General features: G+C 32.5%; 1 protein-coding gene across 2 annotated transcripts; it reads right to left on the reverse strand.

Moving 5' to 3' along the window:
* Nucleotides 1-93,352: 93,352 nt before the first annotated feature.
* On the reverse strand, nucleotides 93,353-219,787 carry LOC112692890 (proteoglycan 4). Of its 2 annotated transcripts, XM_025567706.1 has the most exons (7): nucleotides 219,483-219,787; nucleotides 166,016-166,192; nucleotides 135,798-135,886; nucleotides 111,228-111,489; nucleotides 98,061-98,273; nucleotides 96,207-97,981; nucleotides 93,353-95,730 (listed from the first exon to the last, which is right to left on the reverse strand). In XM_025567706.1, the coding sequence occupies exons 4-7, from the start codon at nucleotides 111,280-111,282 to the stop codon at nucleotides 94,393-94,395; spliced, it is 3,381 nt and encodes a 1,126-aa protein (XP_025423491.1). In that variant the 5' UTR covers nucleotides 111,283-111,489; nucleotides 135,798-135,886; nucleotides 166,016-166,192; nucleotides 219,483-219,787; the 3' UTR covers nucleotides 93,353-94,392. The 2 variants fall into 2 exon arrangements, with proteins under 2 accessions (XP_025423491.1, XP_025423490.1); XM_025567705.1 differs by lacking the exon at nucleotides 166,016-166,192.
* Between the last annotated feature and the right edge of the window lie 30,922 nt (nucleotides 219,788-250,709).

Raw genomic sequence — 250,709 nt, forward strand, 5'->3', positions numbered from 1 at the left:
ACATTATTTTAATCAAATTGTTCGTTGACAAAGGGGAATGGTTCACATTGTAGATAATACTATTAATCTCATTTCCAAAGTAAAACATCATAAAATGGTTTTACTAAATTAATTTTAATTTCAATTTAATAATATAATCAAATCAAATGTTATAAACTACTATCACGGTCTATTTTTTGAATGACTAGAAAATGCCAAAATTTTTTTTTTTTTTTTTTAATATATTGAAAAAAAAAACAATTATCCAACAACTAATGCAATTGACTTTAAAATCATTACTCGAGAGTCAAGTAAAAACTACCCACAATAATTAAATACGTCAATTATAGATCAAAATGGAGATATTATATACTCTTCGGGAGTGGTGAAGACAGTTTAATTTCATCAGTTTAAAACCACGTTTTTCTATTTATAATTAATTTTATAAAATGGAAGCTCATGTTGAAAATGGTTTTTATGTAAAGGCGAGGCAAGAGTTATGTAAGTTTTTGGATTTAGCCGTTCTGACCTTAAAAAAAAAAAAAAAACTGAATCCTTAAACTGTATTATACTTCAATTCAATGTTTATGTTAATACAATTATTCAATTTATAGTGTAAATAATAAAATATCAATATAATACAAATGATTAATAACTTAATTTAATAAAAGTAAATTTCATAATTGACTTGCACTAAAACAACGGAGCAAGCGCATCACCAGACTAGATTATAAAAATATCAAGCCGTACAGTGGATCAGAATTCAATTATAAGTGACATAAATTAAGGTGTTCCAATACTCACAATAAGATATTAAACTTATATTATTACATTTAAATATTATTATATTATCGATAAATTTCAATAAACGGTAGGTAATGTGATAGGTGAAATTGAGAACAAAGTATAAGTATTGCAGAAATAAGAATACACTTAAAACTATAAATTATGTGCTATAAATAGTACGAAAAATCAAAAAAGTTGCATTTAACTTGAAAAAATTATAAATTTATTAGAAAAAAAAATGCAATTTTACAAATTGTTGAGCTTCTAGGCACAGTCTGGACTGGTTCAATTATAAATTGTTAGCAAAAATATTAAATTACTTAAATATATTTGTAAGAATGTACATATTATTAAATTATTTAATATGTTTACTTTGGAAATTATCCGGGATTATTAAAATGTTTGATAATCTAATGCAATGATATAATAAGAGAATAACAATGACATCATTAACTATTAATACATCTAAATTTCGATGAATACATAAAATAATATTTAATGAAGTCTATTAATTTTCAATAATTCAAATATTTTTAAAAATATAACCCAAGTTAATACAATTATTATCAATAAAATATAATTATTTTTTGTAATAAGTGAAAATATTCCCGAAAATAGCACTATAAACCTTTACATGTTATTTACATTTGAAGTATACCAATTTAAATGGACTATTACTTAAATCTATTACAATATATTTAATAATCTTGCTCTTATGAAATTAAGTATTATTTTTATAAAGTACGATCAGTGAATATAAATTATCTCTTCTACTGAAGTAGAAAACCACGAGAGCAATGAACCAATAGAGATCATGGAATTGTCATAGATTTCTACAACCGTGCATTCTACATGTTCAGGTGCTATACTTAAGTTATTAAAAACTTTTGGTTATGAAATTTCAAAATTTCAAGGTATTATATTTTATTACAATATATAATTTTAGATTACTGAATGTGTTATTGTTGTGCTAGGACTAGAAAACGATAAGTGACAGTATTTACGTGACTCATAACAACATTAGTTTATCGTATCCAAGCGAAAGGATTGTTGCAGGGAAAGTTGTTTAATGTCATCGGCCAGCAGCGAGACATTGTGATTGAGACCCATCGATAAAAAAGCGTTGCACTGGAGCTTAGCGTCTGGCAGTTGAAAAAGTTTCGCCAGTGCCAGAGGCATAACTCGGCATTTCTAACGGAGTTATTGATGGCTAAATATGCTTTACTCCCACTCTGTCCTTAATATTATACACTTTCATATTGATATATTTACATTTTACACGAAATAAAATCGAGCATCAAAAATTATCAGATCTACGACATTTTGGGGTAGATATTTTAGCAAGGGACCATTTTGACGACGAAAAATTATAGCTACAACTTGTTTGGACCAACTTTTCTGAAACACAACTTGTTTAAACCAATTATGAAAACCCGTTCAAGCTAAAAAAAAATAATTTTACACAGCCAGTTTGGACCAACATTTCTCTTCCCATTTTTAAAATAGTGATAGTTATAAGAGAAGAATTACAAATGAATTAATGGAATCATATGATTTTCAAGAGTTAGTTTATAACAAATATCTTGAAAAAAAATAATATTACTCCGTATTCAGATGATGAATCCCTTAATTTTTAATAAATTCCTGAATGACTAAATATTCATATATATAACCCTTTTAGTGGTGAAACAACAGGAAGCTAATATTTACCCAGCATACAATCAAATCAAATAAGTTCAGATGTTATCTTGATGGAATTAAAGTAATTGAAATTGATGTTTCTGTTCCACTTCAAAATCTATTAGACCATACAATCAACAGATTAATGCAAACATTGGACTACGATTCTAATAAAAACTTTAATGAACTTGATAAACAAATTCGTTTAATTTGTCTGTGGGGCCATAAGGGAAGCTCAGGCTAAAATAAATATCACCAACGTCTTAACATGGCAATAAAACCGAGTACAACGAAATAACAGTTGTAAGTGTATTTTATTTTACTTAGTTATTTTATGACTAACGGCAACTAATAAAAATAATGATGGAAAAATAACTTTAAGGGAAAATCCAAAACCGTCGTCCACTTTGCTACTATAGGCCAATTAATTTTATATACATAAAAGAGACACCAGAAATAACTAGAATAGAAATGCAGAAAGTTGAGAAAAATTCTGAGTAGTTTAAAATCACAGAATTAGTTTTTCACCATGAAAAGTCACTAACTGAAAATTGGAGTCTTGTTATTGCTATGATTTATAATAAGTTATTAATGTCCTAACAAACACATCAAGACAAAAATGATTTTTATAAGAATGTAATCCTACAGCAATGAACGAATCAATCAGAAGCAATCTTGACAAATTGTGTAACTCTGATATAAATATAGAAAACTTAAAATACGGTTTATCCATACTTCATGCATGGATTACATTTCTAGAATGTTTTATAAACATATCATATAAGTTATAAACTCCAACTACAAAAATACTTATGAAATCAAATAAAAATTATATTAGAAGCCAAATACCACTTTGTTCAAAAATAGAGTTACATTAAGATAATTAATGAAAGATCTCCAGGAAAAAAAATTATTACCGAGGATCAATATAGTATTAAGGTATTTTTAATCAAACGAATTTTACTTTTACACCGTTTGTACGGTAATAAATGTTATCAGAAGTTTGAAATATTCACACAAAAAGTACAAAGACAGGTGGTATCAATTGATTCCTGCAGAGCGCTCATCCCGCTAGGCAAATCGAATTTCCTTAATAAAGTAAACTTTATTTAGGCGAATTAAACTCATTCTCATTCCCGTAAAGTTCGATTTGAAAACTAAATAAAATTAAAACTCTACACATTTAATATTTTAAACAATTCTTTGAATTAAAAATTATTTCTTACGAACCATTTGTATAAAAATATAAGTTTACACGTTCAATTTTGCCCGATAAGATGGTATTCGATGAAATATAAGTATATTTGACTGGTAAATAATAACATATGAATATAATATTCAAGTAGGTATAAACGAACTGTTTTATTTTTTGTTCCTATAATAAACTAATATTTCGTGATAATTACTTACATCTATCGTGACGGTAATGATCACTTGACATATTTTATCGAGGTAACATATAGCCCCCCTCAAAAAAAAAAAAAAAAAACAATAATCAGTTATAAGTTATAAGTTATCAGTTATAGTTGCATAATAAACAGTAGTTAACAGTGATAATAAATTAAACAGTTTTTCATCATTGGGTCTGCATATCATACAATCACTCATGTATAAAAACAATCATATAACAATATACGAACAAAATAATGTACATTATTACATCCATGGTGGATGCGTTGTCGACGTACCCGTTACACCGTCCGCGTCAACTAACAAAACTTTGTTTCGGAAACATATCCGGCTCACGACGTTCAACGAAAATGACTGCAAACGTCTGCGGTGCCTGAGAACTTTTCGGAAGAGTACTGTCCATATAGGCATGGTGGAAGACGACGCCGGACGGATGCTCTAGGAGTCATGGAAAAAAAAAAACTTTACAGAAGCCAACAAAAGGTTATTAAATTTGTTATTATTCACGTGCACAACGGTGGCGGCGAGAGATTAATACGCCTTTGTCTAGGAACTTTTGAAATTTGACGTTTCGTCGTCGGATATAGTAGTATGAAATTTCCTGTCTGAAAGTTACCGCGATTCCGTTTCGGTCTCTTCCTCCATCGCTTCTCGTCAACCCTTTTTATCTTCTAAGTAATATATACATCTCTCTCTCTCTCTCTCTCTCTCACACACACACACTTGTTCATACACGCACACTCTTATTCGGAAATTATTTTATGATTATTTTTATTTGTTTATCTGTTTATTATTTATTAATTATTTTTGTTTTTTTTTCCAAGTGTATATCTGTCGGCCACACTTTGATAATTAATATTAATAACGTAAATTTCACCGCGAACGGTCCCACATCCCCATTAGTGGCGTTTTTTCTCCGTCGTCGTTTAGTTTAAACAAGAATTAATCGTTGCTCCGACCGAAACCGAAAGGGTTGTTTGGGAAAAGAAAATATATATATATAAATAAATCCAAGGCGTAATGAAATCAAATTATGAATACCCGGGAAAACTATTAACTCATGAAAAATCTTCAGTGTTACATAGTTAAACAGTGAAAAAATACAGGCAGAATTACGTATATTTTCTAACATATATATTTTTTATTTATAAGAAGATTCATGTAATTCGTTGATTTAAATTTTATTGTTTTCTAAGACATTCGTAGCATCTGTGGCATTTAAATTGTATATTTTGGTTGAATAATATAATACTACTCTAGTAACACAATTGGCGTATGCGTATTCAAAAATCAAAATTTCATATTAACAATGAGTATTATATTCAATAAATTATTTATAATTATAAGACCATTTTACTATAAAAACAGCTAATTTCTATACCGTTTGTATTATAATAAAAATATTAAAAAATAATAATACAATAAAAAAAAAATAACCGAAACATAATTTGTAATATCAACAATCAGAGAAACGCAGTAGCATGCTGTATTTTTAATTTTGAATATTTAGAATTAATAAAAATCGACTGATATTTAATTTTTTTCTTATTATTTTTTTCAAAGTTATTTTTACGAAGTAAAACACAATGGCGTATATTATTATTATTATTATTATTAGGTACTATTATTATTATATTTTTATGCAAGCCTTGAACTGTTTATTTTTCTTAGAGGGTTCTCGACAATAAATTTTTTCTCCCCTAATATATTATTATGAGCCGGAGGTTTATTCATTATATCAATCATATTGTTATCGATAAAATAAAGTATGTGCAATACATAGCAGCCATGGCAATATCTTATTTATTTTATTTTTTTACCTCTGCGTAATTCATATTTTATAATTTTTTCATTTAATAATGACCGTGCAATAGTCATGACTAATTATTAGCTAGCATTCTAAAGACAAACCCGTTTCTATTTACCGAAAATGGTCAACGTTTCCAAGGCTAAAGACTCGTTCTCATTTCGGTTATAAAAACTATGCTACCGTGGAGTTGTTAGATTAACAGATATCATGACATTAATATTGGTTCAGTTGGTACAACTATCGTAGGAAAATTATACCTGTAATTACATTTATCTAGGATCACGTCATTTTCCTTTTGTTACCCTACGATCAGTGCCGGATCTAGGATGGGTAAGTAAGCATGCTTACCCCAGACACAGTTGGTAAAGAGCGCCCTTAAATGTATGAAAAATAAACATTTGTCGTAATTCCACCTACGCAAGGGTGGTGCATTTTTATCAAACACGGGCGTCAAATCTCTTATACTCTGTACCACCTACGAAACTAACGTATAACGACGTAAAGGAACACTATCGATCGACTGCAGTGCTATTTTTCGCACTAATATCATATCAATAACATTCGGTCCCCTCGAACGGTTCCTACGTCTTATTACCGAGAGAGAATCACCACACCACAGTTTTCCATGTGTCACGCGCAAGATCACGGATATTACGTCCATCAAATTATAATTTATACGAATTCGTAATCATATTCCTACACGCACTAGTGCACCGTAATTAAGTTTGATTTAAGATCGTCGTCGTCGTCGTCGTCGTACAGAATTTTAATGTGCCGCCACCGTACAGTATAACAACGGGACCTCGTGTATTTATGAACTTATTACATCTCGCTGTACTATACTCGTGTATTGCATTTTTAGCTTAACAATGCGACTTTAATCCTTGCAGTTTCACACTGTGTTAGTCTACACTACTATACGTATAAATCTATGTATACGTATACATGTATCCGATGGGACTTTGTTCGCGCTAAGGAAAACTCCGACGTCCCATAGAACTGATGCGTTGGTGCAATTTTAAATTAGGTACCTCGGGGTATAACATTAGTATAATTTTCTCTGTATACCGAATAATTATTATTTTTCTACGTTAAATATAAAATAATAATAATAATAGTATCAACAATCATATTGGGTTACTTTTAGGAGCTAACCGCTTTATGAGTGAGACGTAAGAACACAAACATTTATTTTTAAAAAAAATTCTTCGTAGAAATAAAAATATTTGAATATTTAAATAATGAAGAGTCTAGCATTAAGATTGTAATCCATATCTTTTTTTAATTTAATATCTTCGTGGGAAGCAAAATAATTATTTGATCTTTAGGTAGTTAAAAAAAAAATACTTTGAGAACCATTTTTATAGAAAAAAATAGAAAAATATTTACCATCCCTTGATATAAGATACGCGTGCGTTACAAGTGCAGACGTCTGTTATATACATATATATATATTTATTTATTTATATAATATAGTGGTATACTCGGTAAATTAAATGAACACAAAGAAATACTGGAAACCATCAAAGCAAGACGATGGAACATAATTGGTCACATATAGAAGCACGAAAACGAAGTAGTTTATAGAATAATAGAAGGGAAAATTGAAGAAAAAAAAAGGACTCCGAGAACGTAATTTGTCGAGCAAATGATCTCCGATGCTGGACTGTCAAGCTATATGGAACTAAAGAGGTTAGCAGGTAACGGAAAAGAGTGGAGAGCGCTTTTCCAACTGTGAAACCAGCCATAAGGTTGAATACAAAACGAGAATACAGTGGTAAGCAATCTAATTCTCTTTGGGGGTCTCGGAACTTCTATAGAAGGTCACCAAATGATATAAAACCTAATTAAATTAATTTAAACAACAAATATGATTTTATATTATTTGAAATGATTAAAATGTTGATTATTACTATATTCATTTCACTAATTATTTCAATTTTAGATTTTGTTTTGGTTATATTTACGTATATTTATATTTTGGATTCATTTTGGACAGTCAATTTATATCAAATCACCTAAGGTTAACGGTTCTATTTATACGAATATAGATTTTATGCTATACAGTTATACAATTCTGATGGGACGTTGTATTAATTATCATCACAATCATTTTTTTTTGTGATCGTAGTTAAGAAAAAGTAGCAGCGTCTCATTGAATATAATGATATGCGCCACATTTTATCATTACACATATTATCTCATTACGTAACAGTATTGTATTGAATTCCATTCAAATACTGTCTATTCCTTCACGCTTTCAAACTGCTTTTCGCAGTTTCGAGTCATATACTATTGCTGTGCATCCGATATAAATACTTACGCGCGTGCAGTTGTTGTTACTGATATCATTATTATTATTATTATTATTATTATTATTATTACTATTATTATTATTATTATTATTACTATTATTATTATTATTATTATTATTATTACTATTATTATCATTATTATCATTATTTTTCTTTATTGTTGTACGAGAATCGGAGACTTTAAGGCTTTACCGTTAATATTTCCCATAATCTGAGGTTCATAAAGTTTGATGCGGCATATTGCGTGCGGTGTGCGAAGTCGCTAGTTCGGACGTATTTATTACGTTAATATTATAACTATAATAATAACATGGTCATGTTTATTTATTCATTCGTTTCGTCTTGCGTTGGTTAGACGAGGGTAAAATCCCAAATACAATTATGTATATTGTTTTATATTATTACTAATAACAAATCAATATCATCGACGTGATATCAAACATTTTGTAACGAAGGAACAGAATATTTCAATAACTCAAGTGTGATTAATATTTTTGTCACGTTCTTTGAGTTAAAAAGCTGAGGACGTATATTTTTTTTCAAATGCAATAGCAAATACACTAATTTTTCTCACAAGTTATCAACATTATAATAAATGATCGAGCGAAATTTTCTTTTAGGTTCGGCAGAGATGTTGATTGACATTAACAATTTATCAATTTATGATATACAAAATAAAAATAATTGAATTATAGTATGATAATGGTCTTAATTAAAACAGAATACATCACAATGAAAATTGTTTATGTATATTCTAACGGATACTACTTACGTGAAACGTTAATTATAATCTATAACTACTCCTTTTCAATCCTTAGGGTAAAGAAAATCAACAAATACCCCGAAGCTATAGAAAATAAATAAAAACCAAGAACTTTCAGCTTACGTCACGTCCAGCACATAGGCATGCATAAACCAATATTTCAAGGGGTGCCTAAAATATTTTTGGGGCCTGTCGAAACGGTTCGCGGTGAATTGGTCGCGAACAATTGATCACCGGTGAATTGATCGCGGATACAATTGGGATCGCCATAAAAATTGCTCGTCGAACAAGAATTATTTTAAATATTTTTTTATTTATACTATACTACAAAATAACACAAAACAAATCACACGAATATTAAAATGTTATTATTGCTATTCTATTATAAAATTATAATATGTTTTTGTGTTATGTTATATTTGCTCATTGTAAAATATTATTTAGATTCTATAATAAAAAAATTAATTCTAAAATAATATATTCTAATAATTGTTTAAATAAAAAAATCAATATTTTATACTATATGTTATAACTAAAAAAAGTAAATTTAAATTAAAAATTATTAATAATACATTTAAAAATTATATACTACATGTACGAGTATACTATATTTTTAGTTGAAAATTATGGGCTATTCCCTGTAAAAAATCTATTTTACTTCTATTATTATAGTCGTCACATTTTTTTTGCAATTCGTTTTGCATGGTCTTTGTACTTGCGTTTAAAACCTATTGTATTTCCCGCTACTAATTGTTTCGCTTGTAATCTTGTAAGACTCTCTTCCTTTTTAAACGTTTCCATATTGTCGGATGGGATGCATTCAAAGTTGAAGTAAAGCCATTATACCATCCTTCAACAGAATTGTTGGTCCTGGGAATATTTTAAAAAATATACTTAAAACAATTCCATAGCGATATAGGAAATATTGCTGGTCTCCTTCGATTTCTTCGATTACGACGCTTAATCCACATGTCTTCAAAATGATTTGTCAAGGGTGTTAACATTTCTTCGTTTTGCGAATAAATTCCTGAATGTAATAGTTTATTCCAAGCATTTTCTACGCCGTTTTCAGGTAAAAACTAGAGCTCTTAAAACACGTGTCACGGAATTCACGTGTACACGTGAAATACATGTTTATCCAAAATATATATCCATTTTTACAATGGTAAAATTAGTAATTTTATGTTATACACTTGAAGTTTTAATAAAATATTAATAGCACAGTATTAAGTTAAGGATATACGTTTTTATTTTGGATTTTACACGTGACACGTGACACGTGAATTCCGTGAATTCACGTGTATTAAGAGCTCTAGTAAAAACTAAGTTCTGTCATCATTCGAACTTGTAAAGCAAATATTGAACCTTCGGTATACCTTTGTTGGAACCCTAAGTTTTGCACGTGCCTCCAAATATTTTGCGATTGATGAAAAAAAACACCCACGAACTGATATATTGTTAAAAACATGATATGATAAATGGCATTAATCGCAGCTTTTTCGAAGTCAACCATAATTGTCTTAGGATTTAATGACTCGTTCAAATTTTTAACACTTTATAAAAATTAACATTTGTGTTTTCCGTTTTGTTAGGTAATAATACGAAAACTGAATAAAAAACATTACTAAATTGAATTCCGTGCACAGTGTAAATTCGAGAAAATAAATTTGGTGATGTAGAAAATGTGCCATCTGCATATCGGTGTTCGCAATTTTGCATAAGTTGTAGATTTTTTTGAGTAGAGAAAATTAAAATTCTATTTTCTCAAGGACCATTATCAAATAATAAAAAAGGTTTACTATCAAATGTGTAGTCTTATAATCTTCTGAAATGACCAATTCTATTAAAGTTTTTGGGTTTGGTGGCGCAGCTTGTTCTTTTTGCCGAATAAGTCGTATTGTATTTAAAACAGATACTAGTGGCATTTTTCCTGCAGCAGCACTTGTCAACTAAACAATCAAAAAAATCAAAAAAATTGTTTGACCATATAAAATTAATCTAAGGGTAATTCTTTATATTTTATAAATAAATTTCAATACTAAATTTACCGTAGTTGAAGCAGAACTAATTAAAACATGAGTAGGTACTCAATTCTACATTTTGGATGACAATATTTTTTATTAAATTAACAGCTATAGCGGCTTTAATTTTTCCACTATTTAATACATGATTATATGCAATTTCTTTAACTATGTGGTTATTTTTCGAATAAATACGTTCTTTGCACTTTAATTTTTTATATTGATCAAACTTCCGTATTGATTTCTTTTCAGTTCCAAATTTTTCAAAAGTGTAAACGTGACCGTTCAAAAGTAATTTATTTTTTTCCTTTTTCACTGTTTATGAATTCCATTATTAAAAATCGTAATAAATATAATAAAATAAATAAAAATAATAAATTTGACACAGATGACACCGCACCAGCATGGATATATACACTAAACGTATATAATCTAGAATAAATATTGGAATAGTTTATCGCAGCTGGTGAGTGAGTCAGTTAATCGACAAAAGTAAATTATTTATTATAAATTTTACAGCTACAGCATTCAATTTATATTTTATCTTTTTCATATAATATAGTAGAATTTAGGAAGAATGTAGAAAGTTTTTCTGTAGTATAGTATTATAACTGAAAAATATTTAAAAATAATTTTTGTTTGGCGATCAATTATTATGGCGACCAATTGTACCCGCGATAAATTCACTGGTAACGAATTCACCGGCGATCAATTGTTTGCGACCAATTCACCGGATACCTATCGAAACGTATAGGTATATTTAATAAATCATAATGTATAGATAATAAAATAAACATTACTTTATTTTTTATTTAATACTGTGGTATATTAGTCCCTATAAATATGTTTTCTTTAAATCACTTACCTATATCTTTCTCAGATAGCTTCAATTATTTATGATTTGTACTTTTGTAGTCAATTGTAGCAGTTATATTATATTCAGAAGTTATTGCACAAAAAATGTAACAAAATTTATGAATTTTTTGAATAAATGACATTTAATTTAAGCTACATCAGTTAAGATACAGCCTCCTCAATCTCAGACTTAAATCGTAGAACCCTACTTACAACATTTCGGGAGTGCCCACGCAATATTGGGCACCTCCCGTGGTTTAGCATATTCCCCACTTTAGGGGCAATTTCTGATATGAATAAACTATGTACAGATAAAAAATTACGAGCCAAATAATTATTATTATGGTATATAAATACGAGCCAAATCAAATATTATAAATGCAACGAATTATTTTCGACGAACTTTCGCAAAATTTTATTATGAATATAAAATCTTTTATATTTATTGAATTACATATCTCAGACAACAATGGCTCTTTGACTGGCTCAAAAATAACGTATATTTATATTTAATTTGAAAATATATAAACATCAATTGATAATATCATAATGTATAATTATATTATTTCCACGTAAATAATATATGCAAGGAAAGCATTCAAAGATTCAGCTGTTAACTCTATAATATGCACTTCAGAAAGCTACGGAATTCAGTAAAGTTTACGGTAGTTTTATCGAATTAATTTGTTGATAGTTTTTTAAAGCAAAAAATACATATTTCAATCAAGATACAATTTTTTTTTATTTAAATCATTTCGGATTCAGACTTAGTAATTGTATTTGTATATGTCCAACGTCAAAAACAGACTGATGTCCATCCCACATATAATCGCGAACTGAAAACCAACTACAGGGAACAAAAGGTCGACTTCAAAAGTGAACGAGATTAAAGGTAGGTAGTAAAATGTCATTGTACTATGGTTTAAACGTTCATGGATTGAATCGTATTGTTGCAAATCACTTTATGGGTTATATGTAACGAATTAAAATTAACAAATATGTATTGTTTATGTTTAGTAGAACTGAAACCCATATATATGCAATCCAGGTATCGGTCATTTAATATACTCTATTAATACTTCTTTACGAACAATTTGCAATTTCCAAGGTAATTAACTATAGAAATAAAATAATAAAACAAGCTGTACATTTTTTTTTATTCGCATTTTTACATTTAATTACTTTTCTTATATTTCAAAGACATGTTACAAATACTCACGTTTCCCACGAAGAATATTACAATATATAAAAATCGAGTTATTTAAACATGAGTTGATGAATAAAGTACTTACTTGGTTTTTTTGATCTGTTCATTCCATATAATTACAATTTTAAGTGCGATTTGTTACATCGGTTAGAAACGTGATAAGTTCTGGATAGACAGAAAAATTATGTAATGCTTTCAAAAACGATACCACGGGCACTTTTTGATGTTATAATGATTTTTATGATCAAAACTTGTTTTTTGTCAAACATCTTTTTGTTGTTTGAAAATTTTTGAAGAGACGAAATTGTGTGTTTTATTATTTAAAACTTACGAAAAGCAGTTCATCTTTATGTAATATCTTTACACATATTTAGGTGACGAAGTCTCTGCTCTCAAATGCTGATTGTATCTAAAACTCTAATAGTTAATCATAAATATGAACATTCAGATGAACGAAATATTTAAAAAAAATTTTATTCGGATGACCTTTAAAGATGTGTACAAAAATAGCTATAACAATGATAATTATTCCAATTGATTCGATACGTTTAACTTTATTGAATAACAGGTCGTAGATTATACTAATTCCGTTAAAAACAGTTAAAAAAAAAATTAAACAATAATTTACTACCGAGACATACACAAATCGTTGTTTTTCTATCGACTTTTTTATGGTTACACGTACTTTTTTTTCGTGGAAAAACAACAATTTCGGTTGAAAACAGAACATTATTACACCCGATATAAATGATATAAACGATGTTTTTATTATTAACTCATTTAATAGACAGTGAATGATTATGTTTTAATCAAGCGATAAGACGTCGGAAATTTCCTCGGAGGGCAGTTGATTTTCAAATAATTATATCTCTTCTATGGTTATCGTTTATGGAAAAAGTTAACTAAAATAATTTAGATATAACACGAAAAAAAAAAACGATAGTAAAAACAATAAATTGTTACTCAAATTTATCGTTCTCATAATTTATAACTGTTATTTTATCACTTATGATATAAAGTTTTTTTTTCGCATAAACACACCAATCTAATTCGAAATGTCACAGGTGACTTTGATGTACTATTCATACACGGTGTTTAATTGGTATTTATACAGCGCGGGCGACGAGACAGACGACCGGTTCAGTTCAGATTTCGATATTCATATCGCTGGTTGTGTACATCAGTCATACATTACATAATCTACTATAATATTAATTTGAACGAAACATAAACGTTACGTCATAACAATTATAATGTGGTTTTCGTTAATGGAACTCTGGACGTCTAACATATAAATGCTAGGGGATATATATGATATATGCATCGATTGTGAAATCAACCCAATGCAGCGTGGGTATATGTGTGTACGTGACAAAATATAATACTACTACCTTTATGGACGTATGTGTATGTGCTATAATTTCGTCCGTCGACAATACTTTGCAAACTATATAATATAATACGTAGGTACGTGCTGAAACCATTAGCCGGGTTAGGGTAATCTAATACTGTCCTAATTTTGACCTGCGGTATACACACGTGTCACCACTACTTAACCCTTAGGAATCGACGGTTCCCGATGGCCCCACGTGGTCTCTACGGGGTCAAATATTAAACTACGAACAAACATATACCGCCTACCCAATACGTTTTACCTTCTGCAACAGCGAGTATAATCGTAATCATGCGAATTCAATACTGCACCGTGTTTACTTTGACGGTGTACCGAAACCAAATGGTATAATATCAACAGTAAAATAATAAATAATGTACGATCCAATGGCATGCAAAAATATTTGTTAATCATTGCTATTTTTAACAAAAATTTTTTATTGAGGAAGATACCGAGAAGTTGAGAGTATAAATAGACCAATGACAATAAGCGGTAATGTGATAGGTGAAGTCGAGAACTTTTAGTATTTATAATCATTTGCACAAAAAAAACGAGGGCCTTGGCATGGATGTAAAATTTTGGACATGGGTAATCGATCCCAAGTAGTTGGTGAATAGGTGAAGGTGAAGAAGAAGAAGAAGAAGAATCATTTTTAAGCATACACTATAAACGGGTGTATAATATGCGTGCACGAGTTCTGTATAGTGTATTATATGCATTCATTTTGGTCAACTATCATTTTATTTTTAATGAAATAGGGAATATTCTGTCTTCGTCAATCGCACATCCGACATAGTGATCTAGATTTCAATAAGCCCACTTTTTTGATTTTATCTTACGAACACAATTTACAAAATGTGGACAAAGTTGATCTAAAGAAGACTTAATTTAAATCCGTTTACATGTTTATTATTGCATCGCTAGATCGATCGGTACGTGGGAATGGAAATTCACCTATATCGTTAAGTTGCATGGGCGATGAGTAAAGACAGAAAATTACCGCTTACATTTCTCTAAAATAATACGGCAGGCATCCCTTTTTCATATCTCTACGCAACTCGGATACAAATGCAATACCGTCTCCAGGAAGCGACTGTAGTATAATGATTCCTATTTCCTTTACATTATGTAACATTACTATCTCTGAATATAAAAATATTTGTATTACTGTTACGTTAATCGAATTCCATCAACAGTGTCGTATAGGATTATCCACGTTATTTTTACTCATCCTTTATTATTTTCAACGTCATTGTTATTGTATTATATATCTAATGGAAGGGTTCATACTCTGACGTGTTAACTCTGAATAGGATAATTCCAGTGACAGGCGTTTTCGGTAAACAACTAAACGTGTTTCAGAATGAATATTAACCACGCAATCAGCAAGAGTGCTTGTAAAAATAAGGAACCTTACCTCATAGTACTGTAACTGAACAGAATTAAAAATAACCTACTGAAGAACAAAAATACGTTAAAATAAACGGTTAGCTAATACTAATATTTCAATAAAATATAATAAGGTAATCTAAGAGGATCGGTACTCGAATTATATTACTCTCTACATATTTATCTACTACAATTTTTTATAATAACGTTTAAAATTTTCATGCAATTGTTTATAATAATGATGTACATGTTTCAGCATCAACCTCAATTAGAGTCGAAGCGAAAAAAACCCATTTATGTTACCAATATTTTCGACTTTGCTTCAAGCAACTATTTTATGTTGAGAACTAACTCCCTGGTAAGTAACAATGTATTGACAATGTAGTACTATGGTACTGGTAAATTGAAAATGTTATAGTCTAATTAAATATTAAACTACCAGAAGTTGAGACTTAATTCTATGAGAAACGACTAATGCACCCATTTACCTTAAATAATATTTTTAAGTTAGAATTACACAAAATGTGGACGAATTTTAAATAAAATAAAATAACTAAACAAAATAATGGTAAAACTCGTTTTGTGGATTGTTTTAAAATAATACGTACTGCACGTCTAAAATGTCTATAAATTAAAACAATAGATAACTCTAATAAACGTAGCCTTAATTAAGGCGTTGACTGAACGTAAAAAACTACTAGTACAACATTTTACTTTTTACTTAACACTTATCGTAACCATAACAATATTTTTTTGGTATCAAAACATAATTTATACTTAACCGTGTTTTATTTTTTAAATTAGATTTTCGTATTGAAAATCGATGGTAATACGCCATTAGAAATGCGATGTTATCATTATTGTGATCATAAACGGAATTATCCTTCTTTACGGTACAACTATATTATCGTGTTAAGATATTAATATAACTCCGTTATAATAATAAATTCTTTCGGACTGGATTGTACTAAAAACGTCCATTCAAAGCTTTTTTTTCCCAACTAACGTTTATACGGTGTAATAATATAATTGAATTATTTTTTTCCTCTCTATAATGTAATCTAAAAATCGATTTTTCTCCTTGCCATAATAATGTACATTATTATAGTAATTATGTTATAATAATTTTCATTTTTTTTTCCTAATTTTATTTGATTATCTTGTTGGTGAATTCATTAATATATTTCGAAAATCGATTTCGTTATGATTAGGCATTAATATTTAAATTACGCAAGCTGACGGATATGATGCGTGTAATATGGGCACATAATATAATCTATCTATCTATCTATACTATATATATAAAATTCTGTATTTATTTTTATCATTTATAACGCTAGAAAAATTTCAATCCGTTTTCATTGACCCTTTTTTTATATTTACTTGCCGATCACATTAAACAATAATATTTGAATAAAAAATTCTACATATCATGGTCCGAAAGCAAAATAAACAACCAATCACGGACGAAGCTGTGACGGGTCGGCTAGTCTATACTATATATATAAAATTGTAAGGGTTTTTCTTCGACCGCACTAACCGAGAAAACTACTGAACCGATTTGGCTGAAAATGTCTCCTGCATGCAATTTTATTCTTATAGGTTTATGGTTAGAGAAACAAGTCTAAATCATATACATTATTACAAAACATTATTCAGCCAATTCGCCGTAGATATGATGGCAAAAATGATTTCTGAAAGACTACACTTTATTCGTAACCATAAAAAACAACTACGTGCGGATGATTATGTTCACCTCCGAGATGCTGTTAATAATGATGCGAATATCAATACTAATAACGTAGGGCAACAAGTAATTCTTCCCTCCTCTTTTACTGGCTCCCCACGTTACATGTATGAAAAAAATCAGGATGCCATGACTTATGTTCGTAAATTAGGCCGTCCAGATTTTTTTATTACTTTCACATGCAAGTCGGAATGGCCGGAAATGAAAAATGAATTATTTCAAGACCAAAAGTCGTTTGATAGACACGATATAATCTCTAGAGTTTTTCATCTCAAACTAAAAAAGTTTATGTATGTATTAAAAAATAAATATATTTTCGGAGATGTAAATTGTTATGTTTACAGTGTTGAATGGCAAAAACGAGGTTTGCCACACTGCCACATTCTTTTGTGGTTACAAACGAAAATTCAGCCAGATGAAATGGATAAAATTATTTCTGCTGAGATACCAAACAAAGACAGAGATCCTATACTTTATGAAATAGTATGCAAGAATATGATTCATGGCCCATGCTGCGAGTTAAATATTAGATCGCCATGTATAAATAATGGAAAATAAAGTAAGAAATACCCACCAAATTGATCAAGGATACTCAAACTGAAGATGATGATTATTCGACTTAGACGGAGATCACCAGATGATGGAGGTTATACTGCAATATTAAAAGTTCGTGGTCAAACAGAAATCGTGGTTGACAACCGTTGGGTTGTACCGTATTGTCCAGTGCTATCTAGGTGCTTTAATGCGCATATTAACGTAGAATACTGTCATTCGGTTAAAGCGATAAAATACATATGTAAATATATTAATAAAGGATCAGATAGAGCTACTTTTTCTGTTAATCGTGAAAACGATGAGATTACAAATTATTTGAATGGTCGATACATATGTACTTCTGAAGCATTTTGGAGAATTTTCAATTTTGAAATCCATGATAGAGATCCGACAGTTCAGCACATGGCTGTTCATCTAGAAAATGGACAGCGTGTTTTCTTTAACGCTAATAATCTTCATCAAGTTATTGAAAATCAAAGAAAAACGACACTAACTGCATTTTTTGAACTGTGTTCACATGATGATTTTACGAAAACACTGTTCTATCATGAAGTTCCTTCTTATTATAACTGGGATGATAGCAGAGGCTGATTAAAGAGAAGAGGGGGAAAAGATGTTTCAGGTTGGCCAGGAATAAAAATGGACACTGTCATTGGTAAAATTTACACGATTCACCCAAATCAAAGTGAGTGCTTCCATTTAAGATTGTTACTAAATTATGTACAAGGTCCTACTTCATTTGAAAGCTTGGAGGCCTTTGATAGAGTCCTTCACGCGACTTTTAAAGCTACCTGTTTTGCTCTTGGGCTTTTAGAAAATGACGATCAATGGAAAAATGCTCTAGCGGAGGCAACTCTTTCAGAAAGTCCTTCAAAATTAAGAGAATTATTCGCAATAATCATAGTTTTCTGCCAACCGTCCGAATCTCAATCTTTGTGAGAACAGTTCAGAAATGATTTTTGTGAAGATATTTTTCATACAGAGCGCACTCGATTAAATGATTTGCAATTTACTTTTTCTGATGAAATATTTAATAGAGGTTTGATTGAAATAGAAGATAAAGTTGTTTGTCTGTTTGAAAAATATTCAACTGAATTTGGAATGAACTCACCTGTTCGAAATTAAAATGCATCTGATCCTTATAAATTATCAATGTTGCGTTCTTACGATAATAACCGATTACAAGAATTTGTAGAAATCAATTTACCAAAATTAGTAAATGATCAAAAATATACTTTTAATTTTATTATAGAAAGTGTAATGAATCATCAAGGAAGAGTTTTTTTTTTTTAGATGCTCCGGGTAGTACAGGAAAAACATTCCTAATTAATTTATTGTTGGCTCAAATTAGATCCTCAAATAAAGTTGCAGTAGCTTCATCTGGTATATCAGCAACTCTCCTTAGTGGCGGCAGAACTGCTCACTCGACTTTCAAGTTACCGTTAAATATATTATTTGATACAGAATACGTTTGTCCGATTCGTAAAAATGGCCCTCTTGGAAAAATTCTTCAAGAAACCTCATTCGTTGTGTGGGATGAGTGTACAATGAGTCACAGATCACATATCGAAGCATATTGATCGAACATTAAAATATCTTAGGTGTAATAATAAGTTTATGGGTGGCATAACATTTGTTTTCGCTGGTGATTTCCGTCAAACCTTACCAGTAATCCCTAAAGGTACTCGAACTGATGTCGTTAATACTTGCTTAAAATCTTCCCCTATATGGAACTATGTTGAAAAACTTTATTTGCGAACAAACATGAGAGTTTATTTATGCGGAGGGGACGATATTTTTCCAGCACAGTTGTTGAAAATTGGAAATGGAACTTTAGAAAATGAAAATGGTTACATTTCTGTCAATCACACAATTGAACGGATGGTCAATAACGTGGAAGAGTTGATTTCTACAGTTTATCCTGACATTTTTAATCTGTCCAATAAATCTTATCAGTGGTTATGTGAAAGAGCTATTATCTCTCCGAGAAATGTAACAGCAAGAGAAATTAATGATATCATCCTTCTAAAATTCTATGGACATTCACGTGAATATCTATCTATTGATACAGTTACATCAACAGACGATGCTATTCATTATCCACAAGAATTTCTCAAGTCTCTTTCTCCTTCGGGATTTCCTCCTCATAAGCTAAAATTAAAAATTGGTTCTCCATTACATTATTACGTAATCTTCAACCACCGAACTTATGTAACGATACAAGATTACAAATAAAATCGTTGGCAAATAATATTATAGAAGCCGTAATTCTTACAGGGCCAGTGAAAAGAGAAATTGCATTTATTCCAAGAATTCCCATGATTCCCTCTGACTTGCCGTTTTCTTTCAAACGGCTTCAATTCCCGGTTAAAGTTTCTTTTGCCATTATCATAAACAAAGCGCAAGGTCAAACATTCAAGTACATTGGCGTAGATCTTCGTATAGAGTGATTTTCACATGGGCAATTATACGTGGTATTTTCTCGAACTGGGGACCCGAATCATCTTATGATTTTAATTTCAACAGGAAATATAACAAAAAACATCATATACTCAGAATTCTTATAAAATTCTTATTTTAATTCTTTTTTTCTTTTTTTTCTTCATCAATTTCAATCAAATTCTTTATCAACCATAAATTATTTCTTTTTTATCTGTATTTATTTTTATCATTTACAACGCTAGAAAAATTTCAATCCGTTTTCATTAACCGTTTTTTTATATTTACTTGCCGATCACATTAAACAATAATATTTGAATAAAAAATTCTACATATCATGGTCCGAAAACAAAATAAACAACCAATCACGGGCGAAGCTGTGACGGGTCGGCTAGTATGAATATATATTTTTCGTCCGGGCATTCAGATCACATACACACTAGCCACGCGATAACATTTCAATTAACTGCGTTTGAGTACGTTTTACGCGGCCGTCAGAACATTTCATCGACTGATTTTTTCGTTAATTAAATGGAATCTATATACGAATACACGTATATGTGTGTGTGTATGCTTACACGCGTATTGGTGTGCGCGTGGTGGTTTGTAATTATTTTCGTTCAATCATTTCGCGCCGTACGTTTTCCATCAAAAGTTAATAATAATTATACGTTACCGACCGACATTTCACACCCCGTCCGGATCACTCGCGTCATATGTCCGTAGCACCGAACCACGACGATCGATGCCATTTGGAAATTTCATTTTTCTTCGTGTTTTCTGGTCCGTTTTCTTTATGTTGTCAGCCGCAGGTGTCTACCACGTACTCTTCGCGTTGAAGTACGCTCGTCTGCTAATTGTCGACGGACACGTCACGTACGTGTTGTTCCGATAGAAATAAAAAAGCCGACCAAGTTTTCTAAAAACCAAAAGCACGCACCGTACCCGGAGTTTCATCGCGGCATTAAATGTAAACTGTTGACCGTTCTCATGCGCGGGACATGGAGTCGAAGCTTCGGACACTCGTTCGGACGATTCGATCACATTCAAAGTCGATTCTCGTGGCTTCGAGAGGTTTATACTCCGAGTTCATCGCGATCGTACGTTGAATGCCGATCATCAAGGGCCGGCATCCTTCGACCAGCGCAAACGTTCCGTCGATCTCGTGTTCCTGGTGGTCGAACGATAACAACATTTCCATCGTCTTTACCTACTCCATGTGGAAGTTCCATCTCTTTCCGCTTTCGTTCGACCGGTTCCAGCCGTGCGAACATTCGGATAACACGTGACCCCGCCGAGTACGATTTCGTGTGGAATAATAATAATAGATATGACTTAGATTCATGAAAAAACGTACGACTGCTGGTGAAATTGCAAGCAAAGTTGCCGATTTTCTATTTCAATTATTATTCGTAAATCAATTACGATAATTATTTTTATTTTAATGCAGTTCTAATAATTTATTTACTATGATTTAATTGAGATAGTTATTTAAATTGAATATTTTATGAATTTTTAACCAACTATTTGATCAGACGCAAGAATGTTAAAAACGCGATGAATATTTATAACTATTGAAAATTAAAAATAATCCACAACAATGTAAAAGAACAACTTGAACGATGTTATTTACATTTTATTAAAACGTAAAATGTTCTCATCGTAAAATATATAACAAGTCATAATCATAATTCTATCATAAATTCTTATGAAATTAACCCTTACACATACCCTTCTCCATTAGACTTGTTCATTCATAAAATATTGAAAAACATTTTTCTCTCTTACGCATACAAACTATGTAAAACAATACGTACGTTTTTCGTAATTTAATAATCTTAAGTTATTTTAAAAATTCAGTCAATCTTTATTGGAGTCTTAACTAAATTGAATTCCCTATTTCTAATTAGACTTACCTACATCATAAAATGTGTGTGCAATAACATAAAAAATAATAACAGTAAATTGTTTATAGGCAGATGTAAGAGAAAAATATTATGCTCATGCCTAAAGTATAATAATAAATATTATTGATTAATTAAAACTATAATAAATTACTTGACTAGACAAATTAACATGTTTCAATAATTTCAAATACATTTTTTTAAAGTTCTGTAGACGCATAATATCAAACTATTATGATAAATTGACTGGAAAACTCTATTCTTTCGAAAAATATGCTTTAATTTATTAAACATAATATCCAACCTCAAATCATGTATTATATGTAATATATGATATTATTATATGAAATAAAAATTCAAATGTTTCTATGGAAAATACAAGCACGAATTCATTTGAAAAGTTGCCATGAGTTTAATTTCTCAACTCCCCCTGTACCTTAGTTATTCATGACTATATACCAATATTAAAAAAAACTAATCGCAAATAATCGTGAGTTGGTTTTTAGAAGCTGCAAACCGAAATTGTCTATTAGACGATTTCTCGATCTTTTAAACTTTTACAGATTAAATGAGAAATCAATATTTATCTGTTATTCAAACATCTGCAAATAAAATTATTTTTTCCCCTCCCCGTCAGTTCACTCTAATAATAACGATAATGACCAATCTGTGGTGACCTGAAAATAAAACCGTTAATAATAATAATAAATATTCTAATAAATTATCTTATGTACTGTACAAGCTGTAGAGAAATTAATTGTGCAATGATATTTTTGGAACGAAAAAAAAATGTACATATATACATTTTATCTTTTATAAATTACTATATAATATCCGTGTATAGTTTTCGGACCATCCAATCGTTTGGTCAAGATCAAAACCAATTAGCTATTGGTCGCATATAACGAGAAAACGGAATCAGATTAAAATTGACCATCGGAATACATCTGATTTCAAACGATTTGATTTAAACGTTCGTTTCTCCTCGGTAATGGTGTGTACACGAACAGCGAACGGGTCGAATCTAGAATTTCTGTGTACGTATGAGTTATCACACGGTTAACGCCAGTAGCGCTAAGCAAACACCGACGGTCAGAATGGAATTCGAGTGGAAAAATTAAAAATGAATTAATCCCTTAACTGTGCCGACTTTCGGTACAAAACTTGTAAGCCCGTACCGTCCACGGCGTTCATACGGAAACACACGTGCGTGTCACGTTCGACGAGGTCGGCGGATTCGCAATTCGGGTCCCCGTACACGTAATTTACCCGATCTCGGCGGCGATCGTAAAGGGATTACGGCGGATGAGGAAAAACGCGGTTTTTGCGAATAATTCCATCCCGGTGGGCGATGAAAATCATTAGCGCGTAGGTGCGCTGCGACCGGAAACGCGCGTTATCTCCGTCCGTTCGACCCTGTACTTGTAGTAGGTGCGTGGTACGCGACGCGTGCGTAAACATCGTTATTGGCGAAACGACCAGCGCGCGATTTCGAGTCGCTAACAGAAAAACGTATAATCCCTTAAATAGTTTCACACCAGTCGATACCGGTAACACCTCTTTGACGCTTCGAGAATAGACGTGCGTGTGATTATTGCCGTTTATCGTCACTTTCGGACTTCACTGCCGCCGCGGAATATAGCGTAGAACGTACTCCGGTCGTGTGCAATCGGATTCTTCGCCCTTCCGTTGGCAACACGTAATGAACGCGATGCGAACCATCCGTTACCGTTGCTTCGATGGTGATAATCGGTGACAATCGAACGTGGATTCGAAATCCTGCGCGGTTCCCGTCGTCGAATTGATTACCGTTGGATAAATGTATCATAAATTCCATCGCACGTACGGTTATTGGCAGTAAAAATAATTCATTGTTTATTTATTTTCAATCAAAATTCTATACGGCAGTGACATGTAGGTCCTAAAGATTGAAAATAAAAACAAGGATATTTACAATACGGTAACATTAGTACGATAAGCGAATTAAGTAATTAAAGAACGATATTTACATGGCATGAATAGTTTTGATAAGGGAGACTTTCCGAGGACAGAACGCTTAGAAAAACTTGGTTTATTTTAAATAATATTTACAATCTAAATTAAGTTATTACAATACCCAAATATTTTTGACAGTAAGAATATCATAAAATTTAAAAAAATATATCATACGATTGATTATAACGATAAAAAAATTACGATGCAAACCAAGTGAATTGTACTGAAGAAGAGAGATTTAAGGATTAATTATATAACGGTTGAATCAATACGTAAGATTGGTGATACGAAGCATTCGGTGAAGTAGATTATGGTTCTATGCATCAGAGATGGCATAGTAAAGTACCTTTTTCCATAAAAATATATTCTTCTTACTCTTCCCAAAATAGAAGGAATACTGAAATGTATACTGGAAAGAAGTTAAAAATCATCTATAGAGTTGCAGATAAGATAAACTCGAGGAAACAGATCGCAAGTGCATCCGACGTAAAGATTTCAACACTTACAACTTACACTTACTTAAGATATATTTGTGTTTACAATTTAAATATTACGTGAGTTAAACATTTAATTTATATTCACTCGATTCGGATTTTATGTCCTTGGATAAACTAATAGAGATATCGAACAATTGTTCCGTATTCGAGAAACGTTTTATTTAAATTTTCCAAAAACGTCAAGATAGAATTTAATATTATGTACTCGTATAAACAAATAGTTGTTTCGTCTACGCTCGATACCAATTTTACCTTTGTAATGAATTTATTTTCTATGGACTAATTTATTTTACTATTGTATTTGGTGGGCACGATTAAGATCTGATGGTCGATACCGACACAAAAGATATTTGGTTGACTAATTTGGTAATAAATTGGCAATAAATGCTAATATTTAAATTAAAAGTTCCAGTAAAATATGACGATGCGTGATAACTACGTTGCGCAATCCGAATGCTTCGAAACATACCTGTATAATCGATAAAAATCTTCAAATCGCGAGTATCACATAATATATGTTACGGTGGGATAAATACGATTGCGTACGTTTAAACGTTGATGCCAATTTTCATACCGGTATCAGTGTATACCACATGCCTACACGAGAGAACTTATTTCCGTTATTTCCGTTATATTATACAGTATTTTCCGAGTTTCAGTGAAAGTAGTAGGTTATAAATTTCAAGGAATTCAAATTTAAGCATTTTTAAATAATTTATAAACAATAATTTCATTCAAATAAAAACCGTCCATTTTATTTATTTATTAATTAATTTTCTTTTATTTAGCTATCCTCATTTTATTCATTATTTTATTATTAATTTTTTTTATGAACTATCATAGAACTATTAGTTAGTATATACGAGTATATATATTCTATATTTATTTATTAGATATATATAGCAAAATTAGTAAATTTGACAACGTTGTATAACAATTTCATACGAAATTGTATTTATTTATTTTTTTATCTATTTTTTTTGTTACCCATCTACAAACGTACGCAATTGTGTTGCCAAAAAAGACAAACGTACGAAATCGTGTTCTACCCTTACAGTGTTATGTGAAATTTTCACGCATACAGCACATGACTACGTAAAATCTATATGTTGATTATATTATAAAAACGGACACATTCTCAATGCCGGGAATAATTCGAATTATCCGGGGAACGCAAAAAAGTGTATAAATTAAGATTATTAATTTCTCTCTCGACGGTCCGGATATCTCTCCGTTAACGCTATTGTTTCGGTACGCCGTCACATTCACGTTTAGGTTCCGCGTTCGGTGTTTTGCTGAACCTATACTACGAGACGGATCTTGAATAATGCGCGTGTATCAAATCTCATCAGAAAACATTAAATCATGGATATTTTACCAGATAAGCCGACAATTTGTCTAAAACGATATATTTGCTATTATGCGATTTAGTTTTTACTGTTTAATATGAATTACGATAATACCAACGGCTACGAGATAACTATCTGTTATCAATATTTAGAAGGTACGCATAATATTAAGGACACGCAAAGACATCGGATTCACCAATTGCCGGCTAAACGTTATTCGGAGTGGAGGGGGGTAGAGGAACAGTAAAGGAGAATGATCATAAATTAAAACATCGTTGCAGGTAAGTGGTAAACTATAATCCGAGTTTGCTGTTATTATATTCACACACGTATAATAATAGTTACAATAATAATAATAATAATAATTATAATAATAACAACAAAGGTATAAAAGCGATACGGCAATTTCCTTTAATAAATCAAATAGGTCATGGGCGTGGCGGCGGCAGAGTTGAACTTTTAAGCTCCGATAAAACGTCTCTACCTACCCGTCGCACACCACCACATCCGTCCCCGCGCTCGTCCAATGCCCATGGCTGCCAAGCTCTGCCGACGCTTGTTAGAACCCCTCATTTTTGAATGAATACATAATTACAAGGTCCCCCCCCCCCCCAGCAAATAAATGGTCTAATTAATTGTCGCTTATCTCACTACGGCGCCGCCTCAGACCGGTCAGAATTGTTAATTTAACTCAACATCGTAATCATCATCATCATCATAATTATTATTATTGTATGCCTGCCTACCGGGTCGAATTAACGAATCGAGTGCATTAAAATGTCACAGTCGGTTTTATTCAATAATATGCGATCGCGTCACCACCCCGCTGGCCAAACACAATGATGGCGTATTGTCATCGTCGCTGTTGCAGATGCACTGCAAGCACGTTGCGCCTATCGTGATGACTCCGTAACAATGTAACATATATATATATATATATATATATATATATATATACGCGCGTATACGGTTTCAATAAAACGCAAATTTTGCAGCACAGAACAATGGTTCCCGTCGAATAAACATTGCATTATTTTCGTGTCAATAAAAATACAATCTGGCATTGTGTTTTTATTTTTCCAAAGCAGATGAGTGCATTTTTATAAAAGAATTTTCAATTTTTTCGAATTGATTATCGTAAAAGATATAATAAAACAAGTAAGCCATCGTAGGATAATACGTGAATAAAATAAGGCAATTGTGACCATCGCGGACGAAAAAAAAAATCGATCTTTTGTAATTTTAGTTTTATATTTTTTTTTTTTTTTTTACGTTTTGTTGTTACACCCCCCTGATGACTAGTCTTATTTCAGATTCTAGGGATCTATGTTTATTTTATCTCTTCCCTTCCAAATAACGTCAATACAACTTACCACTCTGGCTCTTTTGAAATCCTTCAGAGCCAATAGCATGTAGCCTATAATATCAACATAATGACGCCAGATAACTACTCTAACACTCTCTATACTACCTAAATATCTAAAAAATCAAAAAAATTACGTGGCTGTTCGTTTTTATTTCAGTATAATGTGACGTATTTTTAACGCAAAAAAAAAATAAACAACCAGTCTACTAATTTATGTATCTAGCCGTCCAAAGCATAATGTTTATAATAGTCTTCAAAACAAAATGTCCGGTAACTTCAAATTAATATTACTAAAGATAATTTACACGAATCCGTACCATTAGATAAGATGGCTCTAAATATTTCTAAAATAATGATATGTTCAACGATTTAATGGCTCCTCGAAGTCGATCAAACAAACCCTAGAACTTTTTTCATCACGAGGTCTGTAAAGAATTATTATAAATCGCATAACAAAATAAAGAAATAAATGTTTCATCTGGTATTCGATGGATCGGTATTGTATTAGAATTTGACTTGATCGAGATAATTGTATAGTTCATGGCTAGTTGTATTTGCGTGCAAACGTTACGTCTGTTGCGATGGTTCGCGAATATATGGCGAGTGATTGCGAACCATCGCATAGCGTATAGTCTACATTTTAAAAGGATAAGCCATTGAATGTGCGTCGCGTATCATCACTACACGTTTTAAGCCTCAAAACCGCATACCAGTGCGTACGTCATACGTACGAATATAGTAGCCGCACCATACTTAACGTCAACCGAAATGATATGGAGGTCATTTCCACGTATATAGAGCAGTGTATGCGAGTATTTATTGCCGCAGACGGTGCGTAGAAGGAAAGAAAAAAGCAAAAAAGTAATAATAATAATAGAAAGGAGGTATCGGGGAAGGGAAAAAGAGTAAGCCGCTTTGGTTTCCCCGATGGGCTCGTCACGTCTGTGTTGTCATAAAAGTCTAGAAACTTAGAAACGGGCCAAGTGACATTTTATCCTTTCATTCGTTGCCGTTAACCTCGAAAACAAACGAAAAAGTGTACACCGTGGAGAGACGGCAAGGGATAGAAAAATCTAACAGTAGAGACGGAATGAGAGAGAAACACACACATACACAAGCACAGGGAGAGTTCCATTATGGTGGAATGAGACGATACCATCTGGGGACTTCATTACTTTCAACCCTAGGGGCTTAGCCGGTCCTGGGTGGTTACCCTCGGTCCATTTGCACTAAACAACTCCGGAAGAATACAACCGTCAGTGCCGGATCTCACAATAACCGAACCACCGTCTCCTTTTATTTTTTTTTCTCCTCCGACTTCGTTGGTTTTATTTTTTTCCTTGCCCGCATCGTCAGACGATACCTCCGCGCACCGTTTTTACGGCCATACGTGCAAGTGACCGGACGCACGTAGATCGACGGTAACACTGGCCACGATTGGACCGAACGCGCGTGGGAGAAAATCGGGTTCGATCCGTAAACGCGACGAATAAACAAACGATCGCGGCAATGGCAAGGCCACCGCGCGTCCGTGATTAAACTTTTCTGCCCATGGCGGTCGTTTCTGAAAGTCCACTGGTTGTTTTTATTGAATATTTATTCCCCGGCGTGCGGTGAAAACGACCGTCGACAATATTCCAAAGCACGTGGGCCGAAGTGTTTGCTTTCAATTTTTGTTTATTTATTCATTTTTTTATTTACGGTTACCGCACATTGATTTTATAAATCAATTAAATTCGGAAGCGCATTCCATCCTAGGTAAAATATAAAATCTCTTCCCCCCCATTTTTCTAAAAGAAATCGCGTCACTCAATAATTTTGTTATTGATGAATTATATTATTATACAAATCACGGTCCGATAACGAATCCCGACTTTATAATATTGACTAAGTAGTTTTGTAGTTTTGATTCAACTTCAATGTATGTTACCTGCACCCGATCGATGATTTTTTTGAGTTTGGAAAACGAAATATAATGGATATATTATTTATAGTGTATTTACGTCAATAATACAAATCGTAAGCGAATTACATTACAGTCACCATTACATTTTGTATTCATATCGAAGACATCAATGTATATTATACATAACGTTGACAAAACGACAGCGGTCGCTGGAACAATTGTCAAGTTCGTTTGCAACAAAAGTTTATACGCTTGTGCGCAGTAATTAACGCATTTTCTAAAGAATTTCAAACTGTTCGAAGAGACAAGCGAAACTCGACACTGCCGTCTTTTTGTTATGTACGTATGTGTCGATTCCAATTAATGGTGAGCTCAGTCTCGTAGTTACACAATTATGCTGTTGCGGTTGTCACGCTTGGTTGCAGCACGTCTGGCAGACACGTGAATAGGAATTGCACATTTAGAAAAATGTTTTGTGTTCAAATTACCTAAACGGTTTATTATCAAAAGTAACATAACAACCGATAATAGTACTTGAACTGTCGATTATAGTTGACACGTATCTAGGAGTTTACTATGCGTAAATGGTGGTGTGTTGAATTGTAGTAAAATAAGCGAAGACGAAAACAATCGCAATTGAAGAAAAAACTAATGAATAAAGACTGATCAGAGGAGTAACTCTCTAGAAATGGATATAAGGGGGCCCAAATGGAACTCAGTCGTGTCTCAAAAAATAACTTTTGATTGTAAGTTTTTGTTATACGTGATGTTAAACGTTTTAGCTTTCTACTACGAACGAAAATGCTGTACGACGAGTTTCAGTCGACTAACGTGGTTTCAAATAATTCACGACCGTTATAAAATATTTTATGACTATATTTTTTTAAACTCTGACTAAAGCGAATATTGTAATTTATCGAAGCGTCTTGTCAAACACGTGATGCCATGCGATTAAAATCATTTTTCCTGACTAAAGTGTATTATAGACGTTTTAAAATCAATATGCCCGTCCGCGTTTTATTTCCGTAGGAAAATTAAATTATAATATTAAAAAATACCGCATGTCTGGTATTAAATCGATTCATCCTTTTTATCGGTGTTTTTTTAAAAATAAAACAATATTCAAAATGAAAGCCATGTGTACGAATACGATAAAAATATTATTTGGGTTACAAAAAAAAAGGTAAACTTCGTTTACAACAGGAACTTATATAATCTTGCTGCGTGATCTCAGAATAAAAGTTATACAAAATTTACGAAAATGTCACGCAATGTTCATCAAACAATTTACGTTAAAATAATCGCCCTGTATTCATGATGTGGAATTTATTTTGTTTTTAGGTCACACTTCTCCTGCAACACTACTTTCGCAACGCCCTATATATAATACAACCGTGTGTATGCACGTAAAAACCAATGGACGCATCGTTTATGATTTGAAAAAAACACATATACGTGCGTAAGAAAATAAAAAGAACAAAGGTTTGTCGGGAAACGTGTTGCCGGAGTATTACTTTTTGCGCGAGGAATTTTTATTTTATTTTTTCTTTTATTCGATGAAACCTAAGTTTTCGGGTAAAACGACTTACTCGTGTTCATCCGAATCATGTGGACTTGAAAACGTGAACATATGAGTTTTCGTCAAATTAATTCGCGTTTATTATCTGGTACGGAAAATTGCTCTTGAAATCTGCCTTGAAAACTCCACACACAATCGAATGATCTGTTGAAGGACGTCCGGAGTGAATTTCACAACAAATGCGTCCGTTAATGCGAAAAAAATTAAGTATCACTAAAACGTACAATTTATTGCGCAATTCAAGTATTAATAATAGTGTTTTTCTTCAATAACTAAGAAATATAATAATAATATTTAAACTAAATTAATTCGGATATGATCACGAAGTCACGGAGCTTCTAGATATCTCTAGCGGAGCACAGTTTGAAGACCATTGCTTTAGAGTGCATGACCTGTAATCGGGATCGTATCCGAAAGTCTTTAAATAAAATAATAATTACGATTTTAGGGAAGGAAGTTCTGAAAATATATTCCAAGATTGTGATAAAATAATCAAATCATCACGATATGTTTTGCAAAGCAACATGTCCGCCTTAGAAACTCTACATTAACCTAACTTAGTGTATTACTTAGCCAATAAGAAACTGACCTAACCGATTGCAAATAATTTTATGCACATCAGTTATAAAAAATTCTATATATAATATAAAATATATTAAATGAAAAACGAATACATAACGATTATATCGACTAAAAATAAATGTCTAAACATATCACTAGTTCTCGATTGGTTTCCGGATTCGATTAAAAGGAACATTCGACAGTTATCGAATAAAGACCGTTTGGTGAAAGTTGGATGAATCCTCATCGACTCAAAGAAAACACCGCAACGGATTCATTAATAATCAATGTGCATAGTGTTGTGCGATATTCGTTAACTTTATTATTTAAGTTTTTTTTTTTTTTTTTTTTTTTAAATTATTATTACTTTATTTCATTAAAAATCTACACGAAAATTTTTCGTCTGCACGATTACAACTATTTTTTTTTTTTTTTTGTACACAGTTTAACTTTGGTGCATAATATGTTAAATAATTTAATGTTTAAGTTTTTTTTTAAATAAAATTTTAAAAATACATTCAAACTAGTGATGAAATTTTATAGGTAATATTTTTAATACCCCTATGAGAATTCACAATACCGGTATACTATAGTGGAAAAATATGTAACATAAAAAATCTAATACGATTAAGTTTAACAAATACTAATTAATTTGACAAAATTTGTTGAATGTTTGCACTTAATATAACGTTTGTGTAAATATTTAAAAAAAAAAACTATAATTAAATGCAGTAAATCAGCAAATAAAATATACAATATATTAAACTGGTGATGGTATTTATTCGAAGAAAAAATGTGATGGGTTACGAGTATAATATATATAATATATTATTTACGAGAAAAAAAATATTGTATTTTAAAAATAAAATGCTTAAAAACTAATAAAAATATTTTTAAATATGATACTTATTTTTTGTTATAGGTAGAATATAATATAAAATAGAAATGTGTTCTAAGAAGGTTAATAAAAGGATTATAAAAACGTGTATCTCTTCATCTATCATATATCTCTAAGCTAGATTGGTGGCAGATTAAATCAGTGAGGTTCTAGGTATTAATTTGGATTCATTTTTTATTTTAATTTTAGATAGATGGGCTTGATATTTAAGAGTCCCGATGAATAAAAAGTAGATAACATCGAATATAAAACTGTTTTTCTTTTCTTACATTTTATTATAATATATTATAATTTTAATTAATCTGATTCATACAAATACACATAAACACATACAACATCAGTGGCGTAGCTAGGAGGCAGTGGACTATAACCCACCCCCTTAAAACAACTCTCTTATTTTGTAAGATATAGAATCATACCTATGTCTTGACATAGGTATAATTGATGTTATCATAAAAAAAATTTCATAATTTAAACAAACTAAATAATAAAAAAATTTATATTTTAACTTATGTTTAATGGACAAATTAATTAGTTTAATGGAAAAATTTAATGCTTAATTAGGGAAGAAAATTTTAAATTTTAACCCCCCCCCCCAAAAAAAAAAAAAAATATATATATATTTTTTTTCTAGCTACTCCACTGCACAACAATAGCATAAGTTTCCAATCCCCACTAGCAGTTTTTATATTCGATGAACTAGTATATTTACTTATCATAAAGTAATTTTTCTGAACTCTTGACGATATTAAAAGATTTTATTCTGTTAAATAGTTAACAACTTTCTTTGATGGTTATTTTTTTACATATTGTCAATTGCTTACGTGTTTTTTTTTTTTTTTTTTTTGATTACGATGACGTACCAAAAGACTTTACAGCCGAATTAGAAGTAAAAGTAAACTCAACGAATCGGAAACGTACCTATTATAGGGTCGAGGTAAAATAATATACATGCACTTTTGCGACGAAAAAATCTCTCCCCCGCCCCTTTGACTTAGCCCTAATTACGCTACTTACGGACACACACGTAGTACTTTTAATGAAACCAAAAGAATATTCACTGTAATGTATGAAATCTTAAGGCGCACGGTTGATGCGTTAACGAATCAATACACTTAATCTTGAATTTAATCGTGAAAAATGTTCAATTGTTTCGTTGTTTTGTGCGACTTTAGACTCACCTAGCCAACCATTGGCACCATTGGCTTCGTCCGTCATTTCTCTAAGACTACGGATCCGGTCGAGTACGGTTAGGTTGTAGGTCGCGCGTTTGCAATAATATTGTTCTTGTCACAAGCGCCTCCGATGAAAACCTATTCACACACAAATACCTTCCAGGTACTCAAACTTACTGTACAACGAGTGTACGCTTCGCACGCAATCATTTTCCGGTCGGCCGAAAATTGTGTCGGAGTGAATAGCGCACGGAAAGAAAAGACACAAGGAGACAAGACGCGACGTGGATGATGGAGAAAATAAAAAACTTTACACACACGCTCGAACGACACTCAATGTGCCGTGAAATGTCTTGACGGTTTTTTCTCCTCTCCCCTTCTGCCGACGGTGAGGAATTTTTTCCATCCCTCTAATTTTTTTTTCTTTATCGCCTTTATACTGTGATAGGTATCGGTCTCAAATTTTTTTCACAAAACAGAAAAATAATAAGATTAAAACTAAAATATTTTGCGCTTGATATTATGTCATGACACACAGACACAGACATACAAACACAAATATATATGTGTGTATACCCATAAACAAGTTATTAAAGCACCGATAACCACTTCAAAACGCTGTAACGGTAAAACGGTTAGAGATAAAATGTGTAACATACGATGAATTAAGAATATTAAATTAATTTGTTCATCGGCTTAGTGTCATTGCAATTTTTGAAAGTTCAATACATTTAATTATTATTATAAAATTAACTTAAATTAAAATGGTAAGTTTTAATTTAAATTCATATATATTTTCAATTAATATATACTGTATTTATATATAAATATTGAATCACTATTGAAAACCTAATTAATGTTAAACATTATACAAAAATAGATCGAAAATCATATTTTTAAATATGTAGGGATTATTTCAAAACTTCCTAGTTTTTCAATGACATCATTTTAATTTGCGTCGAGTTGCATCCGTGATTATTGGCATGTTATTGGTTATTAAAAATGTTGGTGCTTTAACGGTTATTGTTGTCACATTTCAGTTGGTAGTAACGATAACAAAATTGTATACAGTGAATTTTTCTTATGCTTAAGAACAAAAGGGCCACTGGATTGAAGAAGTATGGATTCTAATCAATATTTACTGCGAATTATTATTAAAGACAATATATTATAATGCTTGTAATTTGGAAAAGACTCAATTATAACCAGGGGCGTATTTAGGAATGTCTTGTGGGGGGGGGGGCACAAACAAAAAGTTCAAAGTGTACATAGTTGTACATTTTTCATCTCAAAAAACTGTCGTTATTCATAACCAAATAATTAAAATACAAGTGTTTGATAGAAACATAAACTTTTACTATACAAATTTATAATAAAACATATTTTTAAATATAATTTTTGTAATTACAATAACTGAAGATGTCTGGGGTGTTTATTAGCATATGCATCAACTACTTCTTCAGGTTTTATAATTATTTTAGTGTGTATATTAAGGTGTATTCAGGGTGTATACAATGCTAATCCGTTTATTCGATGGTATCATACTATCATGATATATTGATATTGTAGTATTTCACCGTGTTCTCGTGCGTGAAAAATAAGAGGGCCTACAATAATAAAGTATAAAATACGGTGAATGGGGGGGGGGGGCACGGGCCCCATAGGCCAACCCCTTGAATACGTCCCTGATTATAATCATTATTTTCAATAGGTACCTAGGTGTTTAACGTTTATTGTAGTAATGTAGTGTACCATTAAGCAGTATTTATATATAATGTACAATATATAATGAAAGTTAATCACTAAAACGTTACACAAAAAAAAAAAAAAATTAAATTTGCTCTATACGTATCAGGATGAATACAGAATACATAAAGTTGACAATATTGTTTTCCATATAATATATTAATTTGATGATTTTCATTATTTTATAAGTAGTTATGACTTTATGGGTTTCAAGAGTGAAGTAATGACTATTTAGCGTATGAGTTACATGTGTATACTAAAATCAAATACCTACTATACTTGGACGTTTCATGGAAAAATAAGAAATTAAATTTAAAAATATCAAAAATATTTACTCGACACAAAAATACAAACAAAATCACTAAAATATTAACAAAAAAAAAAAAAAAAAATGAAAATTGCTTTGTGCGTATCAGGATGAATACAGAATACATAAAACAATATTTTAAGTTAACAATATTGTTTTCCATATAATATTAATTTGATAATTTTCATTATTTTATGAGTAGTGTTACGACTCTACGGGTTCCAAGAGTGAAGTAATAACTATTCAGCGTATGAGTTACGAGTGTATACTAAAATCAAATATCTACCATATTTGTAACTTCCATGGAAAAATAAGAAATGAAGTTTAAAAGTACCAAAAACATTTTCCCGATGTGAAAATATAAATAAAATGACGTATCAAGAAATAATAATTACTGATTAGTAATACACGAATTATGATTATGAATAAAAAATCTATATGTATAAAAGAAAGTCAGGTTATTTACAGAATTTATAATTCAAAAACGGCTGGACGGATTTCGATGATCTCTGATTTGTTGGGTTTATCTCCGTACAAGAATAAAAATAACTCTATCATAGCAAGAATACAGACAATTATCTAGATAAGTAAAAATATTATCGTAGATAAGTAATTAGATAGCTTAGCGTTATTTATCTAGATAAGATTAAAGATGACAAAAAATCTATCTAGATAAGTCCCAACACTGCTCGCAATTAATGTTTTCGAGTTCGACGATTGTGTAATCCCTGTTTTCACGTACATCTAATTGCGCTCCGAATTGACGCTGTTACGTAATTTGTATGTTTATAATATTATTACGTTTACATTTTAACTATGATTTTTGTCCGTTACAAAATCACCGGGGTAAAATTTTAAGGTCTCAGACCGTAATACAAAGAGTTCGTTATGGACAGGTCCGAAATACATTGGAATACATACTCGTATACTCGTATTTTTGCCGGGACTTGATCACCTTGTCCGTTAAGTCAGGTTTCACTGTACTATTAAAGTATGAAGTACGTCAAAACAGTGAGGTGGTTACTAATAATGACATAAAACTAGATAATCATATGCGTAAGTGAACAAAATTTGGTTAAGTTGAATGCCAACTGGATGAAACGTCGTATCTGAGATGGCCCTTCCATGTCGTTATAATCGATTTCATGTGCTACATTGTTGTACACGCGTAATCGGACCATCGAAATACACACGACTCTGATCCGATAAGAAACAAATAATTGTGTTCTCGAAAACTTAAAAATTTTACACGATATGTTAAAAATTATCAAGGAAATCTTTAATTTATTTTATTATTTATAATGTTTCAGTTTTGATAACTTTTTCTTCAAAAAACTGTTTTGGTTATTAGATCAACAAATTGAAACACGTAACCACTGTGTTACGGAGCAAATCGTAAACGTGTATGCACTCTGTTCGAGGGAAAACTAAACACTTGGAAAACCAATACTAAAGATACCCACACTAATTGCATTTGAAATCTTCCAAACCATAATTTGCAGACTTTTTATCTATTATTTGCCGTACATTTTTATGTCGGTCCTTAAAACGATGACTATCTGGTTAGGGGTAATAAATAAGATCCTAAACAATAAAATCAATCATTGTTTATGGTATAAGTATGGTAGTTATTTTTAAAAAAAATTACTAAATGAGAATATTTTTTTTTTTATTTTTTTTTTTTTTGAAATAAGAACATTTAACAATCTGTACTCGTGGTACAATAAGCTTAATAGATATTTGAATTACAATAGTAATAGAATTAACACAAACACAAACGCAACAGCATTCAATTTATATATAACGCTATTCTTATTTTACATGAAAATCTTGAATTGAAGAGACTGTCCAGCAACAGCACTTCGGCGAGAATTTTTTTTTTTTTAATGATTAACGTATAGCCTGTGTATTATGCTAACCAGTCTCTGGACCACTTACGCTGGAGTCTCCTTACCGTATTACCCGGAAGGGAGTGTGATGAAAGATCTTTAATGAGGGGATTGGTGTGGTTTTGTAGCCTGTTGTGGAATTTAAGGTAGTGATTTTTTGCGACTTCTTTGACATACGGTATGTTTAGGTCTGAGTGTAGAGTTTCATTCGAGACGTACGGAGGGGCGTTAGTGATGAGACGGAGAGTTTTAGATTGGACTACTTGAATTTTGTTTATGTTTGTTTTTTTAGCAGCTCCTCATAGCTGAATCCCATACGTCCAGATGGGTTTTATTAGTAGTTTGTACAAGTTAATTTTTGATTTTAGGTTGAGCTTTGAGGTTTTGCCCATAGTACTACGGAGAAAAGAGAGTCTTTGATTTAGTACTAAATGAGAATATTATGATATGATAAATGATGTCCCACGAGCGTTTACTGAAATCGCGATATTTCCCATATCAATAGAAGTATTATAAAAGATCCATTGAAAAAAAATTATAATAATAATAAAATTAATTCACCTACTCTGTCAGTTTTTGGAGCTTGGCAATAACGATTTAAAATGCCATAGAACTCGGACCATGTCAAGTGTTAAACTTTATCATAACTTCATTCACCGAACGGTACAACTAAGATAGTTTTATCGTTTCAAAATACCTATTGCATCTCGTTTTACCGTGACTTTGACAAGAAAATATTCTATCGTAGCGCATTAAAAGTATAAACTGTCAATATTCGATTCCGTTGTTCGAAATATTTGACCGCTTCTGTATGAACGTCTTATCCATATCAATTTATATTATCTCTGTGCGTTTTATTACGAAACGGTTTCATACGTTTTTCGGATAAACGTCCAACACTATTCGATTTTGCTGCTGAAACCGTAAAACACAACTGTTCTCATCGTACCGTTCAAATTATGAAATACAAACGAATCTATGTCCAATATTACTATTATTGAAATCAATTCCCGTTACCGTTCTTCACTTAATTTTCCACGTAGGAAGTTGTTATCCGCGTTCATTTTGTATAGTGACACTTGATTGAAAATTATCCAAAAATTATTTTTTATGGACTTGTACGGGTGGTACGAAAGCAATTATTATTATTATGCATTTAATACGTTCGTTCGATCCCCCCGAAAATCTCGGCAAAGATATGAACCGTTGATGTAATGTTGAGAATTGCGTGATTAAAGTTTTTCTTTAGTAGAGATTTTTAAAACGTACGGTAAAAAGAGCTTTTCGCTTACCAAGCCGGTTACCAAGCATTGTACATAAAATAATAATTTTTTAGACGAATTCAATTTTCACAACAAAATAATTTTATTCAAAATTAAACTGTATATTATTAAACCTTCTATTAAAAGGATGGATATATTTGTATGTATATATATATATATATATATATATATATATATATATATTTATGAGTGTGTGTGTGTGTGTGTGTGTGTGTGTGTGTGTGTGTGTGTGTGTGTATGTGTTTTTATAAATAAAATGAACTTTAGTATTTTTCTTGACGTAACAAACCATGATATTCAGACGCATTTGTTTCTGGAATTTAAGAGCGTGATGAATGGTGAAATGTGACTTGGTCACATTTTGGTAAATGGTTAGATACCTATATTGGAAGACAGCAGTTAAATTGTTATGAACCTTAGACGGTGTAGAGTGAACGCTAACGCTGAGTCAATGTCATACAAAGTAGCTACTATTAATGTCTAATGTAGCGTAGTCCGTATCGTCTAGTATTAACTATTGATAAATCCAACTACCGCAATGTGCCACAACGGTTGTTTAAATTACTATAATTTACTCTTTAACGATATAATATTATATCGGTTTATATATATATATTTTAATTTTTACGAAATTTTAATGATTAGGTGTACATCATTATTATGAGTATAGTATCAATTGATGAAGTAGGACAGGTAAATAATAAATTTTTCGATTCTCTATTATTTATAATTTGCTATGCCACTGAATAATATATCATACTGCGATATGCCTGTTATAATTAAAACCTGATATCGAATAATTAAATGACTGATGAATTTTTAATTTCAAAAATATATGTATATTCACAGTTAAAAATGATAGTACATTTTACATTCCATCATTTTACAGAAATAGAAAAATCATTTTTTGTCAAATTTTTTATAAACCGGCCAATGAACGAATGACTTCTATATCACACGTGATAAAGAAAGTCGAAATATCGCCGAAAAGATCAAATCATCGTAATTTTCAAGGATTTGGTAAAATATTGAAAAACATTCCGGTAGTACCATGAAAACCGATTGTTCGAAAATTGTCGAGAATTCAACAAGGGACCAAAAACGTCCCTCGAAATTAACTGTATAGTACCGTGCATCATAATATTATACCTATCAGGTAATTTTCGATGGTTCGAAGCTATGCAAACACTGCAGCAGTGTTTAACCTTGCCCCGGAATTCGTCGAGTAACCGAGATTTCCAAGTATTACGTCTTGGTTTACGATATCCACTCGGTGAACTGCAGTATTTATTACTACGGCGAATCAATAAATTTAACCATTTTCAAAAACGCAGCTCACGTAGGTCGTCCGAAAAATTTGCACACGCGAAAAATAATATATCGAAAATTGATGATTGAGAACATTTTGCCTACACCACATTCTGCTATCGTACATGTGTAGCACTCATACCGTTTTTAGTTGGAGAACATCCTACGTAATCGATGAGTTTCACAAGACGAACGTAGAGTACGAAAAGTTCTACGACGTAAACTTTTTACACGCTTATTTAATGAAGAAAAACACGCGTATATCCATACGTACTCGCAACGTGCCGAAATACGATAAAAGAACAGTCAATATCTCTCCGCCGTCCCTTACAATAATTCAATCGAGTTTTCTGCCATCACTATACATATACATATATATTATGTAAACCGATGGATTTAATTAAATTAGTTTTGTCAAAAAGTTCGATTTCCCACCTCATACACCCAAAACCGTTTAGTAAAATAATTGTATTGAATGAAAATTACCTTTGAAATTGCTCAAAGCAAAACGTAATATACATGTTTACTTCAATCGCGCTAAAAATCATGTACTTATTACGACACGGCTGTGAATTCGATGCATGCGTTTCAGCCGTTTGTTCAGTAACTGCAGTGTATATCAAAACACTTTGAAGTAAAATGTATTCCTGTGTGAGTAAATAATATTGATCAAATATTTTGACAAACGTCGTGACTTGAGCAAATTGAATAAGTCGTGTTAAGATTTAGCTTCGGCAACCCCAATACTAAATGCATTAAAAATTAATTAAAACATAGTTCTCCTTATATTTAAGAGTAAAAAATTAATGATAACTTAAATCGTTCAATTCGAAGAATAAAAAAAAAAATACAATATGTCATAAACTATAAATCGTTAATAACAAATCATCGAAGTAATCGGTAAAAAAAACGTTCGAATTATCTAATGTGTTGAAATAACCAGTGTTAACCGTGGTTTGCATATAACACATAAGATGGTACCTGTTTCGTTAAGTGTATTGCGTGAAACGATGTCATTATAAACGGTTATTCCAAAAATTCAAACGTCCAAGTTCGTGGATTGAATGTCTCATAAAATATAACCATACAAAATTATTTAATTATTTTGCGTTTATTATAACTATGAGATTTATATTTGAATAGTAAGCCTTGTTAATATGATATAGGTAATATAATTTTAAAATATAATATAAAATAATTTTTGATGTTTATTCTTAAATGAACGTATAAAGCTGTGAAAATAAAAGCAATTTCAGAGGGTGTGATGACAACCTCAGCTTACTTGTATCAGCCAATAAATTAAATTGTTAATGGTTTTCAGATCATGTATAACAGATAATGTTATAGTGACTAAAGTAAGGGATTTTTGTTTCATTTTTTTTTTTTTTTTTTTTTAATTAATATGGACACAAGTAGTATATCGTGTACTTACTTTAACCCATTTTTATTTTGTCGATAAACTGCGTTAAATATTATTTTGGAACTGCAGTACAATTCGAATATACTTTTAACTATCAAAAAATAATATCATACTAAAGTTTATTTTAGCCTTATGAAAATAAATATGTAACTGTCCATAACTTTCTTTTAATGTTTTTTTTTTTTTTTTTCTAAATCCAAAGGGGAATAAATATTTTTAATTTGATCCCTTGAAATTGTTTTTATAAAGTTTATGGCTGAAATATATTTATGAAACTGCCGGAATTTCAATTTTATTTTTAATAGCTACGATTTAGTTTTTGTTTGAAAATTATATTATAAATAATTCATAATATAATCCGAGTTTGGGATAAAATTGAAATCGACAATACTTTTCGCACAAGTCTTCCGCTTAGAATTTTATTAAACAACTGGAGGGACAAAGCTATTTCTCTTTAAACGCGGAGGAAAAACCAATTATAACAATACATTTTTCGATTTGTCTTATAACAATATCATATTAGCGTGCGCTAAACATCATATTGTAAATTCATTTTTATCGTTATCATCGGAACGTTAACGATTTTAATAAATCATATTTTTTCAACGTTTGTAAAAATCAAATACAATATGAATGTATGATTCAGTGCGATAAAAAATTACGAAAGAGAGATATGGAAACATTGTTTCACCTTAAGACTTCATATTCATTACTGATTTTTACAATAATAATGTTATACTAAATCAATTGCTCAAATAAGAATCTTAAATGTATAACTTATGGTTTGTATGTTAAAGATCGTATATAGATACCAAAAATTGGATTGTTGAGCATATTTCAAATATGTAAACGAAAAGCTTGTTACAAAGTCCAAGATATTATCAAGACCACTAAATACGATTATACCAATATTCAATGATATTTTTATTTTACGAAACGCGTGTAGCAATTTTTAGATTTTCGAATGTTTGACGTACTCACATTTTAAAGTGTCGTATCAAAGTTATGTATATCATGCGAGTGATGTATTCATGTTATGTTTACATTGATTAACCGTTATATTTCGTCGAACAAAAACGTTCAAAGCTTCTAAAATATGTTATCCGTTTGGTAACCCGTCATAACCGCGAATCCAAAAAAGCGAATGTCAAAATAGCGACGGCAAAATAGCCAAATATAAAATAGCTAAAAGCCATAATAGCAAATGTTCAAAACAGCTAAAGTATATTATTTTAAAATTATTACTCTTATTATTTATCTGTAGTAATAGTAGTACGTTATAAAGATGCAGATAATGACAATCAGTTTTATAGCTGGGTTATCCAATATTATTGTCCGGTCGAACCAGATATAATACCTAATAAAATAGGTCGATTAGATATAAGCACAATATTCGACAGCGAAAGTGTATGTTTAACCACTCAGTATCGCAGTTGCATACTTCGTATATTATATAGTTTCACATATGTCGTTTAAAAATATCGAATATTTAATTTCACAAAAAAATAAACCACTCGTAAAATACAATGGGTTTATATATCAGAAGGATTGTGAAAACGGCGAAGTTTCATACTGGAGATGTGCGGAAGTTGAAAAATGTCGTGGTAGAATTAACATTAGAAATGATTTGGTTATTAAAGATTCTTCATTCAAACATGTACATATCCTCAATCCAGCTAAAATCGAAGTCAAAAAATTAACTGAAGTAATGAAAAAAAGTGCTTTAACTACTTAACACAATCCAAGTAAAATTATTAGTGATATTGTAATAACGGCGTCATCAATTGTAATTCAAGGCAATCTCACAAGTGTATCAAATCTTAAAAGAATTGTTCAGCGAACTAGGCAACGTAATCAACGCTCTCCACCTAATCCACTAACTTTGAAAGATTCAGGAGAAATACCAGACATGTATAAACAAACAAACAATGGAAGTAAGTTTTTGTTGTTTGATAATTACGAAATTAACGGTCCTACAAAAAATAGAATTTTAATATTTTGTACAAGTGAAGGGTTAAAGTTAATGTTTGAATCTGAACATTGGTTTGCCGACGGTACATTTAAGAACGCTCCTTCTATATTCACACAAATATACACAATTCACGTATCGAAATATAATACTGTAATACCAGTAGTTTTTGTATTATTACCTGATAAAAGTATTGCAACATATTCTTATTTAATCAAAATACTAAAATCGCATATACCATTAAATCCTAAAACTGTTATGACTGACTTTAAACAAAGTGCGATATTGGCATTTAAGAAAAATTTTCCCAATATAATTTCTCGTGGTTGCCACTTTCACTTAAGTCAATGTGTATGGCTAAAAATACAATCGATACCCACAATCTACGAAAAATATCTAATTGATGCAGAATTTTGTATTCAAATACTATTGTTACTAGCACTTGCTTATGTACCAGTACCTGACGTAACAGTAAATTTCGATCACTTATGTGAAAGTGATTATTACATAGAACACATAGAACTTTTTCGACCAATATTGGACTACTTTGAAGATACTTGGCTTGTAAAGACTGTACACAAACGACGTAGAGGTCCAATATTTCCTTTGGAAATGTGGAATTGTTATGACTCGATAGACTTGCCAAAGACTAATAATTCTGTCGAAGGTAATTAATATTTTCAAATAAATATATTTAAAATATATTAAGTATGTTTAATAGATTTTTTACATATTATATAGGTTGGAATCGTGGTTTTAATCGTTTACTTGGATCGTGTCACCCAACACTTTGGAAACTCATACAAGGGTTGAAATAAGAATAGACTAACACAGAAATGAAATTAGAACAATACATAAACGGACAAAACCCAATAAAAAAAAAAAAGAAAAAATATCAAGATACTGCATTAAGAATTTTAGAAATTCAAAAACAATATAAAGAAAGAAATATTGTAAATTATTTGAAGGGTATAGCCTATAATTTATCACTACAAGTATAAATTATAAATATAATTTAATATCTTTTATCTTTTTTTTTTAAATAATACACTTTTTAAGTACCTAATATATTTTTATTTTTTATATTAAATTATTTTAAAATAATATACTTTAGCTTTTTTGAACATTCGCTATTATAGCTTTTAGCTATTTTGCAGTCGCTATTTTGACATTCGCTTTTTTGGATTCGTGGTTATGACGGTGACTCATCCGTTTGTAATTATGTTGGGCAAGTAGTACACATCAATAAGTAAAATATAATTGCTTATCCTTTTCTTTATCACAAATACGTCTCGATCTTGGACCTAAAAAATTCCAACATTTCGTCCGTTTTTTATATCCGACATTTATTTTTCAATTAGGATGAATTAAGATATTTTCGTGATATGTGATATATTGTCTGTGTTACAAAAATACCTTACTTTAAAGAATTTGTTTAAAACTGTTATGACGAAGTAGAGGATACCAACTGCATGAACGTCTCTAAATAATCTTCTAAATTTAAATTCACATTCACACTTTGCAAAGTGTTTATTTTCATATCGCTTTCGGTTACACATCCGCCCGACTCATCTATAGTTTTCCACATTTTCACCTTTTACTTAGTCCTACCATTTTCAAGACAACTTTAATGTTATCCTGGTTTAACTGTTTTATTTCTCCTCATAACAAAACGTGCTCAAGCAGTCCCAGCACACTGATATTCTTAATATTCCAAAATTCGACCTCGTCTCGTTCACAGTCGACAACATTATCACCATATATCTTATACATTCCACGTAATTTTTTTTTCAATTTATTTATAATTCAAGATTTTTTTTCCTCTAATTGTATATTACCGAGAAATTAAAAATATATTATTACGAAACACTGAAACCAGTTTTTGTATCTTGACATTTGCATGATTTCACAAATGGTTCAAAACCAAATTTAAGTCCATCAATCTTTGAATTTTTTGTTAATTATTTATTTTTCATATTTTTGTTTTTTAAATAATTGTTGTATAAGTAATATCGAAACTTTAATAAAATTGGTAAATTGTTGTCACTGTTGTTGTAAAGTATCGTTTACCAACTAAACAGTCAACCTCTATTATGACAACCTATAAAAATAAAAGACACTTTAAATGGGGCTCATTAGTGGGCTCAAAATGTAGATTAATTACTGCCGTGTTGAGGCTAAGATTGAAGTAAAATATTTAATTAAACAATTTCAATAATTCACTGATATCAGAGTTCTATAATCGAAATTCAGCACAAAACATTAATTATTTTTATTTCCACATTGTACTTATCTAGTCAATTATTATGACAACAACATAATTTATAGTAAGTAGTTTTTTGTTCATTGTAAAATTCTATTGAATTTCAGATGGAATGTTTCTCACGACTGTTTTGCGAATGAGAGTGAAGAAAAAAGAAAAAGAAAACCTTGTACGAAATAATAAATAATTTCCAACAGAACGTTTTATTTTGTTTCATTCCAATTGAAATTATGTTTATAAAGTTTTAAAAACGTTGAACAAAATAATTACACTTACTGTTTGTACGAAAAAAAACTTGATTTTTCGAGCACTTGGACGTGAAACGACATTTATGGTTCAGTGAACAGAAAATAAAAGAACTTTTTAACGACAACTCGTAATAGAACCACGCGAGCATATAGATTACAGAAATAAACGAAAAATTATTTTATTTTTACTTTTCGTTTTCTTTCTCTCACTTTCTCTCTCAGTTTTTTCTTCATTCGGACTGCAGAGCTCACTTGTTTATTTCATATGAAAATACTAATGTGAACGGAATAAAAATTCGGTATATGCAAAGATAACACGTAACTACGATGTGATATCCATAAGCGCGTGGTTCATTTTACATTTACTTGACCAGATACTGTCAAAAAGATAAAAGTAAACAATTAAAACGAAGAAATTGAACCCGATATTGAATATTTGTTTGCTTTTAATTTCATGCGTTTCACGTTTATACATTTAATCTGTAAAGGCTGATTTGAATAATTCTCGGTATAAAGTGAATTTGCGAAATAATTTATGCAAAAAGAACGAGACCGAAACGAGTTGGAATCCTCTTATATATCTTTTTCATATATTGGGAAGTAAAAACGTAAGGTGGGACGAGCTGAAACGAGCTGGCCAATCCAAGGCCAACGTTTGGATATAAGATCCGGTAGAACTATTTAGAGATTGTACAAAAGATGTTATGGATTTTTTTCGTACATTCGATGCGGAAATTCGACACCAACTGACATATTATATCATTTCAATGGAAATATAAGTTTTCATTTGATTTGCCTTAACAGCTATTTGAATATATCGTAGGCAATACGTATAAAACACATTTAACTAAAATATTTATTATGTACAATAGAAATGACTTCAACTCAAAACTATTTACGCAGCGACATGGTAACGCGGTAAAGACCAAGCTCGATCGATCTCGAAACGCGGTCTATATTATATTATTATTAACGTTATTAATTTTATTATAACTGCCGTGTGTTTTATTTTTTTATTATTATTACCCTAATATCGTTCAATATGATTCAACATAATATATAGTGTATAATATTTGTTATGATTTATCCTCACGAAACGTATTATACAATGATTTCCTCAATTATATATTATATATTTTGAATATTTTTTTTCAGTGGTAAAATGCATTTATTCCGTGATAATGTGCTTGTCTGTCAAATCTGTCAGAGTTCGGAAATTAATATTATCGAAACTAAGGAAAGTAAGGCTGTTAATTAATAAAATACTGCAACACTCGCAAAATGTATCTAAAACAGTCGAGCCAAATGATTAGCAAAGAATAATTATTCTACTAGATACTAATAACCAGAAGAACAATAAACTTGTTGTTCGTCAAAGAAAAGAGAAAAATTATTTTGATTTTTTCAGTTTGTTTTATGCTTAATAACTGATCGAGTTATAAATGTGTTATGCATTTTTTTTACTTGGTTAATTTAAAATAAAATTAATACCACATATATGAGTGGATAAAACTAAAGCTGCACGAGTTTAAACGAAGTTCAAAAGCAGCTCAATAATTAATTTTTTTATTTAATTTTGTAAGTGCAACTCTTTTAAAACTTAATTAATATAAATGTAATTTTTAGTATTTAATAGTCCTAAGTTTGTATAGATATCTAAATGTATATTAAGATAATTTTCTAAAACGTGTTTAGCAAAATTTGTATTAAGAGCAGTCTTTTTTTTAATTTAATTTCACAAATATATTTTTTTATATCATATTTTAAAATTTATATTAGTCTTAAAATATATATATCAACTTAAATGTAACTGTTATGCATTATTTTTAATTTTTATTGACTGTTACGACAACTTAACTTTCTGAGTCTGAAGAAAAAATCTAACAGATCTCCAAAGAAACGGTTGAGTTGTACCTACTTCCTATTATTATTTTTGAATCAAGAAATTTTAATTTTATAATTAAAAAAAAAAAAATAAAGCTTCCCATAAAAACGTAACAGAATAAAAGTGTTCACTTAAGCTTATAATCAACTTGATCCGATCTAACATTGTAAGTGTTATTTTTTAATAAACTAACAAGTTAAGTTTATATCAAATACCTACAGTAATTGATCCTCTTGTCAATTATTTCTTTTATTTAAAAATACCCGCTTCTATAAATGAAGCGTTATTGATAACGCTTTTGTGTCAAAGAAAAGTAAAATTAGATACACGTTATTCAAATATAATCATGATCACCCATCGTGTCGTTTCAGTGACGTTTGAATTGTTTGAATCAAATTAGACTTAATTATGACGTGAAACATTATCTTTCGTAGGAGATCAAATTAATATTAAAATCTACCCCCGTAGTTTAGTATAATTATTAATTAATATGCAAGTGCACGTGTATGGAAAATTTTGCATCTAATTGCTACGTTGATTTGAAAAACTCATTACAATAAAATATCATATATATCAAATATCAAGTACTTATGTAGTTTAAATGCTTTTTAAATAATTATTTTATTATTTTATATTCATATTTTATTATGTTTAACTAATCTAGAACTAGTGCATTGGCCGAATCGTCCGGACATTCAGGTATGCTCAACTAATTCCATATGAAAGTAGCAGCTAAACAGTTTAAATTATTTTCCTTACCATATATATTTTAAATTTTATTTCATAAGCTTATTTAAATTAAAAATTAAAAAAGCTTATTTACATGTTCGTTTCTATTCGCTCAAACCTTCAGTTTTAGTTTAAATGTCACGATTCTTTTCGTGTTCTATCGCACGACACAGATATTACAGTATGAATACAGAGTCGATTTGAAATTCATTATAAAATACATCAACGTAATGGTCTAAGAATTTTAAACATAAATCTTTAGAAGCTAATTTAGGTAAAAGAAATATCAATCATAAGTTATATCATCACTTAACCGCCGCACGATGAATTCGAATCGCACAATACACGAGGACTGTTCCATAGAAGACAAGTGACGAAATAGTAACCGAAATCAAAAATGTACTCTCAGGCGTATACGATTTCAAGAGTAGGTTTATTTTTTGTTTTTTTTACCTTTGGCGTGAAAGCATATTTCCTTTACACGTAGGTCGAAAGTAAATAACACTGTCCAACGAGATAAATTGTCCACAAGTGTACTCGTGAGTGGTCAAAAGTCCCATTGACCGTACATACCAGGATTTGTTGACGGTTTGTTGATAAAACACGAATATGTGTGTGATTCGATTAATAATTAATTTACTATCATTACGTTTTTTTATTTTCACGCACTGACCTCAGCTTGTATTTTACAAGACCGAATCATGTTACATTTTCGGACAACGTTTTCTACAATTCGGGAAGACGTAGCATGTTTTGTTTTGTTTTTATTATCATTTCGTTCTTTCATTGTCACTGTCAGTTTCAGTAATACGCTAACCACCGTTGAATTCAGTGCACACGTTATGTCAGGCGTAAAATTAAATCTTACCACGCGTAGATGTGCTCCTCGGGAACGCCTTACGTTTTCAATTAACGCCGTTTTAGTCGACACGGAAAACTAATTAAAGAGATGATTCATACAAATTTTAATCACAGGGTTAAATTCATTTTAGCAAACATAAGACTGTCAGCCACGGACGGCTGCGGATGCGTATTATAAGTAGTATTATTATTAAAATTCGTCATCCGAAATGCGACGCCCATCATCCCCCCTCCGCCCGCCCGCCGACGGTTCCGGTCCGACTGCGAAGTGTTAGCCATTCGCACGCGATTTCACCCGGCATATCCATTCACGTTGCCCTGTCCGCTATCTGAGAGGTTTAGGCGTAGGCCGTCGTATCGAAACGAAATCGCAAAACTATCGCAAAACGGTTTTCGTTTACTTATCGCTTGTAACCGAATTGGTTGTAGGCGTGTTCACGATATTCTCCGTAAACATTTAATAAGCATAAATTCTAGTGATGCACAACCAAATTTTTTTCGTTATCGATACCGGTTCATTGATATTGATATCATATTGTGATATCTAAAAACAAACGATACATCGATATAATTTATTAATTTATAATAATTCATAGACCAAGGGTGGCGAACTATGGCATGCATGCCAAAGGTGGCACGTTGATCAATTTTTAATGGCACGAGCAAAAAATTGAAATTATTAAGAATTGTACCCAAAAATAAATTATACTATTTACAAAATGTTGGTTATAAAAAATTCAAAAAAAAACAAACTATGTATTTTTGTATATTATTTTTATTATTTATTTATATTTAATGTATTTTAAAAATGACAATATTTCTTATGCTTAAATATTTTTCGTCAACTTATGTTTGTGAAAGCCATAACGAATTAAATTAAATCGAAGAAAATACATTGTTTGACCAATGAAACAATTGTTGCTGTTTGTGTTTTACTAAGATTGACTAAGATTTAATAAAAATAATAATAAATAATAAAATACATAAATCTGTAATTTTATTTTCATTTTTAGAAAACATAATTTTCTTTGGACACGTAAACGATTTTCAAATCCTTAATTAAGAAAATTTGGCACTTAAACCAAAAAAGGTTCGACACCCTTGTTATAAAAGAATTGATTGAAGAGTTTTTTTTTTTTGAATTAATATTTCTTACATTTTCAAACTTTTAAAAATTAAAATTGCAATGAATTGGTATCAATTTTCGACATCGATAAAATGTTGAATATTTACCTACAATATCGAATATTATTTTTGTCATATCGATATCGGTAAAATTGGTCTGATAATAATATCGATATCGAAATACGACATTATTGTGCATCACTAATAAATTCCCAGGTTGGCCAGTGTCTCATTTATCGAAATTCTCTAAGGGTTCCAAGTGAATTGGTTCAGACGGTTATAAGACCCGTTGGTGAACTATTGATCCCAAATCAACAAATCCTAAGTGTTCCAATTATTTAAAAAACAGTCTATGATTATCATTATATATATAATTACCGAGAAACGCTACGTTGATTTATTCGATGCAACACGATTGCGCACTTTCTACCATTTTACATGAAAAAAACACAACACCATTGCGCATTTTTTACCTTTTTATATATATAACCATTTTTATATATTATATAGCAAACAACAACACGATTGCGAACAAAATGATATGTGTATATATAACTATGTATATTGTATAATAATTTATGTACAACCTAAAATAATGTATTATTTTATATGTATTGTATAATAATTATTAATTATTACTTATTAATTCACAATTTTCCTTCCCAATTATTACAGGCTGTCAACAATTGTTTTTTTTCTGAATTATATGATTTTTTATGATAATTAATTTTAAAATAATATATATTATGTAGTTAAGAAAATAAAACAATTTTATTATATTTATATATATATATATATATATAAAGGGAAAAAGTGCGCAATGGTGTTGTGTTTTTTTCAGGTAAAAAGGTAAAAAGTGCGCAATCGTGTTACGTTCGATTTGTTAACCATGCACAGTTTTCCGACTTATCGTTTGTTTTGTTTGTAACTTTTAACCCTTTACTATGATGGTCAATACTTTAAAGTTGGTTATTGATTTTCCTTTTTTTTTTTCATCGTACTAATTGTATAGATAAACGTATTTGTAAAATATTTGTGTAAAATGTTAATTCTAATAATACAGTATTTCGATTTTCACGTTTTTTAACCAAATCCTATCCGTGTTGTTTTCACATTGTGGTTTTTTTGTCCTTTTCGCTATGTATTTTGATATTATGCATTCTCATTGATTGTTCAGGGACAACGCATTTGGAAATACTTGAGTTGAACTACGTCCTTAAAATTTCCCCTTAACACTACTCAATCTCAATTTACCTATTGTTAATAAATAGGTACCTAATTTACATGTATTCTAAATTATACTGTATAATGATAGAAATTTTACTAAATTCGTTCTGTGAACAATATAATAGTAATATGTTGATAACTCGAATATGTTATCGTGAAAACAAGTCAACTATGTCATTCAAGAAAATCCACCACGTTTATGATTAAAACTTTCCAACTGTAGCTTAAAATATAATAATGTACATCAAAAGGCGTGGATTCGCAAGCGTTAGACTTTCACACTAAAGTCACTTGAACACAACTGATGATCTCTCTCTGAGTGCAATACATATAATTTGCTCATGTAAGTGTTCAATTGGAAAACACAACGGTTCATTAGTCGAATGATTTATGTGATGTTGTTCGTTTAATGTGCAATTTTTCTCAATACGGTATTCATATGATAAAATCAGATAAAATTATTGATTCCAATAAAAATTCGTATTTTCATTATATTTTGTGAACATCTTAACGGGAAGACAACATTAACAAACGATAAAATATTATTGCCATTTTAATTACTGCGTCCTTCGTAAATCATGAGATTGAGTATGAAAATGTCCTGAAGTGAATAATTTGTTTTGAATTCAACGAAACCAGATATTCAATATACTCGTATTATTGGAATTAAACGGTAGTTCAACTGGACGACTAATCTGTTAGTGGACAACAAAAATTGAATAAAGCATAACGTGAGCAACGGTGAAACGATGATATCTTCGAGGAAACAGTTTTACTGGTATGGAATTTAAACGATCCAAATTATAATGCACAATTGAATTAGTATCTTTATTTTTATCTACGTTTAAATCATAATTTTAAAAAACCCGTCCTAGTATATTACAGCAGAGCAGGTTTATTTTACTATAATGATATTTCTCAACGAGACTCTCCGAAACAAAAATATTAAAATTTCCCATCGTATTTTGGTTTATCTTTTTCTATTTATCTATTTGTGTTTATAAATATTTAACATAAGCGTATTACAATTTTTATAACGTATAGGAACGGCGTAAATTTGGATCTTGATAGTGAATTCACCCCTCCCCCATCCGTCAACAGTTTATGTCTGTTTCATATTAAAAACATAAGTTTTTAACCTCAAACCTGTTAGTGTTCAAAACATACAATAAAATTTCCTTTTGAGCGATTTTACGGTAGGCAGAAATGTTAGTTCAAGATTTTGGCAGGGTATTTTGTCGAGATTTAAACGAGTACGTCTGCACAAATGAAAAGTTGCATTTTGACAAGTGACGCTGACTGAATCCACTGTTGTTTATTATATTAGAAAACTTTATCACGTACGAAGTATATACAGCTGCGCGAACCTCTATAATAAAGTCCGATAATAAATAAACAAAACTTTCGAATTTCTAAATAAATAGTACAACTTTTATTTGAGTGAAACTATGTAGCAAAAGTTTCACTTGGACTATTTTTACACTTAAAATGTACACAGGTGAAGTGCATCACGAGATTCTGTACCGTTGTAAAAATATTGTTTTTTTACCATAGTTGATGTATTACATATGGTATGTTATTGTTTTTTTTCTCACAGGCAATAATTCGCTTCTATCCAAAGATTTTCCAAAATTATTTTTGGGCCTAAATAGCTCCAAAGTATATTAATAACGTTTCTGATTTGATCTGATACTATAATATTATAAGCACCAGTTGATCGAGTTATAAATATTAAATTTCGAAAGATAAACACTGGACCACTTCCCGAAATTCCTTTTTTTATGCAACATTTATAAATGCATTGATATCCTGCAAAAATTTGGTAATTATAATTGGTCTTCTACATTATTACGAAGTACGTACTCCCCACGACACCGACGGCCAGAGTTGCCAACTATCCAGTTTTGGAAGTCGGGACTTTTTTTCAATATAAGAATATATTTTTCAGGTTTTAATATATTATAAAGGCAATTATTTCTGGTATAACATCATATAATATAAGATATAAGTATATAACACAGATATATTTGCTCTCTATATGTATATACTTACATGTAAATATTATATTATATCTACAGCCGAGATATTTACTAATAAATGTTAAAACACCATACTATCTAAAATATAGGTAATACAAATTGATTATTGCTCTGCTCGATAACGAATGAAATTTTTTTTTTTAATTTTTATAGTTTATTCTATCATACAAAAAAGATATATTGTAATTTTCTTATGTCCCAGGTCCTGGGACTCAGGATTCATGTGTCCGAAAGAAATTTGATCGGGACGCGGGAAAAATATCTAAAAATCGTGAACGTCTGGCTAAAATCGGGACGGTTGGCAACCATTTGGCGAAGGCGGCGGTCATAATCTTTCATAGGACGGTGGTCGTTTGGATGAAGGTAATAATTTTGACTAAAAAAAATAATAGTGCGTTTGGGCGACTATCATGTGTACCATTTGGGTGAGTGAAATTATTTTTACCTGTGCGAGGTAAAAATCTGATGACAGATACGGATGAAATTATTGCTAATAAAAAATAAAGAATTTATACAACAAACATGGAATAAATATAAAAGAGGGGATATTAACCAATAAGAATACATAACATTTTTAGGTTTATATATCAGGCCAATAGATTGCTTAAAAACTACTAATAATTATATTATACGTAATTTGATTTTATTATTTTAATTTTTTGACTGTTGATTATTTCCTACATATAAATAATAATATTATTAATATTTATATCAATATTTTTTTTAAACAGAAATTACTATTAATTATTTATATTTTATATGATTTTTTTCAATTAATTGTTTAATTTATATTATGAGAATTTTCATACAAAGCCAATTGATTACTTTAAAATGTACTAATTATATTGTATGTAGGTAATTATATTTATAACTTATTGACCTTAAATTACTAACTACTTAAATATTTAAGTGATATATATAATAATATTATCATTATTCATATCAATATATATTTTTTTTTTAATATAACTTATTGTTAATTATTTATATTTTATATAATTTTGTTTAATTAATTGTTGAGCGTATATTATAAGCATTTTTATACCATCCAAACGATATTTTTAGTTAAATAATCCTGGCCCAAACAGACTATATTTTGGGTCGATTCGCCCAAACGGTGTTCGCCCCTTTCGTAACCCGATAACGAAAAATGCATTGGTTATGCTATCTGGCCATTAAAATGTTTATTTGAATCGTAATGATAACATAATAATATCAAAAAAATCTAATTTATATACACTGCGTGTACAAATAACGTAGATATGAACCAAATCAAAACTAAACCACCTCCACTCATTTTTGTCCACGGAGTACTTGACTTTGCCTCACTCCGCATGAAATTAATCGATTTAGTAGGAAATAATAATTTGTTCGTCAAATAAACTTTCAAAAACCTAAAAATACAATTCGTTTACTCCGTAGGATATATAAACTATAACAAATAACAAAAAAAAATTACTTAAAAATACTGTACACATCCAATGTATTCACTAGGTACGTCAAATTGTTATATATAATAAATAATAGGTACCTGTAACATTTTATCGGCGTCTTTTTTCTGACCTGTATGTGTTGCTTGACATTTTTCTTCTATTTTTTGATTTGTTTGACACAAATTACAAAAGTCTTCTGTGGATTCAACTTTACAAATTTCGCAATGTCGTTCAACATTTATTTGTTTTTGTATTTCCTCTTCATATTGGTTGTATATTTCTTCAAGATCCTCTTCGACTGTTCATTGTTTTAAAACTTCTTGTGCTAAGTTAGATGTTATTAACCCAACCTCAGATTCGCAATCAAATGTTTTGTAAGGAGATCGGCCAATTATGCTATGGTGTGAAGAGTTTTTCTGGAATTGAACAAACTTCAATCCTACAGACCATTTTTCAGACTTATTATCCTTCATCCATGCTTGAAGTATATTTTCTAGATCCTAATATTGCTTCGTTCAATACTTACCTGATTCAGAGGATGTCTTGATCATTCATGTACAATAATACATTCCGGCTAAAGTTCCTTAATTTCGTTAATGACAGCATTTACAAACTCTCTACCGTTATCTTTTTGTAAAACTTTTGGTATTCCAAAAGTTAAAAAAATAATATTTATAAATAAGTATCTAATTTGCTTATTATGACTCGAAGCATAAATTGTAAATATTCTTTTTAATAAAAAAAAAATTAAAAATAAAAACAATTCAAATTTCAATAACGATTTCTGAGAATCTGTTTCGATATCACTAAAGAAATAATACTTTCAAATTTAAATATGATACTGTAAATTCGATCAAATAAAAATTACTAGGAAAGTAGAAATGTTACTGAAATCATTTATACTCCTATACATGTACGTAAAAATAATAAACACACAGAAAAATATTCGAAATCTATATTACCATACAAAAGTGTACCGAGAAAAATAAAAGTCCCAGTGATACTTTTACGTCCCTGAGATTATTATAAAGTTATGAAATATACAAAAAGGTTTTCCTCGAACCCCGGAATCGCATGCCCGTGCGTAACCGACGAAACGATGGATACTATTTTTGAGTACATTTTCAAAACAACCTGTTCAAAGTACCCTTGGTATCAAATGTTCAATACATCCAAGAAGATAATAACAATATAATACATGAAACTTTCCGATCTCTTATTTTGCACAGAAATGAGTCCGTACGTGTTATAACGTGTAATATATAACTTCAACTTTGTGCTCGCAGTAAAACCAACAGTATTGTTCACTCGCTTCGCCGAGAATCATTGATTGAAATTTCATAACTGTAAAGCTATACTCTTCTAACTAGAACACCTGCAGCGTGTAATATCGTGGGTATATCGATTTGCTCAGTACGTGCGGAGTGCACCGAATCATTTTCAATCAAACCGAACAATGAACCCATTGAACACAACAATTATTATTTTAATAGCACTAAAAATGTCCTCTGCTAACTTTACCATTTGAATATTTATCTATTGTGCGGTAAATAATAATACATTATCGTAGTATACAATATTGTGAAATACATTTTCATTGAATATAAACTTCCGTGCTTGTTGATTTTTAATAATAAATTTCTCTCCCCTACAGGGTTATACCTACATCATTTTAGTGCCATCTTAAGTGTTTGACGACAATTATTTGAGTACCTACCGCTGGTTAAATACTTTTCGCAGTATCCAAAAAACTATTCGAACACTTGAATTCTTGAGTGGTTATTCATTGAAATATATTTCGTATTCGGTATGTAAGTATTGAATACTAATATTTTATCAAATACTTTTTCCTTTTACGGGTTTTCGGTTTTATAAGTCAACATAAATTATTACTTCGTGTAGAATTATAATCGAAAACACATCTGAATAACAAAAAATAAAAATAAGAGTTACATAAGATGCAATTTAATTAGCTGTCTTTCATTTATATTTTTACTATTATAAAATCAAACCCAATATACAAAAACGTTTTGAAATTTAAAAAAATAAATTTAAAAAACAGCTTTTGGTAGTGATTATCCATTGTTTTATAATGAACAGTAAACAAAAATCAAAACAGTACGCGTAATCCCACTTGGTATCGGGTCAGAACTAGATTTGCACTAAACAAATCATCACAGTGATTCAATAATAGAGCTCTTAATGAGCATCTTTGAGCAAAAATATTCGCTATTCGTAACGTTTTTATGGACTATGGTGAATAATAAGCTTGTAACACGGAACCAAAATTTCGAAATCATAATAAAGTGCGGATAATTAGTATTATTTTGTAATGTTGTTAATAGTAGCTATTAACGTAGACTCCTGTATAGCTTTTAGTGTTTTCGAAACACTTAAATAATTATGTCACAAATATATTCACAATATCCACAATATCACAAAGTGCTCATTAATCTAAAATTAAATAACGATAATTCTCCTCGTGTATACATTTTAATGCTACTATGTACCGTAGGTTTTAGCGTCGGTGGCAATATTGTGTGTTCTTGGCTATAATTAATTTATTAAACACCCGAGCGCGACACGAAGACGTCACAGTTTTCATTTCACAAGGATTCAGTCGATGATATAATTAATGAACTGTATAGTAATAATCTACCTTGATATTCGATCGCAATGTGCACGTGTGTGAGTTGAAAAAAAATGTATCCCTCCATTCTGTTTAAAATGTTTTTTTTTTCTTAATTATATTTAAATTTCGTATGAAACACTTCAACGTTTCATCGTAATGACCTCGAAGACTATAGTAGTAGTTTTGTGTATAAATCTATTGATTTATTCGATTTACGGTGTACATCAAATGTTTTGGAAACAATTCGAACTTTCTATAATCATTAAATGCTCGCTAATGCATAGTGTCCAAGGATACTAAAAAATAAGCCTTTCTAATTAATTAACAGTATGTTTGTTAAACACAATAAACTTTAATTAATTTACATAGAGACTCAACTATAGTAGCTGTTTTGTAAAAATATTAAATAATCAAACAATAATAAGTAACAATTTTGCTCACAAATCGAGGTTACAACCAAACTATTGTTATCTATTGTTATGGTATACTTTTCGTTAATTCGACATTTAACCATTGCTTACTCGACAGTGTTTAATATTTTCCCACTGTGTTCACTATTTTCTCTGAATGGTAATTACCAAATGGTATTTTTTGCTAAAGTCTATAATCCCAAAACCACTTTTACCAATGATCTTTTTCCCAAATCAAAATAACTTAATGATATTTTTTTTTGCGTCGTATTCTTCTCGTAGTAAAAGGTAAAAGGAGAATAAATTACTTCGAGGTGGCTTAGAAATGTATTGGCAAGCAATGATTATTATGAGAGATAATTGTATCGTTATCTCGAATTACATAGGTCAGTGTTTCCCAGAGTGTGTTCTGCAGAACCTTAGGGTTCCGTAGACAATGCTAAGGATTCCACCAGATGTATGTGATTATTGAGAAACTTATTTTAGTTAATAAATAATAAATTGATAAATAATCTGGAAAAAAATATTATTTCATATTATTTAAAAAAAATTGTGTCTTAAACTAATTTTAATAAAAAGTAATCATTAACAATATTAACAGTATCATTAAAAACATTTTTAGAGTATTGGTTTTCCTTTTTTTTTTTTTTAAAAACAATAGAGTTAAAATGGAATTAAAGACATTAGGGTTCCGCAAAAAACAAACTATTTTTTAAGGGTTCCGTGATTGTAAAAGTTTAGGAATCGTTGATATATGTTAGGTCAATATAATATGCTATATAAATTAAAGATTATTTTAAAAACAAATGCTGGGATTTTACTGAGATGGACGGTCATTTAAAATGATTAAATTATTACAAGAGCAAATTTGTTTTTATTCATTCTGATAATAATGACTGATAGAAAAAAGGTTTTCAAGTCTGTTATTCTGGTAAAATGTTATTTAAGAATTTTGATTTGGGTAAAATTTAGTGAATTTTCCGTATGAAATTTCAAAAATCAGTGAATCTACTTTTATGATATTTTGAATTTACAGTTATATACGAGCATAAACTGCAATACATAAGAAATTATGGAATTGAAAAATGAACGAAATTATGTTATATTTTTTTACTTCGTCCACTGTCGTAATGGTTGATTCCGGCCGCAATAATATAAAACATCTCGCTGAAACGCGGAGGCACATTAGAAATTAAATAATTTTACTTGGAACGGAAAGAAAATAATACGAGTAATTGTTTAATAGTCACGTGGATACTGTTCAAGAAGATGTTTCTCTTTGCAAACGTTTTAAAATATGATAAAAAAAAACCACTTCTTCAGGAATATATTCGGGACTATAGTTCATAGTTTCATAATTCGTGTAGTAGCAACAAGTTGTAACAGAATACGTTTCGTTTGCCTCCTTCTTATAATGTATAATGTATTTGAATACAACTATAATATAAGGTTGATAATGTTATACATTTCATCACGGGGCAATATCACGCGAAAGATAACTGTAACGAGTTGGTTTAATGCGTGTTCTAAGGGTCGAAGAGCGTACGGTTCTGTCCGTTTCCCGTAGCTTCGGTCGACGTGACGTTCCTTCGATAGCGTTATCGCGTGTCCATTGTGGCACACCGAAACGTCAGGGACGTTTGACTACGAAACTTCGACGCATAGTGGAACGAGTGGTGGTCGTTTGAGCGAAGGTAATAATTTTGACCAAAAATATAATTGTCCGTTTGGGCGAGTGAAATTATTTTTACCTGCGCGAGGTAAAAATCTGATGACAGATACGGATGATATTATTGCTAATAAAAAATAAAGAGTTCATATAAAAAACATGGAATAAATATAAAAGTGTCCACAAATCATTATAGGTGCGTATAGTTCAATGGTTTCACAATTTAAAAAGTATAATATGGAAGAAACCAATAATATATTCCTTTACGAAGCATTGGTATATGAACGAAAAAAATATATTAATTTTACTGTAAGTAATATGTTCATCGAAAAACATATCGATGTGACAGTTTTCAACTGGCTCGCTAATTGGAAAAAGTGTGATGTACCATTACCGAAATCGGTAATATGTGATCAATCATTTGCAACACTTTCGGTAGTTGTACAATGTTTTACACAGTTCTCTTCACTAAACGATTACATTAACTTTTGCGTCGATTTAATAGTGAATAATTTATCAGCGTATAAACGTTGGATTTCTAGTTGTTTTATAAGAATAAATGTCACTCATTTTTTGAAGATAATTAGCGATTAGCTGCCTCTCAATTATATGGCAAAGAGTGTGAGACAATTTGAATTTAAATCGTTGTATTTTCTAATGAAATGTCAGTCACGAGATGCTATATTGTCTCTACTATCAAGTTTGTTCATTGAACTAACAAATAAAACAAATGGTACCAATGGCACACGCAGAGGGGGGGTTAAGGGGTTGTAACCCCTCCTCTGAAATTTTCTCCGATTTCTAGGTTAAAATTTACAAACTTTACAAGTTTGAAATATGATGAGCTAGTATTGAATACCTAGTATCATTGATTATAGAATAGTCTATTCTATTATCAATGCTATTAAGTCAAAATATATTAAGGATTCGCATAATTTTGTTAATTGTAAAATGTGTTATATTTTTACCTTGACCCCCCTCCCCCTCGAAAAAAAATCTTGTGTGCGCCACTGAATGGTACTTATAGTATAAATGGCAAAAATACTTCGTGCGAAACACACAAACAACGAATCATTCTTGCTAGTGCAACTGATTCAGATGACTGGGTAACATTGATCGAAATTTTATTAGATTAGAAGAGAAATGTAGAAATTGATCTTGCGTCAGATAACATTAAACGTTCAAATTATGAATTAGCACATTTAAACAATCCATTTGAAAAATGGGCTGAAGAAGTTTATGACTAAAGCAAATCCTTTTTAGAAATAGGAAATTATATTAATCCATTTTATTTACCAGAAATAGTTCCATGTATAATAAAATGTATGAATTTAGCACCTCTTTGGTCGGGTATATTTAGTGTTGGGACTTATCTAGTTAAATTATCTAGATAGATTTTTGGTCATCTTTTATCTTATCTAGATAATTTTATCTAGATAATTGTCTGAATTCTTGCCAATTTTTATTCTTGTATGGAGACGAATCCAATAAATCAGAGATCATCAAAATTGGTCCAGCCGTTCTTGAATTATAAATTCTGTAACTAACCCGACTTTTTTTTATATATATAGATTTTGTATTCATAATTATAATTCGTGTATTATTAATAAGTAATTATTATTTCTTGGTATGACATTTTGTTTGTATTTTCATGTTGGAAAAATGTCTTTGGTATTTTTAAACTTAATTTCTTATTTGTCCATGGAAGTTCCAAATATAGTTATTATTATTATATATATTTGATTTTAGTATACACACGTAACTCATACACTGAATATTAAATGCTTCACTCTTGGAAACCGTAAAGTTATAACTGCTTATAGAATAATGAAAATCATCAAATTGAGATTATATGGAAAACAATATTGTTAACTTAAAATAATCTCTCATGTATTCTGTATTCATCCTGATACTAAGCAATTTTCATTGTTTTTTTTTTTTTTTGTGTCACATTTTAGTAATTAATTATCATTAAATACTGTACTTTATATATAAATAAATTTTGCATTATCTATTCCCAACACTGAGCATATTGATACCCATTTTCGGTTATGGAAATGAAACGGAGAATCCATAAATTTTCAATCCAAGTTTTAACAAATTTCAAAATTTAATATTTAAAAGTATTTTGTTGCTTACAGATATCGAATTGTTTTTAGAAAATCATATATCTTCACTTCGTGGTTTATCGTCATTAAAATTGAACAATATTATAGAAGAAGACACATCAATATTTAATAAGAACGAAAATTCAAAATATCACGAAGATAATGTGAACATTGTCCTAAACAAACAAAAAAAAATGAAAATATTACGCCAGTATTTAATGATGATAGATATTTCAATAAGGGCGATGCACCAAAGCACCCGTCTAGTAATTCCATTGTGGACTGCAGTAGAATACAAAATATGCAAAAGGTAAATTTTCAACTGATAATTCTAAAAAATTACTCTCTGTGATAATAGAGATATTTATGTTTAGTTACAATAACAGAAAAAAAGGAAATAGATGTTTCACGTTCTCGTGATGTAGAAATTATGGCAAAAAAAAAACGGTTTCGACCGAAAGTTGGAATAAGTCAATTGATAAGATGAGAATCCGATCCAACCCAAGCCTAAACATGCATCAAAGAAAATCACAAAATATGAAAAAAAATAAGACTTTACCAATTTTAAAAAATGGTTCTCTACGTTTTCCTTCTGGAGAATTGAAAAGTTGTGTGGTTAAGAACTTTGACAAGTTATACTGTGTAACAGCTGCAGTGTTGGGAATAAATAATGCAAAATTTATCTATATAAAGTTGAGACATAATATGTCCAAATTCATCTAGATAAAGATAATAGATAAAAAAAATTAAAATATCTAGATAAAAAAAAATATTTTCAAAAAATGTTATTTGTTGATCAATATTTCATATTTGTAATAATATCTATGAAGACACATTTATAATCATTATTATCAATGGTTACCTAGGTGTTTAATAAGAAAAGCTGTTCTTCCTACAATCTATTTTTAAAACAATCCAATCCAAACCACAACTCAAACCAAATATTTAGGTCTAATTTTAGACAAACGTCTAACATGGGGCCCACACCTCAAAATTAAAATAAAGACTCTCAACACCAGACTTCATCTACTACGACCTATCCTCAAGTCCAAACTCTCTATTGATAACAAATTACTATTATACAAATCAATGTTAAAACCTATCTGGGCATATGGCATACAAATTTGGGGATGTGCCAAGCCTTCCCAAATACGGACCATACAAGCCTTCCAATCTATTTCCCTTCGCCTAATAACATCCGCGCCATGGTACGTCTCAAACCTCTCACTTCACAAGGATCTTAAAATTGAAACAGTCTCCAAAACAGCCAAAAACTACTACAAAAAGTTACACACCAAAATAGCTAACCACACAAATCCATTGATTTCCAACTTGGCCAGTGAATTCATGCCTAATAACCCCCCTCGTCGATTAAAAAGACACTGGTGTCGTGATCTCCTAAATCCCGACCTGCACTAATTGAAAAAAAAATAAAAATAAAAAAAAAAAAAATAAAATAAAGCTCTCTCCCCCAAGTTAGAGGGTATCCACACTGGTGGACCTCCCTCCTCACGCCATTCACGTTATACCTACCTTTTTTTTTTTTGTCATCATATTTACTTATTGTATGTATATAAATTACAGATTGTAAATATTCTATTTTATCTAATAAATAAAAAAAAAAAAAAAGGTGTTTAATATTTATTGTAGTAATGTAGTGTACCATTAAGCAGTAATTATATATAAAGTACAATATATAATGAAAGATAATAGAAATATAAATATCACTAAAACGTTACACAAAAAAAAAAATTAAATTTGCTCTATACGTATCAGAATGAATACAGAATACATAAAGTTAACAATATTGTTTTCCATATAATATTAATATGATGATTTTCATTATTTTATAAGTAGTTATGACTTTACGGGTTCCAAGAGTGAAGTAATGACTATTTAGCGTATGAGTTACATGTGTATACTAAAATCCTATACCTGTGTATACCTACTATACTTGGAAATTTCATGGAAAAATAAGAAATTAAATTTAAAAATATCAAAAATATTTACTTGACACAAAAATACAAACAAAATATCATACCAAGAAATAATAATTACTTATTAATAATACACGAATTATAATTATAAATACAATATCTATATATATAAAAAATGTCGGGTTGGTTACAGAATTTATAATTCAAGAACGGCTGGACCGATTTTGATGATCTCTGATTTATTGGATTCGTCTCCATACAAGAATAAAAATAACTCTAATTTTGGCAAGAACACAGACAATTATCTAGATTAAATTATATAGATAGTTAAACATTTTATCTTAAATAAGTAATTAGATAACTTAGCGTTATTTATCTAGATAAGATAAAAGACTATCGTCCAATAACTATCCTTCTTCATTTATCCAAATTATTTCAAACACTTTTCCTTAACTCGATTCGCTCTTCCTTAAATCATATCATAGTTGATGAGCAGCATGGCTTCCATCCTGGTATATCAACAGTTACCTGTAATATTAACCTCCATTCAAATATTTTTGATTCTTCCCGCGATAACTGCCAAGTAGATGTAATCTATATAGAATTTTCCAAGGCCTTCGACAGTGTTGATCATAAAAATATTGTATCTACACTTGACTTTATAGGCATAGGTGAATCCCTAATTTCCTGGCTTCGCTTTTATTTTACAAACAGTATCCAATGGGTAACTGTATAGAAATGGTGGAAATTGGAAATTGTACGACAACCAAAGACCTAAGTCCGTCCCGATAAATTTAAAAACTGAAGTTCCATGTGAATTATTAATATTTTAAATATAAATAGAAGATGGTAAGCTGCGGCAAAAATCAACCTTTTTTTAAAAGCCGCTATGTAAGCTGCGGCAAAAAAAAAATTAAGATTCTACAATTTGCGACTAAACCGATAAGATACATTATAAAAACAGCGGCAGTTTATTATATATACCTTTATATAAGTATATACTATATATACATATCGTTACGATAACCCATATATATACACGTTTATCGTTTGATTAGAAATAATATGTGTTATGACAGCTATTAGTCTAGAAACTCTTAGATTATTAGGCATAAAAATAAATAAAAACCAACTTTTAAAATTAAAAAATATTATTATTATTAAAAGTTATTTTAAGAGGACGTCACATCAGCATGTGTTTTCCGATTTTTCGGATTTTTCCGATATTTTAATTTTTAAGCGTGTTATCAGTATGTAAAATATAATATTTAAAAAAAACATCATAACTCACTAAAAAATTAAAATATCGGAAAAATCCGACCAACAAAACACAGATGATGTTCTTCCCATAAAGTTTGATTATAGGTCAGTTTACTCTAATATTAAAGCTAACTTCACTACATTTGAATCACTGGACGCAAATTTGCTATGTTGTACGTATGTCAGACTGAGACAACACATGCGGGTGTGACGTCCTCTTAGTTAAACGATAAACGTACATGGGTACAAATAGGTAGGTATGTATGATTTAGGTACTATAATAAATAGTATATATACTCACATACATATATATATATATACATATATATGTATGTGTATAAAATAAATTGCCGCAGTTTGTATAATGTATCTTATCAGTTTTGTTGCAGATTGTAAAATCTTAATTTTTTTTTCCGCAGCTTACATACAGCCGATTATAGACCGATTTTATCTGTACGGTGATGGAAATACCGCATCAATCTATTCGCCGAAATGTTGTGTACGGTGTAACAATAAATTATGATAAAGATAAACGAATTTAACGATAATTATTGCTAATAAAGAATAGAAAAAAAAAACCCTAAAAGTTTATTCCTCGAAAGTTTATAATATAATAAGAATAAAAACGAAGGCTCAGAATTTGTAGAACTAAAAATGAAGGCACTAAAACGTTTTTATGACGTTGTGAGAATAACGTAAAACTATTAAAAAAAAAACGAGTAACAGATAACATTTTAAAATTTTAAACGATGAAACCGGATGACGGATAACATGTCGGTAAACGATAATTTATTGAAAACGGATAACAAAACAGAAGCAAAAAAACATTTAAATTTAATATCAAATAACGTAACAAAAAACGATTAACGATTGTAACACAAAAGAAATTTTCATGGAAAAATATTTATAACTATCAGTAAAATAGATTAAGAACATAGTTATTTTCGTAAAACTGACTTAAATTACTAGGTAATCTAAATAAAATAAATGTAAAAGAATGTTTAAAACAGCAATAAATTTATCAACTTATAAAATATAAATAAGCATTACCAATTATAATTTAAAAATATGCCTTCTAAAATTATATCGAATATTATCGGCGCGTCATTTATAAGTTATGAGCTATGAGAATTACATAGAGAAAATATCGTTAAAGGTAATATATATCATATAATATTTGAAATATGTAATTTTATTTTACATAGTACTGACGCTTAATATTACTTAATATTTCATTTGAAAACTTTTCAAATTTTACACTAATTTAAATAACACAAGACGCTAAATTGTTCATAACATTTTATTTTTTAATAACGGTAACGGAAAATTGTATAAACGTTTAAATTATTTATGACGTTAAACGCTTCATTGCTTATAACGTTTAAATAACACATAATGGTAAACAATATATATATTATTTTTATTTAAGCCCTGTTAAAAATATTACTTCTTACTTCTTAAATATGCACTTTAAAACTCTAAAATATGTACTATAAATAGCATGAAAAATCAAAAAATATGTATTTGACTTGAAAAAATTATAAATTTATTAGAAAAGAAATTAAATGTAATTTTACAAATTGTGGAGCTCGTAGATACAGTCTGGACCGGTTGAATTATAAACTGTTTAATGATGAAAACATAAAATAATATTTTACAAGGTCTATTTATTTCCAATAATTCAAATATTTTTTAAAAATATAACAAGTAAATACAATTATTATCAACAACAAATTATTATTTCCTGTAATAAGTGAAAATATACCCGAAAATAGCACTATAAACCCTCAATTAGCATAATAGCAATAAAATACATAATTATTCAAAAAATAGCAAAATTAAATGTTGTGTACGATATCCGAGTAGTGTGAAACATATTTGTATCTTTGGATGTTCTAGGATAAACCAAGAAAGTATGCAATTTCTAGAACTTCCGAGCTTTGATAATAACTATTTGATACGATTGCGGAGTGAACCTACTGAGCGTGAGCAAATGAACTTTTTTGTATTTTTCGATACCGTTATCGAAACAATAGTGTTTTCATCCTCTTCACAATATTTGCACAACAGTTTCATAATTAATTTAATTTGATCGGAAATTGGATCCGGCAAGCTTGTTGTATACAGACTCTGGAATTTTGGAAGGTGGTTCTTCATTGATTTACTCGACCGTAGATGTTCTTGTGAAAACAAATTTTTTTTTTTTTTTTTTTGTTAAATTTTCTAAAATAAATTTAGAATATTAAATGAATCAATTCATAAATAATAAAAAAAAAATGTGAACATTAAATAAATTTTAAAATAATAAAGTTTTAATAATTCAATCGATAAATTAAAAAATATATTTGATATATATTTCGAATATCAAATTTTTAAGGTTCTAAAGTATTGAAAACTCTGTGCTAGATATATTTACCAACGGGACTTTTCACTTTTTAGTTACCTAAGGATAATTTTACTTTATTTATTATGATAATTATAATTATTATCGGTTGAGGTATCTGTAAATTAATATAGTATTAATAAATTAATAAAATAAATATCGGAAAAGTATAGGATGTTTGTGTTTTATTTTCAATTTATTATTTTTTTCTCCGACATAGTTATTACTCTGATCCAAAAAAATAATAAAATATTACCTCTGCTTTTTGAGAGAGGACGGGTTAGCCGAACTCCGCTAGTATTGCCATACGCATAAGCATTACCTAAACTATCATATTTTCTTTAAATCATTTTGCCGAAAATCATGTTGAAATTTTGAGGAAAACGATAAATTTAAACGGTTAGGTTTTGTTTCGACAAATGATGTGAAACAGAAATTCCTACTTTTAGTTTCGTCGTGTATTACCGTTTTTCTAGATTTTACCAGAAGATCGTTTTGATTCTGCTGGAAATGTTTTACTAACCGATAAACGGATCGACATCATCTTAAGATCGTCATTCACCGATCTTTACACTACCTTGAAATTAATTTGCTAATTCTTGTCATCATCGTATATATATATATATACATTTTTTATACAAGTATCTACATCGTTTGTTCTTTTCGCGGCACCAGCGCATATCATAAATATCATTATAAAAAGCACCGTTGTACGGATCGGACGTATTGGTTGTTTTCATTTCGAATCGTTTTGTTTTGTTCGACGTCACCATTGTATTGTTGTTGCATTGCGCGTCGTTAATTTTTCATACGCGCTTCTCGACGAATTCTGCGATGGGACTGATGAGCGACCTGTTTTGATGGACGCACGTGTGCGTGATGGAATCGTCATGCTCGATCGACGCGTGTTTTCTCCGCCTTGAAAACGAGCAGTGCAGTAAATCTACAAATATCAACGAACTGCATTTATTTCAGTAGAATTGGACTTGGGTTGAAAAAAAGAAAAAAGGCCATTTGGTTTAAGAAAAAAAAGACTAGTTCTGAACGAGTATTTACTTTTGGTAAGGCTCGAATACGTAGACAATATGTATGCAATGATTACAGTGGACTACAGATCACCAGTGAATAATAACGCTTGAATAAAAACCCATATAAAAGCTACATGGAAATTATACTGAAATGTATAATGTTTACCGTTCATAAAATGAATTATAATAGGTTAAACATATCGTGGTTCACGATTTAACAACTACTATTGCATTTTAAAACCAATTTTTTACTAAAAGAAAATACTAAAAGTTTATCTAAAATATTCTGATTCAAACGATCAATCATCAAAAATTCTATATTATTAGATTTTATTTACATACATTATGGATTGGATATCAACTTTTTCGACTCAATTGCTGTTCGGCTATTACCTGTGTTTGACAATAGTGCACTTTGACCATTTCAATATAGCTAAGAAGTGTATATTCGACTTATTTTTCCGTTTTTATTTTATATAAGAGCCTTCTGACCATTAATATTCTTAAGGAAAATCCTCGTCCCTGCTTGTACGTAAGTTTTTTTGTATTTCAATTTTCAAGCAAATTGAGCGTTTTTTAAACCGTTATTATTTTCATTATTTTAATTCACTTAAAATTAAAACGTCCCTAAAAAACCAACAGGCAAACAAATATACGAGTATAATGTACCGAACGTAGATTTAATATGTATTTGGAACTTTTTACGACATAGGCAACACATTATGCAGAGTTAAATTCCGTTAATGCAATAAGTTAGCAGTGCAACATAATAAATTTGTATAACCGTAACGGAGTCGAAATACAATTTAAACATAGATAAACAGTATTCAATTTGGAAAACGCACGGTTTTTACCTTTGGAAAACGGTTCTGCGTATTAAAACGAATAGGTGTGCTCGTGCTAGTGGCAGACGTGAATTGAAAGAACGAAAAGTTTGTGGAATTCCGTTAAATAGAATTGTAGCTTAAACCGTATTTTATTTTTCAAAAAATAAATAAATAAATAAATAAAATAAAAATAACACAAATATATATATATATACATCCATGCGGCTGATTGTAAATGTATATAATTCAGAGGGCCCTTTTCAACGTGAGAGGAACAACAATTCAGTTTCGAAATACGAGGAAAAAAACGTCCCTTATATAATAACGACTTATTATTGGATAGGTACATTCAATGCAATATTGATGACTGGTCGCTTTTATGTGTATTTGTGTGTGTGTAAGAGGTATATGAGTGAATTATTGAGTTAACGAAAATATGGGAAAAGAATTATGTTTAGTTAGTCGAATAAGCAGAGCAACGAAATTAAATCGGTTGTTGTTGTAATCAAATATGGAAAATAAATATAGATATTAAAAATAAATATAAATAATACTGCAAAGCTAAAATCTTAAGAATCTTCTGGAACAGTTTTTTCAAACCGATTTTAATTTGGTACGGTTTTTATTTTTTCATCCCAATAAATTATCTATTTTTGAGAAACAATTATTTAAATTATTTTGAACTTTTTATTATTACTTTTGTGTATTTTAAATTTTAATCTCGGCAAATCATATGTACTTTAATTAATTATTCAAATTCCGAAGTGGTTTGGCGTTTTTTCTTAATTCAATTTTAATAATTGTATTAATAAACCATACGAAACTATAGTAAAAATCAATTTGCATTTTCAGTCTTTGATTAAAATGAATATTTATTATTATTTTTTTTTTAATTTATGGTTCCAGTATCGACATTTGGACTACTTTGGAATTTAAAATTAAAACATTTGAAGAAGAAAAAAAAACCATTACAATTATTGTTCTTAAAGCTAGAAAATTTATATTTTTTCGCTGACCACACTTTCTTTGTGGTAGAAGTGTAGGACTTGCTATGGTAGCTAAATATATCCATCATGGGGTCCCAATGTAATCTAAGGATTTTAACTGAACAATTATCTTTCGGATCAAAGGAGGATTCCATAACTCGGTTTTCTGCAAGATCATCCTGAAAAACAGCTGGGCAGTTGCTCATCTATTTCTTGAGTCCAAGACTACCTACACTCAACAAATTAGTAACATGTTTCCTTTCTTTATTGTAAGAGGGCCAGCATAATCAACGTCTATATTGCTAAATGGTCGTACTTGCTGAACTCGTGACTTAGCGAGAACTCCCATGACGAATGATGGGATGGACGCACTTTATGTTGCACATGGTACGCATTAGAAAATTATGTGTTATGACGGAGCGAAATGATTCAAAATTGCGCACCTAAGAGCAAGGAAACCAGTTGAGGTTCGGCGTAAAGATAATTTATGTGGAAATGGCGAACGAGCAAAGTTTTGCAATAACATAGGGTGCTTAAAAGCCTCGTTGACATTAGCATGTTTTAGAAGACCTCTTATCCGAATGATTCCGTCCAATTCTACAAATGAAGATAGACGCGCTAGCGATACTGGAACAACAGTGTTTTTGTATGAAGAAAGACCTATGACGATAGAATAAAAATGTTGTGAATGTGTGATTTTGACGAGTATCTTCAAGGCAGACGACGAATACGAGCAATAAAACGATGGATGTGGACGAGGACTCGTTGAAGGCGTGTTAAAGTTGAGAACCTTTCTAGCCAGCTAGTGACGTCACATGGCACAGTGACAAGATGAACTGTATCTAAAATAAGTTTTTGTTCTGAAAATCGGTCACTTGGTACAACAATGAAATTTGTGGTAGTCCAATGGTCGACTGATTGTTTTAGCGAGTCGGGCCCATTTCAATATAAAATATGAGATAACATTTCTTTAAGGTACATACCTCTTGAAGCGCAATCCGCAGGATTTTAGTGGGTAGAAACATAATGCCAATGGTGATTTGGTAATATTTCGGATATCTAACCTAACCGATTTATCATGAAAACCTTGAAGTTTATTTGTTGAGATGTTAACCATGATAGTACGACAGTGGAATTTGCCCATGCGTGTACTTCTTGAACGTTGATCTTCGATACAAGGGTTATTCGTACTCGATGTAACATTTACGCTGGTAATAGTGCACCACAAAATTCCAGTCTCGGAATTTATAATGCTCCGTCCGTTCATCCTCACTTCAACGGTGCAACAATCCCATCTGGTGCGATTTGCGCGTACCTGTGTTATCAATATGTTGACGGCAACAATTACAAATTATAATTTTTTTTTGAAATTTAAACATTTATTTATTTATAAACATTTAACAATGTCGGATTATTGTAAGGCGTAAGGCCTACCATAGGTGATTATCTTGGAATGAATAATCATAGTACTCTCGAGTTAAATATTAATATAAATACATTTTTTAATTTATTTTTTATTTTTAAATTTATACAATTACATATATAATATTTTAATACATGCAATTGACTAAAAATTATCTGCCTCCCATAAGCATAGCTTGTGTTTAAGGTAGAGAGTTAACTATTTTTATAATATATGTAAATTTACAATTTAACTATCGGTAATTATATGAACAATACAATACAGTAAATTATAGATTAGATTTGAAAAAGAGAATAAAATTTTCATTTACAGATACAAATACTTATTGATCTAGTGACATAAATAACCATTTTATAACTATTTTATAACTAATTTTTTTGCATTAGAATATTTGTAGACAATGTTTCTTTTTGTAGAAACAGGCATAGAATTAAAATAGGCTGGATCAAGGTAGTCCATGCATTTTTGACCAAATGATTTTTTAAAATAACTAACTTTAGCATCATAAGCTACTGTTTCTCTTTTATTAAGATTTAACCAGTTATTAGGTTTCTTTACCACCTATAAGATTACAATTTTTTTGAATAGTAGGTCCACTGGTAATACATTAAATAATTTGAAATTAGTAAAGGTTGAACCTTCGAGAGTGAATTTATGTAAACATATACGAACTATTTATCTTTGTTGTATTAATAATGGTTTCAGTACATTAGCTGAGAGACCTCCCCAAATTAATAGTCCATATTGTATTATTGCTTAGTATAGGACTAAATATACTGTACGAATTACATGCATTGGTACGATCTCGCGTAATTTATAAAAGCTATGACTCAGAATACGAAGACGCATTAATAAATTATTTACATGTAGATTCCACTTCATAATTTCATATAATAACACAAAATCTGTGATGCATATGCTATATAAAATAAATAATATTTTGATGATCTATCGATACAATGCAATGGAGTTTGATTGAAAATATGTATTGAACCAAAGAACAAGTAAATGCGTTCCTCTATCGTTTTAGTTATAAAAACAATAACAATTTAACACTATCTAAACTTAATCGATAATCAAACACGTAATACGACCGCCATGGTAATGTGAGGTACTGAATAAGCTCTAGGGTTGATAATATCGTTGTATTAAACATGATTTGATAAAGTATAAACTTAAACTGCTGGTTCCACTGTAATATACCACTCGAAACTCAACCCTTCTTTATTTATAAAATACTAATGTGTTCAACGACAGATTATGGAGTATAGTTATAGAATCATTATTTAACAACCTACTAACTCATAACCAAAAAATTGAGTACAACCATAACTGTACTAAATACTAAATACTAAAAATTACTAGTAAATACTTGAAAAAAAACTTTCATACATAATACATTTTTTTTTTTTTTGCATCCTAATCAATACATTTGGATTTATATAAATTTATCTAGATAATAATGTATTTTTTTATGCATCTAAGGAAATATTTCATGAAATTAATTTTGCACTGATTTTAACTAACAAAAATATTTTAAGTCAGATTAACCATCTGTTAAGATTAGATTATTATTGGATAAAGTTATCCGGCTTAATCATAAAACACATTGACCGCAACCACACGAATCCACAAATGTCTAAAATTTCTACCATCATCTCTATTCCCAATACCCGACCGATCTGAGGCGTCATTCTAAGAAGGTGTGATCTAGTGATCTTAGGGAAGACTACAGTTCCTAGAAATATTGTCTACGGGGTTCTATGAACGTAATAGTATCCGTCTGCACAAAACAATCTGTTAGTAATAAATATAATATAATAAACATACTATACTAGCCAATTGTATTGTAATAATAATGATTACTTATGGATAGATAATAAAAACCCGAGTAAATGGAAAACAACTGTACGAATACGTCCATTTCGCGTATTCGATTCTAAAACGTACTCGTTTCTGGTAAAAATAATAACAGCTGTGACATTCCCTGACACTACGTGGTATTATAATAATAACACAACTAAGAGGTTACCATGAAATAAAACATATTACGAGAGAATGAGAAATTTATTTTTATACTCGCATCGATAGGAGAGATTTATAATTACAATCGAACCATCCCTGTTGGTGATAGCGTTAAGGGGTGCACCTGACAGTTTGTATGCACACGACAAATGATTAAATGTTCGAAACAACAATAATACTATTTCAACGGTATATTCACAATTATTGTTATCAGTACATCCCGATAAAATATGTTTGATAATACTACATTAATTTTATAATTCACATTATATATATAACAACATTTATAATCAAGAATATTTTTCTTATATTGTATTTTGTTTTTATAATCTCGTGTATATTAATGCAAAATTTTTATTATTGCTCATCCAGCATTTTTTTTTTTACCTCGTTCAACCCATAAATTTATTTTTCTTGTGTTTCATTATATCTTTTTCATACGTAAAAACATCTGCTTCAGTAGTCTATCCGTCTCACTTGCAAAAAACAACTGAATTCAACTTCTTCGCGTATACAATATCAACTCGTTCACTCGTGAAAAGAAAACCTCTACAAATTATTGTTTAAGTAAAACGTGCAACGATATAATAATTCTGTAATACTGAAATATAACTATGCCGACAAGCACCGCGCCCAACGCCAATTTCACTTACAATAAATATCCAGGAAGGCCAATTAATTTATCAGACGCTGCGCCGTGCACTCGTATGTTTAAGAACCACGATAGTATCGAAAAACTAGCGTTATAATATTATTGTTGTCGTGCGCAGAACGCGGAAAAATGTTTGTTCGTTTTGCGTCGAAGTAATCGTTTTCCAAAAGTTTAATGTCTTTTAAGATTTTTATCGTACTAGTAACCAAAGCTCGTAACTTTCAGTACTAACAAGCGTTATAATATACACTAAAAGTTTAAAAATGTGAAAAATAAAAATTGTATATAGTAATGAAAAAATATTTTGAGATATTACATATTATAAAAAATTTTCTATTTCAAAATAACAATTTATTATACTTAAAAAAAAACTTCAAAATACACTACGAATAATTTCGTATTTTACGATATGTCTTAATGATTTGGTTAGAAATAATTAACTTATAATTATCACTTAAAATACTAGGAATCCTCGAAAATAATAATTATAATAAAAAATTATTTGTGAATTCTATAAGTCACGAGCTCTGATTATAATCTATGATGTATTACGCGAAAAATTAAGAATTTAATTATGATAAAAATGATATATGCATCATTAACAGTATAATATAATAAAATATGCAAAACTTGTGATTAGTTACAGAGTTGCGAAAATGATTTTGGTGCACTTAGATTAAAGTTTGATTGTATTAATAAAAAACCCATTATACTTTTGTTATTTTAGTTGGAAAGACCAATCTCACTTTTGATGATAACTTTTTATCGTGTTTAAAATGTAAAACGTATTTTTGAAATTTTAAAACTCTATCCGAATAAATTTGTCAACATTAAAAATAATCATTAAAATTCGACTTAGTTATGTGAATAAAAAATGGAAAAGCAAAGAGTTATATTAATTTTTTTGTGATTAATTTCGTTAAATTTGAGTTGGTTTTACTCCAAGTCATAGGTGCAATATTTTTGCATACATATAAAAATATAATTATATTATATATATATATTAAATTATATTTGAAATTATTTTGTTTTATTTTTATAGAAATAAAGCTAAGAAACATTATATGTAATAATATTTTGCATTTTCACATTTTAAAATTACAATATATAATAATTACGACCAGAAAAAAAAAGAAATGTTTAAAAATGTAAAAGAAACTTTTTACCGGGTCACTTGTTTTCTACACTAATACAATTATACGATGATTTAACAACTAAATTCTTATACACTTTACATACACGTTCAGTAACTTTTCAACAGGTCAAATCACAAAAATTAAATAACTCAATAGGCTATTTTAAAATGGTAAAATGTATGAGTTTGAATCAATGTTCGGCTACCTCGCATCCAGACAACAAATGTGCGTGTTTAGTCAGGATAAGGTTCGTTTCATATCGAATAGTCACTGATATGATTTCTTTGCAAATGACTCCGTCACGTTATCAAAAATATTTTTGTATAAATCTATATTGTTTAATTTTTTTTTTTGAGAGAGCGATTAAGTGGAACAAATCTGATCGAAAATGCACTCCAGACGAGGTGCGTAAGAAAAAAAATGATTTAAAATCAACTAGACGCCGTACACCACATATAGTATGTAAACATTGAGGTTTCGTCAAACACAATGCTATAGTGTCTCAATAGTAAACACATTTTCTCGTCCACTACACGGGGGGAGGGTCGAACAGTTAGGGAATATCATATCGTCCGTATAATATTCTAACGTTACTCCGGAATCGTAAAATATCTAATCGCACCTGCGTAGTGTATAATATGAATACACGATAAACATTAATTTCAGTTTGTCGTCATTATTACGTTCGTATGCTTTTGCGCTGTGAGTACGGGATGAGTCGAGCCCACTCGTTTTCTTCGATCACCTTACGTGCTCGTTTTATCTACCCGCCGTTGAGGCACACCGAGTTCAATAATAATTCGCGAAATGTACAACACGAAGTTCTACGACTGTAAAAAAAAAAAATAGTTTCTTTATTAAACTGTTATTACTGTGTGTATAATATACATGCGCGCGCAAACGTATTGTTACTGCACACGAGAGCTGCTTCTCCGGGTAACACTAGTGCGCGAGTGTCCGTATGAATAATGTTTATACCCCCGCGGTCGGGTTTGGTTTTTATAGGGTCCGATGCTCGAATTCCGTTGTTATTATTACCGAGACCAACGACGAACAAAACAAGTTTTAAGATATTATATTGTTCTGTATTCATCAAAAACGTGTTGTTTATTTATTTTTTATTTTTTTAAAAAATTGAACGATTTTAAATTCGGTTAAACTCTGTTGCGTTTCTCGGACGGTGTAAAGTCTGGATGGTTATTTCGTTGAAACAATAATAATATTGTGCTCATCGTCGAGATTCTAAGATTGCCTTAGAACACTGAACCATGATCATCACGGAAAGACTTTACGTTAAACGGATTTTTCACGTGCCTTCTCTGAGTATATTACATAACCCTCAGTGGGTAAATTGAGAACGTCGAGAATTTAACATTTTGATATTGTTTTTGATTTGCTTTTTACTCTAGTAAAGTGTGTGTTCAAGTCACCGACCATCGATGGAATGTGTATTCGAAACACTATTAGCCCCCGCAGTGCATTAAATGTAACTGACGCTTTTATCGCGTTACGTTACAATGTTCTACCCCTACACTCGTGTGCGGTCTTGGCCATTTACCATTTCGTCGATGTGGTTGACAACACTATCCAACGCGTCTCGGACACCGGCACCAACGCTATCGATAGGTACGTAGAGGTTGGATGTCGAAACTTTAAGTACTAGGTAGGTGTATTAGTATCGAAAAAAAATTACCAAAACGAGTAAGTATCGAATGAAAAAAATACATAAGAAGAATATACAAGAATATGAATTTATTAAGTGACTTACCTACGAGTTGAAACATGATTGGTAACAGGTTTTATAGCTAATTTATAATGTTTAGCTGTAGTTTTTATCATTTAAGACCGACATTATCGACTCGTTTCGGTCACTGACTAATATGTTTGTATGGTTTTTTAAATGTTTGGACAAGTTGAATGTGTTACCACGATACTTAATATCTCGTGAACGAATGTTACGTATTGCACTTTAATCCGTTCACTTTTTTTCAAATTCATCCAAAATTTGCTCTTTGAAGAATACTAGATATCTGCAGTTTTATAGTTAATATGCAATTGTAAGGTGTCTAGTAGTTACACTAGTCATCGATCGGAATAGGGCAGCGGAGTGTGGGTATTTGAATCGGGAAGAACTGATAATTTCATCGCATTGAGTGTCGGATATTTTTGTTATTTATTGTAATTTATTTTTCCGAATGTTTCGATAAGGGCGCTTATTGCATTGTGGAAAAAAAAAGATTCGATACGATACTTTTGTAACGATATTAGTGAAATATCGATGTCGCAATATCGGTACTGAGATTAATTGTATCGAAGAAAAATCGTGTCGATACTCTACTAATATCGGAAGTATCGCAACGGTACCTACGCAGAGACGCCATCCTGTTGCATTCCTATTCCAAGTTATAGCTCGTACCGTAACTGCGGTCGTTCTGTACCGTACCGTTTGTGCTCGTTTATGTGCAGGACTGTAAACAGCTTTGGAAGGGCTTAGGAAAACTAAATCTTCCTTGCCCTATTATTATCTTAAGATCAGGCCTGATTCTCAAACGAATAATTTGTCTGATTACACATGTAAGTTAATAGTTAAATGATTTTGACATAAAATACTACCGTAATGTCTTAATTATATTTTATTTTGTTCTCATAACGACATCCGTTTAAGTGTATTTTTAAATTTTGCAGTACGTTATCGTTACATTTTTGAGATATAATTAAATTCTTCGAAACATAAATAATAAGTGTAATAATAGTAAATAATATTAACATATAACAATCTAAGAATATGAAACGTAGAATTAAAAACTCATATCAAACGGTCGACCGGAATCGCGCTATTAACAGTTCATTTTCAGGTATATCTATGATCATCGGATGCCGATAAAATTAAAGTAGGGTTTAAACACAGAATATAAAACAATAGATAACTCACTCGGGATGAAATAAAAAAATATGACGTTTATCACCATAACGAAATCAGTTTGACCACGATTAAGGCATAACATTTTGTCATGTCCACGAAAAAAAAAAAAGAAAAAGATGTTTCCTAATCGTTCGATTGGGAATCAACATTGGAATTCTTACCTGTTTCGCCTCTAAAATTCAATAAGATTATCCTGACCTTTTGCAGTCCTTCACAAACTAATTGGAATGCGTTGCTCTGTAAAATGTAGTAAAAGTAAAGTAAATACCAAGAATATAATAATATTCCAATATCCAAAGGACAACCGTCTAAAGATAAGAGTACACCATTCTAATAGAGAAAAGCACTTTCTAAAATAAATAATTGCAAAGTTTGTGGAGAACACTTTGAAAATTCAATGTTTGACACATGTGAAACGTAAATGCCACTGTAACATGTGAATATGCAATTACTAGGGCTAGGAACTTCATGCCCTTAAAAACCTTAAAATATGTATGCATTTATGCCCTAAAGAATCAATAAATATGCAATTAAAATATGTATTTAAAAAAATTATATTTGTAATAATTAATTAAATAAAAAAATTTAACTAGTAATAAATTATAATAATATTTTTATATACGATAGATATGATAATCTGAGATAATTTTTTCTTTTTTTCAATTTTTTTTTCATCTTATATTGAGTTTTTATCTGAAACAAAATACTTAAAATGGTTTTAAAAATAAATTAAATTGAAAACATTTTTTTTATTTTTAATATAGTTATAATTGGACTATAAGATATTTTCTTAAGTTGGAAAATTTAAATGACTGCCTGTTATCAGCCAAAATAATTTTATATTTAGAAAAGGTACGTTACACTTCTATGGAACTTATTGGTGCAAATTTAAAAAATCATTGGTCAATACTACTAATATCTGCAGGCAATTCATCCATAGATTCATTTTTCCGTTTAAAATGTTCGATATTTTTTGTAGTTAGCCTTAGCTTGTGCAGATTCTTCAATTTTTGCAGAATGTGTAAGTTTTTTTTTTTAGTTTTAATTATTTTAATGCATTCAGTTAGTGCACCAAAAAGACACCTTGAGTTCCAAATCACATGATATATGAAGAAATAAATCATAATTTTTTTTTATAAAATTTAAAAACTTACTCCTTCATATGAATAATTGTCAAATATGCATTTATTAAAAGAAAAATGGTCAAATATGCACTTATAAATGAAAAATGGTCAAATATGCAAAATATGCAGCTATACATTTTAAATATAAACTTGTACTGCTATGGAACAAATTTATATATTACTTAGCTATGTTTTTGATAATTATTTAAAAACATGCAAGTTCCTAGAAGTTCCGAGCCTTAGCGATTACTAAACAATCTTAACGATCTTTAAGATGATAAAAATAACATAATAACATTGTGTTGTATACAATAATTTACAATAATTCAATAACTCACTATCACGTGGTCCTCGTGGTAGTTTTGGGGTAGCTATTATGCTAAAACCTATTATAACATTAATATGAACGACTATGCAACACACGCGACTCGTCCTAAAATTTCCGTCCGGTGGTCCGTTGATTAATTGTAGTGTCTGTACTTGTATTTTTGTAAATAATTTATAATTTTCAATAACTGTTATCGATGATTGTTATGTAATATTTCTCTTGGCTATTTTTATTTTATTTATATTTCGCATTGTCTATCATTAGCTATTATAGCACTATCGCCTAATTCCCATTATAATAATAATTATTATTTTTATTATCATATTGTCATCTTCAATTACGGCAGTAAAATTATTTATTATTTCAATTAAATTATTTGCTTGTTTATCGTATTGTTATAATTATCTTAAACAGTATTACAAATCAAATACACTACCTCATAACTAAAACTGTCGTGATTTATTCTACTTGTCGTCTTTGCACTGTCACTACCGTCTACCATCATTTTGGTTTTCATTGCTGTGTTGTCCCACCGACAACTGTGTGTTCAAATTCCGCGTGATTTTTTCGTCCAGTTATTTTATTCATCGTTTTCGTACACCTGATGTTTAACCGTCTTATGGCCTTAGTATTTAGATTTAAATATTATGTTCGGTTTGGTGCAGGCCCGGCTCAAGGGTTAGGCGATATAGGCCCACGCCTAGGACAGCATTTTTCCTGGATAATTTTTATGTATAAAAAAAAAATATTTAATAAAATATTTACACGTTAGAGGTGGCAAAAACTAAATTACGCCTATGTTTGTTAAAACACTTGAACCGGACCTGGCTTTGTGATAACCCAATGCATCATTCCACTATCCAAATCATTCACAGGGAATTATCCTCCATACTTGAATCATATCTCCTATTGATCCATGTGTAAAAGTCTACCGATTCCAATATCGCCACGAGCGGGCCCATTGAATTTACTACCCATCTAATTCAGAGCGACCAATTTTATTATAATTTCTCGGAGTGATTACTAGTGTCCTCTGACCCATTACTAGTCGAGTCAGTACATTCACTGTTGACATAATATACTTTGCTCTATGATAATTATACTTAGTTTTGTAAATATATTACCTTGAAATATAAGTTATGTCGTATATGAAACCGCAAAAGTTTGTGATACTCGGTGATCAGAATGTAAACGATTCGACGCAAACTGCCCATCACGAGCAATTTTTGCCAACGATAATATTTGAACGTATTCCATACGTTCGACTCTAAAATATAATAAAACAGGCTTGTGGACAACTAAGAGTACTTAAATCAAACGGTTTAAGTTATTTTTTAAGTTTTTACTCGACGTTGAATTTCAACAGTTACACAATGCAATATTAGTCCATACGATCGTATGCTCCACCCTATCCCCGTAACCCCTAACCCCTCCCCGTGAACTTAAAAACTGTGTTGCAAACACTTCCAAAGTATTAAAAACGATGTTGTTTTTGATAGCCTTCGACCGAAATGTTCTTAAAGTGACTGCCTTCTAAACTAGGGTGACCATACGTCCCGTTTAAAACGGGATTGTCCCTTTTTTGATCATTATGTCCCGTTGTCCCGAGAAACTTCGAACGGGACGCTTTTTATCCCGTTTTCAGAAGATTGTCCCGTTTTAATCCCGTTATTTCCTTATAATTAAATTATAGTTTATGAATTTTTGTAAAAGAATAAAATTAATTTATGAACCAAATATAAAACAGTTTATATTTAAAACTTGAAACCAAAGTTATAAATAACAGACTAAAATTTCCGTGGAACGAACGTCGAGTGGCGATGCCGACGAGTAATACAAATAGTAATAAGATAATCTAATTGTACCTATCTACCATAGAAGTATTTAAATTAGCCATTAGGTAATAATGTATAATATTAATTCTATGAATCTATCGCGGATTGTTGCATGCGATTGTCACAACTCTATGTCTTATAACATATGCATTACGAACTAAAATATATAATACTATTTATAATCGATGATTGTAATCAAAAAGATAAACAATATATGTCGAATAGTAACATACGAACAGTAAAGCGATTGTGTTGATTATAGCCACTAGGTACGTATCGTCTTTTTTTCTTTAAATTTTGTGAGTTGTTGCATTATTTTTTTTTTTTTTTTAAATGCCAAAGAGGAGATGTACGTTCACTGTATTTTTACAGTTTGAATTTACTTTCCTAAAAAATTGTGAAGAAATTGGAAAAGTGTTTTGTACGGTGTGTAAGGGAATATTTTCAATCGAACATGGAGGACGCTCTGATATCAAACAGCATATGGAAAAGAAAAAACATACGTCAGCCTTATCTAGTTTTTCAGAAAGTGACAAGGTAACGTCATATTTTATTAAACAAGGACCAGCTGGCTTAACTAGTGAAGGGTTAAAAATTGCAGCAGAAGAGGGAATGTTTGCATTTCACACTATAGTACACAACCATTCTTTTAGGTCAATGGATTGTACTACTACTTTAATAAAAAAGTTACATGAAAAAAGTTTTCTTGTGCGCGTACCAAGTGTGAATCAATTATTCTAAATGTATTGGCTCCTTTTGCAATGGATCAAATAATAGACGAACTAAAGACTGTTAATTTTGCGACAGTTATGATTGACACTTCAAATCATAAGAATTTGAAAATGTCCCCATTCTTATTCGATATTTTGATCCTAAAACGGGAGTTCAAATAAAAGTGTTAGAATTCACAAATTTGAAAGGAGAAACTTCAGATATTTTGTCATCTTATATTATGGAAATTTTAACAAAACATAAATTATCTCACAAAATTATTGCATTTACCGGTGACAACTGTAATACCAATTTTGGAGGTGCTGCAAGGAGGGGAACAAAAAATGTATTTACGATTTTGAACAATAATTTGAAGACTAAAATTTCTGGAATTGGTTGTACAGTTCATATTCTGTACAACAACGCTATGCAACCTAGTACAGATATCTTACTTATTGATATCGAATGTATCGTTAAGGGGCCTCGCTACTGCTATTATTTAAGGGGCAACATATAGGCAATTTCTAATCTCGTCGTAGCCGTCCCGGGATATTTGTGTTAGTTGTAAATGATTGTTAGTGTGAGTACAATTCAATGGGGGTACCGCTCTCCCTTCCAAACCATCAGGTAGTCACTAATCGTAATCATACTATTATAATCGGTGTCCCGTACTCACGTGTTGAATGGCTTCAGAGAATTCAGTTCATTAGTTTTAACTTATTATGCTATGAATTGAGAAAAATAATAATATAGTCCGCAGTGTAAAATAATTTGTATAGTTATTATTGGTATAGATTATCTGGACCGTACAAATCTGGATATATATATCTGCATATCCACATTTATTTTGTCCCTGTTACCTACTTGAAATGGTTTTGCGTAACAAGCCAAGGGATACTTTTGATTTGAGAAGTGTAGCGACGAGTGCCAATACATGCGTAATCGTATCTAGATTCATACGGTCCATATAATGTACTTTCCAAATATGTACAGTTTAGATTAATGCGGTCCAGAATTCTAAACTCTAAGTTTATACGTGGACCCATAATATATAATATAAAAAAACAGGAAGAATTTTAGATTATTATTATTTTTTTTTTGCCAGATAATATAGATAGGTATATTTTGTATATTTTGATGAATAGTTCAAGTATTATTGCATTAGTATAATATATTTTAGGAGTTTAGGACATAGGTAGTTTAACATCAACTATTGTCATTATAGTGTAGTATTATTAGTCATAGAAACAGTATATATAATAAATAAACAATCAGTGAGGGTAATAATTACGAAATTTTCTGTTAGTGCAGTTCTTACAATAAATTGTTGATTATTACAATTACGTACTTATTTTTTAATTATTATAATATTGTGATAAAATAGTATTATTTAGGTAAAATTAAAATTTTTCTAATTACAATAACTAAATAGCCTTTACAGAAAGAAAGCTGAATAGTGACTGAATAATCAATTCAAAATTGAAATACAGAACGATAATAAATTATAATAACATCTAATGGTAGGTGTATAATATTAATATCAGAGCGCGGAAATATAAGTAATTGCTAACATTATTATAGAATACCACGAAATAACATATCCAATTATATTACACTGTTTAGGTTTATTTAGCTAGACGCGGTGCGATAGCGGTACGGGGGGCTCTCGCACGCACTCGCACGTATATGTCATCAGGTAATATCGTGATCGCAAAAAAATGTTTATTTTTCATTCCAACATACGTTTCTAATTCCAACGCTATGTGTCGACAATTATCACGATTTTCATTCTGAAAAAATATTTGGATGCTCCGTAATATTTACGAGGGATCGATCGAGGCACATTTTAAAAACTGTATTTAGTTAATTAAATATTTAAGTTTGAAATTTTGTTAAAATATTGTTGTTAAAATATTTCAATACTTTATACTGTGAGAGTGGAAGCATTAAAAGAATTTTGTGATTTTACAAATACACAATACAAAAACGTACTTGGAAGTGTAGAGACAAGATGGTTATCCTTACAACCAGCAGTCTCCAGAATTATTGAAATGTATACAGCTTTAAAATTGTACTTTGACACTCAGGATAAATGCCCAACCATTTTAAAATAATTGTTTAGTGACCCCGTTGCAATAATATGGTTTCATTTTATACAAAGTCAATTAAAAGTCGTTTGTGACACTATAAAAAAAATAGAAGGGGACAACATATCTGCATGCGAAGTATCAGAAGAATTAGAAATATGATGTGGAAAAATAAAAAATAGAAAAACACAAAACTTTTTAACTTCCAGTTTAAATTCGATGCTTTTAGAACTAGAAACAAAAAATAAATACCCAAAAAAACAATTTATAAAGCAAACTAACCAGTTTTATGACAAATTTTTGTTATACATTGAAAAGTGGGGAAATTCATTTAAAATTCATTAGCTGAACTAAAAATATTTCGTTGGACTCAAATGATAAATTGTCCAACATGGAATGATATTCAAAAAAGTTTAACATTTATTTTGAAAAATAATAAAAAAACAAACTGGTTGGAATGTGGATGAAGATATTCTTTTTGATGAATATAATCATGTAATTAATGTTATAAATGAAAATTTAAAAGAATGGCAGAATAATTATGTTCGTGTTGGAGAAAGATGGTGTGCTATCTATACAATTTTAAATAGTAAAAGAATATCGATAAATAATTTTTGGAAGATTGTAGAATATTCTCTAGCAATGCCTGGAACAAATGCTGCAATTGAAAGAGTATTTTATATCACTAATGTGTTATGGACGGATGAAAAAAATCGCTTTCTCGTTCCTATCATCAAATCAATTATAATTCTGAAAAATCATTTCAAAAAATATTCGTGTAATGATTTTTATGATTTTTTGTTAAAACAACCAAAATTATTAAACGCAATCAGTTCATCGCAAAAGTACAGTAACGGTACTGCAATAGATAATAAAGGACATGATGAGCAATCGACATCAACCCAATAAAAGTAAACAAGTTTTTTTTATCAAAATATTGAACAAGGTAGTTAAAAAATATTTTAATTGTAACTATAAAATATAAATTGTTTTAAAAAAATGTGTATGTTTTTATTGAGTATTTAAACCAAAAAATGCTTGTCGCGTTTTTTTTTTTTTGTAAAACTGGTCACCCTATTCTAAGCACTCCACAGCCATTTACGTTTTACGCGAGGTACACCGATGAGGATAATAATACTAAACTACGAGTACGAGTTACACGTATTCCCGTTTAAAGTGTATACACTGAACTTTTTGGTCGGTAAATATTTAAAGCGAAATGCGTATCATTAATATTTGATCAACCGTGCAGTCATCTCGAGCACGCGTCGCAAGGGGTCCGTGACAGCACTCCTCTGCAATGGATTCGAAATTCGATATTCGGATTCGGATTTTGGAAAATGTCGTCGAAATTTCCGCGGACGGTGAAAACCTTTTACATAATAATTTTTAATGTTATGTTATGCGCCTAGATTAAACGTATAATCATTAACATAAATGTATATGAACAACATTAAACTGTACAAAATATTATTTTTTTCACGTCGTTGAACTATTCTTTCAGGGAATACAGTTTACGAGTAGTACACAAAAATATAAGTTATGACTAGTATAAGACTCTTTAGCAATTGTCTTTTATTTCGATTTTTAGTTTTCGAAACCGTAACATAATGTAAATTTTAATGATTACGAATTTCCTTATTTGATATTTTAAGATCAATTGAAGGTCTGCCTTATCTATATTTATTATCTTAATTTTTACTGTACATTTTTAAGTATTATAAAGTTTTTGCGTTCATGCATTTATTGAATTTTTATTTTTAGTACGTTAGGTACTTAATCATGATTATGAAAATTTAATTATTCTTATTTTATTCAAATTTTATGTTGTTTTTTTTTAAAAAATAAAAATTATCAACATAGAAATATTTGTACATTTTCAAATCAATAGTTTTATAACTTATTGGATGTATAAATCTTTGTACTTAATAACTCAATTTTTCTTTTTCGTATTCATATAAGTATTCAGTTGTGGGTTAATGGACTGAACACGAATCAAATATCCGCAATAGGACCACGCCTTGCGGAAAACGCAGAACGACATGAACGATGACGGTACCGAATATTTTGGTAAAAAATAATATTATCACCATGGTGATATTGAAAATGTTATACGTATCCAACCTTATTGTAAAGTCGCGCTTTCAAAGGAACCGAGTGCAGAGACATTCTACCGTTCTCCGTTTGTTCTATCCCTGTTCCTCACCCTCAGGCAATAAATCTATATACTTTTGGGGTGCCGGGAAATACGTGGATTCGCTGTAGTCACAAGCAACCGGTGCGCAAGACAGAGTGCGAGTTAATTCCTCAGCCCTTTAGTTGGGATTGCATGTTGGAATAAAAATTACCAAATATAAATAGTTTGTTGTTTCGTCCTTTGATATCAAATATTAACAATATTCACATCTTTCGTCAAGTAATTTAGCCGCGGCTCATCCCTGTTATTTCGTTAATCCTCTGTTATGTTATAATAATATTAATAATAATAATAATATCAATGATAATCGCTTTAATGCATATCACATAGCGCACGTATTATTGTATAACTTGCATTTTTTCACATCGACAAGATTATCACGTTTTTTTCAGCGTGTCGCATTTTCAAGTGAAGCAATTAATCAACGGTGATACGTATGCGTCGAATTCTTACACGATGTTACGGCGTGATACTGCACGACATGTTCAGAACAAGATGCTCGTCGGATTTGCGCCGTGACAGTTTTGGAAATAAATTTTTTTTTTTCTTCAAAGTTATTAATACTGTAACGAACCAACCATCGCAATGGATATCGCAGTGTTGAAACGAATTGTACAACACGAGTTGTAGAAACCAGAAATTTACGGAAAACTTCGTGGGCCGCAATGGTTGTGTACCAGTGGTGTTTTTTTTTTTTTTGTTTGTTTTACACTCAAAAATCATAGTTGATCATAACCAAATCAGAAATTGTGATTCCAACAAAATATAATAGCAAACAAGTGGTCGTTGGGGAATACATTTAACATTATTTTCATGTTCTCTTTTACCCCGGGTTGTCCTTACAATGAAATCGAAGAACGGCCTTTTCGGATAAATACTCGCTTCGAGTCCTCTATACCTTTTTTTGTATACAGAAATTGCGCTCCACAAATATTTTATCGCGGTTTTTTATTATTATTTCACGCGTGGGATGGAAAAAAAAAACCTGAAACCTACCAAATAATAAACATATTCTCGAAATATAAAATCAAAAAGTAATGTTATATTCATTGACGCAATAATCGGGCGCGTTGTATGTGTAAAATATAGAGACCCAAGACCCCATCCTATAACAAGACCCAATGATGTAAACTTAAAAATATTAGAAAGGAAGAAAATCATTCTACTATAACAGTATTAATTGAACAATATTTGATCGATTTTGTATCGTACGTTATTCTTTTTGCGGCCTGTATAACCGAATTCAAAAATAATTTAGTTAAAATTGATTAAAGGTACAGTTTTTGTGCAGCATCCAGACGCGAAGGGAGGGACATTAATTTTATTTAATCAAAGTAGCGGCATTGGTTGTATTTACAATGTATCGGAAACAATCGTTTGACGTGTTAGCACACGCACCACTTGAAAATTGACCCTTATGGATTTGTCAATAATTTATTTGGCACGGTTGACGGTATCGTTTTTAGGGTTAAAATATTAGTGAATAGTTCGCAATATAATTGAATTCTTCGATAAACGTCCAATTCAAAAATTGTCTAGTCACATTTGTTTATTATTTATGCCAAACGTATGTCTTCCTTATAGAAGTACTAGGCTTGAGCGTTCACTTCAATGAAAGTTGATGGCAGTCTAACTTGTACCACATGGAAATAACTTTTTAGTGTAGCATTAATTTAGAGATAAATTATACCAAATTGTAAGTATAATTACTAAAAGGGCTGATGTGTTGAAATATCCGACCAGGCACGTTAACATCGTCCTTTGAACCGTGCACGTATCATACTTTCTGCATATATTGCAAAACACACATATTGATGGAAGACGTACAAAAATGAATTTCCCGTCGAAATCGAAGGAAAAAAGTTATCCGGAGAAATACAGCAGTTGAAATAATCGGTCATTGCAATAGAATAATATTTTGAATAATTATTACGAATGATATTGCTCGTATATAAGACCACGTGATTTGATCGTACTGCATGCCTACTAACCATTTCCGTCTGTCAGATATTGAAACAGCTGAAATCTGAACACGAATGCGATAATCACACAACACCATTGATGATTCTTTTAATTCTATTTATTCCGACGAACGTACGTGATTTCGAGAAACATTTTTTTTTTCGAAATATTACATATATTTCGAATCGACACGAAACAATTTTCTAAACTTTCAATTTGTTTCCACGAAAATATGTTTTTTGGTCAATTACAAAAAATACTACTTTTTCTTATGTCCATATTAGTATCATTAGAATTGTTTGTTACGTCGATTGTTAAGTTTTAGTTCCGTTTTAGTACTAGCTCGTTATTTTAATGGATCCACACGAACACAGCAATGGAGGAACAAGGTGCACGTGAATCAAGTCTCAGACTGGAGATGGATCGAAGTTTTCCAGAACGCTGCCGAGCCGAGAAAACGAACGTGATACGTGTCAACGTTGAAGTCGTGATTTCAGAAACATGCACTTGGCGCATTGTAATATTGTACCATATATTGTATGTTTACCACCACGGAAAGGGACGGACTGGAAACAGAACGGCTCAGGGAAATCTGATAGTCTTGCGGTCCATTTTATAATTTTGAAAAACTGACCTGTAACAACATATGAATTAAAAAAGTAACCTTGATTCTATATAATTTTCGTAAACGGAATTAACAATTTTTCATCTGTTCAAGCGTTAGGCAACGATATATAATATTACTCGTATTTTTAATTATCACCGATTACAATATTACCGAATAAATGAACATGATTGTCAAAACTTATTTTTAGTATAGTATTATAATGTATATAATAATTAACTATATAATATAATCCGTATTATTATTCTAATGCTTCTGGGCTGACATAATCTGACAATTGTCCACGGCTCACTGAGATCAATCTTCCCAACTCACCTAGCCAGTCCATGGCTATTATTGCATATAATGCGATTATTGTAATTGGGTTTCTTATACCAGTTTTTCAATTCTCGGATGAATGTTGTTCATAGCTAAACGCATGCCGTCACTTACGTCCAAGCGTTTTCTCTGTTTTGATTTTTGATTTCAAGTCCACACAAGTACGTTGTTGAAAATACAAGTAAATAACGTAAGGCGATTTTCCAAAGTCAACATGCAATATACATTATTTTATATTTTAATCCGTGTTCGTCCCATAAGAATAAAATATTAATATTGTGATAAAGTATCACTGCCAAATTTAGTGCTCCAGTTTTTTTTTAATCAGATCTACACCATCTATAGAATTTACGGTGAAATACCATTCAATTCTACTTTCAACAATTTCAGCACCCTCAATATTTGGGTTCTAATTGCGCCCATAAAGACAACACTCAGTGGTCTATTTTCAAATTTTTTATGCGGGGGAAAGGTTCTGACATTTTTTTTAAAAATAAGTGATTTTATAATATAAAAAATACATACGCAGTAAGAATTAACAATTTGATCGTTTCATTATTATGAACCACTGACTGCATTTTTACGAAGATGATTGCGAACCAAATCGATTAAAAATCTGATAAGTATCCTAATCACCACATTTTAAATAAATCAAACATTTTTTTAATAAAAAAAAAAAAAAAAAAAAATAATACAATAATAATAGTGTTATCTTAATATGGTGAAAACGACAAGAAGTGCGTCCGGTACGGGCGTCGGCGTCTCTCGGAACGTTCAAGGTTTCCCGGAAACGACGTCCTGTAAAAGAGGTGATGCGAGTGCGCATTCGAGGATACGTGGACGACGGCACGTGCCCACTCGGGGCTATCACGGATCCGTGGCGAGTGGATCTTCACGTTCAGTTCGATTGGAAACGCCGCGAAACGTTTTCAGGAAACGATTTAGATAAACGTGTGCGCGGTCGGTTGCAGCCACTACGCGGTGTCGCAGTCCAAGCCCGTAAGAGCGGTACTGCCCGAGGGAGTGCAAGGTAGTGATTACCATCCATGAATCACGACCGCCTCCTCCGGGCTCCGTTTAAGGTTTTCAGGTTTCGTTTTTCAGCCCGATAATAAATCCGATAAAAACTCGTACGGCGACCGGACAAAAATCCAAATCCATTCGTTTTTCGATCGTTAATGAATACCGGCTGTCGAAACGCGAACGCGCGTGAATCACATGCGTGTACGTATGGATGCGGTTCGAAAAACAAAAGAACTACAGTGTCAGACGTGGTAAAGATACGTGCTGGAATGTCTAGGGTGTCGGACCAGTGCACCGAGCCCCGCGAACGATGAATTGTTGCGATGCAATTCATTAATGAAATCGTTCATCGTCGACGATGGCCCAAAGCGTAACTATAGTGTCTATATATTCGGTTGTATAATAAAATAAATAAATATTGATTTATGTAAACAATTAATAAATTACTATGTACGGGGCCCCATAAATCATCGGCATTGTTTCGGACCGAAGCTGTTGTACTGCGTACTATTAGTAAGCGTATTAGACTGATTACGATCTGAACGCGCCGAAAACGTTTGAACCGTTTAGATCAGTGGCGCACGCAGGGGGGGGGGAGGTTAAGGGGTTGTCCCCCCGAAATTTTTTCCGATATCTAGGTTAAAATTTACAAATTTTACAATTTTGAAATATGAAGAGCTAGTATTGAATACCTAGTATCATTGATTATAGAATAGTCTATTCTATTATCAATGCTATTATTTAAGTCAAAATATATTAAGGATTTGCATAATTTTGTTAATTGTAAAATGTGTTATATTTTTACCTTGGACCCCTCCCTCGAAAAAAAATTCTGTGTGTGCCACTAGTTTAGATCGCTAACTCCACGATCACAAACGTGGATAGGAAAGAATAACGTTGGACAAACGGATCGGTTGAACTTCGAAGACAGGTTTCCATTGAAAAATATGTCCCTCGAATCGCAGACAATTCAGGTCAAGATGTCAAAACGCGGGGTGGCAACCGACGAATTTTCTGATACCAGTGACCACTTCGACACGGTTTTCCGTTTTTTCAGTGGTATCGAACGGTTATCAGTTACCGTTTAAAAATCTTCGGACATTATTTTTGATCGTAGAAAACTGTAAATAATTTGTACATTCAAATTCGTATATCGTATACAAAATTATCAAAAAACGTGAAATAATAGTCACATGTTTGGATATTTATATATACATATATATATATATATATATATGTATTTTTGTGCATCAATTGAAGCGTTTGTGCCAAATGTTTCGGTTGGAAGACAGTCCGTGTTGAGAGTTCCGGTGGTGAGACTCAAAGACTCCAACTTGGAACAATTTCTATGTTTAAAACGAGGGATGGACTTGAACGGGAATGAAACAATAAATTTGATAAAAATAACCAATATGTTTTACATGGGGTGAAAATTCATATTTTGGATTGGTAATATTATGGTGTATTAATGTTGGCTGACCGAAAACGGTCGTTTCTATTCCGAATAAATATGATTTTTCAAAAAAAACATAATGTCAACAATTTGTTTTTGTTGATATGCGTGAAAAAAAATTTGCCCAGGTCTAAACATAATGTATCAAAATGGCTGAAAAATGTGAAATTCTAACAAAGGGAGAATATGTCATGCAATGAAACCTTTGTTTAACGAAACGGAAGCGGTTGGTGTGGGGAAAAAATTGTTAAATAAAACATTTTATCTCAAAGAAAAAAACGATTTATCTTCACTTGAAAAACATGTTTTTAGTATGCATATAATAAATATAAGTGTGTGTGTTTGTGTGTGTTGTCTGTAAATAATATTATAACATCGGTTATAAATCATAATACCGACCTTTTATAAAAATTGTAATCATTTTATTTTCATTCGTGCGTATAATGTATATCCAGCATATTTAAGCTTTTGTAAGAGTAATTTTGGCTAGTCTTTAGCATATAAATCTGAACTTCGAAATGTTTAAATCATACTCCACATAGGTTATATGTGTGTGGTAGACTATAATATAGTAGCTATAATGAAGTCACATGATGAATCTGAGTGTTGGGAAAATTTTTGACAGAAAGTGTTGAACTCAGTATTACGTATTATGTTATTAAAATAGAAGTGATAAGAGATCTAAATGATCAGTAGGATATAAGAAAACAATCAATTATGATTCAATTAAACTGTACAAATATTTTATTAACTTATACTAATAAAATTTGAAAGAATAAATTTGTTATAATAAAATATTACATATATGATTTATAAAAATAAACATAATAATAATGATATATAAAACATAATTACACTTAAACATAATTTATGATTTAAACAGAATATTCCACTACACTCAATACTAATGGTATAACATTTATAATGCTACTCAAAACGTGGTTTTTTTTTTGGTTTTTTCTGTTTATTTCTTCCTTTCTTTTAGACTTCTTATAATATAGTATTTGGCACCTCGCTCTCTTTTCGGAAATCGTTTTGTATCGGAAAAAAGTAATTAATCACGACTTGCATCCAGATTTGTTGTTATTTAACCCGATGAGCGGAGGGTAGAAGGGTTGAGGAGTAGTCGGCGTGGGTCAGAATCGTAGCAAACGAAGCGCCGGGTAGAAGATACACCGTGAACTTTTGGCCGACTTTCAAAGTTTGATTCTAGGGTCGGGTAATAAATGAACGAACGAGCGGCAACGTTCGACGGCAATGCACGACGTGATAAGGCGAAAAAATCATTTATGATATGCTACAGTATAATAATAATTATTGCCGCAAGAGCTGCACCAGTACTTAGCATCAACTGTTACTGTTTTCCTTTTAGATTTCCTGCGATACGATATTCTAATAACGTGTACCGAGAGCGCGAAAAGAACGCGGATTTATGGTCGACGCAATACTACTATGCCGCTGCGACGATTCAACACGCGTTGTGATCGCGGAATCGAGTTTTGCCTTTGGACAACAACGTTTGTGTCGTGCAATCAGTACACGTCGGGAGCAGATTCTATAAGTAAAATTACCAGAAAACATATACCTACGTATAAAAACAATCTCAACGGATGCGCCCAGTGAAACAAATCCTATACTACATTGTACACGAGATAGTATTGTCCGACCGGTCCGTCCTGATGAAAAGACACTATTTACATACTAAAATTAATAATAATGATAATAATAATAATAATAATAATAAGATTAATAATAATAATAATAATAATAATAATAATAATAATAATAATAATAATCATTACAGTAATAATGCTCCCACCGAACGTTTTATACGATATTTGAGCGAGTTTTTTACATTATATAATATTATGTACAAGTCTATGGCTATACAACAGTATTAAAATTAATAATAATAATAATAATAATTATAGTTAAAATTATTTGTTTAGACGCAAGAACGAAAGGTTTAATAATAAATGGCACGCGGGCGACGACGGCGACCGACGACCGGAGGGCCTATTAGCCCAGGAACGGGTAGCCGCCATACGGTATGAAGTTGGGAAACGGCGCGACGGTGGGCTGCACTGCTACGGACTGCGTGATGTACGACGTGACCTGGGTGGGCACTACGGAGCTAGAGTAGATCGTAGTATACGCGGTCTTGGCACCGAACGTAAGCTTTAGGACCCTGCTGTCAGTCTGCGTGACCATGGATTGTGTGACGACGGGCGTGGACGTGATGGCGAACGATGGCTGCTGCTGCGGGAACAGGGACGGTTGCAACTGCTGCTGCTGGGGGAACAGAGATGGTTGCAACTGCTGCTGCTGCTGGGGGAACAGGGACGGCTGCATCTGTTGCGGGAACAGGGACGGCTGCTGGGGAAATAGAGGGGTAGGCAGCAACTGCTGCTGAGGCTGGGGAACGGCTAGCGTGGTCGTGAACATTTCGTAGTCGGTACGGGTCACGGTGCCCACTGGCCTGGACAGTGTTGTGTAGTAGGTGGAACCACCGTTGACCACGGGTAGGGCGTGCGTCTCAAACACGGTCTCGAAGCGCAGAACTGGTCGGGATGTGGTGATGACGGGTGCGGGCAGGGGCGCGTTAGGATTGAGCAAACGGTACAGGGCGAGCTGTTGCAGCTGCTCAGGGCTCATGGCGGCCATCAGCGGCAGCAGGGGCTGCTGGTCCGCAGTGTTCGTCCCATTGCCGGAGGCCGTTGCCCGGTGCGCCTTCTTCGACCGCGGCCCACCGCCGGTAGTGGTCCGATGTTGGTCCATATGCGATACCACGTCGAAGTCCGAGCCTACGTTGGCCAGGTCCAGGCTATTGAGGAACGCTTTGGCTGCGTTCGGGTGCGACGACGACTCCTCATCGTTGTTGTCGCCGTACTCTAGCTCCAGGTGCAGCTCCGATCCGGCCTCGTCCAGTCGTGTGTTGAACTCGTTCAGCGTCTTGCTGGGTACGAACTGGTACACCTCCATTGGTGGCAACGTCTTAACCGCCGTCACAAGCCGCGTTACTCGATACGATTGGATCAGCGTCACGCTACTGGTGTCCGTGCCACGCACCACCGGCAAAACGTGCGTCTTCAGCATCAGTTCCGTCGTACTGAAACTCTCGGTCATCGTTTCCAATGGCGGCGTCGCCTGGTCTGGTGACAGGGCGATCGGTGGCAGCGTGGCCACGCTCGAATCGATCGGCTGCTCCCGGCCGTACGGGTTGGGCGACTGGCTGGCCAGTATGTTCTCCGACAGTGGTTCTACGCGGGCCGGCGCCGGCGTCTCCGTCTGCTCGACCAGGCTCTTTTGAATGGTTGACGTGACCGTGATAAATCTGGTGTTTTTCACCGTACCCACCTGATGTAGGGAGAACACAAAAAAAGAAAAAAAACGGTCGTTAAAAATTGCTAAACAACGCGCAAGAGCAAAACCCTCCATCAATACTCTAAGACTTTCCTGAATGGTTGTTTATTCTTCTACCTATCTAGCCGATAATCAAGGATTTGAAAATTATCATAAAACCCTAAAAATCGTGATTATTCTACAAATTAAGGCTTATTTTTTCAAACCCACCAGAAGGTAAACTACGCGATTACAATGGATTCATTAAAAACAATGCCAATTGTTAGCCCTATAATTTTTAATTTCATTGACAAAAACTAGACCTACCTCACCGTTGTAATGATATTGATTATATTTATATTATTTGTCATATTGAAATGATGAAAACGTATAATGTTGCAATTAATTGCAAAATACTACCACTGACACTTTACTTTGAAACTCACATTAAATCTATACTTCGAAGAAAATTAAATGAATCAATTATTTACTTGGAATGAGTATGGCGATTTAATTGTAGCTATCTCGTAGTAGACATCTTTAAACTCAGCGGGTGTAGATATTTCTACCCGAATGGTTTCAGCACTCGCGGTAGGGGTTACGTCTTGGATAAGAACGTCGTTATCGTCGTCGTGTTGCAAGGCTGGCAACAGTCCTGATCCCGCCAACGCCTGATCACCGGAATCGACTTGCACGTCTGGATGAAAATGTGGTGTCAATGGTGTGGTGGCATTCTCCTGGTTGTGGCGGATATCGTCGATACGACGGATGGTGACACGAGGCTTCGGCGAAGTTTTGTACTCCCAACGGCCGGTTGGCCGGATGAGCTTGGACTTGAATGTCAGTGGAGCGGTGGGCACGGGTTGTGGGCTCGACTGCTGCTGATAGGAGGACTGTTGCTGTTGCTCCTGTTGCTGGAAGTGTTTCTTAAACGTTCTCCGATTGGCAGGCGTCACCACGGCCGCAGAAGTCGCACCGTTGTTGTTGCTGTCGTAGCGTTTGGCACTAGGCTGGAATCTCCTCTGCGTTGCTACGCCTTCGGTTGTATCCGTCTCGGGTTCCGCGGTAGTCGGTCTATAAAATCTGTTTTGTTTGAAGCTAGGAACTCTCTGCGTAGTGGTCGTTGTTCCTTTCGATGAGAATTTTGATCCCTTCCTGTAGCTCGGTGTTGTCGGTTCGCTCTGTTGCGGAGAGGTGAAGTCGTTTTGATCCTCGTCAGTTGTCGAATAGTCGTCGGACTCCTTAGTTACCTTGCTCTTTGGAGTAGACTTGTTCTTACCGAATCCACCACCAATCGCTGGTCTTCTGGATTGCCGGACCAACACAGAGTTGGGCTGAGAGACCACCAAGGATTCCAAAGACTCGTCGTCCAATCCAGAGGAAACAGGTGTGGGCTCCACATTCGGTGACCTGGTTGACGATTTCGGTGCTGCTGTTTTCAGTATCCGTATACCAGACGACGATGGCAATATTTTTACGGCTACTTTTTTCGGCGCCTTGTTTGTCGTAATCGACTCTTCGTCGGTGTTGAAATTTGCCACCGAATTAAACGCGCGAACCTTTCCATCAGGTCCACGATTCTTTTGGTTGCTGCTGTGCCTCGACACACTGGGTTTTAAGTCAATAACTTTGAACGTCTCGTCCACAACTTCAGATGGTTGCCGGGAAAGATAATCGTATTCCGGTGTCGGTTGCAAATTATTGACGGCAACTTCTTCAACCGGTTCACCAGAGATCACTTCCACCTTACTGAAAATCAGTTTCTCCGTCACTTTTGAGGGCTCCGGAGTGCTGTCTTCGATGACGTCTACCTTTGAGACAATATTTTCTACAACTTTTGAACCCGACAACACTGTAACTTTTGAACTGATCACTGTTTCTTTTTTCGCGTTTTCGACCGGTTTCGGAGGGATTGGCGTAGTAGGCTTCGCAGTGGTCTTTTTCGTCGTCACTGGAGCACCAGTTGCCTTTTTCTCCTGTTCCAATTTCTTGACCACGTTTTTCGTTGTCGGCGGTTCCTTCGTAGTAGTAGTTGTCGATGTTGTCGTAGGTTCTGCAGAGGTCACTTCTTTCGTGGTGGTTAACGGTTCATCCGGAGTGGTGAATATTTCTTCGATTTGTGAATCGTTCGGTAAGTTCACTGGTTTACTCGGGCTAATATCGATGGGCAACGCTTCTAACTGCCCTTTTGAAATAATCGGTTTTTCTTCAATTGTAGTCGTAGCTGTGGTCTCGGTGGTAGATGGTTCTTCGGCCGTCGTAGTGCCTAAAAATAAAAAAATAATTACATTAGACATGTAAAACGATTGGTTTTATTCGAATATTTTTTGGTATTTTTATTTTACCCGGTGTAATGGATGCGCTCTGCGGCATGAAAACCATAACAGTGTTACCAATCGTTGTGGTGAAGTCCAAAAATCCATATACGGTTTGCGTGATTTGGGAATCCGCCGGCACCACCTGCGAAGCAACTGGTTCCGGTTTCTCGTAGGCTAAATCTGGATTGATGTACACGGGCCCTGGCGACGAGTCACCCTTAGCCAATCCCAAGATCGCCACTGAAACACAAAACGTACAAGTGTAAATCATTAAGCAAACATTATCCTTTGAATAGGAGGTATTATAATGATGTATCGCGCAGTAAAATATCTACTAATGGTGGTGGATTTGAATCGATCGTTTGATCGCCATGTACATGCAAATTAGTACACACACGGGTGAAACGCATTCGACGAATAACAACTAAACCACGTTCGTCAATGTAATAATATATCGTATTTGGGGTGAAATATTTCGGTTTAAAATAGAATTTCGACGAGTTGATTACAAAAAAGGTCGTCGATGGGTACATGATATGCACATATAAATATATATGTATGCACGGACGACACGAGTGGCTCAACGGGAAAACTTGATGGTCGTGAAATTATTATCGTTAACAGAGATATATAAACGCTTGTCAAATAAACAAAAAACCGTTTGTCCGGGTCTCCCAATAACATGGGAGACGCACTATGCACTATTGCCTCCGAACAATAGACGGTCATTAACTATGGACTCGATGTATTCGTTCCATCGCATACATACGTCTGTGTAGACGTACGGGCATTCGCTTGATGTGTGCGTGCGGGTTTGTTATTGTTTACGCGTACGTGTATGCGTATGTTGTGCGACTGTGTGAATTTATTATTGTTACACGCGTTGACAGGGGTGATAATAATATAATGTAATCACAAAATTTACGGCTCTCAGACAAAGCGGAAGAATCCGTTCTCCCTTGCCTTCGCCACCGCATCACACGTACCAACGTCGAACTCTGAATGCTCCCTGTTGTAGCACACTCTTTTGCGTGCGTGCGCGTAACACGAGATCATACAAATTAAAAAGCCAAGGCACATCCGAACGAATAATTGGTTTTAGCATGGCTACCTGTTCACAAAACGCGATAGTGTGTACCGATAAAAATCGATTTTGTGACAGCCGTGGTCTGGAAAAAGAAATTCTTATATGTGTATTCTCTTTCCCCCACTATTACGCTTTCGATTTTTCGCTAATAAAAACAAATCGTCAACCTTTAATAGCATTCTGTTAGTTCCTATAATTCCGTTTTCTACGTAAGATCAGTTTTTGATTTAAATAAAACTGCATCGAACCTATATCTTAAATACGTGATTCAGACGAATCGGATGGATCGGCTGAACGGATATAACTCAAAATCCGTCAAATAAAAGGTTTTCCTTTATTCCGGTGTTTGCAACTGAATTTTCCAATAAATAGTTGTCACTTTTTTTTTCTACAATAAGTTTGCATAAAATTAGCCCGGTTTGTTTGAAATTTTCCATTTTTCAATGGAAATAATTAAATATTATTGCAAAGGTCACTATGGACAGATTACGGTTTGGTAAATAATTGTATCGCTGAAAAATGTAAACTTTTATGAGACACGCACGTTTCACAGGATAAAATTCTACGGGTCGAATTGGTAAAATTAGAAAATAATACATGAAAAAAAAAAAACACTATCCGTAACAGACGAGAAAATAGTGGAGATAATGTAGTTCATCATTTATTATTTTTATTTTCGACGGATGCTCGTACGTTTATCGTACGCTTGTGTAAACACGCTGTTCGACCATGCGGGTTTCTAAGTGTAACTTTACGGTTTTCTCGGTTTGCTGCACTAGACAGATTGTGAGATTCCCGAGGAAGAGGTGAAAACGAAAACCCGTGAATGCTTTCAAAAAATTATCTGTAACCGACTGACCCGTTGGGTATTATTTTTATATTTTTATTTTATTTTTCGTAAATTTGTTTCGAGTTCATTAGACCGAACAAGGACACCCAATGAGTACAAACGATCACTGTTATATATATAGATCACGATCTCGACCGGAGTTCATGGTCCCACGAGATAACGCGCTTCGAACTGTGTCAGTGTTCAATCGGGTTTTCGCACGCCCGCTCCGGTTACTCGACCACATCATCGTATACGCTTTGATTGACATTAGGGCGGAAAAAAAATACAATAAAACGATACAAAACGATATCGTTTTTACTACAGACCATCATTTCTCCCTCCTTCTTTCACTCGTTTTACAAGTGTTATAATCCCAGTACTGTTTTTGCGTGATAATTATATCCAATCGAAATCGTGGGGCGGTCGGTTTAAAGAGCATCAGTCATTATATACTCAAAAATACTCAAAAATGTACATACGTCATAAGTGATGAAGTTTCTTTGCGTCAACGTATTTTTACTTTATTTATTTATTATTTTTTTTTTTTAATCAAACAAAAATGTACATAATCACTTTGTTTGGAACCGTTTATATTATTTAATCAGATTTGCATTTCGTTATTATCATTACTTGTACTCAAGGGCACCGCATGGAATATTGACTGGGGGGTGCATCGTGCATAGTATATGCTGATTTTTAAATAATCTTCAATTTATTTTAGTAGAAATACGTAGAAATATTTTTTCAAATTATATGTCGATACAAAGTTATTTTTGTTTATTTGTCGGACACAATGTATTGGCTACGATTAGAAAATCCGATTATGATCGACAACTCGTAAGCTTATCACATGTGATGAAAGTGACCGATTTATAAATTAAATATACTTATGAAAACTGGCATGTCCTTAATATTGAAAAAAACATAAGCGTTTACAGTTATTATTTAAAAAATAAATATTATAATTTATAATAGATAAACAATAATTATTATGTAAAATAAGTATTATAATTTTTAATAGATAATTATGTAAAATAAATATAATAGATTACCAATGCAAGATGAAATATTTTCAGTAGGTATCATTAATTTTTTTTTTTGACCCTTGCACCCCCTTGCGCCCCCCTCACGGCGCCCTTGCTTGTACTTAAAAAAAATTAAAATTAATTAGTCATACTACCCGTTATCCTCAATGACCATATAATTAATATAGTTATAGTTGAGTATGGCGATACTTTTGATAACCATAAGCGATTGATACGTGATTTTTTTCCGTAGTTTTTTGTTAAACTTTGTCTAAACGAAATCATAATATTATACGGTGATGAAATGATTTAAGTTTAAAAGATTCCTATTTATTTTGTAATATTTAACCGGGTTCACATGCAACGTGTTTTGACGGAATCAAACAAATATACCTATGTTGTCGGCTTAGATACAACATAAATTCTGGTTCTAACTGCATTTTAATAACATAATGTCTTTCATGTAATGCTGCGCATTATGAGGATGTATGCACTGATTCTTATTTGATAACGAAAAAATCATCTTACGTCCATAATATTATTACGATGAAAGGAGTTGCACTAAACAGTCAACAACCCCCGCCTTCGTTCGCTTCGCGGAAAGTTACATAATAACATTATTACATTATACTCAGACCATTATAAGTATATCTAATTCGTATACGAATTGTCCGTTATATTGGTTTCGCGAACGCAGCACGCATCGACTGCACGATGTTTGTGTATTAAATAGATTTATTTTTTTAATTTATCATCGAGAATGTAATGCAGGACTCGACGTAAAATTAAGACGATCGGACATATCGACAAATTTGGTTAACGTGACATAGAGGATAATCATTATCGTGTATATAAATGTTCTTTAAAAGACGTGCGAACAATGTTTACCGACACACATTGGAAATGTTAAAAAAAAAAAACTTGGCGTCAAATGTTTATGACATATTTTATAGCATTCATCCCCGGTGTTTGTACGAGACGATAATAATATGTGTCCAGTAGCAGGAAAAAGGCTCTTCAACTTCCCGACAGTGTACTCCGTGTTTTCTCGTGAAACATTTTGGATAAAAACCTACTTATAATGAATTTTTCATGACCGCACGCACGAACACAGAATAATTGTTATATATTCTCTAACCATTGTTTAATCTCCGACGACAGTTAATTATCATTACTGTGTACGTGCGGCCCCGTGTAACTTGCGATGAGTACTCGGCGCCGACCGTTTATTCAGAAAGCGCATACGTGCGATAATTTTGAAAACGTCTACGATTGGAAGTACTGCAATAAGTGTGCTCATGCACTTTCAGATAGATATTAAGCATAGAAAAAGAGAAAGAAAATGGTAAATATATACAAAGAAAACCGGGAAAACACATTTAACTTTGTTACCGTATTATGTTTAGTAAAAATGTTTACCGGAACATTAGTTTAGATCAGTATTTTCCAATTCTAGCAAGATGTGAATACATTGCTAAATGGTGCAGGTAGTTATCGTAGAGTATATAAACTAATATTATCAATTAAAAAAAAAAAAAAAAAAAACTAGTCGTTACGTATTTATATTGAGTTACTTTATTTACATAGTAAACAAAAGAGATCATGAAACATTTAATTTTATAAGGTGTAGAATGAAATAAGTTCGGAACCACTAATTTAGATAATTACAATTAATGCATATTCGTACCATCAAATCATATATATATAAACGATAAATGATAATCTAATAATCTATACCCACGGCTGATGACCAAATTTTATCCCGAAACTTTATTTGTTTGCGTGTTGCAAATTTTAGTCCTTACTTTGCCACAGGTTCCTTAATTCGGATCATGTTACATAAACAAATATAATAATATATCATAATATTCAGACAAACGTCGTCGTTTCGTAACGAACCGATTAACAGTTCTCGGTTTTAAAAATCTCTTTTTGTTTTTCTATTACTCTCCCTTCCCTACTGACCACTCCGTCACCGACAGACTTTGTGATTTAATAATCGTATCAAATGCCAAAACGGTGAGTAAATGTGTAGCACTAAACGCGAGAAAGACGATAATGATACAGCAATATGAATCGACATTCGCATGTAATAGTTTTGCGATAGCAATTTAAAAGCGCGTTTTTAATGGTGTTACCAGAAAACGTTGAATGTCGATATTTTTTTTAAGAAATATTGTTCATACATAATAATAATATAATACATTAGTTATTAATCACGAGATCTTATTCCGAGTAATAAATCTTTACTGGAGAAAATAATACCCATAAATCCGAAAAGCTATAACTAGGGCTGGGATTCGATGCACTTTGCATTTTTTTCTGAAGCTTTCTGTACGATGCTCGTTTTGTTACAAATATTTTTTAGGAATTTTTAAATTAGTTTTAAATTAAATCAAAATTTTATTTGCATTTTTTTGTATTTTATGACATTTTTTGATTTAAAGGTTAATTTTTTCATTTTTAGGGCATTTTAAGAGTTTTTTTAAGTAATTTTTGGTGTTTTTTAATTTTAAATTATAGATTATAGATTTTTTCTACTGACGGATTAGTGTTGTTGTGTAAGGTATGCAATGTAAAAGTTGCTGTTGAAAAATGTTTTACCATACAACAACATATATCAAGAGACAAATATATTCCCTGGGCCTCCACACGAGTTTTTCTTAGTGAAGCCCAGTAATCATTTGATATTAATTTAAATAAAAAAATATATTTATATTAATGGAGTACAACAAAGAGAACAAATTGAAGAAAAAAAAATACATGTATATCTACAAAATTTATTGGGAACAACATGAGGCACGCTCTCGTAATTTATTGTTACAATAAAGAATAATTTTTTATTTATTAATATATGAAGTAAAATAAATTATTAATGCACATTTAATGTAATTTTTTTTAAATTTTAAAGGCATTTTTTAATGCATTTTTTGAGTTGATTTAGTAATTTTTCTATTTTTTTAAGGTAATTTTTAAGGACATTAAAATCCCAGCCCCAGTTATAACAAGGAAAGTGTATCTTTTTCTTTTTGTTCATGAACTATATATTTTCCACGAGATGATGTGTACTTCATTGAGTCATTACCGTGTAATGGTAGTCGATACAAAGAAAATATTATAGTTTTAATTGTAATGTAATGTAATGTATTAATTTTTTATTTTTTATTTTCTAAAAACTAATGACACGAACAAGAAAGTTTAGATACGCAACTGACAGGATACGGACGGATTTACTTCGTCAAGTTTTGTCGAGAAACTCTTATAAAAGGTGTTCTCTTGTTCAAATTATCCAATATGTATATAAAAACAAAAAAAAAAAAAATTCTCAAAATTATTGTAGTTTAAAATATTTAAAAAATTGAATGATTTAATTTATTACTAGAACGACTTCTGATGGAACACGATATTATTAAAATAATGTATATATTTACTTACTGATATAACATCAATCAATAGAATAAAACACTATAGTATAGTATATGTTTCATAGAAATTATTTTGCTGCATTTCAAACTATTAAAAATTAAATATTATACGAACACCACACCTTGCGTTACCACCTATCATTAAAAATCAGTAGTTTCGTGTTGTTTCTCAAAAGTAATGATATTTTTAAAATGATTCATTTAATAATGAATAATAAAATATTTTTTTTTTTAAAAATGACGTCACTATTAAGTGCTTTTTTATTATAATACTATGCAGTTTTTTTCATGTAAATACGTTTTGTGGATTCGAAAATATATGCTAACATTGTACCTATAGTATTGCATCATAATACTGCGGCTGAATTAAGAATGTAAAATAAAAAAAAAATTCCCTACTACGCGTCCGTTACTGTTCATAGGAAGTTTAAAACACTTAATTATTATTATCTTCTTACTTTGGAAAAACAAGCGTACTTTTTCATCAGATTAATGGACGGAAAGTTCTCGGACCATCCCAAAATTATAATATATAATACCCGTACCGTGCACTTAAAACGAAAATAAAACCCACCGCAGAGCGTTAAGTTCCAAATAAAATATATTATGAAATAACGATTTTTGTTTTTAGTGTACGAGTACATGAAATTAATTTAGCATCAGGTGTTCTCGCGCACGGTACGGTCGCGATTAACTTTGCTGAAAACATGTAAAATACATTAAAACTTCGTAAACTCCGATAACGTTAAATTAACTTATCTTTTAATTGGTGTGTATATAATATATGTATACATATACATAGGAGTGGCGCAGTATAACAACACTATATATGGTGATGTGTACCCGTCTACAGATGGTACCGCAACGATAAATACACAACTGACGGAGGTGTTCTATACATAGATGTACTTTGAGAATTACGGGGCAGAGAAAGACAGGATTCAATGCATTATAATATTTTTTGGATCGATGAGAACGTATTATTGTATCGCATAAAACTGTAACAGCCGAAATATGTTTAGATTGTTTTGAATATTTCTCATGGTCTGTGAAAAATTTTCACTGAAAACCGCCGATTAATTGGATTATTTCAAAATTGTACGATTTTTACTTCAAAAATATTACACTTGTTATTATACTATTATACTATTATAATTATTATACTTGACATGTAGGACTCAACGATCGTTGAAAAATGACGGGTAAGCAAACTCACGAGTTTCCGGCACAGGTAAAATATCTTTCAAATACATCGAAAAACAACATTGGTTTGTGAACGGAGGATATTTGGAAAAAAATAAAGGACGATGATTTGGATTTAAGTCTAACCACAAAGAGTTTTAAAGCAATAATATTACAGTTGAAAATTATTAAAATTAAAAAGACAGTTATGAAATATGCGAAGTGGGTTTAACGTGTGGAAAAAAACGGGGAATACGGTGGCGCACCTAGCGGCCGATCGCGACGACGGATCACAGAAGATCGATAACGATTTTGGCAGATATAGGACCACGGACGTGTTTCTACAATGTAGGCGATGCGCTTGCTTACATTAATATTATAAATTATGGTTGGTCAACCGTGAACTAGTGACGGCGGTGTTTCCTTGACCTCAATGATTGTGATTTCAATACCATATATAACAACATCGACAACACGTGAGTAACGTTTTTACAATATATTAGTCAAAAAAGGCTTTTGTCTGTGCCGTTCAATGTACGTGAAAAATCAAAAAAATCGCGACCGTATAAAATACGACACCATTCACACGCATTCGTATGATCACACGTGAATAGTATGTAGTAAAGAGCAACGCTTCTCAGCCTAGGGTGCGTGCCGGAAGAAAAAAAGAGTAAAAGAGGATATTTTAGGAAAAAGCAAATATGGTGAGGAGAAGGTACTCGAAGCTCAGGTGAGGGATCAAGGGGTACACGAATGGATAAAGGAACGTTAGTATAAAGGGCTGGGTGCTTCGATAATTTCCAAACATCATTCTCCGACACAATATCGCGAGTTCGATATTTACTGGATGATTGGCGACATGAAATAATATCGTGTGTATGAATTTTTTGATAATATGTCTAATGAGCGTATACTGGTTTGTGACCGGAAATAAAATAAACATCTCGAAATGATCGGAAAACGTGTGAGTGGATAGTGAACGATTAGGCTGAAAGGGCTTAGTCTTAATCTCTAACAGAATAAAAGTCAACGATCTATATTGGACTTTCCGTCGCTGGCCAGAATTATTTTCATCCAGGTGTGTTCATAAGCGGTCGCCGATGTCATTCGTCATTGCGATCGCTATAAAAAAACTGTCGCACCTTTATCCCGTCCGGGTAAACGTTCGTTTATTCGACTGATGATTGAACATCGAATAGCCCGAAGAGTAAAACGAAACGAAAATCCGGCAACGTGATATTAGAAATAGGAAACCCTGACCCCATCACGTTGTCGAAAGTGCACGTATTAGTCTCCGTAATATAGGTACTCGTTGATATTATTCGAGACGAAGTCACGACGCGATAATTCATCACTGCTTAGACAAACGAACAAACTACCGGATCGTTGTAATTATTTATCACGGCAGTGGATAGTAATATAATAACGCTTTGGTGGTATATACGCCGCGCACCATATTGCGGAAACGAGTAATATGTTAAAACCGAAATCCACAGATCACATCGAAACCCAAACGAAAACGGCGCGTACACGTCATATACATGGTATGGCATTAAATACGACCACAAACAAAACACAAAAAGCTTAATATTACCTTATAAAATGCGGTTTTGTTTAGAAATAGTAAAACGTACCCGTTGTCGTATGTATTATGCAGCTCAAAAGATTCGTTTATTGTGACCGGATTTCAAAAAGAAAATGCTAAAATACACTAAAATCGCTTGAATTCTTCGGACACGTTGACATTCAAAAAACTAACTCCTCCTTGGTATAGATTTATATATATTTCCTACAACCCGCAGTGTTCCCTTTTTTCAAACTGCGTTTAAACGTCATTGTTTAACGGCTCAAGACATCAACAACGAAGGTGTTTACGGACATAACATTTTTCAGTAAATAATAAGTGATGCGTACACATAGTGTTTGGTCCTATTCAGAAGGATTTGTTCCGTAATACGGCTGAATCACCGACTTATAGTCATGATGTTATCATTTTATTAAGTTAGGCAAATGGTTCACGAGAATGAATCACAGAAAACTTGCCAGTCGGACACTACGAACAAAACTACTGTCGGGACCTATCAATGTTTAACAATCCATCCTAGCGAAGAATGTGGCCTCTGTACACACCCAATATATTGTTACGAGTATAAATATATACGCAAACGAGAGAATAAAATTAAAATGCATCGCACATACGAGTATGCGAGCACAACTATAGTAGAGGTGTTTCAGGGGTGTTTATATGCTCGTACTCTTACGAAATGAATTAATCATATTTTTCGACAAACAGTAGCTTGACTGACATGGCTGGAACCCTTTGCTAGGTTTTAGACTTTTACGGTCTCGCGGACTCGGTTACGCGTGAGAAAAAAAAATGAGTCCGGCGAAACTCCAGAAAGCAGATACCGGGTGAAAAAATAATTAAAAAGTCAACGAAACTCAGCTAATTTAATAAAATATTATTCATATTTAAGAGATTTTTATTCAACTTTTTTTTTTTCATGTGAACTCGTAGTTGCATCGCGGTCGTGTTTATATAATGATTTATGCATCTGAACTTCAGAAAAGTTATTTTTCGATGTATGTCGCGGGTTATACTTCACCGAAGTAAGCTGTATCTAACTATTTAAAATTCGAATTCTATAGTTTTATCAGCGATGTGACAATTCGTTTAATAACGTTAAATACCAATGAAAGCGAAACGTTTGATGCGTGTGAAGTCGAAAAATGCACTTTTGATTTAATCAAGAGTAACCGATGTCTGAGGCTGACATGAGACCAAGAAAAAAAAGAAATTTAGTAGCCCGTGGATATTGCAGGTGACTACATTTTAGAACGATGTGATAACCGCGTACTGGAAGAGGAAGTATGGGCAGGTAAAATGTTTGAGTGAAGAAAAAAAAAACCAGGAAAGGTTGCAGCACGAACCTGACCCTTGACCTAAATCCATCAATGACATTTGATGATGGCTAATTAGAGCTCGATAAGACGATGACGACGATGATCGTGCAGCTGCAGTGTTAGATTTGCAACTATAACACGATTTTGCTGTGTGCGGATATGTAACTGAAGTCGCGGCAGTACCCGTTACATGGTCGTTGTTGGTCGGTATTGTTCTAAACATTTGCTGATTAAAATATACATAATAATAACGTAATATTGGTCTCGCGTACACCTAATATTCGCAACAGAACCCTCTTCGTGAGTGTTTCTATGATAGACACGAATTAACGGCGAACTCGACCGGAGAGAAAGGAAATCGATCAATATCGAGTCGATCCCAAAATCATTTATAGGAGGTCACCGCAACGAATGAACGTGATATAATCCAGGTACTTATCCAACAGCCAAATCTATGTTACACTATATAAATGATCGTGTTGGACGTGTTTTTTCTACTAAAAATGTTATTGAACATTTTTCCTCTATAACAAAATGTTTCTCTCGCTCTCTTACCTTGTATACACGTGTTAAAATTGCCTGAAATCGATCGTGTATGATGTCGAGATGTAAAATATAACGATCAGTTGACCTGAACAATTCTGTTGATGGTGTGCTCATTACTTCTTCCCTCCCCCATTATTGATAAAAGCCAGCGACATCGGAAGATAACTGCACGATAACGAATCGCATGTTATTATTATTGAATTATTATATTTGTTGAGAATTGTTAATACTAATGTTATTATTCAAACTTTGCCCCCGAGTCAAACGACTTCGCATTAATTGCATTCAGTTTTGTACGTATGTACGTGTGTACGCGCATTAGCGAATCGAATCGCAATCTGTGTTTATATTGTAACGAAATCTCGTTGGACAAACCTGTACATTATCGTCGTCGTTATAAAATTAATGTTAATTAATTGCGAATCATATGATTATTATGCTGTCGCGTTACGTGCTGTTTGTTCGAAGTTGTCAGAAAAATCTAAATATATACAGATGCCGCATGTTGCAGTACTCACTTGTGTTGACGAAATGAGGAAATAATACCGAGCACAGCACACAGCAGTGTTTTGCGAGATGATGCTACATAATGGTTCAGATGTTTTATTGGAAAGAACAATTGTAATTTTTACAACTATAGGCGTGAACGGAGGGCGTGATGGATTTAGAGACTTCAACACCCTTCGAAAATAGTGAACAGTTACCATTTAGTTACCACCTAGCGGCGATGTGATCGATCTTGTCATAAATGTATTTCTGCCTTATAGACGAATAATATAACGTATAAGCGCACGTCATGTCACCGTCGCAAACAATTAGTTTGTCGTCCCTCAGGTGCGTTTTTCGCTATATCTAATAATACTCGTAATAATTCCATCTCCCCCACGACGTAATAATTAAAATAATTTACATAATCCTTCATGGTTATTAATCGAGAAATTTGAGATGTCAAACGAAATTCTGATGAGTATACTTCGAACAAGCTCCAGAGAATATTTTCCATAGACTTGCCTAGTTCATAGATGTCGATAGCCGATGTTGTAGCACACTTGCCGCTCGGAAGCCCACGATCGATAGATGTTATAAAGGTTGGTAAGGGTAGGAGGTTGATCTATTATCGGATTGAAAGATCATTATGTAACGTGATAATGCAAATAATAACGCCGTTTGTTCGAGTGGTATTCGGAACGAAATACAAAAATATAAGTGAACATGTTTTTACATGGTAATATTGACGGTGAAATTCAAATTAAGGGAATAGAAAAAGATTACAAAAACGATTCGATATAAAAATAACTATAAATATAACGTGAATTTCCAAAACATACATAATTAATAAAACCAATTATTTTTAACGACCCTTGCTGCAATGCATGAGTAAAAGTCTTAAAAAACAGAAGTGAAATAACGTGATCTTGGTGTAAATATTTCAATTTAAAATGCATAATATTATTTCAATTTAGCGAATGTACACAATAATAATAATTATATACTTATAATATGCTCGATTCGCAACCATAATATTACAATGGGTGTAAAATATTTACTTCGTATTTTACCGTCATTTTAATAGGTATTTTAAATTTTTTTTTTTCGAAACAAGTACACGTTTTAAAAGGCTTAAAAATACTATGAAGCCATATATATAAATATATATATGCTTTTGTAATTATTTTTCTCTATGAATTCATTTTATGAAGTTATAAGTAATAAGTTAAGCATAGATGATGTACCTATGTGCTTCTCGAAATTCACTTTAACACGCAGATAACCAAAATATAGTTATTATTATTTTTGTTCATAAAGGAGTTATGAAAAAATAAAACCTTTTCGGTACTAGTTAACTCTTATTTTCGGAAAGTTTAGTAAGTACTCACGTTATAATGTTTATGTTATTTTATTATTTTTTTTTTTCAATTTTGTGGGTATATTATTTTTAAATATACCATTTTTTTTACGTTACCAGCTTATTATATTCATAAATATATACGTATAAACTTAGATATAAATATCCAAAACATAATAATCGGGGAGGCATTCCACAGGGAATGAGGAGATTTAGTAAATGTTTAGGTCGAAAAACTTTTAGTGGATGCGTTAAAAGCATCCGAGAAAAAAACCCGTTAACGAGTATAGTACATAATTATGAGTGCATACAGAAATGACCTATACTTGAGTAGATATTTTACTCACCTTTTACGAGCAGCATCAAACACAGCGAAAGCTTGTTCATCTCGGTGGATCTCATTTTTCGCGCTCTACGAATACACAATTTCTGCGGGATCTGTGTGAATCTTCTTCGCTGTCGACAGCTTTCTATTGCAGCGTACGTATATAATTTAATATAGCACTGCTATGATGTACCCTATAGTCGTGTGATCCCGTTCAGTGTTGTCTTCGTCTGGAAATCATTTCAGAACAAGCCGACCGGGTGGTGGATGTTGCGCATGAGATACTAAAACGAGAAAGAAAAAAAATTGTTAAAATACAAACACATAAAGAAAGCATAATAGTATTTATAATAATTATTATTATGTATACGCATATCTTTATATGCATGTGTGTACGAACGAGCGTGTGGTTAAGTGTACTGCAAAGGAAAAACGATGCTCTTCGCGTAAGTAAAAAAAAATGTTATGTTCGACATTTTCATATAAACAAGTTTTCCCGCAGCGAATAATAGGTCTGCATTTCTACGACTGACAGAGGCGCGCGTGCTAGTGCCTGCTCGTGAAACGTACTCTAACGCAGCGGCAGCAAGTAACGGATGCGATGACGATATTTTCTGGGAAATTTAAAAAAAACTGAAATAAAAACGAATATATTCCGGTTTTTTTTTTTTTTTAATTCGCTGTTCCCATCGTCTACACTAGTATGTGGTGAGCAAAAGCTGATTCTTTTTTTTCACACAGTGCGTGTAATACTATACTTTACGACTGCCGCCACGGCGACTGCAACTTTTGTTCAGCCCTAAACACATACACGTATGTATAAATATATTATACGCACATCACCACCGTACCACATATCTGGTATGTGAACATAGAGACGTAGGACCCGAAATGGACCGACCGAAAAATCAACGACTGTGAGACGTACACGCGTCTCCGATATACCGTGAACCGTGTGCATACGTTTAACGCCGTTACAGATCCCACTCCCGTCTCGCATCCCGTTATAACAACCCCTATGTATGTACACGGTATAATAGTTGTACACGCGCATACACACGGGCACTTTATTGGTTTCCGGGTACGTGGGTTTTGTCCGAGTGTGCATGCGAGTGCTCCAATAAAGGTACCACTCGATCGTATTTTCCCTCGAAAGACATGATTTGGTTTGGCGGGTGGGCGTGCAAAAATACGTATTGGAGTCGCGACAGCAAAATTGCTATTTTCGTTTAGTATAAAGTCCTTTTTTATTTATTTATTTTTTTTTTTTGTTCTTCTTCGCTCTGACACCTTTTTTTCCTCTTCTCCGCGCACGCAATATATGTTCCGCCCTTTCAATTTGCAGTAAATCCGTGTACAGGAGACGTTATTTACGTGTTATAAGGCAACACAATAATAATAATAATATATATATATATATGCACATACACTTGCAATGGATGGCACCCCTTTCGGACTGATGCTTATAATTTTGGAAGTCTAATCGTGTTTGTACGTCAGTAAGCGATTCGGTGTTCTTGGACTCGGCATGTGGTACACTCGACACCATTAAATAATATACACACGTATGGAAGATGTAAAATTATGCACAGTTACATGTACGGTGTATACACCACAATAAACGAGGTCGTGCGCATACTGTCTGGATGGGCTCTGTACATCCAAAGCACTACATATAAATATTAAAACCTTTGGAAAAACGCACATTCGATAACGCGTATGTCACTGAATCATTTCGATTCGAAGCTAAGCGTTGGCGGGCTAAATAGTAGAAATCAAGTTAAAGAGTTACTATCAACGAAGTTCTATGGGTGCACCTATGCATTATACTCGTACATTTGCGAGCAAGAAGTCGAAGTCATCCGCATAACGAGTCGCACTCGACTACCGGCCGGAGAAGACGTATCGGTTGTACAGTATATTGTAACCAGTAGTCGTGGTATTATATTTTTATCGGATCCGATGACGTGATGGTGATATTACGTGCAAATATCCGTTTTTATTAAAAAAAAAATACACGCACGTGACAGCGGAAAAGTAAATAATAACGAACAATCAAAAATCAAATACAATCAGAATCTACCGTGTTTCGTAGTCATTTCAAATTTTTCATACCCCCGAGGTGTTATCATGTCTCTCGATGGTGGCGTGCTATCCGGGTTACGGGACTGTTGCATTAGTGGACAATATACAGCCGTACTACACGAACTTTCGAGTTATTAACTACTCAGCTTACATTGGACGGAAAAGAAAATACTGACAATCGAATTGTTTTCGATTTTGTTTTAATCTCCTTCGTGGCTTGTAAATTATTAATTTTTTAATCCTTACGCCGCCAGATCCGCTACAAAATATTTCCGTCCACACGATATCAACTACAAATTGCGTGGTCTGTGTTTATAAATATTATACTTAACACATGAAATAGTAGAACATGTATGGTTAATTTACATCTGTTGATGTGACGTAGTACGTGTAAATATAACAGGATATCCTAAACGGCCATATTACTCAATTTTCAATCACCAGACCAACCTTAACCGAGAATACAACACAAGACGAATGCATCCCATAAACCACACGTGTATTCTATCTAAACACCAGGCACAGATACAGTGAGCGGTCTATGACGGGTGAAGCCCACCCTCGTCTTAGCCATAGGTACTTTAAATATTTCAAGGATCATCTAAATTTTCTATTTATTAACTAAAGTAAAGAAAAGCAATACTATGATTACAACATATTACACTAATTATATTGACGTTCAGGAATGATTGATAATCGTGATTATTTATATAGTCTTAAATAATCTTAACCTAGAGGGATAAATAACAGAGGATTAGTGTAATTGATTTGCTTATAAACTATGATATTTTTTTCAATTAGTGCGCGGGGTCCGGTGTGACCATATTAATAATCTAGTGCCTTTTGCGAAGAGGTCTGTAATATGTCTTGGTTGAAATCCGGAACCGTTTAATTTACAGGCACTAAATCACAAACGTTATGTTAATTGTCTTGCCGTGCAGTAAGCATCCTAAATCCCAAATCAATCATAAATACAAAACGATAAGACGTGCAACTTTAAGACATTTTTAATGATGTGTACCTTCATGGTATACAACGTATACTGTGCATCATTGATAGATAACGTTCACCATACCACCGGCTTTCTGAGTCGATAGACCGACTAATATACGCTTGCTATGTACACACGTGCGAACGGATATTACTGTTTTTCGATGCCCGTTGTACCAATATAATATTATTTTTCAACGTTTTCGCAGTGTGGTCGTTTGATGTGTTCTCCGCTTTTGTGACGCACAAAGCTCGACGACTCACGGGCTGACTTGACGGGCGAATCGAATTCGCCCGTTGGAGCACAAATGTGGCGGTATAAATCAATAATCGAAGGCAAATTGATCGAGTCACATTTTCAAAATTGATTACATTTTGATCGATTGATTTGGATTACGGGATGATGGGATTTAATATTATTCGATAATATTATTAGCGGGTAGCAACGCGACGGCAGCTGCGAGTACCTCATATTATTATAGTATAATAATATTACGTAGCTACAGCCGCTAGACTGCGCTACGGAAAGCTCACGGCTAATAATATAATTACGATAACATCATCATCGTCGTCGTCGTCGTAAACCTCACCCCCTCGTTTCGCAAATAAGATTATAGGGAAGGTAGACATGAGTTTTCGTAAAAAACCAACGGTCTTAAGTTAACATTTTTATTCAATAGCGTTTTCCCGTTACCTGCAGTGCGTCAACAAGGCCATCTCAACGGTGTATGGAAAAATTCGCTGTTTGAATTGGGGGGGGGGGGGGGGGGGGGGGAAGAGAGGAGGAAATAAAAATGTAAAAGGGTGGTAATAATTCGAAAACATTATTACTCATGTTGACTGTCAATGTAAAAAAAATAATTATTTTTTTATATAAATTATTTTTAAATTAACTAAATAAAATAGTCCATAATTAAAAACAATCAGCATGTTCTTGGTCGAAGTTAATTCTTTACTTCCTCCCCACTTATCGGTACGCTACTAGACGTATAATCACTTGTGTGTGCTTACACGTTATTTAGCTGTCTACCGTGATACGAAGTTTTACTGCCCTATTGAAATATTTTTGTAAATATTGTAATTAAATCGAAATATACCACTTGAGAAAAGTTACAAAATGTATTCATCACACAGAAAAAATAAATGTCTACGTCACACGCTGTACATGATATTATACGTATTCTGTTCTCTTCGAATTTACGTGTAATATTACTATTGGAATGTTATTTGCGACGAAAGTCGAGAAAAAAAACTAAAAACCCGAATCGATTTCTCCGTTTCAATTCGAATTCCATTGTTTGCGAAAGCTTTTATTAAAAGGTATAACAATGAAAAATGTGTCCAATTGATGTCTTTGGAAAAAAAATGAAAAAAACACTGCTACGAAAAAAAAATTAATAAAAAAAAACCCTTTACTCTGTTTACGGGTACAATTGTGAAAAATACACAACACGTCGACGACAGCGGATTCCGATGAAACATTTTTATTTAGGTACACAACATGCGCGATTGCCATGCTCGTCACGAAAATGGTAAATAAATGAATAATAATAAAAATCCGCGCGTAATTGATAATGAATATCGATGAAAACGTTTTCTCGAAACCGGCCGTCACTCGATTACGTTACATCGATCTCAAACCAAAAAATGACTATAATAAAGATATGTATACTATGAATAAAGTAACTACAACGCAGCAGCTGTATACTGTTTCGCAATAATTTCGTGAATAATTATTTTCCATCGTTGCTGAGATCATTATTATATTTCCGTACGCGCAAAGTACTCATAGCCTTACATCAATCATTGATCATCAGGGTATTTCTAACTATCTACATATACTTTTTTTTCGTGCATAATTGATGCGACATATAACATCAATAACATATTATAGCGCGTCACTAATTCCTAATAACGACGTTGTTAATTGTACTGCAATTTTCTCAATTTTCTTTACCTAAGCGGTTTTAGGATCAGATTATAAGCATGTTTTCGTAGCTTTTAGGTTAGCACTGATAACGTGAATATTTACAAACTATAATAAATAAATTAAATCGTCGACTAAAGTACGAGAAAACTATCGATACGTTGAGGCATAGTTATTAAAAAATGAATACAACGAGTTTGAAATGCGCAGCAATATTCGTTTTTATGTTGGGATGTCGATATGCGTGACTTGAAAAAACGGGAAAATGCACGAAACGAGTGGCTATGCTTATTTCAATACGTATACACAGCAGTAGCCACAACAATAATCGCATGTATTGTATTGTATCCGAATGTGTCTTGTTTATCGATACGCGCGTCTAATACGAGTGCAACACCCGCTTACGTGTTTACAGTGTTACACAATGGTTTTGTTGTAATCGATTAGCGACAATGATTTTGACACGGTGTACGTGACAAGTTAAAATATTAATAAATATATCCAAGCACTTAAATCAGTAGGCCCGTTTGATCGGCGTGATTTATTACCCGAAGTTTACGTAAAAAATGTACGGGTCAGTGATGGTAAGAAAAAAAAAATTTAAAAAAAAGTAACATCCGCGATTGGCATTGCGTCACGCACGCGGATGGCCTGTATATATGTATTGGAATATTGTTGACAAAAATTGGTCAACGGCAATAAACAACGACGAAAAATCGCCGACTTCAAATAATAATGATAAAACTTGTGTAAAACATCGGCCCGACGACATCACTGGCGGTCGTAAATTATACAAGCGGATTACGCGTAACAGGTGGTCGACGGTAGAGTCGGCGTGTATAATAGTTTCTATAAAACTGCCGATTTTATTAATTATTAAAATTATACACATACACGCGTAATAGTTATGCATACACGTGCATGCGTATTTTCTAACATTTCCTCGTCCCTTGGCGGCCGACTGTTGTTGTTATTTTGTTTTATTTTAACAGCTTTCACGAACCATGCAATCACACGTGTGTCGTAAAACTCGAAAAATAATATATAAAATCCGCCCTTTATCGGTTGTTAATAAGCAATAAAATAATATAACTATAGATTTTGTTTTCGGTTCTCTCCTCCTACTCCACCGTTTCTTGTGCAGGTGGCGCAACCGTGTTTATTACTATTATTGATCATTCGATATATCGGTCACATGATGATGTTAACATCACGATCATTTTATTATTATATATTGTATATTTATAATAATAATAATGATAATAGTATATAAACTTAACCCGAAATGCGGTAATTACCACCGGTAAGGCGTAACACATCACGTGTGCACCACCGAAAATTGTAAGGCCCTAATCCACGAGGTCGCGCCGTGTCCAGCAGCAGGACTACTAAAGTAAAAAGTTCGAGAGGCGAAAAGTTTGTTTTTCGAAAATCACGCATTGTTTCGGAACAGCATATTGTTTACTCTATCGATCCAACACACGATACTTGTTTTCCTGTCGAAGGAATTATGACAATTTAAAATTAAGGTAGTAAGTATATATAATGACTGGTATTACGTCGTTATGGTTTTTTCGTAAAATTTACGATGTGCTTATAATATCTGCCTAACAACTGCTGTAAAAGAGATTACAAAAGTTGCTATAAAGAAAAAAAAAGGCTGAAAATTGCTTGTTAAAAGGCTGTATATTTCTTTTGGTGTGTTGCTTGCTACTCAAAAACAGCGATACACGATCGCTTTCAAAAAACGATTAGTAAAAATGTATTAAATATCTAGTAAGATTCTCAGTTTAGTTTGTGTATAGACGTAGTCCATACCTTAAATATTTAAACGCTGGGATACCCGTGTATTTCATAACACATGTTTTTGAACTTCGCTTTCACGTGTATTAAAAGCAGGGCTTGAAATCGATTTCAAATATCGATAAAAATCGTTAAAAATCTTTTAGAAAATTAAAATCAATATCAAAATCTCTAATGGTAGGCAATGATTTTCAAAATTTTGGGTTTAAGGTTTTCACCATGTGAAAGAGCGTCTCAAAAACTATCCGAACCAAAAAAAAAAGTGAAAAATAATTTTTTGAGTCATAAGCCACCTTTTCATAGGTCGGATCAGATACATAAACATTTTAGCTTCACTTTCTTATTATGTTTTTCATTTTTGAGACACATTAATAATAATTATAGTTTGTACGAAAGGTTTAATAAAATAGGTAATAAAAAAATGTATTTCAATGTATACTACCTATATCAGTAGCTTTTCGCTACAGCCTACAACATTATTATGCTAATGATGTATACAAATTTAAGAAATTATTTTAAGTCATGGACAACATTCTATTGTGAACCCGAAATCGTAAAAAAATAAATACCGATTTCCGAAACCAAAATGGAAAAAAATGAATATCAATATTCGAAATCAAAAACGAAATTGCAAAAAAATAATATCAATATTTGAAACCAAAATCGAAATTAAAAAAAAAACTAATACCAATAATCAAAATTGAAATTAAAATCGAAATTTTTTATTTCGATTTGAAACACTGATTAAAATTTTATTTATCCATGTATTAAAAAACATGTACATTTAATGTCCAGTATTTTCATAACAAAATCGTCAATTGATGCTTTAACATTTTCAATGTCATAGGTGTTTTTTCATAATTATATTTTATTTAATACGCATTTTTTTCTTGTTATATGTTTTCTTTATAATTAATTGTTTATAATTTACGTATGAAAACAATTCTTTTGAATATATTTTAAATTATTGTATTAATAGCTTGAGTCATTATGTTTACTATTATCTTGTAATTTAAATTCAAAACAAAATTAAGTACGAAAATATTTTCATAGCTTATATTTTGTGTGAATAATTTTGCAGCAATTAAAAATAATTGTCTTGGTTTTATACAAAATTTACTTTGGTGAATATCGAAGTACAAATTATACGTTGTAAATTATCATTGTTACTATACAGAATATATCTACGGGGGACTCTAAATACACACGTGTGCGTGTATTGTAGCAATACGCACCTTAACACAGTTTCCATAAAAACACATACAAGTAATAAAGCAAGAGACTAAAAATATTTAGTCTTATCTAGTTTACTATAATATACGAAATTGAAATTCTGAGATATATCATAGAAATCTTAAGTTCATGATTATCGAGAACCGAATGTTCCGTCCTGAAGTGATTTTTTTCATTTTAAGTGAATCAGTGTCACTATTTTATAATTAATTTGCAACAACAATTCGCGAACTTCAAAAGTGGATTCATTTTAAAATACTCAAAACATAGCCATAATTAATGTTTAAAAATTTAATTGTATCGTTACTTGTGAAATAACTAATTACGATACTGTTAAAACAGTTCAATCGATAACGACTTGGGGTAGTTGTTGCATAATATATGATAATAACGATAAAATCATCAAATGATGTTCATAATAAATACGAAAAAGCACATGCCGGACGAAATTCGACATAACTCTATGATTTATATGTTTGTACGTCACATGAGAAAAATGAGTGTTTTAATGAAAATCTGTATAGGATTTTCAAGCGGAAAAAAAATGAAAACGTTATTCCGCGTAGAACACTGCAGACGTTGACCAGGCAACAAAAACTTGTCCGCCAGATGGAAGTAGTATATAATATTAAAATTCGATAACGTTGTGTAAACATAGAGCGGTATGAAATTATTATACACGATTGCGATGAAAATAATTTATAATAATATTTCGAAACATTTTGACTGGTGGATGGATCGGACGATCGGCAGTCGTACACGATCAATTTGCTCGTATGTCTGTCGCGTTTATACGGGGGCGATTGCATGTAATTGAATCGCTCTAGAACGACAATATTATGTTATTATTATTACGCTTGTGTATATATTTTTATAACGCGTAATGTATAAACAGTTTTGTGCGTCGCATGAAACTATAGCTGCTCGTAAATCCTCTATGTAATAATGATAGTGATAATAAATAAAACAGTTTCTGATTAAAGACTGTTTGTCCGTCGCGCCTAGACGACCTGATGACTACGGTAAACTATTATTATTTCCAATCCTTCGACGCCACTGACGTTTGTGTGCCATTACGAATACTTTGAAAAACGCATACGTGTATATATGTTTGATAATAATAATAATGTTTGAAATGAGCACATAAAAAAAATATTATAATACGCGTTTAATAAAGTATGCGCCGATAAAGGTAATTCAACCTATTTCCTTTCCTCCATTTTCGTTTGTTCAGTCGTTCGATACGCCCGAACACAACCGAAGACATGTGCATACTTCGAGTACATACTATGTAATCGCTTAACTGTTTAAACTTTTTGTAAATATACACCAACACATAGAATATCGTAGTATATCCATGATCGATGATCAACGGACGGTTTTTCAAGTAATCAATTAAAATTTCCACTATCATATTAAATCATAGATACCGCATATGTACCTGAAAGGAACGTATAACTGTATATGTGAAAATCAAAAAGGCTTACTGAGGCTCAGCCATCTATTCCCCAAAATAGAAAATAAATTCGAGAATAAATCTCCCCACAAACCCACGGTCCACAGGTACTTGTTGAAATAGGTACATTAAGGATCACGGTAACGTTCTTGATGACTACGATCAAGTGATTTTGACTCGAAAGTTTCGGTTCGACGATCGATTTCAAAGGATAACAGGAAAATATTATATGAGGACATGACATGATAACATGTTACACGGACTAGATCTAGTACGAAGAATGAAAGTGCACGGAGCGACTTTGGTCGGAGCAAGAGGAGACTACTACAGGAAAACAATACAGTATAAATAATAAAAGATGCACCGGATCAGATAACTTGTGAACACAACGTCCGTGCCAAAAGCGATCGACGGCATTCGATAAATGTTTTAGCGTTCACAGGGCCGAATTCACACACGGGTTGTATTGGGTTATTAAGACGTGCGGGTCCGTCCGATCGGTAGTGCAGTGATAATACTTCGGATGACAATTATTGTATTATCGGTGGCGGCCGAGTGGTGTGTGACTTGGCGGTATGACAAAAACTGTGCCTCTAAAGTTCTTGAGAAGCCAGGAGCGCCGCCAAACGGGTCGCCGAAACTATAAGCGTTGCTGGCCGAGGGATGGAAAATAACACGATAGTAGCAGTGCCGGCAGTTATTGCGCGCGCTGGTGTAAAAACACTCGTTACGTCGCACTCGAAATGCGATTCGAATATAAGATATATATATGTCGAATGCAATGTGTTATGGCGATCGTGATCAACTTTGGCAAGCGCCACTTTTGTGCTGCAACACGGGACAAGCATCACCGGACGATGGCATATCGACAATAACCATTGTATGCGTATACCTGTATAAACGAGAAAAACGTCTTTACGCACCGACGCACTACGGGGGAGTATACCACCGGGCTAGAGAGTAAAACGGTGTTTGCTGCTTGGGATAAAAAGATTTCAGACGATTGGTCGCACAGGGTCTGGTGTCGACTGGCGGTCCGGAGGAGAAATATTACCAAAGGATGATTTTGCTGCTGCACCGAGCCTGCATGCACACACGCGCCTCAACCGTCACGACGGTGGTTACCATGGTTGCTGTGCCGCGGTGCCCGGGTCGACAATCAAGACGTAGTCCGTCATTTGTCGGATCTCGTAAAATCCGCTCGTCTACGCGGGATTATTATACATATACATATATATAATAGAAATAGCCACAATAATAATAATAATAATAATAATATTATTATAATCCCTTCGAATGCGGTCGTACGACGGATAAGCGGCTAATTGCAACACTCGTTAGTTCCCCCGGCGTACATTCGTCGTTGCGCGTCTATTATTAATTCAAAGCGTACACGCTTTATAATTATTATTATTATTACGTGTACGTGTAGCGCGTTCATTCATTTCACTGGATTATGCTCCACTCAGTGGCGTATATAGGTTTTCATTTCGGAAGGGGCCGATTATGTATTTGATTTTTGGAAGGAAGCACACTATTACGAAAAAAAATTACTTTAACACTATAAGACTTCTTGACTATCTTTACATCATCAGAGAAATAAGAAACTCAATTTTTTTAATGATTTATTATTTTTTAAAAGTATAAAAACTACATTATAATAAACAAATTTTTTATTAGAGTCACTCAAAATTCATCACATATTTTCTTAAAATAATAAACATATTTTATAAATAAAAAATTTTAAATTATCGCATAAGCAACATTCTCAGTGTCGCAACAAATTTTCGGAAACCCCCAGCATTAAGAAATATCTATATTAAAAATAGCAATCTTTAACAATAGTGTTTTTCATTTCGAAGGGGGCTTGGGCCCCCTTGCCCCCCCATAAATACGTCCCTGGCTCAACTCAAACAAAGTTCCAGGCATCGGGTGTGTACAATACCGGCGGCCAGTCGTATACGTATATTCTAAGGGTTCGCGAAAAATACGCGTTTCTATACCAGGTCGGGAGATAAAACTTCTGAGAGGTAAAAAACAGAGAACGTTACCATGAAGTCGTGTGAAATAATGAAGTGTCGTGTGGTACACGATGGCCGTGTCCGGGAAATCAAAGCGATTGGTGCATTCTTGGTAGAACACATTAAAGACAATAAATATCTTGCCGAGAGATCATTCGGAGAGATTCGCTAGATGTGATCATGTATGCTTACAGCAAGATGATTAAATAATTTGCGAAAGCTAAATTGTGGTTTGAAATCGATCGAACTTAAAAAAAACGTTAGAGGCAGCCGATATGTTGTTCTCGGTGTTGTCGGTATCGAAATCGATTCGCGAGTAGCAAAAACCAATACGTGAAGAATATTGGAATCGTAGCGAAATTAATTGAACTATGTGACAGGAAGCTGACTATGTAGACATACGGTAAACTGAGTTCACACAAAATAAAAGCTGTAAATTAAGTTGCGGCGATGTGCCTACAAGAGAACTTTAATATCAAAAATTATTATATATATTATAGCACTTAGCGCGAGTTCTTAAGATTCACGTTCGTTTGAAACTTGTCTCGAATCAATCGGATACAGTCGAGGTACGATGCTTAGTATTGACCTCTAGAACCTTTCAAGTTTGTACTGCAGATTTTTACCACGAGATTACATCTATTATTTTTTACGATTTGTGCGAAATCGATCGGTCAAAGTGTCCACTTATCGGTTAAACATATTTCAACGATAACTATACGTAATGTTTATTATTTGTTTTTTTTTTCACATAAATTATTAAAAACCGGTTATTTCGTGCAAACGGATATAATACTAATTATCATGCTTCGGCTGGATTTGTCCGTCCACGGTGGAAAGTACCCAGAAAATTTCACTTTTCACCACACACGTAACGCATTAGTTGTTGTTGGCAATCCGGCAGTTGTTTGACCGATGATGACACGGACGGCGTTCGCGTGTGAACTCAACATATTACAGTGCTAATCGGTCGTTTAATCAGTGGCAACACGTACGCGGCAGAGACACGCGTCTTTAGTATTTAATAGTATAACTAAAGAAAGAATCAGCGATGTGGTTTTCATGAGACAAAAATGAAATATCATACAAACCTACAAAGTCACGTGTGTTTTCAGCGATTTTCGCCAAAAGAAAAATTTAAAAAACATAAAAGAAAATAAACGTATCTGATTACTGTGCAAAGATCAAGAGTTTTATCGAACAGCAGTGGTGCACCCCAATGACATTTTGGGAAAAATACTCCACATCCTCTTCACCACTAACCGATACACGTATTTTATTTGTTGGTTTGTTATACGGACACTAGTGCTCATGTGTATTCGGGGAGGAATTGCCATCGCCACAGGTGAAAGAGTTCAATGCGTTGGCATTACTGCAAACTACACGAATTCTTTTTGATCACTTAAATAGTATTGCATAAATGATGAGCTGATAGCGATGGGTTGAATTTGATGTTTCGTTACAATTGGATACACTATTGGATGCAACATTGATCCAATACATGGATAATAAATGAAATTCGTTTCAAACCAATTACCGTAAAACAAAGGAGCGTTGTGAATTATTAAGCACAGCGATTAAGAATCATCTAGTAGCGTTCTAGTGTTTCGAGAAATTCCTAGAGAAATGCCACGTTACGCAATTATACACGGGCGTCCTTTGACAAATGATATTTTAATCCAATAACAATGTACAACTGGCGTGATGTTTATTTGTTGAATCTACGCAACACTGAGCGACACCACCGGTTCCTTCCCTCCTGTCCGTTTGTCTGCGATAAGGACTTGTCCGTACGTCCGACGCAAAAAAACGAAAAAAACATTACACCGAATAACGTAAAAACGGTTTTCGCATTCCGATGCCACGGGCGCGTTCATCGAATCCTCCCGCGGACGTGGAATGACTGGACACCGGTATTATTATAAATTCGGAACATCGCACGGACGGCACCTACAGTCAGTACCTGGGCTTGCCGCTCGTGAGGTGACATTCGCGCAACGGACACTGACCTCCCAGTCGGTTCGGATTGTTGACGGCCATTCGTGCGGACACTTCGCACGTACGGACTGTCCCACACTCGTATTATTATTACGTTGCCAATGACCTGCGCGAAATGCGCCGCCGCATGACATTATTATTGTCCGACAATGCGATACACCTGTGTTATACTAATGTTCGCAATCCTTGACCCTACCGAGAATCGGAGAGAGGAAAAAGATTTAATCAGTAGTACCGTAGATGTGTTTTTAAAGATGGATGACGATTTACGTTTAACGAGTATACATTTTTTTTTTTAAAAGCTGAATCGTGCAAATTTCAAATCGTATCTATTTACAGATATTATGATTTCGAATGTAAACGGGTAGTTGTAGTAAGGAAAAGTAACCTTAGGGGAAAGGTAACTTTTTTATTCGTTGTAACAAGATATATCTTGCTCCTCCGGTGGCAGTCATTTTATCATACATATCAATATAAATTAGAAAAATCTCTAAGATGGGAAAAAAAGATTCAAAATTGAACTTTTAGTCGTGTGTACACTCCCATTTGATTTAACCAAAAAAATTGAATAAAAGTAAACATTATGTTTCATTTATTATATTGCATTCTAATATGTTTATCAAATAAAAAAATAGGGGAATAGTAAGTTCATACATGACGGAAAAAATTAAATATGTATTTACGAATCTTTAAAAAATCTTCAAAAAAAACAATATATAATGGTATATATATAATATAATATACCAATAATGGTATATATATATATACCATACTCTAATATATATATATATCTATATATATAATATAAATATATAGAGTATAGTATATTAGAGTATCTGATAAACGTATACAAGCTACATGCTGATAATAGTATACCGACTAGACGTAGGAAAGATAAAATATCTTATTATTATGACTTTTTATTACGAATAAAAATGATACAGAAATTGATTTTGGTTTGATAATCGTATTATTAGTTATAACTAGGGCCCGGATTTAAATAAGATAAAAACCATATAAATATGCCCGAAAAAATTGTAAAAATTTCCTTAAAAAATGCATTTTACTACAAAAATTAACTTAAAAATGAAAAAATGACATATTTTTTTTTTTATTTTAGGCATTATTTAACTCACTATTTATTACATTAAAATCACATTCACACGTATACGAGCAACATCTGCGAGGTAATACGAACTATAGCTGATTATTTGTTATTTAACCGAATACTGGTGACTTTCCATAGTTCAGCGTTTCCCAAAGTGTGTTTCGCGGAACCTTAGAATTCCGCAGGACAATGCTAAGGGTTCCGCCAGATGTATGTGATTATTCAGAAACTTATTTATGTTATAATTTATTTTATATATATTATAATTGGAAAAAATATTATTTCATATTATTTAAAAAAATTGTGTTTTAAACTAATTTATTAAAAAGTAATCATTAACAATATTAACAGTATCATTAAAAAAATTTTTTAGAGTATTAGTTTTCCTATTTTTTTTTGTTTTTAAAAAAAAATAGAATTTAATTGGAATTAAAGACATTAGGGTTCCGTGAAACACAAACTGTTTATTACGGGTTCCGTGATTGTAAAAGTTTAGGAACTGCTGCCATAGTCAATTATAAATTAAGGTAATATAAAAACTGAATCGAAAAATAAAGATTGACAATGTGTATGAAAAATCCGATAAATCTACTTAAATATCAAGAAAATAATTCGTCTTTTGATTTTATTTTGAATCGGCTAATTTTGTTTAGTACATCGAATATATATGCATTAATAACTAACAAAATGACTCAATAATACTAAAAATGCTTTAAAAATGAAAAAACATCAAAATATGTTATAAAATGTAAAATAAAATTTGTGGTTTTGAAACCCTCGTTATAACGAAATATGTTCTTAGAGAGCACTGTGTATAATCAACCAAAAAAATATGCACTTTGCGTTGAAATCCGGGCCCTAGTTATAACCATACACCGTAAAATGTACATCTAACTTAAAAGTATTTTTTGTATTTTTCGAATCATCCATGTGTCCGTACATATCCATAAATATTAATCACAATGAGCGAGAATGTATCATTCGTGATGAGTGAAAAAGGCAAACAACTGCTAGTTTTAAATTATTATAAATTTTTTAAAAACGTACATTTGTACCTTTTTCCGCCGTGTAGGAATCAATATTCGTACCTGGTTTTTACCATGTAGGAACTTACATATGCACCTTTTTCTATAGTGTAGGAACTAATATACGTATTTTTTGTACCTGATACTCTCGTGTAGGAACTTACATTCACCCAAAAAATGTAGTCATGAAAAAAATCAGTGAAACGTTTAATACTTACAACGTAAATATTGATAAAATCTATTCAAATCCTCTGTTTAATTTCTAATATGACTGTAGGATCAAAATGGTTCGTGTGTTGTCACGGGTATTGATGTATAGTTTTTGAGCATTATCATATACCTGAACGTTGTAATATTTGCTTGACGAAAACTTAAATGGTATTTCCTTTTGATTTTATCCTCGGTCGACACCAGGAAAATGACCGATAAAATCGAAAACTACAATGCTTAACGACCCGAACGCCACGCATCTTTTGATGAGACACAGCGTGCACGAGAATTTTCGTGTACATTTTTCGTTCATCGAAAAGTGTCGGCAAAAAAATAAATAATAAAAACGCATCATTGCAAAATCGATATACATTCCACTAGCTTCGGACCGAAATCAAATTTTGAAAGTGATGGGCTTAGCGAATGTCTGGATATTTTTTTTTTTCTTCTTCTACAAGTATGGAGCTCTGAACCGTTTGCGTGGCATACTAAATAATCGCATGAAATTAAGCCCGAACGTGCGTATCGATAAAGTGGCATATATATTTATACACATTAGTCCCAATAAGTAATCTGTAGACTAAATCAGCTGACCAATGTTTATTTAACATTCATACAGTTTTTCGTCCTAATCGAATATTATATAAGTATTAGAATTATTAATATTATATTATTATTACTATTATTATCATCATCATCATCAACACCATCATCGGTTAATCATATTACATTATTATTATATCGGCATTAACGCCAGCACGGTTCGAGCAAAATAAATACACACGTATTCAAGCATTTTCCCATTCATTTGGTTTAATTAATAATGTTGCAAACCGCTCGTTATTTATAAATAATGTACTGGAATTAATAAATTCATTCCACGGATATCGTAGAACGTATTTAATTAAAACCAATTGAAACGCGCGGCAGAACAACGACGACAATATTATGGCAAATATATGAAAATACGGTCCAAATTAGATATTAATATCACTCTTCGTTCCCCGCATGACTCGAAAAACTTCGAAATTATTTATTTTTTTTTTTTTTTTATGGCGTCCAGGTCTTTATTACGAACGTACTTTAATACTGCTCCTAACGATATCAGCCGTTGCGATGAATTATCGAGTACGTAACGATCAATTATAGAGGTTCCTAGCAGCAGCAGACTTTGCCATCCGGAAGAAAGTTTTGGCAATACACGTAACGATAGTGATAATATAGTTGCGATGATCCTTCGGGTCCGGCTGTACACGCGCGCGCCCGACATCGGTGCTCATTTTATACGTACCGGTAGCAGTTTCGAACGTCAATTATTGTGACCATAAGTCCATTCGAAGTCGAGATAAAAATATATTGTTGTGTGAACTGTGTACGACGAAATGTCTTGTTTACCCGAGTTTGGACTTTTACACTTGACGTCGCATGCGGTGTACTATTATTGTAATGTAATATTATATGTAATATTATTATTTATGCACATTATTTCCTGTGCGATTTGTTTACTCTTAGCGAAATGTCACGTGGATGCGTATAGTATACGGGTGTCAAAATCTGGTATAGGTAAAGAAAGCAGTTATGCAACGTGAAAAAAGTGTAGGTACATGAATTACGTAATATACAACAGAACACATAATAATAATAATAATAATAATAATACGTCACAAGAATGAAAATATTTCGTACAGAAATAAAATTCGGTTTACTTTTAAAACACACATAAGTGTTTTAAAAAAAATATTATTCAGTCTGTCGACGAACAGTTTAATAACGGCGGTATAATAATATAAATAATATAACGAAATATGTGACACGTATAAACGAAGAAAAGGGAAAAAAATATCACTCTAGTCTTATTGTAATAGATAATAATAATAATTGTATACGGCTGCGATGGCGTTATGAAATAAACGTTTCACGGTAAATGGTGCCAAAGACACAGAGCTATTATAATAATATTGTAGTCTTAGAACTATAACAAAAGCACATCAGACGAGTGTTTTATTCAAAAAGTGTACAAGGGTACGTAAAAGAGGACCGGTGAAATAGCTTTACGAATATTCTATTTCGTGACGAACACGCGTGTCGTCGTGAATGAACACACAACTATACTCTTAAAACATTATTATGAAATCTGATAAATCCAGATACTAACGTGGGTATACGTCCAGTCGTTTTCCCACCCATCGAATATCCCAAAGTAATTCTAAGAAGTGGTCCATGACCGCGATCTATAGATTATCGTTCATAAGTCAATACAAATATGGAATTGATTTAGGGAATAGTTCAACTAGGGAAACCATGGGTTTTTGGTATAAATTGGAAATACGAGTAAATCGATACACGTTCTACATTACTTCGAACCAATACACAGCAGTAGTAAAGCTATACGAAAGTAAAGTATAGCAGTAGAAGATTTCTAGGTAGGAGATCAGAGTTGGTCTGTTCACACACGACAAGCATAAATCCCCTCAAAGGCTTAAAAGCCATCTGCCAACATGAAATTCGGAAGTAAAATTGGTGTGAAACATGCATGAAAAACCCAGGGTTGCGTTTATAAAAAAAAAAAAAAACAATGTAGATCGAACAACTTCGGACGGTTGATTTGTCGATGTTAGTGTACAGATCACTACCAGTTTCTACTGCGTTCCTAGGTTACCACGCAACGATTATGACTATTATCGTACGAATACGTGCCGATCGATGTTTAATACTACTATGTATACGTGTTTGTTTTAACGGTTCGCTGGGAAATATTTACTCGGGTTCATATTGTGCATTCATTATGGCACGAGGTGTTTGACCGTTACGATCGCCAAATCTCGTAGGTTGCAATAGAATAAAATATATTCCACCTTGCATATAGTTCCGTAAATATGGAGGAGATCTCGTTGTACAGGCTGTTCTGTCGCGTTCTCAATCACGCCGTTTTAAATATTGTTTTATCATTTCATTTTTTCCTCTCGGCAATTATACGTGCACGGAGTTAATGTTTTTTTATATATTTTTTTTGCGTGATTGGAGTTTTCAAAAGAATAACAATGATTTTTCTCGAGTTTTCCACATTATATTTTATTGACTGACTAGCGGAAAGTAAGAACAATTTAATAGAAAAACCAGCACAAGGAATTTCTTTTTAATGTGTTGATTTTTCATCGAACTTTATTTTTGCACCCTTAGCCAATGGTAATGTTATCGTAATATTAAAAACAAAGTCATCAGAGCACCTGATTAATAGTAACTATTAAATTTGTTTGTAATAGTATTTTTTTTTAAAATCACCCGTAATTAAAATGCACGTGGGGTTCAGATACGAGGCGGCGCGTAATAAATATAAAATTTAAATTTAAATCTCACACCGCAAACAATCAAATTTTCTAAGAAACGAGAAGACCATAAAAAAAAAAAAAAAACTGTAACGATTGTTACATAGTATTAGTCTACAATTACAATTTATACTACTTTCTGAGTAGACACTACGGCGCAAATTCCACTAGGGTATATATGAGTATTGTAAGGCCGTTAGTCAAGACCGGATATGTAAGAGACGGGAGTGCTTAAAGGGTACTTGTAAATACCTGAACTTCATATTATAGCAATACATTATAACTTCATATTCAACGTTCGTAAGTCGTATTTATATATGTATATTAAATATTAATAACTAAACTAAATCAATCTACATTTATTTGTAATATTAAGATCCTTCACTTTATGCTTCCAAGCTATGGTTAAATATATTCGAAAGGACCAGAAAACCTTCTCTTAATATCACATATCTAAGTGGACACCCCCGAACACGTTACAAAACTAACTCAAATGGATGACAATAACTCAGAACCAACTCGCTGCACAACTCTTTGCACTGCTGTTATCGCGTTTGAAGACGATGAACCCAAATTATATTTTTTCATCATTGACCGTGTCCAGTTGAGACGTCCTTGCGATAACCACTTGCGATAATATTAACAATTCAACAATTTATTAGAATTGTTTTTATCACCATATGGGTAACGGTAATCGGTATAAAAATGTTGTAGATTTCCCAGTTCGAAATCGGTTACAGTGAAATCATTAACCGTTACCTACTGCGGCGTATAATATCATTGGAGTAAGAAAACATGTTATATAATATTATGCACATAAATATGTACATCTGATCTGATGGTTATTATAATTGATATTATTGACGATGACGGTCGACCGGTGCACACACACGTATCGGACATAAAACGTGTTTCGCTCTGACTTCGTTATCTTCTTGTGTTTTTACTATCAATACGTCACGCCATTATTGTTAAACGCGTATAACGCTCGCGAAAAATCAACGATACAGTAGGCTGCTCGTATATCACTCTGGGCTTTCGCGATTGTTCGTTTCGAGAATAAATTACATGATACCTACATAAGGTGTGCACATAAATACACGGTGTGTAGTGCCGACGCATACGCGCACGCATTGCTGTCGAATAACCCCCTTGCAGCGCTACCCAAACCGCCACGGTCTGAACCCAAAATCCCGCCGTCTCTCTCACTCGCAAGTATTGGCACCTTTGCTAAAAAAAAAGTTTCCAGAAACGATAGTTGAGGAGGAGGAGCGGTAACTCAATAATTAACGGTTTGCCGAGAAGTTCGACCGTCTAATGAATTTATGTAAGTCCGCTGCTGCCGCTGCTGCCACTGCTCGAGCATTAATGTTTTCGGTTCGGGAATTTATGGTTTTCCGCAGCGGATAATAACAATTATTATTCCTCGTTTTTGTTGTGTTTTAAGCTTTGAATTGATGGTGCCCATTAAAACGACGGGGGGGCGGGGGAAAGAGGAAGAGAGTGAGAAAGAGGAAGAGAGAGAGAGAGAGAGAGACGGACAAGAACGGAGGAAGGACAAATACTGTATACACACCCTATTGGCGGCAAGAGAAAAGGTGTAGTGGATAGTATGGGCAATGAAGTGGGGGAGAAAAAAAACAATCGAAAGAAAAGCGAAATCACCTCGACAATTAAAAATGACTGAAACTAATAAATTTTCGGAGCCGAAAACAAACGTCTTTTTAGAGTGTTGTCGGCGTTGTAGTAGTAGTAGTAGTAGTTGTATTAGTTGTCGCTGTTGTGCACAGGAATCGACTATTTCTTTCGCCATCCATTCTATCCGCATTCACTGTTTTCAAGCTTCAGTCCCTTCCGCCGAAATGAATACGTATTTTTTACTCGCCTTCGCTTAATGAAACGAAATGAAAACGAAACAAACAGAAAAAAATAATTCAGACGCGCATTTTATCGGCCATTCCGTCGCGGCGAACAGATGCAGCTGCGTCTCTATGTATATAATGTATTTATTTATGTACGCGTCGATGTTTTTAAATAATTCACCTACCCCGCGAATTCTGTTATTACACTGCGCGCAGCGGTCGGTGCGAGAGGGGTTCTATTCGAATTTACGTTTCGTTTAATGTGTTTTTTTATGTACTGCATTATTTTGAAGGAAGATTTAGGTAATAACCGTTTAAGTTACCAGCAAGAAAATAAAGAAAATTAAAAATAAAAAGAGGAAAAATAATAATAATCGACAGCACTCGTTCGTTTTTTCCTTTTTCGAGCGCAGAATTATTGCTCCGTTCCAAACATAGAAGTACACAACGGACGCGAGCGAGCAACGTAATCGTTTTCGGAAATCAGCTCGAACGAACGCGATGAATAAAATATTCATTTTAGATAAAATTTATGCAAATAACGAGTTATCTTAAAAATAATGTACGATATTATTTTTATCTAAACACATTTAGGTACCCTCTCAACTCTTGCGACCATCCTGATCGTTTCATGAATCGTAGAAACTAATATGTGTTTTAATATACTCGTATTATTGGAATTTGCATATTATACACGTGTACTATACAGTCGAAGAGAAATCACACAGCGATTACATTAGACCGGGCGCATTATTTAGTAAGAGTAGTAGTACCTAATATACGTGTTCTACGTGTAAATCTGCAGCCGTATTTGCACAACAATCGTAAATTGTATCGAAAGCAATGACGTCGGCATTTATATCGAGACCGGTTCAAGACCAACCGTAGTTTTATAATATTTCAGTCGGTATACGCGATGTCTCGTGGTGGAATTTTATTTCGGGTTCGTGTTGTATATGTCCCTTTGAATGCGCGCGACATTTTTCGATAGGGCTTAGACAGTATCTGTACCCCGTACACCGAAATCCGTTTTTGTCTGTTTCCCCGCGTGTTCTGCGCAAAAAACAAACGTTCTCGTGCCGTAGACCTGTCGTCGTAATGCAACAGTATCGACTGTTTTCGATTTTCGAACAAAAAAACCGTCGAGCGTAACACGATGTAATAATATGATTACGTGATTAACCTGCTAAAGATCGTTCAATCATATTATACTATGCCGTACGGATCGTGGACCATATTATATATAGTTAAAAAAAGCTCTGGTTAGGTGGATTTACAAAAAAAAAAAAAAAAACATAAATCGTTTTCTATCACTAGTTCGATAGTATACTATTCGAAAATTTACAACGGTAATGGATTTGGGAACAAAAATATTATTGAATTCAATCTATAATTTCGTTGTCAACTAATTTATAAATTCTTACCATTACTTTTTTTGATTTGTATTAGATATATGTAGTTATTTTAATTTATATTGAATTTAGATTACATTATTGGGACATTTGATGACGATTTTAAGATTTACAACATACGATTGAAAGGATTCAACATGGAAATACGTACGTATACACGTATTATGAACATCGTAAATGAAGCTAGACGAGTATAGAGACGATAAGATCATTTTGTTGTTAATAACACCTATCTACGCATATCAAATGTTATAGGATTCTTAATAAAAAAAAATAAAACACTAATTGAGAGAGGAAATGATTGCGCAAGTGGTACACGCAATTAATAAAACTTATTCATCTCCTGTTTGTGAACAATGTTTACTTGTAACACGATGACCCCACGCGTCGCCATGATATATGGAAATGACAACAAAATAAATTGCAAAGAATGAAATATCAAAATGAATAAAAGTCCAGTTTTATTACGGTTCGGTTGTTTGGTCCGGAGCAGACGGGGGGTGAGCGGGGAGAGAAAAGAAAAAAAAATACGTACGAAAAACATAACGCCGAACTCAGCGGGGGAGTAGGTGGTGAGTGGGGCGAGTCGACACGTCATGGGAACGTGCGCGCCTTTTCACCGCGGAAATAACAGGCCGTGGCGGCGGCAGCGGCGATGACGTAACGGACAAAAAATATAATGCCATTCGGGAGACTCGTACTGCACAATCGTTGTGGTGCTGCGGTTGTCGTTAACAACGTTTACATTTTTTCGTGCCGGTCGAACACGAAAAACTACATCGTATTGTCCGAAAGACGTCCCCCACCTTATCGGTTCTACCTCCCCTGGACCGTAGAGCTGAAAACTGCGGAAAACGGGCGCACACATGCGGATACAATGATCCAACACCCTTGTTAAAGCAGCCAAGACTCACAAAACGTTTACGAAAAACGAACACGTCGCACAATACTTTTATCGCATAAAACATCGTATCCGACCATCGATTGAAGGTTTTTTGAAAAAAACATCCATGAATCCGCTATGCCTCCGATACTGTTCCAGGCACTTACAGTACCGTTAAACTTGCATGAAACTTTTATGCCTCGCATACCCTACTAAGTATCATTGGATAATAACGCTGTACGGGTAATCGAAATTAATGTACGCTTTCGAATATAATTTGATCGATGACACAATAATATTATTGGAATCGTGGAAAAAATAACAATAATATCCTAATTGTACGGTTCAAATAATAACAATCTGCGGATATTTCTAATTTCTGTACTTATCGGACACCTCTACGGTACGAAAAAACGTATCGTATTAATCCTCTGGTGTGTGTTCAGTTCGACCTCAGATGAATTTTGCTGTACACACACGCTATTTATAATATTATCTTATAATTGTAAAATACAATTAAATATAAACCCGTCCACCCGAACGTAAAACGAGAAACGTATCCTGCATAAGTTCTCGTTAAAAGTTCCTGTATAGGTATCCAATGTATACGGTATATTTTATTATGTTTTAATCAACGGACTAAGATATATGTATATACGAAACGAAATCGCCGCCGCGTGTTAAACAATTTAATTTATATTTTTCTCGGAATACTAAAAGTTTTCCGCACGATAAATCTAAAAGACGCGCGCGATAATGGCGTTCTCGGGGTCGTAGTTTATGGTAAATGGGAAATGGCCCGATGGGTCAACCCTTTTGGTCGACTGGACACACAGTTTTTTCGACGTCACAAACGATCCGGGTCCGTAATATTTCGCAGTAGTGCGTCCGTTCGATTACATTTAAATTAATAGCGATCGAAACGATACGGAATTGGCGAATATAATCGCCACGCACAGATAAAGTCACAGCTTATATAGCGTTTACAACCGACGTAATCCGTAGACGCATGCAGCAGAACCTCTATAGCTTGAAACCTTTATCGAATTAAAAACAAAACAATTGGACCGTTTCGTTTTAAATATTATGTATTATTATAACAACGGAAAATTCTAAAAACCGAAATATCAATTATATTTATATTGTTTGCATTTTCCCAGCCAGATTTCGGGCCAGTCATCGATACGTTACATAATATGTATAGTATGATGTATACAACATTATAATTATTATATTGTGCGTGATTTACTTACGGGAACGTAGCCTATTGGTTTAATGGTTTATCTGTAATAGTTTCTTCGTTTTGATTTCCTCGGGAATGAGGTTCAGGATCAAACAATTCCTGTAAGCAAACAAGCAAAAAATATATTAATAACGAACTGGTAATATAATTTGTTTCGGATACACGCGTATAATAGCGAGTAAGTCACAATAAATACTCGTCCAGCAGACCTGAGAAAATATGGTCCGTAATCCATAATATAATGTATGCATTAAAATACGGATATTATACTATTATGCCGTGATATTTTCTTCTCGATCACAGTTCACATTCCGTAGTGTAGAAAAGATGTTAATCTATTCGAGTAAATCGCAATCACTTTTCATAATTATTATAATCCACTATTTAGTATTGAATTTTACGTTAGAGCAACGGTAATACTATTAATGTTATTTACAATCTCATATATGCATAAGATATTGAGTATTATTTTAAACTGCGGCCGAAATCGCATAACTGTACTGTGATATCGTATATCATTATCATAAATGAAATATTTCTCGAAACCATAAAAACATGATTTCTTCACCATTACTTGTTTTTATATTTAACGATATCGTTGATACGATCGAAGAGAAAAAAACGTATTTCCATAGAATGAAATAACAAAAAAAAGTAAAAAGTCCCTCATAAAATAACTTTTAACGGAAACTATATATATGTATGTGCATTCACGAAATTCAAACGAATATACTATTACTATTATTATTACTAAGTCGGTTGTGTTGATATTTAAATTTAACCATGGCCGACAGAACTCTACCCTATTCAGACCATGTCCCTGCGCTGTCTCGTAAGTGTTGTCACAAAACGTTAAAGGCGACGAAGGAGAGCGTTTAAATTTGAATCGCAAACAAACAGAGGACTTCGGACCGTTATTTGAAAGCTGTGAAAATCGTAGTTATATCGTACACATATATTTATTGCATTTATACAAAATCAGCATGCGGACGTGCGGTTTTCACGAGTACCGTAAAAAGGAATCGTTAATATTCGCATTCAACCCCATACAGCCACACGTGTGTATCAAATTTAAAAACGTTTCTGAGGAATAAAAGCTATACACAGACGACCACGCCCAAGTCTGAATAGAGAACATCGTACAATGTCCAAGATTGGCGATCGTGCTCTCGGACAGGTCCGCTCCTTTTCACATACATATTATATATATAAATAATAATCTCACCGAAACGTCCGATGATGACAGGCAAGCTTTCATGGGGTTGGGGGGGATTAAGGACGAAGCGGGCATTATCCAATTAGTGAAAACGAAAGAAGTGATGAGCTTTATGTGAAAGGACGGGTCGAGGGAAAAGTTGAAATAAGGAAAGAAGAGAGAGGGGGACATAGGATAAAGCGGGAAATATTCGCTACCCGAACCAGGCCGGGTCGATCGTTGGTCGCGGTTCAATATTAAACATTAACTTTTCTGCTCGGCAACGTTTTTGGGTAACATACGCACACGAATACACACGTGCGTACCAACCCTGTATATATACACACACACAGTCAATGTTCTATATCTCCTATACTCGTACAAATATATGTATATGTGTAGTATTAATGGTTACAAATAAACCTTAACTCGGTCGAGACTAATGAAGACAAATTACAACGGTGTACTGTGTATTGGTTTGTTGTAATAGCGGACGGCGGACGGAAAAACGGCGTGCATATGTGTAGCAGTTGTAGAATGGTGGCGAGGGAAAAATAAAATAAAAACAAAATGGCAAATAGGATTTCAGAAACAAACTTGCAGGCAGATAAGCAAACCACGATTTGTCAGACGGTGAGAGATTCGTTCAGACCATGAGCCGATTACGTTTCGTAGTGCGAGTGTAATATATTTTTGTATACGTATACGCGACTCGAACCTATGCTTTACCAATATAATGTACGCTGAGGGATATAAATGTTTCAAGAACTATGTAGATGTGGAAAAGGTTTGCTTTTTTTAATTTTTTTTTTATGTTTCTTGTTCGATAAAAAAAATCTCCGCTACCGTGATGTCACCACGGACTTGCTCGTAACATGTTGCGTGTACGAGTTTAACGCAAACAGAAATAGTAAACTGTCGTTTTGTCGAAAAATATAATTGCGTAGAACTATGGTACGTACAAGTTACTGTTCGTATCCAATACGTGAAAAACTAATAAACAGACGATGGTCCATTCCAATATATAAGACGGAGCGAGTGTACAACGAACGTACATCCGTTTCCGTACGAAATCAATACATCGTCGTTGTCAAAAAACTTTATTCAAAACCGACCAGTTTTGAATTACTGCGTGAGCAGCAATTGTGTTCATTATTCAGTTTTGGAATTATTAGCGAATTTTGAATGAGCACATAATGCAGGTTTAGATTTGGGCCACCACTCGCGTTCACTACGCTGCCCCGTGATGACTTAGACATATTATCCGATTGACTGTGCGAAAAATAGTTCCTGACAATTATTGTAAACCACTCGAGAAATAAACGAACGTGTATGTGATTTCGTGCTTTTCGAGTTCCTGCAATATTGTTTGCGATTCACCTGCACCTGGTCGGACCAAAGTTATGAACGGTCGACTTTTGGAGAACAGTTGTACATTTATTCCTTTGGGATAGAAGGTTGAAATAAATAAATATTGATTTCATACGTAGATGCACATTTTTACTGTGTACATTTCATGACATATTGTGTGTATTAGTATTAGATATTGAGAATATTGCGATGAAACTAAAAATAATTTAATTAATCGTCTTACGGCGGATATATGGGACGGAAACAAAAGTTTAATGATTTGTCGGAGCGCGGATCATATAATCAGTCACAGTCCAACGGGCCAACTGAACGTATATTATTTAAACACTATCCGTAACCCTTTAAAAATACGATCGTGTGACTGTTATTACACGACCGATCCGAAATGATCGTCATCGTCATTGATCCGTTACACGCGTTCGCCATATGATATACACCGTGGTCGTGATCGCTGTTGTATAGAATCACCTCGACCTATCGACGAACTATTTAACCCTTCGTAAAGTCGCGTCACGGCATGCACACACAAACACATTTTATATAAACAGGCACACTACCACTTCTCATCGTGCCGACGTGCTGAAACAATACATCTTGGCAGCAGCTTGCGATAATATTTATAATATAATATGTTATATTATAGAAATAAAAAAACGATTTTTTACTCCTCTGATCCTAATAAAACACTGTGGTACAGTAATTGTAAGACGGCACGCGGGTTCGTCGAGAAAATTTCTCCACGGATCAGAGTTCGCATCACGTCGTTGTACTATCGTTATGTTTAAGGGAAAAATTGCGACAGATTCTCCGTCGTCACGACGGATGTGAATACGTCGTGGGCATCATACCGTTGTACCGCAAAATTTTTCCACACGCTGCAATAATAATATTCCGTATAGATATCTCCGAGGTCTCGGCGAACACGCACGCCCGTTTCTTTAAATGTGTAATATTACCATTATTAACTAATGTGCATTGAATAAAGTAGAGGCTTTAGATTTTAAATACTACCCTTGAGATTTTTGTAGAATGAAATCAAGTGGAAGGTCCTAAATCTTACACATAACTCTATTAAAATGTGTTCTAAGTCGTGTATATATATATATATATATATTGTGTATTCGTAAAATATAATATTAATATCATGCGTAGCAAAAGCATATACCCAGGGCAAAAATTAGACATTTAGAATACATTTGTTTGAGCTAGTGTAGAGTGGAGACCCTTCTACTTCAGCTCAGAAGCCATTAACTGCTGTAAACTACAAATCAATGGTTAAATTAATGTCAAGACAACAAATACAACTAATTTCGTTTTTCGTTTTTATATGTTATTTATGCTAAGTGTTGTATCTTTAAAATTGAATCCGAAAATGAATAACGCTATGTATTTATTAACACCCTGTTTTCCAACACTGCAACCTCATTTCGATGCCAGAAAGGGTTAGTAACACCTTCGAAATATTACCTTCTCATCAAGCGGGTAAAAACTTCGGGGTTACGGATTAAAATAATATAATAAAGTTTGAATATTATGAACCACCCTAACACGCTATAATATAATAACAAAATATACTATGAATAATTCGATGCGCGTGACAAAACCGACAGCGTCGCTACGAGAATTCGATTCGCAGCTTCCTACACCGTCTCAACCTAACCGGATATCCTTCGTTTGTTTCGATTTACGTGTATGTTTGTACGCGCGTATTATACTATTTATTACATACAAATCTGTCGTCGTCGCCGTCGCCATCGACATTGATATTCTATTTGGGTCTCTCCGACTAGAGGGTGAAAATTTTCACAGTGCGTCTGCACCGCATCGAATGCAAACGACCTCATTAATCGGGCATATTTGCGGATATAAATATTTGACCGGTAGATAAAGAGAGACGGGAAGATAATGAGAGAAATGAGAGAGAGAAAGCACTAACGTTTTAAACCCCACCGAGGACCCAACGAAAAGTCTTCAGAAGTAATACAGTCAGCTACGTTAGGTTAATATAATATAATTGGACTTATGAACCTATCCCTGTAGTCGCAGCAATCAACAAATTCGTTTTGCGATAACGACGATAATACCGTTTGCGATCGGTTCTCGTTACGCTGGTACTGCCGTGTTAAGGATTTTCCAGAAACGATCAGCTGTCGGAAAATATGAATTTTTATTTTCACGAATAATTTTACTGTTCGATAATATATAAATATATACCTTTTATACTACACGACGTAGACTATATAGACTTAAATTAAATAAATTATAACATCTAGATAAATCCTAAATCCCAATGAACCTTGACCCTCCACTCCTTAAATAATTAACTGCGTGATACTAACTCAACCATCCACATTGTTCGATCGTGAATTTTTCTTTAACCCTTAACTACTGCATTGATCGTCCCCTTGGAAGGGTCAGAAAGATAAAGCATCCATGTATTTACGTATAAAATGTAAATCCAATGATACTGTTTAAATAAATATCATGCACGAGATATATACGTATATATTGCAGAAGATATTATTATAATGAAGGAGTAGATGTTAATGGATCGCCTGTTGTATTGCTATTATGCTATGTATTTTCGTTTGACAGATGTAAGAGGTATTGTTTTATAATAAAATCAACATCATTACTCCGGTATATATATTATCGCTTACCGTACTGAATATATATATATGTTACGGCTAGTGTTCGAAGGACGGCTAATATTAAGATTAGCCGGTTAATCTTAATTTTAGACAATATTTTTGGCTAACGTCACAATTTTGGACTTCAGCCACCAAAAACAAATGGATAATCTTAACACTAGCCAACAAAACCAACATTATCCAACCGTTATCGGCTAATGACTAAATAACAATAGCCATAGGTAAATTAAAAATTTAAAACTATTTACAATTATACTACAATATTTTGAAATTGTAATTTTTAACGAATATTGATATGTTGGGTAGTTGTATAGAGGTGAGCCATGCACGTGGTAAGTAAAATATTTTTAATAATATAAATGTTGTACACAATTATGTGCATTTTGATATTATTTTAAAATTGATATTGATTGCAAAATGCATATGCATTTGGTTGCATACAATATTATGTGCTCGATGGAGATAGTCCGTAATAATCTACCGTAATCAACCGTAATTACCGACTCAAGTTTGTAAGTAGTTAAGATACCAGATTGTAGTACTTTACAGGTATATTTTGTTTTATCGGTTTTATTGTCTTACTCGAATGAGCCTTAAATTATGATACACACATTATTCAACAATCGTAGTTTATATTCCGTTTTTCATCTTTGTTCTGTGCAGGTATTTAGTCTGTTTAAAATTGTACGTTGTATATTACCGTTGTGATCTTATAATTTAAAATTTATCACGGGTAATTTTTAAAAAATGAACTCCGAAATTCAATTTTATTTAATCTTAAATAAAATAATTTCTAATAAAAGAGAAGATAATAGTGTTTACTTAACGTCTGAAAAATATAATGACATAATTAATGAAGTGAAATGTGCGAAATTAATTACAAAAAAACCATCTTTGATTTACCGACGTTTAAAAAGATACGACATTATTCAAATTGAAGATGAAGGAAAACTCATTGAGCCCATCACCGACGGTAATAGTAAAATTTTGTATTACATCAAAAATGAAGATTTTATATGATAAAATATTTTACGAAACACATATAAGTATTGGGCACGAAGGAAAACATCGAATCCAGATGTGGATGAACAGTATGATCTGGCAATTTCAACAAAAGATAATTTGATTGATATTCAATCAAATAATGAAAAAGTATAAACTAAAAAATGAAATTCATAAAAATAAATAAATAAATTTTGTATTTTTTTTTTTATAGGAAAGCAATTTTCAGGCCAGGGAAAAAAATATAGTAATTCATAGAACTCGAGCTAGAGAATGTTTAATTAATCAATCACAAAAAATGACATTTAAATCTATCAATAAGTTTTCTTATGTAAATGAAGAAGATTCTGTTCGAGTGTCAATACTTGAAGTTGATAGAAGCAAAAGAGATCCAAGAAATATCATTTTTGTCATTATAAATATTGACAAAAACCAAAATTATAAGCTTGGGAACAAAAATAGTACGCTGACACAATTATATTCAAAAAATTAATATACTGTCTGTCTAAAGCCTTTCATCAATATAGAAGATGTTTTAGTCAAATTAAAATCTTTGTGAGAGATTGCAAATCTTCAATCAATAACAGGAGGTAAAGGTTTTAAAAAATACCTTTGTAAAGGTGGTTGTAAAAATAAAAAATGTAAAAGTTTAAATTTATTATGTAATTCTAGGTGTCATAATAGTTTAACATGTAATAATAAATAAATAAAAAAAATAAACTAATCTAATTTTTAAGTATCTATCTTTTAATTTAAATTTTTGTATAACTTAAACCGTTTACTTATTTATATGGATCATGTTATTTAGACATTATTCATATGCATCTGGATAATGTTAAATATTGGTGGATAAAGTCCGAAATTTAGATATTAGCCAAACGCAGTGACTAAATTTGTGATTAGCCGGCTAAACTTGAGTTTAGCCATACTCCTAACACTAGTCGTTACATATATATATACGTATATATGCATATTATATAACCTGATGAGTTTCGGTCACTTACCATCCCGAGATAGTGATAATCGAACAACTCTAATCGTCCGTTATGTCCCGAAATATCTCGAGAACGTCGAATTGATAGCATAATAATAATAAAAATTATTATTATTATTATTATTTAAACCAACCGTCGTTACATATCCTGTATATTTGCTGCACAATAATTGGTGCACGTCAAAAGTGATCCGTTGATTATGCGGCGCAAACCACAAATATTTGGCTTCCATATACAGTTTAGTCTTTCATCACATCGTAAAATTATTAACAAACGCATGAGTCGACTGTACAAATAACCTCAAACCTCCGGAAACGCTTATTTATCGCAGACGATGTGTGAGATTTTTACTTTCACGAAAGCTGCTCCTTTGACAACGACATCATAACTGCATCCTCACCGCTTTCTAACCAAACGGGTGATAGGAGATGCAGATCGAGAAACATATTACCGCTATGGCGCGTCAACGGAAAGTATCAACAATTGCGATAGTAAAATTATATTCCACGTCTATACGTAATTTTATTCAAATTTTAAAAATTTGATCAAACCTACATAACAATACGATTTCATAAAACCCACCCTAATGTGTAAGTCCTTCTCAACTTCTCATATTAATGTGTACGAACTAGGGACGAATCCACACTTAGAGAATCGTGGGTCGGGCGGGCTATTTCAAGAGACCACTTATTAGGGCTGAAACTGAATTGAAACTTGAAACTGAAAAACACAATATGACGACCATATAATATGTGTTTTTAGGTTTATTCATAGTTATCATTGAAAACATTAACATTCATTTTATGGAGGATTCTCCATACATGGGTTACAGGATAGAGATATTATACTGTACTGTATAATTGACCTGTGGCGTCATTTGATGGAGGGGGTGGTAACTGGGTTACTTGTTCTGTCTAATGTTAAGTTCAACCTATATTCGGTACACCTAAAAAAATTAAGAAGTCTTTAGGAGACCGATATCGTCAATAAATATTAATATATTGATTGCGATCAACCCCTAGACCGGAATCACTATGTTACACGAGAGTATTTTCACATATGTGCACGTACTGCATTATACTGACGGAAACGGTACCCGTTAGATTATGATATCGGAAATTACACGACTGTGTCGCACGTATGATCGAAAATGCGCGTTTGTTTCTCCTCGGAACTCTCCGGAGCGCGAATCAATATTTTTCTTGTTCGCGTAACGCGTCCGGTTGTTTTATCCGGCGAGCGGTGAACGTAAACCGCGGTACGGGCTACCCGAAAAAGGAAAACGATTCGTATAATAATTCATTATACAGAGTGTCGTAATCGAATTAGTACAATATAACGTTACATGATTGATGGGGAGATGTGCGCGGGACCTGTAACTCGTTACATCTGCATCGCGCGTACACCGAGAAACGGCACCGATCGAACACAATTACAATAATAATGATAATAATGATATAAATACGCGTTTTTATTTTCTCCGTATGATTGATGCAATGTTGTCGCGGACGGCGACGTAACGTACGTAAATTTATACAAACGCATGTAATCGCTCAATGCGCGATTGCAATCACTAATTTGACGAACAAATAAAAGCGCCGCGTACATAAGAATAATAATACTCTCATAATAATTTCGTATTTCTAAATATGGTTCACAATGAACGCCAGCTTTACATCCCCATCGTGTCATCCAGTATCCGTTAGTCAGTCACAAGAACCGTACGTTATAGTTGCATGATTGTTGATTTAAATTTTATATTAAAGATAATTGTTTCGTTATTTTTAAACTCACAATAGCATTAAAAATATCCGTACGAGTCAACATTAAAAAAATAAGAACTAAATTATAAATGTTTTATTCACAAATCAATAATTTGTTTAGGTTTTTACTCATAAGCTCATTGGATTTACAAAACGGTTTGAAAATCTTATGCGAAACGTTATGGTTTACAAATTAAAAAACGTTAGGGACCCAAAATTCAGCACACTTGCAGAGTGAGCTTTTTTAAATTGTTTGTAGTAAAACCAGTGTTTCCTAATTACACTCGCTCTCGCAACTCCGTACATACAGTATATTTCACGTGTATTTACAATTGTGTACGAATATAACATCACACGAATTATTTTTTCTAAAACAATCGGAAAAAGATGCTAAAAGTATAACACACGTGGCCAAGTACACGATTAATCGGCTGATATTGCTGAAGAAGTCTAGCATACATTGACTTCCTTCATAACCGCAGTCGATTCATACCAACATAAATACCACCATAGCCACGTCGTACCTTCTTGTTATTCTACTCACACTATGTATGTGTCATCTGTACTAAAAAAATAGCAGCTCCAATGATCGACTAACAATTATTATTAGTCTAAATACGAGGCAAAAGTAGCAGATATCGCATAGATATACATCCACTAACGGTTTTACTGAACTCTTAACGCATCGTCCTCGTCATCTGGAATTTTCCCGTAAAAAACAAACAGTGAGTTTACTTTGCTTACTCCGTTATTCTGTCTACCATCGCCGTTATCGTTTAATTTTTATTTGAACTCTTTTACTTTTCGACTCGTCTCAACTGCTTCTGTAAGATTACTGATTACAGCGTGATGATCGATTCATACACGGTTCTAAGCGACGGACAAACATCGTAAACAGATCTACAGCATATTTTGTTCGTGTAATATGCACGATACGCGTAAATATTTACTTCACGCGTACGTTCGCGGACTTAAATTTTTGACGCACCACATATAGGCATACACAGCAATTTTGATCTTAGATAATTAGTCAATAGGTGTGTATGTACAGACAGCAAGTGCTATGTTTGGTTTCGTATCAACTTTAATCAAAACCGACTGTTAATCGAGGCACGAGATTCTCGTACGGTTATTTAGCACACTCGGTTGCACGTTATTACATGAACGTGATAGGTTCGATATCCATAAGTGTTCACAGTGAATCCAACTCGGGGACAATGCGGCCACACGCGAGGCGCAACAATATATTTACACATGACTATATAGTGAATATCGATGATTTAATAGTCTGTGGTGTTGACAAATATTCCGTAAGTATGTGCATCGGCGTGCACGGTGCCCACCCACTGTTAGCCATGAGTTTACGATTCGTCTTTACATGTCAAACGATTGAATGTAGGCAGTGTTTACGATATGACGAGCACACGCCTATACCGTCCATCGTCAAAACGTTTTGCTCTCTCGATATCGTAAGCAAAATAAACACGTGAATCATACCACGTTAAGTCGACCAATGATTACCAACAGGTGGTCCGTGGACCTCTAGGGACTCGCGGGTCGTATTCAAAGCAAAATTGTCGAGCATGCTGCCTGTTTGGATAAGATTACGAACAATACAGGGAAGGCTTTACTTGTCCCGTTGAGTTCGGAATACAACGCGATAACCGATTAAGGTGACTTGTAATTAAATCGTAACTGGCAGTTTATGCGTGCTACGTTTATAGTGTAAAACTTATCAAGAAGTTGTTCAAAAAGTCAAATCTCGAAAAATCTCTTATAAATCTTATTTTTCGAGAAAGTTCACGATTGTATGGTTGAAATAATGAACTTTTTTTTTATAAGCATAAAAATAAAAATAAAAATTGGTATCCGGTCCTTTTTTAAGTCTATCCTGAGGTGTTTTACCAATCAGGAACCATTATAATTCACGAACAGCAGGCGGTACGTAGGAAGTCGAAAAATTATACAAAGCGGATTTTAAACAATCATAGTTTTTACCATATCATTATACATCGCATTGACGGTCACAAGGTGTGGTGCAGGTACAATGTATGATATTGTCGTAATTGATGATTGCAGTAAAACCTCACGAGCGTTTGCATGTAATCGAATTTTTTTATTTTCCGAAACTCATCACATATGAATCATTTTTTTTTTTTTTTTTTTTAATTAGCTTCTAGTGTACAACAATTAATTATTATGCAACATATGAATCATATAACGTAGAATTATTATAAATCCATATTGATAAATGTATCAATCCACGTGCGTGGCACTCATTATTACGCCCAGGTGTAATAATAAATGTTTTCAATATCATGCTTATAACATTCGCGCAATAGAAGATCTAAAATCTATGTCGGCCAGAAATATAAATACGTCATGTCGTATCGTAGTATTACACGACCAAGGGTATAGTTTTTTACTTGCCGTCACTTAGTAGCTGCGTGCGAACCGCCAACATGCCCTTCGCCGTTCATTCTGACCAGTCGATTGGAAACAATCGTCGTGTAGATGTTTTGTGAAAATCGAACGTTTTCCAAGTGTCAGTGTTTTTCAAAAATAAATTCGCCCGCACTTATAGAGAAACGATCACGAGAAGTCCTCCGAAACGGATGGATAGGTGTACAGTCCGAGTAATTATTGATCATGAGATATTATTAATTCAGTAGTTCGGACGACGATTTCCGGGAATTTTCCAAGAATTTCAAGATAACGACGTACATTCTTTTAGTGATCAAACTTTATAATTTTTAGTTTGGAGAATCAGAATACAACCACAGTTATAAAATACGCAACTGGGGTTGATCGTGATATCGCGTTCCTGGAAGACGTCGTCTTGCGAATACTGGAGATTCGGAGAAAAAAAAGGATAAAATCGGTAAAAAAATTCGCTCCAATGGAAAAAGTGATGTAATTTTTTCGGTGCAATCAAACGGATATGTATCCGTAATACCACCACTTTGAAAAATAAACACTATGATTCAGTGTTTGCTTCATAAGCCTAGAATTATCGAATTATAGATTTTCAACTTTTTCAGTGTGGTCCAAATATTTTCAGAGCACTCTCGAAAATGTATAAAAATCAAAGGTTTGCTGCTCAAGTGGGCTGGCGCAAACCTAGTAGAAATAAAAAGACTTATAGTTTTAACCCGAAATTCCGTGGTGAGGGTGGTGCTAGCGAAACCTATCTGAAAAAAAACCGATAACAAACTCGATGCGCAAGTCTATCCGATACTACTACCATGGTAGTAGTGTGTCGCGTTTATCGATATATGTTTTATTTCGTGTACCGTAACGAATCGTTTAAAAAAAAAAAATAAATAAATAACTACGCAATTCCGATTCTGAGTGCGATAACAATCGTAAATAATGTACTACAAACACATTTGAACGCACACGCGTACACTTTTTCGTAGTATTTTTTATTACATTTATACCATGTACTCGTCTGCGTTTTTCATTTGGTTTTTTTTCTTCTTCGGGTTTTATAATAGATTGAGTTAACCGTCAAACGCGCTCGTGCCTACGCCACAATTTTATGTGTACATACATCGTACGATGTTATAAAGATCTGCAGATGAGGCTATTATTTCCAGCACAACTCCATGTACACGTTTACGGTTTGTGTCAAGGTTTGATATTATTATGCTACGGGAATCGTTAACGTTCCCAGAGAAAAAATAAACAATATTTTTACGCATAAACAGTAATAATTAAAAAAAAAAAAAAACACGTCCAGCTGTACACTTGCTCGCGAGATATCAATCGACATTGTTCGGTACGTGTACGCATAGATGAACACACCCACACACTAGCACGGTCATTATTTGCGTTGTCGCTCATACGGTCTCTTCGGCGTTGCACAAACTACGGGGACCCTGAATACTATGACCATGCTTACACAAATACGAAAAGAAATGTTCACGGGGCATGAGCACATTAAAAATATACTTACCTTAATCAGCTAACGCAAAAGTGATAGGAAAACACTGCAATAATACCGGGAAAGCTTCGGTGGCAACTTATGGGTACATGGTTCTTGGGGGGAGGGGGGAGAGAACGAATGGCTGATTATATATTACCGTAAAAACTTTTACGGGTGAAACGCATATTATACAGAAAAATATTGCAGGAAAATAATTGTTTTGTACTTTGTAAGTTATGGTGGACGGAAAGTTTATGTATTTCTCAAGTACGGCCTATGTACAATTGTGCGTTAGAGGCGAGTAGAGCACAACTACTGCACAAATAAAATATGAAAATAATAAATAATATTTTCTATTTAATCGGACATCAAAACGACCTTTCTTATATATTGTATCTCATTTGCAATAGGTTATAGACGGTTCTGTGGTGACGTAAACAACGCACCGCGAATCGTCCAAGTTGTTTACAATATTATCAGTGGATTAGGCGAAATCCCATGTTCTAGAATATGCGATGATTATCTCGTTAAGGTAATTTCGAGAATGTTCTAGACAATCGACGACGATGTATATATACCGGCTGGTCAGACACTCATTCAGTCAGTCCGTGAGTACAATCCGCAACACACCGTGAATTACACTCCGCGATATATTCGGCAATTCCTCCGCGATTGTAACGCGTATCGATATTTGTACATACATATTTATATAATATAGTGTCTATTTTAATTAAATTAAATTGTGAGTGATTTTTATTACTTAAATCCCACAGTTTGTTTGAAAAATGTAGGAATAAAATATCTAAAACCACCCGATATGTAATGGTGAGGGGGTTGATTTACCCACCAAAGGACTTATATTTATAATTATATACTTATATTATATACCATAATACTTATATACTATATACTTTATATTATATACTTATATTTATATCAATAAAAAAAATTACAATCAACAAGAAACGAATAGCGCGACAGACTGGTATTAAAAAAAGTTAACTCATTTATGACAATAAACAACGCCTAGAATATCAATAAATTGTTTACAACGTATTATATTATTATTATTATTTCAGGAAGATATTATAAAAATACGAAACGAGGAGCTTCACGCGTGGGTGACAATGCAAATTTGTTGTGACTTTTAGAGTATAAAAATAAAATGCCAAAAGTAAAATTACAACTGATAAAAAAAAAAAAACAGAAACAATCATGAAAAGTTTTTGGAAGTAAAGACCGAGACTTTGTAAAGTTTTTAGACTTGTTCTTTTCTGTTTCTTATTATTGTTATATTTATTATTTCCTTTAAATGGGATGTTCTGCGCGCTCTTCTTTTCTTCTTTTTTTTTTTTTTTTTTTTTTTTTTTTATCGTGTTTTATAGTGTACGTACTTATTCCTATATACAACTATTTTTAACAGTTATCAAGAATAGAATTTTTATGGAAAAACACAACATTCCAACAGAGCGAAGAAAGAAATACAATTCGAACGAAATCATTATGTACAATGATAATAATATAGATGTAGCAAAAACGTCTTAGCATGCCATGGCTTACCATGCCTTCTGATTCGAAATATCTTAAATTAGTTTATTTGTCAACGTCTTGTCCTAATAAAATCCATGAATCTACATACTACAACAAATATAATTGTATTTACGAGAAAGTATAATATTGCATATAATAATTAGTAAATACAACTATACACGATTCTTTTTAATTATAGTTTATACTTGAATCGAATCTAGATAATATTGCATCCTGATTAATTTATCCACCACTGTCCACCCAGTCGCACTTTCTTCACGTCGTCATCAGTATTTTTTATCGTACGGAAACTTTCTTTCGTAAGTCATAATAGTATACATAATTATACACAACATTTTTTTTGAGCAATTAATTTCAATAAAAAATAAATTTCAAAGAGTTTTTAATAAAAAAGTATATTAAAAATTGAAAAAAAAAAACAAAAATAAAAAATTATAGTGTTTCACGAAGAAACGAATATGTTTTTCTTTTTCGGTCGGTTGCCAAAGTAAATGTTTTGGAAATTTCTTTTTATTTAAATTTAAAATCTGTACAGTGAATATATTGAATAATATATAGTATTAAAAAAAAAAAAACATTCTAAAAGGAGCTTATTTCCAGACGAGTAAGAATAAATCACGTAAAAAGAAACTTTTTAAAACAATTGACCGTGGTTTTATTTAAAAAAAAAAACAAAAAAAAACGCAATAACCAAAAAAATCTATGGTTGATATAAAAGCGGGAAATCTAAAACAAACGTTGCTCGTTTATCGTGCCATAAATGTAATAGAAAAATATTAAAGTCGAAGAACTCACTAAACAGTTATGCGATTATACCGTCGTCGTATTGATCAATATAGTATTACAATTTTGGGCTGGGAATCGAATTAAAAATGCTTAAAAAGGCTTCCAAAAAAATGTTTTTATAATATAAATAATACGAGTATATTATATTACTATTATACGAGTATATTACAAAATGTGTAGTTATGATATTCCATAAACACGATCGCTTGATCGATTAGTTAAATTCCGTATTTTTCCGAATAAAGCACTATTCTTTTTTCAGTTCAAACAAACGTGATATTTACTGTACATGTATACGTATAAATAAATATATACATATATATGTTATAATTTGATTCCAGGCAGAAATATATGTTGGTCAATTCGTACACGTAGTTCACAACAACGTTATTATCACGAATTGTTTTTGAAAAACCAAAACACGACGAGCATTACTTATTATTTCGCAAAACAAACGATATCGTACATTTTATACTTCACAGTACAGATAGTACGGAAAACGTGATGTGGTGCAGCGATAAAATAACTGAAAAGAGACGAAATATTTGTTTTTATACGTAAGTATTTGTGTATTAATACGAAATAAAAATGCAAAACGTACGTCTCCTCGTACGCGTACAATATTTATCGAGGAAACGAAACGGATTTAATTTTTTTCCTTTTTTTATTTAATTTTCCCTAATTTTCTTAACAAACGGTCTGTTGGCCACGAATCACGCTCACGAAGTGCGTTTCACCCAGTCACGTAAGCCCGCAATTGCGCGTTCCCTTCAACAAAGAGACCCCGGGAATTTCGTTTTATTTTTATTATTTTTCCGTATAATGTTATGTAAATGTTTGCAAGTATAAGGTAATCTAATATTTTACGTCCCACTTACAGGTTCTGGGCGTATTTTCCCGATAAAGGTCCGATTGTGAATAACGCAAAACACTATTATCCACTTCCTTTTATTTTTTTTAATTACAATTTTTGTTTCCTACATCAGCGCTCGTTCTAAATCACCGAACCCCAACGTTTTCACTTGAACAAAATGTCTGTGTCGCGTTTTTAAATGTACTACCTATTAGCTTTACCGTTGTTTTCGTTGTATTCCCGCCATCACCTGCGGTACCGTGGTGAGATAATGTTTATACATTCCTCCGTACCTCATACATACATTATATTTTTTGTGTCCGTTGTCAAATTTAAAAATTTTATCATGAACACACACACACACACATTTATACACTATTGAAACATTATCATAACCATTTTTTGTGATTAAAAAATTTTAAAAAATAAATAAACCTGGAAGTGAAAGAATACATCAGGCATGTCAAGGTTTTCCAGCTTACAGCTAATCTCACTAAATTAAATTCTTTATCTGATCCTGCTGAACAGACGCTCGTTATCTCTCTTTGCCATCGTAAAGTATATTTAATTATGTTTCGCATAAGCACCTATATACACGGCATACACAACACGTATATCATCCGACGAATGCTAAACGCCCTGTGGCATAATACAAATACACACGTCATAACGTCAGGTGACAGGGGCGGGTCGTCTATGGCGTATTTAGAAACATTTAATTAACAGTAATTTAATAACAGATACTGCATAGCCGATTTAATGATATAATTATAATAATCTGTAAAATACATCATTGTAATCATCGCACATCGTATATGTGTGGCTTGTGTAGAAAATTAGAAACCCCGGTTTATTGACAACGACTAATTGTTTAGGTGTGTAATTATACATATTTCGTTGTATTCAGTGATGGATCACTGGACAAGACGAGTGGGGCATGCTATAATCTTCTCTGTAATGAAAAAACAAAACCAGGAATAAAAATAGGTACTTAAAGCGTTCAACACGTATTCATTTAAATATCTCTTGAGTTTCGAAAATTATTAATTTTTTTTTTTTTTTTTTTTTTAATTTCATTCAGTCGAGAAATAATTTAAGAACCGTACTACTGACCATCGGATTAGAAGTCGGTGGAGAGACGAAAATTAGTTTATTTCAATTAATCCGTTTAAATAAAAACATTAAGTACAGTAAGTTTGGGGAAGGTTATGATACAATAATACTAATCAGACGATTGAGTTATACTACTATTTATAATCAGTTGGTAAATGAAAGAAAAATAATTTTTTTCCAAAAATAGGTTTCATCGGAATCGCACATCTGTTTTCATTGAAATCTCGCGATAAAAAGCTTTTACGAAATTCCTCTCCACATCGTTATCATGGTGAGCTATGTTATCATATGGGTAATTTTAATTATCATTTGATTTAGATTAGCTCTGAATAATATAATATCTGGCGACAAAGAAGGATTTCAGATAACACATTTATATGAATACCTATGATAACATGGTATTAACCGTGGTATTAACCGATTGCGATTTTAGTTTAATTCAGATTTACAAACAGTAAATTGTAGACAGTTGATGTATGTCTGGATGAAAAAGTACACAGACGTTTTGACGAAAAAAACATATTGTGCCTATATAAGGGTAGGTATTCAAAATTGTGGCACTTACAATGAAACACATAACTTGAACGATAAAATTCACTTGTTTGTATGTATATATCGTCGCCTCAGTTCAAGACTGCGATAACTCAAAAATATTCAAGAATTGAGTTATCTACATGATATTTGCAAAATTACGACGATTTCGGTTCTATAACACAATAACTTTTAGTTGCATTATTCACCTATAGAGGTCGTTTATTTCATTCTAGAACTAGTAGTTTCATAATTTGAGTTATTGCAGTCTAAAACCGAGGCGTCGATATTATGATACGTAGAATATAAGTGTGTACAGATGATACGAAATAGAGTAGTACGTCACCAAGGAGTCCTTGTAGGATCAACAGGAAAATTTTTCATTTATTTGTTGGGACCCAAAGTTTCTTGATTATAATCTATCTACGTGCACACGCGCAACAACGTAACTAATAATGGAATTATAATTCAAATCTTGCTACAGGATTTAACTCGACAAGCGCTCTTAACATACCGGAGGAAGGAAATAAAAGACGACACTCGCTACGATACGATACGATTATGTTTATTTTATTATTGTATTCCATTATAATACGACATTTGCGACTGTTAATCGGATATTCAGTACGTGCGCGCGCGTGTTATGAAAACGGGGAGCGAGATAGTCGTCCGCAAAAACGATTACTAGCTATGTTTCATCGTAATCGAATGTATACGAGATTACTGCGGTCCAACTGGGCCATATAACCTACCTTATATTGTAGTCTATAATGCCCAAGAGAACATCTACACGAAAATAAAGCAAGCTAGAGTTGAAATTGACATCGACTACGAATTAATGAAGCATCGTAAAAACATTCACACCTTGGTCCTCAGATACGGGGAGTGTTTTTAGAACTAGCGCGTAGGTCGGCCCTGGAGATCTTACGACTATAGAAACGAAACGGAGTCTGTAGTCGTCCGATGGTTATCCGACCACGGTCTATATTATACGGTTACGATTTGTCGATAACATATTTAACTAGCGTCGGCGTGGTTTGTGATAAAATGGTAGATATGTTTTCTCATCATGAACTTTGAAGCCGCAAAGGTACTGATCGCCAATATGACGACTGCAGTAAATTACTGATTGTACGCTTAACCATAAGTTAAAAACAGTCTCAAAAATATAAAAGAACTTATGGTAGAAAAAAATTTAAAAAATAAAAGCTAAATCAATTTCTGTAATTTTTTAATACGGATTTTTGGCGGTAAACGTGCAAAATTATTAAAAAGAAGCATTCACCATCAAACCGTATATGAGCCACTAGTTTAATTATAATAATTTCGTCACATGAAAACAGCGATCTAGGGGAGAAAACCGCGCACAATATTTGGCACAGCAATCGATTGGGTCGTACGCTGTTCGCCGTCAACGTTAACAACCGCAGCGTTATAATAACTTCATCGCGTGGTTTGTTCATTAATCGTCATGAATAACGATTCTTACACCATATAATGCCCGTAGATGATGTATTATTTCTATTATTGTTTCGTACAATCAAAACCGAGATCGCGTGCGTTCATTATTGAAATACTGATTCATGCGACCTCACCTCCGTTCATCGATGTGACGATATTTCGACGTCGTAAACCGCATAATATTCTATAGAATACAACTTAATATTGGCTATTCCGTGCGTGTATATGTTCGTCGTTTATGGTTTGTTATGAATTATAATATCATCATCGTTGCGAATCTATACAGCACCCCGTCGACTACAAAAACTATAAAAACAATATTTACATTATAATATCGTAAAAAAACAATCGAAAAAAAAGCGTTTATCGCACAGATTTCGTCGAAATTATAATTCAACAATTGATTTATGAATCAAATAATCGAAGATTTATTATGACATTTCGCTTAATTGTCATAAACGAGATGATTAGCGCATAGAAAAAATTTGAATAATCGGACTTAAACGTTGCGAAGAATTCACACTAAATAAATGATACATTTTTATCGAACGAATAAAAGTCATTATGACCACAAACATATAGTTCTAATTTATAAGTGATTAAAAGAAAAAAAATAAGGGTGTAGGGAAAAAATAGTAACAGCGATAAGTTGTTTAATATATAGATAAATATATCTATAACCGATGCACAGTCGTTTCGGTATTTATTTTTACCATATTTCTACGTATCTCAACGGAAAGGATTTTATATATACATTCACCCCGAGAATATTATACAACGAATACGATAATGAACTTTGGGTATGTGAGTGTGTTTGTTTTTGTGTATGTGTACACGCATACATTTTCAACTAACGAAAATGTTTGTCACCGCCTCGAGACGAGCGCGTGTTATTAAAATCTGACCGTTTACATCGGACAAGTATCAAGAGAAGTTACACGCATTAGAGGTAACTTTTGTCAAACCCGTCTGTTTTAGGTTTGTTAAAATATTGCTTACTTTCTCCCACGACGTGGTATCGTAATCACACGAAGCACCGAAACACTACGAACTAATAACTATAATACGAAAATGTAATATCAACCGTTGAAATCAAAAAACGTTTTGTTCTAAATTATTATAAATAGAAGGGTGGACGAAAGCGTTTGATGTCCGGAATTCAAATATAAACTACAGTCAAATGTTAAGGATAGTTCAACACCCGGGTTTTCAGAACCATTTACCTTATTCATTTTTTTTTCGAGTTAATCATGTGTTTTACTTCTCTTACACGCCAAACCGTGAGAACCCAGTGACAAATTGGTAAAATCGAAAAAATTCTTTTCAATTTTTAACTAGTTTGCTGCAATACGTTTTTCGACAAAAATAGTCATTCAGTGTTCACCGTCATAAGTATCAGTAATTACAATTCATTTTAGTTTAAAGTGTGTACCTACAACTTCGATAAAGATCACGTTATATGTCTTGTAGCTCGATGCACTCATACGAACGACAATAGAATCATTTTAGCAACAGTCACCTGGGCAGCTACTGCGGGAAAACGAGTCCGTCTGCATGATGATTATTTACCGTGTTTACGTATCGAAAACGATTTGGGTTTAACATCATAAAGATAGAATTTGGTTTCGATATGTGATGAGGCTATTACCGTTTTCATGGTCGATTAAAACCCACCGGAAAATCCACACGAAACACTCGAATTACGAGACGGCACAGTAGTTATAATTGTCATTTATTGTATTTACAGAATTGAAAGCGATATATTAGTTTATTTAAATCGGTCGTTCTTCCTGGATACTGAATAAAATAATAAGGACGTTTTAAATATTAATTTAATTTTATTTGAATATCTTTTGATATTTCATTTAAATACGAAAAAAAATTTAAAAACCGTAGTGCATGTCGTAAGTGCATTGGTACGCAATGGTGCACTTTCTTTCGGTTTAAAAAGAGTACACTGAGCTCCACGGGTCATCTTGTGAAGTCGATACTTCGTCGCGTGATGTAAACCAGCAGATATTTCGGTTCCGATTTTAAATAATTCTTAAAAGTCCACCGGAAACAGGTCGAGACGCGTGAACAACTGCGTGCGTTCAGCTGTGTTCTCGTAATGGATTTTCGACTCGTCGAGCTGCCGACGCGCACAAGACGAGAAACGAAAAACGAATGCAGGCCAACTGCAATGTAACGTATTATTATTATGCACACCAACTGCATACATAATTATAATATAAATAATAATAATAATAGTAATGATTATAATAACGTCCCTCGGGGGCCGGTCGCGCGACGTCGAACCGAGAGTGGTAGTGCGACTCCGGCGGCCTTGAACTTCACTGGTCGACGAGGCGGCGTACTTGGCAACCGGTCGCGTCGGAGAATGTCGGCCGGTAACGTATGCACGTGTAATGTATAAATGTAGAAACGCGCACGGCGAAATAATTTATCGACCGTTTGATTTTATTTTAACGTTTTTTTTTTTTTTTTTCACCTCTTCTTTCTTTCGATAACAGTGCGCTATACATTTCAATGTACACGTGGTGACTATGATGCGCGGACACGATGGCCGTTAAAAATAAAACAAATAAAAATAAAAATAAACAAATATGAAGCAAGAAGAAAAAAAAAGAAAAGGAAATACGTTTCGATTTTACTATCGGCATCTGGTTATCGTTCGCCACCACAGCATTCCATCCGTCGAACTGCGTTTGTCGTCGGCTGCACACCATGTACGAACCGATGACAAAATAACGCATAAGTATCGTGAATAATATTTAGATACAGCACTTTCGGTGATAAACGGGAAATTCGTAATAATATTTTATGTTTTACGTACATTGCTAACCGAATGGTTAAAAATTCCTTTTTTTTTTTATACACAGTTTTAAAACTGAACTCTATATATATATATATATATATACTCGTATATAGCCTATCAACTCCGTAATCAAGCTGGACTTATTTATTCGTCTTGTAAGAACCATTAGTTTTATCGAGAAAGAATAAAAACCATTTATACGATTTAAGTGATGTCGTGTTTTAAATGGAAAAACGAATAAAAGAACGTTATTTTAATTGTAAATCGGGTGACCAAAGAAGCAAATTAATAAAAATTATATTGTTTTTTTTCGTATCCAATAAAAATTTTCGATGAATTTTCGTCTACGTGTCGATCTTGCTGAGTTAAATTTATTGTTTTTCTAACTTTTATCTCTTAACCGAACGGTCTTGTGTAGTTAATTCGAGCAACTCGACAATTAATTAATTTCATATTAATAAATATGTATACATATCAACGGTGGAGTTCAATAATTTAATCTTGAGGATATTTATTTATTTTTCGAAAAACGGTCGTAATGACTAACCATAATGTTCAATATTTCTATGGGATAGTTCACTGGTAAGACGAGTATCTTTCACCAGGTCGTTTAATAAGAAATAAAATAAAATAGATAATAAAAGTGTATTCTATTATCGAATCTACAGGCCATTTGCTTAAACTTTTGACATGATTTAAAATCAAACGAATTCATGACTCAATACATTTCTAGGGATATGTTTTGGTATTCATATCGAAATTTTCCGTTTTGGAACGAAAAAATGGGTGAACCGATAGCTAATTTTTACGAGAAATGTATCGTTTAAATCAGCTCGAAGCATATAATGTAATCACTTTCGTACATTTACGAATTAAAAACAACGCGTAATAAGAAGAATAAATAATGGAAGTGTATTCATAGCATGTTACTTCTGATTAATTCCGAATCATTATAATATTAACTTTTTAAGACATGACTTTATACACTTGGATGACGTTAAAAAAATGAATAATAATAAAAAAGGTTAAGGTTTAATACGTTAACAGTGTTCTATGAGAATATTCATTGCCGATACTCGATTACACATTGTTTCCAACTGCGAAAAGAACCTTCGACGCGGACGACCTTCTCGGCAACAAGATGGTTTTCCAAAAATAATAATTAGTAATACAATGACATACGACTGTTGTGGTGACTCAACTAGGTACACGTCAGCTGTTATTAGCAAGTAACAAGAAAAGTAAAGCAAGTAAAAACAAAAATGAAATGGTTCATATTTGTATAATAAGATTAAATAATGATTATATGGAAAATTTGGTCTAATAATATGATGCATGTTTAACATAAAAACAAGAGATATAGCTAAAAGATTAGTACAATCGTAAACGTGAATAATAAGTAACTATATTACAAAAGTACATTTCCAATAAAATCAAGTATAATGTAATATAATATAAAAGATAAAAACGACTACACGCATAGTTGTGTGTACATTTGAAAATGTTCTTTTGTATGGTGAAGCAATTTTTTGCCATACATTTTGTTAGATATTATTTTTTTTTTGCTAATTTATTGTTGAAATTCTTCAAACGAATTTCTATTGGTTTGTCATATTGTTATTAACTTTTCAAATAAAACATTACGTTTTTGATGGTAACGCTTTTAATCACTTGAACATTTATATATACGTAAGAGAGAGAGTGGGAGAGAGAGAGAGGGAGAGAGAGAGAGAGAGAGAGAGAGAAAGAAAGAATGGTCAGTTGAAACTTTTCGAACTACAATGCATCGATAAGTTTTACAAAAATCAGAAATGCAACGATAACACGTACAGCAAAAATATTATACAATACAAAACATAAAACAATGATGTTCGATCGACGGAGTTATGGCGCCAGGCCGCGGGATTCAGACGTGTACAAACACGTATATACAGGCGAGAAAAAAGCCAAGGAAAAAAGGACACATCGACAAAGTTTTCGCTTTGTACATCGGCTGTCGAGCACCATTTAATCAATCCACGCACTCACGTGTAGGGAAAACTAAATAATACTTTTAAATCGTATTGATGATTTTTAATAATTACTCAAAAAGTTTTCGTATTCCGGTTTTGGTTTTGAACCATTGTGAAACATTTTTATCTCGTGCGATATAAACGGAAGCCATTAATCACTTGATTTTCACGGTCTAAAATCGAACTGTTTAGCTACTACGATTGATGTTCTTGTTTTGTACGAATACACGCGAGTTTTTTTTTTTTTTTTAAAATAATATATCACTTTATTTTAGAATATTACAATCTATACATGTGTACAATAAGTAAAAATTATGGTAAAATAAAAAAAATAGTGACTAAAAACTAATGATGATATAGAGAGAAATCTCACATTAGAGACACCTAGTGGCTATACATTTGCATTTCCGATTAATAATTTATACAATTTTTTGCACCAATTCCATGCAAGGTTTTTAAAATTTTCTTTGTTACCAGTGATTATATTATGGGCAAAACGCATATAATACGATTCTTGTCTACGGATGACGTGCGAAGAGACGGAAAGATATTGGCAAGCGTACGAAAGTCGACCTATTTAGGTGGAAAATAAAAGCAACAAAACAAACGAAATAATGCGCTCACCGAGAGTATTATAATATTCATATCGCATAGGGATGAAACAAATTATTGATATAACATCGTCGTCATCGAGCCGACCGGAAATTACGTCGCATTGTCGTTTCGATTGCAAGCGCGCAGCAACAGTGTTGGTGCGGAAATAGTTTGTCGATCGAGAGAAGAGTGTTTATTCTTTGTTTCATATGAACGTCAATTTAAATCCATTAAAGCCGATTTATTCTTTAATATTATACTCTCGGCACGGAGATCATCATGTGGTGCTAAGATTATTAAGAAAATTTATATGTTCCTGCATAAAAAATAATGGCTGACTTGAAAACAAATTGGATTAAGATATTTAAATTATTTCATGTGAAATTATAGGATTGTTTGTTCAAATCAAATGATTAAAATAGATATAAATTAATTAGTTTAGAATTATAATTTTATAATTTTTTTTTTTTTTTTTGGTTTCAATCATTTTAGGTTAACACAAAAATAAAATCCTCAAAAAAAAAAGGAGTGATACGATTTGTAATGGTTGTTCTTGATTTTCGATCCATAACATTGTGTTATTATTATCACATATTAAAGATAACAGTGTTTATCCATTACATTTCTTTCCGTAAGTAAATCGTCCTATCAACGGCAATTTTTGATTTCGGATAAACGTTAAGAACACGGAATTTTTTCGTAGGTGTTCGAGATGAAATATATACGAAAATTAACTCTCAGCACCGACGGTCTGGCACGGGATAGCGAAATGAGTGGGTAGGAATAAATATTTCGCGAAAATCTTCTCCTCCTCGTATCTTCCTCCTCCGACGCAATTGCATTCCCGCGCTCGCAGTTTACACGAGTACACAACGTACGTGTATTATAACAATATGCCCACGTCGTGACCCTGCGCGGTTTAAATATACGTGATACCATGAAACCGGTTAGGTCACACGCGTGGTATATGTCATTTCGAGAGAAGAGAAAAAAAATAATAACAAAGAAAAAACCAGTAAAACGTGGATACGTGCAGGCGCGGACATATATGCTAATATGTAATTTTTTTTTTTCACTCGTGTTGTGGAAGACCGCCGACCACTGCACGGCGAACGCGGCTCGTACAGATCGTAAGAACAGGGTCCACAAGCATATTAAAATATTGAAGTCGTACGAAACCGATTTCGACTGGGAAGATCGCTGCTTTTTCGATCGGTCGTAACGTCTTCTCATACTCCGTCGATGAACGCTAAAAACTGTATCTCGACGGACAAAGCCGTCAACAACAGCGTAAACGGTTTCACCGGATCTCCGCGAAAAAATGGTTATTATTATTGAAATACGTACATTCTTATTTTTTACAGAAATTAAAATTATTTAAATGAATTGTTGCTATCGTAAATACACGGAATATAGTCAATAATTACTTCATAATAATACACTAATCGTCCGAGAAAAAACTGAACGTATATTACAAAATAATGCCTAAATTAAAACCTGTAAGACTATTTACATTTAATTACATTTAATATTTCTCCGCGGAGTGCCTGAGACTTGAGAGTATACTTGGTGTACCCGTGTGAATTTTTAAAATAATGTTAAGAGTACACAGCGAATATGTGTATATGTAGTATAACCTATGGGAGCACATCTGTGTATAGTAGGCACTCGTGTTATGTTATCATCCATTATAAACATTAGTGTTTATAATCAACGATGTTAAGTTAAATAACCGAACATGAAAATGATTAATATAATTCCGATGGATTCGACTTGATAACTTTTGGCGAGAGCACTTGGCGACATCGATAATGCGCAACAATATATCGTGGTTATCAATTCGAACTGAGCGTCTGTAACAGTACAGTTTCATGAATTCATATTAAAACGCTATGTAGACGGTGCTCGGCGAGACCGTTGAAAAAACAATTTTAAACTTTTGTGGTTTATATATAACGGCACCAATACAATGTATATAGTGCACGCACCATGTGTTTTCCGAGACGTATTTCGTCTTTGAATTTGCGCAAACAGTGGCGAAACTTTTCGGCGACACTTTTGTGGGATATTCGCTGAACATAAAGTAGCATGATATTAAAATAAAATAATATTAAATACCGGCCGCGGAATCAAAAATTTATATATCCTTTCGCTGGCGAATACAAATGAGCTCGAGCGTGCACGGTCTTACTCAGATTTTGTTCTGTACGTTATTTACATATTATTACGGTATATATTACGAATGCGTTTTACGACCGTAACTACGTTTCAGGTAGTCGCGCGTTAAAACCTGCTCAATTATTATACTTGATATGTTCACAGCTCAGCCTCTATGTAATATATTTATTACAGTTATTTCGGTGCATATGTAAATAACTAATAAGTTCATGCGGTGTTTCATAACGGAGATTTTAACTGGAAATTAAAAAAAAAAAATCAACGAAAACAGTATAAAAAGTATAATATTATTGTTTGAAGTGGTACGTTGCACTTCCGCGAACGATGTCATTATAATACAATCATATATAGGTATGCCTATTATATGTAGTATATATAATAATTTATTGTATTTTTATTAGAAATATAATCATACTTTTCCATTAAACAAGTTGTAAAAACCAGTCGGCGCAAACGAAAGTATACCCTAATGAAAACATCGTGACGTATTACTTTAGTACAACGCTATTTTTATACAACAATATAGCGGTTATATATTGTTTTGTTTGTGTTACGGGTATATTGTTCGATAAAAATGTAAACTTGCTTGATTGCATCATTATAGAATAATGTGAAAAGCAATAGTCAATTATTATAATATTATTAGGGTACGGATAAAAATCGAATACGTGTAAAACAAAAAACACCACGTACGGGTAGCAAGATATTGTATAAAAATATAACAATAAAAGTCATGCCCGTTATCCTCCTGCAGAGATATTTTGAAGCTATTTAAATAATTCAAGTACAATAAAAAATTATGAGTATTGTGAATTTAAAAAAAAAAAAAAAATACAAACAAATATTTGATATTTTTACACGCACAAGAGACGAACGGTCAGTAGAAACTACAAATGTGTTCGTTAAAATGCATTTGTACAGTCAAAAATTATGAAATTCAATTTATTAACGTTAAAGAGAGAAATTAGTGAAATCGTAAAGATTACTCGTCTACTCGCGAGGTCTCTGATTCGGCACTGTGTATAAAATAATTTACTCGAGTCGTTCGTTTCTTCCGACTAGCCGAAAAACTCGAAAAAAAACCTCCGATAAACATCACATGCCAAATCATTACTACAACATTCACGTGTACATGCGATTGTAATATAAAAGTATATTTTAGATATGCTCATGTCTTCAGAATAAGAGTCACACGATGATATACAGAGGGATTTTTAATGCTGTGACTATGCATTTCTTCAAATTATGATTTATTGGATACGTACGCGTACCGTATATAAGTCTATATTTTTCATTACATAGACTTGTTTAAATTGTTTAGGAGTAATAATATTCTGTGGCTTAACTTTTCCAACAGGAACATCATTGTGTTTTAACGCTACAAATAATTATTTAGTTATATTTTTTGAGACGTTCAACGCACCGAAGTCAATATTTGGACCGATACTGTTTTCGAAAAGGCACGCTAAAAAAAAAAAAATTATTCGGTATGATATTGTACGTTGACCGCCTGGCAGGAGTCATTAGAAAAACGTCTAGAAAGAACGCAGGACGGACGGCGTCGATAGTGAAAACCGTAGAAACAGTAACGCGGTGACAACACGGCTACAATATATTAACAACGTGTACCATATCGTATTTATAAGCGTACATAAGTAGGCACTGAGTGAATTTTTTTTTTTTTTTTTTTGGAATATTTCTATTTTATCTTTATTTACGTCCACGACAATTAACCTACATTATGCGTTTATAATACACCCATTCCGTACACATTATTATCGTTATCGTTACAGGTATTATAATGTATTATACACATCGGTGTGATAAATTGTGCGTGTTCGTAATGTTTTTTTAATGACATATCATGTACACGCGCTGTTGTACACGAATCGCTCGCGTACGCATCACGTACGAACCACAATGAATACACCGAGCCGCGGTACTCGGTCGGCGATCGGAGTTGAGAAAACATTCGTCTCGATAACCGTCGACGTGCCGAAACGGGATCGTACAGGTGTCGGTCGTTAGATTAGCGGTACAAATATACCGTGGGCATTACGAGAGTCCACATTTTAGGGTAGCAAAGTTTATTTTTAGAAAGTGAAAAAATAATTTTTTTACAGGTTTAAAATGATATACTATCTAATCATCCATATTGGAATTATCACAGAATATAATTATTTTAGATACAATCACAACAATAAAGTCTATGCACAGACTAGAATAATAAACATTTTTAAAATCTATGACTTTTTTTGGGGTAACAAAAAGATACCCTTGCTACACCACAAACATTTCTGGGGTAGCAAAGATATCCCTCGATACCCTTAATGACGCCTATGCCCCATACCGTTCACATCTATTATCTTGACCACAGCGGATCGCTTCACAATTGTTCCACGCAAAGTTGCAAACGTATTTAACATGGATGTCTTTAGTGTGTTCAATTTCACGGTGCTGCCTGCACTCTCAGAAGCATATATTTTATGCGGTTTCGACTGTGCCCAGTAACCAGTAACCACGTGTCCAGTAGCTTTTATTACAACTCGAGTTACTGTTGTTTTTAAACCATTCTCGAACAGTCCAAACGTATTTTACCCACTGGGGATTACATGAATCAATTTCTAACTTAATATTAAAAGTGCGTATCAACTAGTACGTAATCTTGAATTGAAAAAAATTATAAAATACCAGCATGCCGCCTGACTTGAATACACTAACCTATACCTATTAGGTATATAATTTCCAGGATACCTATTATGACCACATAATTTCGTCTGGGGTTTTTTTTCTTACCGTAATTATACGCTTGTATTTCATAATAATAATAATAATAATATTACCTTCGGCCCGGTTGAACGGGTGCACGTGATAATGACACGTCATTATGTGTATGTATATAATGTTATGCTACATCACCCGGACATTAAAATAATATACAGGCTTCCGATTAATTTCGTTTTCGATGGCTAACCCTGGGGAAAACGCACGTGATGTTCCTAATATTTTAATTGCTTATACTAGCAGTATAGTACTCACACTACCGGTAATAATGTAAACCACGTCGGACAAAATTATAATTAAAATATATATGTATAATAAACGTAAATATTTACGAGTACAAACATTTTATTTGTCAAGTTAAGTACTTGAACTTGATTCAAAAAATTTTACGAAAACGAATACTCGTTTACATCTAGATATTTGGTGGGGGAGGGCACCGCCGAACGAAAATCGGTCGTGAGAGCGGTTTGTTTTCTTTTGAAACAGAGTATAGTTAAATATTTTTATGTGTTAAGTATAAAAACACACGATTAGTTTACGTTTTAACTAATATCTCAATTTCATAAAATATGTGACCGGTGACGTTTCTGCAATCATCGATTCATATGTGTTTCGGGTAATATTGATTTGGAAAATATCTACCTATTTACCCGTCTCCCGAAGAATTTAAGTTTCTTTTTTCTCACTGGACTTTCAAGTTAGTAGAGAAAACCACTACGGGATTGTATCTTTCTTCGTGTTTCCAATAAGAACTGGAGGACATCGCTTTCGTGCAAGTCATGAGTTTTGAGCACCGGTCGAAATACACGAAATACATACCTGCAACAGATATAACAAATTCGTTCATTTTACATTGTCATAATATTTACATGTTTACTTACAAATAAAATAATAATGTACAAGCATGGTTTAGTTACTATTACCGAAGTGTTATTGTAGTGAAAACAATTATCAAAATAATATTTTCCTATTTTATAAAATGTTTATAGTTGTTTTGTTTCAGCTCTATTATAGTACGTATTTTTAAATCATTATTACCACTGCCGCTTAGCGATTATGTTTATAAATAATTAATAAAACTGCAATATCTTTATAAAATAATCAGTTTCTTTACCACTTGAGTTTTAAACATTTACCGCATGTTTCAAGTAAACTTTTATTGAAGTCCAGATTTATATACAATAAAAAATTATAAAATAAGCAGATTTATATCATAAATTTGCAAAAAAACATATGTGTTTAAGGGTACAATACTATTCATATTAAATTATAAGCATGAGGTAATAAAAATCGCTTTCTATTTTTCGAATTAAAAACTCCTATGATTATCTCATAGCATACATTCGTATTTGGAAAAAACTTCTTTCCACGTTTCAAGATACAATTGATGCTTATTTAAAACTAGATAAATCTTTAACTGACAACTTTCGTCTTCTTTAAATTTTATTACCTAACTCTTTATTATACTGTAGATATTTTTCGAAGTAGAATATCTACAATTTTTTTACGAAATAAACATTTGCAATTTTAGGTCTAGCGAAATATACAAATATATAAAGAGATACATTTTGTTGAAGATATTTAATTATAAAGGTACTTTAAACATATTTTGTAAGATAGAACTACAATGGTTATTATTATTATTATAATTGTAGAATATGCAACATTTATGCAAACTGTCCAAAAATATACAAAAACATGAAAAAAAAAAAAATAAAAATTTAACTATAGAATCTACATATTACGAAACGTCGAAATATATGATCAAAAATATTCTAAGTAAATTGTAGAATAATAAGAATTTGTATATAAATCTGGGCGTTGAATATCGCTGATAGAGGATTAAAAAAAAATGTTCGTTTCTAATTTTTAAATATGTAAAAAAAAAGGAAAATTCCATAAAAACGATTCCATTTCAGTTCAAACAACTTTTGTTTATCATTCGGATTAACAAGATTTGTTTATCGAGTATAGAACAAAATGTACCGATGAACGAGTCGTAACACTGATCACTGCAACGCCGGGGTAGGATATTTAGACGCAGGATATTTTAGTCACCAGTACTCGTTTGTGAACCTTGTAAATATGATAATACGTGCAATATATGAACGTAACGTTACAGCGCATGCTATACACATTTCACAGCTCAAATAGAGAGATAGATACACGTAAAGATAGAGATTAGGAGGGTGAGTGATAAATAGAAAGAAGGAAAAAGCGCTCAATCAAATAAGTGTATTACGTTTTGTTTTTACGGCGTCCGTAAACTCGGATACAACTCGCCTCCATCGAATTCCCTACGGCACTATAACTAGCGCGCATTCACTTATTCACTCGCATCTCGTTCTGTACGCACATCCACCTTTTGCCTCATCGCACCACCACAACCGATTGACGGTGTCGATAAGAACACTGAATACATCGATGGCGGAAGAGTTACACATTTGTACTCCGAAAGTATAAGTTCACTGCGAACCCGCGAGTGTGATCGTAAGAAATAAAACATAACGGGTAACATACCCCTACACACGATGATAATATACCTGCCGATGCGCTCGCAACGTAATACAATTTTTCTCGTTCGGTAACGTAGACGAATTAAGTACGCAATAAATGTGTTGTAGAATGCGAATCACGTACTTACGGATATCTTTGCATAAACGAGAAATATCACCTAGTGATCGTTCGAGGGAGAAGCGGCAATGGAAATATCCTTCTTCCATACCGGTGTCTATGTCAGGACTACTAGAAAACAAAATTTGGTATCAGAAATCCAAATCAATCGATTAGAATTGCAATCGCCCACATGGAATAGATAACTATCGATTGCATGCAATTGAAGAACACGAAAACGTTTGTGCGTGTATTGTACCGCGGGAAATCGAAACAGGGCACGGACATTTGTGTTTCTTAATTTTTTGCAATTATTCATTACAAGGATGTGTGATGGATTCGTTTCAAATGAGACCGAAAACAATGATCGCCCACCAGAATTAATAATGTGAACGCACTCGAAGGATGAGTGATTCGCACGCTACGAGAAATTACGATTATACAATCGCCCAAGGTTTGCATGATAGTAACGTGATAATCTGTTGTTTGCCAACTTCTCGACGACAATTATAAATATTAGTCACTTTATATGCACATCTAGCAACGAAAGCAAAAAAATCAGGTCATACACAAGCGCGTCGATGCAATATCGATCAATAATATGATAACATTAGGGACATAGAAATAGACAAAGAAATGTGTGCAGTTACAACCCTCAATGATTTCGGTCAAGTTTAATATTATATCACAATAATAATATTTAAAAAGATATAAAGAATAATGAAAAACTACATAACTGACACCACTGAATATTAAATTCGATATATACTATATAGAATAAATTAAAAAATTAAAACACTTTTTACGGTCGAAGAAGATTTATTTTTATTTTTTTTTCTAGTTGCTCATTAATAATTTACTGATAAAAAAATATACATATTGCAGTTTGAGCATAATACACCCCCCGATGAAAATGTTTTATGCACGCTCATGGACAGAAATCCTCTTCCAACTCCGTTCATCCCGAAAATGAAAATCGATCGTTAGCGTATTTTTACGTATCTGCGAACAGCCCTCGTTGGATATTAATTTTTTATTAAATTATAGTATTACTATTAATTCTTTCCGACTCGAATACAAATATTCAACGTACACGTACGTGTAAATATATAAGTGTTTTGTTGTGCTAGACTGGTGTAATATATTATAAAGTATTTGTCAGGTGCCAGTACAACTGTACAACAGTAGATGCGCTATACGGCTGTTGGGGTCCAGAATTTTAATTAAACAGTTCCGCGGGTTTGTCTTAGAATCCCCGCACGTTCAATCAACGGGACAAGCATGCGCGGTGGGTGGGCTAAGTCGAATCGCGTTCGCTTCGAGTCCACAGCAAGACGGGCTTAGACGTTCAATTTCAGCCACGTATGAGACGCGTGCCCAGTGCAGTGTACACGTATATGGTTTATATGAGCGTCGACAAAATCCCGACCATAAACCTCGCCTGGTCCTCCTACTCTTACTCCTGCTCCGACTCTTCTTCCTCTCCCTTGTTGTCGTCGTTATCCTATATAAGCTTACCATCACTATATAATATATATATATATATATATATATATATATACGTCTATGTATATTAACCCATGGCGAGAGGACGAAATCGGATTTCGGATCATTAAGCACGCAGGATATGTGTGTGTGTGTGTTTGTGTGTACAGACGATTGCTTTATCGCGGAGTTTGTGAAAACCAAATTGGTACGTACGTATACATACAGTATATATACGACTCCTTGTAAAAAGAATTGAACACACACGCGTGCCAGCACTGATGTGCACGCACTTTACTCGACTTCGGCGCACACACGAACGCGTGAAGGTGGACGTTTTCGTATTCCGGTGATGGTGCGTGTAGCTACGATGAGAGACCGGGGGAAGAAGAAGGGAAAAAAGGTCACACAATAATATAGATCGAATTTGTCGTAGGCGAGTGGGGGTGATTGAGAGAAATAGAGACGAAGATAATAAGGGAGCAGAGAGAGAGAGATAGAGAAAGAGGGAAAACGAATAAAGAAAAACGATGTGCGCGCGTGTGTGTGAATATATATACGTGTGTATCAAACAAATTGTATTGTATGTATATAAAAGAAAATAAAGGGGGAAAAAACACTTTTGGACCAACAATTGGCCAGCAGTCGATTTTACGGTTGTTAGACAGCCGCATTAGCCGTCCTGTTTATATGGGCAGAACGCGTACACACATATTTATACGACAAGTGCCTATATCTGCAGGAGCGAAGGAAAATAAGAAAAAAAAAATTAACTATATAGAGACTGAAAATAAACCATCGTGTACGTAATGACACCGCAAACGAGCATCTATACTGTGTTACATGACGTGCAATCGTGTAATATATTGTATATATTTAAATCAAATCGACGCATGAACAAAGCATTACGTATATAATAATATATCACTAATAATATATTGCTAAATTATTATTATCACACGATTAATGGTGTCGTGATCGTGATCGAACTGACACTAGATTGACATTTGATAGTGTAAAGGGAGCAATGCACCGAGGCCTTGAAGGCATGAAGATTCTTCAGATATTTATACGAGAAAGGTGAGTACCACGTAAAGGAATGGAAAAAAAATATGTTAATCATTTTTGTTAATACTTAATGTTACGAAATCATATTTTGATTAAAATTTCAACTTCGATTATACTTTTCAAAAGATTAAGGTTGTATTTGGACGGTGGAAAGAAAAATAAAACGTGTGAAAGTCGAAAAATTAATAAGTTGTCGAACCTTGATATTTTATTCAATTGCTCATATGTGAGCTTATAACTTACTATTATTTATTGCCTTTTACTATTTTCTTTTTAATACAAAAAATGATCCTTAACCATTCGCGACTTGAGCACCGTGTTAGATACCGTGTCCAAAGTTATCTCTTAGGAAATTAATTTTCAGCGGTATTGCTTATAATTGGAAAAATCGACGGGGAGAAATTAGCAAAAATTACAAGATAAACGTTCTCACAGAATCTGACTCGGGGGTTTTCAATTCATGACAGCTTTCAATGAAGTGTTATTCATAAAAACTAGGACGATATTTAGTCAACAACGTTGAATTACCGCTCGTCGACACAATGCAATCCGATTGTATAATGAAAATTATTATTATTATAAAAGTTATTTTTATAGTTATCACCGAAGATTTTAGTCCATTGCATTAAATAATTAAAATGAAAAAAAATCGACTTTCCGTCATATGAAAATGATAAATCCGCAGTGCTCACCTAATGTATAATGGCATGCAGTACCAATTACCGCTAAGATACAGTATATATTATTATAATTAATATATCATAATATCATTAAATACAAACTACGACTGTTAAATAACCACACGAACAAAAAAAATAAAAAACAAATAAGGAAAATAAATAACAAATACACGTGCATTTCTCAAGGAACTGCTGCACTCGAGACAAGGACAAATAGGTACTGTGGATAACAACAGGACGCGACAGGACAAACGTAACAGATGGATTTAAGCGGACACCTATTATTCATTTTTTTTTTCTTTTCGGCCCCGTATATTATGTTACAAAAGTGTATATTATCATTCGAGTGTACGTTTTATACCCATTGCCGCCGGGTGGCCTTCCGGTCGTTTTTTTTTTTTTAGCACGGTGCAAGAAACCTATTTTCTTCTTTCTTCTGATTTATTATTGTTTCTTATATATTCTATATACGGTCGTACGGTCAACGGAATCGGACGACGACCATTCCCGAGGGCTCTCGAGAAAACACCTTTCCGCATAGTAAATAATAAATAATGATATAACGACAACGACGAGGCGACGAAATATTATTACTGGAGTCAATATTATTACCATGCCAAACATTTCTGTACAAGATTGTGCGTAATAAAGTATACTGTTTAAAAGGTTTTGTATCATTACTACTTGTTTCGCGTGGACAGGGTCATATATTTTTGTATGAGTTGATGGTAGGTTGGGTGAGGAAAAGGTTTATGAAAAAATGAAATGGTACGCATTTCCATCAGCGATTGTGCGAAAAACATCGGACGCCGCTGCAGTTGTGTTAGAGCTTATAAAATATACATATCATATTCCGAAATCAAATTCAACGTTTTCGCAGATATATTACAGTAAGGGTTGTATTATATTTTTATACCTTCTCATTCGCTAAATGACATCTCGACAGAACTCTCTCCAACTTCGTTTGAGTAGTCGTTATCGAACCTCCGGACCGGATCTATGCGCATAAATGAATGCAAAAATGTATTTTGTGCCACGTGGTTGGCATGTGAAATGTATTTTATTTTATATATGAAGTTCAGTGTACATGTTATTATCCGTCTACCATGTGTTACCGTGACGAGGGGAAGTAGATTTGAGATCGGATAATGATAAATCATCGATATTAAGATACAAGATTCGTGTCGGTTGAAGTTACCTTATTGATTTTAATTTAGATGAACAACGAATTGAGATTATTAATAATTAATGGTGACATTACTACTCATAACATATGCATACAGAAGTAAATTTATGTTGAGAAGGAATAACGTAGCGATTTCCCTCCCCTCGGGATTTTTTTATCCCAATTGTATTTACTATTAATGATATAGGTATATTGTCATAAAGATGTACATAATGGATATTTATAAACATTTACTATCGAATACTATGTATGTCTAAAGGTACCATGTTTTATGATAATAAATACTAGTATAATATAATAGTATTAATATTATTCCTATTTTCTCTTATTCCCTTAAACAAGCTTCAGATCCACAACTGTATGCGTGTTGTAGAAAAAAAATATGTTGAGCAAAGATTAAAAATGTATGTTCGAGTTCACACTTGAAAAATGTTGAAAATTAGTTTTTTCAAATGTTTGTTTTCATCAAAATTGCCAAGAATACGAGTGGAAACTATGAAACGCGAATCACAATACAGAAACGCACATGATGTATGGTTGATACGTACAAAAATGGGACTTAAATAAAAAGTATATGAAATTACTCAGAAAAGTCAATAGATATTTTACTACTAGATTAGCATTCACCAACTAAAAAAACAATATTTCGGGACACGTTGATGAATTCGAGAAGAGTAATAATGTCTCGTCGATGACATGATGTTTCCATCGATGCACCGTATATTATACAAATATTACTATATACTGTACAGTGTACAGTATAATATTATTATATAATTATGATACACGTCACGCACCGTATGACGGACGCGTCAATAATTTCCCACGGGACGTTGGATGGTGGATGGGGCGGTTCGAACGTTTAAAGTCGTAAACAAAAATTCCCTTGATCGTGATTATTTAGATCGCGAGACAATCATAAGGATTCAATACGACGAAGTCATCATCGAAATAGGATATTATTTATTCGTACTCACAAATCGTGCGCAAACGGTTAATAATAATGAAAGGTAATATTATATCGTTTACGTACCAAAATGTGGCGTTGATAACACCACCCCAGAACCGATTTATCGGTTCGATCAAGACTTTTGGCGACAGGCAAACGTGATCAACGTGTAAGTAAGTATACGTGTAAGTATACGTATAACGGTGAGGGAAGTAGTTCAAATTATTTTCGTTTACAAGTGGTAAGAAAAATTATTTACGAAAATTGTCAATAACTAGCTAGATAATCACGGCGAAAAAAGGATGCGATATAATATTGTGATTGTGACAATGTACGTATTTCGTCCTACTGGCCTCGACATTCTTCCTGCATATGGAATAAATTCGCTATAAATGTGTCTTTATTAAATTATATTTTTTTTTCTATCAACATTCTTAAGCTTAAGATTGCCTCTCTCGCGCCTTTGTTCCTTCTGAACCCAAATTGCTCATCGCTTAACTCTTTTTCTACTATGTTCTCGATTAGGATGCATATTATTTTTATTAAGATTTTGGCTGCGTGTGTCCTATTGATCTGAATTCATTACATTTATCAACAGTTACTTTTTTAGTTATAATGCTCTCCTTGAAATCTATGGGAATCTCTCTCGTAGTGCATATATCATTCACACAATTTTAAATTACCAAGTTGTCCTATTTATATTTAAGTAAACAGACAAGAAGAATATAACGATGAGGGACGGGATAAACGTACGTAAATTATGCATACTATTATGCGTGAATATACAAAATTGTGCAAAATAAAATGTTACTAACTATTAAATGTTATAAAAACATACTTACTATAACGTTACGGTACACTCGTGAACAAATAAAATATGCATATTTTACGCAACTATTCAATGACATGTACATACCCCGGAATATGGAGAAAAATTAAGTTCACCATTGCGTGAATCCGGGGTATATAAGCGTTCCAAACGTCGTCAGCTTTTGGTATTTGGGTAATAATTAAGTTTTTACGGGAACACGATCGAGAAATTTCCGCCAGTACGCACTACATTTTCTTATTCATGCACGATAACCCGAACGATTCGAGCAATGCCGCCGCCGAAGTAATCTGCTCGGAGAGTCGAAAAGTACCTGGTTGTGAGGGAAGGGAGGGATATTAAAATATTCCGAACGTTCAGCCGCGCGTGTTTAGCGTTTCTCCGTTTGGCGAGATAACTCGAGAGATCTTCTGCAGTACTGTTTTCCGCTCTACGTGTGCACGTCGTTTAATAATATACCATACGTATTTTATGTAAGTTAAAGATTTCAAATGCGTTGAGGAATTAACGTCCAACATAATATAATAACAAAATTACACGTTATCAGTTTCCAAAAATTCCATCGAAATTACGCGTTTGAGTTGCCCAATGTTTACGATAGTATAAGATGATACTATTACTATTACTGTATTATGGTTAATCCTTGTCAAGACAAACCGTTTGTACATCGGATCATGTAGTATATTCTATAGTTACGACTAAATTATTATGCGGATACGCGCAGCGCTGTCTTCGTTTCTGCGACTTTTGACGAAAACTGATTATCATTGCCGCTGCTTGCCAATTCTCGGTAACCATAATATATTATACAAAATTATCAATAATGTGTTCCTTACGAAAACCATATCGGGATAAAAGTAACCGAACGAATGGTATGAATTGCAAGAGAGGAAATAATATTCAAAACAATACAACATAATGTCTAACGTATGATGTTCAAAATACATTAACTAGTAAAAATATTTAAAAAACGAAATTTAGACATTTTTAAAATGTACTATAATGAAAATAAGATATTGGTATATGTAAATTAAAATCGAATGTAATTACTGATATTATTTTTTTCATCACCGGATGAAACGTATATGTTACTCGTAAAAATAATGGGGAAAAAGATTTTTTAACTAGCATGTTATTAAAACTTTGGAAACGCATGGAAACCTTTTCAAAATACGGCGATAAATACGGAAATAAGTGTTTAAAAAGTACTTGAAATATACTATTGGGAAGTATCATATGCATGCATTATTTGCATGGTTTTTTCTCTTCGACCACATCCGCCCCATTCTTAGCGTTAATATACATATGCAATGATAGCGTCTATAAATATCATTGTAGGTCGATCGTAGCCATATAGTAAACCAACGTTCAAGTATAGGTTTTTTTTAAATCGTTGGAAGGTTATTTTTAAATTTCCTATTTTTAATTCCACGACGTTTTGCACAACCGCAAATCGAAATTGTCTGGAGATCGAAACCGCATAAATAAACGTATATACGAGCGTGAACTGTTGAACGAAACGTGAGCTATGCGTCATTGATCCTTATTCCTAACCATTATATACATTTTTAAGAAACGCACTTGGTGCATTGTAGCCAAATCTGAGTGCACGGTTAAAAATCGAATATCTGGAAAAAGGGATGGAGGACAAAGTTTAAGCATGAAAATATATACGTATCAATAAGAATTAAATATATATATATATATATATCACATTTGTTCTGTAAATTTAAAATCATTGTAAAATGTGAACTCAATAAAGTATACTTTTTACAATAAATATAATAAGTTTTTTAAATTGTAAAATCTGTACGTCTCTCGACGTATTGTTTTTAGCTCAGCGACCGCTGCGTATTGATTAACATTTTATGTTTGTCGAACATCTCCGTCAAATTTTATGATGTACGATCTCATCAAAGGAACTATACAGAACGTAAATGAAGACTATGTAAAATGTAATGGATTTAAATTAGGATCAGAATTGCTTTCAAGGCAGGTATAGGGTCAGTATATAAAATCCGTCTCCTGTTTTTCCAGTAAACGGACATTTTAAATGGTAGTAACTACGTCCGTCACGAAAGCCCTTTGACACGCACACCTTCGCAATTTGGTTCAAAGTTTCACAATTTTGTATTTTTGAGTCGGAAAACCCAATATTAATAAAAGCAGTCTGTTGCATAGAAAAACCGCGGTGCATACGCTATTTTCAAAGAAATCATTGAAGTTGTTCGGAAAGCGTATAATATGCACGCGCACATATTATATATTATACCATTACTGTTCGCCATCGCCCGGCTATGTGTTTGTCTTCACTGTTTGCATGAGACTATCGCTATAAGTACCTACGTCGAGTTCAAATAAAACAAACTTTATTTTATTAACTTCCCGTCGATTTATTTAAATTGGCCTTAAATGCGTGCACAAAAAGAGCACCTCCCACTATTGCAGTGGTGACACGCTACGATGACAGTGCGTGACGATTTTCAGTCGAACACCACTCTTTGTTCTTTCATCCTACATTCAGTGCAGGTTTTTTTTAAGTTTACAATTTTTCTCGCCAATGTTATACTTAAGACGCGGAATGCTCAAAAGAGGACTGCAGAACATGAACAATTCAAAATATTATATGGAGTTTAATAAAACATTTAACTATTTGAGCGTACCGGCTAAAACAGAGTTTCAAGGTGATAACGATTTATAAATCGATAAACCGGTGTTAAACAAAACAGCAAGAATCTACTGAACATCTATTATTTCCGGATATCGATAGTGTTTTCCGTTCGGTATCGCGATAAGATCGGGAAAGTTTTTCTCGTAGTATAATTGCCGGCGGACATTTCGGAATACGACTTGTGCATATGTATACATATATATATATATATATATTATCTCGGTGTCTTGTGAAAATATTTCTCGAAACTTTTTAAAAACTGCGGCCCTCCATCGTCAGATAAACATAGTAGTACAATGTATATATAGTAAACGGGAAGATGCGAGTTTATTAAAGAACTCTGGTTAACTGAATACGCCGGTCGACGGTCGATTTATCGCGCGTTCCACCATCACCGCCTACCCTTTCACATTTCGTTTATGCGAAACCACCGATTCCCCCGTTCCGCCGACGTGCAACCCTCGGCGAGAAGACGGCCGTCTATTGCGAAAAGGCCGCGCCACACCGCGCGATCGTAAAAGTTTTTAAGAAACGAATGTGCGCCCGGAGGAGTTAATATTGCGGGCGCCAGATGTGGGCTAAGACTTCGTCGACGATTTCATTTCGCCGTCGCCCTCACGCCCGTTCCACCTCGGGTTCGACGCGATTTCGAAACGCTAATGTCGCTACGCACTTCATCTCGCTGCCGCACTCTCACGCCACACTCTCCCCCCCCCTACCCCGCGGTGGCGCCGTCGTCGTCGTTGAAACCGTTACCGGCGGTGCAGTCATCTATTAAACATTGACGTCCTCTCGCGGCAAACTAAAAGTCCGCGTTTCGCGGGCGACGATAAAAATAAAAACGGTCAACTGCCGTCGTCGTCGCGACGGCAATATAAGTTTTCCCACAGTCTCGTCCGCGAAACGTGCTCGTCCACAGATAGATAAGTCTCGCGTACAACATAAAATGCTATCGGGGCGGGTGTATCCGGACGAGAGTCAACCGTCTCCGTAACCAGTAAAAGTACCAAAAGTTCCTTCCTCCGCGGTCGACTCGACATCTTAAAACAGTGCGATCCGTCGTGTACGAGCACCATCGAAAATCGACTAGGTTGTATGTGCGGGCGGACAATTGTACACGCTTGATCGACGCGATGTTCGAGTATTCACCGTGAAAATCATCTATCCTCGATCACGCAACACGGCGTTCGTTGAGTTTCGTTTGCACGGAAATTAACGTCATAACGTACAATTATTATTACACATTCAATGTTAAGCTCGCGCGCGAAGGCGTTAATACTATACAGAGGTCAATGTCGATGCGATGGTAACAATAATATTATGCTATCCGTGAACAAACGAAGGGAGAAAATATGTTACCAACGTTTCGTTTATGCGACTATGGCGAAGACCACGATATCGATAATGAATGCTATGCTATTACGTATAATGTTTTTAAAGTAAAACGGTTTTGGTGTTTGATGTCCATAGGTCATTGGGATTCGATAACCGTCAGTCAACGTGCACAGTATAAAATATAATATTTAATGCTCGCTTGACCCGTATTACATCGGTAAGAAAGATAAATAACGTCGAATCGCCAAGGTCCGATTCGTCAGTTATTACGTGACAGCGTCCGTCACATTAGCAGCAGTAGTAACGATTCGTTGTCACGGGAGCCACGTGGATTAATTTTTTTTTTTTTTTTTTTTTTTTTATACCTATCTGTAATACGTTTTAATTGATTTATTATTCAAACTCTCGGCACCAACGAACTTCCTCCGTTTCAAAATCGTTTGGGCATGGCATTCGACAAGGACGCAACCGTTCTACAGAAATATATTGGTGTTGGTCCGGCACCCACAGCATTCTAGCGCATGTTATAAAATATATTTTACATAATTCAAAGAGTTATCTATTCAACCGTTACGCATTGAAAATCATAATCCGGTCGGATGTGTTTTGAGTGTTCAGGAAGTGAACAATTTTGTACAAATTTAATCTTCTGAATTTTAAAGAGACATCGAGAGGTGGAAGTGTCGTCTATTAAAGCTTTGCATTATAGCGACCAGCTGCTCTAGACATATATCGAAGACGCAATTCTATATAATTATATACCTATCGATAGTGTTTTCGCACCGATGATCATATCGTAATCATAACTTGTTTATCAATTTTAAAATTATGTAATTAATTTCATTCGAATATAGGATGTTTCTTTTTATTACAACTTCAACGTGACCAACTGATGAATTTCTGTCGTCTCGAAATATGTCCAGTAGCTATACTATAGAAAAGTTATTCTGCTGCAAAACCATATTTATTTTGAATGTACTGAATAAAAAATATATAATACAATGAAACTATACATAGTAATATATAATTTAACACGTTTGTTCAACTCGGAAAAACTGAAGAATATAAAAAAAAATAAAAAATATTCTAATATGCCGTTTTGAAACGCAACGCTATTTTACTCGAAATTGTTCACCATTTCATCATATAAGAACAAAATGGGCAATTTATGTTCAAATACCACTATATTATTGCTATAATTATTATATCGTATCATTATTCTCATCTTCATAATAATTCGTCCACGGACGGTTTTGATAAGATAATATAATAATATTTTAGAGATGACAAATCGTCGGATTCGCTATTGTTTCATCTGCGAACATCATATATATGTATATTCAACACAGGTCGTGTGGAATTTATTACTCGCCGTACTATAATAATTCTACGTCGTATACATTCGAGTTAAACTAAGTTTCACTACAATATGCATATTAAATAGGAGTGGTTTTATTAAAATGGTTTTAAAGTCGTTTCACGTATTTATTTATTCATATTAATGTATAATATACTATATCTGTACAGTCGAAAGACAACGAGTACGATTATGAATCTATGAATAATTAGAAAAGTTGTATTACGAAACATACTCATAACAATGTAATAAGATTAAAATAATACAAACACGATGTAATACGTGTATAAAACTTCTGATAAAAAAAAAAAAAAAAATAATAGTAAAAACAACAACGCTTTATTATAATTGACGGTCAAAAGAAACGAAATCGAGTGGTTTCGGTGGCTACTCTTCGTGTGATTATTGTTTTTTTCCTTTTCATTATTTTATACCATGAAATATAAATAGTAAATTTTTCTGGAGGCTTCCTTCTTGATTTTTTAATGATATCATGATATCATTTATTTTTCTGTTTGATTCAATTGTACGCTAAAAATAATATACTATCCGTAAAATCAAACCATCAAATATGCGCTTTTTGATTATCACTACGGTTCTACTACAACTATTTCGGGAAATATGAATCCATGTATTGAATTCGATAAGAATACTTCATGTATATTTAATTTCGAACAGAAGCCACTCGTCCATCACCATCCGAATTGGCACATAAAATAAAATTAGTAGTTTTTATTTTATCAGCATCATCACATTCATCGGTTGTGCAATATAAAAGACTGTTTTATTTACATTATGAAAAATGTTACAAAGCACATCATCCGTTGGTTTTGGTATTATATACCATATAAATGCAACGAATTATTTCGTAAGTCGTAAAATATTCCTTTTTCATTCATCTTTGTGTGTGCTGTAAAAAGTGAAAAAAACGCATGATACCATTTGAAAAGGGTTTGGCTCAAGGATTCTTGTTAATTAAATCGAATAAAAACGTAGTCATACTTTTCAATGAATTTCTTCAGTAAACTTGGTGGTTAAATAATAGACCATCGTCGTACGTGTGCAAAACAAACAAAATAAAAAACAAAAAAATACGAAGCGCTTTCAGCCTTCGTTAAAATAATAAATAGATTTTTCAAACAAACAATTTTTATACTAGCGGATTCGTTTCAAGAACTTTGTAATGAATACTCAAGTATAACTATAATATTAATATATTATGAAAAAACGCAACTATTTCGTCATCGTGTGAAATGTGCGTCGTCAGTAGGTCGTATATTATTACACTGCACAATACGAATTTAGTATAAAATATTCTATTTATTTCGTCAAAACCACTATAATACACACTTACAACGAGTACTCCCCACGTTTCGTTATAGTGGCTAAATTTTTGGATTTCAACCGAACAAATAATGCACATAATAAAGTATCATTGTGTACTTAACCATTAATAGTTTTTGCTGTAAGAACATATAAACGTATAATGTACTTTTCTGCGAGGTAAGGGTGAAAATTAACAGTGGACCGGACCTTCGGACATAACAAATAAATATATTTTTTATTGCGGGACGATTCCGTTGCTGGAGAACAAATCATTTTGTATGCATATATTATTACGAGATACACAACATAAATATGCTTTATGTTATTCGTAGTTACACGTAAAAACCTGTATTTTACAACAAAAAAAAAAAAAAAAGCGTTTTTTTTCGATGAAAATATATTTACGACCTTCGTAGTATGAATATTCAATTTCAGCTTTATTATTCCTTCATAATATATTTATAAGCATATATAAGCCATGCAGCCTCTGTGTGCATGTGTTGTATATGGAATTGAATTTTCGGAATCATTTTAAAACGTTCGAAGAAAAACTACTTACTTATCATTGCGAATTACATTTAAACGGAGAAAATACAACAATTTTAATGAAAACCATGATTTCTCAAAATAAATAACATATTATTATATATTTCTTCATAAATAGTCATTTAAATATCAGAAGAATTTTATACTTGAACAAATCGTTATTGTTATAATCGAACTTCATATAATATATTTCCGTAGGTCCACTGTTGAGTAAAAGTTATAAATTCTATATACGAATTAAAACATTTATGTTCATTTTGATGATAAAATAATTGAATGGAAGTAGCTATTTGGAAATGATAAAAATTAGTTTCAACTGTTACGATTAACAATTGGTTGTAACGTATTAATCGATTTTTAGTTACAGATTATATTTTAAATTTTATACGATTCTTCGTTGGACGTACAATAAAATAATAATTATGTTTGATGTACACCGGAGACACAATGAGAAACTCTAAAATATAATCTTTTACTTTTATTTCTAATACATATTAAATCGGATTGATTATTCATCGATATAAATACGTTATAATATTTGATAATAGCTTCGACATAAAGTCGTTAAAATTGAAACAAAAAATAGTATTATTTATCCGATTCTCATCGCTTTAAATAATAATTCTATCAGGTTAACTCACATAACATAACATAGGGTATAATATTATTATACACTTTTTTAAAAGTATTAATATACCGAATTAAATAATTTTATTTGATTCCGGTATACTGTGTTGTTGAGCCCGAAATAAACCGTTGTATAGATTAAAACAAATATTAAACGAATATACGCTAAATCATTATAGTGATGACTTTAGCAAGTTCGGAATTAAAATATACAGTAGCAAACGTTTGTTTCAATTATTATTGATATTATTTGATGAATTCCCGTTATACGGTGTTCCCCTATGATAAACGTCAAACGTTTTTTAAAAAAAATCACGTCACTCTTACGAAATTATTGCGGATTAAATTGTGAAAAGCATACAGTATATTATTACAAAACACTGCAGAACCATAAAGCCGTACAAGATTGAATAGAAACGCTGCGATTAAACTTCATAAATTATTTCACGGCGTATAGTCTGATGTGAACATTTTTCTTAATGTTCTGTTTTTTTTTTTTTTTTTTTCTACAAACGGTTTAATATTTAAACGAAATAGTTCTCATATGTGTACAGAAACGAGTGTTAAATAATGTTATTAACTGTGCAATTACAGCAGAAATGCGCACGGAGAAAAAGTGAGAGCCGTAAGAAATACAAGAAAAATAAATTGGTTAGCTAAAAATAACGTGTATCAAAGAAAAATGGATAAGAAGAAAACAAGAAATTCCTATTATGAAATTATTATGGTTTTTGAAATTGCCAATAAACCGGGGGTAAAAGGTACTGTTGGTATTTTGATTAAATTTTATAATAATCTGGTCTACGTAATAATAATAATAACAGTATAAGCGGGAATAGTAGTAATAGTAGTATTCGTAGACTTGCAGTAGCGTTCGTTGTAGTTATAATAATAATAATGAACGAGACGGGAATAGACTTTAATTACACAAGCCGTGGGGTTTTCCGGTCGGGCAGTGAACTTAATTGACTATCCGGAAAACGGTTTTGACGATGGCGGCGGCGGCGAATAATGAAATTTATCCTACTTTTACGGACAACTAAATCGAAAAGGAGCGTTCGAAAACATCATTGAGGAACTTCTGGCATCACATTTACATAAAGAGAAGCGCATGTGCAATAGAATCGCTGCAATACAATGTGCTTAATAACGTAAACTCGTTACACGCATGCACATGGATGCACTGATTTGCCGTAAGCTGCAGTGAATTACCGCGATGCGTTTCGTATCGAGGATTAGCCTATAACACAGGGTTTCTTAACCCGCAATCCGTGGAACAACCCTAAAAAATCTCCATAGATGGGCTAATTCGGACGTCCATGAAACTGTTCTGAATTTTTCATTCAAACAATAAATAAATGATATTTTTTAAATAATACTATCTGTGCTTAATTTATGATCGTAACAAAACGATAAATGATGTACTGTTTTAAATCAACAGACAAAATCTATACCTTATACTATCTCACCATCCATCCGCATATCTGAACCGCCGCTAGCGGCCAAAAGTACACATGATTTGCAGTATTTATAACTACAACAGTTTATTAGTATTTTTAAATTATAAAAATTATTACGAGCATAAAAGATTCGAATACGTTCACCCGTAGGTTTACCTGTATCCTCGGCTAATTCGAATTTTTATTTTCGATAGCACATTCAAACCAGAATAGAAAAGCCCCAACAAAAGAACCGGGATTGTCGTATTTCTGGTAATAAGATTTCTACTCGTTGGATCTAATACGAGTTATGCATGGTTACCTTACGTCGGTTGAAATACATACCTGTAACAGAAAAAAATGTATATAGGTATAAATAAATTATAACGTTTGAGCACATCTTACGTATATAAGTAAAGCTAAATCTACAAACACGACGAAGCATGCAGCCAGAACGCGTAAAAAATTTCGCTTCGACAGATGTCTGTAGTTATTGTTTTTTTTATATACTCGCATAAATGACTTAAAAACAATTTTTTATCATCTTCCCCGTAGACATACAATATTACACGGTATATTTTCATTGCGATTAAGACCCCGTGAGAGTACACATTGTGCACAATCACCGCACCTTATGTGTGTTCACTTGTCGCGTACATTGCATCGCAGAGCCGAGGTCTCGAATGAAAAAAAATAGCAAATCAATCAAAAATTTGCATCGCGGCAGCAAAAAAAAAAAAAAACATGGAGTGGTACGAATTATTCACGAGCAACCTAACCTCGAGATATCTCGCACATGAATTATTCGTCAAATATCATTGCGTCACGTACGCCGAGTTGTTCAAAAGCTTCATACAACAGCTATACAAATGCAATAGTAATAATAGTAATAATAACAATAATAATAATAACGCACAATGGATGCTTGGCAGCGCATAGGTGCATTAATATTGCATGCACAGTGCGCCGTACATTAGTTGGTTTGCCCGCGCTCTAACACCCACGGCAGCAAAATCAAACGGTTCGTATACAAAGAATATGTGAACCCGAACCCGTTTCTTCTACAGTTCGCCTCCCCAGAATTTTTCTTTCTCACGCGGAGAATTCGATCCAGCCCCGATTTCTGACTTGAGCTCAGCACCCCTCATACCGCAACAGTTATTTCTAAAAATGTTGACGTTATGGCACGACCAAACAGAGAGTTACGCTATGTGCAATATGCTCACTTTATGGTGTGGCATTGTCGTTAATCTTAATTTTTAACAATAAAAGATAATAAATACGATATCGGGGTAAATAATATCTATTAGTACTTATAACGGAAAATTTCAAGAATACAACGGGTCTGAACGAAAAAATAATTGATATTATAAATATTGATTCGTTAAAAAACAAAAAAACAGATGAATGAGATGAAACGTTCCGGTAACAATTTAATTGCCAGCGTAATAACAAAAATTAAGAAATATTTTCGTGCATCAAATAGTAAACATATTAATAATCGTGTAATAATAATCAAAAAATTGAAAGGCGAAAGTTAAGAGAATTCTGTCTCTTTATTAACGATTTATATTATTTATTATTAATTAATTAGAATTATATTAAAATTTAATATCAGGTACACTATTTTGTTTTTAAACAATGCGACAACGTGACATAAAATTTAGCAGGTAAAAACATTATTAAAATACGTGTAATTAAAAAAAGGTGCTGCTGGATAAAGACCATTCTTAATTGTATTTCAAATCTTGTGGGTCCGTTCGTGAGAATCGTCAATAGCTTTTGAAATATCGTAGCGGGTCGCGAAAAACCCAGTCGAACGGAACTGTTAGACCGTGATGGTTGTTAACCGTTGGACGATTGCAATAGACGAAATCAATTGAACACGCTGTGATTTTAAGCAATCCGTTTATTGCTAACACAACTGTCCTCACGCTATCTTTTTTAAACCCGATCGACGATTTCACCGCAACCACCGTGAAAATGCTTATAGTAAGTAAGTATACAATGCATTATATGAACAGAGGAGCATCGATCCGCTGGAACGCCGGTCCGGCTGAGCCGTTTCTTGAACTTTGGTATATGATTGTGGTCCGTATTTTTATTTTCTATATTCTCTCTTCCCACGTCGGTTCAAGTGCTGACATTTCACGAGCACAAAATAAACGAGTTTGGTGATTGGAGTTCTTGTCAAAACGTTTGGATGTATGGTATACACGTATATGTGCATGTGTACGAGAAATAGAGGACATGGAAGAAATAGAGAGGAAAAAAACCCGTCACCGCGGCCATTACCGGAGTGCATTTCAGCGTATTAGTCTCGCATATTCTTCGGTCCAGAGCGTCGTACATACGCGCAGTATAGTTGTCGCAGTAGATATATTATACGTATGTATAGACGTGCGGGGAGCGACCCGTGTGCATTGGACGTGATCCATTTCGGCCAGTCACCGGTGACATGGGCCCTCTGTCCCTCCGGGTTAGTTTAGTACGCGGGAGGAATAGGAAAGGGTATAGAGTGTTGCGAATAACCCTTTGTCTCGTGCACACTAGTATGCCCGCGCCAGCCGACTTCCGAGGGAGAAACACTCCAATCGATCACGTGGTCACGCGAGAAAATGTCGTCGCCGTCCACGCATGCATTTGTAAGCGTTCGAGGAATGCAATTTAATGCCGTTCATAATTCGTCATATACCCCGGGTATTGTTTAAGCCTGGCAATTTGTAGGTACACGCGCGCGCGCGTGTGTGTTTGTAATTTGATAGATAACGATAGGATACTAATATATGATGTGTTGTATGAAAAGGGTTACACGGGGGTGGACTAAAAGGACTTAAACGGTATGGCGATCAAAACGAAAAGTACAAAAATATCAAGAATATTGTTTTATACTACGCGTTATAATGCTCCATTACTTCGTACCCCATTGTAGTAACGACGATCACGTGATGTTTGTACGATAAACGTGACATAAAAACTGGTAACGGTAACGGTTCGTGTCAATTAATTATTCACTTTTTAAGTCATAAATTTTGATAACTTTTGCAACAATAACAATAGTATTGCAACTTACGTAATACAATAATTACAAAAATAAAAAATGAATAGTGATTATAGTAAAAATAATAGATATTCTAGTCAGAGGTAAAAATAAAAAATCGATTTATACAAAAAAAATTTAATTTTAATAACGTGAGGATTGTTTCATTTTTAATTTAATTTATTTGTGTACATCAACCAAAATAAATAAAGAATTACACACTAATGTATACATAACAGATTAGGGCAAAATATAATATATTTCAAATTCAAAAATAATAATACTTCATACCGTATAGTTAAAATCGATTTCACATCGTCATTATTAACAAAGTCATCTCTTACTACTTTAATGTATGATAGATTATTTCTGATAATTTTTGTTAATATACTCAAATAATTTTAGGATTAAATTATAAATTGACACAAATTAATTTGAGTTGTTAGGCAATTTTAGCTGACAAAATTAAAATTATCGAGAAAATGTGTCCTAAGCTTTCTATATCGAAAATTAGGGTCCAGAAAAATGTTTTCGAGTAGTTGAAAACTCAATTAGTTATGATAGACTTTTGAGTTATCTAGGTCTTCTATACGTATATAAATATATAAGTTCAGCATATATTTCATTACGAATTTTTTTCTCTTTTTCCTAATTTTAAAAATTTCAAAAAAACGTCTTTCGACGTCCACTGAAGTTATTGGGGAGTATTTCATACATAAATAATTATCTTAATTAAGATAACTAATAATTTTAAACAAAACATCAACAATGCACCGTCTTTACAAGCTCTTATCGATTTGTACTACAAATTTTGTACCGATAGTACCTAAGTTGTATAAAAAACTATTAAATCTCTTGAAAATCAAACACAAAAAAAGCAAAAAGGTATTTATAAGAAAAAAAGACAAAAAAGGCAATAAAAAATACATTTATCGTCTTGGATATTAAATGAAACCTATTTTAATACAAAAATTATTTTTCTATTATTATTAAAAGGCTATTAAAAATTATATAATATTATTAAAAAACGGCTTTTGCCTTCAATTCCGAATCCTAATTATTACCATTATTGGCAAGCTGAATACATTACCAAATCATAGTTAATAGTGTAATTGAATGTACGCGTTCGGCTAATTGTCGTCACCGTTACAATTAAATGTCGAATTCGCAACGGTCCGGGAATGGGAAAAAAAATAAAACAAAAAAGTCTGAGAGGGACGGTCGTAGTCAGCGGCGCTGCAAATACAAACACGTCACGGCGTGTATAATAAGTAATACTGTACGCATTATAACGCGCGATCGAAGTTACTGTACATAGAAACCGTTTAATATATTCGATACGAGTCCGGCAGTACAATGTACCTATATTTTACTATTATTTAGTAACAATAATAAAATAATGTGACATTGAAAGAAAATGTTAATACTTGGTTAACCGCAAGCGCGTATTGTATACGTGCATTGCGATACGTTGTCTTTTTGTCGTATTACGTCTAATGTTTGCTCCCATGCGTGACTTTTAATGCGAAATTAATTCTCACGTGCTAATATGTGCATTTCACAACGCAAGGGAAATACATGTTAAAATACCTCAAAATTTACATATTACATTATTTAACGTTCGAGGCAGGACCAGGGGTCAGGATCCGAGCGATCATGGTTGTGATTTCATTTAGAGTTGGCCCGTAAGGTGCCATACGGATTCTTATGAAAGAGTCGTTCACGATCGCATATGATCGCACCTGAGTCACAATTATTATTGCAAAATATCTATATAGAGTTGTATGAGTGATCATATGATTTCTACAACCAATGTTAGCTGAGTATAAACAACAATAATGATTTTTCTGTAATATAGCATTAAAAGATATCAGTTTTTTATATTAATGTAAGTCATAATGAAGTTGAGATTTATGCGAGATCAACCGTAAAAAATAAGTGGAGGACACTTGGACGAGTTTTCGAATTATACAAGAAATGGAAACATTTTAAAACAAGATTAAACGGTAAAAACACACTATCCAACATACAACCAATACGAGATTTGAATAATGTTGATACCGAAGATAATATGTGGTTAACAGTTGTATACTGTATTGGGAAAAGTGTGTAGTTACGTAAACGGTTTCTACAAAAGTTCAAAATTTAGAAAACTCTTTAAACACGATTATTTATAGCAAACGGTAATCAAACCTCAAATAACAGTGTGTCGATTCGGGTCAACTAGTGGAAATCGTACGCGTTCGTAATCGACACGGAATGGTTTTAATTGTGAAAATTGTGAAACTCGAAAGAAACGTTAATTACTCTTTGTCCCGCAACTGTAACAACTGTAATATTTCTAAATTGCAACAGAAAAATCACTTGTGGTCCAATAACGCAATTTTAATAATTTAAGTTTTGACTGTACATAATTTATTTTACACAGTTCAAGACGTGAAAATAACGAATGATACGACAAAAATGATAAACCGAATAAACGGTTAGTTTCGCATATGGCATAGCCGTTCATGTCGATCGGATAATTGAATATATTAGTATACATGTAGGATGCATAGCATAGGTAATATTATTTTGATGAAATCCCATTGATGGATTAGAAATTTTTTTTGTTTTTTTTTGACTCGGAGAAAAAAATACGCACGGACGACAAAAACCCAAACGTATTAGGTTGACGAACTGCTTCACATCGCAGCATTGTGGTAAAATCCTTAGCACAACAATAGGTACTATTTTGTTTTTCAACCGTTCAGATTTCTTAAAATATATTCACCGGTATACATACGTGTGTGTCGCAACCACGTTTGTGGTCGTATATTATACTTATGGCGACCGAAAACCCTATACGACGTGTGGTAGATTAATAGAAAAAGATTTTCCTGTAACATGGGTCGTGCGCGATCGATTTTTTTTTTGTTGCAATTTTTATATATATATTTATTTATTTTTGTATATAATAATAATAACCTCAACGTCGTTGCCGTCGTTGTGTCATCGCCCATTGTCGCATATTCGAGTGGGTTCGGTTCAATATTGGCGGTGACGCGCTACTAGTCGACGTCAACCACAGAGCATGACCTAACCATGACCAGTCTTCAAAGACGTACGCACTGTAGTAGACTACTAATACTAATGTATGTATTATTATTTTATCGATAACCGAATTCTAAAATGGTGGACGAGGTCGTCATACACGACGGTGGCGGCAAACGACATAATGACGAAAACGATTATCGAAAAAAAACAAAAACGCACACAACAATTGATGGCTTAGAAATGAAGAGATAAAATTGTAATTGTAACTGTACTGTTCAATGTATCTAACCAAACAAAGTAAAAAAGTAATAATGTACTCATTGCTTTGTTCTAAAGAATTCCTTACATTCCTTACAGAAGTATCTCAAATATATATAAAAAAACGATTTATTTTGTCATATTATATTATAATTATATTTATTTTTATTTATTTAGACTATGCCAACATACACTTAAATTTATAATTATTTTAACCAGAGTATGAAACGAAATAAAATATTTCCGAAGTAACCAAATTATAAATATTTCGTATATCCATTCTAGAACCTAAAACTGTTTTGATCCTCAAAAATATTATTCTCGAAAACTCCTTCCATAGACATCAATACATAAGATAGGTACATCCTCTGAAAAATTCAATGAGAAATAAAGCCAAAAAATGGAAAATAAAAATTTCAGATTATTTTATTAGACCATCTAAATCGGATTTTTAGTTTAATAGATTAATACACCAGTTAAATAAAAAAAATTAAAAAATGCATTAACTTCCAAGTCCTAGTAGCCAGTAAGTGAGTGATTTATATTTGAATGCAATCAATTTTATAAATTATTCTTATCGTAGCATTTATAAAAAAAATTAAGTAAATAATGAAAAACAAAAACGCAAAGGTATTTGCGGTGTATATGATTGCAAGACAAATGAAATACAACAAATCATCAATTACGCTTTTCGATTTCTGGTTAAACTCTTACAGAATGCGTCATCTTCAAGGTAATCCGTGGTATTTTCGAAAATAACAACGGTGTTATATATAAGTCGCTATCGGAAAACATGACAAAAATGACGGATACAATACGATGATATGTTATTACATCGCTTGTCGTCGTCGTTATATACTCGTTACATTCTCATTTTGTCGACCGCAGAAAAACTCGTGCCGAGACTTCATGATTAGATGATATTCTCAATTTTTTTCGAAAAATAATTCACGCACAGTCCATATGTTTTATTTATTTTCGGGATCTTGTGACATGTATACCTCAAACCGCAACGAGACGGAGGGATGCTGATTTTAATTAAAACTTGTGATAATATAAACTTTGAATATGTTTTTATTTTATTATTTTTTGGAAAAATACGTCAGTAAAATCGTTTTTAATACTTAGAACCGAAATGTAAATCACCATTTTTTGAGTTAAACATTCTACGATGTCCGATGCTCTTTTACTGAAACACGAGTGAATGTACAATTTTATCTGCTCCGGTTTCATCCGAGTGTATTTATACATATTATATATATTATTTTATATGCATACTAAAAATACTAAACATATACTAATATATATATATAGCGTATACTGTAGAATCGTATTCAAGAAGGTCTATTTCTATTGTTTTTTTTTTTTTGACGTTTGTGAAATTGGCTCACCTAAGTATTACAGATTTTTTTTAAATCTATGTCATTATTTTACAAGATATTTACAAGTATTTGCAAATCAATTTTTAAAATTTGCAAGTCCAAACATTCACTGTGAAACCAAAAAATTTAAAGTTGGGTCAATTTTACATAGCCCACTTTTGAAAATTGTCATCTGTTCTTAATCCTTCAAAATATCTTGTAGTTTTATAAAACATTTGACTTACTAATTTTTGCTACCTAATCATTAATTTTTGTTGTTAAATACTTCACAATTTTAGGTCAAAACATTATGTAAAATGCACAAATTTTAAAGTTGTGGGCCAACTGAATGACTTGAAAATTCTTTCTCATCATTAGCTTTTGTTTGGTGTTAGTTTCAAAGTTCTAGGTCAAAACGGTTGGGCTACGTGAAGTTGGTCCAAATTTTAATTTTTTGGTTTCACGCTAAAAGTTTGAACTTGCAAAAACTTGCAAATAACTTGCGAAATATTAACACAGATTTAAAAATATCGCAATACTTAGGTGGGCCAATTTAATGAAGTTTTTCTTAGTGAGTATTTACCGTGAGCCTGTTGTCATCGTAACTAATTGTATGAAATTGCGTTCACCCATACCTGAATGTATTATTTCTGTAATAGCAAAAGTAATAACAACAGCAATCATTATTTTAATTATTATTATTCTTATTATATGATTTTCGTTAAATATTAATACATTTATAAACTAGATTAAAAAATATAGATAAAGTAAACAATAGGAAAAATCCAGGAAATTATTAATACAATAAAATACTGTCAATCGGTTAAAATTACATTAATATGAGTATATCTGCAGTGACGATCATGTGAATAGATTAATTATTTTTCGTTTAATTATTAATTGAACATTAATTTTATTATATTAATATTGTAACGATTTTCAATTTTCTAATAGATATTGAAAATTGTTAACAAATGAGTTAGATAAAACTATTTGTATAGCTAATAAGAACCCATAAACTTTATTAACTAACAACTTGGATTTTTGTATTAAAACTATTTTCTTGTTTATCTCTATTGTGAAGTTTTGGTCCTTCTTCATAATATTTTAAAATTAAATAATGTTTTATCACAGTCAAATATTATGAATAATAACACAAGGTCGCATAATGTATCTTTTATGATAAAAAAAAAAATCCTCGACTCGTGTATTTTTGTACAACTCTTAAACATTATAATAAACGTACACATTGCTCATCAATACAATTCAGAATTGAACGTATAACGCGTACTCGAGTCTTTACAAAACGATTTAGTCCGATATTAAGTATTAACGTGCATGTCTAGACGTTTTCAGAAAGAAAACTAAAACGCTGTAGTAACATAAATCGTTACAACGTGGATAATGCTATGTGAAAGAACTACTCATATGTTTTATAAATAACTTTTGCAGCCCGATGACGAATAAGAAAAAAAAACATAACAGTGATCCGCATCAACTATGTACGTACCCAAATACACACAAGTACATCATATCATGTGTATCACAAACACAATCACGGAAAATGAATACAAAGGAAAATAACGGAAACTTGCATACAGTGTACGTCGCATTTATTGTCCTTATTTTATTTATAACGTTCCGTAATAATAAAACGACTGGTTGAGGTTGACCCTAAACCCTTAAGCCATCAAAAATCCTATAGTAGTATAAATATATATATATATATATATATACGAATTACTATCCACCTCATCCCATCGTCCATCCGTTGTGTCGTCGAAGGGATTCTGATTCATACAGCACTGGCAAATTACACGGACATTTTTACATTTGTTCTCAAGACGATGAGAAAATCATTATTCCATATTAAATTTAATTACAATGCATCGTCGTTTCGTACGATGTTCATCTCGAAAAGGAAAAGGCCTTATGTGGGGGGTAGTAGAGATTGGCTCATGGGAAATAAATATGATCCATTGTGTCGTCAGATCTTGGGCTGATAAATTTTCATATCGCTTATTCGTCGGTGTTATTATTTTTAAATATAAAACGCATCACCATCTCTCGTTCTCTCTGTCTTGTATTATTATTTTGCTAGCGGATCGTCGTCGTAGGCCACATACAAAGGACTTATAAAGGAAAACCATGTGACTGTATATGTTTTACATATTATACTTTGTTACAATTCGAGGTCGATGTCTTTTATACTTCGGTCGTCTGTCAACGATTTGTTGGACGCGTCATCCCACAACGTATGATACCTACATTGTTCTTCTTCGGATTCCTCTCATCTCGTACAATAATAATAATAATAATGACACAACAATCGAATATATTATTTTTATAACGTTAAAACTATTTTTTTCTCTCTGCACCCAAACACACGTATTACGGCTAAAACTCGAAACACCTATATAAAAACAATAATCGCAGCCAATATGTTATATGGCGTATTATACAAAGGTTTTGAATCCATTATATATATTTATAGAATACGTTACAGGTTCATTTCACCGAAAATCAAAAAAAAAAAAAATTAATCAATCGATCGAACGTATTATACGGCCGACAATAACAGTAATATACACTTTAATATATGCCCCTATCGTCCTACGTACGTCAGTGGTTCTCAAGGTGTACGCCATGATACGTTAGACATCGTAAATCTATAGGGGACAGGGAGATAAGTCAATAATTTAGTTTTAATACATAGTTAAGAAAACACATTTTCTATTGCTTTAACGATTTTGATGATAAAAAAGTTATACTCCCATATCCACTTTACATTAACCTAAAGGGTCACGTTACAAACCAGTTTGAAAAGCACTTCTACACATGTATAATATACATTTATATACTATATGTACCTACGCATATTTACAAATATCGATTCAAGTCGAATTGCTTTCGATGTTTGAACTCGTTCACAGCCCAGAGATGCGCACCACTCGATTATTTTATTAAAAAATTATGCAACAAAAACGTTATTATTATTATTATTATTATTATTATTGCTGCATAGAACGCGTCGTGATTGTTATACGGATGTTGTAAACTCGTTTCACACCGAGCTTGGAAACAAGCGCGCATGATTCAATTGTTGTTCGTGATCAATATATAATAAATAATACAATACGCGCGTCATGAGCAATTAATTCAATTTCGATACAATATTATCGTTATCGTTATTGTTATAACTATACACGTGATTGTACGTTCACGCACGTGGTACCTACGATTCGGCGGCCGTGGGTTGTCTCTCTCCGAATTTTTGATATTTTCACTTTATTGAGTAATTTTATTGTGCTTCGTGTATAGGTGGTGTGCCAGAGGTATGTGGTACACGTCAAACGTGTACTAGACGATAATTATTGATATAGTTTTTGCACTGCGAAGAAAACAAGTGTCATTACCGTAATACAATGATCATTCGAACGCGATCGAAACTTGAAAAATGTATAAAACGTTTTCGAATCTCATACTGTAATGATTTTTTCCCCCGGAAAATAAAACGAAACCGAACCGATGATAAACTGAAATTTTCATGATTAGCGTTAAAAAGAAGATATTTCTTTTGCTTTTAAACAAATTTTAATATATTATTCCAACGATGTTATTTGAACTTAAGTGTTGTTCCGTGTTCGTGGTGATTTGTTGTACATCTCTGTGAAAGGAAAACGCTGTGCGTGGCCACCACCAGTGTCTCAACGAAAAACCGTACACCATCAGAATGGAAACTCACAGGGGTGGGTGAGGCGACCGTTGAAACTGGAGAAGCACAAGTTCAAACTAACATCTTACATATTATTCAACTGAAACGCCAGAATTACGTTTACCGATTACTTGATCTAAACGGCATACATACGTAGCGCACGCTATACAATTTTTTTGAAATCTAATCAAACGTTATTGATGACGTTCATATTTCTACCGACCCGATAATAACGGCATTGCGCATTCATAGACCGTTCCGTCCGCAAATGAATACAATAATAGTAGTTGTTATAATTATTGACGAGCGAACGGCAATGACAATAAAATTCGAACAAAACGTCACGCGTTGTACAATATTTGGATAATATATATAGTTATTAACAATAAATTATAATACATATAAGTGTACAGTTGTACGACGATGGTAGCAGTCGTCGTAGAGACGATTTATCGAATCGATACCTTTTACCGTGAACACACATTTTCACTCGGTTGTCCAAACAAATGACGATCGATAAGGAAGACTAGTCTAGATAATAACGTGTGCGTGAGTCTATGTGTGATTAGAATTTTGGGGTTGGCAGCAACCTGCGGCTTTTTAGTATAAGCTCAACTTCAATATTCTTTAATAACAATACATAACCAATTTTAATTAACACTTTTCTTCGAAATACGGTGCTAATAATGCACAAACAACACAATCTTAGTCATTGTTTTGTTTGGTATACTTATTTCTAACCAGGACGAGTGATCAACGACAAGAAAAAAAAGTCGTTCACACCGACGTGGCTCGTAATATTGTAATATTTAAAAAAATCGTTTTAGAGAAGTTTGATAAGCCCTGGTTAAGAAACAACGCCGGTGTAAATACACATTAATCTAAACGATATTCGAGTCGTCAGTCTAACGATGGTGATGAATCGACGTCAGCGATAGTGCACAATACACATACACAGATATATACATGTACTATAGTCCAACCGAGACTCGTTCGGCCCATCAGACGATTCAGTCCTCGTTCTCTGTCGTTCGTCCCCTGGGGTAATTAATTGTTTTCCAGCTAACCAAATAGATCCGACAACGCGCAGCACGGGTTCGTGGCTGTAACACGAAATAGTTACACGTTTTACGCGTCTTCCGAGCGGTAAATTATTTCGATCCTGCACCGATACGTATAATATCATTACGGTGTACACTGTATTGTTCTCACGCGCTCCCGGTCGGCTGACTCTAATTTTTCTTTTTTTTTCTTTCTATCTCTCTCTCTCTCTTTATATATATATATAACGTTTAGCCTACGTAAACAAAACAAATCGTCCGGAGCGAAGAAAATTACCGCACTCAAACGGTTCTCAGCCCAGTGTAGTGGTTCGTACGCATTGCTAGTCCACTGCTACGTAACACTACCGATCAGTCGGTGTATTATATTTGTACAGAGTACTGTTTTTTTTTTCCATTACTTTTCCTATTACCATTATCATTCGTACACAATATACGTGTCAATCTGATCGCGTACGCAAACGGTTTCTATTATTTTGCAATATTATACGTTACCCGACCGCGACTATAATTTATAATGTTATTGCACTAATTCACGTTCATAGGCGAAACCTGCAAAGTCGGGCAGGCGGTTCCTGGTATTGCGGTAGCGATGGTCAGGAAAAACTGGCTCGAAACTAATTCGTTCCCAAGAAAAAGTCCTGTCACACTCGACCTCAAACGATACTCCAACGAAATAAGACGTATGGCGGCTTCAGTTCCTGAACTTGGATTACACGCGTACATACATAAATGTATAAACATATGCAAATAAGAAACGTCATGTCGTGAGTAAACTATTTCACGGTCTACGCGACTGGTCGTAATATTAGAGCACGTATTATACGAATAATTAATGGTACATTTTGCTGCGGCATCTAATGAGAAAAATGTGCTACCGCGTCGTGGTGTCGCGGCCCTGAAGAAAATACGACTTTGCGGAAATCTCACGGACGCTTACTGTAACACAGTTTGACATTTTCTTTCGAGAGAAAACCGCGAGAGAAGTATAACAACGTCGTTTCAATGCAAACGACTGTCGGATATAGGCTAGCTTCATTTGCGTACAACTCATCTCTTGCGTCGAAAAGAAAAAAAAAAGCCAAACGACATACCAAGGTTGCGATCGCGCACGTGAAATGTAGAACGTCCTCGTACGACCAATATGGTGTGTACCGTGCACAGGATGCCGGAGGATTTCTTTCGATGGTCATCGCTATGAGGACACCAAGACGCGATTAAAAAAAAAATAGAAGAATTCAAAAACCTATTCGATCGTCCCTTTCTCCAGGATACGCGCATAACGCGCGCTCCGTTCGACGGCCCACAAATGTTGTTACAAAGCTTCGTAATGTTGATAAACCAACTGCAGTTGCAGCCCGCGTCACGTCGCAGTTGCCGCGTGTAACAACATGTAAAACGAATCTAAAATGACATTATTACGATCATTGTTCTGATGTGCGTGTCAGATGTTTATCCTGACAAACCAGTTATATAATTACGTCGAAACGACCGTAAAATCGTTTACGATGGCTGTACAATGCTTCGCCGAAACGTAGGTTTTTCAATGTTTACGAGTGCCCCGTGTACATAATACCGTATGTGTACGCGTAACACTCGAAAAACGAATACGTGTGTGTTATGGATAAATACAGCGTACACGTTACATATATTTTGCATTACATTCAATACCATACGGTGAATGTCAACATTATATTGTACAGCGTTCACTAATAATTTCCGTCGGTCAGTCACGACTGACCGGCCGACAGTGACGCGGAATACCAACCAGAACAAACGTCACCGTGCACCGTATCATGACCTAACCAATGATCGCTACGGATTAATTAAAGCTATCGAAATGCTATCGTTGTGCACGATTTGCTCTCTGCCGGAACAATTATTAGAAGAAAACGCCGCAAACACCGGCGGGAGAGCGGAAACGAGATAATGGACAGCGATATCACGACGACGAGGACTTTGAATGAAAACGACGAGTGTGTACAAATACAAAAGGTGATAATAATATTTCGATGAACGGTGCTTATCGTTTAGAAAGTTTTCGTTTCATTTTCGATTCGTGCGATTTCAACGACCATCATAAGTCATACGAGCGTCCTCGAATAATGTTCTACAGTTGATTTCAGTTGGGTACCACTGCAGCGACTCGCCCGTCAAAATCGACGAATATTTAAATGTATCATTCAGCGTGAAGGCGATAAAGGGTGAAACTGTTGGTATGCAACACCATGTTGCAACAACGTATGTTACACGCGATCATTGGTGGTTTTTAAATTTAATACTAAATTGGAAATTATTTATAATTATTCCATGAGAAATATATCCGAGTAAAATAAACGGGAAATATTTTAAAAACCAAATCAACTTTTCCTATGCATGAAAATGTAGCGTAAAGCATATATTTTAGGGAGAAACATATTGACAACCGCTGCGCTAGACGAACATAATATAATGTACGATATCCTTTTAACCTTATATCGATGTTGTATTTTGTATTGCACTGCTTTATAATACTGCACACAATAAGCATACCATATGGTTACACAAACGGATGATCGAAACTAGGTGATCTATGTTGCGCACAACGATTTCCCTCACCCGAATGTAACACATATTATGATATTGTTGTTATGCAAAGAAAACTGCATTACGTTCGTACTTTATTATACGCACATGTGTGGTTTGCTGAATCGTTTTTTGTAATGTTACGATACGTAGTCCGTCGCAATCAACTGTTCTACACCAATTCATACAATTCATAACTCCTGCACGCGCACTTGTGGTTTACGTCACTTGGTCTACATCAACACGGTAATGGCTAGAGACGTCTTACTCGGAGACCCATCCTTAGACCCAGTAGATCGTAATCGGTCTTGTACATCGTTGAAAAATCCCGATGTCTACTGTACACCGGACACGTAAGTCTAGGCAAACGAAATTGATGTATCGCGCGAGATCGAGATGTAGTAGCACGACGTGTGATCATCAATACTCGGTATAATTTTGTACAGTATGGTATTTGCGTGGCCCAATGTCGGTTAACGTTTACCGAGGCGATTGCGTCGATCACTCGAAAAACCGCAACGAGTTCGCGCGTGCACAACCTGTTGGTGTTACGAACGCGCATAGCCCGCGATTACACCGCGCGCGTGCCCGCAGACCGTCGAACGAATAAGATATTTAAAAATGTATTTATTTTATTATCCTAATTTTTATTTTTTCTAATCGTCACGATTCGTTCCTTTTATTCTCGCGTGATGTCGAACTTGCCGCGATTCCTGAGCCGAAACTTTGCACGGCGGAAACGACCCGTCGGCAGCGGTACCTACCAGCGGCGTATTTAGGAATTGTTATAGGGAGGAGATGGGCCATTAAATAACATAAATGAAAGGAGGGTCTTCGCCTATATCTATTGTTTGATAAACCGATAAAAGTGCTAGTCCGTTAAGACGTTCTTAAGGACAAAAAGAAGACCAATGGGGGTGGAGAATGGATCCGCAAATCCCTCCCCCTCCCCCGTAAATACTTCACTCGTATGTACTCCGTTCGAACGACCACGCGCGTCGGTCAAAGCATTTTCGCTCGCGCGTCGCAAAAACCGCTGCGGCACGCAAATCACCCGTGCTGCTCATCGCTGTTCGGCGTCGAGCAGACGTAGATTACACGTAACGTATCACCCGAAGACATTGCTGTGCAGATAACTTTGCAATTTACACGAACTCGAAAATCTTTATCCTTAAAACGAATTATGCTCTTTCGTCCGAAAATTGATTACTTAGTAATAACGCACTATGTGCTCTGCTTCGGTATAGTATTAAAGAAAATGTTTTTGTAAAAACTCTACCAAGTACGGAGAAGTTTCCACTGCATTTTCGAATCGTTAATAATGATTTACCTATACACACACACACATACACATCACGATCGACCATTTCACAGGAAATACAAAAAAAAAACTTAAAATCACTTAATTTCACGAAAACGGTACAACAAAATGTACGTTGAACTGCAAACAACCAATGATCGACCTAACATCGAAAGATTTTCAAAATTAAAATGTACATAAAGTCAACACAATGTATTTTAATTGGTTTTCTTTTTCCATTCGTATTGCCAACACACGTCGACTTTTATTTGTATCTCTTATTATTGTATATTTTTTTCACGATTCACATTGCAGCAATTGCCCAACGCATATTATATACGAGGCGAATCGTCGCGACTAAACGTCATCAACACTCCACCGTCATTAATACCGTATTGTTCTCCAGCGTTATCCGAAGGCATGGTGACAAAAGACGTACAGTATTTTTTTTTATTTTTTTTTCAACCCTCCTTGACTTCACGCACCCCATTGTTCGTCGATGATGTCAGTCGTCGTTTAATTTGTCTGAGACTTTTTTTTTTTACGCAACGTTTGCTAATAGCTACTCGACAAATTACTAACCATAGCCTTTTAATGCGAATTTTTCCCATAACTGTCACTTAATTGTTATTTTTATATTATTATTATTATTATTATTATTATTATTATTAAATTATAAATGGTTAAATCGATATTTTATGTACATGCAAATTATTTCATTATTGTTCTAACCTTATTTCGAATATTCACTTTTCTTTTTCACAACAATTCTGTTACTGTTAGTACATTATAGGTGAATTATTACCATGTAATGTTACCCATGTAAAATAAAGTAAGTATTTGATTAAATTTTAACATTAAATACTTAAATGATATTTGAATCGCAAGAAAATCAAAGACAAAAAATAAGAAAGAGAGAGTGATGGACCAATACAGAAAGATTAATCATTGAAACAAAATATATTGATTTTGATCGAACGCCAGTTATGGTTGTTGTTAGAGATAATTTATATATGACCACACGACAAACTCCTTCAAAAAACAGGCCACTATACTTAACAGCGGATCAATTCTATTTTATTTGAAAACATATAAGATATATTTATAAGCCGAAAACTAATAGGTACATAATGATATATAATTATTGTATAGGGAACATCGATCTTATTTAATTAAAAAACAAGCGGAGACAATTTTCTTTCGAACGCTCTTTTCTAGTTTATCTATAAGATGCTTTAGAACGCTTTGATTATAATGATCCGCAGTAAATATAACACCGTAATAGCAATGAAAACTCTATAATAACTTACAAAAGTTCTAAAACAACACGGTCTGGAAATACCACAGCTTACAATATTCCCATGTGAAAACTGAAATACATAAACCGAGGACGCTTTACGCCAGCGGTGTTCTTTAAGACTTTTGACCACAACGTGTACAATTTTAGTGGTGGATACATATTGTAACACGAGCTCATAATTATTTTACACGGAAAATGCGATTTATATTCACCGATGAATTGCATCAAAGACTTATTACATAACTGAAACCGTTAACCAATCGACAATAAGTAAAAGCAATTTGTATACGCACTAATTATCAACGTCAATATAATATCATACGTAGACAGTTTGTTATGAGTTATTATGGAGTTGTCAAAATGTATATATATATACGAAAACCGCTGTCACGACGATAATATCTCATCAATGGAAAATCATTACTTTACATTACTACGTTTCGTATCACATTATGGAACAGTAACTCGAATATTATACTACATTCAAACACTAGTAAAGATAATGTGACAATGTTAAAATTATTATTGAAAAATTTCAATCGTTTGACTGCGGTCGAGAGAAAAAAGCACATCATCGTCATCATTGAAGCACAATCGTAGTGTTTTACAATAGAATAGCTTGGACAACATCGGTCTATGCGATATTGGCATTTATTCGCAACGTATAAGATAGCATATACTTGTGGATGTTTACATATCATTTTTTTTTTGCCGTTTTACATATATTTTGATATTTCGATTGGATTGGAATATATTTACACATTGCAAAATACAAATATGTACACTCGTATACGAATAGGTCAGTTGAAATATTTGAGTAACGTAATGTATTAAATAAACCTATTTTATATAACGGCGATAAAAAGCATGTAGAAAATTGCGTTTCATTTTGACATCGCTTTGGAGTTAATTAAATACTACAGTTCGCGTGTTTGTACAGAAAATCATCGGAAATTAAATCAAACGATGTCGAACATATTATAGTAATATAATATGAGACTGTAATAATACAAATATAAGTAAGTGATATAAATTTTCGGTTTAAAATCAGAAGTCATGAAATATATACATGTGTGTGTGTGAGTGTATGTGTGTGTGCGTGTAAATGCAACGTAGACAAAACCTTTGGATAGAGGGTGTGAGTACGTAGCACCAAAGACGCCACTGACGAGTCTTGTTCCGGAGTTGACTAATGGTCTCCACGTCTGGCTTAGTATTTACAGACAATCGAAAGTGCCAGCGTGGGTAGATATACGCATGTATATGTATGTGTGCGTGTGCGTGCGTGTGTGTGTGTGTGTATGTATATTTGTGTGTGTGTGTGTGTGTGTGAGTGTATGTATATGTACGACGATGAGGGTAAACCGCACATCAGTCATATCAAAACTACGCAGTGGCAGTTTAGAGAAGAAATAAAATAAAAAAATGAAAAACTCCAGTGCCTACAGCTGATGCGCGTTCCCTTTTCGGGGAGGTAATGATCGCGCAAAATCCATGGTTGTACGATCCTCGCGAGAGAATCCACTATTGTTTCCGATTCAAAGTCACAGTGGTTTAGACTCTCACGGGATACACGATGTATAAACGTAAAGCTTTCACCTTCTCCGCAGACGAAATAATTGCAACAAGATGGAAAACATGGTCAAAAACTTCCGCAGTGGTGTACGCACACGTGCAGTGTGTATATACGAGCAAAATATTATATCCATCGCTGGCGCACGTCTTTAGGAAACGCGTGCAAACTGCGGCATAACTGTAAAACAGGAAATCGCACGCACAGACGGAAAGACGTACGGACATATAATGTCATTATAGTATTATTACGTCGGCCGAGAAACGACAGTGGCACGTGGCCCGGTCTTAGGTCTTAACACGAGATGCACAGCTCTGACTATAACACTGAAAAAAAATTAAAAAAAAAAAAAAAAACGCAAAATGATTGCGAAATTTTCCAATTATCAATAATGTCTGCGCTCGGATTATTCGCAAAACAGGATTCGAAATCCGGATCACGCGTTCTTGCAAACGTCACCAATCGACGACCAAAAATAGACTTTGGGTGAAAGCGAAATGTACTGTTATAATTTTTCAAAAACACTACATGTAATAACATATAATAGTAATAATAAAAATATTGTGCACGTACACTGGTTTCACGTTTGCAGGAAAAACGACGAATACGCGATGTTTACATAAAATTTAACAAAACGTATGTCGTTTAAGATTCGTACAGTAGGCGAAAAACGAGTTACGACGACCGTACGATTTAAAAACGATATGCGAATGAGGTAGGTGTAACACACATACACACATATGCGCACGATCAGGTAACCTTATCAGTCGCTCTCGTCCATCCGAATCAAAAACGGATATATATCGTCTGTTGCTACCGGATCATATTGTTTCGCTGTCTCACCGTTGCCACGTTAAAAACTGTTATATTATGTTCTTTTCAATAAACCAACTGCCGTAATACTGTATTCGTCTACCTGGGATTACGAGTTTTGCGATAAAAAATTAAAATAATAATAATAGACGTAGTTACAGTGGTAAAATGTTTTAATACGCCGGGCGAAAGTCTATGGTCACTTGACCATCCGAAACAGACTTTTTCGGTATTATAATATAATATACTCCATCGTATCTATACACACATTTCTTTTTCTCTTCGACTGACATCCGCGCGTGCACGACGAGATACATGACTTGTCGTAGTGCTGAGAGAGAATCAATAGTCCTGACCCACGACGATCGCGGATATTATTATTATTATGTATAATCACCGCACGGTAACAGTACCTACAATGTAATATGACGAAAAATCGAAAACCGCTCTTTTATGCGTCACGTTCCCCGCGATCGACGTAAATTACAAAATGTAAAAGGAGAAAGAAGGGGAGAAAAACGTTTTCTATGCCATCCTGCAATACTATCGTTGTATTGCGGTTCCATCGCGTATATTATGTGCACATGAGCGGTTCGAATCGGATTGCGTTAATTAATAATTCGCAATGATTCGCAATAATAGTAATACGGTATCAAATCACCATAATAAAAGATTACATATAGACCATAGTTCTATAACGAATGACGAGTCTAGACGCGCGTTCCGTGACCGTGAGTTTGCAACATTGTTCGATAACATTATTACCGTAATAATATTAATGTTTAAATGTTAATGTTTTATATCGTAGCGCTATATTTATTGTGAAATTGTCGTTTTCGTGAAGAAGTGAAGCGAACGCGATAACCATCTCAACCGCGACGAAGTACAATCACAACGCTGATCCGATAGATCTATAAGAATAAAATCTAGTAAAATATAACTACTCAATGAAACTGGACGTAGGTGTAGTACAACATGAACATTCACTGAAATACAAATAACGTATTACAATACGTGTGAACGAGTCGAAGAAAAAGAGCAGCTGCCAAACCTTATCCAGTCAATAAATAATTTTATTTGTTCATGTTTTCCTCGAATCTCTAGTAGTCAGCTCACTCAGATGAATATTAATAATAATAGACGTAGGATCCACCGCATTCCCAAATAGAACATGGTGTATTCGCACATTTTCAAAATGTCTATGCAAATATAATTATTATTTATAGAAAAATTATACAGACTGCTCACACATATATTTGTATGTTTATATGGGTGTGCAAAGTAGAAACTAGAAAGGTTTCAGAAAAATAAATCACCGTCCATTGTATTATTCATCAATGCAAGAGAATTTCTTCCTCTTGAACACACACACACACACATATATATATATATATATATATATATATATATATATACTTGCATATAGTACGTGAGGTTCGATAAATCGTTTCTGAAAATTTGCTGTGTACAGCTGACCATTACCGCCATCATATCATTCAAACGAGGAGAGGAGTGGAGAGAAGAAAAGAAGTTTTGGCGATTTCGAGTACTATATAAAATATCTTTGTATATATTATATTTATATATATATATATATATATATATATATATATATATATATATATATATATATATATAATTCAAATAACACTCACTCACTCAGTGATCAGCGTTTAACCAAATATATCATATAAATTAATTTGAAAGTTTAAAGAAATGTACTTATTGTTATGTATAGATGTACTAAGAATGGGTTTATAGAAATTCGCGTTTTGAAGGTCTAAACAATATTGGTCTTCGAACTGGATGTATACATTTTTTGAAATTTTTGATTACATTGAGAATATTTTTTATTATTTAATGTTGATTTCAATAATTGTTGGTATGTAAAAATGAACTTAGCATAAATAAATAAATTAAATATCTTTATACCATAAGTGTATCTTTTACAACCTAATATTATTATTAACAAAAAAATTATACTAGTAGGTACTAATCTAAGACAGTAATATATCATGATCTAGTGAGGGTAATTCATATTGAGTATATATTTATACATATGGTGGTTGTGGTAACTGTAGGCACCGTTCATTTTGAAAGTTTGTTTTTTTTTTGCACATAATTTAGTCGCAGTATTAGACAATTGAACATGATTAAAATCGATGAGAGCGATAGAAAGAGCAAACAATAACAATATTATTGATACAAGCACAAAATATAATCGCGGACCCAGCGCTACAACGAATATAATAATATATTAGACTACGTGTGGTATTATTAACGAGCACTGTAGTGCGATATGTAAATTAAGCGTCATTACGTGTGCTGCCTTATCGAGTCGTATTGTCCGCCTAACTATTCCTATACATTGTTAAGGTGTAAGCGTATATAAAAGTGTGTATGTGTATGTGTGTGTATAGATGCAACACTACAACATGGATTATACTCGCTGGTCTGCGAAGAGAGAATAGTGAAATTTTCTCCCGTCGTTATTGGATTCGGCTCGTTAAATAATTTTGATTTATAATTAGCTCAACAATCAGATCGTTAAAAACGCGTTCGACACCGATGTGTTATAATGTTGAATCGCTGCCGCCGCCGAAATAATGATATATACGCAGTGTCGAGTATACTTTAGGTCAATTGCACAACGGTTTATCTGTTTGATATTTGAACGTATTTTTTTTTTAATTTTTTTTTTTTTTTACTTCGAATAGTTTATAGTTTCGGGAACGAGCAACTTCAAGTTACCGAAGTGCTGGTTCTTAAACCTCTAGTGAGCCGGGAAGCAAAAACTTAAGCTGTGGCCGTAGCTGCACGACATGTACGTGACTACAATTACACTGCAATATGATGAAGTTAGTACACGTAAACAAGTTATGAATACATCATATCTAGACATTTAGTATTCAAAGTACAAACGAATACTTGACAACATAATTGTTATAAATCGTAACAAATCATACCAATCGAGCATTACACAAAATAGTACGTGTGCAGTTGTAAATAAACGTGCAACGTTTTCTCAACGTTTTACCGAGTAACTTGTTTTGAAACCCTGGCGAGTATTACATTTTTAAAGGTAGCGCAGACCACCGTTCGCTGGTGTATATGTATATCGTTGTTTCCGCAAGTCGCGTTCTGGTATTTTCGACGGGTGCTCTCATCCAAAAAAACCTCGTTCAAATCACTAGTTGTTTAATCATCGTCATTATTCCGGTTTGACCGCCGACACGCATGAATAATATTGATCTATTGAGAAGGACATGGTCACGAAGACGTGTGCGATCCGTCGGCTGGAGAAAAACATATTCACGACGGCAACGGTATTATGTCACGCGTACACCACATGACTGTGTGCGTTTAGTTCGTCGTCCAGAAAGCGTATCACCCATCGCATTACGCACTGGTCTCAAACGTTGATATCAATAATGTATGGCTTTCACTAAAAAGGTAAAGATGATTGAAAAGTTAAAAAAACAAAAAGAAGAATCTCCGACGACGGTTTCGTAATAATCATTTGTCGGAATGAAACAAAAAATCCGATGTCGATTCCACCGAACGAGTCCGTCACAGTCCGTTTTCGCTCGTCTCTCGTGTCGTCGCTATTACAGGTATTTTTTTTTTGGCTCGTGCGTTTAACACAAAAACAAATAACTCGCACGAGCTACACGTGAGAGGCTACTTGCACCCGTTGCACGTTTTCATCGTCGTCGTCATCCAAGTCGCTAATGACTACGAGCGCAGCAGATAGGCGTCGTAGTACTTTTATGGCCGGCGATTAAAAACGAATTACAACGATGAAAATATTATCATAAAATACGTGTGTCGACGAAACGTCACGCCCGAGAGCACACCTATAATATGCGTAAAACCGCCGTAGTAATAACATTATCAGACATCGCAGCAGCAGCAGCAACAAGCAACGGTGACGACGCTTCTTATTTATTCCGTCGGAGGAAAATGTGTGAAGTGAAAAAAAAAAAACACTAAACGAACGTTTAGCAAATATTATCCTCGATGTCATTACGAATCGCGACGTCGACACGATTGTGCGCGTGCAATATTCTATGTACCTCTAAACTGCTGTAAAGTAAACGTGAGGCTCGGCGGTATTTTGACGTTGATGGATAGCGTTTAAATTTCTTTCGCGAGAGCCACTTGGTTGCGCCCGCGGTGTATATGTTATAGTAATGTATACGCACGAGAGACGACTGGTGGCTGTGCCCGTTTTTCGGAGGTTTCAATACTATCCCACCCCCGCACCATGCCTCTCCGGAAGTGCAAACATGCCGTCGGAGGGGACGACGGAGAGAAAGGGTTGGATCCTCTTCTTCTCGACGTATAAACGGCGTACACGTATATAATGTTATGCGCCGAACGATGATTTATGATTTTCATCGAAACGCGAAATGTTTACGCCGTCAAATATATAATATGTGCACGCGTGGTGGGGGCGTTGCATATTTAACAGCCATTTGTCTGCGGCGTGTCTCCGCCGCGGCCGTCCGAATATTTCTGACGATTACGCGGCATTTAGCCTGCTGCTCTTTCCCTTTCATGTCAGTTGGTCGGTAATTTACGACATGATATCACGTATTGGACGCTACCGTTGTGCTATCGTTTTCCGAGTTTGCCCCGGAACATTATTGATTTCTAATCATTCGTCGACTCGTATGCATCAAATTATAAACACAAAAAGTGCGTTTCCGATGTCGATGTACTTCAAGCGTGCGCGTAGGGCCAAAGGGCCCCGGATAAAGCAACGCGCAGACTGCAGGACATAGGCAGCTTAGACCCAACTCTTAATAGAAACTATTAATGTTTAATTGCACATGTGCATCGAATACATTTCGCTACAAATGGATTTGATGCAATTATTATATTTTCGATTTACCGCAAAAGAATGAATTATATAACGTTCGGTCGCTTTATTATCGTTCCGGTACCGCTTGGCCAGGTCAATTTAACCAAATCGTCGGGAAGCGGTGCGCAGGGGTTCGGTTTTCCTGTACGTCGAGCCCGCAATTTAATCGACTATTCACACGTGCCTGAAGCCTGAAGCCGGAAAATGATTCAGTCACATTTTCCCATTGAAATCGTTTACAATGGCCGATCTGATTGAGCTGCGTCCTAGTATTTGAGACCACGTACCGGGGCACCGCGGAGGATCCTGTGCTCTCGCGCACGTGTGTCATGTGCGGCGGATAATCGTTTTTCGATTCCGTATCGGATCGCAGTGCACTATTATTCCAAAACGGCACTGTCCGAATAAAATCATAGTCGTCTTATTCTTTCTTAGTGTCGACGATTTAATTTCCAAACGTCTCCGAGAACGATCTCGTGCCCGAACCCGGAAATTAATATTCTGTACGGCCGCTGCACCGTTCATCCGATTCGCCTAGCATCCGGTGCTGCTGCTCGTATTTGTCACACAACCTACGACAGTATAATCGAGTGTTCATCTATGCCATGTTACCTAGTTTTTCCTTTGGAATTGGTATTTTCTATTATCAACTCTTTCTGTCTTTACCTCTCGTCCCGGTGCTCCGTAATATATATTCATTCAGTACCAAAACGATGACTTGTGATTTTATATCTTTACTTGTTTTGATAAATGTAAAATAAACAAATAAGGAATTCAATCTTACGTTTTCCTTGTAGAACTTTACCAGTAAATGATATTATGTTTTCACTCATTGTTTAATGACTGAATAATAATCATAAGGCGCCTTTGTAATAGTATTCATTTTGGTATTCATTTAATTTTTATCTTTTTTTTCTGGGTGAAGTCGTTCTAAAAATTCCAAAAGGTTTTTTTTTTATTTTTTTCTTGATTTTCACGGACTCTTTTAATATTTAAATTTAAATCACGAACGACTTATACTTTAATAAACGTTCCGCGCCGTACTTTCATCTCAATAACTTAACCTTGATTACGTTATTTATTGCTCTCATTTATCGCCTTCGGAGCAACATAATATAAGTTAATATTTAAAACATGATGATAGTCTCTCACACAACTGGTTTATACTTTCTTCTCATTTTGTTATTGCATATTTTATAAGTATACACACATATATTTATACATATAAATACACGCAGTTCGAGTTCCTTTTCTTTCGTTCATACATTATTTGAACCTCCTATTACACTCGATATCGTTTAAAATTACCAAAAAAAAAAAACTGTTGATATATTATGATAATTTATTAAACTTATAAAGAAAGTAACTGATATGTGCATAGTATATCATAGTTATTTAGTATTGTAGACAGATATGCTTTAATAACTATTACTATTTCAGATTTCCGTGATCATTTTCAGTTGAATATTAATAATATAATAAAATAATATTTATAATTCACACTCATATAAAATTGTTTAGGGAAAATAATTAATTAACAGTTAAATTTTCTCGCGAATATCGAAATACAGAATATATATTCAGATGTACAAATATGTTTAATGTTTATATTTTACAGATATAAAAAAAAACCATTTATGCAATGTGTGTGCATGTACATTATCAAATATTTCAATTTTTCATATTATCATCATATCATGGCTGACTAATATGCGGCTATATCATTATACACAAATTCTGTTGTATGTACTGTATTGTTTATCGACATTCTTCTCTAATTATTTATCCCCGTGTAAATGAACGTAACATTGTCATAATGATGAACAAAGGGAGTCGCACGCTTCACTTCAGCACAAATAAGTTGAACGTTAAAACATATATATGTTAATATACATATAAAATACGTATAATATACATATAAAACATATTATGTAATGTAGTTTTATTTATAATTTTAAAATGTAGCGGGAAAAACGCATACGCGTCGGCGGAAAAACAAAATTGAGACATAATTTTATCGTTTGGTCGCACACGTTGTACGAATTCAAAATGTCAATATAAGAATAATAATAATTATATATTTATTTATTTATTTTCGGGCCGGAATTCGGTATGTAATTCCAATTTATATTTTTAAATTAGATAATAATTATAATAATGTATGTAGTTTACAATACTGGTGATTCACGTCATGTATAACTTTTACAACTAAAACGTTTATTTATATTATGTTACGACTACCATTCAGTACAAATGATTTAATATAATAAAAGAAAGAAGTGCAAAATAAAGATGACTGCAATTTAAGTGCTCATTGTCAAATGTTCTTATGTATTTATTATAACATTTTCTCGCTCGCATCACTCGTTCTTCATATCATCCCCGCAAGATTCATTAATATTTTAGTGTCCGCGAATACTATCAGTGTAACAGCCTGTGGTTCGTGCCGGCATGACGCATGTACATGGAATTAACTCGCGAGATTTTCAACCCCATATTACATTCCAAATTTAATCTAATGCGTTTCGAGATATAAGAATACAATAATCATCAGTAATAATGAGCTTTCGTTTCGCACACAATTCGCTCGTGAAGCCCGTGTTGACGTATATTATTCCTGGTATTAGATGAACACAATGAGAGACCGCACGTGTCCGATACGATACGCGTACATATATTATAATAGGTTTGCGTAGAATTTTCTTTTTTTGCAGTACATCGGCTGCAATAATATGTAATTACAGTTAATTAGTTGTTGACGATTTTTTATATCTCTTTCTCTCTCATCTCTCGGCACAGGAGATGGGAAATCGTCGTGACGCTTTTTCTCGTCTAGCCATAAATCACGTGTCTCGAAACGAAACAATTTAATAACATTTTCAAAATGTTCTGATCTGCTCTTCCGGCCGTTTCGCACGTTCACGCATTATTGTTTTGTTGCAGGTAGCTGCTATAGCGGTACCCGCGAAACGATGAAGAAGCGGACGAACGATTTGCGCATATATTTATTTATGTATGTAAATACAATATAACGAAGAGAGCCGTTTAATATCATCGTCGGCCGACGAAAAATAATATTGTAAGCGTGTATGAAATACAAATAAAATTCCTCGGGGCCGTTTATAACTTTAATTTAAATGGCAAAAAGCAGATAAAAACCCGGTCCTCGGGATTTATGATGACATTATTTGCTCGCTACTATACACCGAGCGCGCCGAAATGCCCACGTCTGACTATTATATTATTATTATTATTATTATTATTATTATTATGCATATTTTGTAAAACAGCCTGCCCCATCGTCGAATTATTATTTTTTTTCCATTATAAATTAGACAACATGGAAGGGAGCAGCGTTCATCCTTCCCACTCTACTACCGCATTGCTGGCGCACGCACGGACGCGCCTACAACAACATAACAAACGATGTATAAATCTTATTAGGATGAGTCTTTTGTTCCGGTGAAAATAAAAGCAATTTTATCGCTTCCACTTCACCCCACCACGTGTAACAGATTTCTACGTATTATTATTGTATACATAGTATATAGGATAATATATTCTACAAGCATGCACTGCTATATTATAACGATATAAGGTCGAATATAACATCAAAACAGCATCAAGTCATCTTTTGAAGCTGCTGCACTACACGGTCGATTTTTTTTTGGACTAAATCTATTCCGACATCGGCGTATCGACGTCGTTTGAGCTCAGCTGCAATTTTGGATCAGTTGCACGCGGTCACCAACCCCAACTGCAGCGGTATGTGAGCTATTATTTCGACGACAAATCCAGAGCACATACGTATGTTATTGCATTGATTTGGAAACGCATACTGCAAGTTCTAGCGTTACAAATAACAAAAAAAAAAAAAAGCACTTGACACAATAGTCAGGTTTTCAGAAAACACGATCCAGACAATATGGTATTATAAACAATACGTCGGGATCGAGAATATCAAACTGAGAGTCAGAAATTATTATCGATAAAACTGCAATGATGACGTCCGTAACGTTCTTCGGTGCTGTGCACGTGCACCCCGGGCGCGATTCGTCTTAAAGCCATGTCGTGTACACCATCATCGAGGAATTGTATCTATCTTCTTGACAACGATTATCAGTCTGCTACGCGTCATGTTAATATTAATGCGATGAGTCGATATTTTTGATAATGTCAATCGATCACGCAGTATACTCGAAGAGTACCTGGGTACGCAAATACGTAATAACCGATTAAATTTCATTAGCAGCCACGTTTTCGTGTAGTTATCCCAGTGTATGCATTAATTTTATAGAAGGACAATAGTCTGTTTTAATTTCACACGCACGCGTCCTCGCGTGAGTTCAATCGGTTTTTTTTATTATTATTATTTTCTGATACTAAATCACAAGAAACAATAACATCTCCGCGGTCATCGTCAGGAGGTGTGCCGTTTGATGTGCACCGATTCGTTGTAGGTACGTATGTAGATTAAGGTGACATCGACATTTTGATCTTGGATACGACGTGTACACGTAAAATTTCGCACTGTCATAATAATAATAATTATTGTATTATTGTTGCGCAACAGCGATAACATACGTACATCTCGAACAAACACGTAATACGTTTCTAAATCAACATTTTTGAAAACATTAGCTTTCACGGATACCTATATACATAATGCGTAGTAATAATATCTCAAAGCGAACAATTAACCATTGGCACAGGTTTGAATAATTGTGTGTCTTGGAGAGTCATTAATCCAAGAAGAAGAAGAATTTATTGATTAACATATACATACATGATATTATAATTATAAACGTTGCACACGATGTGGCGTGCGACTAGAACTGAAATCTCGAAGGCGCTTGAATTTCAACGATACGCTTGTACATTTTCACCCTTATCCCGTACATAACTGCAATAATAATATCAATATTATTATGTACTCTAATGGTGCACAGCATAATATTTTTTATTAAAACGGCTTTTTCTAAATGGAATATCAAAGTTCTAGCAAGTTTGGTTGTTTGGAAATTTCAGATTTTGGTCTATTTCTTCCTGTTGGTGTTCATTTCGGCTGGTTTTTAACTATTTGATTTTTATTTCGTTAAAATTGGTATGCTTAGGGTGATTTTGAATTTTTTTGAAGTATAATTTTAACTGATTTTTCAGCATTTTCTGCAATTGAGGAAATCTCGGTACTCGAGAGTAAATAGAAATCGGGTCAATATAGTATTACGGTGAGCCGTTCAATATATGTATAATATATATACATTGTATATATTGTAATATCCACGACAAATTTCGCTATAGTTATCGATATGATAACCATACAGACTGAAAACAAACAAAATAAACGAGCGTGTACGCTTTCGTTTTGTCGCGGTCTCGGGTGCCACGAGCTAAAATTTGCATTTCTCCTCCGGGCACCCTTTGCGGCGGTCGTACCGTTACCCCGTCATACGTCCCCGCGTGCGTTCATGTACGTCAATACGTACACGAAACGTTTACGAAAACGTTGATCTTTCTCACACGGGTGCGGAGGCAGGTTTAATGTTATTGTACAGGTGGTGGTGCTCTCCTCGCGGAATTCGACGCGTCGAAATGGAAAGTGTACGCCGCGCGCGAACCGGTCCAACGGCCGCCGTCGGGTTATCGACATTGACATTGCGGGTGAGAGTGCAATCCATCGAAACGGCTCACGGTGAAACCCGTTCCCGGCGCCGCGAGGTTACGTTTTGCCGCGCGATCCCCGTTTTTCAGCAAATAATATTAACGGGTAAACGGGAAAGAAAAAAACGGAATGAATATCGTTTTGTGTTCCGTGATGCGACACGAGCATACGTAATATACAGTCAAATACGTGCGCGTGTTTGTTTTTCAAATCGTTTTTCTCATTACACTCTTCCGTTTCCCGATGGTTGCATATTGATCTTGCGGGCAATACCGTATTTTCCCGTCCAGTATCGATTGGTCGTTCGTGCTGCACGTCGACTTTTTCAAGTTCTGGCGGTCGATCCTTACGAATGCGAATACAAAAATGAATCACAAAAATCAAAACGATTAAGACATGTATTTGGTATATATCTGTTTCATTCGTTTCTTTTCTTTGGCGGCTTAGGGGGCACGGACGTACGTTTTCTTCGAATATCATTTCAAACGCAGTCGACGGGTATAATGAAACCGATTTCCTCTGCATGCGGTTTTTGCATGTACGGAATTTGTTTATTTTTACGCTGTTGTTGGAAAAATGTACACGGATCTTTGAACGTAACGGGTATAAGGCTTATATTTACAAACCTCTTTTTTGTATATTAGCACAACTTTGGAAAATTGGAATAAAAAATCAACAGCCCCGAGTCATTTTCAAAGTAGTATTGGAGTATAAACATTTTTTACGGAATACAAAACAAAAATATATACTACGAAGAATTCCGGATTCTGTAGTAATATATATGTAATTGTCTTTTCGTGTCTTCGGTCTATAATTGTTTGTTCCTTCGCCGTGTTGCATGTTCGGCGTAATCGCACAATATATAACAAAACAAATTTCTAGAAAAAAAAAGAAATTGAAAAAGAAGAAAACTGATTACCATTTTAGATCGCGAACAAGGTTACTCGCTTATACCATTACATCTGTATCACGCGACATCCTGATCACGGTGTTTTCGTCGTCACGCGTTTTGTTTCAACTATATATTCGTCGGTCGTTCTTCTCAAGCGGTAAATCCGTTGTCGTTTTGCAGCGACGCGAATGTAAGTAAAATAAAACACAAATAAAATCTAAAAAAAAATAAAAACCAACAAATTACCGTTTCACGGGTGTGTATTTTTCTCTCTCGATCTTTTTTGTACCGACTCTCTCAGTCGCTTTATTTATTTTCCGCATTGAGTTCCGCGCGTTCGTCATTCTGGCGTAATGAGTATATTTTTCGTTTAAATTATTTATACTATAATGATGGCTATATACATGTGAGCGCATGTAGCGATCTCACGATTTTGCCAGTGGTGAGAGCTAGTGGAACGTGTGTATTCTCTCTCTGAATGAACACGACGTAGGTGCATTACAGGATTTTTTTAATTTTTCCGCGAGTACGGGGAATCGTCGCCATCTTGCACACAGGTCTATTTTAACACACTGCACGCTCAGTCAACGATGACCGTCACCGGATTTCTCGGTCATATTTTAGAGTACTGGATTTGCAAAGGATCGCTGTAGTATGCATCTTATATGTGCACTTGTGTGTGTGTGTGTGTGGGATTGTGTGCATGTTAGAAAACCATATCTGTTTCTAATTAAATGTTTTGACCGTTTTTTTCTTTCAACTAACGGCATAACCACATAATGCTAGAAAATACAGCAGTGATTTTATCCGAGCATACTATTTTCAATGGTATGTTATAGCACCTCAAGTATCGTAATATTATAGCAAACAACGAATTTAGATGTCACAATAGATCAAAAATAAAAAGAATCATATGGATGTGGGACCAAGACGAAAAAAAAAGTCATATTTGCAATCTCTTCTGATTATTATTTTAATAATAATTATTGTTGCATCATTGCATAATAATACGCGTAAATGAGCATAGAATAAAATCATCTTAGATGTCTTTAAGTATATTGAGTATTATCCGACAACGACGAAAAGAATATTCAAATCGTCACATTTATTTACGCCAACGTTATTTCAAATGTGTGTGTGTATAAACATTGAAATGATTTAACGTATTTTTCAAACGTTTCGTAAAACAATAATTATTATTACTATTGTGCACACATAAAAGGCACACGAATATATAGGCACACCGATTCCTATAACTTATATTTATTAAATGGTTCGAAAAACCGAAACGGATAACGTATATTATATTAAATACGTATGATCATACATAGATGCCATATATTACTGGACTCGCACGCGACTAAGTCTTGACTCTTAACATGTGTATAATATACATATCCGTAAACGATGCATAATGATGATGATCATCATGACGGTGTACATGTGATCTGTACTGTGCACTTATTACACGCATATGCGTTATAATGTTATATTAGATTTCCTACGGATTGAAGCGACGGCCTTGGAAACGTAATGATTTCTAGAGAAAACAAGGTCAAAATTTAATTTTCAAGAGTCTAATTTGCATTCGCGAGTAAGATAAAATATTTAAAACCACATGACGTATAAACTATAAGTTGTATCATTCGTGTACTCCCGCGCATAATGAGATCGAAAGCGAATTTCTCTAATTGTATAGTGAAAGAGTAAAAATGTTTTATTATCACGGGGTTTAATCGTATGTATAATATAAATACAACATGTATCCGTACATATGTGTTACACGTAAATAACAGATGAGCTAAGACCCTACGGCCATAGAACTGACTGGGAACCACGTGCACGTGTACAGACATACTCTGTATGTATCTACGGATATCGTGTTTTTTAATTCAGTCGTTTGCTATCCATAAAATTCAGAGCGAAAGTCAATAATATATACCCTCATAGTTCGTGATAATAATAACACGGGCAGAATGATAAAAAAAAAAAACAAATAAAACAACAGGACCTAGATTATACACAACGTTCAAATAACAATGTAAACGACGGGTTGTGTACGAAACGTATTATTTGATAATGCAATGTTTTACTTTCTTTTTCCTCTTCTCCGCGCATTTCGTACTCCTCGCCAAGATACCACAAACTCCCGCGTATGCATGCGCCATCTACTTTAATTTTTATATAATTTTGGTGAACTCAGATATTCGTCGCCGTCGAGTTCACTCCCGAATGCGGCCGCGACCACAACGACAACAACGACGGCACAGGCGTCCATCAAGTTTACGTTGATTTTATTGGTAAAATATACAGTCAGATACACTTGTAACTATTTTAAGGAACCTCGAGAATCATATCGATGTATCTGAATTACGAAAAAAAACTTGAATTTTATGAAAAAATGCAATAATATTATTATTATTTAATAATTCTTTTGTGTATATGCACCTATTTTAAAGATACACAATAACTGTATGAAACATAGCGATCATCAGTGAAGCATGACAACTGCAGGTTGTTATATATATATATATATATATACATACGTTTAGTGTTTACCATAATATAATGCGACACGCTTTGTCATTAATAATTTGAAAATATTTATAGAAAAATCAAAAAATAAATAAATATAAAAGAGTCAACATGTTTCTTAATCCCAAGCGCGTATTAGCAAATTATATAAGTAGGTATAGAGATTATTCATGCGAAATTAAGCTAAGCACCTAATTTGACTACTTATACCGATTGAAAAATTTTAAATATTATGATTAATATTTAAAGCATAAATTATTTTTAAAGCTTTACATTTTTTACAAAAACTATAATTGTAAAAAAATCATAATTGCTATTAACTATTCTCTGTGTGATATTCAAAATAAAATTCAAACATATAATAAAATAATGAAAAATAAAATAACAATTAAAAATAATTGAATATTTAATATTCGTAAATTAAATATAAATAGATAAACAAATAGTTCATATATAGAAATATAAATAAATACTAGACGGAAGTATTATTATACTTGTAAAGTACGACTGGTTTGAAATTAAAAATTCATCATCATGTAAGTATATAAAAAGTCAATAATATCATGACTTCTTATTTTATTGACTTTGTATATACCTGATGAAAATTTTTAAAATCAAAACTGCTCTGCTTTACAAATATAATAATACTAATAATACTAATAAGGCTAAACATTTATTTATTTCTATACATAAATTATTTGTTTATTTAATTATATATTAAAAACATTTTTTAGCTATAAAATAATTAAAACGAGATACATTTAAAAAGATCGAGTTGGTAAAATTCACTTATATACAAACCAAATGGTTGTATAATTTGACAAGCACAAAAATTATCTTGAAAAAAAAATATAGTTTACAAATGAAAATTAGACAAACCATTAATTATATTATTTACACAGTATTTTTCGTCGTGATGTTTAATTTAGTGTAATTATACATTTTTTCTCGTAGTATAGAAAAGTCATATGATTATAAACACGTTTAAATACATATATTATATAATAATAATTTAAGAAAATTATCTGTTATACGAATTGCAGATATTAAAAAACTTTAATTATTTGAATAAAAATGATCAAAGTGTTATAATATTAGTCTACTATGATATGAATAACAATAAAATTAATCTGTATTGATTTGTATTTATTAAACTACATAGTAGTAATATAATTATTGATGGGTAAATACTTCAAATTTTTTTTTATATTTTCATAACATGGAAATTACTCTTAAGACAACGCTGAAAAAAATGTGTCTTCTTAAATTTAAGTTTAAAAATTTGACACTGATAGAATTTAATATTATATAATAATAAAAAAATATATGGTCAATAATTTTTTTAAATTTATAAATTAAAATTTTATACTCCAATCAATAAAATAAATTATAATTCTTGTTTTATGTTTTAAACTAATTATTTGTTTGAATATGCCAATATTCATTGGTTAAACGTTAAATATATTTTTATCCATGTAATGTGAAATAAATGGTAAAATTATTAGGACTGAGCAAAAAAATTATATTTTTCGGATTTGAATTTTTTTAAAAAAAAAAATTAGTTATTTTAATTAACACACGAAGAAAAGTCAAAAAAACAATACCGAATGCAATTCATAAATGTCTACCTATATTTTTAAAGTATATTAAACTGTCAAGTGTTTCGAAAATATTAATTTAAGTGGCTATATTATATTACATTAGTTAAAATTAAAAATCGTGTAAATGTTAAATATTTACATATTACATTACAAAATTTTATAAAAATTTTACCTCAACGCAAAAAACGAAACCATGAAAACTTTACGGACTTATCAGCCCGGCGTTAAAGTCTCCGGACGTTCGCGTATCGTCCAAGCGGAGACGGAAAAAAAAAATCATCCCAGTTCGTCTTGTTTCGCTAGTTAAAGCGTAAATTCCGATCTCTCGAGATTGAGAGACGGAGAAAAAATGAAAAATCCCCTTTTCGGCCGGATGCGAAAAATATTATAAAATAATGTATACGTGCACGTATGTTTACCTGGATTATCGTGACACGAGTGCGATTTCGCACACGGCCAGTGGTGACTCGTAGCGTTGTTCGTCCGGTGGTCGAAGCAAATAGAGGAACGGATCGAGGGAAAAAAAATTCGATCGCGTACGATTGTGCTCGGTTGTCAGACGCGTGCGACGAGTGCGGCGGCGCAAAACCGTTTGTGCGGGAAACGTCCGTTCGCGATAGACGCGTGCGACCGTGTGTGCGAGCGGGCGTGTGTGCGTGTGCGTACGCGGTGCGCGCGGTAATGTCTAAACGGTGACTGCACAAGAAATTAAACCTCCGCCGCGGCCCGTTCGTTTCACCGGGCGAACGTGTGCTCCTGCCGCCGCCGTCCTTACCGCCGCGACCGGTCCACCGATGTACGCGGATCACGGTTGTTGTGCACACAACAGCAACCGCTCCGTAACAATCGTGTTCGGGTAAACGAAAACGGCGTGCCCGCGGTTCGCAGAATACTCGGTTTCGCGTTCGTTTGTTGTTCTGTTTCATTTTTTCCTGCACGTCCTGATCACAGATTAGATTTTCAGGCACCATGCATCGGTTGTTCCCGCCAGAATCGTCCGTTACTTAGTTACGCGAACGTAATTTTGTTACTCGACCACCTCCTAATAGTTCATTTCAACTAATACTTCGATCTACATTGGGCTATCGATAATGAATAAACTTTCGAAACAACTCAAAAATCGATTAGGAATCTCGAGATCGAGGCATTCCGTCAAAAAAAAGTAATGATAATGACTCTTAATAATTATATATTGAATCGCTAATGCGCTAAATTGAAATGTTTAAAACGCGTTTCAATTACGTTTCCACTTGGTAAATATGTATCAATTATTTTTTTGTCAATGTTTTGCATAAACATGTAAAACATTTATAAAAAGAATATTATAAGTCTTAATACTTATTACAGGAGTTGAATAAAAAGCATTCAAGAGTGCAAGAGCGTGTGAATATTTTTAGTTTTTAATTTAAAATTCCCTTTCACTCAACTAGATTAAAATCGAAACTGAAAAAATGGAAAATACTCACTACCGATTTAAACCTATTTAATATTACCGTCGCGTCTGTTAAAGTAAATTTTTTTAATTTTTACGTATGAAACATCCAACCATAGCTATTAATGATAATAATATAATTGTTCGTGCTCAACGTGGTAAACATTTTCAGTAACTTTAACAGCATTGTATGAAACTATCTTAAAATCTATCAGAGAAGACGTATAATCGATTGAAGTGGATTGCAATAATGTATAGTGGACAAGTGTTTTTTTTCAGTCGAGAAAATTACTCATTAATTACAATGAACTTAATTGGACGTTCTCCATTCGGACCAATTGCAAACAAATTATCTCAACTAATTTAGCGGGAAAATTGTTTCCAAATTATTTCTTCCCCTTTGCCTTTTCGACTAATCTAAGATTTCAAGGTCTGATCAACAAGACGAATAACTCATTGCAATCAAAATCATCACTCTGATTTTAAATGTATATACTAACTAATAAGTTCCATAATGAAAAAATATTTATGTTTATATTGTTAAATTATATTGCTGTATGTGCAAGTATATACATTTTAACTAGTGTCTGAAATACAATTTGTTAAGAAAGCTTTGTGCTATAAATTATTTATAATTTGAAAGAAAGAAAAATAAATGATAATATGGTACATTGTATTTCTTCATTACAAATATTTATATGCCCATACGACATATAATTAAATTTTACAAACGTGAGAGAGAATGTTAACGGTCGAGTAGAGATGATTTAATTTTTGATTGTGTTAAATGTTTCGAAATTAAGAAAAACGTGCGATTTTAAAATTTACAAGACGCACTCGAGTCGTGCGAACATTTCAAAGAAAGAAGGAATCCATTAAATATGTGTGTGTGTGACAACTTTGGCTGTATATGTGCATCGTATACATTTATATATAATATACGCGTTTATGTACGTAGGCAATAAAAATAAATGTCCATAGTTTAACGTAATAAAATGTTGAATTTTATTTTTATTATCTTTAAGTTTTTAGTTAGTGAATTATGCGTTCTCCGATTTTCCAGAAAAATGAAATATAAATCATTGCTCTAATAATGATAATAATTATTATCGTGCAAACAACCAGTTGCATATTTGTGAGGGGGCAATGAAGGCAATCGCCCCCTCCCCGGGAAATTTTTAGACCAAGACAATTATTATATAAGTAATGGATATTTTATCAAGAAACAAAAATTATGATTTATTTAATAGTATTACTATATTTGAAAACGTTTCAAATTTTACACTAATTTAAATAACGCAAAACGCTAAATTTTTCATAACGTTTTAATTGTTAATATGGTAAACGGAAAATTTTTTAAACGTTTAAATTTGTATAACGTTTAAACGCTTAAATTTAATAGCGTTTAACACTCAATTGCTTATAACGTTTATTTTTCCCATAACGATAAATAATATATATATTATTTTAATTGAAGACCCAGTCCAAACTTAGTGAAAAATTAGATAAAACACAAGCGAAACTTTCAAAACACATATAGGTGTTAAAAAAGAACTACACAAAAGACTATTCTAAGTGGATCCGGCATTAGATAAAAAAAAAAAAAAAAAAAAAAAAACCACAAATATTAAGGATTCACCCAATATAAATATTACCAAAAATTTTACTTGTAAATTTTGAGCCTGAATTAAAGAAAAAATTTAAGTCGCCCCCCCCCCCCCCTAGAAGTAAGTCTAAATACGCCACAGCAAACAACGTGCCTTGCATTAGACATGTGAACATTTATGCACTGTGTGGTGGTTGAGTAACGGTAAAGTATAAATCTCAAAAGTAAATATTGTTAAATATTTCATAATTTACGTAAAAAGTAAGTAGGTACGATTATTCATGTCAAGTAAGCCTGAATCGTGTAATAACTTCCGCAATACAATCTCACAAATTGAATTATATTATAGTTTTGTTGGTATATCATTTAATTATACAATTTTCCGTAAATAATTGTCATACGATGTGCATACGTTCTAAGCGACACGCAAAAGGATTAATTTATAGCTTAAATAGTGCAAGTGATTAATAAATTATTTTTTCTTTTCTGTATGAATAATTTTATTATTTGTATCAGTTTCATAATTTAAAGATTGTTTAAATTTGAAAAAAGTTCAGAACTCCAATATAAATTAAAACCATTTTCTAATTTTTTCGAAATTTTGTTTAACGATTTAACACCAATAGAAAATGTATAACGAGTTCACATTAAAATAAATTGATTCATTTTATTAGTTAAATTAGAAAATATATATAATAAATAAACTTTCGACAAAAAAATTATACGACCTATATTATCTTGTCTGTATGTATTATATCAATTAAGTTATAAAAAACGAATTGAATTTTGTAAAATTGTAATTATACTTGTATCATTTTATACATTTGAAATAAAATTGATTTACCACTTTAAAATTGTTTTTATATATTGTTTTATTCGTGCGATTAATATATTTATAGTTAATATAGTTTTACTTTTAATTTTTCTGGTTCATAATTTCGGTCAAGGAGCAATTACTCGGGGGAAAAAAATGTAATAATAATCTTAACATAATCTATTCACATTCAGACCATCTACAATAATACGTTAACAAACATCTGATGGTTATTTATGAATTAATTCTTGTGTTTTGAATTATAAAAATATAAAATAAACATACTTTTATATTACCATTTAATATAAAACACAATAATCTAAGTTATATTTGTATAAGAATGTCATGTGTACTTATTAATAATAATAAATCACGTCTAAATAAAAAAATAAAATGTGTTAGATTTTATTAAAATACAAATTATGCTAATTTTATTTTATAAATCAAAAAAAGTAATTTCCTTTTCATTATTGTGTCATTATTATAAAAACATATATTTCAGTAAAGCTACTCGCTACTCGGGACGAAGAGAAAAACAAGTAATTGCAAAGTTTTTATGACAAAATTAAAACATTAAATATCGATAGTATACGCTCATATTATAATAATACGAGAACTTTTTCTCTCATCACCATTATAAACTGTCATATTTAAATACAGTTTCAGTAACAGCTGCTGTGTTGTAAATACTCAATTTCAAAATTTCCGTGCACAAATCATATATTTCGCAATACGCTCGTAAATAGTATTAAACGATCTTTAAACAAAAAAATAAATAAATAAAATGTATAAAATATAAATATAATGTATAAAATAATCTACTACGTATTGTGCTCTTAAGCCGTACATGTCAATTGAGAAAGATTATAAATTACTACATCATTAATATAATAACGTGGATTTTATTAAAAAAATGTAGTTTACAGCCACAAATCATCGTTCATTAATAGGTTACATTTTACCCGCAGTCAATTTTCAATCTATAAACATTACACGCATTAGATTTTTTTAATTTCTATCCTAAATACGTTGAAATACCGCCTATATAATCGTAATAATGAGAAAGATTGTAAAACCATCAAATTAATGTTTGAATCGTGTTTGGTAGGAAAAAAATAAATGATTTTTTCGTCTTTTGATATAGAAGTGAACATATATATATATATATATATATATATATTATATAAAATATCATAGTGTATTATTATACACAATCATAAGAATAATAATTAGACGCACAAAGAACAATTATTGTATAATTATAATCACTTGCCCAGAAAACAGACTCTATAATACAGGACTATAATTTATACATTTATTTCAATTATGTATCACCTATTGTCACGAACAAAGTAGGAGGACAATATCATTATTATACTACACATCGGAGCGGTATGCGCATATTCCTAAATATAATTAAAAAACAAAAACTACGGTATCCGTTTATAACGCTAAGGCTGATGGATTAATTTAATAATGTCACAACAATGAACTGTGAGATTCAAGATGAGGGTTTTTTATTTTTCAAAACCTAAGTTCGCGGTTCGAATGTTGTATACGGGAAGATATTATTACTGACAATTATCTAACTACGTACGAAAAAAATACCATATTCACGATTTATTTTATTTTTATTATATTGTTATAGTTAATTAAAACAACTAAATTTGAATATTTCTAGACAATAACAGTCGATGGATCATGATTCAACGAACGTTACGACACACAATTTATACCTATACGTATATTATTCGTATGCATAGCCAAATATACCACAACGGTAATGCTCACTATAAAAATACCACATTATAATCGTATTAAATCATCCAGTCGTGAAAAACTTGATGTTTATGCGTAAATAGGGCGATCCAAAAAGTTTTTACTCGACAGTCTGTGGCTTATACAATATATATATATATATATTTATAATAATGGTCAACATGAGGAAATAGTAAAACGTCACGGGACACTGCACATCACAAGAAATGTTTGTAAATATTTTACTGAATTTTTTTACGGGTTTACTACAAACGATCACATCACACCCGCATATGCATAACCTCAAAGTAGCAACGGACGTGGAACGACATTTTAGTTCACCTACTTCTCACCGGTATTTTTAAAGCGTTTTAAATATCTTAAAAGTATGGAAATATCATAAAGTTTACTTTTTTCCCCTGCGTGTATACTTAAGTAATAATCGGTGTTCAACTATAACCGTATCAGTTTATTATTTGTTTTTATTGAAAATTATACAAGGTTCCAAAGATCGGGTATGACGGGACCGTGGAAAATGTTAATTTGTTTTAAAATATTATATTTATAAACAAATTTTCGATTCATTTTAATAGTTGATCAAAAGAAAGAAAAAAAGCTTATAACGATGATGAGGAAGTCCGTTGAACACAAAATATTTGTACATTTTTATTATGCTCACGCCTGCCAAAAATGTTTTTTCCGTCACTCCAACGTGCACATTAACACATTAACTTTACATACACATTCGCACGTTTGTATAAGTTGCAATAAAACGTTATTTCAACTCGAAATTATAGTAAATAATATAAATTGTTATTGTCAACTAACACGCGCGCGCGTCGATACAATGGATGTGGATGGTTCGGACGACTTCACGAAGACGGCGTACAGTGCAATAGAGTACATTATAAGTTTATTGCCATCGGCGTAATGCAAACAATGATCGGTAACGTTGAAAGAAAATACTCAGCAAACCACGCCGCCGTGTTACCTTGATATCTACTCCCCGATGACCACTGCTCAGCATTATACATTTTATGCATCCCGACAGAACATCAGAATAATATTTCTATTCATTCGGCTCAACACATACATAAACATAAGCACTCTACGTATACGGGGGGAGGGGATTTCTAAAGTGTGGTTTTTTTACGTTAAAACTGAAATTTTTCAAAATCTGATTTATTGGAAACGTGTATATATATATACTTAGATATTTTCTACTTCCCTAGGAGTAGTGCTGTGTCAATAATAACTTTAGTTTTTTGAACGGGAAGACCATGTTATTTAGTTACGTAAATAATTAATCGATTAATTTTCTGGTAATGTAATGTATTTAAAATTTAGACCAGTATTACTATCACAATTATGATCATTTAATGTTGTGTGTGAAAAAATTATAATCGGTGAATTATTATTTTTCTTTGATACGTTTAGTGATCCGTAATTATTTACATTTGATCCTCGTTATCTTCAAAACAGTAAACAGTAATGAATAGCAATAAAATAAAATAAATAACAAATTACAGCATATTATCGTATATTAATAATAATTGTATTGTATTTATCAAAGAAATTGCTTTCACACATAAATATGAATAACCTCAAGAGTATTGTTTGGAATTTTAACTATATTACGTGCTAAGTAACGTAGAAAAAAATATGGTGTTCCAATTCGAAAAACAAAAACTGATAATATTGCAGGATACTCCCGTACTAAAAATGTGTCTACATGAAAAATATAGTAGACTTCTAGTACGTATGGTTAGCATTAATCGGAATTGGAGAAAACATATAATTGGAACGTGCTTATAAAATACGAGATTGGATAAAAAAATAACTCTGTACATCAGTGAGGTCTACTATAAATCGACCGTTGAGCGAAATACGTATAATATGTATGTATGGATTTATGGCTAATATTTTTTTAAGGTATTTACGTGTATATATCTATAACATTACTGCAGTCGTCACTCGTATTCATGTGGTGGAATAATAATTGAAAAGTGTCCACGGACGGGAAAAGAATCACCAGTAACGGGTTTTTGGCAAACAAGCACGCTGGCAGTTACAACTACTGCTGTTGGACCTGCTCCAAGCCATATAATATTAAATGTAAAATACCGGTGGTTACAAGTGCGACGGAACAGAAGAATATACGCAACGCAATCCATACGATAATAATAATAATACACCATCGATAGCAAATAAAATCGAAAACGAAAAGTACACAGTCGTTATGATAACGAACTTTTCGTATACGCCTGTATATTATACACATATAATTAGATTTTCTCACCATAACCAAATCTAGCCCCGGAAAATCGACCAACACGATCCTGCCAATCAATTTTCAGATGAAAGACCCGATAGTGCCAGACAGTGTTATAACTAGGTTTAGGACTATATTTATGACATTAAAAACATTAAAATACCCATAAAAATATGCCCAATAAATATCAAAATAAGTTCAGCTGATAAACTGTCTTTTGAAGTTTCATTTCTATCAAATATTTCAGCAATTTTCAGTATTATTTTGATATCCCGTTTTTTACTTAGAAAACACACTTCATTTTATTTTTAATAATTTCTCCGATATGGTATGGTACATTTTACAATGATTTTTCTATGTTCTGAATAATTTTAAGAGATTTACTTAACAATAATCCGTTGTTTTCTAAACAAGGTATTTTCTTTGATAATAGGACAAAATTAGCCTTTATACAAATTAAGTTGGTTTCTAAAATTCATATTTCAAATAGTCGTTGAGCGTTCTTTATACATATTTCATCTTCAGAATTTAATTAAAAATTTAAGACTATCGTAGTTTTTGCAATAGTAGTTAACTGCCCATAACCACATTACCCACCTAGTCAAAATAGGGATTTGGAACAATGGAAATTCCGGTAAAATATTTCTAAAACGTTGAATACAATAAAGTTATTTAAGAAAAATCTTTTGAAAATTTGATTTACTTATGGGAATTTGTTTCTGATTTCTTCTGTGACTTGGTGTAATTGAATACAACACTTTTATAGTTTTTTCAGCTTTTGTCATATAAGTCTTATATTATATTATATTATAAGACACAGTGTAAGATACAGAAAATAAAATATTTTCTCGTTTTATGCTTTCTGGTCGTATTAAAATTTTAGCATTCTCATATAATTGAACAATCGTTGAATGGTTTATTTTAAAAAAATTTAACTTTTAGCATTTTTTTCAAGAATAAAACGAGTACACTAAAATAAATCGTAAACATTACAGTCTACCTAGTACCCGTGGCAAACTATATACTAAACTAAGGATTTTATGATGTAAGTCATCATTATGTTCTATCGACATCACCACTCTATTTCTATTAACGATCGTAAACATGATTAATAAATATTAAGTCGTAGTAAAGATAAGTTAATGATATAAACTACACGTTTCATATTTTGTCGTTTACTTTTAGTTTTGAAAACAATAATGCTTACCAAGGAGTTTATAATATATTTAAGTTATTTGTTTGGCTAAATATGCATTTATATACAGTTTCTTTCAAAATATGCTTGTATTCATAAAATTCCCTAAATGTGCCAAAAATGCAAAATAAAATTGAATGCTGGTATCTAATACTATGTCCTAAAAAAAGTATTTATTTTTAGGTATGTAATGTACACGACTAATAGAAAAAAAATGCAAAAATCATAAACATCCTAACCCTAGTTATAACTAAAGGAGAAGAGGACAACTGAAAAGGATATAAATCCTAAACAAACTTCTATTTTTACACGTTCATAAAAATCATCTAGATTTATGCACTTGAAAACACTTAACGGTGTTTTAAAATAAATGTATAAAAAAAATATATAAATATGTTATTTCTATAGTTTTGCATGACTTTATCATCCATATTTCATAAATGTACTTGCAAATATCTAATGGGTTACTCTATCTCTCTCTCCCTTTTTTATCTAAATAAATAATATCCTTCATGTCATGTTTTATATTATAAAAAATTAAGCATAACTTGTAAATATTTTATATTTTTGTAAATAATAGTAAAAAGTATTTATATTTTTGATGTTTTATTGTAGAACTCAAATATCATATTTTATAATAATAAAAACTATAAGTTATTATGATATTAATACTATTCAAACTATCTCATTACTTATAAATGTAGGTAATTATTGAAACTGTACACTCTCTATCCCTCAACTAGATGAATTCCTAATTATTACGTAATTGTGGAAAGACATAACACGATTATTTAATCGATCCCGCTTTGTTTACTTTGTTAATTAGCAATTCTCACGATACGCAGTCGTTTAAATTATATTTATATATACTTATTATCCGCTCCAATAGTCAAATAATATGATCACTACTAAACTGTTATGGTTCCGCCGTTATTATTACGTCTACGTGACTAATAATAATGTAAAAGGAATAATGTTAACTCATTGCTGCAGCGAAAAATGAATTATTACATTTAACGAAGAGCAAAATGTCTTGTGAAAATGATTAAGTTATGTGTATGTTTGTTTGTAAAATTCAATTATTCGAGAGAGAAACTTCAACGTCTACAATGAAAAAAACAAGTTACATTAAATTATTTTAATACTATACTCTTGAGAACGAAGGTAAAATAACTGTCTACAGGTTTAATTTATTTTATAAAATTTTAAAAAATCGTTGTGACACTATTGTCTCTGTTTTCATGTTTTTCCACGACTGTAGTTAACAATTAATACTATAAAAAACAACGATATTACTATCACGTTCGAAAGAATATTATAAAACTTTTTTTATAGTACTTACATGATTACTGGATGATTGGAAAATCTCAAAATATCGTGGTCTTAAATGAACGATAGAGAGGATGACTTGAGAAGTAAAATGGTCAAGAAATCGGATCAAATACGATTATTGATATTACGGATACGTGGAGGTTAATAGTTATTCTTCGGTGTTGTATATTGTTTAACAAAAATAACGATAACCATTATAATAATAATTCGCTTTTATATATTATACATTCACAACAAGTTCGGTAACAAAGCGTCTAGCGCTTTCAGTATATCCATTTACTGAGGTTATCGAGATAACCTGGGCGGAAGTTCAGAAATCATCGTATATTATTCAATTAAATGTTCACAACACACACAAAACATATGGCCGTACGGGGGCACACATACATATATGAAGATCAATTGAATTGCATATTAGCGTGTACGATGTGGATAAAAAAAGTAAAAATAAATTATTAATAACTTATTTAACCCTTTGTTTCATCCCACATCCGTTTATGGATAGTATACCCGAACGTGGGATATTTATATACATATATATGAATACAATACACATGAATGAATATCTCTACTAGTCAACGCGTTATTTGAATATAATAAATATATTTATAAGTGGTGTGTGTGGTCTTACACCATTTTCTTTGTAGCTTTTATACTAGGAATCACAAAATAAATACGAAAAACACAATGGGCATTATTGCTGAGACCGCGTTATCGTCCATTCAAGGGTGAAGAATTGCATGTCAATTTAAATCCGTTGGAAATGTTTGTACAATTGTAATTTTTACTTTTAGTCATATAAAATAATATTAATATAATATCGCGCGCATATTATTGTTTGTATGATAATATTAATAAAATATTATTCGCACAAACGTAGTAGGTATTGTTATTATTTTGGTTTTAACATTACATTAATTTACTATTGTATAATATTAATACACTCGAATTTCGCAGCGAAATCGTTCCACTTCAGCAATCATAGTTACAGACCCATACCACCACACCGCAGTGGCTCTGGATTTCTTAAACTTTTTAACAGTCATCCTACAATAAATTACGATTAACACGCAGAGAAATACGTGCAATCTTTCTGATCGTTCCTCGATAAAAGGTTTTGTTTAGGATTTCAACCTATTCCGTGTCATTTATCATGATAATATGAATTCTTTGTTTAATTTATGCTATCTTAGCTTGGCTTAATACATTTTCATATAGATAAACCAAACTAATTGTACGTGAAACTTTTGTTTGAATTTAATCATACTCAATGTTTCTCCAACCCTGTATGTCTTAGTGTAGCAATATTTAACCTTTGATTACATACATAGCCAACGAAATTGATTTAATTATATTGTTTATTTGATTCTACATCTATTAATTTAAAATACATGCATCGAATACTGGACTCCAACGTGAAACTTAAGTAGAAAAAGGTGATAAATATTTAATTCAGTTAATAATAGACAAATTGTATCATTGGTAGCAAAATATTTGTGCAACTTTTTTTTTAGAATTTGGGTGAGCAGGTTACAAGATAAAACCTGTTCATTGCTTTAAAAAAATTGAACGGATAATATTTATACACTCTATTATGGACTTGATAGTCGGAAAATTTTCAAAAAACGACAACAAATTAAATTAATTGTTATAGAATTTAAGCATGTACTTACCCTCTTATGGCAAAATTTTGGACATTTTTTTGGAATTGATTTTTGCACCTGATAACAGCGAAATTAATACATATTGTGTATAAAGCAAGATCCTTTAATTTGTCTAGCATCGAGCCCAATACCCTATAAAAAAAAAAATAATACATTTTATAACAGGTACAGTATGACTACATAATAATAATATATATATGTTATTGTACAGTACGAAAAATATTAATATATTTACTATCAAATATCCAGATTGTGTTTAAATTTTAGTATAAAATAGTTACTGTCCGTGTTTTAGAAAAAAAAAAACCCCCATTATTATTCTTCCAGACGAACATGAATAGTTATTACTGTAATTATTATTACTTTACTCAGTCTAAATAATCATTCACATCACCGACGATTAAAATTAAATTGAAATTTCAGCGTTAATGTAAAATAAAAATAAATAAAACATTATTATTTTGGAAAATATTAATTTTATGGACTTTTATACATTTGTATACATTAAACGTATTAAATTACAATCTCATTTGGGTTGTATATTGCAATATAACGCACTGGCCCGACTGGTTACACTAACTATAAATATGTATAAAATGTAAATTTTAAAAAAACTGTGAGAAAAAAAGTATCATACAGTTTTTTTCTTAAAAATTACAAAACTCCCATTCACTTCGAATAACTCGGAGGCACACATTTTAATTATGTTTTGTTTATACGTAAGCGCCTTTTGCATTCAAACCGTTCAACTTTAGTATATAAGATATATATATATATAAACATAGCTACATAAAAAGTATACATTTTAATAATAGATGCGAATAATACAAATTATAACAATAATGAAAATTGTATTGTTCTAATTATCATTAAATAATAAAAACAATAAGATTCAAGGTAAAGCGTAATGTAATTATAGTATTTCAGTATTAATATGTAGAATATATACCTATTGTTTAGATCGAATACATAATAGATTTCTTTTTTTTTTTTATACGTTGTACTTAAATAAAATACTGTATTTTAATACTCAAGATGATAAATGATTACAATTTTTCCATAATTTCAATCGTTATAAAATATACGAACGGAAACGTTAAAATATTGAGAAATCTATTTTCGAGTCGCATTGTATTCCTAACTGTTTGGTAATGTCTGAGCTTAAATTACTTCTGTAAATTAGTATCGTTTATGAAGGTAAAAATGTAAATCGGATGACCATCTAATATTTTAATGTTCAAATGTAACTACGAGGACAATGTTTTAAAAAAAAAATAACAATGCAAATTAAATCTCTCTTTACGAACAAACAGGGCAGTACTTAGGAATTTACAGCTCAAATACAACAACAGCAACAAAAATAAAAATAAATTTCAGTTAAAAAAAAAAAGTATTTGAAAGGATTTACAAATTATAAAAATGTAATTGCCGTCTTACAAATTTGCCACCTTAAGAAACAGCCTCCTGTTTCCTCTTCTAAATACGACCCCTCCGAAGCATATAATTATAACAGGGCTGTATTAAAGGGTTGGTTTGGGGAAGCAACAGCCATCCCCAGAAATATTTATATAAAATATAAGGGGGCCGCAATATTTTTACGGTGATTCTAAATAAAACTAAGTCGATTTTTTTGCATTCTCAATGGAAAACTATTTACGAATAAATAAAATAATATAAAAATAAATTTTATACTATAAAATCATTTATATTATTTAGTAGTACCTATACAAAAATATTAAATATTTAAGAGTATTTTATTTGAAATGATATTTTATTGTAATATAGTGATTGGTTTAATCTTGATTTGTATGTGGATGGAATAGTCAGACCGAAAGGTATTAAATTATTTAAGGGTACCACCATCAGTCTTATAAAAGACAATTTTCTATAACTTTATTTATGTAATTACAACTCAATTATTATTTTTAATTTTTTTATTTAATTACAATTAAAACATTAAATAGATAAAATCCTCTTAGAATTTTGCTAGTCCTAAGTTTGAGTTGGTAAAATATTAACAGGTTGGCAATTCGATCTTAAATAGTTTTTATTTTTTTTCGATTTACGTTTCGAAAGAATTTCAAAGATGGTTTGCTAATGTAAAAAGCGGGTGGGCAGTACATTGATGCAGTGCATAATAGTTTATGAATGTTCACCGCATCACTGATGTAGTATTTTTTACACGCATCCGAAGTGAATCATGCAATTCTACTCAACAACCAACAAGTGTATAACCAACGCACGTGCCGTGGTATCATTGTAATTTATCCAGTCATCCTAGACGCGGCCACTAGACGTCATTGCGATCGTTCGCGTTCGACTCGATGAAAACGGTTTCCCAACGTTGGAGAATAGTCGTTGTTCGCACTGTTAAAAACATTTTCATATCAAATCGACTGGAAACGATTGCGGTAATACGGCTGCACGTTCACCACGTATCTGCAGACGAATTTTAACAATTTCATACGATTTTCAAATTTCGTACATCACGCGTAATCAATTATGCTATCGATGCGTATCCAGATGTACTAAGAGATGACATTAGTACCGGTATGAGGCGACATTACAATAGTCATTAAAAATGTTACTGTAGTTTTTTGTTTGCACTACACTTCACGTATGCACATTGAAACCCGTCTAAAACGGAATATTTATGAAGTCCTATACTATTTCGCCGTGGACCGTTCTCAATATGTATTATTTTGAAACTTTTTGCAAGCCCGTTTCTCGTCATTTATCCTACCCCCTCCTCCGCCTCTCGCTCCACCGCAGGAGACTGATGAAAATTATGACTTTTCGATAACGCCGGACGTCTATGCACACTGGGTGTCCGTGTAGGCTGTACTGCGACTGTTGTCCCGTACCACATCACAGATACACGGGTATCGTGCTGTAAGATAGGCGTGAGCAATGATAAAAAGAATTAATATAATATACTACCACGTTACCGCGTTCATCTGTTTTGAACCGCACGGTGGAATTTGCTTTTAAAATATATTATATCCACACCTATACAAGATGTCTTTTCTCATCACAATTTATCCAGTATTTTTTTTTTTTTTAAATATTCACTTCTTCCTTTGGCCACATAGCAACAATCGTTTATAAACAAAAAAAAAAAAAAAACCATAACGTCAAAATATTGTGGAAAATGTTGGTACTGATTAATTATTCGATATTCTTTGACAGTATATCATGTGAATTACGCAAAATATATGTTTATGATGGAAACTATAATAATATCCTAGCCCGAAAAAACTTTTATTTTCTAATGACAATAATAATATTACATACATAACAGTACATAATACAGTATAAGTTAAATTTCAATTTTATAATAATTGGTTAATGACCGTACTGAGGATGCATATCCTCATATCCATATATAGAAAAATCGGGTTTTCTCGGAATTGGGTGAATGTACAAAATTTAATTTTGACTGTACAAAATTGTACAAAAAAAAGTACAAAATACTGTCAAGGTTTGGTACTATTATTCAAAAGTAGCCGTGCTGGTGATATGGACCTATTATAATTGTACTCCAAAGTATGTATGACAAACGTGTCTATAATACAGTGATCAAAGATTAAAAACGTAAAAAAATTCTGAACATTATTTTTATAGTTTATAACAGCAAAGATTACACAATTACGTGTGCCATAAATTAAAAATATTTAAAATAACTTTTATAAATCACAGAGAAAAATTAACAATTAAATTGTATAATTATTGCAATTCCTTGTAAAACTTATGTTTGATTTTTCTACAATAAAGAATAATTATTATAAACCAATAAATCTACTCAAAATTTACAAAAGGTAAAGATATAAAAGTTGTTTTTTTTCATCAAAAAGGATCCCTCAAATTTTTTACCAACTTTTTATTTCAATTTTTTATTACAGGTAGTATTTTTTTTTTTTTTACTTTGTCTACCAAACGTCATTATATAGTCATTATATATATAGTACATTATATATATTATATATAAGAAATAAATTAATTTAAATGTTTACGTATATGTTCATCATTTTTTATATTAACTCGTTCAATACTCTTTATAAGAAAAATAAATATACATTATTTTTCGAATATTTTAATAAAAAGTTATATACTTCATAAATATATATGTACTACTAATATCTTTACAACAGACAAAACAACACAAGCGATAATTAAATTCTTAGTGTTTAAATGAAAAATCTAGTGTAAAATGCAACGATAAATACAACTTTTATGTAAATATGCGCATAATATAACGCAAATTGTTGAAAAACAATTTCAATTTTACAGTGTAATGCGTAAAATATTTTATTTTAATTAATAAAATATTACATTGGTGACTATGGGTCTAATAACAATATATTATACTATGTGTATTCGTATACGTGCTTTAAGAGTACATACAACAAAATAATATTATAACTAGTTTTCTCACGAGTTTAAACGAACTTAGATAATATAAGTCAATATACTTCAATTAAACAATTCCGTGGATGTTTATATAACTTAATTTTGAAGAGTATTCTACAGTTAAATTAGTTTCCTCTGAAAACTTGAGCTTTTTGACTTAAGACTTTAATACCCAAGAATTAATATCGTCTTACTCGCAGAAAGGAAAAAAATGAGACACGATTCTTACCGGGGTCTACATTTCACACTTGGGTGGCGATTTGTAAAGCATAAAACGTAAAACGAAATTGAGATAAATATTGACAAGACGAAATTACGTTTAAGTGTGTTAAAAAAAAAAAAAAGAATAGATAAGATAATAAAAAGGATAATATAAATAATAAAAAGGAAAACCAAAAAATTAAGATGTTATCACACGTACAAAAATCATCCGATCAATTTCTAAAAAAATATTATTAACGACGTTCATACTATAAAAAAAAAAAAAAAACTTAATAAAACCATTGTAAAATCTCATAGTATCAAGTACCTATCTACAACGTAATGGCCTATATGAGAATATTAAACGACTCTCAAAATAGATTACCATTCAAACGTCGATTTCTACAAATGAATATTCATATGAAAATATATATAAAAACGATTAAGAATATATTTTTTACGAAATTATTTTATGCTATTATAAGAATATAAATTTAAAACAAACACATAAATAATTTGAAAACTAACATTTGACAATATGCTCAACTGATGAAAAATATAATTTAAACTAACATTTTTCATAATTCATGACTATTTGTTAATAGTACCTACTTGAAATTATTAAAATTATTAATTTAATTACTAATACATTTACAATATTATTTATGTCGGTTGTACATTTCAATTATTATTAAATAATGTTTATCGATCATATATTAATATTTATTTATGACTTGTTATTTGCAATTTGTTTACTATTAAATATTTGCACTATGGTATGAATGCAGTAAATCTATGTTTGAAAATTGTATCAATATTTAATTAAATTTTATAATATCCATGGCCATCGTTTAAATAAACTAGAACGAATCGCATTTTATATGGTTGTACCTCAACAATAAGTATGATTTTAAAAAATGTAATTTATTTTGAGAAAATTATTGATTCATAGATTTGAATTTTATATACGTTTTCTTGTGTACCGTATATAATATAGTATTCCCATGAAACAAATTAAATGATAATAACTATTGAAAATTCTTCCTGCACATTTAAATTACTTTACTGAAGCTTTGTATCCAAAATGGCAATATATCTTTGACTTGTAAATAAAAATTCACGTCAATATGACATGTTGTGTAAAAATTAAATGTGAGTAATAATAATACTAATAGAGATAGTACCTATATAGATTTATGAACTTCACAATTTACTTAATAATATCATCGATATTTATGGTTATGAAACATACGAAGTTTGAGTTACAATGTTGAATAAAATAATTTAGAGATATATAAACAAACATTTTTTATATATAAATATAAAAATACCCAGTACACCGTTCTTTAAAAATGTTATTTACAATAGATTGTACACGAAAACCATTTAAATTGCGTCATTTTAATATTCTATGCGAAACGTTATATTCCATTAAAATACATTGATTTCTATATTTTACTTGAGTAAAATAATAGAAATAAAATTTTTCTGTATTTTTAGTAGGTAAACATCTACGTTTAAACACGTAGAACAATTCCAATACCGATAAGTATTATTTTTCTTACAAGATATTTTTTAAACAATTAGGTTTACAATTTTAAAATTTACGTAAAGTCATCTAACAACAAGCTGGACAAAGCGAGATCGTTGAAAGTGACAAACATATTTTGTAAACCTCTCTGTAAAATATTATCAAGTTCTGTTATTTTTAATTTATAAATTAAACGTACAATATAAACATTATAATTTACGAGTATACAATGGGTATAGTTTCTTCATTAAACAACATTTTAAGCGTATTGTTATAATTTTACTCATATTTAATAATGTCGAAATTACAATTTATTTGCAAAAATAATATTTAACTAAACATAATACATCTAAATTACGTGTATGTACTTAGTTGCAGGTATAATGATATCAAAAGTATCAAAGCATCGGTATTTAGTAACACTTAATAAAATAAAATAATAATAACATAAAATCATATTGATAATTAAACAAACGATATTAACAAACATTAGAATTAACACGATGCGCTGTAGTGTAGATATTTTGATAGATAGGTAGATACGATGAATCATTTTATACTTTTTATCTTTATTTTACTATTTTTCGATATTATAAAACCAATATGATGTGATGTGACGAATCTTTTATAGCCGTACGATCGGTAAGATAATTAAAAACGTACCATATTTTTCTCTCCGCTTTTTCAATCGAACGTGTAATATTTATCGGTAAACATAATTTACCAATATTAAAGTGACATGGAAGACTACTGTAGAATTACTCTAATATATTTATATATTTTATAATGGACCATATTAAAATTCAACTAATAATTTGGTAAGTACAAAGCAATCCCTTTTATGTTAAGAATTCATCTCGATTTTTATACAACTCAGCGATAAAAAGCTTATTACACTACTGTCATTATTTGAATAATTATTAGGGATCACCAATTAATAGTTTTGGAGAGCCACATTGGGAATTTTGAAAATGTTCGGGGGCCATCAAAATAAAAAGCAAATATTTTTATACATACACAAATGCAAAAAAAAATTTTGGTAAATTATATATATATATATTATCCATTCAAACTTTAAGATATGAGCGTTAAAATACGTTTGGAAACAAGTATAATATTTGTTTACGCCAGTAAAAAACTAATATATTTTATTATTGATTTTTACTTTTTTTTCCTTGTCTACGAGCCGAATAACATTTATCCACGGGCCACCATTTGATGACCGCTGATCTATACGTTAAACTTCAAAATGCTATGTTATCACACTAACGTACTCAAAATTCGACTAATAATAATGTGCACTCATAAACAATATATTTTTTGTGAAGTTACTCGAAATATCTGAAATGTAAAATTAAAAACCACTGTTGAAAAAAGACGAAGTACTTAAGTTGGTAACTACTATTACTCAGTATTGATGCACAGTATAATCAGGCTCGATGAGAGGGGGGAGGGCAGCTAAGGCTGTAGCCCAGAGGTCTAGTCTTAAAAAAAGGCCCGGGGTCAGACCAAGTTCACTACATCTCAGTCAAGTCATCGAACTATTTATGAAGCCCAATAGATTATAAATAATTATTTTCATTTAGTCTGTGGATAACCATGACTGCAATTACATTATCTCTTTGGTATATACAGTTTAAGCGAAGACACTGTATGTCAGTGGCAAGTTTAATACCTCGTGTGAGAAGGGCCTGGATTAATTTGTCTCTGGGGCCCTTGATTTCTCTCCACGACGCTGAGTATAATAATGCCAAAATATTATTATAATACCAAAGCAAACGACTATGCAACAGAGCGTACACTCGACAAAATTGAAACTACTATTATACCTATTTATTTTATTTTGATGATGACCTATAGCCGGGGAATTGTATTAAGGATAAGATTATATAACTTCACTGTTGTCGCTGTATATATCGAATTGTAAACGCACTTACTATGAAGCTGAATATGGTCCGAGTTCTCGTGAATTTCGTTCGGTTGCAGAGATGGATATAAACAGACGGATTAAGTTAATAATATTATTATATATATAAACCAAAGACAAAACAATGATTAATGCATAATGCTACGAGGACGACAACGACGACAAGAAGCAAAATAATAACAATACATAATAATATAAAAAAACTATATATATATATATATATGTATAAAGTAAGAGAGAAAAAGAAACCATGTAATATATTATACTATCATCAACAGACGCGGGTCGTAACGATGTCGTATTAATATACATCAATAACGTAGTAGCTGTTTTGACAACCGGAAATGTTATTATCTGCAACTTTATTAAAAGTTAATCCCGACTAGGAACTCCGTAGTCATGGCGAGTTTTTACGCATTTACTGCCTTTTCAAACTGAAATCCGATAAATTTATGGCCACATGTATATATATATTAACAACTATGTACTATATTTCTGTACGATGTTTGTATAGTACAATAGCCGAGAGTCGGAAGAGAAAACGAACGTAACGCTACCGCTGTTGTTGTTAACTCTACAGTGACGTTTTTAATCGACATAATGCTCGCTTCGTCCTTTCCCTGCAGTACAGACATTAAAACTCTAGAAGGGGCTCGTATAAAAACCTATAGTAAAAACTATTTCCTAACTAAAAACGTTTTCTTCCCCGGTAACTTTGTACTCTTCTCGATCGCTGTTTGCGATACTTTTATAGAGACAATAAATGACCCGCGTTGAAAATGGCAATTCTAAAGTAACGGAGCGCATGTAAAATGTTAAGAACGAAATGTATTCTGTAACAAAGACTCTACATCGTTATTATATAATAATGAAGAAATATTTAAAGGTTAATGTTTCGAATTGTTCTACGTACTGACCTAGACGAAAGGTCATTATAATGTACCGTATGGAGTTAAACTTTAACGGAGAATACATAACATACGATATTCTTCTTCGCTTTATATCTAGTTGGTTTCTAGAAAAAGTTAACGGAAAGACAAATCGATATTATTTTTCTGTATAAAATTATAAAATAGAGTATATAATGTAATAGCTGCGATTAAAACTCTATAGCTATATGATTAATTGTTGAGAACAGACATAAATTGATATGTATAAACTATTTTTAGTCGTAGTTTATTGCATACCAAAACTAAAATTCCTTTAGAGTTATATTTGCATACCGATTACGTATACTCGTATAATGTACACGTGTTAATGAATACATTTAGAGGCAATTAAAAGTTATTTAAGTTCCTGTAGATATAATTCGTTTTACATTGAAAATTAATTCGAAAAAATTATTTTCTATTATTAATCATTTACCGGTCAGAACGTATCTACATATAAACACTGTATAATCTTTTAATATTAAAAAAAAAAAAAAAAAAAAACAATATATTTATAAATGTATCATTAGCGTAAATTATTGTTGTTTTATTGGATATGACTGTGGTCTACGATTGGTGTTGTAAGAATTATATAGGAAATATGATTTATAATCACGGTTAATTATACTTAATAAGTGGAAAATAATAATATAACATAGTGCGTGAACTCCTAATTATATTTAATTATAAGCATTATAATATAAGTAGAGTCATATTATTATTGCGAACAGAATGTATGTTAAGTTGTACGACCAAACAATTAAAACATATTTTTAGCATTTTAACGTATTTCATGCTTCAATCGATACGACCTATATTTTATTATTAACATACTACATTTATTTAGTCACAAAACATTATTAGATTAACCCGAAGCAAATGGAATACGGTTAATAGAAAACGAAAACGTAGCGATATTAGCATAATTATTTAAATAATTATAAAATAAAAAACGATTAATCAGATTGAATTCCAAAAGTATATTAATAGAGTTACATTATATCGTTGTACTGCGTATAGTAATTAATATACATTGATTTATAGTGTTCGTGTAAAACGACGGAATCTCGTATTAAAACAACCGGTGAACTTCTGTGCAACCTATTGGCCTTGAGTTTTCAAAAGTGAAACTGTTCCGATAAAAATGCGTGCCGGGGAACGGATTTAACAAGTTTTCCAATCGACCTGGATACGTAATACTACAACGTTTTCGTCATTATCAACCCCTCCTCCTCATCTCGAATGTGCACGTAGTACAATACGACTGCATTGTTGACAGTACACGTGTGCGCATGAGAATCCAATTGAAAAACGAATGCGATCCCAGAAGCCGCGCATACGGAAATAGTGAGAGAGAGAGAGAAAGAGAGAGAAAAAGCTGACCCATTGTCTCGGACGCAGCATAAGAAAACGGATGTCTGGACGATCGCAGGATACGCTGCGAAAAGTACCCCCCAACGTTGGAATTCACGCGAATCAAAATTCAACCGGTCGACGTGCACGGCGAGGAAGTTTTCATCAGGACCGTCGTCGGACGGACGTGTCAGGTGGAGGCGCAGCGGTATGGTAAGATTTTAGGACCACCTTCCCTCCTTGTGGGTGCGCCCGGGATTTCGTTGATATTTCCCGCGACCGATATCGAGAACTGATCGTGCTCGGGTCTCATCTGCAGTGGCGGACGCTCGAATCTCGTTCGAACGCGTTGACCGGTCGCTCGTCGTGTCGTGTGCATAACCCTCCGTGGCCATCGGTGTTGCGTGGCCAAGAGCGCGTACGAATAATAATGATACTGATGGTGTGCCACTACCATCTATAAACCGATTGATGCTTTTATAACTCCACGGGACTGCAAAAAACTCAAGTCAGAAGCACAACGAGCAACGAAAATCTTCCGACGCATTATGTTAGCAGGATCGTCGCAACGAGGGGGGGGGCGGTGTAAGCAGGGCCCTTGCCCGTGGCCTCGTGGATATAATAATATAAACCGTTAATAATCAATATTAATAATGACATATTAAAAATAATAATTCGTGCAATGATTCTACATTTTTAAGGATATTTTGAAGATATTATTACGGTCACTTTAACTTTAACTTTAGTTAGTTCAAATAAATTGTCACCTGATCGTTTCCCTGCATGCTCAGCCATCGATCGAAATAATGAGAAAATATTACGCAGAAAACACGATATCATTAGATTAGATTGCGTTAATTTATTTTTTATATGAAAAAGACATAATATTATCATAGTCATTGATAGTGGTGGTAAACTGCTAATTATATTTTTAGCACCTGCTATTACTATTTCTAGTATTTTTATTTAACAAATTGGCGGAAATTACTGATAAAGCACTCTGCCATCTGGTAGCAATGTATCAGCAAAACAGCAAATAGCAAATTCCAAATAGCCATCAATATTTTATGTAAAAAAAAAATGTATAACTGCTATGGCAGTTTAATTTATATGAGTTCATCATTCCATAATAGAAAATATGTATAAATAAATCTAAATAGTAAATAATAAATATCCAAAATAGATACTTGGTTAATTAAAGATTCGAGATATTGTAAATATAACAATAAATTAATCATTTTAATTAACAATATAAATTGTTTGCCAATTAAAAATGATTGCCAGTGAAGATTATGCACTCTGATTTCTCTGGTGCGAGCAACAGATCGTTCGCATTCATCCACCTATCGATATGAGCCAGGATTTCGTATAGTGCTATTTAAAATGATATGTTTGATAAAAAAAATTTGAATTTTATGCCATTCATTGAGAATTTCCATACTAAGTATTGTAAAAAAAAACCACGTTTAAATAAATTGACTTCCCGTGGAGATATTAAGGGTGAAAAGGGACTTATGGGACATACTGTATAATATCTTTAATAGCTGTAGCAGTTTAGGAATTCAATGAGACCAGTAACATAAAAGTAAATAATTAGCAGTAGCAGCTACTTTTAATTTTGATTAGCAACCTGCTATTGCTAATAGAAAATAGTAGTGCTATTTACTCTGCTACTGCTATTATCATGTAACAATTAAATACCACTATAAAATCGTTATAAATAATTAAATTTTTTAATAGAGTTAATGCAAGGCCCATGTCATCGATGTTTTTGTTGAATAACCTAGACGCCATTCTTATAAAAGGGCCTCGGGGTATATTTCACCCAGAGCCTCGCAAAAGGTAGCGTCGGCCCTGCACTTCATAGTCTAAACACAACCTATAACGACTCGCTAAATGAAATATAACCTAACCTAACTAAATAGACATCGGAGGAAATCAAACCTTAATTTTAAAAACAGACTGAAGCTAGAGGCAATCGCCTGAATCTCCATGTAGGTCAAATGACCGTGAACCAAAGCAAAGCCACTGGTACACAGCGCAACTTACGCGCCGGCAACGAGTTGGGCAACAGGCGTGGGCGGGCTCGACCGTTCTGACCGCGTTCTCGTGTACATTACTGCGATACGCGTGCGAACTCCGCGACGGATAAAAAGATCGACGACACGAACATTAAACGTGCGGTTCTTATTAAACGTTTCTGTCAACGGTGTACGTGCAAAAGTCAATAATTATCCAACTGTACCAGCCGGACCGTCCGGCCAGGAGATATTTTACTATATGAAATCAGAACGAGCGTTTCTGATTATATGGTGAAGGGGGGGAAGCGGATTTAGGCGAAAGCGCACAGTCGTCTTACGTTCTAATGATATTATTTATATTTGTATTCCCTTATACTCCATTAATCAGAATATAGGTGCATCAAACGATGATCATTAAAATCAGTGTATCGTCCAACATCATTGGGTGATTTAACATTTTTAAAATGTGTACATCCAGCCCGAAGCCTAAAACGGTATTGACGTTCAAATATTCGATTTATGAAAATCCTTTTTTACTTTTCCAATAAAATGTATACAAGTACGTTCTCAGAAAATGTCAAATGAATCATAATGACAGTTTTGTGATTTTACGTTGAACAGTCAGCAAGTTAATGGCACTTAAATGACATATGAGTATGTATCATTTATATCAGTATAATATAAATTATGTGTATTTACAGTGTACATTTCGCAAAATTTTGAAATATTTCAATTTTTTTTCATGATATTAAATAAAATTGTTTTTATATGTCATTGTGTAAATATATTATAAAATCTATCGATTTGCTATAATCAGAAGTATGAGAAACGATTCGATTTTAGAACAATAGTCTCGTTTATACTTAAGCTTTAGAAAGCAAGATTAAGCTGAAAGACATAAACAATTATTAATTACGAAGAAATAAGTTACGTGAACTACCTATGTATATAATTATCTGACTATCTTCAAAATCAATTTTTTATTTCGAAGAGAGGTGCGATTGTACTTTTAACGATTTTCGTTAAAATTTAAATTATTATATATTTAGGTTATAGAATGCTTATATGTAAAAAACAATTAAATTATTATTATCACGTGATTTCTTTCTCGTTGTAATCATTACAGTCAAAGCTCTTCAGAACATAATATAGGACTGCCCATATTGCAAACAATTATTCATTAAACTGACGAAAATGTAGTTGTGAAGCAGTTTATAGCTAATTAAGAAAATGTACTTCTAAATATACTATATAATTTTTTAATTCAAACATTATTATTATTATTACTTCTATAAGAAGTATACGCGTATTGTATGCGAAACATGTGAATTAATAAACTGTAAAGTCCATTTTAATATCATAACTAAGTTTATAATTGAATTAAGAATTGAATCGGACAGTAAATTGTTTGGATTAACCTAATGTTATAACTTAACGAACGAAATAAAATGCGAATTTTCAAGTAGATGAACATGGTGTTTAATCAGACTTTATTCAAATGTCAGATATCATTGTAAGTTACAAGAAAAATAAGTACTATAACACGGTTGTTAAACGGTTTAATTTGCACATAAGCTGACCAGTAGCTACTTTTCTAGGCATCAAATATTTTTACTTATGATCAAATCTGGTTCTTAGTACTGAACGATTAGGATTTTTTTATTACTTTTATATTATATAGTTGATCTGGCTACACTTTGTTGTGCTATATTTTCCATAGGTATATTTGACCCGATGAACTTTGCATTACCTACAATTTATCTTTCTTTTATGCACCTAGATATCTCCGTGCACATCATTGAGCGTGAAAATCCATGTGAGAAACAGTCAGAGCGCAAATCAATATCAACATATTGAAATATTTGGCCTTGAGTCTTATTAATTGTGATAGCGTACGAAACTTTAATGGGGAATTGAAGACTCTTAAACTATAATGGTAGGTCAGTATGGTTTATAAGTAACAAGGTATTACAGCAATTTCTTCCGCTGTAGAGTATTGTCACCGTCACTGTGACGTGTTCGGCGACGGCGCGACAAAAATACACATTTTCTTTTATTATTATTTTCCGGTCAATTTTTTTAAATCCTATTATACATTAAAACCTTCCCCAAGACGCGATCAAATATAAAATTAATAAGTAAAAAGAAGAAAAAAAATGACACTGGGGTCTATCTGTATAAATATACTTATTAAAATTCAACTTTTATTATTGAAGTTTTAGTAGGAATCTCTGATGTCTTCTATTAATAAATATTGCCCATATTAATCAGAGATAATGTAGCATTCTAATGGTGAAAACATTTTTGAAATAGGTCCAGTGGTTTTTGAAATTTTTACGAACAAAGGCTGTCTCATTATACATATATATATATATATATACATGTATATATAATAGTAAGTTAAAATAAGATTAATATCCAAATTATTTTTAATTAACTCATTATTATAAATATTCAATGTTAGTACAACTAATAAGATAGTAAATTTGTTTTGTAAAATATTGAATTGTGTATAAGTAATATTTCCAGAAAATTAAATCGTTTTATCAAGATTTGTCTCATCTAAATATGACCAAGCCAAATAAAATTTCTGTTATTTTGGAGCATTACGTGAAAAGTGTTAGTGTTGTACAATAATATATTCAAAATATTAAACAAATTTAAAAAATAAAAGTAATATTATGTAAAAAAATACTACATAAGAACTATACTGTAAGAAAAAAATACCAAACATTTTTGTGAAATTATATGTTATACTAGACAATAATGCTGATAATCTATTAGATAAGTAAATATTAAAACGTTATTTTTATATTGAAAAAAAAAAATAAATAAAAATAATCTTAAATAGATCCTTCAAATATGCACAAACATTACCCATGTTTAAAATATAAGCATACTTTTAAAAACGATCATAAAAATAAATTACACCGAATATGCAAATATGTACGACATTCAATTTTAGATACGTATAGAATGAATACTTATATATTTAAAAAAATGTTCAATCAGATTCTGAAAGTCGAACAATTTTAAAAGAAAAAAAATATGTTGTTACAGAGTGAATATCTGCTCTTTGTAACAGTAAATCAAATTAAAGTCGATGTCATTTATTAAACGCTTATAATGCAGTTTATACTCGATAGACAATAATTACTACATAAATTACACAGTTGACTTTAATGAAGAGGTTATTTGGTGGTACAATAAATTTCGAAATAATCACACGAAAGTTTAAATTATTTTCATTAAACAATTTAGTATTCATAATTTCTAAGAATTAATTATATTTATATACTAAACTTTGTTCGTATTTAATTATTTAGAAAATATTGTTTTTTTAGACAAGAATTTGATTTTTATCTAATAATGTACATATGAACGTATGCAATAGTATACAACCTTTCTATTTTGGTATTCTGAACAAATTAATGGAAATAGTATTCAACCTTATATTGTCAATCGTTTTGTATAATTATTAAATTTTAATAATATAATAATTATGGTTAAAAAAAAATAATAAAAAAAAATAGTTAAATGATATTTTATGAATTAAATTTTTTTAGATATAATTAAATATAAATTACAGTTACAAGTAGTATCCGTCAAGGTATCCGTAGACAATAAGAGTTCAACGGATTATAGATGCTGCATTTAAATTTATTATTATTATGCACTAACTACACTTAACTATGTTCATTAAAGATTTTAGTATAACCGCATATTGTTATTATAATAACTATTATTATTATTATTATTATTATTATTATTATTATTATTATTCCTTGTCTTTTCCGAAATAATCATTAGGACATTTCCAGTTCACTCAGCGTTTATTAATTATTATCAAAATCTACAAAACTTAGTTGAATTGTTATTTCTTCTGAATCGTTTATATATTCAACTGGTAACAATTAAAATTACTAAATTTTGAATTGCGTATAGTTAAGTTTCAATACGCTTTTAATTAAAACGAGTTTTTGTGACTTACAGTTGTATAAAATTGACTAATTCCAGTGTTTAACAACAGATATTTTAAAACTAACTATTCTACCGACTTCATTTTCGTTCAAGCAAACACAAACTTCCGCGTGTGCAGTATATTATACTTAAGTACAATACAAATATTTATTATTATAATATAAGCGTATATTTATTAAAAACGGTTAAATGTACTTATTGCCTTGGAAAAAGTACTTCAAACTCGTAGCACATTCCTGGTATACGTAGAGTTGTATGGTTAATATTATAAGTCCTTCAAGTCGTAATAGCTGTTATCGCATGTAAAATATGAAAACGTAATTCAAATAACGTCCATAAGCAAATAAAGTAAATTTGTTACTATTACAACTTTTTTATGAAACGCGTACATTACATATATGAAACGGATAATGTTATTTTTTTTTTATAACCATTCTCTCGTAAAAAATTTTTTTCGTAAATTCATGATATTGTTGTATACGGATACTATCGATTTGTGGTACAAATAGTTTGATAACACAACTTTTGTAAACACAAACCACAGTTTTAAATGATTTTTACGGTAGGAAATTTAATTTATCGACCGTTGGTGAAATGTTGCTCGACCGAAATAACTGAACAATAATTTCAATAGACGAGGGTATAAAATATCTATTAGAGCTACACAATTGGGTCCGTGTCGGAAAACATTAAATCATAAACAGTGTACGGCGCTACGAGGTGTACAACAATACATAATGTGAACTGCTTTTTAAAATAACGGTCAACTTGATCGTAACGGGAATAATTGATTTCGACGGACGTACGTGCATTATAATGCACACTGTTGGATGTGCTATTTCAATTGTAAATCAATTCTAGTCAGAATCTGCACTAGATTCTCATCGGCGCGGTTGAGATGGATACATACCATTGTTCACGGTGTTCAGCAGTGGAGTTTCGTTCACTACAGTAACATTTTACTTGTTATATAATTATTATATTGTCTTTAAAGATCATGCGTTAGATAATGTACTTAGAACCGCGTGATTTACCGTACAAGAAGGTGCTGCGGGTTAGTACGTAACAAAGTAATTAAGTTTTACATATCTAATTAGTTAAACCAATTTCAAAATGCAAGAAATATTATACAATTGATTTCTACAACAGTACTGTGTAATACGTATAAAAGTAAATTTATTATATCAATTGCACAGAGAATGATGTTTAATATACGTGTATTGTTCATAATAATATCTGTACACAACTGGATAAATTATTTTTATCTAGTAGCAATAACTATACGAGTGAAACTACACGTCTTATAATGTTTGTATTTTAAAAATCATCATATTCTACGGAAACAAGGGAAATGCAGTCTGCAATTATACACATTTTTTTTTTTTTTTATGAAAACCATTTATTACCAAAAACTGAAATTTCTCAATCTCGTATACAATATACACGTACATTTTATTGTGAACGATGATTTATACGTCTTGTAAACGCGGCTATCCTATGATATAAATCTTTATGAAGAGCGTATTTTAAATAGTAAAGTTCTCATTAATCTTGTACATCTCTTTTAAATAAACTCTACATTTCAGGCATCCATGATTGATTGTACACTGGAATAAACGTTATTTATATATTATATGATATCTCAATAACATAATCATCAATTTATTATAAAATTACATAGAGTCGAATCCGAAATATAATTGAACGTATTATAATCACTAGATGTTTTTCCACAAAAACCATGGATTTTAATCACTTAATACAACAAATAAATTACTAAATAAACTTAATAGTAGACCGATTGAAATCCATTTGAGATATATTAATTATTTTATTATAGTGATTAATTATATGAAAATTACTTCTTAATAGTACGAACAGAATGATTCATAGACTCCAAAAATTGATCTTATATCTACTCGTATGAAAAATAACTCTCGATAAATAATATACTATACATAATTATAACATGTTACACGAAATGGATATTAAATGAATAATAATGAAATGAAATAAATAATCGAATAAAATAAATCAAATGTACATATTAAAACTGCATTTATATTATGTATTAATATTATTATTTATATATAATTATTATTCTTTGTTATTAATAATAAGATAATTAGAAAAAAAAATATCAAATAGAACAAAAATTATTGATAAACATCAAGTTTTATTGAAATTACTCTATGACAATCGATCTGAAAATAAACTATGAAACCTCCGGAAAAATTATATAATTATTTTAGAATTAAAACCAAAATAATATTAACTAGGAACTGAACAGGGTAAGTGCAATTATTTAATAAATAAATGGGGAATGGTAGTCTCACCACTCTGCAATTGTGGCTAGACAAATCATCAAACCCAAATCATCAGGCATACTGCTGAGGAATTTCCTGAATCAAGATTTAGTGGAGGAATAACAGGACTGTACAAAAGCGTTGTTCAGGAAACGCTAGATTGATTATGAAATATTATCATCCCTTTATTGAATTTTAGCACTTCATAATTATTAAAATTATAATTTACTTAATTATTTATATTAATTTGTATTGTATTATCAATAATTACTATAATTTTTTGTTAGTATTTTTTTATTTTATTTGTAGTATATAATTTATCTTTTGTACGCCAATATTATATCATATACGAGTACAATAAAAAAATAAAAATCTGTATGCGATTTTTTATCTATCAATGTATAAAATCGAGTATTATAATTTTTTTTAAACCATTTGACTTAATGGACGAATCTCATTAGTAGACATTTCAATCTCTACCTTTATATCCCCGAAAATATTATACTTTACACAATCATATAGACAAAAACTAAATTTGAATCATATGTGTCATGTAATTTTTATATCACATATAAAATATTCAGAGAATAATACTATAGCCAGAAAAAATGAAGTCAGAGGCAGGGATGTATATGTTTCTCGCGTGTAGACTTGTGGAGTATTGCCGCTCTAAATAACTAAAATAATGAACTGCACTAATTGAATTATCATTTAATTACCTATAATAAAATATATATATATTAATTAGGTAAGTAAGCAAAACAAATTGTGTTTAAATACTAAAACATAATTTCTTAATATTTAAACTATTTTTTATTAATAATTAATAACAAAATAAATTCTTCAAAATTGTCGCTGTAGGCACGTGTATATATTGCCTGAATATAAATAAGTCACTGGTCAGAGGAAAAGCG

Source organism: Sipha flava, unplaced genomic scaffold, assembly GCF_003268045.1.
Source record: "Sipha flava isolate LNK unplaced genomic scaffold, YSA_version1 78_pilon_pilon, whole genome shotgun sequence".
Lineage (NCBI taxonomy): Eukaryota > Metazoa > Arthropoda > Insecta > Hemiptera > Aphididae > Sipha > Sipha flava.

What these genes read in the sequence shown, in the direction of transcription:
- LOC112692890 (XM_025567705.1), bottom strand. Translation starts at nt 111,282, where the DNA reads ATGAGATCCACCGAGATGAACAAGCTTTCGCTGTGTTTGATGCTGCTC. An exon ending in GAGCGCATCCATTACACCGG is followed by an intron (nt 97,982 to 98,060) that starts GTAAAATAAAAA and finishes TTTTATTTTTAG; the next exon opens with GCACTACGACGGCCGAAGAA. An exon ending in AATCGCCATACTCATTCCAA is followed by an intron (nt 95,731 to 96,206) that starts GTAAATAATTGA and finishes TCCCTACATCAG; the next exon opens with GTGGGTACGGTGAAAAACAC.